General features: G+C 41.2%; 8 protein-coding genes and 3 long non-coding RNA genes across 32 annotated transcripts in view; 9 read left to right on the forward strand and 2 right to left on the reverse strand.

Annotated features, from left to right (window-relative positions):
* The first annotated feature begins 11,923 nt into the window (after positions 1-11,923).
* LOC111260062 (uncharacterized) lies at positions 11,924-127,935 on the forward strand. 11 transcript variants are annotated; one of them, XR_015310831.1, is made up of 7 exons: positions 11,924-12,797; positions 30,298-30,637; positions 66,385-66,604; positions 66,932-67,027; positions 109,778-109,902; positions 111,183-111,380; positions 127,637-127,935. It is a non-coding gene; the product is annotated as an uncharacterized LOC111260062 (long non-coding RNA). The 11 variants fall into 11 exon arrangements; XR_015310836.1 differs by lacking the exons at positions 109,778-109,902; positions 111,183-111,380; positions 127,637-127,935 and adding exons at positions 67,214-67,494; positions 72,239-72,759; XR_015310839.1 differs by lacking the exon at positions 109,778-109,902 and having other exon boundaries at positions 11,925-12,797; positions 66,385-66,445.
* Positions 127,936-147,339: 19,404 nt separating this feature from the next.
* On the forward strand, positions 147,340-151,742 carry Dhps (Deoxyhypusine synthase). Of its 4 annotated transcripts, none has more exons than XM_022832694.2 (8): positions 147,340-147,579; positions 148,206-148,322; positions 148,996-149,160; positions 149,551-149,662; positions 149,837-150,067; positions 150,231-150,455; positions 150,804-150,877; positions 151,168-151,742. In XM_022832694.2, the coding sequence occupies exons 1-8, from the start codon at positions 147,472-147,474 to the stop codon at positions 151,258-151,260; spliced, it is 1,125 nt and encodes a 374-aa protein (XP_022688429.1). In that variant the 5' UTR covers positions 147,340-147,471; the 3' UTR covers positions 151,261-151,742. The 4 variants fall into 4 exon arrangements, with proteins under 4 accessions (XP_022688429.1, XP_022688438.1, XP_022688448.1 ...); XM_022832703.2 differs by lacking the exon at positions 147,340-147,579 and adding an exon at positions 147,638-147,863; XM_022832713.2 differs by lacking the exon at positions 147,340-147,579 and adding an exon at positions 147,640-147,911.
* An 8,891-nt stretch (positions 151,743-160,633) lies between these two features.
* Positions 160,634-162,753, forward strand: LOC111260021 (uncharacterized). 4 transcript variants are annotated; one of them, XM_022832472.2, is made up of 4 exons: positions 160,634-160,732; positions 161,463-161,675; positions 161,913-162,056; positions 162,350-162,753. In XM_022832472.2, exons 1-4 carry the CDS (start codon positions 160,673-160,675, stop codon positions 162,413-162,415), a joined length of 483 nt encoding a protein of 160 aa, XP_022688207.1. In that variant the 5' UTR covers positions 160,634-160,672; the 3' UTR covers positions 162,416-162,753. The 4 variants fall into 4 exon arrangements, with proteins under 4 accessions (XP_022688207.1, XP_022688226.1, XP_022688217.1 ...); XM_022832491.2 differs by lacking the exon at positions 160,634-160,732 and adding an exon at positions 160,780-160,927; XM_022832482.2 differs by lacking the exon at positions 160,634-160,732 and adding an exon at positions 160,785-160,838.
* A 2,615-nt stretch (positions 162,754-165,368) lies between these two features.
* Positions 165,369-170,916, reverse strand: LOC111260014 (uncharacterized). The gene is made up of 8 exons (XM_022832457.2): positions 170,653-170,916; positions 170,277-170,471; positions 169,198-170,035; positions 168,442-168,623; positions 167,728-167,950; positions 166,881-167,526; positions 166,332-166,625; positions 165,369-166,160 (listed from the first exon to the last, which is right to left on the reverse strand). The coding sequence occupies exons 1-8, from the start codon at positions 170,762-170,764 to the stop codon at positions 165,996-165,998; spliced, it is 2,655 nt and encodes an 884-aa protein (XP_022688192.1). The 5' UTR covers positions 170,765-170,916; the 3' UTR covers positions 165,369-165,995.
* Positions 170,917-174,801: 3,885 nt separating this feature from the next.
* Positions 174,802-183,940, forward strand: grsm (probable aminopeptidase NPEPL1 granny smith protein). Of its 3 annotated transcripts, XM_022832509.2 has the most exons (8): positions 174,802-175,003; positions 175,116-175,225; positions 175,347-175,444; positions 180,452-180,601; positions 180,794-180,989; positions 182,027-182,874; positions 183,030-183,270; positions 183,462-183,940. In XM_022832509.2, exons 2-8 carry the CDS (start codon positions 175,196-175,198, stop codon positions 183,606-183,608), a joined length of 1,710 nt encoding a protein of 569 aa, XP_022688244.1. In that variant the 5' UTR covers positions 174,802-175,003; positions 175,116-175,195; the 3' UTR covers positions 183,609-183,940. The 3 variants fall into 3 exon arrangements, with proteins under 3 accessions (XP_022688244.1, XP_022688256.1, XP_022688251.1); XM_022832521.2 differs by lacking the exons at positions 174,802-175,003; positions 175,116-175,225; positions 175,347-175,444 and adding an exon at positions 179,620-179,731; XM_022832516.2 differs by lacking the exons at positions 174,802-175,003; positions 175,116-175,225; positions 175,347-175,444 and adding an exon at positions 179,767-179,956.
* Positions 175,352-178,120, forward strand: Bet1 (blocked early in transport 1). 2 transcript variants are annotated; one of them, XM_086968136.1, is made up of 2 exons: positions 175,352-175,444; positions 176,893-178,120. In XM_086968136.1, exon 2 carries the CDS (start codon positions 177,126-177,128, stop codon positions 177,426-177,428), a length of 303 nt encoding a protein of 100 aa, XP_086824262.1. In that variant the 5' UTR covers positions 175,352-175,444; positions 176,893-177,125; the 3' UTR covers positions 177,429-178,120. The 2 variants fall into 2 exon arrangements, with proteins under 2 accessions (XP_086824262.1, XP_086824265.1); XM_086968139.1 differs by lacking the exon at positions 175,352-175,444 and adding an exon at positions 175,480-175,652.
* A 2,187-nt stretch (positions 183,941-186,127) lies between the features above and the next one.
* Positions 186,128-188,616, reverse strand: LOC111260107 (uncharacterized). The gene is made up of 3 exons (XM_022832606.2): positions 188,240-188,616; positions 186,765-186,831; positions 186,128-186,373 (listed from the first exon to the last, which is right to left on the reverse strand). The coding sequence occupies exons 1-3, from the start codon at positions 188,357-188,359 to the stop codon at positions 186,195-186,197; spliced, it is 366 nt and encodes a 121-aa protein (XP_022688341.1). The 5' UTR covers positions 188,360-188,616; the 3' UTR covers positions 186,128-186,194.
* A 144-nt stretch (positions 188,617-188,760) lies between these two features.
* raskol (Ras GTPase-activating protein raskol) overlaps positions 188,761-288,358 on the forward strand; it is a 166,989-nt gene continuing 67,391 nt past the window's right edge. Inside the window, exons 1-5 of one of the 3 annotated variants that reach the window (XM_022832612.2) lie at positions 188,761-189,051; positions 189,373-189,659; positions 189,989-190,540; positions 250,270-250,532; positions 277,984-278,377. In XM_022832612.2, coding sequence (XP_022688347.1) covers positions 190,264-190,540; positions 250,270-250,532; positions 277,984-278,377 — 934 coding nt within the window. In that variant the 5' untranslated portion in view covers positions 188,761-189,051; positions 189,373-189,659; positions 189,989-190,263. Of the gene's footprint in view, positions 189,052-189,372; positions 189,660-189,988; positions 190,541-243,136; positions 243,647-250,269; positions 250,533-277,983; positions 278,378-285,865; positions 286,983-288,358 lie in introns of those variants that run through there. The other 2 variants (XM_022832644.2, XM_022832654.2) reach the window with 2 other exon arrangements.
* On the forward strand, positions 213,290-214,268 carry LOC147753990 (uncharacterized). Its single transcript, XR_015310902.1, has 2 exons — positions 213,290-213,382; positions 213,744-214,268. It is a non-coding gene; the product is annotated as an uncharacterized LOC147753990 (long non-coding RNA).
* LOC111260149 (uncharacterized) lies at positions 215,275-220,125 on the forward strand. The gene is made up of 3 exons (XR_002680131.2): positions 215,275-215,749; positions 217,991-218,259; positions 218,689-220,125. It is a non-coding gene; the product is annotated as an uncharacterized LOC111260149 (long non-coding RNA).
* Positions 274,971-277,469, forward strand: IFT57 (intraflagellar transport 57). The gene has a single exon (XM_022832675.2). It carries the CDS (start codon positions 275,251-275,253, stop codon positions 276,472-276,474), a length of 1,224 nt encoding a protein of 407 aa, XP_022688410.1. The 5' UTR covers positions 274,971-275,250; the 3' UTR covers positions 276,475-277,469.

Raw genomic sequence — 288,358 nt, forward strand, 5'->3', positions numbered from 1 at the left:
CATCTGTACCATATGTGTATGTGACATGCACATACACATATGCATACAGACGACGGCCTTAATTGTAGTCAACATACTTCTTTCGTACTGTCGACACAATCGGGCATACGATAGAACAAAAAAAAAAACTCAATTGGAAGTGACCTATGCGGACGTACGCTGCAAATCACCAACGGCTGTTCCATAGTCGAGTTTCATATACTATTTTCACATATTATTATATTGCAATTAATTTTAAATAAGATCCACAACACTTCACCGGAAGCTAAAATGTATCGAAGTACTCTTCGTTGACATTTCAATCTTGGTGATAGTACAGCCTTTACCATCTTGACAAACTACTGTTTAGATCCACGCCATCGACGTAACGCAACGGTGGCATGGATATCACCTAATAACGTTGCCCATTGCGCGGCGTAAAATGTCCTTTGTTGAAATAGGAAAGAGCCAGCAATCGTCCCGCTTTACCTCGTACGTGAAAGTGTTTTTTTCGAACGTAGCAAAATATGTTTCCTGTCAGCGGCGAACTTCGGTGGACCAATAGCGCTAATAAGGCTGGGAAAATTGATCGTTTAACAGATTTGAGTAAACAGATAATTTACTACCGAAGCACTACGATCTGAAAAAACATCAGAAAAGCACATCAAATAATAATAATAGAATGTGTTTCTAATCAACCGCTTACAAAAACGTTCAGTGTATATTTTTTCCTATATGCAGACTTAATAGCACTATCAATCACATAGTTGAGTACGCTTCATACCTCTTAAAGATAACGGTGTCCTTTTAATCTCTTTCTATCCTTTCTTCTACTATGCAAGATAATTCTTTTCTCGCCTCTATGGCTAATACCGACAACGGTGGTTAGCGTTTTTAAATACAGGGAGCGTCTGTCGCCGTCGCTTCCTAACGACAGACAAGCGTTGTCCGAGATGAGTTCATCATAGGGACTCTAAATTATCTTGATCTGTTAAAGTGCACTCTAGCCGGGATTAGGAAAGCTATGAAAATCGGTGCACTTGCACCATGTAACGGGGCCAGGAATGTCCTTTAACTTCAACGTAGGGAAAAGGGCAGCATTGTCCCTATTACTGGGTCACCAGGTTTTTGTTTTTATAACAACCCTTATTCAACAATAATAGACAGCTCTTGAGAGTACATCTATATGACGACAACGGTCGCGACGAAGTAGGTAGTTAGTCGATCTGCTTATTTTCTTGGCTAGTGCACATAGACACACACACGTCTTGGCACTGGCCCACAAATACGAATGATAGCTAGTTGAAGTATTATAAGGGCTGTAATTTCGGTATTAAACACTTCCTATAGGGGCATCACAAGAGGACCAGAGCGGCCGTTGCTGCCATCCATCTCATAAAGCTTTCTCCGCAATGAAAGGTTGCCCATATACAAATATATTCCAAATGAGTACGCGGCATAGCGAGATAGCACAGCCTAATGGCCGAAAAAGGCTTAGCATCATCTTTATCTATGAGGTGATATTTATAACCTGTGAATTTTCTGTTTATATATTAAATTATTCTTTGGCAGTGCCAGTTAAAAAAGCAGTATTAGCCAAGGAGATAGGCAGAATAACGTCATGTTATTTGATACGATACTGTGTAACGGCAGTAGCCATAGTGATACCAAAAACACTGCGATATAGCGAATAAATGAAACAAATATAAATTTACACTAATAATAGCCACATATTTGATAATTATAAAAAAAAACTATAAACTATACTGGTTGGATCATTTAATATAAGTATATTTGACGGTCTTTAAAAAAAACATACCGTGCAATTCATTCTTCGTTCTGTAAAAACAAATTTATTTAATGGTGTTACTTTGACAAAGCGTAACAGTTTAGAAGACTGTACTTCGGAAGACGCAGAATTTCGTCGTTGAAATTTTCTGGCACAACTTCTCCTGGCTTACTTCTCATCTTTTTCATGCTCTACTAAAACGTCACTATTTAAGTATGTATCTACGAAACAAACGATAAAAACAAACTGCACCGAAAGTTACCTCTGAAACTCTAAAACTTGGAATTCATTAAAGTTTTAGAGTTTCAGAGGTAATAAAATTACGTATTTCAGAACACTCTATATATGTATTTGTTATTTCACCTCAGAAGCCTTTCAGGTTCTACTAACTTTTTTAACGTTTATCTGCAAACAATAAAGCATGGTAATTCGATTCAGTGCCTTATTTATAGCTTAGTAATATAGGTGCTCACAACGCTCGGATATTTAGTACGCTTATTCAAAATACATATATCTAGCTTCCACAGCAAAAATGTGTGGTAGATTTTTTAAGTTAACTATTGTGAGTGTTCGCGGGTTAATTATAGGAGTTAACTCATTTGAATAAAATAAAAGAAAAAAAACACTCGAGAAGCAAATTTATATTTTTAAACATCGTACTTTTTCTTTTTCTTTGTGGTAAACCATCAAATAGCGTTTAGCGTAATGTAAGCGTACAGCAGTATCCGCATTAATATATATAACACGTAAAGTCATTAGTATTCCCATTGGTTTTCTATTTATTTGAAAAAAAATTCACATTCAAGTGCTATTTAATATTATTTAGCCGATAATTACGATTTATTTAAATTGAAGAAAAGATACAAATAGGTTATCTCCCTCGAGTTACAAACCAAACTATAGCTTTGCCGAGGATCCGGACTCACTATGGAGTCGTTTTTATTCCCTTTTCACGGTTTATTATAGATAGATAAACATTACTATTTTATTGGCAGAAGGGTGAAAAACTGGTTATTTTCATGCCATGTAGTGTCAAAATTAATTCTACGTTGATACAGATGCTCATCTCCAGCAAAGCTAGTCTTCATGAGAAGAGATCACCTCCCACTCTACGCATATCACACATTTCGGGCTTGCTTTTATGTAACCACGTTTTCTTCTAAGTAAGTCAATATGTAGACATCTGGATGTGTTCGACTCGACTGCCATATCTACGTATCGATCAGGCTGATTCACACAGATCATTTCTGATCGAGCTTTCTGTGATCTACTTGGGGGCTCAAGAGTGATGTCTGGACAACAGCGGGTGACCGTGTGGAACGAGGTCGATAGCAGTCGATTGGCTGCATCGAAGTGGGCAGAGATCGTCAGTTCTGTCGTCGCACCTTTCCTATTCCAATATACTTCCTCAGCGGTACCTTGTGTGCCCCAAGTAAAAGTGGAAAAGTAGACAGTTTTCTTCCTACTGCTATCTCTTGCAGGTCTCGTTCAAATCAAAACTCAATTAATTAATTTATTTATATATATCTGTAATCTATATATGTTTTTACACCTATTCTCTATCATCTAGCTACCGATTAATGGACAAAAATATTCCAACTGGCCTTGCTGAACCTCTCTCCAGTGTCACCTTCTGTTTTACAATGAATTACTCTTATAGAATATAATGAAGTCTTTTACGTTTTCCCTAAGAAAAGTTGAATGCTGTTATATTTGCTAGTAATTCTGTCGTTGTCAAGGTAATACTGAGATTTTTTTAAATTATTCCGTTCAGTTAGCAATGGAAGGTTATGTTTTGGCTTGCGCTCTAAAAGGCGACAGAATTGAGCAAAATAGAAACATTATGACCTGATGGTTAAAAGTTTCTATTGGAAACGTCTTATAACAAACGAATAGGCAATGTCCATTTTACCAAATCCGTTGGTCCCATTACACGAGTGATTGGTTCTATCCTCATCTCTAGATTGGTGCTTGCATCCTCCAGCTGTCTGCGTACGTACGTACGTACGTAAGTAACAAATGATTTTTCGGTGTCTATTCATCTTTTACAAAGCACTAATTTGTTATCGGCCATCATTGCTCTCTCGGTGTTTTCGATACGAATTCTCACTTCCGGCTAATTCTGTTGATTATCTTCACTGATCCTGCTGTCGCACAGCTATCCGTCTGCTTTGCATGCGCAGCTCACATTACGTTAAAGCTATAGTAGCAGCTACATTTCTCTGTCAGTCTGGCTCATCCGGCAGCTAGTCACGACAGCCATGTTAAAATATTTGGCCTATTTGCACAAGTGTACCTAAACAACCATTCTACATCGTAGTTTATTGCTACACATACGTCTGGCTATGTAAAACTGGAAAAAGACCGTCAGAGTGATTTAATAGAACAGATCTAAATCAGTTTCTAAGTGGGTGCTAGCGGACCCTCTGTTGACCTACCAGATCTTCTCATCCCGTCTCCCACCCTTCCCGTGGCCTTAACAGTCCGACGACATTGGCGCTAGCAGCAGCTTTTGTTTCCAAGTATTATCTATCTTAATTGCAACAACAAGAATTCTTTAGCAGTCCTATTTTCTTGATGGCTAGTCCCTGGTCAAGTTGACAAGCTGTGCTTTCCTGGCCATAGTACTATCCCAGAGTGTTCGCGCGAGGTAAAGAGGATAGAGAGCAAAGGACAAAACAAAGTAGCAGGAACACAAGCTCTTCTTTGCGTTGTTACCAGATCAGTTTCTATCCCGGCTGTTGTACAGCAGCTCTACATGGCATAGCTAGTCGTCTTCACACTTTTCCTTCTTAGCACGACATTTTTAATGAAGTGCTAGTAGAGGTGCTACCATTGTAGAGTACGTTCAGGTTTGCTCAACACTTACAAGGGTCAGAGATATATATATATATATCATCTGTGCCATATATAGCACAGAGGAGTGTTGCACAGAATCTGTTTGAGTATAGAGCTTATTTAGAGCACGCGATAGCAGTTCGTTGTGCAAAAGAAATGTACTATCGTGTAAATAGATTCTGTTGTAGGACAACTTCATGTACGGAAGTTATGGATAACTTTGAAAGTTAGATACGAACGATTAGGAACGAAGTTTGCGCTTGAGGACCCATTTACGCCATCGTTACAGCCGAGTTCTGCACTGTGTATTTGGTACTAACTGGGTGCGTAAATGAATTCCTCGCAGTTCACTAATATCTAACATAACAGCTTCGGAATATCAATTATCATTTGGCTTCACTGAGAGAAACACGAATCAGACAGAGAAATCTGAAAGACGGTAGATATGTGCTTATATGTAAAGAAGTAACCAAACCACCTTCAAGTGTCCTATAGTTTTGACCATTTTCACACCAAAACCAACTGACTGCTATTGTTGTTGTAATTCTTCTGGCTATTATTTCTCTAGGTATTTTTCACCGTTTTCGTTTTTCTTTCGAATATACTTGATAATTATCTCGAGATAATGTTATATGCCCTTAGCAAGAATTACCGTCGGCTTCGATCAGTTGTCAAAGTATAACTCAAATTGACTATCCTGTTTGTTGCAGTGCATCGCACGATTGCCATTCATGGTTACTCGAGGCTCATCTACAACCATCTAATACAGGATCTATACTTTTAGCTGGTATATTATTAAAATTAGGATATTATTTTAATTTGTTTACAAATTTCTGGCACTCGATCACAAGATGTCACCACTAACCGCTGTACCTGTTCTTAGGTCGGATGTCACAAAATAATGTGGCTTTCTTGAGGGTAAATTACTATTTATCAAAACTATGAATTATTGATTGAACTGCAATATTTTGTCAAAAAAAAAAGTGAATTGTCCTAGCTAACTAGGGCTGATTTCGTCCTGCCCTAGTCCCCGTTGTCCTTTAATTTTTAATGGCAGAAAGAACTGTTAGATAATCACGTTTTTACGATGAGATTAGCAGGCGCAGTTCCCTCTTCCTGAAACTAGAAAATAGCCGTAACCGACCTGGACAACTTTAGTTAACCTGATAGTCCTCTTATACGACACAGTAGCATTGATGATGTACGATGATTCCCTTTGCGGTATTTCCCTCAGCAAACTAGAAGCGCTGTATCGCACAACGTAAATCGGTAATCAGCGACCGTCCACGTGATGGCGTAATGGCAGCCAGTGTTTGCCTATTAAACTAAAAGAAACGTCGAGTAATATAATGTAATGAAGTTTGAAATCTGGCATAATCACACTTTGTTTCGTGCCGGCAGGCACCCGTCGAAAGTAGTGCTTAACAATAGCTAAATTGGACATGAGATTTAAAACGCTTATTTATTTAGTAATTAAGTATCTGTTCCTAAAAATTTTACGGATTCAGTTTAATTGAACGAAGCAAATGTGATCGATTAGTCGGCACAATTTTACACAATAGCAGCTAACCGGAATGGCGCCACAGTGGACGAATATTTGAAGTGCCATGCCTCTTTGTGAACACGGTTCTATTTTACCGTTATACTTTAGCAATTAATCGCCGTTTCTGTATCAGAAATAATTGATTCATACTTACGCTCCATATAGTTTGTTATCCAATCTACTTTTGCTGTGCATGGTATATCACAATGGTCTGACGTAGTCCAATGCCAACCTTAAGTAACGATCAATACAATAAGCAGATGTGTCCACAATATGAGATATGCAAATCCGAAATATTTGCAAAGCCTCAAGCGATGGAGCGAGCGCTCAGTGGCGAGGTAAAATGTTTAGTGAAAGGAAGTGCCTTCGCCTGGACAAATAGTGTCCTTCTCAGTAGCCTGTCCTACATTGGATAACGTTAGTATAACGCGGTTTAAAGCTCCTTCAGCGGTAAGCGGGCTCAAGGAAAGCTGAATCGTCGGATATTCGAATTGCGCTTAGCTGGGTCCCATATTAAAATTCGTATAATATTTCGCTAGGACAAGAGGAAAGAGCTCAATACAAAAATTAGGACGCTATGAGATACCCTCTAGAAGGACAGAGGACCAGCGTAGGATGCACAGCCTCACGCTATCTATCCCCCATTCTCCTCTCATCCCGCCTTCTTTTTTGCTGCTGAGCTTGATTGCTTTATCAAATGACGATGGCCGATAGCTCCCATCACGAAAAAAATCCTATTATTTCCTCAGCCGTCAGAGAAAATTTACATTCGAGGAAGCCCGTACTGCCCGCTCCCCATTGGACGAAAAAGTCTGGGGCTCGAAGTAAAGCCGCCACCTCATCCTCTTAGATTACCTCCACCATCACCCCCGCGCCTTCGATTTTTCGTAAACCCCTCGTCCATTCTCCTTGCCCCGACAACTTCAGCGCCTCAATAAGCCAGCTATGTTACTATCCAACTTGCTTCTGGTCAAGTTTAAGTGCCCTCAACCTTTCCTTTTTCTTTTCGTCCGATCAAGTTCTCGTCCGGTGGTGACAAGGATATACCTCTTCTGTGCTTTTCGCGTTTTCCCGGAACTGTACAAGCAATAAATAAAAACGCTATTCCCTTGAAACGAGTTTTGAATATCAAGCGGGCATTCATCCATGATGCTGTTAACTGTAATGAGACGGCTTCTCAGAGCGACACGTACAAAACTTAACCTGCCAAATCCCACGGAACGCTCGGCAGTATTCGATTGAGAAGGAATTGTCTGTTATAACGTGATTTGCGTTGATAGATGTTGTGATTTAACTTTTCTAAAAGGAAGCCTCATAACGTTTCTTGACACATTTCGTGACCACATTCGCTAATCTCTATAGAAACAAACTCCATCACGTAAAGCAGAACATAACATTTATAAAATGTGCGAAAAAAAACCCACAACCTTAACATAACTCTTCAAGTGTACCTGTGCGATTTAGTGTTCCCTAAGCACAACAGAACCATTGGTATCTTGAAAAATACAGTTTTCTAATTATATCGTTATAAATCTTCAATATGTATTGCCATTCATTACCCGTGTTGAAAGCCGGAGATTCGTAGTTGCGCATAACAAAAAATGTCTATGACTTATCCAAAACGACAAAAGAACACTCATGATCATTTGACAATAAGCCGAGACAAAGCTGAATCCAGAGCTGCATTCTGTGAGAACCTTTTTGCCGTTTGTTTTCGAGACTTAGAAGGGAGACGCTATTGTCGCCATTGCTATGCGGGGTAGCCAGTCATCCATCAGTTGTCTCATGCAGACGCCCGAATGTCGGCAGGCGGATGTATGACCTACAGGGGGAGGCATGCTTTCTATGCACTAAAGAAGCCATTCGTTGCCTCGGCTTTTTGTTGAGTACCATGTGCCATTCGGTCGCATTTGTAGAACCATAGTGGCGATGGTCGCAGGGCTGGCAGTACCAGTGCCGCTGGCCACCACAGCCTGCAGATTTGTCCTGCATGAGCCGCAGGACAAATCACGCACACTAGTAGACATACAAAACATTGAGTGGAGCGGACACGACAGAGAAGCGACTAATGGACAGGATTGTTTACTCAGCTAGTTTCGCTCACATGATTCAAGATAGCACAGGGGTATAACACTGTAAGTGTTTTGGAATGGAAAGATAGGGGGAATGTAATGTTCGAACAGGGCTTAAAACCGAGAGCATGCGGTTTGGATATGCCCGCAGTAATATACAAATGTTCGATATGCACACGTTTCGCAAGATACAGACCCGTCGAACAGATATTAGCGTACACACGGAATTGTCGGCTGCCATCACAGTCAGCAAGAAGTAACGCGTAACAGCAAGAGGTCCAACCGTCCCGAGCCATAGTTCTGATCAATGTTCTCTGAAATCTCTTTAAATTAAGAAATTTTTCGCATAACTTTACGTCGCACAGAGAGATCGAACTATTCTTCGTGTATGTCGCACTATTCAAATTGATGATTTTCGATATATTTCATTTTCAAATGTCAACAGCTGAGGTGCGTTCCTGTGTCAAAAGAAAAAGTGCCTTTTATGGCACATTCATTAATAGTCGACATCTTGTCTGTTGAAGCCTATTTACTGCACAGAGTAACTTTTCAAGTGGGAAAACTTTTGCAGAATTAAACTTTCTTTATACAGATTGGATTAACACAGGGCCAGATATCAACTGAGGCATATAGGTGGTCTGGGTTGTGCTTCGTGTGTGGTATATTGGCAGTCGTTGCACCGTTAGATTTATTATGTAGCCACGTATTACAAGGTCGCAGTTTCTTAATGGTCTCAACAAAAGCAGAAACCTTAGTGTACAATGGCACTAAATTTGATTATATGTTTTTCCCTCATTATTATTATTAAAGAATGTATCATTTTATAAATAAAATTCGGGATTGTTATTCCTATCTTTGGTTAAGGTAAACTATAAATTACTTGAGTTCGTAATGGCGGTTTAACGTCTAAATACATTGAAATAAAGTAAATGTAACTGATGTTTTTCTGCAAGTAATTTGTTCAGAACGGTTATTATCGTTCCGTGGGTAATTGACCTCTAGCGGCGATATTCATTCGTCGCAAAAAACGATTCAAGAAGCTCTGAACTTAAGAAAATTAGCTACTCTCGCTGATATACGTCATAGGCCGACTTATATTGAGTATGTAAAGATGTGTATTTGGTTCCTCGAAATTAACCGAAGTTGGTGTTCTCTTTCATCTACTCCATAGGCATATGCCTTAGTACGTATCAAAAACGGAGCCTCGTGCTATAAATAAATCTGTTATAGGACTGTCGTTGAATTTCCTACAGTTAGTTCTACGAAGCGTGTCGAAACTGTCAAAGGTGAAAATTCTCAAACCTTCGATTCCACGAGGACAGCATCTCTATGGCATCTCGATCTTTTCCAATATTTCGTTTCCATATATTCCTTTACCAGACTAGATATTTCAGTTTCAGTAGATTAGACAAGGAATTAGCTTAGAAAAGTTTGCACTAACACAAACCGTCGTGTCCTATGTATGTACTGTATGGCGCCACTACATCAACTTATTATTTTTAACATATTATTATCTTTTATAGCATTAGTAGAAACGCCTGTGAGCAAAGTCACCAACGATAGATGATGTTTTTGCTTCATTCGCCATAAGCGCATTACAGGTTTATTTAATAATACCACGCAGACCTGTTTTTCAGTTGCGGTTATCAAATCCTTCTTAGAGAAAAAAATATATTTTTGAAGTTATCATACTATGATATAGAAACATCTCGCAAGCTTACTTGCGCTCTTTCTTCCATGCGTATTCTTCAGTGTGTAACTTGGGCGAGCGACGTTGTTTTTCCTCTTGTCTAGAGCCTTCTTGAATTTTTGTCCCTTATCTTTTCTTATATACATGGCTGACATGTTTGAAAGGCATATAGTAGTAATGATCTAGATGGTTTGCTTACTCTACCATTACGCAGGTATACAAAACATCACCTGTATTGCTTTACGACATTTCCATTGCCAAGAAAAAAAAGGCGCTGTTTTTCTACGAGGTTTTATTAACCTTAAACGCTAGCTTGAGACAACCAATCGTAACTGGTGCTTCTGTTAGCACAAACACACACTAACACGTATATTGTATACGAAAAGAAGACCGCAAAGAGGGCTCAGTTTCTTGCTTCCAGATGTCTATAATTCTTTATCTACGGCAACGAAATTAAATAAGCTCGCTCGCTGTGAGTTTGAGGGACTGCGCGTGACCGTTCAAGTCATTGGACAAGGGTATTTTCCTTCTCCTATGCCTTTTGTCATTACGCAATTTAGCCAGCGAAAGAAAAAGTGACCGCGTGCTCTTGTCTATCTGGAAGTTTCGCCAACTACAACAATACGCGTAATCGACAAATGCGACAGTGGTGATAGCAGCTGCAACAGTGGCAGCGAGAGCTATGACGGGGGCCAGCTGACAGGGTTAGTTTGCCGGAGCGAAGGTAGCTGCAATCACTGACTGTATTGGTCCAATACGGAATTACTTCGAACGTCTGTCCCCATTCATTCTTTTTAGAAGCTTCATTAACATGATTGAGCCTGCAGAATATTAACAGGGTCACAGATAAGCAAATGAACTTGTCCACTTGCGGTGGGAGTTACTACCAGCAGCAGCTTAACCTCCCTATCACGGCTGGTGTTACGGGTGCTGTGTCTTTTTCCTATCGTATCAGTATTCTTCGTACGGAAAGTAACCCGATTTCAGACAACAGTGCTAGGGAGGTTTGCAACACAATACATGGCATATTGGAGCTCTTATGGAAAACATCTCATTGCAATAACGTTTATCCAAAAGGGGCACTGCATTCATTTGTCTTAAAGCACATGTTCGACCAGACCATTTGATAGCAAAATGTGTACATTAACCGTTTTCTAGGCTCGTCGTCATTTAAACTTTCACACCTTTTTAGGTACAAGACATGGTTCTGCATACTCACCTGTAACCTGTGAAACAATGCGAACGCACTATCAACTGCATCCGTGGAGATTTTAAGATCGCTTTTGAAAGCTGCCTATCTTGACAAATAGATCAACAGGCAGCCGTGTGCTAGCAATATATTTTCGTCACAAGTGTAAGGTAAGATTTTTGCTATAACTTTATAGGTGCTTTTGAAGAGATGAAGAAAAGGTTCATATTGAAAGCATAAAAACAATTCGAATAGCCCTATGTTGACGATGACGATGACGATGACAATCTAAGCGGTCTGCGAACGTCGTCGCCGGAACCGCGGTTCTACGGACATTAAAATGACCGTTGATAACTCTGGTTGAGCTGGTTTCCCGTCAACGCTAGATTGCTTACATTTCATGGACTCAGCGTGATCTAATGTCTCAGAGCAAGGTGGACAGACGGCGATGACGGGTTTTCAAAGGCGTCTTGCTGTGACAAAATGGCGCTATCTCTTAACGCATCACGCCACATTAACCGAGCAGATTGGTGGTACGCCACGCGCCTCGCCAAAGCTGATATGCTTGTTTGTCAGACGTTTTACATGTTTTTTGATGCAAGGATTGCCGTTATTCTCTAGCGAGGCTGCCACGCGGTTTGTCGTACAGGGACGTATCGATCGACCGACACAGAATCATTTCAACAATAGTCGAAATATAGTTGTTTTCTTTATGGAGGTTCCAATCACATCTAGGAAAGAAGCGATGCGTTATTTTATCGCTAGCATGATCCTATCATGGTTTAGTTTGACACAGTAAAAGAGCGAGCGGATAAGTCTCAAGGATTACAGCAGATTAAACAGGCCTAGCTGTACCTCAGTCCTTATTGAATCGCGCAGACATATTTGAACGTCATGTAATTTTCAGTGACTCAATATCCATAATATGATAAATATCGGTTAACCCGTTTTGTTTCCGTCACAAAACGAACGGCAGTGTCCTGCGTCGTATCAGCATCGAATATATGCCAACACGTAACTATATACAAAAGGAAACCGGACCTGAAGAAGACCTGTGTCGTTTGTACAGTCGAGCAATACACATTTATGATAAATCACAATGTGCAGAGCACTCTTAACGAACGTCCCTTTATATTTAGCGCTTAGAGAGGGCTCAGTGGATCGTTACGGCTGCCCGTTTTACCCGAATTCAGTTCTTGATGTGGAAAGTGTGGAAAACTTTGGACCACGTAGCTAAGAAAGGATCGTTTGTAAGAGCCTACATCCACCGCCGGCCTGTCTAACGCCTACTATTGACTATTACGAATTATCAGGTGACATATTTGATGGCATTAAATGCAAACAAGTATGTTTAAACTGTGCTTTACAGTGTGCGGCACAAAGGCAGAGCTCTGAAACGTTTGAAAAACGGTAGCGCAAAAAAAATTGAAAAGGCACACACTGCACATCAAACATACGCATGCACTTTGTTGTATTGAAATAATACCTTTGGAAAATATTTAAAAAGAAAATTTTATGCATTATTTGAAAGTGAAGAATTGCCTATACACAAGTTAGAAATATTCTATCGTATGTGCTTTGTAGTGCAGCCAAATTTACACGAGGTTTCGACGAGGAGATATTAAACGGTGCTTAAAGAAGACGTTTCCTACAGATGCAAATATAAGGCGTATGTGTTGACGCCCAACTCACGGAAGGTAAGCCTTCTAATGATCGAGTTTTAATCCTGCAAAGTTCCCTGCAAGTATAAAATTCGTCAACGAATAGAACGGGTTTATTGTATAGATGTTGATTGTGAGGCTGAAATAAATTTCAAGCGTAGTCTCAGCTTTGAAACGTATGCTGATTACAACCAACGGTCAATTTGAAAACATTACCTCTTTTGTGAATGACTACAGGGTTGCCGCGTACCTTTCAACGCAAGCCTCTATGCGAACGAACAATTGTATATCAGGTCTTTTACAAAATAGCCTAACAAATCTCGAGCTCTAGGGGGTTTGTGAAAAATGTTATATGCTTAACTGTCAGGTTCCGTTACTAGCAAGTACGTACGTACAGATCTTCTATAAAAAGGCACCATCTGATTGTGGTTCTCAATGATCTGAATAGTTGGAGTCTACTTCCTAACAGAATTCACATGGTAGTTGCCGCAAACATTTTCTGTGGAAATAAATAAATACCCTCTGTTTTATCGCTAATGAAGCCGAACATACTGTGCCATTTAGCTGGACCTCCATTTTAGTAATCACAAGAATGTCTACCTTCGTAGCGTTATTTGTACGCATATAAAAATAAAGATACAAACTGACAATTTCATGTTGGGTAAAAAATAACAGTAGCATAGGTGGCGGTCATTTTTGATCTATGTAGTTTGACTACCAGACTGAAAATTGCGACAAAAACACCGAAAGAGTAGGGCGTGAGGCTCTGCGCCTGAGAGTCAATGGTATTCAGGTCACCGTCACTTACCTGAAAGGATAGCAGTTTATTATAACCCACTATTAATAGTTCGAAGCATATAAATCTACGGATTAGCTTATAAAAATAAAGCTCGATACTTAATTTCATTGAAAGACAAACGAATGTCGCCTAACGGTATGAACAACGTGGAAATTAATCCTACGGCGTGATTCTGAGTTTAGTCGGTCGAGCGATCGAAGTACAAAGTCTTGCGACAAACTATGGCCAATAACTTGGCATTATTAATATGGAATAGGCTAAATAGGTTTTTTTTGTGAGAAACTTATTTGCCTCATTTCGGAATAAATATCTATAAATTTTTTGTCAAAGCGTCTAACAAACGAGAAGAAGCTAATCGCAAATGTAACTAGTTAAATATTGCGTGGCGGAACTCGTTGGGTCTAGTCTAGTGTACGTTTCTCGTATTGTACGCGAATAGATATATGAGCATGGCCTCCTTGATCACCAACGTACCATTTGGTAGCTGTAATTTTCAGACCCAAGCCAATAGCAAAACGCTGGTTCCGACAAAGGCAACATTCGGTAAACAGATGGGTCAGTTTAATCTTCTGTTGATGATGCATTTTGCCGTTATGATGTTGAGCGTTTTGCAACAGCCTTGTACTCTACTTTCGGGCGGATTTGAAAAGCTCGTTGACCCTAAAATTTGCATCCATCTAATTACTGTTCGACATTTGAATAATGAGATCGCACAATATAAACCCATAGTTAAGGATATATCATGTGAAAACTTCTTGGGTCTTTGATTATTGTCATCGTTTCAGACGTGTGTTGCATATAGAGGCAGTAAAGGATGCTATTGGTGAATTTGGTCGCATCGATCAATTACTCCATAACTTTAGTTCATCTCTCTGCCGAAAACATTCCTCGCACGATTTCCACTATTCTAATCGTTTAACTGCGCTTTTCTAGCGTATTTGATGCGTCACGACCCAGTCGTCGTCTTCACAGAATCGGAGACTGTCGAGGAATTGTGCGATAGAGAAATGATTCGTACGAAAATCGAACGCTCGTCCACGAGCAAATGTTAGTGAGAGGTTTTCTCGTTTCCTTTACAATTAAGGTAATTTCGTCTCCTCTATAGGGATCGCCAGCGTTCATTCATTACCTTCGGTATAAGTCAAATGGAATACATGATGCTGAGGTAAGGGTCGTCAACCTGAGAAAGTGTTCTGGGTTTAAATGCGGTTTTGGTTGACTCTCGTAAATCCGACTTAATAGCAGGGTGTCCGTCATCCGTGCCAGAATTGCGTCTATATCGCAGGGAAGGACCGTTAGGCTGCATCATGAAGTTGCAGGGGCTCATTCAGGAATATTTGGGTGTTGCTCTCGACTTGCGTTGAAAACATTTGGGAGATAGTATTTCATTGTAGTGGCGTCTGGCAACATTCTGGCGCATAACATCTCGCTACGCAGAAACTACGAGATTCGAGAGCAGAAGGCCACCTCGACGCAAGCCTCCGACACTGCTCTGGCGCTTAGCCACGGTCGTATTCTAATATACACGGAAACCCTTTGTAGTCCTTCCACCTGATTAACTTGTTTTAGGGGAAGGGAGAGGAAGATAGCGGGCGAAACTGAGGAAGCAGGTTGGAAAACTTTCACTAAAGGGGGTAATACGTGCAGGAAGGAAACTGTGTTAAGGAGCGAGAGGCATTCGGCATATTTGATTCTCGCCTTAAATCTCTCGCAGCATTTTGATTTGCCTCATCATGAATAACATCAAATTGAGAGGGGCGTCGGGCCGACTTGCCTCTCAGATTTTATTGGACAGACTAAAGCTAGCTAAAGACATGACAGTAGCGTAACGCAAAGATTTATCAATAGTCACTTCAGTTGGTCTGGCCACAAAGAGGAAACCAACCGGAAATTAATTTTCTCTGTGGAACTATTTTGTATTCGCTACACGCTAAGACTATATTTTCTGCCGCACTTCAGCCACGAGGAGCCTTCTTGTTTCAGGCAAATATTCAAATCACTATTTTCTTACTGATGAGCTAAAGTTCTATACCAGTTCTTTTAACTACTGTCATTTGTGACAGAGTTAATCACATCACTATGTAAAAAAGCACAAAATTAGCACTCATGAGGAAAGAATACTTGTCGTGCAGTGAGCGCTCTATGAATTCTAACTTTTTAATTAACTGAGTAAAAGGGCATCTCCATCGTGCCTTGCCTCACTGTCGTCACTTGCCACCACGGCTCAAGAACACGCGCTTTTTACTTCAACGTCAACAATACAACAGGGAAGCTTTATGTGAGCCATCAAATATCCAGAGGACAGGTGCCGAACGCAGAACAGTTGCAGCTAATTATGTAGCAAGATGCTTGTTTCTTACTTGTATTGAGTTTTCGTCTGAATCTACGGTAAGGTACATAATTGTGGATGTATAGATGAATGTTCCCAGTGTAAGATAAGCGTATTCAGCGAGCCGTACATCCGATCTTTCGCTTTCTCCATGCCTTGCACTCTGTATTTCACTCCTGACGCCCTCCATCTGGTGACAAACATTGAAATATTTTTGTTCGCTGCATTAAAGGCACTAAAAAAAAGGTATGCCGCGCCCGCTTGAACCCTTCGATCCTTGTACGCATTCATTTGTATACCTTCTTGTTGTTGTCCCAAGTGATGCACAAAGATACGTTTACCTAAGATTTGTTTCTTGACGATTACTGACGATTAGTTTCTCGTGATAGATACTCATTTGTATAGCTTCTAGTTCATATGAGAAATTGACCGATACATCTAAGGAAACATGGTTTACCATTGGTAAAGCAAAATAGGAACGGAATCGTTCTAATTATCGAATTCATGGCTATTTCTCTCTTCAATAGTATGAGCTTATTGTTGTCTCTATCGCAAAATTGATATTTCCGGATTAGGTATGAATAACACTTCTCGATCAATTTAGACTGAGCATAGCCTTATGAAACACGTTCATCGCTATCGGCATGCTAACTGCTACCTCTTTAGTAAACGCTTTTTATGGTAGCCCCTGGTCTATTGTCGCCCGTTAGTATCGCAGTTTTCTCTAATGGCAGTCGGCGCATCTCTCCGCTCAGAGCTCACCGTCGGGCCTATGCCATGAGTAAGTTTGTTTCGTGCGAGTCCCTTCTCAAAGTGTAACCGTTCTATATATGATGAGCAATGCGGAAAAGAAGAACAGGGATGAGGCAATTACTCATCGCCTAAGTCTTGCAGACTTCGAGCGCTCGCCCGTCAGAATCAAGTGTTCCCGTACGAATTTATCGCGGACTGAACAAATAATCAAAGACAAAGGAACGATAAAGTGAAGAAGACCAGGTCTTCTTCGACACCCACCAACAATGCAAACGCTTCCCAGAAGGATGCATGTTGTGGCGTTTTCCTCTGCTTGAATGCTACCTCTAATTTTTTCGTGCCAATGTAATTTCGCATCGACTAATACCTATTATCTAGAGTAAATTTTCTCTTATAAGCATTTTCTTCTATCTGAACGTTTGAAGACATCAGTTCAGTTCTAGCAGATTCATGTCCACGATAAAAACTATGGAGTACAACGCACTTGAGCTGTTGATCGATGACGAAATCATATGACACAGTCCGTTTACCATTTGTATTATTATACTCTTTTAAATGAACTCATAAGTGAATTTGAAAGAAACAGAAAGGCTAGAGAAAAGTCGGCGCTCGTTAGTTGCGCGATCTCTTCATAACATTTGTCAAAGTCAAGTCGATCGACTAATTGCGAGATCGATCGATCAGTCGAATAGTTCACTTCACACAGTAGGCTCCTGCCTGTTCCTTTCGTATCACCTGCACCTCTTCAAACGTTTCTTGTATCGTTTGATCTTTCTTTGTTTGTCTTTTCTTCGTAGTCCAGGGCCAAATTTCTATATTCGTGACTGTGTCGCGCGGCCCGTCCACCCATTGCTCACTTTTCGTATCGTAATTTCCTCTATCCTCTATTTCGCGTTGCTGTTTTTTCCCTTTAACCTGGAAATGAGGCGGAGCGGGATGTAAATGGCCGACGATTTTGGTCCAGTTCGCTGCTATTTTAGCGGTTATCATGCCGCCACGATGGCAGCCTGTCTCGCTGTCCGGACGAGTGGCGCCGGCGTTAACCATGGCTATCCCGAAAATAGGATTGAGGAGAGATGACGAGCAAGGAACAAGAGAACGAGAAAAAATGAAGCCAACTAGCTGCTTGCGACACCAATCGCTAAGCGGGTGAATAACGCGAACACGATAAACGAACATTCGATCCCGCTAGCGTCCAGTACAATATCTACCGACGCGGAACCATTTCAAACTTCCTTTCGATTTTTTTTCTGGATGTTTTTTCCTCATTGCGCTAAACGAGGTAGAAATAACGAGACAGAGAGAACGGTGGTCAATTCTAATGCCTAAAAGGAACAAGGCGAGTAGAAACAATTGTTATAGCCTAGGTCTCAAATATGTCAGGCAGAGTCATCCTCGACTCAGTTCGATTAAAATGATCTCGGCCTTTTTCTAACATAACATGCGATTATTCAAACCACCATCTGTCATGCATTAACTTATCTTATCACGTATATATTTTTCGTTTGGCCTGTTAGGTATTTCTTAGTTGAATAAATAGTTGAACAGTTTATTCCTTTATCAAAACACCATTCGTCAAATATATATCTATATTTGATTTATTAGACGTATGGCTAACATGGTTCATTCACAACTCACTTGACAGGAAACAATGTTAGCTATTTGCTTTTCTAATCATCTTTTTACGCTGAGACAGGCGGCCTGTTGTGGCAAATGTAAAAAGCCTGAAGTTGAATATACAAAACTCGATGTGCTTTATTAAGCTTGCGTTAGGCGTCATTTTCTGCTAACGTGAGTATTATGCAGACTTTAATGTTGCCACTACAAATCTTTCCTTTCTTTCAAACAAGCTTTCCTCCTTTGCACAAGGGTTTTTGGTCCTTTGATCTCCAGGGCTCCAGAAATGCGTAACTGAACGCAAATTGCTTAACAACGTAGAACTACACCCAATTCCCATAGCATACTCGAGCTTTGGAGCGCGAGATATAGAGAAAAGTTGCCATCGATACCTTCAACCTAAATAGGAGAATTGATGAGTTAACAGGCAACAGTTGTATTCGAATCAGGTCTAGATTAAGATGTGCAGGTTACATCAGTAGACCTCTTTTTAGCCTAGCCTTTTTTTTTTTTTTAGCCTAGACGAAAGATATCGGGCGCCTGGCGCATACGAGAAAGAAAGATATTTAAAGCGATGACTCGAAACGCATAAGTCTAATGCAGGGATTGATCACACCGTGAAGCCTTTGGCTCACATGCTGTCCTGCAGGACAAAACGGGACCAAGCTCACAAAGCACAGAAAACAGTGTAGTCGTATTGAATAAAGCATTGTTGATCTTTTCTTTCGTCCATGACATATCATAATCACATAACGGCGTAATGATGTGCTGTATAGGTAACGCGAAAGCCGTTCTAGTTAGCTGATGTTGAACACTGGCAGCAGCTTTTGATGGGTTTCACCGAATCGCGGTTGTAAGATCGAATATTCTATCGCACGACCCACATTTCAAGTTCAGACAGTAATTAATAACACATGTTACACACAAATAACATATATTATTTTCCGTGTTCGATATATATATTACGTTCCGTAAATAAGAAGTATGTAAATGACAATGAATAATTTATACATGTCCACACATCGACTATGTATACCCTTTTCTATACACTTGAGCAGCTGTCAGAGGGTACCTGATGCAAAAGTTAACTAGGCCCCCGCATTACAATAGCCAAGAGCTTAACGAATACGAGTCAACTCAGGGTTAGTCAGGCCGCTCATGTAGTACAGGCATGTCTGGCGGCTATCGTCCTAACACTGCGTGCTGCCGCTGTTTATCGTATATTACGACTGAGTGAGTTTAGCTAGACTCTTTGTGCTGGTCGCTTGGGCAACGAAGATGGATGGAGACTCTATAATGACACTGTTAGGGACAAAGAAGGCTCTACATACAACATTGATCATTGAACAGGTAGACCTCACTCCGGCCGTAGCAGTCTTCTCTGTTACGATCGAAGGAATAAAGTCAAACGCAGAAAATAAGGCTTAGAATAGGAAGCTATTCGCTAGTCATATTGCAGTCTGTCGCTTTCAATAACATGCATCTCCGCACCTAAAAGTACGAAAGGATGTTTTTTACCGTTAGCAATGGAACGATAGTCGATACGATCTGCTTATCTCTGCTGTGGAACCATATCTAAATTTGATTTCGGGTCGAAATGCTATGGTAATAAGCACATTGTCGTATAGGCACAATGTTCGGTAGCGTTGACCAAAAGCTTATATTCTCTACTCTCTGCATAACACAGTATGTCCAAATAGATTTTCGTCGAACCGTGCGTGGCAAAGGGTATATTAGAACGGGTTATAGCGTATATATTATAGCGTTTAAATGCTCCGCTGTGAAGTAAATAAATAAGCGGTTATTTACATGCTGTTTTTCTATCCAAGAAATACATTTCTGGGCGCTTTAAGTCTAAATCCGTTAATGAGCTTTTGAACCCAATAAAAAAGAATCCTTCTTATTTAAGCCGCGAGTTAGCCTGCTCCACTGAACGTTATGTCAATTAAGTGTTGCCCCAAAGTCTATGTTATTCCTTATTTATCACTCGAAAAAATTGCCCCAAGTATGCAAGTGTGATCTACGTTTGTTTATCTTGTGACTTTGTGAATACAATATTGGAATAATAACGATAAAATATATGGGAGGGATTTAGAAGTTACCGTTAAATAAATCGGTAAACAGTAAATCCATAGATAAAGAGCCGGAATGATGCAAAATGTATGGGGAACAAACTACAATATAATCGTGTTTATAATACACGAGCTTCTCTGTAAGGTCTTTCTTCTTTATTTTCAGTAGATACGAAGGCTAGCATTCGCTTATATCTCAGTAATATAATAGGCTATGTATATACGTAACGATTACGGCCTATTACGTAGCATGTCAACCGCTACTCAAGGACTAGCATTGGCCAGACAGATAGTTTCCTTATACACACCCTCACGATGAAGGTGCGGCATTAGCCAGTGGTTCAGAAAGCTCAGACGTCGCCTCAACGTCCATCAGTGCGCGGAAGTGATATAATGGTAACAATCATTCATGGTGGTAAGGTATCCATTTGAAATCCTCCTGTGCGTAACTACATTTGTGTAGAACGCTATAACATAAGAACAAACGGTGCTATTTTCATATTCTAGGGAACCCGGCAATTTATTAGACGTCCCCCTTTTTTCTTGCGTGGAAACAAAGGATGTTGCTGTTCTATCGAGCGTAGATGGGGCACGCGTTTAAATGTCATAGTGGTAATGCTTGCATTTTCCAACGGCACATCCGGGCATAATTGTTAATACGACTCAATATTTACTCGGCTCATCATTACCGCATGGACAGCACGTATACATGAATGACCACACTCCAGTTACATTGTCGAAGGTGGTTTGACCTTGAATATGTTTCTGTTGTGTGACGCAAGCAGATGTTGTGAGGACCTAACCTAAAGGTTATGACTTGTGCGTGCTAAAAACATTTAACAGCTGTGAGGTGAATATGAAAGCAATGGTAGATATTCAGTAGTGCAGTGGTACCGAATTTGTCTACTAAACTGAATAACATGCAAAAGGGCTTAGATTGAAAAACGAGCGTAGATACACCTTGCGGCCAACCGCTTGGGGCAATGCTTAGCAGCAGTACCGAAGCTGAAACTCGAAAAATCGTAGGTATCCCGCGAATTTCTGTATGAGTTGGCGAGGCTACTTCCTTAGGGGGGTCAAAAAGAAAAAGCAATTGTATAAACATTTAGCACCAAGTGACCATACTGCATGACAAGACTGGCGTACCTCTGCCAGCCCTTTGAATGTTCAAGCAATATTGTATTTATCCAATTTCAAAGAAAACAGTGACTTTTAAGTGAGCTTACGGCCAAATGATTCCATACCTTTACAAAGTCGGAATGGAAAAAACAATTACGTCCATTGCACACTCCCGATAAGACAAGAAGCAAAAGAATCAAACCAAGAAGGCGGTACATTAAATAATTGTAATCCTTTCTGAAAGAATAAATTTGTCCAATAGAGAACCGTTACCTGGTAGACAACACATACGATTCAAGCTGGTGATCAATGCTAAGGAATCCTCTACGGGTCACCAATGTAAGACCTTCTCGCTCTGTCCGTATCTCAGACAACGAAAGGCCACCACTGAATGCTGCCGTTACTACGCCTACTGCCTACTCCACCTGGGCGTGGCACTCGCTGGAGCTGCAATAGGCCTCCTGCGACTAGCACCTCTAGACATCATTGACAATTGGTAGTCCATCTGAGTGGTTTCCTGCCGTTGAGGGTTTTCTCTCTCTCGTCCGCCAAAATGATTTAGCAGTTTATTACAAATTTCATTTGAGTAGGCGATATTTTTCTCGTATTGGATACATTGCGTACTTAGTTATTTATTTTATCGCTTGTGCCATTGATACTCACTGCTCCTCTATTGTTAAACATAAAACACTTTGGAACTATTTGGATGGAACTGAAACTGTCGCCGTCCAGCTGCAACGGCCCTAATGTGATAATTTCTAGCAAGTATACGTTGCTCTATCGACAATAAACACAATTAGTTCCCTGATACATAAAAACCAAATTACCCTATTCGTTATGTAGCTCCTCGAATTGCTCAATGACATATATAAGGACCCATAGAGGTTAACGCTGGAATTTTTACTGTTTGCAATAGAATAGTGATTTGAATTCAAGTTATAGGGTTAAGTGGAATCAACTTCTTTAAGCAACTTCTTTGTTCAAGGGTAGAAGTGCTTGATGCAGCCCCATGATGCCCTCACCGGTTCCCATAATATTTCACTTGAAGAACCCACAGGCGGAAAAGCAATGATTAAATGAGGCCGAGATTTTTGGTCGACGCGAAGCGTTGTGGGGTAAGAAGTTACACCAATGCTCTTGCTACAAGAACTTCAAGATGAGATCTTATGTGTGACATATAAGTACGAAACAGATTGCCTTCATACGTCTAGATGAAATTAGAAGTTTTTATGTATAGGAAGGGTGAGGTATTGAATTGATAAATTCACGTTTGATGATGAAGTGTTTGGGCTACTGTAACTAATTGGCACGAACAATAACTTAAGGTATAATAATAATATCTAAGGTAGACTTTTCGATCCAACGAGTAAATGCTTATGCGTTGACGTGCTCAATATGCTTGTTTGAGTTTATTATTCAGCTCAAACTTAACTGGCTCGGTCTCGTTTGCCTGTTGTTTTGCCAGTCTAAATTTGGTGGCTCATCTGAAACGACGGTTAACGGCGGCACGATTGTTCATAGAACTAAAAGCGTTAATTTATATCATGTATTACTTTTAGGTTAGGATTACGCTTCGAAATTCAAGCATTCTATACCTTTCACTTTTCGAGTAGATACGTACCCACTGCACTATCACAGAGACGGCAATATTTGAATTGGTTCCGAATCAAAGCTTATACACTCGGAGTCCGAAGTTCCTGCGAAACTAAATTACCGCTATGAACAGTGAAGTTTTTGCCTTCAACATCTATGAAGAAATGCCCATCTGAGCCTACGCAGATTATTCACGTTTTTTCTACTGGTGCATTTTATTTGGGGCATCTTAGTGAATACGAGCCATGTATATCTGGGACTTACCCAAAGGTATCACTGGACACATACATCTCGTACAAGCGTTAAACACCAATCTTTAACTTTTAAAAGGAAGGCTGTCGTTCTTTACCTTCAATTGTAGCGAAAAAGCAATAATGGTCTGATTAGGATTGTTCTTTGGGTTAAGACCGCAAAAATGTCACGATCCTGATTTAGCAGAAAACAATGATCTATTATAAATGTATAGTGGAATATTCCAAAAAGTGGGCCAAGAATGTAAAATCGAATGGCCATGTCAAATGGACAACTCGATATTGTTGCGCACCATTGACAACCCGGAACGGCTGGAAAGTGTTGGTGCCATTTTTCAAGTTCCTTAGGCCCATTCTAAGGTATGGGGTCCACCGTTTATTGTGTCATCCAACCTACAATCTTATAGGCGTTCAGCATTAGACAGAGGGACGCGATTTTCCTCGCCACGCGCGTACAACATGTTGGTACGGAAAGGTCTCCGCATGCCGGAAAACACGACTGATTTTGGCAATGTCGGTTAATCGACAGAGAGATTATTATTACATTTCTTCTGTTATAAAAGGCATATTATACTAAATTCTGAAACACGTCGTTTCGGTACCCATCAGTAAGATCGAGCGCGAAACCCCATCTTCAAGTGAAGTAAAATATCTTTTGCTACTATCAGTTGCTACACCTCTATTTAATGCATGTTGCACAAATAAGCGATTTGGGTCCCTCCTTGTTTTGAGACATACTTAACCTTCGAGGCCAGTAATTAGGCACTGCTACCCACCATATCATTGTGACAGCAATAGCTGAGACCCTTGTCGGATAAGACCTAAGCTTACGATAATAAATGTTTATGGTTAGGTTTGTCCGCTGCTGTTGCCTTGTTGATTGCTCTCTTTCTTATGCCCTTTTGTCTTCGATCGTGTTCCTGCTCTATTCAGGCTGTTATAGTACGATCGTGACGGAATGTCCAGCTAATTGTTACTGCCACGTATGGGAAGTTAGAGGACGCGTTTAAAAAGTGGAGCCGGTAGTCAGTGAGCTAATCGTTAGCGGCGCTGGGTGGCCGTCCCATCTCGGAAAGCTCCATCGCTTTCCACCGCATGGCCACTCCCGTCGGAGGAAGGAAGTGGGCTCGTTTGGCCGACCGTAGCGGAGCAGAAGTAGTGGATAGGGTGGTCTTTTTATACAACGAGGACGACATTGTGATGGTGCTTGTCGGTGCCTTCAGAAGAAAAAAAATTGAATTTAAAGGTGTGGCCGTTACTGCCCTCGGCCCACTGACTAGCGCCGTTCCTACGACAGCGGCGACGCCGAACGGAGACAGAATGCGGTGAAAGGATGAGCAGGACGAAGAAAAAAAGAGAAGCTGCAGCAAGAACGCTACTGACCGCTACGGCAGCGACAACGACATAGCGGTGGACAAACAAGAAAGTAGATGCCATTTTCTGCAACAATGCCGGCGTCTGCCTTCATGACAGCGAGGGTTCTTTGTGATCGGGCAGAACGTCGGACCTTTCCTTTGCTTTGTTCAACGAAGGCTTGATGGGAACACGCAGTGGGTAGCGGCTTACTGTGAGGCCCGCGTATCTTGATCAGATAGGGCTTTCAGGCCTTCTGATGATGTAGGCCAACTTTGGGATCCAAGGGCTCTTCGCTGTCTCCGCTCATGTCGTTACACTGCGGCTTGGTTTTGCCGTCCTGCCATCCCCATAGAGACCGTTTTCCACCTTTAAAGTACGCAGTCGTTTAGCGGCCGGTTACGCATCAAACAGGACTAGCAGGTTGGGCTCACAGCATTTGCGCACACACCGCATGTTCTAGTAGATCGTGTCAGGACGACACGACGAGAGCGAATGAGGTGCCGGGTCGGGCTAGCCTGCAGTAAAATGGAGAGTCTTTAGCCAAGCTACGACGACAAATGCTATGAAGGGAACGGATATGTAACGGTAAAGTAACTTTATACCACCTGACCGCACGTCATAAAGTCAATTTCCAATGTGGTCGTTGCCAATCGAGACTAGTCATTCATGGTCGGTAATTCGAAGAATCTGCTGATAAATATATAACTATGCACCTATTTAGTCGTATTCGAAAGATGAATTTAGTCCGTAATCGATTCATTTTGTGAAATTAAGAGGTTTGAAGTCGTTAATGCCGTTGAGTGTTCAAAGGAACAGTGGCAGAGAGTCGGAAGTATTGGTGAAATTCGGTTTATCAGTGCGATATATGTACAATGACTTCATGGAATACTCTGGACAATGTATAAGAATTAATTGTTGATCTCTATGATTTGCATCTGTTTCCAGTTCATCTTTGTGTGTCTACGTCTGCTTTTCATTCACGGCACGTCATAATAGCAATAACCTCTACTAGTAGATATTGTGTTAATATGGAAGTTCATGAAGGAAGACAGTATTGATATTGGTATTCCAAGTCAGAGGACTGCTGACACACTTGCCACGCCCACAAAGCTTTGTTATTTTGTAAGAAATTGGGTATGTCTTCTATCTTTTTAACCACCTTTGGTTCGCTATTTAAGCTGAATAGTGTTATAACGTTATAAGTGTAATTTTCGTTCTAAATGATCCTTCGGTGTTACTTTGTCATTGTCACAAAAGTGTTGTATCGCGATAGTAGGATAACTAACGTACTTAGCGGGGGTTCGTGTGACGTCGCTCTCGGCTATTTTCACTGCGGCTAACAATATAAAAATAGCAGATCTCTTGCAAGCTGTCGCGTTAGCCTCTTAAAGAACGAAGTTTATTTCGTTCTAGACAAGCAATTCCCAGCAAAGGCTCAAAGGCAGAATTAATTTCTACGGCTTGGCGCTCACTTTCAACTTTTTCGGCTTGGACCCAGCTTCTGCGTTTGCCTCACACATGGCGAGGTTCACTCAAACATGCCCCACACACAGCCAGATCGTGCAGTGCACAGGCAGCGTTTCTCTCTTCTAGAAGGAAACGTGCACGGGAAGTTTCAACCCATCAACTTCGAACTAACGACCGAATACGCCACCGTAACGTCCCCGCCGCCGCCGCCGTCGTCGTCGTCGTCGTCAACGACCTGCGTTGCCAGCTAACTAACAAACGTGAGCCAGTGGACGATTCGAATGTTATTGCCTACGCTGCATCATTACTCATTAGCAGGAACGACAAACGACCAACCCAATGTCCCAATGCCCATGTTCGCTAGAACGACAACGAAATGGGGCGACAACTGAACCAACACCTGAGACTGCAACCTGATTACTCAGACAAAGCTAGAACGAGCGTTTCCTCACAGTTACTGTGTGTGCAGTAATAGTATCAGTGAGAAAAGACCGTAACAGTCTGAGGCGTGAATTTCATCTGAAATAGTTACCTGCTATTCATACTACATATTTCGTAAGTACATTATCAACAGCGGCAATGATATTTGTAACATAAATGATTACGTTGTTCCTAAATCATAATTGCGTAAAGCTATTTAGGGTTTATTCATAATTTGAATACGGATGCATACTTCATCAGCCCATCCCGAAGAAGAAAAAAACGCAGGAGGTTTTCCCTGTGCCGTCGACAAAACCCATCTATTATTGCTTTGTATTTCTAACGATTTAATGGTCTTTTATTTCCGTTGACTCTGAATTTAAGCCCCCACACAGAGTACCACAGGAGAGTCAGCGGCGTCGCAACTATAAATAGGTTTAATGAATAGATTTGTCGGCGACAGTGGCAACATCCCGACATTTGGCGTTTTTGCTGTTTATTACCCAACCGCGTTCAGAACAGCAAGCCTTTTAGTGCTGACCCTTCGAACCGGCTAAATAGAATTCCGACAGGGGCGACCTTAAGGGAACGATGGAGCAAAAAATGTTGCACTGTCGAAAACGCAGAAGGAACAGTATCGTAGAACGCTTGGCCCTTTTGGCAGTCGCTAGCAACTCATTCAAACCCGGAAATATACATACATAACAGTCGTTAACTCGAAAATGTATAGGTCTATTTGGTTTAACAGTTCCTTCATAGGTATGAGTTTATAGGAGCGCGTAGTTGCGAACTTGACTTGAGTGTTACTATATTTACGATAACGCTTATTTATATATTAAGCAGTAAGATGGTGTAATGTGTGAAATGACCTTAACAGCGAAGTATTATGTGCTTAAATTGCGTCTTAGCTACTTGACAATCGCTTCTCCACGCAGTGCCTATTGAAGCGAAAAATAAGTAGCCTCGATGAGTGCTTCAGAGGTGCTCAAGTCGGCTGCGATCTCATAGACATAATCAAAGCACCGACAAAACGCTAAAAAGTTCCATTTTGCCAGTGTCGTCGATCTGTTCCTTCCAAATATTCTTCGCAGTTTGCGCACCTTTTGAACTAAGCTAAATTTTCAGTATGTTTCTGTTATTAACAGATCACATCTTGTAGGTGTATTCATTTGCCAGCTGCTGCTTTGTTGATGAAATTACTCTCTCTCATACCTTAGCCGACCTAATCCTCTGCATGTGTTTACGCACTGAGGCAAGCACAGCCTTTCTACTAGGATTGCCGCTACCGAAGGCAACCCGTAGCGGCTGATACCCCGATATTCCGCTTCAGACCCATCCCCGACCTTGCGCTTCGACGAGACCTGATGTCATGACGCCATTAATCACGACACTCGACTTGAAATAAGTGTTTCGTGCCAAGCAACTTCCGAAGTCAGGGTAAATTATGGTCCACTCAGAAACGTGCCAACCAAATCGAGATCCATTAGAACAACTGATCTCATTGGTCTACAACTGAATTTTGGGCTTTTGAAAAATCACGGAAGATGTCTTTTCTTGTACCATATCTCACGTGTTTATTAATATGCGTATTACCGTATACGTATCATTCGTAATCAATACCGATTTCATTGGAACGCTATTGTAGTTATATAACAAGAGGCGCGAGCAACTACTAACGCGCTCCAGCGTTATAGGCTTCTATCGGTGAGTTTTAACAAGCGTCGCTATCATATGCTGTCGTTATAGAAAGGGCTGTACCGCAAAATATCGCATACCATGCGGAAAGGAAAGAAGGATCGCACTGCCCAGTGATGGGTGGTTTGGACCAAGGCATAAGGTCAGTGGGCACTGTACAGGCAAGCGAGCCAGGTCGGTCACGATATCAAGTGGCTTCTGAGCCAGGAGGACAACCTTACGAGCTGTACATACATGAAAATTATATTTTAGGAAAGTAGAGGCACCGCCACATGTTTTCTGCCCCCCCTTCTTACGTTTCACCAGAAAAAATCTGAAAACAGCTGAAAATAACGCTGTAAGTCACTAAAAGTAGTAAAATGAAAATGGTTGTTCGTAAACCCAGCAACCTTGTCCTGTGCTCAGCACTACATAACAAGCTAACAAATATAGCGTTTTTTTTTCGTATTTGACAGACTCTATAGCCCTTCACTCAGGTCAAATATTTTTTTTTTTGCAAAAATACTTTCTGTGTGATAGAACTGATTGCAATGCAAAATTTCCTTTTATTTCATGGGTCTTCTCTACAACGCTAATCAGACCTATAATCGCCAAAAAGCTATCGCAAGGATAAGCATAATTAACGGCCATTGAAATCTGCGCACGCTTCTCCCGATTGGTCAGCTTGCGTGGCATCGGGCAATTTACGGCAAAGTCTATTGAAAGGACATTTTTCATGTTCTAACCTTAGATCTGATTTGGACCTCACTAGTTCCGCCCGCAGAGTCATAGAAGATTCTTGATTGAGTAATCAAATTACTCCATACGTGTAGCTATTTCTATAATTACTCAATGCACTAAGGCCACTTCTTAGGTTCTACAAATTCCTATTTTCATAATGAGAGCAAGCAAATACACCCATTGTTACCCATCGATACGAAAGAGCTATTGCGGCCGAATTGCCTGACCTGATACAAGAATTAAATCTATAAGGCTCTAATGATAAACGTTATTATGATAGCTAAACTGATCTATGAACTTGATTGTAGGCGTCTTTTTCTCCGATTTTATTAGCCTGATCGTCGTCGTCGTCATACCCAGCCCAACATGAACTATAGCTTAGACCTTATTCTGTTGCTTTAAGCTCGTTTTCACTGTTTATATTTATTTGTTTTTCGAATAACTTCTTCATTATTAACAAATTTCTCTACATTGAGTTTACCATAAATTATAGATTAGATTATAGAACCACACACTGATAGTTGTCTGACTAGAGTTCTCCAATATAGTCACTGTACTAGGCCCATTGTCTTTCTTGTTTAGAGTGATTGAATTTTTCCGCCTCAGTCGATATTGTTTCAGTCACTTCGTGATCTTGATACACCCGAGTATTGCTACTGTACAGTACTGCTGTTGCAGAAATCCCATTTTTGAGGTGTTTCAGTGGTCCAGTGTCCCAAAGTGAGTCATCGGCTTTCATGTGAATTCAGTTCGAAGTCTTATTCCAACCTCTTACTTCAGTTCTATATTTATTACCGGTCTCTCGTTGAAACGTCAAAATGCTCTACCATTGCTTTCTAAGTCCCATATATCCGACAACCAACTCTTACATCGACATACTCTTTACGAATTTCAGCGCGCTTCGAGTTAGAGGAACTATCTTTTTTAGTCCGGTCAAATTATTACCTTGTGTCACAGACCCCGTTACCTTAATTCTTCAGTTTTTACCAGACGTAAAAAAAAGATATTTCATTAGGTACATATTCATTAGATATACATTCATGAGCTAATGTATCACATCGGAGAAAATATTAATTTTTTATGCAATTTTTGGAAACATACAAGTGTCTATTGCTAGCAATTCGAATTTCCTTATTATAATCACGTACACGTGCATTTTTGTTTCGATAGGCTGTAGTAATTGCCAAAAACAGTATCTTATCAGTATGCTCGCACGTTTCCTAAGTACTATTATCAACACAATTTTAGAGATACATTCTATGGGTTCTAATTAATTATGCTTCACTTTGTTTTTAAACGGGATCTGTTCGTAATTGCTGAAAACAGCTTCATTTCTTATTTGCAGTATATTTCCCTGAGTCACGCTTGACAGGCTAAGGATTGTGGCCCACAGCCTGCCGATGCACATCGAAAGGAACGGGAAACAACATGGCAATATTTCCACTATATCCAGCGTGTCTATGTAGTGGTGTAGTCTATTATATATGTAAAGAGCAGATGTGACGCATTAAAACACGCAAGTAAACCGCTTGGTCATTTGCCAGCGGGATTATATTTGGTCAGCCAAGTTGGCTAGAGGTTATATTACGTACTGCCGTTGGTATTGCCCGCTGACTGCCTTCTGACCACCGTCTGATTAACCCTCTTCGTGTTCGGGCGACACGTGCGGCACGTCGAGTGGCCAGGTAACTGGGACAGTACGACCGCCAAGAGAGACAGTACAGACCATACAGCGGTTGCTGTAAGGTGTCGCGTCCGTATTTAACACTCAGAGAAAAATGAGAAGCAACCTGTCAAACGCATACACCCGCTATCAACAGTCAGATGTCATAGGCAACTCATAAAAAGCAAATGTCAGGACGATCGTAAAACGATTATATTGATTCCGTCAAAGCAACAGGGGTCTTGTTCTCGAAGCCGCAATAAATTCGAGCAGGAAAAGAACATCGATGATAGGTGCTCATAGCAACCATCTTAGTCACAACAGGAAATTTCTAACTAACTTTAGATAATAGAGGAGCATTCGTTCGTACTTTTTGCAAAATACATATGATTTAATCTATTTGCCAGGGATATATATTCCTTGATGTGACCCTATACTATGCTAATAATCCTTTGCGCTATTTGTATCAGGTTGTTAACAGAGAATATGGTGGACTTCAAAAGTGAATCATTTTTAACTAGGCGGCGCCAGTGTAATTTAGCTGGTAAATGCTTCGGCCTTCTAGAACCGGTTAAACTTAGCCCAGGAAAAATAAACCCGAAAGGAAAATTGTATTTTAGATTGGAGAATCAACGCCCGATGGTCGAGCTTTCCTTCCGCAAAGGCTATAGCGCTGCAGAAATCCGTAGACAAAAAAAGTCTTAAGCTTGAGCACAGTACGTGAATAGTGCAAGGACGGAAATTGAAGTGTCGAAGATCAGCGAAGAAGTGACCACATACAGAGGCCCGAAGGGCAAGACCGCATCGCGGCAATCGTCGATAGTTTTCGTCGAAGCAAGGTTTAAAGTGTAACACGGCTTTGCCGGTTAAAACTAGCATTTCACATGTTACGTGTTATAGAATCATGATCGAAATACTGTAAAAATGATGAAACTGAGTAGGAGATGAGTCTTCTGCTAGTTGACTCCAGACCACTTGGAAATGCGTGCAATCTGTTCCACGTACAGCTTTCAAAATTCTAATCAACAGACAACACGCTTGGAGTATGCGATCTACATGAACGAGGAATGGCTCAGTCTCCACCGCCAGCCGATAAGGTAGTATATGACAGAGTGGCATCATCTTGAGAAGAAATCAGGTGGCAGTGTCGAGTAACTTCCGACTTCGATTGATTGTACATACAATGGGTATCAGGGCCATTTGCTAATATAAGATGCCGAAAGCCGAACTATGAATGGAGCCCGCATTTGCAGATATTTCTAATAAACATTACTTTGTGCATTGCTTCAGTTTGTCTGTATTATCTGATTCACATACATAATATACAGAACACTCGGGAGAATCGCACACAACAGTATCGTATCTGTTAGGACCATTTTGCCGAACGTTCCATCCGCATTACGTTATCCATATATATTACTAAAAATATATAAACAAAATATAGTCAGATTGTAATATAGGTTCTTATGGTCCTTCATACGCATATGCTACATCTTTGGAAATTCATGGATTGCACTTAGTCCATATGAATATGGAAAAAACGTTCAATTACTTCAACTTCACCCGCATAAAAAACGCGATTTGAGCCAATTAAGAGTGAAGTGATTTGGTCGCTATGTGGGTACCGTGGCGATATGCACCATAACAGCAGATTGTTATTACTTATTCGAAATTCTATGTCCTATGGTGCATACGGCGGTTTCAGCTCAGCCGCAGATGTCCTAGTGCCGTCCTTTTGCACTTGTTTAGCACCAGATATTTGACGAGAAGTTTCATCGAGGCTAGTTGTTCCACCGTTGTTGCCAGACGACATAGGAATTGGCGAAGAGAACTGGCAGGTAAAAGTCGAGACGCAAGAAAGCGACTTTGATAGATAAAGCGGACAGACAAAGAGCTCGATAGAGAGAAAATAGGCTGTGGCCCTTGCTGTAGCGTATAGCGCGTTTCTAACTAACGTTGGGTGGGGTTACTGCTTCCTGGTGGGAGTTATTTCGCGTTGAGTTGTTGCGATATTGCACAATCCCGTCTCCGTCTATATTATTGCTAAACCACAGAGATAGTACCGCGTTGTGTTTCTAGCAGGCGTGATCTTTCTGACGTGACTGTGCGCTTCGTTTCCCCTTTGGGATAGAGAAAATCGACGGGCCGATCAGGACAACATTAGCGGCAGTCGAGGTAATAGCACTGGGTAAGAAGACGGATACGTGTCTGCATGTGTTTCTCTAACCGTGTGTGTGGAGCTAAGAGGACGGATTACAATTAGGCACGAGTTGAGGGTCCGAACGGCTGCAAGCAGGAAAAGTAGAACGTAGAAGGACGCAGAAACACGTGTCCGGCGCAGGGGTGTAGCGATCAGACGCAGATAGTATAGGGGACACAGCTACGTAAGCAGCACTGCACTAAAAGATCGCGTCTGGCGCCTCTCCAGGTATCCGCTTACTCGTTCACTTACAACTACAATCAGTAAATCTCCCCTTCCATCGCTTATTGGCCGCGGCGGCTCCAGTGCTCGTCATTGAAATAGTAGTTGCAAGTAATGGTAGTGGAGGTTCTCGAGCGTACCAGACCACACTTGCTACTCGAACTTGTCCGCGACCAGCGCAACAGGGTTGCTCGACAGCCATATCTCATCCGGTAACAACCATACATATATATATATATATATATATATATATATATATATATATATATGAACACGTGAAGGCGAAGATATCTAGTACAGAATTCTTTACAGTATCACTCGCTTCACGGGAGAACATTCAAGCAGCGCAATCGAAAGTCGTCAAGGTCGTCAACGATGAACCGCGGCTTGGTAGTAAGAACTTGTAAAAGTCCTTTCCGAAGGACCGATCAGTCGGCGCCTGGAACAGTCTAGATGCAAAGTGACGGAATGGAGAACTATGGAATAAATTAGGTAGAGAAAAAGCTTTCGATGTATATGAAAGCTAACTAGAATTAGCATTTGTCATATAGAGGTGCCGGTGGTAGTCCTTAATTTATGCCCAGACATAATGAAAGAAAATCAAAAGTTTCTTTTTTCTGTGAGAATATATGTAGCGTGAATGGCTCTATCGTGCAACTTGTTTTTGCAAGGAACAATCAAACCCAGTCCTAGTCGCATCTTATATACGGCATAAAAAATCAGTAATTTTGTGTATTTATATTATGCAACGAAAACAGGAAAAGTGACAAGCGACATAATAAGTCGAAGGACATTGTGTCGAGTTTCACATCTACAATATCAACTAAACGATATGGAGACAAACACGTGTACGTACCATCGACAAGCAATATCTGTCCCTAAAAAGTGCACCACTGCCTGTAGGTGCCCTCCGTCGGCACTTTCATAGGTAAGGATGGGAGAGGAAGACCTGCTGCGACGTTACACGACAGTAGGGCGGAAACTCACATGAGCTCCCCGCGTGGCTTTGCTTGTTTTTGCGACCATCGAACCCCTGCTGGTCATTTGAATCGCTCTGTCACACGTCTAGCGCCCGTTTTTCTCGAAGAAGGAAAGCTCAACGGGCTGCAAAAAGACTATGTACTACAGTACGGCGGTTAGCACGCCGTAGTCGGCGGTCCGAGACTTCTGCTGTAGGCGCAACTGCAAGATCATTTTCGATTACCGAGCTGGTACCTTGGCTGTCATTTTTGCTGGCTTTGGACCACATGACCGATTACACGACAAGCAGATTGCGACACTGAAGGAACAGCATTGGACGTTTGTGTTCTGCCTTGATTTTATCAACAGACAGGTTACTTCCTGTCTCATTTAGTTTTACTATATTAAAGGCCCCGTATATTCTAACAAAACTGCTAGAGTAGCTAACTGCTTAGCACTTTTTGATTTCAAGTTCGTTCGTGACGCGTTACATGGCAATACAATAACAACTGTGTGACGAAAGTTTATCGTAAAAGTAGATATTATATACACCGTACAATTATGATACTCTGGACGACCACAGGTCTAGATAAAGATGGCTTCGATCGAACAATTTCAAAAACTGCCCAAAAAGCTAATTTATTTACTAAGACGACAGACTGGCAAAGGCCAGCAATAATTCATAAATATAACTGCGCTGATCAGGTGGTTCAGCGTTCGAAGGGACTATACAAAGAGTGTAATGAAGTTTCGCCTTTGTCTTTGTGCGACGCCAATTTCGTCATCCTCGATTGGTCCTCGATCATACGCAGTAGTTTTGACATGAATTATAGATCATCAACGAACTATGTTGTCTGCTATTATGACTAAGAGTGCGTGCGCCACCAGATAGCACTAATATATTTAAGCAGCGGCTGCTTCTATGCTGACCAGCTAAGTTGCGACCTATACGTACATATATGCGTGCGTCTCTAAGGTCAAAATCTACATACACTTATGTAAACTCACTGGAAAGCAAACCTACACTGTGGGCATTCTATTAGTGGCCAGCACTTGCGCAGTGAACGATATAAGAAAACATTGATTTCACCGTATAGTTCCATAAACCTCGTAAGCAGATCCAGTACGTACTTACCTGTGGCCGTTGCTATTAAGGTTAAGACGAATGATATTTTTTTTTTTTTTTATTATTGTTAGCTTTGGTATTATCTGTATTATTCCTTCTTTTGTAATGACTAAAACCTCTCAGCCATTACACAACTCTATAGTGTGCAAAAATATAGTTAAATGATTACTGTATAGTTTAATTTTTCTCTCATCTGCTCTATGAATCTAGTCTGATCGCGATGAAGGAAAGACTGTATTTCTATAACTTCCGGTCTATCGGTAGAGGTTTTCTTTACGTAGTGAAGGTCCAGTTATCTTGAAGTAGGCAGATAAACATACTTGAAACGCAAATCTGTGTTTAAACTGCTAAGCGATACCATACAAAGTTATTAGTCGAACTCGTACATATCCGAAGCGTCTCTACCGGGGTGAACAATTGCTTTGGTCAGAAATGAATCATTTCAGGATCTGTTAAATGTATATAAAATTCCTTCTGTTATAAAAATGTCTTGGAACTGCTTTTCAAGCTGCAGAGAGAGATATACATCGCATATAGCAAGTTGGACGTTAGACGTTAATTTTGCCAATTTTAGTCGTATTTGAAGTTCAAACAGTCGCACATTTGTATGGGCTCGATAAATACATGATAAGTTACAATTAGAAATGGCAAAGCGAGGTACATCGTTTTTGAATGTGAGTTTACACGTGTGACTGGGTGTGAACTCATTCAAAAGTACCGCCCTCTGAGATCTTTTTCAAGAGTTGTAACACGTTGGCTTATACCGCGCGACTTGTTCCACGAAGCGGTACGGACCGGCACGTAGCTTATACGATAGCTGGGAATGTGGCAATGTAGGGTATATACAATCCTAACTGAGGCTATCGATGATTTCCCTCGGGTATCGTTTAGATGTCATAGACGAAAACCGCGAAGTCTCCGGTACATAACTTCTACCCAGTCAGACTTCAGGGCTAGCTTATTACGTCGGGCAAAGATCGCAGTGCTGCTGTGGTTCAAGCATAAACTGATTCAACCAAGTACATAAATTCCGTTGCCCTTCATAGATTTAACCTAAGCCTGTGAGGCAACAGTTAGTCTATGTTGAGCAGAACCAACTGTGTCAGTGACTCGTATTATACTGGGCCAAAGCTTGACGTTTTCGAATCAAATTCCTAACCTCTTATTCTTTATGTAACATCTGTTAAAAACCACATTCGCCTATACTGATGCTAAAGGAAGAATGGCACTTTATAACTACGGCATGAGAATTAGAAACACTTGCCATTGGCCACAAGCCAACACTTGTTGCTTCGATTTATTGAGCCGCACCGCGAGAAAACTAATAGATTTTCTTGTGTACAATTTTTCTACAAAGGCGCTGATCTTGGAAGCTATTATGGATATTATATATACTGAGAGGAACAATATAAAATGAAGGATCGGTGAAAGTTACTTGGCGATAGATAATGCATTTAGCAAAAACAAGGAATAGGCTTCTTTCCGATTTATCAATCTCTCGGTTATAATATCTTATGGATAAGGGCAAAGCAGTATATACGCGTTATGGTACCTAATGGATTTTGTTTTATTGAAACAACAATGTATAGAATACTACGCCAAATCAACCTCGTTATACAAAGCAAAGTTTTATTTCAGATGACATCTTCTCTAAATTCATTCTGGTGCACAATTTGCCACTTAGGATAGAGCGTAGAACTTCTTTAGACGTCCTTCATTCTGTTTCTTCCAACCCTCAACTACAACTGTGGCAGTGGGTCAAATTGAATATGAGGACGATGGCCCATAAATGGCCATTGAACAATAGAATAATAGAACTTCTATTCTAGCTGATGCTTCAAATCGTAGCTTCAGCTTTTTGAGTCAAAGGAGTCACGGCTTTGTCGGCTAGGCCCTTCGGTGACATCCGAAGCCAATTCGGCAAAAGACGCTGGCTCCAAAAAAACGCACCATGCCAGGACCCACTCTATTGCTCTTGTGGCCGGCCCGGTTGTTGCAAGCGCTGCGATCCGTGAAGGGAGAAATGATTTTCCTGGCTTTGCCAGTAGTTTTTTCGCTGACAGATGCAACAGCTTCAGCTTTATCTGAACAGCTCGAGTGTCGCTTCCGCGGTTTGCTCTTTCACAGTTTCGCACCACACTCTCCTCTCCATAGGCAGTGGCGCTAGCCGAGGATGAACGAGCCGTCTGACGAGGTCAAACGCCTTTAAAAATCTCATTTTAGAATTTTCGAGGCTGCTTTGAATGAAGCACCTTGATATTTTTTTCGCAGCAGACAGACGGCCTTACAATAATAACGAAAACACAGCACGATCAGTAAAGCACCTAGCTTTGATGAGAAACTGGGAAGATTAGAAGAAAGAACTTTGCACAAATCATATGAATGGTGAAACACAGACACAGCCAACGGTGAACAGCCAACCTGTGATGGAAGAAGCTGTGCTAAAGGAAAGAAAACTAGGAACAGAGGAAAAAAAGCCTCACAGTTCGAAAAAATGTTCTGTCCAGAATGAACGCCACCGAATGAGGACATTCCCGAAGACCCAACGTAATTGTTCACTTATTTCTACATGTCATAGCCAAGGCCGCAACAGACCTTAGAACCCCAAAACCTTGGTGATGGTTTCGTTATATTGTGAATGGTGTATACGCGCATATAAGCTATATCTCATCCCCTTTCAAAATGTATTTAAATAATAGAATTACAAAGGGTGTACGTTCCCATTTTGATGCATCAATGCCCGAGTACCAGTGTAAAGTAACACATGAAATCCAGTAAAAATATGCCTTTTTTACTACCAGACTAAGTTATCTGAGACTAGCTTTCTAGGTGGTCCGGCTTGGAGATGCTAGAGAGTCGTATTAATTCCATCTTACTGAAGAAGACACGGACTGCATCTGCCTCAGAGTGTAATGAACGAAGGAAGAATTCGCCTTTGTAGTTGACGTAGTATCTAGAGAAGTACGTATAGAGGATAACGACTGATCCAGTTAAAGACATTGCTTGTAGCCCCTTATCTCCATTGCAGATACTTAGAATGCAATAGAAAGTGATACCAGTGCTCATAAACGCAGTTTCCATATCAATTTATTGAAAAGAAAAAAGAGTAACTGCGTCGGCGTCTTGTCGAGAGAAAGTACAGCAGAGATCTTCCAGTCACCAATAAGGGCGACAAGCAACGCTGTCGTCTGTTCAGCGTCCTGCTGTGTTGTCCTTCGAAACTGGGCCCCCTACACGGCATGAGGTTCGCAGAATAATTTCTGGTTATTGGGTAGTAGCAGGTTGTTAGGTGGCGTAAGCCGTACCTTATGCGAGATGTAATCCGCTAAAGGTTAACTTCACACGCAGGGACGCCCAGTAGTCTTTCGCAAACAACATGACGCTTTCGTTTACACGATGCTAAAACATGGATAGAATAGCTCGCCAGAGGGAAAGTTGATACAGTTTGAGGAAACAACTGGGTGTCCCTGATATAGACATTTAATTGTCTACATGTCGCTAAAGGTATCTATCTAGCCTGGTCCATATGGCCATATTTAGAGCGCTAGTAATCGATGAGCGTAGTATATTTATTAATTTGAAGTGTAGCCATTTTTCGACGGCCGCTATACCGTCTACTCTGGACTGGGCGGAGCAATCGAAATCGCAGGCGTAAGATGTCTACCTCGATCGTTTTGTTGCGTATGTATAAATGTGTAACTATCGACCACCATATTACCATGTCTCGCTCCTATTACTGATGCGCTGTTATCTGCTTCGGAAGTTTTTGCGCGGTTATTATTGGGGCTAATAATATAATACGGTGTCGTACTTGAGACAATTGTAGCCTCTCCCTTAACGTCAACCATGAAAAAATCACATACATCGTCATTAGTGCAGGGTATTTGCTGATATAGCAGTGAGAACAAAGCCGTCTAAGGACATACAGGAGCTTAGCGGCGAAATTTACTTTCTTATCGCCGGAATAAGTGATATTGGTGGATATTGGGCGCGTACGCCGTCGGCGCGCCTTCGAACGCGTTTCGGATGCCGCCATACGTATGTCTCAGAATAGCGGTAAGTATTTTAGTATAGATCCATAAACATTTCAAATGAGTATATTCCATAATTATTAATATATTGAATTATTATTTCGCGAATTTAACACTAGAGAAAAATCAATTACGTTGAAAACAGTACTGGAATTATTTAAACGCCATTTGCCTTCTGACAAATACAACGCACATCTTTATTTTTTAAATTTATTTAACTAAACTTATAAAATTACTGGCTTAAACAGCGGGGCGGTCGTCATGAGAATGAAGTACTGATTTGCTTTTTAACGCCTTTTGCTACCTTTGCGCAATCTAAGATTATTTACAATGTTCTACTATTTGTTTGGGTACATTCTATACGTCTTCTATTTATACTTTCAGTTTATCAAGATCCATTCGGCTGAGATCCGTGCCAGAAGACTTGACACATATCTGACAACTTTCAGAAACTCCGTTAACAATTGTCGATAATAACAATTTGTTTGCTACAAAATCGGTCTTTTCGTTCGTTCATTCCAAAAGTGTACATATTGCGCTACGGAAGGAAAACAATGCAGTGATCTAATAACTAATCAATTTAACTTTCATGAGTCTATTTTTTCAAAATCAGTACTTACAATTAAAGAAATCAAGTCGATAGCAAGTGTACTTTATAGTTACTTATTATCCTGTTATCATTAAACATTATAAAAAAAAATGAATCAAATAAACATAAACGAACAAAAAATTACTAAACATAAAATAAATTCTCGGAAATTCTAGAATGAAGATGACATTTTCCTCTCAGAGCGGGCAATCAATCTTTTAGCAAATGAATCACTTCAAAGATCGGCTGTCCTACACTAATCAAGTGGCGTGCGTTCCTTCGAGACGAAGGCCCTTATTATAAGCCGGCAAGCACTGTGTCTCCAGTTGACCGCTCTGGACAAGTCTAGAGCGCAAGTTTCCTGTACCGGTAATCAAAGAGAAACCGCTTTCATCGTCTGTAGTTGTTATGCTGTTATTTTTTATCTGAACCTTGCAAGCAAATTACGACAAGTGGTCGTAAATCTCAGGCCTAAAAATACTTGACTTGAAGCACAACTCTACTAGCAATTGACTGCTTTCCTCCATCTGATTTGATCCCATAACGGTTAACAATCGATTTCAGGATTGACCATTTATGCCACTCTAAAATATAATTCCAGAAAGCTACGAGCTTCAACGCGCAGCTGCACTGGTGCTGCATAATAGTCAATAATAATAAGCTGATATTCAGAATGGGCCGTCCGAATCGACAAGGGTGGACCTGAAGGCGCGAAGTAGCATTTTATATCAACATGTTTCGTCTATGTCGTTATTCCCATCATTATCGTCTATCAGCGTGTTGGCCTAAAGCACGTGGTCGGACAGTTGGCGTCTTCGGAGCATACCTTCTTCCCGCTCGACTGACCGGTGTAGCAAATCGCCAGCGGGTCACTGAAGCAATCCTGTGATATAACACATTTCGGACGAGCAGTCGAATACCAATCGCACGGAAAGAGACTGCCAAACCTTTGTTCTGAAGGCAAGCGCCCTGTTTCGTCTGCTCCTTCGTCATCGAATCTTGCCTTTTTATCATCAGCTGCATTGGCCTAACTATTAAGTGGAACGATGTGTCCGACGAATCCGGCCAAAACGCACAAACAGAGGACTGGGAGCCGGTGAACTATTTAACAAAGACACTCCAGCCTGCAAACTGCTATATAAGCCTAACCGCGTAGTTTGAGACAGCTTTAATTGGTTAGGGCGACCGTGGCAGGGCGAACGGCGGAGGCGGGAGACAGGGGGGACCGCAATCGGAGATGATAGGTACCCTGGGGAGCAAGTATTGACTTCCTAAACAAACCGTGCATGCACGCAGGCACACTACTCAACTTCGGGAAGAAAGCACGTTCATACAATTCTAGCGCATCCATATTTACCGACAGAGAGGTACACAGATGATGCCCACAGCGATCTGAACCGTAATCGCATGGAGCAGTTGACGCGTCTAGAAATTGTGAGTTGCCGTTACAAGCTGCCGACGAATCGTGTTCATGTTAGGGTGAAATCTTAAGGTTGCCCCTTAGGTACCCTACTAAGGCATTGCTACTGGCGTTAGACACTCGAGCGAATATCTTTCTTATAGTTTCAACGACTCCGCTTGAAGACACTATTAATGTCAACGAGGCGAAAACTGACGACCATTCATTGTTCTATTATTTGACGAGTGTCTGATCGATGAGGTGTTATTCACGTCGTATAGTTAACGTACGAACTTCTCATTTGAAAGGAGGTTCTCATTTGAAACTTTCAGTATTGTAATAATCATACAATTAAAACAAATCAGAATGCAATCGTATCTTCAACTAGCGTTGTTACTTGCCCAGTATTAACTTATCTTCTAAAATTGTTTTTGTGATGATAGGCCTGTAAGCTCAATCTTATCATAGGCATAAAGCAGGCTCTATGAAAAAACTTCATAATAATAATAAATGACCGTGCATACATTCGGGGTTGATACGAATACATATTTCATTTATCAAATGTCTATGTGAAGTTGAATGATTAATTTCTCATCTTTAGCCACGTGTGTTAACTAATTTTCAACATAAAGTCTGTGTACTATAAAAGCACCGTATTTGGGTACGCGTTCGACACACTGGGAACAGTTATCTTAAACAACCCAACAGACATATATCTATATGATAAGTGCTATTGCGCTTCCTTTTAACGGGTGCAACGTTGAGCTTATATTTCCTGTTACAGTCAGATGAATCGCCCTTCATTTAGCATTGCGTAACAAATAGCTTCTCTAGAATTGACCTAAATTGCCCTATTGAGATAATTGATTGACAAGACAATAGTGGCTCACAGCGCCCGCGCACATACGGCACTTGTGCTTAAAGCGGTACTCAACAGGTGTCCAATCGTCGTCGTTGACATCTTAGTCATCGTCTGAAATCCCGCTCCACCCAAAAACCTGTTGATCCATGATCCCGTTGAAAACATAATATCAAAAATGTCGTTTTAAAAGACTGAATTTTAAAACGGGCATTGATTTTTTTGCCGACCTTCGATATCTGTGTATGTATAGTTGTAAAATTATGATATGAGAGCGACTGCCATTAAGATAAGCTAACACGCGATCAGTATACCCTACGTTATTCTCTATTTTTGTAAACTAAGAGAAAATTACGACGACGCAAGAGCTATTTAGAAGTCAGTTATTTTTACCAGTAATATATACAGTCAGTCGATGCAATTGCAATGCAAAGCGCATCCAACATGAGCATATTTTAATACTGCACCGAACCTACCACAATAATAACATGATACACTTCTCCGTTATGAAACCAAGTATTTGAGAATGTGCAGGCGTTTCTGTCGTGAACTTTAGCCTCTCTAGCCCCAGTATCATATGCGTTTTGCCATTTCTTGCTCTTGCTTCTTTAAGCGATATATAGTGGCGCATTATGTTGATATGGGGTCCGTTGTGTTGGCCTCGCTGTACAAACGTAGCCCCGGTCGTTCCGGCCTGTTCTGGTCTTTAACACATGCTAGGCACATGTATCTAGGCGGCGTCCTTGTCCGTACAGCGTCGTTGGTCCCCCCACGGTTTACGTCTGACTCATTTACTTAAAGGTGTCAGAAGCGCACGTCGTCGCTGACTTTGCTGCGTTGGCGGCAGCAGTGCCCACGTCGGCACAGTAGGCTACTTTGTAGCAAGCCACAGCGAGGGTGCAACGGATGGTGCCGACGGTACCTGTGACTGCCGATCTCTAGTTTTCTTTTTTACTTGCCTACTTCCCTACTGATTACGACTACGCTGTTTCCATGGCTTCAAAGTAACCATCCACTTGAAGAAACAGCCAAGCGCCCTTCCGTCGTAAGCAACGGCTGCCTGAGCACTACCGATGCCAGAAAGAGAGTTCCTTCTGCTACTGCCGTCTGCGATCACTACTGCTTTATTTTGTGCGAGCAGACGTTGCTGAAATAACCAATCATATGACAAGCGCTACAACGGCAAAAATGAGTCACAAGTGGTACAGGACCTCTTGAAAATTTACCGTCGCTGCTGCATTTTCTCGCTTCGCGCATCGAGATATCTCCCACTTTATTCCGAATTCTTCTTGAGCCTTACCACATCCTTCCAAAATCCTCTTGCTGCTCATGTGTTACCCTATTTTATCTGATCCTATCTTACCCGTATCCTTAGCTCCACACTTTACCGCACTGGTCCTTCAGATTCTCTAATCATTTTTTTTCCCGACAATAAGAAAGGAATCCTTATGGATTTTTTCCATTTCGGGACCACTGGCTACCACAAGGGTCGTAGGCTATGAATTGGGCCGGGGCCGAAGGCTGCCTTAAAATAAAGCTATTTTTACATGCAGTCATTGTCTCCACGCAGATGGCCGACTGGCTCGTCCTGTTCGTGGTATCATATACAAGATGGAGAAGAGCGGATAAAGTTGCCAGTGTTGCTACTGCGGCTGCCATCGGAACAACTCGTCTGACTCGAATTATGTAGTGATACACGGGGTCATCGTATAGCATAGAACTGCATATATTCGTGTATACGCCGCTATTCGTATATACTAACACAACTCGAGGCGAGGCTGGCACATCGCAACTGAGGTCACTCTACCGTTGCTTACGCATTTCCCTTTCGCAGAGTGGCTACGGTGAGCTCTGTTATCATCGTCGTCGACCTCCATTTTTACGGCGTGCACAACGGGTGAGCTAGAGCATAACGCAAGCCTTTTTGTACGTCATTGCACTAGTAGTCAGTAGCGACTACATTGGGGAGCGAAGTATAAGACTTCAGAGTGGAACGAGATGCCGAGCCTCAAAGCACTAAAGGATAGGCTCGTGGCGAGCATTGCAAGCTGAGCCTTAATGCCTCTGCTTCTACTGAAGGTGCGGATGTCAGCCACGAACTGCATTACAGCTGTTACAGTGTTGCTGGAGGAAAGGTCTCAAAGTTAAAGTCGGATTGCCGGCCGCGTTGCAACCACAGCTTGGTTTCATCATACTATACATAACTAAGTGCGGTTGACAGACATAGTAGTAGTATCATTTGAGCCTCCCCCACTCATAACCAACCGTCAACGACGCGTCCGACATGATAGGTTGCGTTTGGTCGTGAAACCGAATGGTTCTCTCTTCTCATTTGAGTTCGGTGGGAGACGAAGATCCAGGAGACGCTTTTCCCCCACTTCGTCGTGAAGTCGAATCGACTTTTTTCGCCTCTAAGCGGGTGAAACAGCTGGGCGAATTGCAGTAGCCGGCAAAAGTTTTAATGCTAGCGCGACAAGTGACCCAACGGAAATATACCAACAACTTACAACTAGCTAACGGCGTCTCTCTCCTTTACAGGGCTAAATGCGCAAATATGCAGGCTTTGCATCGCATAATTCTTGGCCATGGCTGCGCCTACGATTTGCCTCATAATCTTCTTACTGTCCACCAGTGATTCTAAACATGACCACAATACTATATCTGCTTCATTAAGCCCTTCTTCCGCGCCGTACCAGCTTTAAAATATTAACTCAAATTAGGTCAATATCGCTGCACACTAGCCACAATGATAGCCCCTACCAACTTACGAGCGATTAGCGTAACATACAACATAGGACGTCATTTCACTGTGTGGGCCTGATATTATGTTTCATGCAGTATTCATTGCTAGTTCAGGATCACTGACAGCGCTCGAGACGACGGTATACCTTTGATTAAGGGACTGACTGGTTCGTCATCCACGTCTATGACAGCATTTGCGTCTACGATCTCTCGTCGCTCATAGTGTATACGCTGTATATAGCTGGTTACTTATTGTTATCAGTACGTTGTCTCTGAATTTTCGAACTGTATATTCTTGCGAAAATAACTGGACATACCGCATTGGTCGGCCGCCATGGTGGTGGGCATTTTACCATATTGGGTTTGTCGTTGCGGGGTATACAAGAGTGATACATCTGTCTACCAATGTCACATTCACGCCGAGATTGCAGGGGTCCACAAAGTGGAATTATGCACCAAGATGTTCTGGGGTAGACTTGTAGTAGGTTGAAACAGTTACAGCTTGTGAACAACGGAAGACGGACTGCTGGCATCTATCCTTAAGGCATACCATGGCCAAAAGCGCCTCGCTATGTTGAAGTATGACAGCATTATAGATAATTTGTGGAATTCTGTTAAGTAATGTTGTCTCGTGAATAATTTAGCCTAGACACAGGTGAACCTTCACATCAACTGTAAAATATTGATAACCATATTTTGGCGATTATATAAGCAACAAGTTAACGAATCTTTGACGCATGCAAATGTTAAGGGTTACCTTGTTGTAAATATCTCTAAACATATAGGTAATCAAGCTATATGTGGGCCTTAGTATCACATAACGTAAAAAACGTCTGGTCATTTTCTACGCTAGTATTGACACGCCATTAAACGTGATTGTGAGGGCGGTGCTGTAGTTGCACGCAACGTCTCATTGACGCTTAGTAGTCCATAATTTTTTAACTTCATACCTGATCTGCGGACGTCATTGTGCTGGGCGCTGTGAACACATTTGAAATGTAGGCGATCACAAAGTCATCAAATAAGTTCCCATCAACTTACAGAGGAGCGAATCAAAAGCTAATTTTCCCATTTGGACAACCAGTAAAGGCTAGTCTCTGACATATGCATCCATATAGCTCGAGATTTAGGGTAACTGTATTTCGTCACAGCACATATATATCGTCCAACGTTCAATGTTGTATGTGCCTAGAGACGAATATATCTATTGCTTGTATGTGCTGGTGTCTTGTGCGCGGTTACGATGTGCAAATTTAACCCACATAGGGTTTATGGCTGTATAAAATTGTAATAACATGAAAGAGATTTATAACATTTGTATATGTGCAAACCCACTTGCGCGCATTTTTACACATATTGCTTTCCATTTCGCAGCCTTTAATTCAATGCCATTCTCGTATGGGAGCCAGGGTGTACCTTCTAGGTTTTCGCTGTATTCTGCATGTGAGTGTTAGGGTCTGAATACCCTTTTGTATGGTGCCCATACCGGTAAACCATGAATGAAAAGCCAAAAACTGTCTTTAATTCTCTGTGCGCTTATTTATTGCAGCGGCTGGAACCGCCGCCATTTGCCTCAGCCTAGCTACCATTACTGCGGTGTTCGGCCGCCGCAATTATGATAGCGACGCTCTTTGGGATCCATAAGGTGAGGCAGGAACGAGGAAAAGTTTCTATGCAAAGGTTAACGTCAGCGCTTCCGCTGCCATTGTTGACATTTTGGTGGCTGTATCCCTTCTGCAACCAACGCCTATTACTACTTTCACTTTGACACCGTTGCAACGGTAAATCGCGCAGGAGGTGCCATTGTAGACAACTATGGGGTGTTTCGCCAGTGAAGCGGCCGCACAATGGACCGTCCGTCGGATTGACCCAAGCAGAGATCGCTGCTAGGATCAGCACAGCCGCCTTGGAGGGGTGACTGGGGACTTGAGTATTGTGCGGGATCCTGCAGGTCATGTTGGCTAGCGTGGCAGCGGGAAAAACGTTGCAGCAGCGACGAAGTTTACAAAATAATGCTAACATGAAGTGTATACGGAAAGATGTCGCACAACAGCGCGGTTATGAGGTGTTCCGTAACAACGATAGGCAAAGTGTCTCTGAAGATCAAAATATTTAGTACAAGCTGAATAGTAAGACACTTGACTGAATATGGGGAGGAAATTTGTTATGGTTTTACGTACATAAGTAGAAAAAAAAAAATGCTTGTTAGATCGATGACATAGGCTGGACAAAGCTAGCCTTACAATCTCTAATGTATAGATACAACCTTCGTGCTAATAATCATTCTATGTTAATACTCTAGCTGACATTACCCTAACGCTACTGTAGCAATGGCAATACGCACCGTATTAAACTCGAAATACATATTCAATGTATCTACATGAGAGATATGTAGAGAAAGACAAGGTTTTTACATGAGCTGCAGTACCTTGTCTTACTGCGAGAAAAAACACTCGCGAATACGAACGTCGATCGCGCTGATAATGGAAAAAAGTCTCCTAAATATAAAAGTTAGCCATATTTCTTTATGTTCAACTTGTCCATGACTTGGAACGTACACGCAGCGACCTCTATGGCTGAAAACGAAAGCAATTTCATCAACTAGTAGCGACTTAAAGCGTTGCTTATCCAGTGGCAGCTCTTGAGTCCTGCAGTTTTGTTTCGATGAAACTGCTAAAAAATTATCTAAGATAGTATTTCGACAATATCTTGCAACAATATTATTTCGCCATCGACAACAAGAGGGTTCCCATAGCCAAGGTATTATTATGAACGAATTGTTCGTACAGCGATAGCACAGATCTAACTCGTCGTTCCCTTAGGGCAACTTTTCTTTCCCCCCATACAAGAGACAGATTTCTGGTTTGTACAGATATAAGAATCGATGTACTTATCGTCACGTGACATATACGTGCGTCGACTGGTTAAAGAGTCAAGATGATTCGCTACCCTTTTGGGACTGCGAACTTTTATGAACGTTGCAATACAAAAGACAAATAGTTGCCGTCCGTCGCCAGAGCTTTCAGTTTAAGCAAAGCACTGCTTAATTTAAGTCGCTGTGAATGGGGAAACATAATTTGTTTGACAAAGAAAAATACTATACCTGTCTATACATTTATAGCAAGGTTGATATTGAATCATGAGTCTTCATTACCGTTATTATCCTATTACCTTCATTATATAAGATCGCAATAAGTAATTAATTACAGGCGACCGAGTTATACAAATATGATAGGTAACCGAAAACAGTATACCGTGACATTTGTGTGCTTAAAAGGTAGTCAATCATGAAGATGATATAGTAGTGTATGCTTTGCGATTTACGAATAGTTAATTGTAACTGCACAGCCTGCAGGCCGGTCTTCTTACTTTGGCACCGCTTTTAGTCTGGCGTAATATCCGCGATTAAGAATGTACGAAGAAAACAGGTCGACCGGAAGCGGATGCGAGACCTTGTATTTTCACCCTCTATTCACATTTTCCTTCCGACATAAATAAATTTACTACCATGTTGAGGAACAATACGGAATTGTAGTAGCGGAGGCCACTATCGTATGCAGGTCGCTTTGTGAGCATCTCGAAGCCTTCGTCAGACTGCCCGTGGGAATATGTGTATCAGGTCAGAATGAATGCTATAAATTCTCAATTTTTTCAAGTAATTTCCAGTGGCTTTAACCAGGCGGCTGACAACTGGAAGACCGACGGTAATTTTCTCTTTTTCTGGGATCTGAAAATCAACCGGGCGGTCCAACCGTTTCGGACGCTAATGGGGTGACCTGAGTCCGAATATGGTTTGACAGGGCAGTAGCAGCAGTATTGAGGCAGCTCCCAGATCAGCGGTAGATCCGCATGATGCGAATAAGCTTGCATAATGGTGGCAATTAGAAACGCTAAAACAAAGCATACCTTAATTATAACTGGATTACCAATGTCTCGTGTGTTTGTAGAAGTATCATGGCTTTAACTCGGCAAGCCAAGTTTCGTTACTTCGAGTTGCATTTGACAAAGCTAAAATCTATGGTCTGATATGCGGATTACCATAGAATGGCTCACGGAGCTTGATTTTACATTTTCTATATCCTTGCAAATACCACAGGCGGTGCTCATTAGCAGCCTGCTACATTTGAAACAACTGCTCCTATTTATATAAAATAGGATATTTATAATTAGGAACAACTAATCAATATCTGCCATGAATGTGAGAGTTAATAATGACGCTCATATAATTTTGTCGGAATAATAAACATTTGAATCCTGTCTATATATATGAGAAACCTACAAATGGACGACCTCATATCAATGCAGAAGTATTACTTTTATCTATCCTAAAAAGAAAATATAGGAGAAGAATAGAACAATGGCGGGTAGTTGATCCGGCGATACTGGTGACGAAACCAGATTCATGAAAGTCGATTCTTTCTAAATAAGAAGCTCCCGTTAAAGATTATACAGTTTGTCGTTTCTGTAACTATTATACGTTTAACATTCAAAGTTAACCCTTCGAATCTTCCGGCTGATTTCATTGTCCTAGGTAATCCCCCTGCAAAAAGGCGAGATCAGCTGCAAGAAATTATTGACGTATAGTCCGTACAAACTTTATGATGGAACTTTTTTGAAAGATGTCTCAAAAAGGTGCTTCAGTTTACACGCAAAGGTTTGCCTTCCCCCCAGGCAGCCAGTACGGATTTTGTCATCTCGGTTTACTAAACACTGCACTCACTTACATAACGGACTTTATTTATTGTGGAGTAAAAAAACAATAATGCTGGTCACTGACCTTTTCCTAGCCGTTTCATTTGTCGCAAAATTGCATTATACGATTTACACTTGGTAAACTCAATAGCTGGTTTTTATCTTATCTGTGTAATAGAAATACGCAGGTATGTATAGAAGGTCTCATTGTTTTGGAAGTCTTACACGTCGATAGGTGTTCCTCAAGGCTCTGCGCCAAAGCCTTGTTCCATTCTGTGTATTAACGATAGTTTATTTTTCGTTAACGATGACATTCTAGGGCAGTGTTATTTACAGGTAACGCGTTCTTTTCTTTCAGCTCGACAAGGTGCAAAGCAGAGGAATTATCAGAATTAATAATGGCCTAGAAGATGTTACGAGAGCATTTGTTGCTTCGGCAGAAGGTATCCAGGGGAATGTTTCTCATATGTTCTGGTATCTTGAAATCGTGCACTTTGGACAAACGAACAGTCCGCATTTTATTGTTAAACTTCCCCTGCCATTGATGATTCCCCATGCAGGTTCTATAAAATGTATGGTACGTCTGGACCGTTTGGACCAAAATCATAGTTTACATGAAATCGAAGCCCGCTAGGAAATGGTTTTAGTTGCTAGCACGAGAAGCGGCGAAGATTTTATTCGTCACTGAATCTTTACAAGGAAATGCTTAATCGCGCAGAACAAGAAGGCACAAGTTTAAGGAACGGGACCCCGGCTAACGAACTTACATCAACCAATTAACGATCGAACGCAGACGGCGTACGAAGCCCACGCAGTGGGAAAGGAGACGTTGCTATAGAGATACCATCTCTTCTCGCAAGTACCACAACGGCTGGCTGCCATATACTGAGTTTGTGCGTTCAGGCGGCAGGCGAACCCAAAGAGACCCTCGAGACAAGAGAGAGCTAGCAACCGCACGTGCGCGGCACCTTGGGACGTGCATACCTCTATGAGAACACCACGACCTTTGGTAAAGAGAGGTGCCAACTTTGTAAGCTCCTTTACAAGTTGCGAATCTCTTATTCGGGGAACTCCACACCCGCTTCGCTTATCCCCTTACTCCAGTCGATCTCGCAACTCCTGTCGAGATTATACAGCCTACGGCCTCGCTTCATCGCCCGCCTGCTCTCGTGCGTCACACCAACGATTATAGTATATAGCGTCTGTATATTAAACGCATTCCTTTCTTCTGCACACCGTGTTAGACTCGCTGTCAGGCATTGTTCTGCCAAGAACGATATCAAGCTTACGATAGCGCCACGCGAACGCTTTTAGGGTTTTCCCCTGAGGTAATAATAGGTGTGCGTGCAAGACAATCTATCCCTGAAGTTGTTGTAGTATGCCTAACTTCGGTGATTAACACTGCATCTTAGCCTTTAGATAGTATATGGGGGAAATATTAAGTAACAATCCAAGAAGAAACGCACACCAAATATATTCGAATGTTCGCTGTTGTTTAATTTGTGATTTTTGTGAGTCGCATTTGTCGGTGGCTTTCAGCTGGCTTTCCGAATTGCGGTAATCCAGCTGCATTGAGATTCTAAAACGCCGGCAACCCAAAAAAACTATCAATTACTTCTCGTATTTATAAAATAAACTGTTTAAGTTCCTCTGCAAAACGATACGCTTCAGAATTTTCTTCACTCTGAAAAGCCAGTGAAAGCAGCTATGCCAGAAACATATCTGTAACTACGTGACAAAACAAAGAGTCCCAAGCTCTAGAGTTTTCTGGGATGCTTTCTTCTTACGTACATTAGTCAACAGACCTGTCCATACGGAAGGGTCATTCAATGTAAATAATTATGAACACACTGCGTACGACTGCCATCAGAAAAAATGCAGAGCGTGCGTACCAGCCCATGCGCGATATTATAGAGCCGCAAATTCTGCACGAAAGATTTCATCTCATACATTGGTTACATGCGCTTCGCAAATCGAAAGCAAGGGGCACGGACTATAAAATAAACAAAAACGCTAACTTCATTTTTCTTTGCAGCTCTTCATTGCTCAGCGCATTTCAATCGTACCCCGAGGTCGACTGTCGATTCCACCTAATTCTCCGATGTACATATATAATAACAACCATCGATAAGTCAAATATAAGACATGATTTAGAACTTTTTGTCATTAGTGAAACCATGAGTGTCAATGTCCGGGCAATTCTGTTTGGACGCGTACGCTATTCACACATTGAATCGCTCGCTGAGCATTCGTTAACCATTATAATGGGGTTCCGTTGGCATCCTGCAACCTCCCATAACACTTTCTTTACTAACAACAACGTGAGAATAAGCCAGTCGAGAAGCAAAATTATTCCAAACTGGTTTCCAGTTTCGTCGACGTTCATCTAGCAATTAAGTATCATTCGATTAATATTTGAACTTACATTTTTCATTATAATTAAGTCGCTTACGGAGCCGTTTGCGTTATTTGTTAACCTATGTGGTTGTTGACATCTCTCTCTCTCTCTCTCTCTCTCTCTCTCTCTCAAATCGTCTCAAAGGCAGCCTTTTGCTTCGTTATGTTCTGCGTTCCTGCGCTACTTGAGAGAGTAAGCTGCGCGGTATCACTGATGACAGCATGTTCCCATTGTTACTATTTTTACTTGCGACGTGCACATAGACTGGCGCAACCGCGCGGCCATACGTGTGTATCGTTCGGCAGACAGCACTTGGTTATAGTGCTCAGTCACTGGTTGTCGAAAACGAGAGAAAGAGGGTCGAGAAAGACAGCGCAAACAAAACAAACGACGGGAGGACACCTTCGAATTTGATGGGCAGCAGGTTAACGAAAGGTTGGGGGTATAAGGGGATCGAAGGTTAAACGGATGAGGAGAACGCGCGCTCGGTTACCCTACCACTCGCGTGACTAGACTTCATCGGCCGCAAATTTCTCTGGCTTGCACACTTTCCTAAGTCGTTGAACTGTTTCGTCGCTACGTCATGGGCCTTGCGTGCAGTTGGTCGCCATTACCACCAGCGAGCATACCTTGGTAGACATGCCACATCAAAGGCAAAGGCTATACGACAATACGCACGGTATCGACAGCCATGCAAACATGCCAGCAGTATCCTTGTGCTATAGACTCTGCCGCCGTTGCATTATAGACAAGCTGTATTTTCTTTGTTTTATCTCGGCACTCCGTTACTGAAATGATCTTCCCTACCTGTATTAAAGGCTAACCACGTGATGTATGTAGTCCTGTCGCAGCCTAGTTCTCTTATTATCTAGCACCCGTCCTAACTAAGATGGCGTGCGAACACTGCATACGAATCAGAAAATATATATCTGTCTCATTAGGAATGAAAACAATGTTTTTGAATTAGTAGTACCTAACGATTCTCTTAAAAACAACACTCACAGGAGATACATCTGTTTAAAATCTCTACTACTCAAGGGGCAACAAATACAAAACGTTATATGGACGTACGTACCGCGATACAGTACGTAAAATCGCGGAACATAAATGCTATATGACTTCTTGCCCGAGATACTATTGATGTCTCTACGTTTCCATTGCAAATAAGCAGGTCTCTATATATTGCAAATAAGCATATCTATTCCGAATCTACAAATACAAATTTTAACACAAGATTATTAACTGATACGACTTTATCGAAAGATTCACGAAAATATAGTATTTCCTTATGCACTGCCATTGCGTACCTTCTATAATTTCTTCCAACGAAAAAGGCGGTCCAATCTATTTTCTTTTCGGGGATTATATCTCGTTGACGCTGTCTGCATGACACGTGCAAGCTACTGCGGCTGATATTGACATAGAGTTTTCACTAGGCCATCCTTTCCTTTTTAATGAAAATGGTTCATGTTAAAAGAGCAAACAGACAGGTATTATGCAATTCTATTGAAAAGACAACCGTGAACAAAACTACGTATGATTCGTGTTCATATTTCTCTGCTACCTGGAAAGACGCAATGGCTACGCCTTAGCTACACGCGCGTGTTTGAGGCGCGGAATATTATCGTCCTGTAGACCTTTTCAGAACGCCATCCAGCCGTTACTTCCCCAACTACCCGACAATTCGCCCAGGAAGAAATGTAACGGCCTGCCCTTTACGACACTGAACCCATTGAAAGCACAGCGCGCTCGAGACGGCTTGCTAAATCCGAGACGTCCATCTCGAAGTCTCTGCATTGGGAAACATATCTGCCGTAAAGGCTGAATGCCTATTTTATTATATCCGCGTCTTGTCGGACTGAATCTATCTGACATTGCGCGAAACAACGTTGCACCAAAAAAAGGCCTAATTAGGTTCGTTCCACTAAAGCTGGCTGTATGGTTGTACGTGCAGCAGACAATAAGTACTATATTTTTGGAAATGGATTCTGTTTGAAATGTCGAAAAGTATTTCATCTATTACTGAGTGGTGCAATTTGTTTTATTTTAGAAAGGCCTGAAACAACACTTAAAAGCTCTTTCCGACACGAAACAACCCCAATTATAATAACATTATGCCCAATACAAATATAGCCATGTTATATTAGTTGTAGAAAAACACATCTCTTTTTAAAATATTCTATCGTGCTAGCATGAGGGAAACAAATTCACCTCGTATCTGACCGTCGATAACCAACGCATACATATGACCTAAACCCACTAAAATTGCGACGCGTTTGTGAAAGAAGGGTATACAGCAAAAATGGTCGAAAAATTTTACCACGTTTTTACTTCTACTGAATCTGCATCTAAGGTTTTTTCTAATTGACTTAAATTTCCTTAAACTCGCTCAGCGGTAGATCGGCGGAAATCTCCCATTCCGAACCTGTATTCACAGAAATACGTTTTTTTAGTCAAGTCAAACAGATAGAATTTGCGGACCGTTCTAGTATGTATGTAAACCTATCAAGGTATAGAAAATACTTATAATCTAAATAGCACCGGTTTTGCCACGCTGCACTGCGTTGCTTAAAGGTCTGCTTGCTCCCAATGAAAATCTTAGTCAGGCCGATGGTTTGTCCATTTCTCTTTCGCTCACATAACGTAAATGATTTTTTAAATCCGCGTTGTATTACTAGATATATTAATTCAATATTTTATTCTTGTTAAAAGACATCTTGTTCTCATCGAAATCGTAAAGCGCAAGCGTGTTCCTGAGAAAGCAAATCGGGCTCACTCTTTTTTTATATAGAGCTTGTGAAAGACTTACCGAATACATACCACTCGTTTAATAGTATATAGTTGAGGTCTACCGATAGAAACAATTGCCATTGATGCTGACGCCCTGTATTAATATCTGAATCGTTCCATCCTTCAGCGTTCCCAGCTTTCTTACGCTGTCCTTTTTGTGCGACTATAATCGTTCGGAAGTTTGCAACGAGACAGTCACGATTAGCTCGACCAATTTGGCATCTGATGAGCCACGCGCTTATGCCGATCTTTTTGTCAAAAATGAACCCCGTCGTACATCCGTGGTCATGCGCTATTCGTACTCGAGCATTTATTTTTGTTGTTGATATAGTTTGTACTTGTTGTTGTCTTTCGCTGTCATCGCTGTTGTTGTTGTTGCTATCGATGTCGCTGTTCTGCTTTTTCCTCCTTTTACGTTGAGTTTGTTTTTCTGCATCGACGTTTTTCACTATCTGCGCTCACTTCTCATGGCTACCCCCAACTGTGCGATTCTCGGAGCTAGACAGAACGGGTTATCGGAAGCACAAAGACGTTTATCAGGGAAATTCCCGAAAGCTGTTAACCTTGTCGGTTAGTGGTGATATCAGGGTGAAAGAATATTAGGTTCGCTACTTGTACAGACTACCAGCAGAAATAGACTCGTGATGTCTCTTCAAAGTTTATTGTTTGTTGAAGTAGCAATAAGAAGTGGAGGGTAAGCGGAAATAACGGCAGTATATTCTGCCATGAGAACTGTCTGGCCTTACGGAGGAAGACAGACTATTGCTACCTAGCACGAGGAGCTAACCTTAGAAAACACGACGATAACAGGATCTGCCTTCATCCCTGATTCTATAGAATTTTATTTATAAGCGTGAGGCAGGCGGCAAAAAGACGGGAGGAAAACGGTTGCTGTAAGGGTACGCACGCAGTTTGACTGTCGATTGCCTGAAGAGTCGTTGTGTCAAGCTAGTCAATGAGATGGGCCATTGCTGTTACAGCCGGCTTCCTGAAAATTCCCATCCCCTCTACCTCCGACGTGGGATAGCTAACTGATCGACCGACTAGCCAGCCAACCAAATGCACTCGATAATCGATTAGGATCGGGGCTTGCCTCATTCCCACAACCCGGGTAACCCTACCCGATTGAGCCTAAGGTTACCAGCGACCACAGAACCGGCACCCCTTCCCGTCTCCCAATAGAATAGTTCCCATTTCTTATCCCCCAGGCGTAGGCCTACAGCTGTTGCTGCCCCCCACCACAACCTTAGCCGCGGCAGCCTGTGCCGTCGATTTCAATTTCCCCGCTGATCTGGGGTCGTTTGCGCGCCAGGCTGCACAACCAACACCATCGACACAATGAACGGAGAGGCGACGCTGACGTCAATCGATTTTTCTCACCCCTTTCCCTTTCCATTATTCCTGCGAACCTTCCCACACCATGGTTCTGTTCAGATATCGGCCGGTTGGTTGGTCCCTTCTATCGCTGCTACTGCAGAGTTGATAACAGCAATACAGGTTGTTCTGCAGCCTTTGGAGTTTGACGAAGGTGAAGGTGCGCTAAACGATGTAACCGTCTCGGTTCTTAAAGCTCTATCTCGCTTGCTAACGTTCTCTTCCGAGCGCTCTCTTCCACTCCTTGTCGTCTCACTCTTTCAAAGACCACAGTGACTGCAGTGGCCACAACGAGGATAAAAGCTCAGCGAGAAACACTGGCGGTTGATTGAACTCTAGTGGTTGTGTCGCGCATTCAGTGCTAACCATGTAGGACAAATCCATTTATCTATGGTAAAGGGAAATCGGTAATAATGCATTCGACGTTATCCAGCGGCCAACTTGACACAGGAATATCAAATAAGGTAAGCAGCTGTTTATTGGTTATGAAATTCTTAAGGCTACTAATCCGTAGGGGAAAGTTTCAGAGCTATGGAGCTTATGCTTAACTGGCATATGCTAGCCGTTCTTCTATTGCATTTTATAAGCTTAAGTTTCATATATAACAATTATAAGCTAGTTGCTTGCTCATTGTGCTCTGTTTAATAAAGGCTGCTACTATGTAATATGAAAATGGTGACCTAGGATATGGAAAAATCGTATCGAAAAGAGTAAAAACTAAAAAATTAAACGCGCCAAAACGTACTTAAAAACGATGCTTTTTCCTCATAAGAGTTAAACCGAAGTTTATTTCCGTTCTCCAGATGCGTAGCCATTGAACCTTAGGCCCCGACAGGTAAGGAATCTTATCGGCCATGTTCTTAGAAGTGACTACTGTTTATATGCCACTGGATCAGCTCTGTATTTTAAAAGAATAGTAATTTAACTATCGTCTCGTCGTAGAGAGTTCCTATTCCATTGAAAGTAGTAGTCAGTCGATCATAAACCAAACAACTAACGCATTTAAAAATATTAGGAGGATTCGTACCGTTCATAAAGCTCGTACTGATACCTTCCGCTTTTTTTTCTCAAAGAATATACACGTGCACCGAGGATCGACCAAGCAACGAACCGTTCAGTATGTATCGGTCCGATTGATATTAGCAATATAATTATCCAAAAGCATTATGTTCAACAATGCAGACGGAAGCGGCTGCAAAAACTTATTTATTCTACATGTATATTGAAAGACAATATGTACACGTATAGATGTCGCTTCGTACGTACGAGCTTCGACGCTTTTCCTGCTTCGAAGCCTATAGCTAATCTGCCCGTGTCTCAACGCATTGCGTTTGTCCTTTCACTCTACTCCCAAGCAACGATATATAGACTAAAGTGATTTTATGTCGGCGCTTCCGTAATAGACGTGGTTAATGAAAACGACTTGATAGCAGAGAGCTGTGTACAACCTAAGGCGATTAGGTCGGCGGGCAGACACGTTTGCGTCACCATCGTTCACAATGGGCCAGCACTCGCTTTCTAGCCCGCCCGCCTACGGAAAAAAGAAGAAAAAAAAAGTGGGGAACTGTTTAAACAAATAAGTTTTTTTTTTTGGTGTTTCCTGTTATCTTGCTAATTTCAGTTACTTCTTCAACAGCCCCCATAATATCGACAATGAAAACGAAGCACGGAACAAGAAAATATAGTTAGCTCCTACGAAACACGCCCTATGCATAATGGCATGAAAGCCAATAGTGAAAGCAGAGCCAGTAAGGACAAGCCAATGTCAAGCTTAAAACTTTCTACATAGGGAAAGCAACAAGAAACAAATAGGCGCCGCGTATTATTACATGCGTAATAAATGTCGTTGAAAATCGTGAAACCAGATCTATTGCTCCTGCCTAGAACAAGAATCTTAATATAGTATTAGGCATTTTTATGTGTAAAGAAATAATGTCACTTGACAATGATTTTGACTTTGCGATAGCTTCACTCAGCGTATACGAAGTTGATGTTTAATATCAATTAAATTGCCTATAGAACCGCTAATATTATCAGTAGCAGACGTAATGCTAAGTGTTAAATAACCCCAACATTTGCAAAAACAGGTTCTACGCTTTACTTAGCATTTAAAGCAGAAGGGCTGTCTGCTGTGCAGACAGCACAAATTCGAAAGAAACTCACGAACAATGAGATTACATGGAGTTCGTAAAGCGATATGTCACGAGCCGACACATGGCAATGTGCTCTAAACATTCTAGATGTAACCATCGTTTAGATCCTTTTTATCGTCCATACGCATGCGTCTCGTTGTCCAGATTTATCAAAGCCATCCTGTAGTACTATACGACCATTACACTGCATAGGTTAAGGGCAGACTTCTACAAATTGGCTGGATTCAGGAGTCCGTCTAATCAGGTAAGACTGCAAACAAAGGATTGAACAAGTATGCGCAGCGCAGACGAAGGCCACGTTTGAGACGCGTATGATGATCGACCCACTCCTCATGCCAGTTAGCCAGGTTCTTGTCGTTAAAAAGACAGCGTCCGTGTGGCTTCTTTATCTACATTTCGATCCGCAGTGGAATCGATTGTGGCATAGTCGTGAATAAGGCCAACACAGATTTAGCTTTCTGTACATCGGTTTTGTTTTCTATATTTTCTTCAGAGTAGGGATAGTAGTATGCTGTAATGATTAAAATAGAAGTAGAAACTGTTGGGAAGCGTTGTAGCCCATTTCTCCAAACCGTTGTCTTCGGATAAGTGTTTAAAAGGTAAAAGGATTTTTTTTTTGCTTGGCTGTATTTCTTTGGCTAATCCGGTTGTTTTAATCATTCATTCTATTCATTTTAGCTTAAGGATCCTCTATAGGCTCATAGGTGGCTTCTTTATGTGGAAAGTAGCATGATCTATTATAGCCTAAGGCGATTGCTGCTGTTGCTGCAATGCGCTCACTTGATTTACAGATGATCTCTTAAAATGAAACAGATATTTTTGATGTTATAAATCGCACCTCTATTTCTACTATAGACATGCTGTACGGTTCTGTAAAAAGCTTTTAGAAAGAACAAAACGGTCTTTCTTTCTGCTTCCTTTTGTGATATTCTCCGAAGGATTTTTCCTTTTAGAAATCCTGAAAGCCACGAGGATAGCAAGCGGCTCCAATGATCCAACTGTGCAATATATCGTCTCCTTTAACTATAATACAATACTATTGCCAAATGATAATGCAATTGAAGGACCGTCCTTCAATGTGGGATCTCATACCCTTTTTAAAAAACAACAGTGGTAATGCAAAGAGAAATTTTTGACTTTCGGTATATTGCTATTTCCCGCCCTTCGAAGGCGGTAGTTTACCTTAGATCTGAATAAATTTAACTTAAAACCTAGTAAATAAGTTTAACTTAAAACTGTAATATACCACTCTATCTACCTCACCCTAATCCAGCGCCTTCCTGACCTAATCCTACTGTACTGCTGCTACCTCTCTATCAGGATAGTCGGTAAAGTACATTGTCAAAAGCGAGGTTTACTATCAAATAAAGAAAGACAAAACTGGCTTACATTTGAAAAATAAATACATAATAGTAGATTTTCGCTTTCATCTATTTTTCCATCATAACAAGTAAGAAGTACAACGTTTCACGCCTAACACCATATAATGGTTGCTTTGTTTAGATGTACGTTTCTGTGTGATGCATATATTTAATGACACTGACAAAATACTCGGTATAGCAAAATCTGGATGGCCTTCCGTCAGGATATGTATGTTGTAAAGGGTTAACGCAACTCCAGCTGACAGGCAAATACTCACTGGCCTTCCCGTTTGGCACTGCTCGTTGAGTGTAACTTTACTGGCGCTGTTGGCTTCCAAAAAAGAAGGCATCGTTCTCCGATAGTTTATAGACAGTCGACCTTTATCGACGTAGTCCTGTAGCCACTGTTCTCGCTAGAATAAACCGATCCGCTTCGTTGGAGACATATGGTACCCTTTCTAAGCTTTACGCAGAAACCAACTTCTGTTTCGAAGGCTTTTTTTCTCGTAAGTCAAACCACACCAACACAGTCTTCAGGGCTCACACAGTTCCCCACAAACCCCGCACAGCGGCAGTCTGGTCATCGAAGATGTCTTGCTTTCTGGTAAGTGAAGATAATAGGATCACTGAAGCCGATCACCACAAGACACGTTGATATTTTTAGAGATTTTTCTCTCAAGCGTTTCCAGTTAACCCATATTTGGATTTAGCATTACAACGTTCGCTTGTTGTTTCTGACAACAGTAGCATATATATATATATATATATATATATCAAAATGGTGTGGTAACAAAGTATCTTAAATAACTCGAAGTTAAGTGCATTTGAAAGAGCAATCAAATCCGATGTAGACAATTATATCCCACTTTAAAAACATACTGAGTAAAAGTTGACAGTTACACGCCTAATTGATATGATTTTCCCAAGACTTCTAGCGAGATAAGTCGTCTTTAGGTAGGCATATCCATTCAAGGTGGTTTTTTTTCAAACTAACTCACAATTCTAGAATATAATATCTAGCTAATGCTGATTGTTGCGTAGGAGCGCCTTGGGCACCGCACATATAATTATCCAAGGTCATAGTTTACTTGTAAATATTCTAGACATATGAAAAGCACTCCTTTCCTATATTAGTCACCGATTTAAAGCAGGTAACCCGAAGGTGTAAGGCTCTTCCATCGTTAGCACGAATAACGTTAATTTTAAGTTTAGCCAGAGATAAGATCGAAATTTTGCTTGGTTTCTATATAACTTCAGTTATTCATACTAATCGACGATATACGTTTTATCTCTACGTTCAGAAAAGCTTGCTTGTTCCTAAACGGACGATAGCAAATTGAAAAGTATACAGAAACATATAATGATCATTTGAAATATGTATTCTATTAGGTGTGGTACTATACGTGGTACGATAAATCCAGCTTCCTTATTAGTTCAAAGTAATTTTCCAACCAAGGACATTCGATTTTTGAAGTGACCGCCAAATAAAAAATGATCGTTTTCTATGCTAGCGCAACTGTTTACCAAGTCCATGGTAACCGTTCATAAAAAGGCTGTAATAATTGATGAGACGATATTCAGTTTTTTAACTAAGTAACTTCAACTAAAAAGCTTTTGAACATTGAAAAATGCTATAATAGAACGAAAACTCAACGCGAAAATCATTCACGAGAAATTCGTGTTGAGTAGTTAAATGGTATGAACGTCAGCTGACTATTTGCACCGTAAATTTCCGGTCCTGCGTGTCAAATCATTAATTAAGGCCATGCTAACAGCCCCACATTAACGGGATCTGTCCTTTGCAGCTGGACTGGATAGGAAAAAGAAATGGAAAGACCTCGTCCGAACGTAATCCCATTTTAAGACGGTTCTAAAGGTAAAATTTGAATATTATAGGTCCAAAAGCGCGCTAAGCGTCGTATAGAATGCTTTAGTATACCTCTGATAAAACGCAGTGTGAGCCATCTGCGTTACATCAAGTGTTATCCTTTATTATACTATACAGCTTAGCGTGCTATTTATTTTCTGTCATCAGAGTGAGCTCAACCAACTAAACCACGTATTTTTTACAATATCACACAACAAGCTAACAATCTTTAGCAAGAACTGTCCTAAAGGTGCAAGGGGAGCCTTTTCTGCATAGGCTAACGCGTTCTTCTATTCTCCTATTGTCTGAGAGCGAAAGGATTTTTGCTGCTCTTGAGCGGACGGTTTTTCATTTCAAATCGTAGAATATCGGTATATGTACAAACTAATCAACTGTTAGAAGGCAAAGAACTACTGGCTGCTAAGCTGAACGTGTGAATCCTTTACAAGCAGCTGTGTATCTCATTCAGCAATGACACTGTAATACGCCTGTTATTCTCTTGCCGGCCATCTTTTTTTCGCTTCATTGTAGCCGTCCGTTAGAAAGATGTTACGATTTGTACGGTTAGACGAACATGTGCAGTATGTCTCAATGTTTGCCGGTCCCTGCACCATATATATATATATATACACCATATTATTAAGGCTTTCAAGAAATGGAAATTCTCAACGCGCCCATGTGTCCAGAGGAACGGACTGAACAAATCGAAGCTTGTTGGCCTAGGCATACTGATTTCGAAAAATCCACTCGACGAAGGTTTTGCGAAGCTCGGACCGATATTCGCTCCGAAGTGCTAAGAACAAGAAAAATGACTGCCGCCATAAGCGAGTGAAAGTTCATACGTACGCAACACAGGTTAATACGTTACTTATTATAGCCACGCTAACAAGAGCGTAATAATGTTACGTTTGTCTCTGAAGAAGCATCTTTGATAATATAATGAGATAATATAAGTAGGTGCTATATAAGGATTGCCTCAAGTGTAGTACTGATAAGCAAATTTTAAAAAGTACGGCGATTATATTTTGATTTCAGCAGAAACGATAAACTAGTAAACAATACATGATTCATTCAAAGGGGAACCCTGCTCATGGACGCATTTCGGTGAGACTTTAATCTTGCCATCGTCTAATGAAGCGTTTGAGAACTTAGAAACCTGTTAAAAAAAAAAAAAAAAACTGACGGAAAAAGCAAAGCAGTGAATCTAGTTCCTCAAAAAACAGCATCAAAAAAGCCAAGGCGCCTGAGCCTCCTCACTAGTACACTAGGACAACTTCGCTCGGTTCTTACCTTACCTTAAGTCCATTCAGGGTCCTAGGCTATAAAGTTGGTCGGAGATGCTGTCATACACACAGCAGCCAAGCTGAACGGACAAGCTACAGTTGTTGCTATCGTTATATCGCAACATATTGTGCACCTCTCAGTTTCTCTAACAGGGCGAGTTCCACCGTTATGTAGCCCTGGTCCACGTCCGGCGGCTTATCCACAAGCCCGTACGGCTTTGACCGGTGTGAGTCGTTCAGAATATGCTATTCGCTTCGACTAACCCACATGCCCCACAAGCGCCCGATAAATCGAGTTCTTCTAGGGCAGAATTTTTAAATTTAACAGCGTTTCGACTTCCTGCTAACCTGCCAGCCCAGCCGAACGATACAGCCGGAAACGCTGCGGATGAGTGAGCATGTACGAGAAAAAAGACAGTGATAAAGGATTAGTGTTGTGTGAACTCCTTTCCGCGCAAGGTCTAAATTAAGTACTGTTTGCTTAACAGGTAACCACCGTTCACGCATTTCCTGGTAGAATCGCTGAACACTATTCCGCACGATAGCTACTTCGCGTAGATAATAGTATCCGAATGAGAGAATAAGAGGAACTATATAGCAAACATATACTCCTGTACCATCGATATTTTACAATAAAGCGGGGATCGAGCCAGCCCGACGGGCCAGAAGCGAAAAGACAAGAAGAAAAAACTTTTTTTTTTTTATATTAGCTGCTTACTTTAATTAATAAATGATGCCCACTCACTCGTTCGAAGTTATATTGATTTGATCTGATCTGATCTGATCTGATCTGAGTGGTAACTATACCGATCGCGGTATGAAACGAAAAAAATCTAGACAACGACACTGGATGAAATCCGAGCCTATTTTTGAGGCACTAATCTTCACTTATTTTTGTTCGAAACAGATCATTGTCATCATAGTTGATGGTGAAAATGTATGCCATTAAATATTCAGTTGCAAATATAGATATAGTTTGCGCATGCGCGTTGAGCAGACATATTTCGTTTGTGCCGCCAAAGGATATCTTCTACCGCCGCAGTCATTCCACTGTCATAATAAACTTACTCATGCTATAGCCAATATGACACACATATGTAACTGGCATCGAAGATGACTTTGGTCAATGTAACATTCCGTAACTATCTGAATATTACTTTTGCGCTAAATCACATTGATATAAATGAGTGATCCGAGCAAGACAAGTACCCCACGTTCCACTTAAAGCCACGATCTCGAGCAATTCGTAGTATCGCTTTCTAAGCGAAGCGATTTTCGCAAATAACATATCTGTGGGTCCATAATATTCCCTACCCAATAATTAGACGACAAGATAATTTGCTAGCATTATATATAGTAATATAAAATTAATTGTGATTGTGTAATGTTAAATAGTGCTTTTGGTTAGGTATTACGCAGTGGACAAGTAAGCGATGTGTTTGAATGGTCGCAATAACCAAAATGGTTTACTGCGGCTTAACTTTGACTTGAATCCCTATTAAATACTATAATTCACTCTAAAGGCTCTGCAGGTCTGATTGGTTAACGCTATTCTTTGTCATGACATGGGGTACGCTGTTGAATACCCGTTTTCCTTGGCGGGGCGAATTACTGAACATGTACAAAGATCTGTGTGGGCTAACAAAATAATTATTTGCCCACTTGCGTACAGACGACGGCGATCGGTTTTTGTGACTACCGCCGCCACTGGAATCAACTGAATCAATGAGGCTCATTACCTATCATTAGAACAAGTAACGGAGATAACGCAGAGCATTTAAACATATCTAAAGGATATGAAGCGACATCGCCTTGCTCCATACTTCATTAGCGATCATAAAATGAAAAGTACAGAACCGACATGATTTCTGCCCTGAACAGCCTTATGAGATACGGTATGCAATATTCAAAACATGGCATATCTGTTCATTCATATTTCATAGGCGGGGTCGACGAACAATGATTTTTAAAGCTCTTAGCCGGTGTTCATTTTGATGCTCCAAACGCCAAAACAGGACGCGTTAGGGTGCCTGTAGAGGAATGGAGTGCTTGAATCTACTGCAGGCGATGATGAGACATACACACGAAGACGACGGCGAGCTGTTGAGAAATTCTAGCTGTTCAACAGGCCCTCTTGCTGTTTGTGGCCTGCCAATAAGAGGCAAAGCCTGGGGCGAAATACAAGTGTCTCTCTAGAGACTAGTCTCGCTTGATTACATATAGACTAGTGAGATTATACAGTGTGAAAGAGACAAGGCGAGTTAAAAAGAGAGCGCCATGCAGCAGTGTTGGGGCCTATGATGGTTTGCTGTAATACGGAAGTTAATGCGGACACAGAAATTAAGGGGCACACAAAACCTCCACTGCTGCGAAGCAGAATGGTGGCCTGACGGAATTGATGAGATAGGCTCGTGGTGTGTCATCCATCGACGCGTCGAAATAAAGCACCTTGCAACCCCGGGACTTCGTTGTCTTCCAGCGTTCTGTTCTCTGCTGACTTTGACGCTCCGGGCATAAACAAGCGCGGCAGATGTGAGTTGGCACTAGCCTGGGTTAAGCGAATTTTGCAACATCAAAGCTTAGCACGACTGCTGGCTACATAGCGGGTCCAACTTCTTTCTGATACCCCTGCTGTTGCCGACTGGCATATTGGCAGACGAGTGCTGGACTAACGCAGCGCCCAGCTGAGAAGGAAGCAGGCAACGAACGCAAAACGACCAAAAAGGAGCCAAGAAGCAGATTGTCCTGCAGGATGAGCCGGGGATGAATTGCAGAAGGGTATTTCCGTAACCTGCTGCTACGCTAAACAAGTAAACAAGCAGCGGAAGAACCGACTTGCGGCGCTGCGCGCCAGCGACCTGGCCAGTTTCGGGGTGTTATTTTTGATTAAGATGAGACGATTAGGGGATCTGCGTCATCCGCAACTGCAACAAGCTCACACCAGCGCTGTTCGAGGGAACGCTTGAGCTTGGAAATGGCGCTACGAGTGCTGGCACCGATAGCGACAATGTAAGCAACTAACGAGAAAGCCAAGTAGGGCTTCTCGACTCGTCGCTGCGTTTCCTTAAATGAAACGTCGAAACTTTCGAAACGATAAAATAGTAGGAGACAAAGGAACACGAGGCTAGACGAAGAGATTCGCAAACAATATACTTACGTAGTGTAAGGGCCGAGTGACGACAGCCATTCGACCTGTGTGGTAACCAGCAGCGTCACATAAACCATAAAGCAACCATCTATTATTTTCACTTATGAATATCGAGCGCTGAGGATTTATTCATCCCTGCCTTACGCGTGATCCGTACTAAACATACTCAAAACTATTTGGCCTAATCTAACCTAATCTAAATCTAACCTAAAGTAGATTTAGACCTGTACAGCCTGAACCACATTAGTGGCAGTTGTCCTAGCACTCTGTGCGCCCTGTAACCCCTCACCATAACCTCGCTACTGTCAAACTTATCGCTTAATTCCAGTTTTGTACGTGGGTACTTCTATCGTGCAGGTTCGTTAAACTAATTCAGTTATGTTGTTCCATTTCCATCCTTTAACGATATAGCTTGAATGATCCCGTTATCTTTTTTCGATCGTTGCCCAAGTATTCGACTATCATGTCCGAACACGATCGTCGTGCCACGTCTGCCTTTGCTATTGCGTGCTCCCATTGTCACAGGGCCATTGTTGTACTGCCACTAACCTGTTACACTGTTACGTTTATTTCAGAGCGAAGACTAAATTTTAAAGAATGTGACGCAAATACGAGGCTTCTTGAGGAGCCGATCGAGTAAGCATCGTGGCAATACCGATATTTTTAGAAACTCTCAACCTAACCTAACCTAACCTAACTACACACAAGATCCCATTCGATACCATGGTAGAATATGAGGAAATCAATTTTCTACTTATGGAAGCGTACATTGCATCGAGCCTGGAAGCAAAGCAAGTATGAAATGTTTCCACTTGAATGCTTCTTTGAAAATCCGTAACACTTACTAAGAGAATATCTCAAAAAGTTACTTTTCCGATACATTATACCTGCATTTATGCATTAACTTGTTTTCTTTGGGCGATTATGGTGTACGCAAGCTAACTATAGGTGACGTTGTCAATCAAATTAACGTTACGGCTAGACATAGCGTGCACGTAGAATATAGAACCTGTCAAACATGAACCAGAGCGTAGACTGCGCGGAGGAATCACGGCTAGCATTAAAATTTCGCCCTTGAGATACAATGCAAAAACAATTTTTGTGCTATTTTCATTTTTGTAGGTCTCTGCGTTCAATAACAGAAAAGCTGTACGTGATTCAGAGCTATTCAACGGGATAGTCGGTATCGTACTACAACGTTCAACGCACCGATTCAAGGTAGACAACCTATTTTTGTTTTGACAGTCGAAACCTTTGACAGTTCATTCAACTGTTTCGCTCAGTTGCATCATTTAGGTATTGCCTGCAGCCGCGACAAAACGGTTTGAGTCTGCAAAGCAAAGTACGCTTGACGATTTTCGATAACTTCGTAAAAAGAACACCTACAAATCTCGCACTCGACAGGTCTCCTGACGTCTTCTCGTTGTGTATATCCGCTCACGCTATTTGCTATCTTATGTATTGCGAATGCCCCTCGCATCCTACATTCTGGGGGGGCATTCACATGTTCTCAATAGCACCTTTGAGAGTACGGCCAACTGCATTCTGCTGACATATGCGATATGTATACAAGCTGCTTCAAGCACAGTAGCTGGCATGCTGCCTGTGTTTAATTCAATGTCATCACGTAAACAGCTGAAGAGCTTTACGAAACGCCTTTAAGTGAAAAAGAGAGTGCATTGAAGGTAAGGATCTGATACTGTTCGTGCTTCATAAAGTGGATAGATCTATGGACGGATAATTTTTTAACAGAGACTTTATTGAAGAGCTGATTTGTCTACGCTCTACCGTTCAATCAGCATATAAGATAATAGTAATAATAATAAGTAAATATTTAATGCGCATATAGATATATTATCGAAAACGTAAGAAGCAGTCGGAAGGGAGAAGTTGAAAGTCACAAGATGAGCTAACAACAATGTTGCTCTAGCGTTAGCCTTTGTGGAATGCGCAATCTTAAATTGACCTCGTGAGGGAAAGGCTCGATGGCCTTGTAGTTCATGATTTTCACTCCTGTTGATTTCGTAATTTGCAGCCTTTACCTTTCTATTCAGTCGCTGTAAATAGCTCGAGGCAATACAATGGCGAACTAAATTCAAGCCGTTTCATAAGCATCCGATCCGAGCGCATCACCGAAAGGGCAAACCGTACAGTCACTAATAGTACCCTTTCAGGAAAAGCGCGATTTCACCAGTCGGTCATTTCCTGACTAACGCAAGAGTCTTGTCGTGCCGTGTCAAGTAATTATCCTTATCCGTCATGTGTGGGCGTTAAGTACAACTCGAACCATAGATAGACACGTATATAGAGCTAGAACTTTTTGCATATGAAATACTGATAATGCTGCCATATAATGCTCGGTCTGCATGCAAGCCGTTGGACACCGCAATGCTTCCAAACTGAGTTTAAATTAACAAAGCAATTTTGGCTATTTACCCTCAGTTTGTCGCGATTTATTTTTAGGATAGTCTGTAGTAATGCGTCTCTATTTGGAAGTATCTTGTGTTGTCATAAGAACAGATTCATACGGTGATGAAAATACTGGTTGAGATGCTATTTGCGGTATCGCTTTCTTTTTTACTCTTCCTCTTTAAAAAAAGACAGCTCCTAAAGTTTGTCTCCTTTCATTGTGACTTCTCTGGTTCTTCATAGGTTTGTCGCTGATTTTGGCCTGTCATCGGTCCGTTAAACGTTTTGACAGTTCCAAACTACGATTATTGCTTGTCACTTTTTGTAAAGTTATTATGGCTGCTTCCTCTAGTTAACTTAATGCAGTTGTCATTGTTGCCTGTTTGGCTTCCGAGAATGGGCAGAAGAAGAGTCAATGTAATAACAATGCAAATCCTAGTTTGACTATGGCCAATGAAATAATACAGAACTATACTATTGCAGCAATCTATCTCCAAACAAAATTATTAGCTATAGAAGCCCCCGACGTATCGGGCTTCCCGTCCTGTGCTGCTTCTCACTGTCATAGAAACCATTGACAACAACGGATCAGTCTGACGCTCCAAGATACACGGTTCCGTAGCTCAGTCTGCGCAAGAAGCGTCAGAATGTCCGTACCTTCTATTGAACATCTGCTCGAGACCAACGTACGCTTTGCCTTTCCTACCGTACCAATCGGCTTCTGACCGTAACGTCAATATGAACAGACACGTATCCCCATTGGGAAGGTTATCACTGTTTAATCTCGTTGATTGTTGATTTAAGGCAGGCAACGTTATCAAGACCACGGCATCAATATATAACCTTTTGAAATTTGTAATAATAAACGAGTTACTGACGTTTACTACTATTACATAGCCACTAGATAATTTTGCGTTGTGCAAATACGAACTAACTCGCTTATCCAGGATCAGTTTCTTGGTATGTCCTGTAAGACAGGTATTTTGGGTTACAGTTGACACAGATTTCATTCATCTTCACCGTCATATCAACAGTATGCCAACCTACCCGTGAACATGACAATGGGTCTCCAGTCATCTTTGTTGGGCTGTACACCTGCTACTATTGCTAGTAATAGCATTCAAAGGACGACGACCTTGTCTCAAGGTTGTCATCCAATTGGTTCATACAATACAGAACAACGTTAGCCTATCAACATCGATCCGAGCAATGGTCGTGCACTCATCGCGTGCCTCGATGTCATTTTGAGTGTCAGCTACTACGGGTGACCCAACTGGTTTTTAACGGTTTGCCTGACCGCCTCTCCTTTTACCGATCTGCGGCAGGCGCGGCAGCAGTAGCAGGACATGCTATTTGATGGCATGCCGCAAATCGTACAGCAACGCCAAGCAGTCTGCTACTGCTCGTCACTGACAACAAGCTAGCAACGGCTGGACAGCGGTAAAAGTAACTGGGAGCCACTAACATACCCGGCTGAGATCAGTCTTGGGGATCCGAAGCCATTGCTTAAGCGATCCTTGCATTTAAATCTACATAGGGTGCACGTACGAAGAATGTAGCGCTTCTTCACATTAAAACTGGTAGACATTTGTGGCTTTGTGTAAACATTTTTAGAAGGGAACCTGTCCCCTTAAAGGTTCCTCAGTATCTGATCAACATGCCAAGCAACTCAGTGAACCTTGAGTCGTTCAATTAAGCTCGTCCACAGGATACTTTGGCTGGACAACGATTAGACTGCACTAATCATGTCCAAAATAAATACTAAGTTTCCATCGCTGTACTACCTGGCCTTCGAGTTAGAGGTTTCCCCCGATAGTTGCATCCGCTGGTGCGGCTTGGGACGACGCGTTCTCTCAGAATTTAAATGTAATACCAACGATCCAACGTAATGCCATTCGGACTACCTTTAGGCTTAACCACTTTTGACGGTCGTTTATTTTTTCAACGCACAAATAATTCTCGCTGTTCCACACTTACATACATTCTGAGTCTGCTGTGTGATGCATCAATCAACGTACGCGTCCATTTCTGATAACTGCCTCATTTCGATCACCGCCGGTCTTCTAGATATCTTCTTAAGATTAACTTAGTCGACTGAGCGCAAAAACCACGTAATAAATTTCTCGAATTATCAACACGGGTATGTATAGAAATTTCTACAACCATGTATCTCTTGCACTAACAGCAGCAAAGTAAAGAGACTTATCTGACCTCGCTTGCAGTATTTGGCCTCGATGCTGTTTTCGCTGCTGGTAGGTGCCAGTAATGTCAAACGAGACTGATGTGATTGTTGTTTGATCTCAGTCTTTTAAAACCGATGCAGTCTCAAGGCCTCAGTGTTGGAATCAAGTTAATTTGAACTGATAAGGCTAAAGTTGTCGAGTCGCCCGCCCGGGTTTCCCATAATGATTTTAGTTATGCATTGAAAAGAAGACAGCGAACGGAACGCCTGAAAATCGTTGTGTCATTTTCAAGCAATTCAGCTCGGTACTTCGATTCTGCTTTGTCTTGCTTCGATTATTCCTTGCAAACACTGGCGGTGTTAACAACAAACAGAAGAGAGAAAATCATTGATGAATTGCTAACTGGGTATTGCAAGGTGACAGAGTAAGCTTTAGCCGGTTGACCGGTTGAGGATCGACACGTTTAAGTGCCTGCTGCCACGTTGAGCCGAAGAAGGACTACGCCAAAGCCAATTCGTTGCCCTGCGTCCTATGTACAGTACTTATTACATACAATTCTAATACAATAAATAGATGTTCCGCTATTGAGATGCCCAAGCGATTATACGGCTACGCCACGAACGCACGCCTTTGAAAGCCCCCTATGAACTACATGACAAACACATCATACGCGGAATAATATGATTCTCTAGTTCTACTTAGATCTATAAATAGTCTTCATGAAGATATGCATTTACCAGCGAGACGATATTTTACTTCTACGAGTATTGAGAAGTTTTCAAAAGACGTTTTTTCCAACAATGCAGCATTCTTCAAAATCGAACTGTATTCCCTAGCGTTGAAAAGCACCGATACACGAATATTTACGATAGATACGAAAACAGTAAACCAAAAAGCTTTTGTCCTGTTGGCCAACACCCTTTGATGCTATTGTGCTTCTAGTATTGCCTTTAATTGGCTCCTTGAGCCGATGTTCAAGAGTCACTGAAGCTAGTCAATCGATTGGAACTCAAGCCAAGATTCATTTTCAGGGTTGCATCAGTATAGGTTAGACGTGTGACTCGATTAACAGACACCTTGCATATAAGCTCCCATAATAAAGGTCCATATTAAAAAATGGTCCATTATATAACTTACTGCTGGCGCTACCTCAAACGCTGACTCTAGCATAACACTAACTTTTATAACTTGTGCAGCTAGCGCTTGCATCCGAGAGGTTTTATAGACGTGAAGGTGATTTTTATTTTTGTGTTGATTTTCACAGGTTTCTTGTAGCTTCTATTTATATTATCTTTATATTCCTGTATTTGTATTGAATTTTATACATGGTCCATTATGATTACCGTTTAAATTAGGTCTACTATAGGCTCGTTGTCGTCCTTTTCGGATAGTGATTAATATGGCGCTCGCAATAGTTATTGCTCCTTGTGTGACGCATGACGTATAGTTGGCTTACAATTGGCCCCACCCTTCTGACAGTGTGGCTCCGTTTCGCGGCCACGCAATTCCAGTAGCCGTCAAAGTCTGACGCCAACAATTACCTCCTACTCTCCCCAGACTAAATAATCGTATGCATGGAATAATACTAGAACAATTTGAGTAGTTATGAAGTGTAATTAAAACGAATATTACCCGGTTTAGCTGTTACCTATGCGGGTCATACCGGCGTACCGCACGAGCTAGCAGGTTCTCACCACTGCATGTATGGATAAAAAGGTTGGAAACTAGAAAAGTTTGCCGCTGGCATTAGAAGTTTCGTTTGTTCGTTGGGGCTCATTATCTAACCAGCAGAAAGCAAGAATGATGTTTTTACCAGCAATCCGTTATTTAATCGCAGACACTGGCTGGGCCTCAAAACAGAACATCCCGGACGGAAAACTTCACTGCACGCCAGACGTCAATAGACGTCCGCAAGGGCAACAGCGGAAGTCGGTGCAATAATGAAGACTACACTTAGTAATAGTCCTGTGGACATTCCTCTATGGCACCGTTGAAACGAGCGCTATCTCCGGAAATTCTGAAAAGATTTGTAAGAAGACGTGCCGCTGTCCTACAACTGCGCCATTAAGGAGTGAAGAAAGAATTTGCCGTGAGCCCATACTAAATTTGCAAATTAATCTTCTGCTACATTTTAAGTTTAAAATTTCCTTTATTTGTTCCAGCATAGCTGAATCAACGCACCTTGTCCACCTTCACGCTATAGCTGTGACACCCAATGGGCACGTGGTTGGCTAAGCTTATTAACATTTCAAAGCCGATCGGACTGTAGTATTTATTGAAGCTTCTATCATGAATTTACTGCTGCTATCGTTATTATAAAATTAGTTGCACAATAAATTTGCCTAAGTGTTAAATAAATTCAGGATAGTCATTTAAATTCCTTAGCAGACGATGCACACATCTTGCGTGAACAGTGATCTCCGCTGCGGTAGCTGAATAAAGTATATGTCCGTCTACTATTAAACGTAGGCTTCGCACCGTACACCCAACATAAAACAGGTCCAGTCAAAAAGCTTTCGTATGTATAGCTATTGTTCCGTAAAGAACTTTGTACTTACTTTCAATGAACTTAATACGCCTTCAATCAAATTAACGTTGCGTAACTTACTGAACTTGTAAGAGTAACCTAGTGCTCTCCTAGTGCTGCTAGTTGGATACAAGGTAATTCTAAAAGAATTACCCTATCGATTTATTTTTTATGAATATTCAAAACATAGCGAGCTCGCTTTCGGCTACGGGCTTAGTAGATCGAACCGAAATCGTTAGACATCCAGACAAGCCGTGCACAGATCTGCTCTTCTACTCGTGAACGTGTGCCAGTATGAATGTAGCACATCTTTCGCATCTGTATTAAATTGAGCAACAAGTCATTCTACGCGGGAGACATTGATAATGTTCGCACGACGTAATTGGTGACTGCGGTATTTGCGTTTGTGAGACCAGCTCCAGCAGTAAAAGCAGTTAATGGTAAAGGAAACGCTTAGGACGGCAATAATTCGGGATCCAGTCGATAATTATTAGGGGGATTTACTAACCCTCCTGGATTTGTATACCGCTTAAGCCGATGTTGAATAAGTACATCACCCAGAGCGATCTACCCCTTGAGAATCGCTTTCGGAGCAGCTGCCCTTCGCCTACCCCACCCACGTATTTCTACCAAAATACTATCGGTACGTTTCGACGTAGATTAATAATACGAACAAACTTCATGACACATATATTTGAGTGCGAAAATTTGACTCTGCTGCATAAAGAAGCTTGAATTATTTAAGTCCCATGGGGCTTTATCTAGACCCGCAACATGTTTTAGCGCTTTAATGAGGTGCACGAATGTCACAAAATACATAGCTCTAGGGAGTGTTTTCTTCTAATCTAAATTATATATGACGTTATTACGTATGACTAACTGGATATATATATTTTGCATTAATAAGTTTTTACGTATTATTTTACCACTCAGATGCTAACTTTGCAGGCAGCCTGTTTCCCTGTACTTGCTCCCGACAAGAGCGCGAACGTCGAACTACCAAATGGGTGTTACAAGAGACTGAATCAATTTAGGATGTTTCTCTCTTTACTAGATTCAAAGTCCATGAGGTCATTTATGTTGCTGTCCCAGTTTTGCCGCCACCAACTATCAGCTACCAACAATGGTGCAGCGTGTTAGTTCACGACGTTGCCCCTTGTTTGTTGTTTATATTGCTGACGATAAGATGGGATGATGAGGGCAGAACAAAGTTCGTCTGTTTGCGGCTCACGTTCGCCTTCTGTACAGTGGCTTAACTAGCCTTCAAACACATCCTCATCAGGCCCCAAAAGTTGCCGACAGCTGTTAGTGTCCTCTTTAGTCACAGCAAGGTTCTTAGCATGAAGCATCGCGAATAAGCACCTGCAACGGAACGGTTGGACCACCGATGGCGTCTATAGCTAGCATCTGTATTCGACGTAAACTCAACGCCGCGAACCCGAAATCACTCCCTCGGTCATACCACTTGTCGATGTTAATTATGAAACGTACACCAAACAATTAGGAAGAAGGAAAACTTCAGAATGGGAAAAGCAAGATTTGTATCCTTACTAGTTTTATACAGGCGTTCAAGAAGTTAACGTCACAGGCAAAGTCCTCCAGAAAAAAAACGTGCTATGTTACTACCCACGGCATATATTAACTTCATTCTTTTTATTGTTAGAGCGCCTAATTTTTGTCAAGAGTAAATTATATTGAGGCATTTGACTAATATATGATAATATGCAAGTAACAAACACACGGATTCTAATTCTACGCTAAATTTCTGAAATCTATTACTGTCAGATGTTCCGTGGTGATACGATTACCTTACTGATAAGACATCAATATTAATGCTATCTAGGTAGAACAATCAATGGGTCTAATCTAAGTGTCAAAAAACGGCGTACTCACCAGTTGGTTAATTCACAAGTTAGTCTATTGTACGATATAATAATTACGCTGTTCTTGCTTAAGCAGTTCTAAGCATACTTAGTGCATGTTTTAACCGTGTTTAAGGTCAACAGAAAGGCCGTAAGCAGGACACTAGAAAGCGACCTTATGTAGTGTCGACTTCTCACTAATGGCTCCTGGCCAAGGTGTGGTGCTTGTATAGGTACGTATCATAAAAGCGAAGTGTCCAGTACTGGGCTGGCTGAAACAGATCGGCTTTGATTAGCGGTGCGTCATAGTTAGCTCGCGCAAGTCGATTATCAAGTAGCAGCTTTCGAACAACAGCAAACGATTGTAAGGGTCTAGGTGTAGGCGACACCTGGAGGCTAGTGGAGGTTCTTATGGGCATCGATTACGCGGTAACTAGCTTCTAACCCCCTCCCCCCCCTCTTATCCGGGTCTCCTCACAGCATTTCCACACACGGATGTTCTTCTTCGCTTCGCTATAATTAGATGTTGTTCGACTTTCCAGCTTGTTTCTATCCGTTATGGCCTTATTATCTCATCTAGCAGAGCCCTCCGGAGACCCATAAACTAGGACATGCCGCTTTGCTTTACCTACCCGCCCTCCGGCGGTTCTTGGTAATCGAAAGCTGCCAGAGCTTTATGTACTTCGTCTGTCTTATTGCCCAATAGTTAACTGGCTTATTTGACATTTTGGAAATTTGCGGTACCTTTTTCCTCTTTTTTGAACGGTTGACCGCTTTTGATCGTTCTCAAGAAAACATAACTACTTTTTGACTCCGCAGGGTTAGCTTTCTTTTTATAAGTGGCATATTGTATATCTGTTTCTAGTTTTCTTATCCAAGATGCTGGACATATACAGGTTTAGATGTACATGAATAAATCTAAAGATCCATTTAAAAGATTCGCAAGTTGAAAAAATTGTAATATTAAAAGCACTCTAGCAAAACTCAGACGCCGTAACGCCTTTAAGGGTTGCGAAAGTAACCAATTCAGTAAATGATTGATGGAAATGTAGTTCTATTGTAATCACTCGAAATGCGTGTCCGTACGGCCCTGTTAATCGTGCTAGCTTACTAAGAATTTGGAATACTTGCAGAAAAATGACGGACGTTCCAACCAAGTCTCTCTATGTTTCTAGGGAAAAGCCTAGCCACCATGGTATTTACTTGATAGAAGTAGCTACCTAGAATTAGGCACGTTATATCGACGATGTTCAGTAGGGCTTCCGGAAAATTACCTGTTTTCATAGGGGTCGCTGTACGAGTGATAAATAACATGGGATGCGACAAATACGTTTGTATTTATGGCTTATCTAGAGGCAATATTTTTGAGGCATACAGCTTCTATTTTCAGAGATGGCGAGAGGGTTTTTTTTGTAGCGGCTAATTCGACGGTACCCTGAAATCTTGCTTTTGAATAAAATAAATTGACCTAATATGCTTCACATGCTTATTTTAATGTAGTTTAGGACCTTTTTTCAACATGTTCGTAACAGCTGCCTGTAAATAACACGATCTGAAGTTTCATATCTTCACATTTTTACTTCATGGCTTTTACTTTTATTCCTCTTTCATGAATTAAGTATATGATATGGCTTGGACCTAATTTAAGTTCCGATTGGGAAGCATTCAGATATGCCGAAGCTCATGCCGTTTAACTTTCGTCACCAGTACTACTAAGAGCAACAAGTGTACGATAATAAAACTTATTATGCCCTACTATACTAGGCCTCGAAGAAATGATAGGAGTTGTATTCTATGTTTGTAAATGGTATTACGTGCGACATCTGTCCTTAATACTTGCAATTACACGAAACGCTGCATACAGTAAGCTCCATCTTTGAGTGGCACGGGGTGCGCTCGCATTACCGTCGTTTTTGTGATACATTCAGAAGGTCTCAAGGGATGTCCGCCTTTACGCGTCTTGGACATTTGCCGTACGTAGTTCCCTCGTCCGACTATCCCAGTCGTTTGTCCTACAGAATCTTAGGCCAAGACCACGATAAACTTTAGACCAGAACCCCAGAGCTGATTCCCTTTGCGCTCGTTCCTCTATTTGCCGGGAATTTACAGGAGTTCAGAGTGGTTATCCTGTTTTTGTGTGCACTGCGTATATTCGTTGTTTCATAATCGTGTTTGTTGGCGTGTACTACAGCATAATTGTCTCTGAGCTGTTACCATTCGGCGACGAACCCCCCGAATCGCACATGCCTTGGTTAATTAATTCACCACATTAGTCTGTGAGGCCATAGCTTCTGTCTAGGCTATCCTTTAGTGGAAACAGGGCGCTGACTATCGCCGATCGTTACGTCGTTGTTATATTAGACTGCTCTGTTTAGATGACCAGGGTATACATGGCTCAGTTATATTAACGGCGACCACCTCCAGTTCACAAAAGACCACTGCGTCTAACGCTGTTTGTCCTGGAGTCCTTACATGCTACATGCAGAAAGAGAGTTCTGCTCGTATATCTGTACGAAGACGAAGGATAGCAGGGACGATGCGCAGCTACTAACAGGACTTCACTTCATACATATATATATATATATTACATATTATATCATTAATGGCTCCCAGTGCGCCGGTTTACATATGGTTAAGGATTGCGGTAATACATTCACTCACACGCCTCATTCGTTGCTTTGGCACCACGGTCATTTTTCAAATAAATTAATAATGTGATAAGAAGCGAGCAAGGCTTGCTTTGCAAACGATCTGCGATATAAAATATCGCTTTCTAGTTCTCTTTTATCAGAGAACGTTATGTTTAGGCAAAACGACTTTGAAGCATATTCCCGAACTGCATGTGCTACGGTCACATAAATGTAAGTAGGTTTTTTTGACCTATAAAGGCCCACATCTTATACACCATCAAAATCAAATGTGCACATTGAGCTTCCGTTGATTCTAACCAACGAGCTAATTACTCTGCCGTAGTCGAGATATATTACTATGATATTTTAGGCTTCCATAGCATGTTTTCAAATAATGCCTAACAGCGACTGTGTTTTGGCAGACGACTTATCGTTTTACTTCATGGCGCAGGACGTACTCGTTTCGGGCGAGCTAAATCTGTTTGAGCAGTTCTCACTGTTTGAATTTCGGCGACTCCGCATAAATGCACCGCTATTTCGTGCCGCTTTCGATTCTAGAAACTATATCCTAAGCTGGAAAGAAACGCGTGTAATTAGCTCACTGAAAAACGATAGAGACTTAAAGGCAAATGTTATATCTGCTTTCTACTTTTGTCGAAAGTCCTGTTCAATCCGTACTATAGTACATATGATATGATACCTATCGCCGAATTGTCTTCGATCGTCAGTTTCCATCATTGGCTGTCTAATTACTAAGTAGCAGGCTGGCATGATTTGGTTTTCTCTGTCAGAAGCAAACACTTTGCACCGACCCGCGTTTCGCTTTTATAGCCATTTGATGTCTATCAGTAATCATTTGAAAGGGTCATTTAATACGATTTTGTTCCGGTCAGGACAATCCGGCGGAATGCCCTTATTTCATAGTCAACGTCCTTTTTAATTAATTTGTTGCACCGCTATATGAACTCGGGCTCGATCTGATCGACTAAATAAAGTGGATCAGCTTGGCTTTATGGTTGACTGACAGGAACGAGCAATTTAGGGCCCCATAATTCCATTGATAGCAATATACGTAGATTATACTCACAATAAACTAACTAGATACACGGTGCTCTTCCTATATTCGCTTAGCCCTTTGCTAAGCGGACCCTCGACCCAGAGTGCTTCTTAATTTTCGACTCCGAGGTCTTTGCGGTAAAAAGTACGGAGATCGTGACGAATACGTACTCAATCTCATAGCCATGCAACTTCCACCGGATAACGTTTGTCGGGCTATTCGGTACAATCAACGCCGACTTATACGTTACTTCTAATACTAAACAAGACAAAATGCAATCTGGTCAGTGAAAAACCTTGTGTTGTTTTTATGACTTCAATTATTACCTAAACTCGGCAAACGGGACAAAATTCATCAGCTTACTTCTGGTCCGAAGTCGACGATATTCTTTATTATCAGAAAGAAAAATGTTCATGAGGCCCAGCGGAAAGCCATTATTGAAGTTTAAATTTAAACAGTTGAGGTTTATCAAAGTGATGCAAGAATCAGTTTTTGATAATTGTGAATTCTCAATCAAAAAATGGCTATTATCGATGAAGTTCAGATAGGTAACCACGGCCGAGTTTCTTCCAAGTTTTTAGTTCGTGCCAGATTTTTTGGCCCTATTTTGATTTTAAACTCATATTTTTTAGGGACTATATATAATTCGACCAAATCTTTGTATAGTGCTTCAACAGGTCAGCACGATGTTAACCCCCTAATTAGTCTGCGTGTTGAAAAAAATAATAGCTTGAAACAGACGTATAAGAGGTTTAGACTTCATATTGAAGCGGCCATCGATGCGATCGGAACTTGTGTAGAATAAAGATGACCATCAAGAACCATATCTTCGCAATTTCGCTCAGATATCTGTTCTTGTTTAGAGACAGTGTCAGAATTAATTACGACCCAAATCGGGTCACCTCATACATACAGATATAAATTAGTTGTATTAAAATCGACACTCGACCTTAAAGGCATGTGTCACACACTTGATGCAAGCGATTAATTGGACTGATAACATACATGTAATACTTGTATGCCAATTCATTATTATTACTATTATCAACTATTTCGTTCCTTTAATGCAATGTCTATATATATATATATATATATATATATATATATATATATATATTGATAGGGAAGGGCCTGTACCAAGTTCGGATCAGCTAAGAGTTTCCGCTGCAGTGCTTAAGCGTTATAGACTAGGTTTAACTAAAATCACATCTTAAATGAGGCATGGGTGTTAACAAGCAGACAAGTGTTGATCTTATCTATGTAGGCCAGCTGTCATCGTTCTTGAAAGGTTCAACTTTCTGAGGTCCGCTATTCATAACAATCGTTACGCATTGGGCCATTTCACCGACTCTGAATAGTTAGCTTGACATCAGTCGGGTCTTTAACATCCGCAGCAAAACAGCTTTTGCTGGATGGGTGGAGTCGCAACGATGCCCGAACGATTGATTGCGCGTTGCCAGTAATGGAACGTAAATTGTGAATACTGGGTTGTTTCTAGCAATCCTATAAGTAAAAACGGGAACATTGTAACGTTCTCGTTTTCATTAACTTCACGCTCTATACGATATATATTAGCTCTTCGTACTATTGTCCACCTGTAGAAACCTCAATACGGTAAATAGGGCTGTCAGCGTAGTCTACACTTTTCAAACGTTGAGTTATAAGTCTCAGTTTACGTTAGTGATATATGCATTCTTTCAGGAAGATCACTGGAATATCTAAAGGAATGTGGAATAGATTTCGTAAGGATGTTGATAGTTAACAGGCTGCTGTGGTCCATATCCGCTGTTCACAGAAGCGCTGAAATCGTTCGAACGCTTTCAATTCAGTCTGTATGCCGTTCCCCTTTATTGCGAGGGCCGCCGCCTTCCGAACATTGCTTTGCCCCTATCTGCAGTTATCCATGAACTGCTATAATCCAATCGACGGAACTTTCTTCAGCGTCAACCTTTTCGTCACCCGTCAGCGACTACGAGGTACATCCGCATGCACATTGACTCTTACGCCGGCTAGATGACGATGTATGTTCATTCGCTTTGCTGGCAAAGTTGCTTTTCCACACTTGATCTAAACTAATCGTACCCATCTCTCCAGATCTCTTGTCCTGCTAGCCCTTCATTTGGGCGGCGGATGGCCTTCCTTCTACAAATGTTACGTGTGGTAATGAAACCTCCGCACATGCGAGACGGTGACCTCTATTTTTAATGCGGGGCCAACCGAAGGCCTTCTAACTTCTGGACGATAACCGCAATGCTGCAAGGGAATTGATAGACGGTGATCAGCGGCTGAAAACAACTCGACTCTATGCTTGTTCCTCGGCTTTAGTCGACAATCGTGACCGTTGCCGGTGTTATCACGGCGCCTACAACTAGCAGGAACTTAAAAAGATCGATGAAAGTGGAAGAATCAGAAAGCGGTTCTTGTTCTGCCAGAGACCATGGCGACGATCTTTTAGGCCCGAAACTAAAACAGATACTTTATTTTCCGGCATTTACTTCTCGCCGTCTCTGCCTCCAGCACATATGCCAACATTCACACCAGCACAATTTCTAACAGCTATGTTAGACTTACTTCATTATCTCCATGGGAATGGACGTAACTACGTAAGCGAGCAGGTAGGCGGATCTTCTGTTGTCAGCAACTTACCGCACTGCAAGTACTGCTTCGCATTGGTAATGGCGCGGTAAAACCATAGTGCGGCCATATAATCATGCCACATCTATTATTTTCGAATAAGCCGATGGGACATGAGTTAGTCCGCTACAGTCACTAGGATCAAGAGAAAATTTAATTAATTCCGACTGACAATAATTAGCTAGATTTTGGTTTACGTGGCGTTGTTTCGCTATAACGTGCCCTCTGCTATTGAAATTGTTGCATGGGTCCGAGGACCCAAGAGCCTGGCCTGATGCCTGCAACCTGACTGAAAAACCGAAACTGAAGAGAGCTCCTTTATGTAGTAAGTGCTTTGATTGGCGACGACGGTAACAAAAGTTCCTACAGCTTCCGCCGCTAAGTCGTAGAACCCTGCCTGAACTGGTGTTTAAGTTTCATTATTCTGGTAGGTAATCGAGAGAGACGCTTTTCCCGTGTCCTGCTTTGAAGTGGCTGGAATGAGACTCGCTGATAAAACATTAAGACAAGTGGTATCGATATCGGAGTATTAGAAAAAAGTACAGCTCTTTGACCTAATATTGCTTCTATTAGGTGTAAGACAGTTTTTTTCTCTATAGCTATTATTAAGTTTAATCACAGAGCTCAATAACTATACATAGCTACTGAGCGATTATTAAATCGAATTGTTCTGAAATGCCATAGAGCGTTAATGTTATCTTATTATTATTATTACTTTTTTTTTTTATATCGGCAAGCGACTATAGAGTCACTGTATTTCAATTTTCGAACTCGATGCAGTGGCCGACGTAAATGGCAGTTTTTCGGTAGTTGCTTGGTGGGCCTAATTAGAGATCCAAAGGCTTACTTTGACAGCTGTAATACTTCAGTGACGACATCTAGTGGCCTAGAACCTATAACATATATTTTCGCTGTTTTTAACTATAACTTACGTGACATTTATAGTGTGTTTATATATGCATAAGATACGATATCAAACACGATGGCGAAAAAAAATTTAACGTCCTGTATGCCAAAATGGCAAGATGACACAACCAACCGAATCCACGCAGAGGGAAGAGTTTGTACTATTTTTGTCGGAGTCAACTTAATTCAAAGCGCTAATCATTTTTAACTTGCCGAGCTGTTGACAAAGTAACTTATCAACCCTGTAAGCAGATTTGCGTACACATGCCCAAAAATACATCAATGTTGCTGAATAACAAATGTGCGATTCCGTCTATGCCATTTCATATAGTAAGACATACGGTCACACCTTTTTGCAGAAATTACCGTTAAATAAGTGTAGATATGTTGCCAATAGAGGGTAATCGATTAACTGGGTAAAACAGTCGTGAGCAGACGTCTTCAAAGGCACTTAACGTCAGTTGTTAGTGTGTGACGCCTCCCCATAGCTCATAAAGTATCGGAATATTATGGTGTCATACACAATAGTTGTTCTCAAATAGAACAAAGTAGAGCACCAATTTTATGTTAGTCATCTGCCTATCACGTCGGCCGCTGCTGTTTCTTAATGCGGCTGGAAAGCTGAATGGCCGTTGGATTCGGTTTTTCATTGGATCGTTCCCAAATGGCTTCCGCTGCTAGATCCGCCGCTACTGTTTTATCCGCTGTTGCTCACGGCAAGAAACAGCAATATCACCTTATTTTGCTAGCAGAAGCTTCGTTTCACATTCTTGAAAATAGCGGAGGCTTTTGTTGGGGCAGACGCCTTAGGGCCTGCAAGTGGCTTACGCTCCAGAGCTCAGCTTTGCACTCTTCAAGCGGGCCTGCTGTCGGGCTGAACTTCTTAGAACGTCGGGCATGACTCGGCGGGTGGTTGTTACTAAGCTGAATCGCAGCACTGTTATCTCCGTCGGAACACTGATCCAGGTCTCGCTGGTGATCACTCCGTTTCAGCTGAAAGAGTAGCATCGAAACGAGAGAAGAGCATCGGTCTTTGAGGATTTGAGGGGCTGAAAGTATAGAAGACCCAGACCGTTTGTATCCTCGTAAGTAGCAAATATTGGATCAGCGGCTGCGCAAGCAACCTTTTCCAGAATGGAGCAGAACAACCTTCGGGCCGGCGATGAAGGAAAAAGCGCCTCCGTGGCATCCTTCTATCGCGCGGCTGCCGTGCATCGTTCATAAGACAAACGCAGTTCCCTTAATCCAATATCCCTTATACCTCCACCACAGCCGCTATTCTCCTAATAAGGGACACAGATATGTTAGCCTCGTGCTGAACGTACTGTCGTTATTTCCTTTTTGGCTTTTTGCTCGCTTCACAAAAGAAAAAGAAAGAGAAAAGCGGGAAACAGCTACGCATAAGCGCGAATGGCGGAATTAGCGCTCTAGGCGATCTCGGTAGTCCATCGAACAACCGTTTTGATATCGGTTGAGTTTATCGGAATGCCATCAAGAGAACTGCCACGATCACAATAGCGCTATAATAGATCAGGCCAGACAACGGAAACAAGGTAGGCGTAACACTTAGTTGAAGAAACCGTGCAGCAGAGCTGCAATGTAAATTGATTATGAAAGAAAGAAAAAGCATGCTGACGGCAAGCTTAGGCAACATTAAATATTTTTTAGGATCGACCAATGCCAAACACGGGGCTGACACATTCTTATAGAGAAATATAGGCAAACATTTTATTAATGACATGGTTACCCTCTTTCTCACTCATTTATCGTTTTCAGCTTTTAATGCACCCTTTCTGTACCCACGCCACAGCTGAAAGTCAAGTCTGCGTGCACATGATACAGCCGCACGATTCGCCCTCTTATGCGGATCCTTCTCCTACTCCCATTCCACCATTTTAGCCGACTAAGAATATCTCTGCCTCACTAGCAAGGTGCCCTCACTGACAAAAAACCGTGCTTGCGTGTATCGTTCTGGACCGACCAGTCTTTTGCTTTTTTCCCATTGCCACGCACTATTGCACTTTTCTCTTCCGTTCTCCCCATGCACGCTAATCCACTTCACAGAGGCGTCAGAGGCTATTTTTGTAGGTTACGCTATTGTGGCATACTGTATGATGTTGTAAGGCATGTCGTATTTGGCCGATATCCTGTTTGGTCCGTGTCCTTTTGTCGTTCGTTCTATCCTTCTCCTGGCACCGCTTAAGTCCTCTAGTAGCGTCGGCACCCCCATTGCTGGTAAGCTTAAGCACACCGTGCACCCACCGTGCCCCTGCAGAGGCTTTCTATGGTTGTCAATGCTTATACCGCTGGCACTGCATGGCTGTGTGAATCCGTCGTGAGCACGAAGACTTGTCAGCCTCACTTATTCACTCTTTGTCCTAAGATTCGCTTAGCCTTTATTTCCTACTTGCTTTGTTTCGCTTTTGATCTTCCTAAGCTTCTCTGTCGCTCGCTGCCGTCTTCGTGATTCTCCGTCGGCTCTTGGCTTGGTCCCCACGCCTTTCCTATCGTTGTCTCATTTCTTGCGTGCCTCGTCTTGCGCCGCGTCTCGGGGTATTAGCTCAGATGAGAATCTGAGTATGGCAGCAACTTGAAAATTCGACCAAGACGACGATGACAATTCCATTGTCGACCGTGTTGTTATCGAAATCACAAAAAAAAAGATCTGCATTAGTTTTACGAAAAAAGATCTTCCATCACTGTTCAATAAGAATGCATGAACGACATCAGTAGTAATGAACTATTGCGCTATTTCGCCGCTGTTGTGTCTGTTGTGATTCGACGAAGAAACCAGGTTCAACAGGTTACACTCTCTATATTCCACGGTCTAGCAAAAGAGCAGGGATGGCCTGCTTAGTTTACAGGCGTACTAGGCTTAGGTCTTATGACTCGAACGACTAACATATAGTGTAGTTTATTAAGAAGCTATATCTACTCTAAAAATTATATAAAAACCTTTGACTCCGCTTATCAATAAATCCAACGGATAAAATCTTACATAAAAATTGCAGCATAATTACAGTTGTATGTTCAAAGTGCGACGTTTTACTTAACAGTAAACTGTTTCGAAATATACAGCCTTTGCATGCAATCTTTTTTGTTAGAAAAAAATATGTTAGGTCCTTTAGGTCACACATTATTTTAAATTTCATCGCCATTGCTTTACTTCAGTAAATCAGATTTTTAAGTAGCCTGGTTAAATACGGCTAACCACAACCGCATGTTAGTGTGTTGAGTGGTAGCGTTTTCAACCGGGGAGCAGCAACGGTAAGCTGTAAACTCTACGTAAAGTACGTAAGCACGTAAACTGAACAAGTCTAAAGTTCCTAACAGCACATGATAAAATCGAACAATGTTGGCATTAAATGATATTATAGATTGTCCATCTCGTAGGGAATTTGTATCGATTTACGGTTGAATTCAAACGTTACGTTTTTTCTACAAAATCTGGTAAGGGTTTAAATGGTATTGCTAGTTTCTGAATGGCCTTTTTGTCTTTCACAGCTTTATGTACAGTCAAGCGCAAGCAGGCTCTGTTGCAGAAGCTCACGATACGCAATGAATTTGGGAAGCTAACTGAGAGAGCAAGGATTAAGTTAGGGGTCATAAAGTTTAATATACGTGCGGCGTATTTCCGTTCACATACAATCAAACGATTCCGAGGCACGTTATTATAGGCGATTTGTAATAACTTTTTCAACTTTCCCCGTATCATGCTCAGCTAGTAGATTTGGAAAGACGTTACATTTACTTTGACCCATTTGTAATCAAGCTGATCGAACTCATATCATTCACGATGTTTCCATTATGCCATCAATAGCCGACCAATCGACCGGCCAATGCGACGCACAACTGTAAACATATTGAACCCCAGTTTCTACACACCATACATGTAGCCCAGTTTTCTACCAATACCACGACGACTTACTACCAGACAACCAACATAGTTGTCGTAAATCAAAGCAGTTCAAAGACAGCTTTTATGCGGCGGCTTTGGTGACATTTTAAGCTCAAGGGAGTTTCAGGCAGAAGACACAACAGGCAGCAACTATCTCTAAGGCTTCGACACCGCCCCAGGCCTATAAAAAAAGTATAGCGGAACGTAAAAAAAAGTACGTCTCTGTGAAAACGTATTTCATTGAATTTCACGATAGTTCACCACGAGAATGATTTCCATGGTTTTCATTCTATGACAACAATGACTGGCTAATAATGACAAAATATGATGCAAAACTACCTTAATCATGGATATCAATAGAGCCAAAATAATATTTGGGTATCTGCAATATTATTGATAGCAATATCCGAATGTGCACAAACATCCATGCTCCGCAAAAGATAGAACCAGTAGGTAACTGCAACAATCACGCAGACAGACAGGAAACGACGATAGGCCAAGAGAGCAGGACGATCTTTATCTTACTAGGTATTGATTGCTTCCCATTTATAAGTTTGTTGCCGCTGTCGTCGATAGTTTTTTCAGTTCTTCTAAATGTACACATATGGTAATATAAGTTACGTAAAAATCGAACTTGGCTCGGAATCGAACGTTTGGTGATTATCATTGTGGTGTCAACTATCACAAAAGAAAAGCTCGTATCTTTAAGTCGTTGGCGCATCGTCGCATTGGATTCTTATTGGCTTTCTATTATATCTAGCTCGATTATTAATTGCATTGGCCTATTTTCACTAGAAACTGCCCTCTGTCGTGTTCAACTTGCTCTTTTATAAAATTGTCCACTTCCACTATTACTGCCGGTATCATTTGACCCATCGCGTGGGATCGGGTCTCTTACGCAGACCACATAGTTATAACGACAGCAATGTGTGCAGCAGCAGTTATTCCCTTTTTGCTGTTATCACTGCTGCCGTTGGCTTTTATTTCTCGTTAAAGATGATATCTTCTTGAATCCTTCATTCCTGCTTCAATCTTCCTTTCTGACTGTCATTCTTATGTCTTGAATTCGCTGCTTTGTCTAGTTGTCACTTGCTATCTAAGGATGACTACGAGCGACCTCCCTCAAAACAAGCATTGATTTCAACCAATGCAAACTGCTTACTTTTGCTCCAATCTGGCTTTAGCTTTTCCTGACCCTATTCTTTTTCTCATCCTCGTGATTGCATAACCCTCTGTTTCCTGCGAGTAATGGGTTCGTCTATTGTTAGAATGTACGTCCCCTTCGTGTTTCTCCGTCTTCTTTCGATAGCATTGCTTTTCTTCCCTGGGACGAGTAAACTGTACAGCTCGTTGTGGGTTTGTTTGGAGATAAGTAGCGTTGCGCTGGACGGCATTTGAAGTGGACTCCGTTTGGTAAGCAAAAAAAAACGCAAAGATGGTTCAAGAGAGGTGAACTTGTTAAAAGGAGCGTTTTTTGTGTGAAGTTTTGCTGCTTTAAGCGCGCTCTCTGTCACTCATGGAGCTGACAGCTAGGGCCGAGTCGGTGACTATACTGGGGCCGGCACTTCCAATCGGGACCACAGTCATTCCACCATTGAAACCAACCACCTCCTCATTTTCCCTTTGCTTTCTTACCGTTCGATAGTTTTCGTTCGCTACTGACTTTGACACTTTCAACGACACGCGTTCACTCACGTTCATATCCAACTTTTTGCTACCTAAATTTAACTCTTTTCTACTGCTAATATTTACACGTGATATGTCTCAGTCAAAGACCGGTCCTCAATGGCCTTGTCCAACCGTAACAGTTTTTAATAGTCAATAGGCCCCTCACGAATCTTATATGGCGACAACCAAACTAAAAAACGAAAAATATTTATCACTTATAGTGAAAATCGTCGACTGCATTCCGTGAGCTGCGTAAGCTCGGGCCTTGTGTGAGCCAAAAATGCTCTATAGAAATCTGTCACTTACTTGCGATCCACAAAAGCTAAATTAGCTGGCCTGCCGTGAAGGAATCTTGAATCCTAGAACGCACGAGCTTTATCAACAACGCCGCCTTGTTTCTTGATAGAAGCCTAACTATAACGTATAGAATATTAGCGTCGAGAATACTCATAAGTCTGATTGAGTCAACCGAAACATTTGAACATCACCCTGAAGTATCTCGAATATTTTTTTCTACCTTTGATTGCCTTCGACGAAAATGGCATTTATATGCGTCCCTACTGTTAGTTGTTTTTAACGCGCGTTGATACGCAGAACTACTCAAGCTGCATGGTGATCAGATGCATGGGACGATAGTGCTCCTAGACAAACAGCCGTTAAATATTAGAAACTGGACATGTTTACTGGGAAAGACAGGTAAATTACCACCGAGTTATACGAACAGCATACCCTATTCGGACTAGTCAAGAAGTAGAATGAGTCCCTTCTTTAAAGCAACTACAAGACAAATGAAAGCAAACAATTGACCTATCTCATTAAATGAGTTGCATAGAGCGATGTGACCTTCATTGAGACTCTCATAGTAATTATTCTCTATAGTTATAGCAACACTCAGTGGCGATATGTTGTTGTAACTCTGACCTTAGACCTGAAATTATATTGCCTGTCTCCAGTGTCGCAGAGTGCATGAGTAACTTCTTAGTCTTCAGCTACAGCGTAACTTAAAAAATGTAGTTCATAGCGCGGAAAAAAAGGTCGGATTGCAACTGCACGGACCAAGTGGTCTGTACGATTGTAGTCTTCGATTATTCATTTTTCAATTTAAATGAGTTTCTCGTTCTTCAAAGGAGATACTCACCTGAAACGGAAAATAGCAGCTTGTTAGGAAATGATCATCGAAATAAGCTAGGTAAGCTTTATGTAGAATTTTTAACTAAGCCTCTAAATTAAACTCTTCCCCACGTAGTGATTTTCTGTCGTAATCAGTAGACTAATAAAACCTTCTGGAAAAGCTTGCTAACATTATCAAACCAGGACAGAATACTCCCTTGTTATATGGCATTAATAGTTCTCTATTAAGCAATCAGATATTATATTTAAATGCAATGTTGAAGAAATATATAGGCCTTTCAAAAACGAAACCTCTCAAATAGTGCATTATGATCCTACTCACAAATCCGACTACCTGGTGCGCGGACAGCAGGACATCCCCTGCTGTCGATAAGAATAGTTTACAGAACTATCTAAGTTCGATTATTATTTAGAACTATTTAAATACTGTTAAAGTATAGAGCACAGATAGGTTCGTACTAAGTGTTTTATTCCAACTCTAAAAAGGCCAGCACTGCTATCCATACTAGTGGCAAGTTGATCCAAGTGAACTATTCCACAAAAGTGCTCAGAGAATGATAGCAGCGGCCTGAGCAGATAGCAACAAAGTGACACAGACACAAATGGCCCGGTCTGTGGCACTAATAACGTGGAAATCAACTCGCTCAGTCTAACATCTGTCCTGTCACCTTCATCCTCTCCTGGCTTGGGTCCTCTTTTTTTTGCACTCGACCTTTTTTGCAACTTCGTTTCGGAGTAAACCACCACTTCAACGCCTCTGCCGAAACTACCAATACTGATACAGCCGCCGCCGACGACGACAACGCTAAACATGGCCGAAGCCTGTGGCCCCACCGAAACCGTAGCTGAAAACAACGCGCAGAAGTTAAAAAGGTGCCTGGGAAAGGGGTCTGTTTGCTGGCACAAGCCACTTTGTATTCATCTCGTGGCCTGTATTAGTCGTGGGTAGTAGTACTATTACCAATCGTCGTATTGCAATAGCGGCAGCAGCAGCAACATTACTTGCTCCCTAATGTTTCTAACTGTTAGCGGTTCGTCTGAGTTCGTCTGCCCTCTTCTGACCAAATCGAGCGAAACAAGAAACGTTAAGGATTGAGCGATCCTGATGAAGAAAGGGAAAGGGCAAAACGTAACGATTCGAATCACTGGCGGCCAAGGGAATAACTTTGGTCTTTATGCACACCAAAATTTAACGGATTTCTTCCTCAGGTAAAAGGAGGTACTCCTTCAAAGAAATCGAGCTGCCCCACTGCATAAAAATGTACCATTCATAATGTGTCACATTACGTGTATTGCGTAAGCAAAACTCAACTTACCCTAACATGACTCACTTCAGCTATATGTATATATTAATGAGCGTAGTTGGTGCAGTATCATATATGTGTCTAGCGAATAGCTTTTCCCGAGACAAATATCTTTATATCATGTACAGAGCCCAGAAGAAAGGTCTACGCAAACATATACGATATATCTAGAGTTATAAAAATGGTTGTTACAAAGTTTTCGTGTATAAGACTTTCATTTTTCAACTATCACAAAGCAAAGTCTCATTGTCTTATTGTCTTCAAGGTGCCGTGTTTTATCTGTGCAGTATATTCTTGTAATAGTAATAGATTTGTTCATTTTTTTTAATGTTACATAACGTTACACAAGAAACTGGTAATAGCAGATAAACCTAAAAATATTGGGTATGTTATTAGACGTATGCACGTCGTATCGTTAATGTTAACGGGAAATAGGTGATCACCACGTATATCCTAACGGTACACTATACCAATGTACGGGTGAATCCATACGGAGACCGTATGAATAGATTGCGCGTTAGTCTTTGTTGTCGTTATGGTCGAGCTATTTAACAGAGAAGGAAGATGGAACCGGAGTTGTCACGTTCCGTGAGGTTGCATGCTTTCGCCTATTCTTCCTAGCAGCGCCCAGGCTATACTTCCTCGTGGAACTAAGGTGGGCGAAAACCAACAAAAAGACATAAGTCGTAGATGGCTAGTCGCTAGTGTAGGACGATAGGACATAGCAATGTGTAAAATTATATTAGCGGACGATAAATGCCTGCTTAGCCTGTTCGCGTTAGGCCCGCATAGTCTGCCGTACATGATCTATGTATAGCGAAAAAATATTTGAATGTATGTGCTGCTTTTTCTACCACTGTGGGCTGCATGAAGAGCTCTGGCGTCGTCTTGCGATGGAACTGAGTGGAATTAAAGAAGAGCAACGGCGTACCCTGTCACCTCGATTATCGCCATGAATAGAGACTTAACAGACCGGCTAGCTTTTCTACGTCGCTTCCCCTTTCTCCCCATCCGGTTTTTTTTTCGAACGCAGCCATTTTCAGTAAGCGCTCTTGCGCTTCCTTTAGTTGGGGACGGTGGCAGACCTTAGACGTTCTAACAGTTCTACTAGTTCCTCCTCGTCGCTTCACGTCTACTTAGCTATATTGAATTCCGGCAGGACTGGCGCGCTGAACGGCAGACCCACTGCAATTGAAAGCATGAAGGCGACGGAAGCGCATTTCATGCGCTCGCTGACGTCTTGCCCCATTTGTATGGCAGCGTTCAGTTAGCATGCCCATATTTGACTCGGTACGGAACAATAGTTAAGCGATACGATGTCAAAGCAGTAATATCGACTCAGCCAACAGTGACAAGGTCTAATGTGGATCTTTTTGGGGATATGGATGCGGGCCCAACTATATACTGAAACCCCCAATGTGTATTTCTATAATCATATATGTTATTTGAAGTAATACCCGTCCACAAAAACAGCCCACGTCCATTGTCATAACTCGCATACATATAAAATTATATATACTGAACATGTATATATGCACTTGAGAAGTATTAAATTGCGAGCTATAAAGTCCCTTTTTCGGTTGCATGAAAGGCTACGTGCGTTTCGCCAATACATTCACATGCTTCACGAGCTAAGGCTGTTATTGCAATATAAGCTGGCGGAAGCAAGCACTCTGTCTGACACCAGTCGCCGAACGCAAACAACAGATGTGTTGTTTTGACATTAAAGAGGACGGTATTCAAACCCAGATCAATTTTTGTAGCTAACTGGAAAAAGTTCCTTGTTGTTATGGGTAATGCCCTAAATATTGTAGACCACAGGGAAGATATACTTTTCCTCTGATTAAGTCGATACTAGATTGTGAACAATTCGTTAAGCTTATACAGCGTTGGCGTGAGACACCCATGGATTTGTCAATTTCTTCGCAGTATTGTCCTTCCACATTATTTTCATAACCGGAAGACAATAAACTGTCTGGAAAGATTTCTTGACAAGAAGCTCGAAACAGCATCGCCCTTTTTTAGGGCTTTTAACATACATAAAAATATTAGAAATCCAAGAGACAGTGTTGATCAAGATAATATAGAGGAGGGTAATTAAAATTGTAAGAAATAAATATAAAAAAAAATAAAAAGAGAACACCTGCGACGTGGAGCTACTAGGCCTTAGCCGGGTTATACGTATAAGACACGGGGACACTGAGGAGATGGAAAAATTAACAATTTAACTAAACGTTTAAAAAAAAATAATCCTAAAAGCTGACGGTCGCTAGATCGAACCTCAGGATACGACACATTCTAGACTGTACAAAATTTGGAATAGCCACTGAAATGGTATTTGTTTTAGCACAGCCCTCTTTTAGAGGCTGACATTAACTGTGTGCGCAAAGCGAGCGAGCCTTATAGCAAAACCCTTAAAAGATCCCATTTCCTATATTCAATATATTTCCTATTAAAAAAGATCCTACAATGTGGTCACCATCCACTGGAAAACGTGGATAACCAGAGTTAAACTATAAGCAAGCACAGTGACAACGGAATTACCGCATGATAGTTTGTCATGTTTGGTTGATTCGCTTGGTGCGTTATACAATCAGCAGAAATTTCCAATGAGTCTCAATTGTATTGTTTTAGTTTACGGATTGCCAACTGATGTTCCACATTAGAACCACTGTAACAGAAAAAAAAGAGCAGAAAAAATATTGCAATAACAGATATTTTACGAATTAAATACAGTCTTAAGCGACCGACTTATTATATATGTCTATTGAATCACAGGAATGCTGGAATATCCGTCTACAATTGACAGGGTTGAAGGCTCTCGCCCATTTTTCCATGGGTCGTCTCAAGTGTTCCGTCCCCTCTGCACGTCGACGGGAAACGCCATCTTCGTCGGGTGGGAGACGGGTCGGTATTCGTGTGCACGACTATGATGACCCAATCCAATCGACTACATCCACGCATCGAACAGCCAGCTTTTCTCATACGGTACTGACATTTTAGGCTGTTTCTTGAGATGCTGGATAGCCTGCATGTATCAGGCGTCGTTACAACATCGTAGAACCATTGGGTGGGGTGGATATGGTATTAGAGTCCTGATGTTTTCTTTAGTTTGACTGAACAGTCATATCGTGTGCCATATGAATCAACGGAGCAGTCGGCTCATTGGATCGATACATAACTGGCTCTCGGCAGATTGTTTGGTAAAAACGGTCCGGTGGTGAGCACGTTGTTTTATACTGAATGGAGTTGCTTAACAGCACGCAGAACAGTGACTAACATTGGTAAGTCTCTTACTTTTGTGCCCTTTCCTTGAGCGAGTTGGAAATCGATGAGCCCAGTTGATTTAAAGTGGTTAATTGATAAGATAAGCGCTCGTCCCTGAGCAGTAAACTTTCAAAGGTTTACTCGGCATCTGGGGACGTGGCAATAGGAATAATCAACTGGCTTCATTCCAGTTATTCGATGTGAACATGTATGTGTGAGAAACAGTGAGTGAGAAGTAGATATACACATATCGAAAGAGGGAAAAGGAACAGAAAACTTGGTCTTCCGTTAGACCAAAACGAAGCGGGCGTAGCTAGCTCAAATATACAATAGTAAATAAGTGACACCGGCGAATCTTAAACGAACGGTGTTGGAACATAGGTGATGGCGAAAGTAGTAAGCTGAACTGGATTTCGAAAATGGGCAGATAGTAGACCGAACGATTCGGTTCCCGTTAGTTTCTAGTCAGGGGAGATGAAGGCCAAAGACGTAGAGCAAAATTACAAAGACGCACCGTTGCCAGACGGACAATGGACACAGCAAAAAGAGATAAAGTAAGTAGAACTAAAATGTAGCTCGGCCATAGAATAGCTCGTAATAGTGAAGTGAGTTAACGAGAATGGCCAACCGATCCTTACAAATTGCAACAGGAGAAAAGGAAATCAAGCGAAACAAGGGTTGAAGCTAAGTTTTTGGAATCTTGAAGAAGAGTGAGGTTGCAACAAGTTTCGGACACGAATGCATAGACAGCGGAGGGGAAACACAAGACAAATACCGGCCGAGAAACAATTCCGGCGGGTCCGAGAACATGTGTGCTGTATTACTGCGCTGTACCGAAATGGAAATGGAGGTTTTCGCCGATGGCATTTTGCCGACCGGGGTTGACATTACTGTATACTGCATACTGAAACGATGACGCAGCAGCCCCTCTGTCTACCCACATGAAGGCAAGACTCTAACCTCTCGCTAACGATAAACACAACTAAGAAACAAAGCTATCTTATGGTGTACGGCTGTTTAGCGGTGCTATAATTATACTTCTTGATATATGATTAGTGGAGCAGGGCACCGGTATAGGGCTCTGTATTCAGAAATCACCCGGCTTATCACCGATCAGTGTTCCAGGACATTGGCATCCTTAAAAACAACAAATAGGAGCAAAAAATGAGTTCTAATGAGTAGAAAACAACAAGTCTGGTGATAAAGTGTACCTCCCTAGCTAACTGTGCGACTATAAATTGCAATAATCAACGAAGCCACGTAGAAAAATTAAATGTGGGTCCTATTCTTGATGTTTGTCTTATCGCCGACTTCTCTTATTGTCAACTGGCTGCCGGCTTGCGACTCCTGTAACCATATGTCCATATATTTCGATGTTTGAGCGTCGACATCTGCGTCCAATCTTAGCCTATTGGGGACCCTTTTGCCCGATGTAGGCAGATTCATGGTCCTGGCCTTCGACACGTTGTGGACTCCATTTCGGAAAGACAACGCTCGCCACAACGTTGTGGCGAGCGTTGTCTTCGATATGTCGGACTCAGTTGTTGCAGATCGTGACCGGCTGACCATTAATGTTCATCAGTTAGATGAGAATACTTATTTCGGGAGACGAGGGTAGGAAGCGGCGGGTAGGGTCGAGGTGGTGGGTGCCAGGAAGTAGGCTGAAGCAGAGAGGATCTGGGGCAAAGGGCGAGCTACTAGGGATTGGGAAGCTCGCAAGGAGCCTCAAGAAGAACAGAGAGGAGAGTACTGGCTGAGGCTTCCACAAAAATTTTTACCACCTTCATGCAGAGATCCACTCATAAAAATAATGGAGTCCTCTAACGAGGCCGCGTTGGCGAATGATTATACAGTGTCTGATGCTGCAGCTACTGTTGCTGCTCAGAACAGCACAACCCAGGAAGCGCAAAGAAAACAGAATTCCAGTAGATACGATTGGCCCCTATATCAGCTAGATAAAGTTATTGGACAATAACAATAACTACCCATTTGGTCAGTTTGCCTAATAGTTGATGATAATAAAAACGGCAATAACAGGACACGAAGCACTAAATGGCCCTTAACGTTAATTAACAAGTAACTTTCGAAATACATTAATCAACAAATATATACATCCAACAGCACAAAAGAAAAACAAACTCAATGAGAGGACAAAAAATTAGCCTGCTTTTTACTAGATCTAACCGGCTGCGATTCGTACATGGCACGAAAAGATGCTCGTATTTATCAATTCGCGAAATTTGTTTCGTAAAAACACCCCTGAGGGGAAGCGTTCAAAAGACGTGCTTTGTTGGTAGGTTGATCGCACTCTTCTGGAACTTTTGTAGTGTATCCTTTATTACATCCTGATCGTAACTAGAATACTCCTTTAATGGATTTATTGCTGGAAAAATTCCTTGTAAATCGCATGGTGTAGACTTCCGTCAGGAGTGGTGACACACAGCATAAGTAAAACGCGTTTTGCCATAATGTTCTACACATTGATTATTATCTACCGGGAATAGATTTGTCGCGGAATCTGCAAATCAAATTATTGCTAATTACCAGACCTGGTCATATTATAAAGGTATGCCTTAGGTGAAGTACAGTAAGGCGTTCCAGATCAAACGTTATCACAACGTTGCTAGGATTTCCACACTTTCCTTCGGGCACATATTAAGTCAGTCTGTCCATTTGTCAACCGACTTGTGGCCTGCCATTAGAGAGAGGCAGAATAATTTATGTATTTGGTAATATTTTGTATTTCATTCACTTTAAGGGAGCTCCATTAGCAACAGTTGGCCTTTGATCGTGAATGCTGCCTCGCGTCTATAGCCTATAAAGGAAGAATTAAATATTGACTGATGATATAATGCCGCATCGTAAATCTATTAAATTACTACTACTTTTGGGATTGCGAGCAACAGATGCAGATATGATACAGGTATGAACTAAGTATGGAATAATTAGGCTCCGTCCATAAAAGAGATCGTCAAAGGTCAAGCCGGATAGGTCCTAGGTTGCTTTGACGTCAAAGTGGCCGTGTAAAGATAATCAAGACTCGAGTGGAAGGCGCCAATAAACTCGGCTTAACCTATTTAGTTATTCCAACTTTGAAATGTGAGCTTGCCGGTCTTTGCTAAATAGCAAATGTACTTTTCATTAGCATGGAATGATGGTCAGCTAGATACAGTTGACCATTAGGCCTCTGTGTACATGGGTGCCACCCATAATCCGTGCTTTCGTAGTAAGTGTCTTTCCTATTTTCTTTTTCAGAATAGCTGTTGCTCTATTTACTTGTATGAGTCGCTATTTATCCCGATTTACGGTAGAAGGGGGTAAGGAACGCTTAATTCGTATGTTATGCAACTTTGTTCAGATAAGAAGCCGATTTTTAAAAGCTCTATTTTTTTAGTGTGCGTCCGCCTATTCTGTGTCGTTATGTTGCCTTTCTTCTAATAAATCTTTTTATGAATCTAGAGTTTTTACATAATTCTTTACTGATTTATGTAGAATTACAACGCAAACCAAAATCGATCTACTATTTTTTTACGTATCTTAGTCTTTGGAACGAAATCCATCCAGACTGACGTACTACGTAAAAGATGTATAATATGTCGGTTATTGGAAATGACAGTATTGGCACTTCTGCAGAAAAAATTCGCTTAAACCTCATTTTTGGTCTGAAGCAACGTCCAGCGCCAGTACCCGACTTAGAATCCGAAACATTTATTGAGCCCCGTTTTTCATACTCACGCTGTTATTTGTTGATTGTCCACACATTAACTGCCTAAGCCAAGCTGTATCGAATAAAACACCTAACGTTTTCTCAGGCGTTAAAACTATCCCGTAGTTTAAACAACCTTGCCTAGCCATAGCCAATAAACGGTAAAGGTCCAAATGATTCTGAGAAAATTTGTTAACATCCTAAAGTATGGAACCTCTGCTTGAGTTTAACAAAATGTAAACTGCGTTCTTGTCATTATCATTATTAAGCATTGACTACGACTATTAAGGACCCTAGCAGGTCTAGTACAACTTATACTGGCGTTGTCTTCTAACCTTCTTTCAGGGCTTCCTTGACGCAGTACATCAAAAAAGAGGGTTATTTACCAGAGAAGCATGGGTATGGAGGCTGGGGTGATATTGTAAACGATAGTTCTGTATTTCGCCACTATGTCGACAACGCGGAGCCATTCAGCGAAGGTGAAGTCCTTTGAAGGCATTTGGGTAGTTGAACGTAGAGCTCATGCAGCCCAAAGCGTGATGATCATTGGAACTCTCCTGGGACGCCTCATCGACGTCCTTGACCTGCGCGACGATTATACTAAAGCCGAATGACAGCAGCGGCAAAGGCTTCAATAGTTTAGGTATGGGATTGCTGGCAAAAGTCTGGCTAACTTGGCCAAACTGGCTTCCTGCTGTCGACTGGAACCACAGTAAACGAATTCAACATTTGACATTCGACACAAAAACGGCCGGGCCGCTGACTAGTGGAGTACACCTAAGGGTGGAGAATGGGGAGAGTCAAGGGTAGACGGTCGAAACCGCCCGAATGGTCGGGATAGGACGAATGAACGGGTAATATCTAGTCGCCCGCTAGCTGGTGGGGGCACTTCGCGCATGGTGGGGGCACGTGACAGGAATCGTGAGTCGCTTCATAGCATAGACACAGTCATAGAAGTAGGAGAAGCAAGGCAGCTTATTTCACCCGCTGTAGTGTCCGTACCCCATTTGTGACGACCTTTTTGCATCGTCTTTGTGCACGATTATAATAGAAGGAGTTCATCTTATTATTCGTTTGCTTATTTATTATTCGTTGCTGCCTTAGCCCTTAGAACTAAAGCTAAGGGCGACACGCTGTACCGTGTCCTACCTAAATCAGAGCATAGCCGGCAGAAAGGAAAGAGGATACTATGAAAAACATAGCTAAAAACAGCTGATGCCGGAAAATTCCAATCTTTATTATCTGCAGCATCTATCACAAATGTACGCGGCTATCAAAGACGGACAATCGACACGGTGGCGAAAGCAAAAGAGAACCAGATTTTGATTATCGACCGTCGTTGTTTCGCCGCACTCTATTTCCTATGCGTTTGAGGTAATTTCACTGCTTCGTTCAAACAAGCAAGGAAGCTAACCTAAATGAAAGGTTCAGGAAAGACCTTGACAAAGTGCTGGTCTCTCGTTATTTTGCTATTTTAGGCAGGCCAAGCGAATCGTTTGCCGTTGAAGTAGTTGACTATTCCCTTTGGAGCGTACTACTACTGCAGGATCAACGTTTTGTTGCAGAAATAATGACTGGATATAAAGAAAAATAGGACTGTATCAAACGGGGGGGGGGGGGACATACGGACGTATCCATGAAGTGGTTGCAGATTAGATATGTAGGAAAAGGACCACAAACCAATACGGAGGCTTTATCCGTAAAACTGTCATTACACAATCAACCGTTTTTTAAATCTTAAGTATATCAATATCTTAGAATTTTATTATAAACTTCTGAACATGCCTACACCTTAAGAAGCCTTACTACACCGTTCGCAGAGGTAATTCCACGGATACGAGACACTTTCAACATATTAATCAACTGAACGCCATTCGACGGCGAAAGGTTTTTCCTGTTCTCGAGGTGTATGATATAACGCCGCTAGCAGTTCAACACTTTTACTTGACTACGCAGACTTGTAGCATAGTCTCAGTTAAATAATATTAGAGAGGTGAATTAAGCAAATGAATAAAGTTCATTAAAATTACACTTTTGTATAAAATCAAGACAAGAAAAAAAACTTTGCTTACGTCCGTCAACAAATGCTGAGACGTTTATTCATTTATAAAATCAGTTACGCACTTAGGCACTGCAAACAACATATGATTCTTTACAAAAAAGAAAAAAGTCGAACAACTTACTCCTTAGGAACTCCTCTACCAGAGCTTGCCTAAGAGCCCTTACTTTAGAAAACCATCTAATATATATATATATATATAGAACATCACGACTTTAGAAAACAAACTTGTCTTTAAGGCCATCTGGGACGCGCTACGCATCTCGACAACGAGCCCGAGGACAACCTGTTATTGCACCATGGTGTTGTAAACAATCAATTTTCCTTTACCTTCCTTTTCTCTAGAAAGAACTGTTTCATACATACGTAAACTTTTCTTTTCATAGGGACAATCAATCACAGTTGAGGATGTGCAATTGCTAGCTGGTGGATCGGAATTCGGTGTAGGTACTGACATAATATATGGTACTTGCATCGAGGCTGCTTCTGTAAATAGCTTCAAATCTCACGTGCGGGCATTTGCTATACTTCCCAAGCAAATACAGTTCTACCCGGTGACTTGATGTCTTTGGCACGATCGCCTTTCTGAATGCTCTTGCAGCCATTGAAATCCTTTGCTCATTGCAACCTTTCGAACAAGCTATAGTCTTACTGTGGTTTCACCCACCAACTACGCATGTTTCCCTACCTGTGCCTATACAACCTGCCTGTTTATGCGCAACATTCTGCCTTACCCTTTTGGTGATAGATATCAATGATGGCTGGGTGTTCTTCCAGGATGCAGAGACTTTTTACAGCGATATGGAAAAGAAAAAACTATAAGAGATATTTCTGCTCCGAAATCTTGACGCGAGTTTATGAACCTATAGTAAATTATTTTCCTGATTAGAGGACATTTACGACACAACGAAATTATCTGAAATGTCAATAACATTCTTTAGTCCAAGATCAACAGTCGAATCATACCTTTTTTGAGCTTATCTTTTATTTATTTATTTATTTATTTATACTTATTATAGTTTGTTCGACACGGCTGAATGGCTATCTGATAATGGCTTCCGACACAAATTACGGAAATGAATATGCTTGTACTAGTTATTACGAGTAACTCTTCCTACATATTGAATAGAAATCAAGAAAGTATCAGATCACTCATTTTCGCGGTCTTCCTTGTGGGAAGATTTCCGTCATCTCAAAACCCACCCTATATGATACATCGATACTAATAAAAATTCGCCTATGGCTCCATATCGTGAGAAGTAATACGCAATTAGTAGAAAAATGTCTGCATAGATGTGTGCTATATGTAGACTTTCGTAAAGATGTTGTTTTTCATTGTCGAGTAAGTTGTGATGTAAACGACACATGCTTTGTGTTCTCCTTTATAATATTCATATACCCATCTCAAAATGGCAAATTCGTTCTCTAGGACAGCATGTCGGTCAGTTTTTCTGTATACCTGGTTATATATATATATATATATAATCCAACAGCACGGCGATACGCACTAGGTGCAAGAGGAACAATTTGTGAAGCATAGGCGACGGGCGAATAGGAGGTTTGCCTATTGGGCGAACTAGCTTCTGATGCGGCTGTCGGCTTTATATAGGCATCGCGTGCCACAAATCCATCGTGGTCCCTTTTGATTGCACAAGAGAGTATTTCGGCCCTCATTTGCGTCTTCGGCCACGGCAGAAGCAGCAGTGAGGGCTCCGACTGGGGTGGCTCCAACGGCGAAAGATGCCTGCCGGAAAAGTAATGCGGAAGCCGTCAGCTTGTCGCCCCATTCGACTGTTCGCCTCCGCCGTTGACGATCATGACAGCGGCGACGGTGTTGCCGTTAGTCGTCACTTTACCGGCGTCCTATAAACAAATCGTCGCAAAGTTACATCGCCAACTTAGTGGCCCTATTGCCCGAGAAGGTGAACAACCAACAGACCGACGAGGACAGGCCGATCGAGAACATTAACATACGACATACGTTCATGCGTGCGCGGCGACACCCTTATATTTCAGAACATGTGACAAACCTACCTCAGATGCGTGACATGGTAGTACAAGCCAGCAATTAGCATTCTCTTACGAGGCACCAATATGATCAGCTGCTTGGAGCTGGCAGCGTTTACGAAGCCTTTCAAGTAACAAGAGCTACCCAGGCCGGGAAGGAAAACAGATTAAGTCAGGTACTAAAATTGCTCTATCCATATATTTGAAATAGATAAATGCGGCTATCTATGTCATTTCCAGTAATGATGCAACTAGTTTGGTGGCAGTAGTGTTATGGTGTTCTCGGATTTTGTTCGCATTCTGTCGTGAGGTGTGCTCTATAAAGGCCTAGGGGGCATCGAAAACTTAAGCTTTTGTCGTTCTTATGCCCGTACGTTTTTTTTTTGCTTTCCTCCCGATTTCTTGACCCCAACTTCGCTCCACTAGCATCAATATCATTCATCCCTCCGTACTATTCTCGATAGATTTGTCGATAACTCTTTGCATATAAATAATTAGAATTTGTTTTCATTTCTTTGCCATTTCTGAGCCTTTACTGTTCTGTAATCACATGAGGACCAACACCTAAAGCGAGCTACACAGCGAGTGGAGAGCGACGACCGAATTTGCAGATATCCTCGAGGTAAAACAATGGAAATTAAAGTAGCTTCGTTGAATTTAGTTGTTCCCAGAGAATTGTTTCCACTGTAGGCGAACTGCACTTGATACAAACACGCAGATTAGGGCGTGCTGGGTGGTCTCTCAGTGTCCTAGAAACAGGAAGACAATGGCGGCACACATGTATGTGTGTGCAGCAGCTACTGGCTTCACCCCTGTCTGTCCAGTACTTTCAATAGCCGCCGGCTAAAACCCTAGACTTATTCCTGGCTCGTGTGCTTTTCTGCCTACCAACCAGCGGGGCGACCGAGCCTCACAGCCGACTTCTTCCTCACAACGAAGGGCAGAACTAGAGAAAAGGCAAACGAACGGCCAAAGCAATAAAGCCCTTGAGAAATGACGACGCAGTGGACAACCACGGAAAACCATCGCTGTACAGTTCGCGCCGTGCTTTGAGTGAGTTTGAACAAGAATCGAGGAGTGCCCAAACAGACGACGATGTCCGGGATTGGAGAAGGCGAGAAAGAGGGACAAATGTAGAGAGAGAGAGAGAAAATGGTATTGGAATAGTCAAATTTCTGGTAGATGTACCCATGTAAATATGAGAGCAAACAAGCTTATGTTTTGCTTTGAAGGTCACACTCCTTTGGTGATGAGAATCCTTTCGCTTGGACATGAAGAACGAAGACACCTAGGCTAATAGTACTGCTTCTCTTCTAGAGCGCCAAGGTTTTAATGGACTCGCATAAAAAGTGAATATCACTTCACTCAAGGTGTCCATCACTCAACAGAACCGGTGGTCTCCTAATCGAATTTCGTTTCGGGTGAGCCTCAATGTGCTGAGTTTAGAAAACTCCCCCGCTTCTCTACATTCCTGTTAACAGATATACTTCACCCGAAATAGCCAAAAGTAACTCTCATAAAGGTGATAATTCGACAAACTGTAAGTAAACAGATGTAGTTGGATCTGTTTGACAATATGCAATGATAGCAGTGTAAATAGTGTTATTTTCTGCGTTGAACGGCTGGTAGAAATGGTGAATGGACGTGACTGAAAAGCGAAGTAAGTAAGATAAAAGAACTTAGCACTGAAGTTATGCGTACGGTTTTATGGACGGACAAAAAGATGACAACGAGGCGCACTCACATAGTTGAACAAGATAGCCATTTGAAGTTTGACCTTTTAAGCACTTGATTTAGCAATACTTATATTTCATTTACATAATATGCAACGAAGTATATCAACGTGTCGTCTGTGATTGAAACCAATCAGCTTGATTTTGTTAAAACGCACACACATACGCGTACGATTATATTGTCACGTCAGCAAAGGGCGCTGACTACACCATTCGTGCGAGGCTTGAAGTTAATCAAAGCCCAGTTCTCCGTAATGTTGGCCGAGGATACATAATATCCAACGATTTCATCATTCTGTATCATTCATGCAGTCCCATTTTCTTTATGGACAGGGTAGAATGACGGTATATTTGATCGGCACACCACAGCAAACGGCAGTACCGTTACGATATTTCCTTTTATCCACTTAGCCAGCTTATTTGAAGGTAGTGGCCACCTTTCATTTGACAAAAATTGTCAAAGGATTTCTTGGCCAGCCTTTAACTTAATGTAATCTGTATAACGATAGGAAAGTTGGTGACAATAAGCCAGCTTTACATGACATATTTAATTTCCATTAAAGAGCCTAGCTGATAATCGAAATTTAGCTGAACGTAAGATCTGTTTGAGAAAATACTCTTAAAAAGCGTAACATTGACGTGAAACGATTAGTCTTGCATGCGATTCTACTTTGAGTCCGAAATAGAACTTAACCTAAATTAATTGAAGTTCATGGATATTTCATACGTGTGGCTGAATGACTCCTGGTGGGTTTACATGCGATATCTAGCATAGATATTAAGGCACTTAACAACACGAGGTTTTTGTTACTGAAGCAGGCCCTTCTTCCTGTTTGAAAGGAAATACTGAAAGACAGTGCCGACGCAGATCCTGATGCCGACGTTTGGGTCTGCGTCCAGATCTTGACGCAGATCGAACACCGCCAGGAATATTAGAACCAAACTAGAAACAAAACTGGCTTCACCTCAAGGCCGGGATTTCATCAAAGACGAACTCCGAAGCGCTCGGTTTCAGTTAGTCATTTGTTGGATTTTAGTTACTTGCGCGCTCGTAGATAAAATACATTTTGTAAACAATTCTTCTCACTGTATCAACAGGAACTTTAGGGTACGACGTTTGCTCTATTTGAATTAGAATAGACATAAAATTCTTTGTATTATATCAACGTGTTCGCAACAAGTTCGCAGGACATTAGTCGATATTAAACACCAGTAGAGAAAAACAGAGTCTAAGTCAGTGTAGACGAGATTTTTCTATGGGGCAGTGGTCAGTATTACTTTCCCATTGACGTTAGCACCGCATTGGGGCGGCAAACGTCCCAATCGCTAATACCACTGCTCTGATGGAAATCATCAATAACTTGACGAACGGAAGAGCCGCCTTACGAATCTCCCAGCTACAGGTTGTGAGCCCCGTTGATATGTTCCGTTAGCTCTCGTTCTGTTATTGTACCCGCCTTTGCTATCGGCCCCAAGTTAAGACCTCCCCCCAGTTCTCTGGCAGTGGTTTATCTTTTGGGCTATCACCCAGCAATTACAAGCGGAAATAAAACGACCTGCGTTGAATAGGCCAATCTTGAGTGCAGTGTGTCCTCCATAATTTTAAATCAAATACCAAAAGGATTCATAGGTTGAAGGTCAGCAGTATGGTGCTGTGCGTTCAAGGGTCAAAGTCTGCAAGGGTACTATTTACTACGCATGGTGATTCAAGAGCTTCTAGGCTACGGGAAGCTTGGCAAACCCCGCGAGCCGTCAAGTTCAGGTGGCCCGGTTGTCTTTTATTGAAAGCGTTTCGTAAAAACTAATGCCGTGTCACAACGTTGATTCCTGCTAGCGGCGATCGATAAGTATTAACGACCAATGTCGAATTATGCCGACGAGGTTGATGAAATACCGATCAAATCCGAAATTGAAACCCATCTTGGATTAAGCTACTATTGTATAAAATTTGAATAAGTTTTGCTATTACTGACACTCAGAGTACACGATTTTTGTGTTTTTCTTTTCTGCTATTGCGTCGGTCAGGGTCACAACCGGTCAAACGCGCTATGAGAATAATAAATTTGGTTTGGTTTCATTCTGGTATTAACGAGCCATGTCCCATCATGTTCTATTACTCTGAAGACTGCATCATATGCCCGTTCCTACCATGAAAATGAAGAAACAAAACGTTCGAGCTGAAGACTCGCCGTTGATTATGGCCCGTAAATTATTTTACTGCTTTACACATACAGGTTTGTTTGCATTAGAAAACTTTGTTGGATGCGTTTCATAGTGTGCCTGTGTAGGCTTTTGGAATACGACTATGGAAGCGCAGGAATACACGTGACGCGTGAAATCAATCAGTCCAAATCCATAAGCAATCTGTTATTCTCTCAGCAACGCACAGCTAGACGTGTTAGCGTCACCAGTGCGTCAATGCTACATTATAGCATTCATTCTGCATGAAATACTACGGAGAATTCATAGTGCTTATGATCTACGTGAATGTTAGAATCAATATACGTAAGCTACATTTATAGTATTACATCAAAAGACGAGTACCTCTATCTAAAACAGTGCTTACTGATCCCACAACCCCGCCAACGTAAATGTCATATCGAGGAATCAAGTGAATAAATAGTGATAGCTCTTCACGAAGTAATTATTAAGTTGAAAAACAGCGAAGTACGCCTTAACGTGACATTGGAACTATCGCTGTTATGGTCTTTTACTGAACGCGTTTCATAAAAACGAATGTCATGTCACAGTCGACATATAATTGGGTAGTCTTTGATCCATAAGTACGCGATATTGTGTGGGACTGCGTTCGGGTGTTTGAACTTTAGATTTGACCGAATGGGGTAAAAACTACATCGCCATGCAGACCCTCTTCTTATCTATGATCCAACGAGAACGCCTAGCGATATTAAATTAAACACGAATCTGGAATTTGGCTCTACACACGTTTAAATAATGTACCAAGAAGCTATTGTTAGCAGAATACGATAGGAAACGCGTAACTGTCCGCTTGGAAAACCCATGCTGAATTTATGAAATGTGTGGTACGAGCGTAATGGATCATAATCATTTTTCGGTCGAAGAGCATCTTGCATTATTAGGAACTGAAAACCAAGAATCAGCCTTTAGGAAACGAATATCAACGCGAAATATAGGGATGATCCATTAGAAAGAACTACAAATAAAAGCAAATACGAGTGCACACTCTGGCGAGCAACAGGCAATTTCTACAAAGCCTACAAGCTTTGGTCATGGCAAACAAATCAGATCTAGTTCGGCTGTATAAAGGCCGGCCTTACCCCCAAGTCTATGAGCTCGAACAGGGCCCCCCTGGCGAGAGGTATACTATACAGGAATATGCTAAGCCTCAGTCAATCAACTTGACACTATAAAAAATAAATTTCACAAGAATATTGAGCCTCCCTAGGGCGCCTCTTGGCATTACTGGTGATGGAACTCACACACGTTTGCTTTGGTAAATTTACTACGCAATTCCTTGGCCAAAGCTAGCGTCAATTCATACGATTATATCAAGTATCTGGGTTACCATTACCTGCATTTTACTAACATCATGCATTTTTTAATACTTACATAGAAAAAAAAAACACATTGTGAAAAGCTTACGCTTTTTAGATTACAAGGCAAATTTGGATCCCATATGTGAGAACAATAATCATCTAAACGATCTTCTGTCATTATAGTTTTATTAGATGAAATGTAGGTCAAATATACACATATATACTACAGCACGGTCGTACAGCATATATATATATATATACATTATACTTGGGCATAAGTGAACGATAGAACGTATGTCACACTAAAACTGTATGCATTACAGAATTACACAGGCATACATGAGTTGAAGGTGTCCTTCACTGCAGCGTTTAGCTGGGATAAAGATCGGTTAAGGGCCGCCATAAAAAGAATTAGGCAAAATAGGCCACTTTTACCATTACTGTATGTAGTAGTCATTGTTTTGCATAAGCTGGTCTCTGACATTCAAAAGCAAGACTTGATCCTCGTTCTTGGCAGACCGAAATCAGGGCCAAATTCAAATATGTCCGTTTATGTTTTCTGTGTTCGTCCTACTTGAACCCGATCCTATTAACACACGAGCTCCGCTGTGACTGCCATTGCATCGGTTCTATTATGCTAGCAACCTGGAACATATCTTGATCCCTGGATGCAGTCTCCAAGCGTTCTCAATTGAGGCAATCTGACTTTCAGGGGTCCAGCGGCCTGTCGAACTCTCACTCATCGCCGCTTACTACCCGTGTTATACGGGTAATTACAGAGGCCGAAACATGGCGCATTGTTAGACGTGTCTTTTTGCCTCGTTAACGATACGATATAACTACCGCCACTCGAGTAAGCCTAGCAGACTTATAGATACCTCTCTCTCTAAGGCATTATAGCAGCTGGGCCTTGACTAGTTTGTCTTGCTGTTTTTGGCATGCTTACTATCTGTTCGCTAGGGGCTAACCGGGCCTACCTTGCCGAAATCGAAGAGGAAGTGTTCAAACATTCGTTCGCTTGCTAGGTCCAGTTAGGAGTAATCGCCGACCGCCCTGTGGAATTTTTTCTGGCTAGCCGAAAAACGCTACGGCAAAGGTTGCTTTCCTGTTACTGCAGCTGCTGGTGCCACAGCTCAACAAACTGCCCAGAGAAAAGCTCCAACCAACGCGGCCGTATAGGCCATACCGGTGCCAAAACCAGCTAGTTGACCAGCTAGTATAGATAGAATGTGCATATTTTCTTAACAGAGGGGGGTTGTGCCATTCGGGACATTGGTGCCACCGCCGTTATCATTACTACTGCGACTACGGTGGCGAGATCGGGCAGGTAACAAGAAGCTAAGTGAGAGGAAGTGAACTCTTTTCGTACGGCCAATCTCTTGTACTTTTTACCCGTTGGCTCGTTCGCTTCACTATCGCACAACGCCATCAATGCGATGTCTCAAATGTTCGCCCTAGGCAAAAGCAATATGGGTTTTCTTGCATGCACCACATGTTCCAGAGACAGACCTATGCATTTCTGTTGATGTCGCAGCAGACGTTAGAGCTTCTCAACGGAGCTGTGTTCTATCATTTGTGATACTCTGCGGTAGGTGGGAAATGTATTTCTTCGTATAAATACGTTCAGCTTTGACTAATAAATAAACATAATACTTTGCAAAAAATCATGTAGCAGTCCTTTTTCTATGAATTGTTAGTGGCTTAATTCGCGACAAGAACACAATGTCTGACTTCTAGCTTTATGCTGGCAACATATTACAGATTACAATGCATTTCTACAGCCATGCCTAAGGTTACAGTAAGAAAAAACTGCAGTTGGATAAGAACAAAATTTACGGAAAGGATGACGCTCACCTCTATTTGATTTATGATTTTTCGGTTACTGTTTTCTTCAAAGTGTCTGAAGATTCAGCGTTATGCGTATACATTCCGTATACATATTCTCAGATATAGACACACCAAGGCAAATATATCATCAATTAATAACAATCAGCTTACTGTTTGGTTATCTCAGTTGTCAGTTTATAAGTATAACAAGTTCTAAGAATCATTTTTCAGCGGTGCAGACTTTGCCTTTCGTAGGAAGCTTGCAGGACGCCTGGATGAGGCTCGTCTTGGAGGGAGCGCATTCGTTGCCGACACTAATATATGTCCTAGTGAAAACGATTGTTGGAATTAGCAATGACCGGTCACTTAGTGTTATGTTATTTAAGTAGAACAGCTTGAATGCACAATTGTCTGTGTTCTAATACGAATCTAGGTGGTAAAACTATGAGCAGTGACTATTAGAGCAGTATACTACTCCTCTACACTTTGGAGTATTTTTTGCCTTTATACGCAATGTGATTGCTATATGGAGAAGCAGCCCATTACGAATCATTCTGTATATATTTAGGTTAAGGACTATATACTGTGAACGGCACGCCGACAAGGCAGACTCGTGCAGTTACTACCGCTTCTTTATATGTTACACTGGATCCAGACAATGGAGAGTGAAGCAAACCATGGTACACTCCAACTAGGGTACATTGAAAACACCAATAGATAACATGTCCTGATACTTTTAATCTAACGCTTTGACCTAAACTAATAATTATTGTAAGAATAGTAGTAATATAAGCTGATTGTCATCTAGTGTAATCTTCGGTAGGACATTGGATTATGTAACTAGTGGCAAATCCGGAGAACTTTGAAATGGAATAGCTTTTGAACTAGTACAGGTGGAAGGGTGATTTTTTATTATACGTTAGAGGTACTTTCCTTTGTTTTTTTCCACACTCGTTCGAACTTCTGAGCAGCGATGTACCTATTATTCGTTTTCCCACATGTGTAATTGCTCTATCCATAACTTCTCGAAATAAATTGATAAAGGAGATATTCCTGCTACCCGGCTGCCCCGTTTAGGGTGTGAAAAGCTTTTTAATGGCACGGATTTAGATCGAAAAGCCAACGTTGGTATTCCTTTGTGCGATCCAGGACGTAATTAAGGCATCGCAATAAGGTCTAATGTTTTTTTACTATGTGTTTTTCACTGGCGTGTTAACGAACCATAAATATCTTGAAAGATTTGAGAAAGTGAAATTATAAGAACCTTATATTACTGGTATTATTGCTACCTGCTGCGTCTACCTTCTACTACATTCGTTACACAGGATTTCAGTCTGAAAAGCGTTAATTCAATGTTGGCTTTTTGTTCTTATTTCTTAACGAAGTACAATGTTCTTATTATACAGTACGTGCGTTTCACAAGGGAGAAATCTGTTGGAATTAGTCGAGCTTGTTTGTAGCTTCAAGTTACTCAAATACCTGCAGCATCTTACGTATTGCTTTGCCATGTACGCGTTAGGTACGTTTCCTACATGTAGGCTATTTCATTAATACACGCTTTCGACCCAGATCGAATGCAATGATAAGTAGATAATTGGGAGTTAATCATTTCTTCACACCCACACGCATCTTCGTATTTCAGATGGATTTGGCCGATGCAGCTGTACCATGACTTGGCCTTGGAATTGGCCATAAATCATCCATGCGTTTATCTTCATGTTTATATCTCAGCATAAGACAACGTCACCTTATGTTGGTTAAAATACGGTGTGTTATTGTAATGTAATTAACACAGAGTAACGTTCTAGGCCAGCGAATACGACCGTAACCTACATTGATAGCGTCGAAAATCTAACACCGTTTTTTGCCTATCCTCTTAAATCGAAACACATCCGCTCAATTTTGGCTACAAGGCCGATCAGGTCTCCTTGCTCCATTTTTTCGATCCTCTCCTTAAGTCACCTATATGCATCAGGCAAAACGCTGGGCAGGAAACTCTGGGATGTCCGACGATTTTACTAAGCGATATCTTTGTGCACCCGTAACATGCTGTTCTATACCCACGTGGCATACGACGTCGGTAAAAACCTGAAGGAAATAGGGAGGGGCACGGTTAGGTACAGCAAAAACACACGGATGCTCGGACAGATAAGTATCGATTGTTCCTTGGATATGTCATGCTGTTTTCCGTCTAGTTCCTTTAATTCAGATGAACGCACTTTCGCGTATAGCCTACAAGCTTGGAAGGTGGCACAGACATTCGTTGCATATCAACTCAGACGGTCAGAGCCAGTAAGAATTGTAAACATCTGTATGTATGTTTCCATATCTTTACCAGCGGAAAGAATACAGTGACACATCAACTATCTCCGCCAGCTCAAAACTTACGAGAAAAAAAAGTGTCAAAACAAAATGAGATGTATCTGGTTTAAGCACATAGGTGCAATAAGTTCTCGCAATTTTTATAGACGGAAAAAATTATTTTGTGTTTTTCTTGCCCACCTAGACCACGCAATAGCTGCAACGGCATTTTTGCTGCTAATCCATTTATGAAGGACTTGATCGAGTTAACAGAAATCGTTTCATTGAGGATATAAAATGGCAAAAATAGTAGGACCTTTCTCTCTTACTTGGCATAAGGTTGTAACACATTGACAAATGAGATTCAGTAGTAAACAAGGACAACAGAAAGGCCAGGAAAATCTACGATTGAAATTGCGTAGTCTTCTTCGTTCTCTTTGAAGTGATGTTCCCCGAGGAATTAGAACCTCAACACGACTTAATCGGTAGCAAGTTTCTCATGACGTCCCTTCGCTCAGTCTTGCTACTGTCAACTTTGCTATGTCTGAAAATCCTGTATCAACAACAGTTTCACTAATTTTATTAAATAGGCACTATAGATCATAGAAACACAAATAAATTTCAATAAGTAAGAAAAAGATCCGTTACGAAGGCTCTTATTAGCAATATAATTACTCATAATTTACTCTCACAATTTTTTCTTCGAAACGATACATTAACAGAGGGTTCCTTTTCGATGCTTGCAGTGCTTCCGTCAGAGATCTCTGCGATGTCTAGCAACATCGGCAACATCTGTAACGGCCGTAACAAAAGCGGCAGCGCGAGCATCATGACCAGCTGTTGTGATTTAATTAGTAAATCAGACAATCACAATACGACTTGCTCGTGTTCATAACAGCAAAGCGACGGCGAGGGCGCAGCGACTTGGACGGCAACGAAAAACAGTGCGTGCTGGTTACTTTTGCTAATCCGCCGAACTGCCTAGAGAAATATGTACGACCATCTTCTGATAACTGTGTGTTAGGGAACAATACGCGTTAGGCCCCAAGCTCTGAGCAGTGACAGGGAACGACAGTACAACCACCGTTACGGCCATTATCAACCCCGCCCTGCAAATGATAGAGATGACACCGAAAACACACGAAACACGAGTCCTCATCACTATGTCATAACGAAGCACAGTTGTCGTCTCAGGCCCGCCACACTTTACTCTGAGTTCAAACTAAATCACGTACACATACTATATAAAAGAAAATGTATGAGTTTTTCTTTTTCATTTTGATTGGAACACGAACAAAACGACAGGATAGGAAAAGGGGCACGAACGAAGATAACGATTGAAGCTGTATTTATATCTTGCTCGTTGTATGTATCCTGTAGTCAACGGAAACATGATGCACAGCTGATAGGAGTATTCAAACGTTCAAAAGAGTCTCTTTTCCTCGATAAGATCAGATTAAGTGTTTAACTGGATATCAAATCTGGAGACATCTACGAGAGATAAATTACCATTTAAACAAACAGGATATTTCGTCAATAAATTATTACAGTTGTAATACACTGAATCGTCATCGGTCAGAGCTGCCGATATTAGAATGCTTCGGATCGTCGGCACGTTTCTAGCTCATATATGCAACTACTTTAAACGCTCATAGTAATGATGAGGAACTGCTATCGCAAAATTACATATATATATATATATATATACAAGAACGTGCGTAATAATTTAGGACAATATGCGTGCCTGGCTTGGTTACTGCTCCTGCCTTTACTGCCTTCTCATCATTGTTCGACGCTCCACAGATCGCCAACGGCGATCCACATTTGGATACTGAATATATGAAAAGGAGTAATGGTCTCCTTGAAGCAGGTTGCTGGTACATAGTAGAATGCTTGCGGGAACCCTCAGCATAAGTCTCCTACTCCGCTTCTCTATCAATATCAGTTCGGTCGACGTTCAAGTTCACAATAACAACATGATATGATGCGAAAGTTGGCTGTGTAGATTCGCAAGCATTCTTTCTATCGCATGGCGTTTCCTACTGCAGTTGGCCTGGCTCTCTGTCCTAGTGCGCTTCTGGCCCAAACGAATCGTCAATGAACACCTAAAGCTACTGCTAACGCCGCGCCGACTCTGTGGGAGGTAATTTTGTACTCCGCTCTAAATTTTGCTTAACAGGAACGAACAAAAGAGCGCTATCAGCCGACGCGATCTGCTCAATATTCTATCGTTTTCTCATTTTTTTGAATGTGGCCGCCAGTTTTTTTAATGTCAAATTCTGAGGAGTGCATCAATTTTAGTCTGCGGATAAACGTACTAAGGTAAATCAAGCGCCACTTCGTCACTTCTTTCTGCGCGATCTAATCGAGTGTAGATAACGATCGATCTGCACAACTAGACGATACAGATTAGACTCAAACGTTTTTCATCCGTCTCGTATCTTCTACGTTAGGTTCGACACATATCTGGCCCGTAAAATAAAACGGTTAATCACTTGTTAAGGGAGTGATAAGGTCGAAAAACACATCTCAACGTACGCACAAGTCGTTCTGCAAAGATTCATCATGCTTCGTTCGACTGCTACATCCAGAATGCATTGCCTGAAACAATTGTTTTGGCACGGCTATATTTTATTGAAACCCATTATATAAACCGTCCTGATGTCCACTCGCTATGAGCTTTCGTATCGGTAGCGAAAAACGGTCTGTGATTTGGAGGAAAGCAGGTTAATTTCAAAGTGTCTTTTTTCTTCAGCCGCAGTGATGGAGCTTTCTGGTACAAACAAAATTTGACCACACTGAATATTGTCCGAAGCCCACGTCCGTTCAGAGATGTGACAAACTGTTGCAATGACAATTTTTCAGCTAAGTGTTATTTATGCAGTTCAGTGTTAGTATCCTCTCAAAGTTGACTTAGAACTATAACGTTACTGGTCATATTTTCTGTCAAACACACAAGAAACGTTCTGTGAAAAACATTTCCGCACTGTATTCTACCGGGTCAATGCGTTCTTGGACAAATGTATATTCAACAAGTTAACATAGACATGGAGGAGACATTAGATAGACAAACATAGAGGAGGACAATTAAATGAATCTGATTTTTTTAATATTTCGTTCTTTGTAACGCTGTTCGTGTACCGTATAGCGTATTCCTTTTTTACGTCTGGATTATGTTCAACGCAGTCCTATTTCACGGCACCCGTATGAACAGATCTGGTAGCTATACTATTAATAAGCACTCGATCAGTTAGAAGCCTATACAAATCCACCTGCGGCATTTGCTTTCGTTTTTGCTTCTCCGAGCATAATGTAAGGAAAGTGTCGTCAACCTACCTCAGTGCCCCTAAAGTAAATAACAAAAGCGAGTTTCTATGGCTGGTCTTCCACGTCAGCCTATTTTAGAGGGTCTAATTTGCACTACGCATGAAGGACAGTATCGGTCAAGTGTCCTTTCAGGAAACGGTTACACAACTCGATCCGTTTCGCGCAATCTCGAATAGTTCTGCCTAAGTTTCACCAACTGCTTTATAAATATAATGTTTCAAATAGCGATCTGTGTTCGGCATTATTTTATGCATGCTGTCCTTCGCATAGCCTTATACGAAAAATCGAAAGAAAACAAAAAGTAGGAATGGTCAGAACGGGGTCGTCCGACATTTGCAAAGTGTCATTGTAGTCAACTCATCAGGTCAACAGCTAATAATAAGTTTTACCGAAAACTAACACTATTCTAAAGTGTAGGATCTTAAATTACCACAGACGTCTCTATGCCTATCGGTCAATAATGTGCAAAGCTCCGTTTGTCTATAACCGCAGGGACACGAACTGGTATTGAGCTGACGATAGAACGAATGGCTACGACGAGGCCCGTCAGCGGACGCGTAAGCAGGAATTGCATAGCACCTACGATGCAAGCGGTCAATTATAGTGGTGATCTCGTTTCCATGTAGTGGCCATCGTTGCGTAGTAAATTCACGGCGCTGTTTTCACTGTATTATATGATTTCTAGTCGAAGTATTACTACATTAGTACATGCAGCACTACTAGAATGCATCAGGTGGAGAACAAACAGATAATAGCTTTGTATCGGCCGACTGAAAACCGCCAACGGGCCTTTGTGGCTATGAATATTTGGTGCCAGCACTGCTTTGCTTTTGCCCTATTGCTGACGGTTAAAAGGACGACGAGGAAGACGGGACCACATCACAGTTTGGTGAAGCAAGCTAGGCAAAGATAGGGGTACCTTCAGGAGACTTGCAAGGGTTGAACCCAAATGAATACTACAGTGGTAGTCTGGAGATTGTTCGGGGTAAGCACTCGTAGTGGGTTGCGAGAGAGTGATGAAGCAGCGAGCTAGGGATCACAGACAAATAAGCATACGATTCGTCTACACACCTCTGCGCTAGCTGTACGCTATCGCTTGTCGCCGTATACAGCCAGTACTGTCAAACACGTTCATCGGGGGGTCACTCGGATAAGGTCCTTTCGCCTGTATCAGCTCAGTAACTCACTTCCACCGTATCTACTCGATATGTACATACATGTATGTGTGAGACAGTCATTGTCCACGACCATGGCTGCTGAAAAGAATGCGGAGGTAGCATTGTCCATCAAAGAGATCACGAAGAATCTGTGTTACAATCCAGAGAAGTCTGTCTAATTCTCAGACGTCTGTTACTATACGTGTAACGTAAACGCATTAAAAAAGATATGATGAGAACAATCTAACCATTTCAAATGAAAAAAAAAAGGTCAAAGACTGATATAAACTCACATCAGCTTAGAAACCTAATGGACTATATGAAACTGAAAGAATAGAGTTACTAGATACAATATTAAGCTAAGGTTTATAAAAATGTTGAAAAAGCTTCTTTGTACTATTCATTCGGTGTACGATTTGTCATTGCCGGAACTCGAACCGTCCCCTACCTTATTTGACTTTTTTTTATACGTTCTTCATGAAAGCCATTTTTTTTAGACAGATGGCTTTTAAATGCAGCTAATGCGCCAATCAACTATCTGAGCTGAACACAGGCATTGTAACGTCGTTCTAAGAAGCATCGTTCTCGCTAACTTTAGTTCCAAATTAGTGAACCGGTAAAATTTTTGTCGTAAAGGAAAAAGAATGAAAACAAAAACGCAATTTCTCTTTATTTGTGGAACATTGCGGCCTATAGATAACTACATACAAATGCAATAACTATTGAGCTTTCGGGGGCGAAAAAGTAGCCAATATCTGCAAAATTGATCTAATATTGGTGAGATGTTGCGCTAGCCCTTGCCTGCAAATTGTTAGGAATAGAAATCCTTGCAGCCTACTTACTGTAGACGCGTATCCTCTGGGAGGAATCGAAAATTTTGCAAAGTAATGCTTAGAATTGAATAGCAATGCAATGCGTCATGTAGCAACCCTGAAACATTCCCACAAGATTTATTTTATACGTTGGGCCTGAAATTCGAACAAATTACTAAAAATGCCTAGGCGAGCTTTACATCCAAGCTATTGGCCGATTTAGAAAATTTGAAGAGTTCAAGTCATAGTAGAAGCCCACAAAGCCGCTTGGCGAGTAACATCTAAAATAGATCGAAATTTTATTCTTTGAGAATGCTACACAAACCTTACGTTAATAGCGAAGCGTCAGCGCCAAACCGACAAACGTTCTAGCTAGCAAATAGGTTATGGAATATGTTTCAAGCCACGCATACCGTGTTCATAATACTCAAACGCTTCATCCATGAACGCGGCCCACTTTAGCGTGGCAAGGTGATACGTATTCCAACAGGAAATCTGCATCTATCGAAATGGAAAGAAAAGTAATGCGTATTGATTATAGTTGTGTGAACTTGAGTCTGGCTATCTTGCAAATCAAATTTCATCTAAGATTTTAATTTTATAAAACTGTTAGCATCAATATGCGCTAAGCCATAACCACGTTTTTCTACCTTGCTGTAATTTTCTGATAGTATGCCTAAGCAAAAAAATTGCGTAGAGTCAATACCATAGCGGGACACAAGTCATGACGGAGGCAGGAACTTTGGCACTCAAGTGTCCGTCAGCAGAATTCAACTGATAAACAATACTCCTTTTGGCAAACATATTTTTGTTTCTACCTTTTACTGAAATCATATCTGTTTCATTTCGTATTTGATTCCAGATACTCAGCTATCAGTGTGTACTTTATGGTAGATGATACTTCCCTTTTGCGAGACGTCGTTTTAGGATAATCGAAATCGAGAACCTGCTACGCTAGCTTATTGATCTATACCAAATGAGCAACACAATTACTTCAGCGGTTCAAGCGTGTATGTATCGTTGACTGGCCTTGGCAAAAACAATACAATTTTTGCAATTATTCCAGTGTAAAGCATTTGGTATAATGTAAAGAAATTGGCAAAGAGGTATTAAACTCTCTGTTCCTGCCACAAACCCCCAACAGCAGTTCGAATTCGGATACTGCTCCAAATGCAACTGTTGTCTAAGCTGATGTAACGTAGCTATCCGCTTGGCTGGTAAGAGGGAATCGTTCGATTATTTGGTATAGCGGATGTTATGGAGATGATAGTTTCCTCAAAGGCCACTCTATAAATTGTCCACCAAAAATTCAGGAGCGGAAACAGGGCTTTAACGAATAGCAATTTTACGAAGTCCTAAATAAGAGAGTGATATTGCTGAGCGGTTTACATTAACGTTTGTAGTAAAGGTGTTTGAGAGCTTCGACACAAATAGGCAGTCCTTGCCGCGAAATTATCGAATGCCTGACGAGCTGTGAAACTATTTACGGAAAATCCATTGCAAATATCAACCTTGTCGTTTACAACCAAACACATTTTTTGCAACGGCTTTATCTGTCCTTACTGCTAGTGTTAGAGAAAAGATAAAGATACCGTTCTGAGCACCCGTCGCTACTTCTGCATATATTGTAAAACTGTACATAACTTTACGAATCGTACTGCTATAACTTTCTTGCAAATTCTTTTTTCGTAGATGATTGTACTATATTGTTCAGTATCAACATCTAGAACACTTCGACAATATGCTAGTGATGCAAACATTTACTGAACCGCCCTAAATAGGCGTCTAGTCAAATCACACAAATCCTGATCGATGCTGTCACATCACCAGTGACCAACGCCACCATCGCCGCCCCCGCCGCTACAATGTATGCGGAAATAAGGCAGTAAGGGACAGAAGGCCGAAGGGAGTCTGCTAATAAGGGAAGCCCTAGTTAGCCGCAAGCTATTCAACGAGAAAACGGTTATCTTAGGCCGCCGCTCCCCGCATCAGCCCTTTTGATCACAGAAGCCGACTGACGGAATCGCACGCTACTGTTTCCGGATAAAAAAGAAGGTATTGCCAAAGCAAACGGGAGTAATAAGAGAGAGGAGTGGGGCGGCAGCCTCGAAAAGATTCGGAAAACTATGTAGAACGTCCACAGGAATACACTCAGTTGAAATCGGACGTCGCTCCAATTGAACGGAACGGTCTATCTAACTAAGGCCTAGCTAGATTCCTGCCACCCAACCAACCGATTTCCGTATGCGGATGCTTAGACAACTAAAGCCAGCAAGAAAACAGGCAGGCAAGTAATAGAGAAATAGGCCTCAGGCCACGGACAGATCCTGCTATCGGGAACAGCCATATTGTCTAGCACGTGTTCCCAGGAACGACGGACTAGCCAGACTCAGAAGACAGCCAACGAAGCGGTCCCGTTTCGTCCTTCGGAGCTGAGCTGGCGCGGCGGCTGGTGACATAGAAGGAGAGGTCTGCGTCGGTGGTAATCGACTCCATGTGCAGGGACCCTATGGGAGAGGGAAATGTATTTGGAAAAGGGGAGAGCTAGCCAGAGGAAGGTCCCGGAGCGCAAATCGGACGGGACGACCTTCTGAAGGACTTCTACGATGAGAGACTGAACTACCCCGCAGAGCTAATCCCGCCTCTCCCTTCTAAATCCCTCACCTCCACACTCTCCCTTTTGCCCACGACGTCAGATCCCTATCGGCCCCAACCATCGCCGTCTGAAGCTGGCTAAGAAAGAAGCTGCTGCATTACGCTAAAGTACAGAACCTTCTACTGTAGGAGAAGTAGCGGCAAAGATTCTTCGAAGAAGGAATATACGATTCAGCAGCGATCGATAACTGAAGCTAATGGACGCGAGAAAAACATATCTTTTTGCGCTTCCGGCGTGGACCTCACCGACGTAACGGACGTGTTGGTCAACATTTGAACGGCCTATAACAACAAGTAAGGTACAACATCAAAAAGACGGTTTCTTTGCTTGATCAATTTAACGGTCATCATATTCCTTCAAGTAGAGACAGTCGGTCTGAATCGATTTAGATTTTGGACACAATGCTATACCATCTCTACTTGAAATGGCGCAGATGTTGGCACGACGTTTTTTTTGTCACTATACATACTTTAAGCAGTACAGCTTCAACGGTTTTACAACTAAAAAATATTTGCTTATGCTCCCTAGACTCAGGAGATAAGGTAACCCTAATGATTTGTCATTTTGGCCCGATTGATCCGGAATATATTTTTTCGATATTCTTGTATTTCCTGATTACGAAATCGTGCATTTGCAATGGGTTTGTGTAACGATCGACGAAAGTGATCAGTCATTTCTGCGAAGATATTATTCAGACCTGTATGCACAGGAATTTAGCAGATGCTGATATAATCACTTGGCCACCGGAAAAGTCAATATATGCTTAGGACTTTTTTTATTGTTTTAGCTAGGACGGAGCAGTGAACCGAGACTGCACGGTGCAACGATTGAAAAATGACTGGAGAAGACAGGAATTATGAGTGTAGTGAGTCAGTCAAAGGTATCTGACAGTGGCCAAGTGTATGTCTATACTTAGAGAATATTTCACCTTTTCCTCATCTGGCACTCGTTAAATTTTGTCCAGTGCGGAGTTATCAACTTAAAGGTTGAGCCTTCCGTTTTGAAGGTTCTATTGAAAAATGAAACGGGTCCTTGCTTTCTTCTCTACGCCCCGAGAGCAAGTAAAAATAGGTCAAGTGCTATCAGACCATGCTCTTGGCAATGGCGCAAGCACACGCATCGCGCTAGATCAAGGCCAGTACTTTAAGCGGCAACAATTTCGAGAGTCACGATGGTGGCAGCAGCAGCAGCAGCAGCAGCGGCGGCGGCAGCGGCGGCGGCGGCAGCGGCGGCGGCAGTCCTACCGGGAGCCAGCGAAGGCCGGCAGGCGGCGTAGCGCAGCTCGCAAAGACGACTCAGATGGCACCTGAGAGTAAACACCTAGTCCTGTAATAAAATAGCTATGGTTCGAGAAAAAGATATGGGGCGTGAGATACAAGGGAAAAGGAGCAGACAACAGCACAGGCTGGAAAGAGGCTGTTGCCGGCAGCGAAAACAACGAGGGCAAGCCCAGAAGAAAGTAGAATAAAGAAAGAGATTTAATGAGCAGACAAAAATAGTTAAAGGTATCTATACAACTCACCTTGTTAAAGAATAGGCTAGTCATTGAAAGGAAGGGCGAAAACAGTAGCGGTAATGATTAAACGGCACTCGACTGTGATCGATAGAATAAGAACGACTAGGGTGGTGTACAATTTTCAACTATACCGACCGTAGTCGTAACGGTAAAGCAATTGAAATCAATAAACGGTTACCTCACTAGTTGAGAAGTAACGCATCTGCGCATGAAGCCTAAGCGTACATGTGAGAGGTGTAGATTCGAAATTCGTTTCGTATTGAACTTCAGTAGTTCGAAGCAAGGCTGAACGCCAGTATCGAACGTAAGCCTCGCTAGATATCGTCTGGCAATCTAAAATATTGCTCCCATTAGCTTGAGCTCGCTATAAAAGCTAGTCGTTTGGACTAGCACATTTCACCTAAATCGGCGGAGTTGCGTATACGCCATATGCAGCTGCCTCTAGAAGCTTAACTGTTTCAAACTGTCAACAACAGACAAAAAGCACTTATTTTACAAGCAGTTAATGATAGAAAGAGAAAAATCGCGATGTATTTTCTAGCAACCTAATCAAATAATGTGAAAATAGTACCATCTGCGTCTTTCTTCACCTCTATAGAGAAAGTTCTTTCTTAATGGTTAATCACTTAGGAGTCGGTAACTACACTCAATTAACGTCCAGTTACACTCAATGGCTAGTTGACAGCGGGCTGAAAGTTGACAGCAACTTACTATTTTCTATCCGCCATTTTGGGTCTCGAGCAACGCCTACCGGACAATTTTATCTGTTGACTTAAGCCAGACAACCCATAAATTTTCTGTCATCCTTTTAACGGAGCAGTGATTTGATTCGACTGAACGACCTACTACTTTCATGTGACCAGAATATCATCAGAAAACAACCGAAATCTGAATTTTCTCGTGTACTCGTACCGATAAAATATGATATGTTTCCTAATAGTAGACCCTTGTAGATAAAATTGCTTCTTGACTTGTCCCCTTGCAATATTACTTATAAGGAAACGCTACGATCTGAGGCATTCGTATTAAACTTGTAATATGGTGATAGTACGTTTGATATCCTAGCCCCTTTTGAGTAACGGATTCACGCGAACGGGTGGATAGGTAAAGCTATCAGCAGGATTTTTTTACCGACTGTTCAAACTTGTTTATACCACCGAAAACAGGATTTTAATCGAAACTATAGTCCCTACTGGAAAATATTGGTCGGCCCGTTTGTACTTCATAGGAGTTGATTGATGCGATGTTTCACTTCACCAAAAAATATCACCTATGATAAAAACAAAGAGAAATATCAGATGTGATGTATTTGATTGTTTGCCACGGCTCAGTCGTAATCAATTTTGATAGAGCGGCTTTAGAGCGGTCATCTTTCACATTGAGTTTCTCACATCGATTTTTAACAAAGCAAATAAACGCGCACCCGATCTATTCAGTCGGGCTGATGCAACAGGCCGACCGCACTGTGTCCCCTGTACGGCAGAAGGCGATCGCGCTTTCGTCTAGCTCATTTGTTGCTACACTCGTTGCCAAGACTTTTAGCCGTCAGGTGGTGCTGCGGATAGGTGAAGGGGCGTAAGGGCCAAACGGGCTTAGAGCGATGGGCGGCGTGGGGAAGTTTGGAAAGCCCCACCAATTGACTCGATTGTTGCTACTAACCGCCCTGCCAGCCTCTCTGCTTAGCGGAAGTGGGTTCTGAAGGGTTTTGGCTGCAAGCCAAATTGTAATTGTACGAACTGTGCATTCCACTTATTCCTCGGCGCTCCGGCTTCCCACAACCGTCCCGTCTCAAACCTCGTAACGGTCGAAATTAGTGCGGACACTTGTGGACTCCAATCCTTTCCCTTCACCTAGCTAACGTTTTAGCACAAAATGAAATACTGAACAACACGTATACTGCTAAACGTACCACAGATATACCGCTGTACTGCTGACGCGCTCTTCAATTAACGAGGCAAGATTCAGCTGGAAGACTCGACAAAGGTGTAATAATTTCATTAATTGTCGCAGTTGTAAAAGTGAAGTGAGACTAATTCATACAACACTGAGCTAAAAATTAGGTAACCTTAAAGAATATATTACCAACTGTCGAATAGCGAATTGTATTGCTTGGTCATGGACAATCGATCAGTAAAGCCCGCCTTTATGCATCTTCACTAATTGACATGTGCTAAACATGGGGAAAAAACAGAATTGAAATCAAGTGACGTCAATGGGTCGCATCAAGTTTGATCCTCTTTGTTAGAAGACTCCTTTCAACCTCTTCACTTTAAAGCTTCACTTCTCTAACACGCCCTATGAAGATCTCTGAATAGAAAATTTCTATCGTCTTGCTCAATGATAATGTACGCTTTCATATGTCATTCCTACCTCCATAAATAGCTTGGAAGTGCATAAGTTGGCAACTATGTGTATTGGTAATAGAAAAGCAAGATATTTTTACGTCATATTTCTCTTCCTAGTGGTGAAATTTAGAACTACTTGCCTTCAAAGCTACAATTTATTAATGTATGTTTAGCCTTTATTAAAATCTCCTTTTCTGCATGCAAAGCTAACAGCGGCATAGCCAGCGACTAAACGATTTTCGAACAATTCCATAGTTGGTCTGTGTTGCGAGTCATTAGCATTGGGCAGTGCGCGCAGTTTGGCGAGGCCTGGGTCAGGCCAGTACTTCGAGGCTATCAAATGCGGCTTTCTTCTCGATCAAATGTAACAGCCGGCCTTGCAATAATCGCCGCGCTGTTAATCCTCTGGTCGCTGTCGCTGGCACGGTGCAGTGCTCGCCATGATCCGGGCCGTTCGTCCCCATAAGATCCCCAGGACAAACACTCTCGGCTAGAAAGGCACTTAGAACTGGCCGCTGGCAAACCATTCAATCATACTAGCCTCCTTAACCACCACGGCAGCAGAGGACTGCTTACGCACGCTTGCCATTAAGCTGCCCCGTTCGCTTTCTTGATTTTATTCGTTGTTGCAATATTGAGACAATCACCCCCATCTGTTTATGAGCATCTAAGAAGGAAATGGCTCAGTTCGATAATATCGCTTGATATATACTAACACAAAGGAACCGCATAGTAACAGTATTTACCGAAACGAGTGTTGCGTAATTCCCGCCATGATTTAATGTACTATTATCTAGGTTAGTCAATTAACACAAATCTATATCTATTTGCTTAGGTGGGTCGTTTTGACCATTACCGTTTACCCCGCTATGGCATAAAAGCTTGCCAAAATCGGTGACAAAATAGTTAGATGGCTGAAAGAATCAACCGATTTATTTTCGACTTTATTGCTGTTTGGTCGAGCTTGGTTACCAGATGTCTAACATTAGTCCGAAAGTGTGACAGCGACGACTTTTGGGTAGGAAAAGTCAAATTAAATTTTAGAATTTGCCAGTAAATTCGGCAGTATTTGGCATCGAGTAGCAGTTTCAGACTTCTAGAGCTGGGTGTATTTCTCCCGGTTGACTCCTCGATGTGAGTGTTGGTGTCGGTCTATCTGTCTGTCTCAGCGAGACTCGAGTTGAACAGGCCTCATTCGAGAGAAGTTCTCACCAACGATCTACCTCCTATTTTACCCCTTTCGTTCTTGTGAATAGTTCTCCTGGCCAGACGACCTGCTTCGTTGGACTACAGCGGCCAATTGTACTAAGCAACGAAAGGCGCCAATGGCGGCTGAAACGTTAATAACGTAGGCGATGCAAATGAAGCAAACAAGACGAAAACGTAAAGTTCCGGTCTCGGGTGTTGTCGATGAACAGGCGGGCGGGCATCCATTGTGACACATGGCCTTCGTCATTGTCGACTACTAAGACAGCTTGGGCCGGTCACTAGCTCATCAGGAGCTTTTCCAATGCTAACCAAGCAGAACTCGCGATGTTTAGGCCAGGTCGCATCTGCTATAGCCTACCTCTATGTGTCTAATAGGAAAAAGAAAAGAGATGCACGCTCATAGGCAAAGGCGCTGAACAGCTAAACTGTCTAGGACAGTGGTTAGCTCGAGAAGATTAGATTCAGATGAACTACGATAGGTAATACGGCAACAACTACCACTAGCACCACTAACTGACCAAGACAAAAACAACGACTTACTTGATTCCGTGCGCTGCTGTGCGGGCTTGCCACCACGCTCCATCTTCGGCGGCATCTCGAGTTCTTGTTGCTGGGGTTGTAGCTGCTATTGCCACTGCTTCGGCTTTTGCTTCTGTTCGCTTTCCGTCTCTACTAATGCGTTAGCGGCTACGTTTGCGGTTGGTTTAGCTGATGAATAGCTTTTGGCTCTCTCCTGGTTGTTGTTCGCACTGATCTCCTTCTCGCTGTATATAGTCTCCTTTCTTGAGCGTTCCTTAGCCCCTTTTGCTTTTTTTTTTTTTGCTATTCCGTCACCGTCGTCCTCTCCAAGTGCGTTGTTGCTGTGTCTGCTGCGTTTGTTTGCTTAGTCACACACCGAACTTGGTGCAGGTGTTTATGCTGCTGGCATCAACGTCCTCGCTAGTAGCTGACACATGTGCACATTTCTTTTTTCGTCTGGCCTGTTGCACTAGTCGGGGGTAGTGGGCTATCTAAACAGTCTTCTATCAGCTGCTACTATCGCTGCTGCACTCGGAACTCAACGTGATCGGCGCCACCGTCGCTCGTCGTGGAGGTTCGACAGGCGGCAGCACATAACAGAGCGCCGTGACGAAACTGGTGATGCTGCCAGATGCTGTGTACCCGGCTTAGCAAATAGCAACGACGACGTCGTTATCTTGAACGCGGTCGTCCTTGCTACCGGATAATGGTGGCTTTGAAAAACAGAAAAGATCGGATGGCGCTGGTGCTGGTTCCCTATAGAATAGTGTGCCTCTTTGATGGCCGTTCGTCCACCTTTTCTTCTTCTTCTTCTTGGAAGTTTTTCTTCTTGCCTACTTTTTTTTCTACTATATTGGCGGCTGGTACCCTTAATCTTGACCATTCGCACCTGGCCACACCACGCCCAGCGCTCCTTGTACGTTCTTTGACACCTTTTCTTCCGTTTTCACGTCCCAACTAAGATCACCGATGATATCCTCGCGTCTGTTGTCGTCCTGGACCACACGAGTAACATTCGTAGAGGCACTTCGATAAGAATTGTTTGTCACACGAGGCAATAGCACGTGTTCCTTCTTTCGCGAATGTTTTGGCGATGTTTAATTGTTTTATTTGTGATTATAATTGCTCTTCGATTTTCAATTCGCGATCCGTCTTCGCTACTGCTTGTTTGCCGCTGCTGCGAACGCTACTTGCAGTGCTACGAGGACTTGAATCGTCACCTCACTTCATGTTATCGCACGAACTCAGCTAGCCTAAACTACCACAAGCTCTGCAAATCGAACAAATACTCGATTTGTCGTAGGTCGTAGGCTTCAAGGTGAACGCGCAAACAGGCGCGTAATCAACTAGTCGCGGCCGCGGCACGCACCTCAAAAAAACGTGACAATGACAGCAGCAGCAGCAGCAGGAACAGTAAAAATTGGTGGGGTGAGCGTGCGTTGTCGCCATTGCAAGAAGAAACTTGAAAGAAGTTAAACCAGCAACGATAAATGGACTGAAAGAAATATACTCGACTTTAACAAGCAAAAATTTTCTTCACCTTTTCGATTTTTCGCTTCGGCTAAAAAGTAGAGTTGAAAAGAAACTGCCGATCGCTCTCAAAGGAACTTCAGCTGCTGCAATCAAACCGCTGTAGATGCCGCAGTTGTTATTGGCAGCTGCCTTAGTATCCCTGTAGCAATGCGTTGTTTTTCCCGTCTGTCTCGCTGCTTGAATCAATTGTTTACCTTTACTTTTGACCCCCCCCCCTGTTATGTTTTCTGTTGCTGCTATGTTCTAGCTTTGTAGCGTTTGATGCGTTCTACACACTCAACATATCGCCTTGCCTCGGCGCAGGGCCAAGCCAGCGCTGTCAGGTCCGCACGGAACACAACTCATACAACACAGCCCTCGGTCAGCTGAGGCACCCTTCGACTGAGGCGACCAACGGTCGGGCTCTCTCAATGTGACTCCTGTAGCCCTCTCTTACGTACAATGTTCTCTCCACGCCGACGTCTCCATGACAACATGCCCGAACGGTGCCGTTCGGAATACCCTCCCTTATTCCAGTTTAGTTAAGGCATTTACTGGCAATGATGGGGAAGAACTGGGGTGGCAGAGACCTTCGGCAGTGTGTACGCGACAGAGCCCTGTATAGGGCTGGTAATAGTAGCAGAAGCAGCAGCGATAGCACGAACCCTGGCTGGCTGACTGACTGGCCTTTCCAGTGACAGGACCACGTCAAATAGGGGGCATGTCACTTCCGCTTCAACAAGTGGACCTTCCCATCTGAACACAGCTGATCCACTCTGATGCAGAACGGAGTACTATAGCGGAGACGTACTATAGCGCTGCTATCTGACGACACGGTAACACTCAAGCTCATTTAGCTGCATTAACCGCTCAATCGTGTGTCGGCGTTTTCGGACGACTTTACACTTGGCAGCAGAACCAGGCGAGTCGCTGGTAACTACCCTTCGCATTGCGGTTGACAGGCGGCATAACATATGGTAAGCATTCACTCAAGTTCCTCGATTCAGGGGGCGCCACAACGCGCCGCCACTGCCATCATCTCTGTTGATGCTGCGATGCCTTCGATTGTAGCCTTGATTGTCACCGACCCTTTCACGGACTGACATTTCGCAATGCCTATATGGGTAAGCGAGGCACATTCGAAAAGACAGTTCTATTACTAGAAGTCTTCGAATTCAGGCTATAACAAAATGGTTACATTTTATCGCATTGGTCCTGTCATAATTAGATAATTCGTCACACATTTTGTTCGCGGTAGTCGAAATTACAGGGGAAACTCGAAAACACAGAGACAACGTGCAATTACAGAGAGAAGACACAAAAATATAAATGGATCTGGCTTCTATCGTAATTATGAGAAGAAGATGAAAACCAACAGTATTTTTACAAAGTAGTTGCCTACTACAAATCGTATTAGAAGATGGATTATGTAAAATTAACAGGTTTTCAAATTGAAGATTGAAGGCCAGTTGCGAAAACAGTTGCATAATTCTGTGCTGAAGCACTTAACGTCAAAAGTGCGGCTCCGTAAATGGCATTTGTGTTACACTGTCAACACTGTCTCTGCCCGCCAGAAGTTTCTTAGCTTCTTTCGCAAGAAGAAATATTGCATTGATTCAAATCGGTATTTGGGTTGTGAAGAGATCGCATTTAATTTGTAATTATTTTAATCGGCGACATGAGGCCCATTTCGTTAATGGACTCCATTATAAAGCCTGCTTTCCAGGCTGTCCGATATCTCCGAACATCCGATATCTGTAATAATGTAAGCAATTCATTTAACAGATGTTTCTTTTAGCTCATTGGTTGAAAACTATCCATGCTTTCCGTAAGGATCTCATATACATGCGAGGCCCTCCTGATGCAAAAATCAACTTCTTGTAACATACATCCTTTTACCAAGCTGTATCCTGACAAAAATTGACAGTCTGTTTTATCATAAGATTCTGGGTTGCCGTGCGCCGGGCCTATGGATGTAACAGTCCTGCAATGCAATATGCTCGTTAGAAACAAAAGTGCGATTTCGTGTTACAAACTGTTTTGCCTAACGGCATCAACTACAATCGAGTCCCTTTCAGTAAGTAAACGATTACTCTTACTGCAATATACAAATAATACGAACCCTTGCTCTACTGCTTATCTTTCAGAGGCCACCGTTTCAGGCGTCTTTGTGAATCATTTGCAACAACGACATCAGCGCCTCATCAGAGTCAACATGCTGCAATGGGCTGCATCGTCAACCACTGGGCACAACGGTGGATGTCATTTACCCCGCTTCAGTGTCTCTAATTAAAGGCAGCTGGATTTTCAGACGGCCATCGTCATCAATGTTTTGTCGTCGTTCAATCCACTGTCAACTCGAGAAAGATAGTGTGGTAGGCCATTTGTGAGTGCTCGTGATAAATAAACGAGTCAAAGCGCGATGTTCAAAGCTTGTTCCGTTAAAGTGTCGTATTTTCTGATTAGTTTAGCGTCATTTTCTTGAGTGCCTCGATTATCGCCTCTAGGCTGTGATAAAATTAAAAGTTTTACTTAAACCAACCGTACCGGTTGTCCGGTAGTTGAGTACCTGTCTAGCCGCAGACTAATCAGTGTCAGGGTATACCGTGAAATAGTGACTGATGTTAGCCAATCATCGCCTTCGATCGACAATTTTCTAAAATTTCTCGCTTAGAGAATGATCAAAAATAAACCTGTGAAGGTAACCCTTAAACTACGCTCACGTGTGTTTGTGTACGTGTGTCATCTTTGTCAAGTTCACCGTCATGCCATAGACATCGCCATTGCTAGTTATATTATTGGCTTACCGGCTTTTACCGCAATCATTGCGTGTCCACAAAACTGCCCGCTTCCAGCGCCTGGCTCAAATCACCACTTGGTCCAATAGATCCGACATGTACTCAATATAATTCTCCGTTGTTCCTTTCTGCTTAGCACACACTGGGTAACGGTCAAAACAGTAAATGCTCTTTCGACACTCTAGCGACCCTAGCAACGAAAACCTGTGAACACATTATTTTATTCTTTGGGCCTGGGTAAATTGCAGAGCCTGGTGCCGTAAATGAGCCGCGTCCCACCAGAGCTCATTGTGTTTCAGCTTTTGCTAATGTCGTTTTCAGTTCCTAGCTATAGTTTAACTTGTTTACAAATTGCGAGGTTGTCGCGCCGCGACAGTGTTATGTGAGGTTCTTGATGACGCTCAGCTGAGATAAGAACTCTTGGTGATGTCCTATCTAGCTTGGCACGCACGTTAATTTGCCTCTTAAACCTACTGGCGACCTCTGCCTTTGTCTTAGACTGGGATGACAAGACCCATTCACCATCTTAACTAAATTAGTGCAAGCATCAACACGAACAACCAGAGCTGAGAGCAGCATGTTGTTAGATATATCATGGACGTCGGGCCGCGGTCAGACTAGCGAGGTTGTGCAACGTATAACTGTGACGCGCCTGCTCATAGCGATCGTAAAGCCATCAGTTTTTGCCTCACCTATTTCAAAAAGTATTTGAGATAACTTCCAGATCTTGATAAAACGAATTATAAGACTACTATTATATTTTGCATAAACCCTTGTCTCATGAGCCGGATGCATTATTGCCTGTTGGGGGACGATAATTAGTCAATGTATCATACCCTTCTCGATTCTGTGCTTTTTCTATCAGCCTATTTTTCCGACTGTTCGCTAATTACACAGCGCTGGTGAGCCGTTAAGAAGCTAGAGCAAACACGACAAGTACACCATTGCTAGATCTGAGGACGTAATTCCGTGTCCTATAATAGTCTCAAGCAGACTTTACTGACACTCGTGCTTTTTACCGATATGCAAACAAGAAATCCAGGGTCGAGATGGCGTAGCAATATTTTATTTCGATGACACCGCAATAAGCACTGTCTGAAGAAGATCACGTTCACTCCGCGATTTCTCTGGGTGTACTTCCGTTTACTCGGAGAACGAACATAAGAATTGTTTTGCTTTGTACGTGACTGTATACTCTGACTTCCCAGATTGGAGGCCAAACATGGTTGTTCAAGCCAAACTTCGATCTAATCTCCGATGACGGTTTTCCGATCCCATTTAGAAGTCAGGAAAATTTAATAGCTGAACATTTCTGCTCTAGGTTCTTATGGATGCAATTTCTCTTAACTTGAGTCATCTATAGTAACTTCAGTATTCAAAGATAGGGGTAAGAGCAGAGCAGAAAATTACCGATCTGTCGCGCAAGATAACGCTGTTCGCCTTGTCCTACGAAAATAATTACTGATCTAGCAGTTATCCAGATCGAATGATAACGATGAATATGGTTCCGGAAGATCCGTACATATGGACAAAACTTGTACACAATTTAGTTCCTAGAGGTTTATACAGCGCTACGAGAAAAATACATCAATTACGTAGCAACAATACGCGAATGGCGGCACTTCTCTCTAACTTTAAGCTCATGAGCTTGATGTTATCAAATATAATACATCTATTAAGCTACAGGTTATAGTATTATTATAGATGATATAAAGAAAAACGTTAGAAAGGTTAAAAACGAATTACAAATACAATTATAATTCAGCGTATATAATAAGATCCTGCTATTTTGATTCTCTCCGTTTGCACACTTTTCTTCAAACGGATGCTTGTTGCCCTTTACGGGGCAGTCACGTAAGATCAAAGACAAAAATATTTCCATCAAAGTATGATGGTCGCAGATCAAAAGGTTTTAGTTTTTATTTAGCTGGCCGCTTACGAAGTTCGTGCAATACAACTAAATTTAAAAAAAAAAAGTTATAATACTTTACCATTTGGGCTCAACGACTTCAAGCGTCCTTTCTTTACAGTAAATGTGTATATTCTAATATAACTAACCTTATTAGTTTAGGTCTCGAAATGGACCTTCACATCGATAAGGAGTAGTTTTACTAAACTACTATATAGTATTATTTTGGTAAAGTACCATGCTGATGCCTGATCAGAGGTCCTTTTGAAAAATGTTTTTATGGTAACTTCGCTGAATTCACCATTACTGTTTTTGAATTATTTGCCTAGCACGCATTGAATATAACCAATAAAGGTACGCACTACCGGCAAAATAGCACTTTTGATATTTTAAAGAGAGAGACTTCTGTGCGTTTTTACACGTTTAAGAATGGCTGTCGCTGTGAAAGATAGGAGACTTCAGTTTTTCGGGCTAGCTAGACCCGTTTCGAGACTCTAGAAGCAGAGCCACCAGTTAAGTCTAAGCTTTAACTTTGAACTTAGAAACATAGTGAAAACAATTTATACGTATGACTTCTTCACAGAATCAACATGGCTGGCATGCGACACGGCGGCTTAGTGTTTTCTTCATGTTTATTGAATCATTGGAATTATTTGGTTTTAATATCATAACCTACTACTGGATAGCTTATTTATCTTTGCAATTGAAAATCATATTGTTCTTGTACATGTACCAATTCGTCTTTAACTCTGGAAATCACTGCTCACTGGCACAGATCATACAGAATGGACGTGTGGGCATTTCAGAAAGGAACAGAGCTCCAAGAATGTGTCGTATCAAAGCCATGATAGTACTAGCATTTCGTCCCATGATATTGTACACCTGTGTGCATATATGTATAGCACGTACACCACTCCAGTGTTTCAGTCTTGAAAATTAGCTTTCTCACTATAGAAAATTTTAATTGAGTTCAAAGGTTGCTTGTTACGCCCGACGTGCAATGATCATTCACTACTACGATATTGTATGTAGTTAATTACGTGATGGACGCCAAGAACAGCTGAGATTGTGAGTAATTTGTACTATATTTTAGGAAAGAATACGTTATGTCGACAAGTACGTGATTGACTGACCGGACGTGTTCCGCGATGGTCAGGCACGCACCTCGAGAGCGGTCAAAAAACGGAAGGGGGCGCTGAAGCCAGACAACACACGGCCCATGACGCTTATAATTGATAGTGCAACCACGTTAATACGGTACTGATCCAGTTAAGGCATCAGGCAGTCTACAAAGAATCTGCACAGCCAACGAAGCGATAGCGAACGCACGTCACCATCGCCAGCCGTGGTTTAAGCCTGTTGCATACTATCGGAGCTATCGTCAATCCAGTGGCTAAACAACGGTAAAACTTTATCGCCACATTCTCAAAGTGGACATCATAACATGGAAAATAATAAACGACCCCCCTGCGTTATCTCCATTGTGGGGCGGTAACAGAAATCTAGCGTACTGCGAATACGTGGCCATACAAAACGTCGACTAGCAAACTTTTTCGTGATGTCACAGTAGACCGAATCGTATCCACCGATTGAAGATGCTAAGTAGACTCCCAACGGCGGTGGTCACAATTCAGTGAATTATTAACGATTACATACGATATTGGCTTAACAACCAACAAGGAGGTTTATGTAAACGTACATAGATATATATAAGTGTACAAATACCAGCCAGAGGATTGTTAACTGGGAGATCTACAGTGTTATAAAATCCTTGAAATAACAATATCTTTATGCTATCGCCAGCGGTTTTTTAAACTGTTAATTTAAGATCCTTGTTGACGAGTTGAACTTGCGTCGTACTCTTTATTTATCTTTTTTTTTTTTGTTTGTTTCTATTGTTTTGACTTTTTGCACAGCGCAGTATTTCTGGTTCTCCAATTCGTTGCAACCGGAACACAGTTGTGAGAAATAAGTACAGTATTTCTATAACAATATATTTATCGAGATCTAAAGTAATATATTTAAGAATAAAATAAACCCAGTTTAGTATGTCTCTTACAGCGTACGCGTTAACGCTTGAGCGTCGCCTGCGTTGTAAAACATACAAATCGCGTTTACGAAATCATCATGATGCCTTGCTTTAATGTTTAGAGAAAAAAAAAAAACGCTAGCCCTAGTTGCTTATCTGAGCTGAGAGTGCGTAGGAATCACTTCTTTAGGACAATTCGTAAATAGAGTTATTTTTGTCTACGCGATATTTGTGTAAGTGTAAAGTGGGGCACAGCTTAATGTTTCTATGAAATGACAGTCAGAAGCATCTCAGGTGGTCACATGCAAGGAACATTTGTAAATATGCTTATTCTAGGCTAGGACATGTGTTTGTGCGCTCACGTAAGGGAAATATCTGCCTAGGATACTGAATTTTAAAAAAAAATTATCTGGAAGATACTAATCCTTGAGACCGCTTGGCCCCATTCGTACAATGCGGTTAGATATATCTAAGCAAAAATGAGCACACCTTTTTTTCAGTCACACATGTAGATCTATGAAGCGTTATTAGCTTAATAACAGCCTTTTGCTTTGCAATAGAATTCGTAACAAATATCGCTGACAGGCTTTGTATGAAAAAAACATGCTTAACTTTGCTCTGGTGTTAAATAGTCCTGTCTATGGTGCAGAAGTTCAATACTCCCATAAGGCCTTCTGGTACCACAAATACAAAAATATTTCGCAGCGTAGTTTTTCGTCTGAGCACTAGTTATGTCTTTAAGGAAAACTTTCCGTAGAACCTTATACAGACGACCATAAATTAATAGTCTTCATTTTGTCGCACGAATTGACTATTAAAATGGGTCCGTTACTAAATAGATTGTGATATTTCATGGTGTCCCAGAATGTGGACTCCTTGGACGTAAGTACGGCAGACTTATACTGGGTTAAAGGCTTTATTAGAGGTGCCGTATTCAACCATGCTTAACCTGTCAATAAGGAATACCTAAACGTATTTGCTAGTGATTATTGCCATCTGGTCTTGTCATATTCATCTCTTAGGCAATTTCTGAAGTAACGTCCGCAAGATGTTCCGAAAAGCAGGTAGTGTCGTATAATAGCTTTGTAGATTTTTTCAGACAATGACATAACTAGATAGAAAGCGCCCCTAGTAGTTAGATCACTTATTAACACCGTAACTTTATTTCCTTGTCCATGTACAGACGTTCAAGTATAAGAAGTTTAAATCACGTAAAGTTTAAACGACGCAATGCCCCGTTAAGGTTGACGACCGAAGTACGCAGGTGTGCACAGTTCTCGCCGTGGTGATGGACATTCGAAGGCATTCGATAATTGGCCGATGAGCTAGCTTCAATGTTCCTCGCACAACATAATAATCACCCATTGTCATTTAATCCTTAGTAGCACGAGTCGGGCTACCAATTCTACTCAATAGGCGCATTTACGTATATATATATATATATATACACAAAAAAAAAGCAAAAGTTACTTGACAGTTTTATTTTACGCTGTGTAAATCGTCGCTGTAAAATGTCGTAAATCGAAATTTGACAATTTTTATATTCATGCTCATTGCCTATTACTTTCATGAATTAAGACGTATAGACGATGTACGATAAACTGTATACTACGTATATTGTGGTATGTCGTTTGAAATATGGGTATTTTATTTTTTAAATACATAATAGTGATTACGTATGCTTTCGTGATTATGTACTGTAAGGCCCTACGGTAAGACCTAAAAAAGTGGTCATAATACTGGGGAACGGGATCAAGCAATAGGTAGAGCCACAGCCAAGTGGTCCTACCAATAACAGTTGCTGCTGAAAGTCGTGTGATGGAAAAATATTGAATCTCTTCGATGACCCTATGCATCGGTTTGAGGAGAATTGCGGTGTAGACGAAGGTCGACTCTCCGCATCAAAAGCCATTGTAGTATCAATCTTAATAGATTAAAATAACAGTAATCTATATAATCCTTTACATATAGATCCAATAACAATATAACTGAATTTTGTCTATTAGGCTATGGCCGAACTTTCATAGCCCGTTCGCAGGCTGAGTGGATGCCAGTCTCAGACCAATGATATTGTCCTTTGTGATATGGATATACACAGAAAAAATAATAAAAGTTTTTTTTTCTAAGCCCTATAAGAACCGCTAATACGAAAAAAAAAAACAAGAAAAAAATTTAGCCACGATTGTTCAGTAACCTGCTTCACCATAAATGTTTCAAATATCTACGTCTTAAATACATTCGGATGTCTCTCCTATTATTACGTGCGAATTTCAGCGAGGTTCAATGCAGTGCTATGCAGTAGTTTGTCATGCAGGGGTTAACTAAAGACCAGTTATATAAAACGTTTGTGGCTAGTTCCTAACAATTGTGGATCTGTCAAATTTACTGCTGTAAGCATTTTATCTATTCATCCAGTGTAAAAACTCGGCATGTGGAACTAAATTTGATCTTCACTTGTAACACTATAATAAGATCAGCAAATTGCATCTCAAAACGTCTTGAGGTATTAGAAAGAGCTGCGTCATGCCGTTGACTCCCCACCGAATAACGTGTCTGGTGCTTAGGTCGCAGACATATATATGACCCAATCATAATTTAAAAGATGGAGATCCATTATAACAAGAATAAAGGAACAAATCCTCTAATGATACATTACATGTACTATAGTGTTTTTATCAGCTCGGTACCTGCTATACCAAAGGAAGATAGCATCCTCAACTGTATCCTGTTTTTAAACGAAATAAATCAATGCTATTAACGCTTAAATTAAAGCATTTATTCGGCATCTGCATAGCTCTATTCTTTGTCATCTTTGCAGTAGCAGCGCAAAGCGTTTCTGTCCTACTAGGCAAGATATTGCTAGTGGTTAACGAAGGAAAGATCTGTGCCTTGGTGGCTTCCGGCCTTCGTACCCAAGTGAAGCACACACTAATCCATTCACGTACATCTCCAAGTGTGCGTACAATTCTGGCGCCCATATTTTGCATTTAAGACAACGTCTGTTACATTTTTTTCTTCTTTGTTGGCTTTTTCTTTTTCCAATCTTACGATTGGAGGGTAAAATTGGCTTCCACATGACCCACTATAAGCCAACATTGAAAAAAGAAAATAAAATTAGGGGTATAATAGTCGTTCAGAACTTATGTTATTTGTACTCATACGAACCTTGCCACAGATAAATATCGTCACTACACATCTTTACAACTGAAGATTTTGCACCTTAGAAGTTGATTTCTGATCTACGATTGCATGTACGCCGTATTTGTTTCACATTTGTCAAAATCGTCTCGACGAAAGGGCAGATGGGCTACAACATATTAGGAAAATCACTCAGATAATTTAGTGATAATTGAAAACCGGTGATTTGGAGGGTCACACACGTGTTTACGCACCAGTCATTTTCGTAACTTTACTCTCAAGATACATCAACAATTGAAAAGGCGATTGGAAAACTTTTTCGAGACAAGCCTCGCTACCTTTTGGGAAGACGGTGTATATAATTTTCTTAAGAGTGAAGAACAGTCATGAGAAATAAAAAAGAATTAATGTTTTCTATACAGTAAAAAAAAATACCGCGGTAACTTTTTGACCAACTTAATAGAAAACGTTCGAAAAAATATAACCACGACAGTTTGAACGGAACGATTCAGATAGATGTTAGTATATATGGTGTAAAAAAAAAACGATCAGCACAATTTAGTCGTGGGATCATAAAGAATGATTGACGCTTGGGCCAGCGGCGCTCAGTTGTTATCAATCACTTCCATTGCTGCATATAATGGATAGAGGAACAAGAACAGCAGCAAGGAAAAAGGATACGCTACTACGGCCGATCGATTACCGATAAAATATCATGCAATAGTTAAAATTCCTAAGTGTATTTGGATGAATCTGCACCCCATCAAGCATAATTATGGCGTTGACGGAACTACCACGTTGTTATCGCTGAAGCAAACAGCAGTTATCCACTGTCTAATCGGTCTGTGATAATTGTTTTCATCTTCGATCCCCTTAAGATCAGCTAGCTGATGTGCCTGCAGTAAGGCAAAATGATACTGGAAATATCTCTGTTCGGCAGTTGCTGTCGGTCATGACAAACTGAGCCCGTGATATTTTAGCGAATCAATATCACTAACTGTTATTTATCAGCACATAGCAAAAGTGTTACGGTTTAATTAAATCATTATTATTAATTAATTGTTATTCCTGCATACGATTCAGTTGATATTCCAATAAGTACCATGAGGTATTTTCAAATCACTAACGGCGTGCTTTTCTAACGTATATAAGTACTAAAATAATGATTGGAATAACCTAACTGTATATACTTGAAAACCTAGTAATAATCTGAGGAATCGATACTTACTATGTTGTAAGCTGCGCTGGCTCTATTTTCCTAGGTGTCTCCCGCTCAGGGTATCGAACTGACATCTACTGAATTTGTCTGAAGTACGACAGAGCATACGGACCACCTTAACCGATAGTCTAAATCTGTATAGAGCGCATTGACGTATATAGGGACAACTTGGTAAACAACCAAGTATTGACGTCGCCTGATTCCTCAAGCCGTGACCAAGATCTCCACTTGCGGTTTTTTTTTCCTTTTGAAATCCTGAGCAATCCTAAATTGCATCCTTTTTTTGCAGTGATATGATTCGATTCCGCGTGCGAACTTGGCAAACGGCAAAGCAAATTATATCCATCTTTATCAATTCACTGAAGGGTGAGACATTTGCGTTGGTGTTTACATTATAGATCAACACTAAAGCGATTGTATAACAACTAGCGCTTTCGCAGATTACCCGGCCTGTTAACTAAATATGTTAATAGAAGCATCTCGAACTTATATAGTTCCTGTTAGAAACATCGTGTGCTCTAGCCAAAGCGCTAACTTAAGTAATCCATCGAAGAACTCAATTTACGTACCTGCGAAGTATGTGGACACATATTGAGCATGCGCATCGGAGGCTCAATGATATGTATGTGTGGCATTTAGCCCCCAGCTTACACGTTTAATGTGCAGAAGTTTATTGAATGTATCGTAATTTCAATAGTCAGATTTCACAGAACACGGATCAAGGCTCCAAGGTGTCTCGCCCTAACAATATGTACACAGTGCACCAAGACGCGGTGCTTGGTCTACATATGATTAGTATTGAAATTGCAAAGGAATCTATATAACTTCTTCTCTTATCTCAGATATTCCGCAAATTATTATCTTCCAGTATCGTCGGTTTTCCGACATAGATTTTATCTTTAAAGTATCTCCAAACGAAGAAGCCTATCGGCACCAGGATTGGGAGCTGGGCAGGGCATTCTACTACCCTGCTCAAAATAAGATCTTCGCCAAGCTTTTTCTTAAATGCGCAACAAAACAGATTCTTGCATAAATCTCAAACGATTGGCATGCGTATTTGCACACATTTTTATAGGGTAGTCTGTACCATATTCTACATTAATTTAGCTTCTGCACCTTTTATAGGTCCAATAATCTTCCATCGTCTACCTGCCAATAATGGGTCCTTTTCAGTAGTTTGCCTCACAACGTGGTAGCAGTTACTTTTTCCTTGTTTCCTTACAAACAGCAAGCATATTTCGAAGTGTCCAGGCATACGCTATCGACTCTTCTATGTACGTCACACGCTCTGTGCTCCCGTGTCAGTTATAAAAAGCGCTAGTGGGTAGGACTGTGAAGATTTTTGTGGGATGTGACAAGACCCAAGCGATGTCACTGTGCTGCCCCAAGCCGTCATCGTTATTGGAATAAAAAGCATACTCTAACAGATAGCGAGGCGCAGCAAAAGAACCGTGCTCGGGTTTGTGGGCCGCCACCTTCAGCGACGGCCCTTCAAACAGCCGCTTGCGTTTTAGACGTTAAACACGATCATTCGTATGCTAAGGTACAGTTTTCTGAAGCTATGGAAGAATTCCGAAAATGTCGAACCGTCAGCGATCTTCATAACAATAAAAGAAGATCACCTGTTTAACTACCTAAAACGAAAAACAGACACACACACACACAATGCTGAAGTTCGGAACCTGTTTGGATTCCTCTTTTGATGGACCCTTGTTTGACAGCAAACCTAGCTTTACTCGAAAAGACATTAAAGTACTGTGCAGGGTTTTTTCCGCACTTCCAAGCGAAATTCGCTAGATCGACCTTCATCATTTAGTATTGATGCAGGCAATAACCTGATACAGCTCTCACTCATCGGCCAAGCTCTTCCTTAACTGTTATCGATTCAAAATGGAGTCAAGTGAAACGCGTCCGTATTTCATGATCAAGTTTGTATTAATCGTGAGCGACCGTAGCTTCCCTCCAAAGACCAAGCGATACTATTCCCTCTGCGTGTAATGCACATTCTAAATGGCCACTATTTCATTGACAAACTGTATCAGTTTTAACGCTGCTACACTGGGAAACGGATCCATCTCATACGTATGCAGGCGCCATATAATCAATATCTCTTAGGGTTAGGTTTTCATACTTTATAAGATTGAGTTAAAAAAAAAATTCAATTCTGCACTTCGATTATTTACTAAATGTTTACTGTAGTTTTTGAATAGTGTACCAATAGAACTGAGTACCAATAAACTCTTAATCCTATGCAACATTGTTAACATGTAACACATATTGATGAAGAGAGATCCTGCGAAGCAAATACTCGATATGAGAACAAGGTTATATTGCCATTGAATAACTATAGATAAACTGAGCAGCTTTTCTTGAAGCTCAATTATAAAAAAAAAATATATATATATATATATATATATATTAAACTAGGATTTCATAAATGGTATTGCCTGACGATGGTAAGTCCTATCAGGTTGTTTGGATAGTTTCGAAAAGGCGAGCTCAATTTCAGGGGTGGGCAGTAATACCTCTATTTAGATCGATGTACCCTAACCCTTATCAAAATTATCGCGAGGTTTCAATGCTAGAGGTATGCATACTAGATCTAAAAGTTCGAAATGCTATTATTCTAAACGCTAACACTTGGGTACAATATATTTAAGAGATACGTTTCCCGCTTTACGCAACTACCTAGCCTAAAGTATGTCAAGAGACCTAATTGTCTCAAATGTTAGCCAATTTTCAACGGTGCACTTAATATCATGGTGTAGGAATACGAGGAAGTTAGTCAGCTTGAATATGAACTCCTACCTGGATTTGCGAAGGCGTCGTAACCTTTCTTTCGAGACCCATAGTAAACATCTACGGTCGTCTTCTGATCCCTGATTCCTAGAAGAGTCGAGAAAACCTGTTCGGTGTCGTTCTGCCTTATGCGTAGACAAGAAGACCAAATTCAACAGTGAAGTTGTCGTATTGTTAGGTGTCGCCGTACGCCGTTGTGCTGGATGTATGTATTCTGTTTACCTTAAACAGGCCCCTCAAAGTGAGAGTCCGTTTGACTGTCCAATGGACCCCCTAGAGTGATCGGATTGAACCATTCTCTTTTGGGTCGATAAGGGCTTATCCTGACAAGAGTAAGTACGCTTTTCTTCAAATCTAGAAGCTGTTTTTCCTGATGCAACGTTTTACTGGTCATAGACAGACGCAGCAATTTCTCTCGCATTTTCGACGGTTGAAAATACCATCGCATCATCTATGCTGACACAAATGTACAAATGTATACACGTGTAAAATGAAAATGTTCATACGTATGCAAATCAAACACGTAGCAAGCAAGACACATCTTCTGAAGTTGGTTACTCAGCCGAACTCTATTGTGCTACATAAACATTGTGTTGTATAAAAAAAAAGGTGTGCCTAACGTATTTTGTATGGAATGCTATGCTTAAACAGTTTGTTCATCAGTATATTAGACAACCAACTAGCCGATATATAACGGACCTTCTATTCTAAATATAATTAACCTTTTACTTCTGTACAGGTAAAGTAAAATCTGCCTAACAGCAAAACAGAGCCTGCGGCTTGCTGTCTTGTATTATTCTAATCCGTAATATAGTAAGTAATATAGACGGTCCGACACATGGAAACCAGTAACTTTTGTTAGGTGCTTTGCTAGTTTGGAACAAAGTTCCCTTGTATGTATATGCGTTCTTTCCAGCGAAACTGCGATTTCATAAACCCATCTAAATTCGTAGAAATTATAATATTGGCGTCCCTTGTTCTCAGCAAAAGTCTGAGCCGAGGAAATGGACAAAAGTTTCCAGAGGGTATACCTAGTGAATATGGCAGGTGGTCAATTAACTTGACTTTTAGTTTGTGCATTTTTACCGTGACAATGTCTGAAGTTTTAATGGAAAAGAATGTTCGACCGCTTTAACAGGGGCGTTGGAAATGTTCTAGGAATGTATTTTCAGTTCTGACTGAGCGAACGGGGTACCTAACGCGCAATTAGCTCTTTCGTGCCGAAAATGTTTTTCTCGAGACAGCCATTTGGGCTTAATCTGACAGTTGTCTAATATAGTCTAGTAAATTCCGCTGATATTTGCAGTGGTTGCAGTTTTTTTGGCCGTCCATTTGGATGTTTGTCGTAACCGTACGATCACGGGTTAACTCGACTGCTTCAAATCTCGTGGTGGCAAACGAAGTACAACCTCGATCTCATTTATCATTTACGCGGGCGTATTGTTGTTTAAAAACAAAAGTACAGTAACGGCTTTGTATTAACTTCTTTCAGTGTTTACGAAAACACTAATCTCGGCTGATACGAACGGCAGTTGAGCGACGTCGACGTAGCTAAAATCTTTACGAACATTGTTCAATGCACTGCAATATTTTTGACGGTTAACGCCGTCTTCATGTTGGAAACTTTTCGCCCTCATGTATGCTTTAAATGCCCTGGTAAATCAAACTTGAAGGATCATTGCATGCCTATTTGTCTGTTATAACCGCTTAATATTTAGCAACCCGTCAATACCTTTTTTCTACGATAATATTGGTGACACGGTGCCACCACGGGAAAATTTCGTCAGTCAGAATGAAATGCTGAATGCTTTTCGGCGCGCCAACGTAAAGGGCATCATGCATTACAGATCATCAGCAGGCAGAGTTGCTGAAAATGTACGGTTTTTTCAGCTAATGATGTTGTGAACCTTTGTAAAGCTCTTCAATCCACGGAAAGCCGTAATAGAAAAAAAAAAAAAGAAAAAAATCTACTTAATTTCAATAAACAATCCACCATTTTCCTTAAGCAACATTGGCGCTGACATAGGTGCAGAACGGAAAGTTTTCATGTATTTTCCTTTATAGAATATAACTACCCTCTCCTACTTAATACAGTATATAATAGGAAATCTTATTGTTAACATCTACTTGAAGGAAGCCCTACCAAAAGATCTCAAATGCTGCTAAAAGTGAAACTACAGGGTAGACATATGAATGTTTCTAATATATGACACCCTATGCAGCTAGTGTTATGTCGCTGCCTTACGACGTCCACAAGTACTTTCTTGCAGAGCTCTAAGCTTTTCAAACGCCTTTAGGAAATCATTTAATCAGTACGATCATCATTTATGATGCGTTCTGAATCAAACTTTTTGTCAAAGTTTTTTTGTACTCACTCCAATGTTAATCGGCTGTATCTTTCAGAAACTGCCCTATTTCTCATTAGACGCTCTAATGGACAACAACCATTAACAATAAGCTGTACTTCGCGTAGGCAACGATGCTGCTGAGAAGGTTCGCCCGCGTTCCGTACCTGTGTTCAAGCTCAACGAGAACTATTCTCACTTAGTTGTTGCTTGATTTTTAATATTTCACGAAGTTTGTTAAGTACTGCCGCTATCTGAATTCTAGCTCGTTTTGGCCTGTCAGGTTATTTAGCACTTTTAACAAACATGTCAACCGTTCCTGAGTGACGTCAGCTCTGACCACTCGATCTGACGCTGCAGCCAACCCTTGCTCACAAGTTTGTACCAGTTTATTGAGCTAGTTTGGAACAAGCTATGAACTTGGGTCGTATCCAACTTGTTTAGCATGAATTTAAAAAGGATGCTTTTAGCACCATAACGAACAAGGGCTGTGCTACGGTGTAGCTCCTCCGACTAACGCCGAAGTGATCCTAAAGACTCGAGATTATTAAAACCCACCAACACATCATGAATATGTGTCCATGCGTAAGCTGTCATGCCCTAACTCGTCTATTGCATTATGCTGGGGAATACCGACTTGGTTATGTATTTCTAGATCAGTGTTACTACAATTTAGATTCCTGAATCCTAGAAACACAAATACATCGGCGATCAACACCCTCCGTGACAATACTCCCTGGATAGGCAGAGTTTTTACCACTAAAATATTCGTTTTTATCTTGGAAATTCAATTCGGAGCCTTATCTTTACATTTAGTAATTTCTATCGTTACAAATACAGATACGTGCTTGAATGTAAAGCTGCTCCTTCCGGTGTGCGCTTGCCCAACCAAGAGGGTCATTGGGCCAATGCTAGCGTTAAAAAAAATGAGCTTCCTTAATTCAAATAAACCAATCGAACCCAGGACCATCTACATCGACTGGCACTGAGCAGTGTCTTTCGATTGCCTCATCATTTATCTACACTCTTATCTTGAGGTATTTACCAGTCAATGGGCGGTGGTGTTATCGGGGCATTCATTTACAATAGCAGATCGAGACATTTGATCGTCGTTGGCGAGTTCTGAAATGTGGGGGGGGCCATGCTGTTCGAAATTGTTTTACTTTACGAAAGGCAATTACTTATTGCTACAATTTGATATCTCATAAGCCGAACTGCAGAGGTATCCGTGCCTACATATTTTTCTAAAACTATTCGTTTAAATGGACATCTAAAGTCAAAGGCGCCTGTTATTATGCATGGTAATCTATAGCACATATGTACAGCGGCTCCAAAATTGATTGGGACGTCTCTATAGTTGGGTAATTGCTTTAAGTGACAAAGGAGCATGATGTAAGCCAAGTAGTTACTATATACAAACCAATAAGGAGGTGTATTCAGGCTGGACAATGAGAAAGGCTAGACTATTTGTAGAAATCACATGTGTTATTTTCTGTGTGAAGTAAGTACTACATCCTGTAACCAGTTACGCGCTACGATATTTCGCTGGAAGCAATATGGTCCCCGAGTTCTAAGCCTGATGTAAATACACGAGGTTAAGAGAACCGTTCATTATAAAAAGCAGACAAGTGGTATGTCAGCTTAACGCTAATGATAAAGCTAAGCTTTTATCTCTGCTTCGTTATGTATAATCTTGAACTATAATAAGGAACAATGATCCTTAGAGATGTGCGGTTAATCAAGCTCATTTTTCCGCGATTTTCTTGCTTAATATATATGATAAGCATGATTGATTGGCATGGCTAGCTGATAGATTAAAAAGCATATCTTTTGCTGGGCATTTTGAATCTTAAACAAAATTGGTGACTGGGTTTGTACGTTGAGGCGAAGTTGAAACCAGTAAAGCATATTCGAGCCCGATAGAAAATCGACTAGATCCTTTTTTTTTTTTCACTCATCCTTAGCCATCCTATCCATTATAGACCTCCGTATCGGTGAACATGTCAGGCCAGAATGCTTAGTTGGGTCAATCCGTGGGAATCAAACGCGAGTAGGAATTACATTGTTGATTCATTGTACAGGGGAGGTTGCTCTTGATTATGAGCGATGCAAAAGTTTTATTTTCGACTAAAAAAATAAAGGAAGAGCGAGAGGGTATACCCGTTTTTATTTTTTTGGCAATTTAATAAAAAGGTACATGGCAGAGCTAAAATGAATGAAACATGATTTCGATAAACATCCCAGTTTTACTGAGGCTTCCGTATCACTAAAACCTTAAGATGTGCACGTCCAGTGCTCCGATGAGACATTTGTTATTTATAGGTTTGGTAACAAGAGTTCTGGGAAACGGTAGAGCAATTGCTGGGTGCCGCAGCATATACTATGAGGATCTGATAACCAGGTGATACAATCAAATTTATGGATGACAAAACGTCCACGTAGAAATATTAAATAAAAGACTATAAATTATGCTACACATACTATAAATTATACTATGGTACCTTTTCCTTCTTTTCTGGAATTCTAGTGATAAATACAAAATACAAGTGTTGGGAACCTCCGTGCGTAAATCAAACAACTGCATTGAGTTAGCCTTAAAAAATTTAGTTAAAAATAGAGTTAAAAAAAAAAGTAGAAACGAGCTGTACATATTATTTCTGTTCATAATACTGTAGCCTAACCCTTCAGAATAGGCTTGAAATAATTCTCTTTTGTCTAGATATCATCAGTACATTTACTGCGAATAGTAACTGGTAAACTGTTAATCAATTTTTTGTACAGATATGCAGGATAAGAAGTTTGGGAATAGTGCGAAAAGGTTCACTGAAAGAAAAAAAACAAAAACATAATATTAGTTTAGAGACAAAAAGAGGTGCCTAGGTGATTAAATGTCCAAAATTACGTTAAACAGGACCCCCAACCATTTTCTCAGTTACCAGCGAAACGAACCCTCCGCATTCTGCAGATAGCTGGCAAACATAAAAAAATCTCACAAAATATCTGTAAACACTTATAATTTTTTAAATAAAGTGTCGTTTAAAAGAAAGGGCGAATCGTTTGAGAATACTTCGAAACCTTAAGTTGGCTCATTAACACATTTTGTGTTGCTATAGGTTTCACTTAACATAAGCCATTGTATATTATAAAGAAAAATTTATAAACAAAGTATCATACGCGGTTAAGGTTTTCAATTGTATACTATATAGGCCAATATTTACTGGGCACAACCACCAAAAACAAGCGAAGAGGAAAAATAGTATTAATGTATTCGTCAAACCTCCCCTACCTTGTGGCAAAAAAGAGACTTACAATCATTCATATATATATATATATATATTGTTCATTGTTACTATTTATAAACATAAATGATTTAAAGACTCCTTTGTTTCTGGCTCTTTGATATATTGTTTTTATAAAGAAACCATGTATTGACGCTCAAATAGAGAACATGTCTGAATTTAATTAGGTTTTTCTCTCGGACCGCTAGGCGAAACAGGCCTTTATTATCATAAAAAAAACTACGGCAAAAGTTACGGATGATTTACTAACTTCGTCCCTTCGTGTTTTGCAATGGGGTAACGACTAACAGCAAAGCCATTCGCAGTGATAAACAGTCGTCGTGATGGGATCGCATTCCATAACAGCCAGACAGCCCCAACCGATTATCAACCTGTCATGAATATACTTTCATTGAACGGAAACATATCTATTTACAGAAACCCACTAATGATACTGACGGTATTGATTGTCATTCTTTTGCTGATGATTTGTACTAAGCAAAGATATGAATGATCTCCAGCGAATGACTGCAACGGGATGCTTAACACAGTCGGCAAACGCTTCCTTTGTAATTCGTTCGAAAACTTTTGCAGAATTTTAGTCTGCAAGCGAGGCGTCCACAATCTTGTGTTCCTTGAAATGCAACCTCAAAAATACAGAACACAGTGGAACTGTGTTTCTACTTGTAACCACCGAAGCACCCAGCAACAAATGTTGCGCTATACCTTTCATGTAATTTTTTCGTTTTTTAACACCAGATAGTCACCTTGCAGAATCAATTGCCTGAAGAAAGGACGTCTCGTCGCTATTAAATATATTGGAAAAAATAAAATTGTGAGACTACTGAAAAAACCTTTGACGGCTTTTTTGTTAAAGCTTGTCTTATGCGCAACGGCCATAGGTTGCCGTAAGAAGACCTGAACTGTTAGAAAAGCTGACACCTAATCCACGCAACGCATCTAACTTCTGCATGGGCTTGCACGGAGTACTAGCGGCTATAGCTTTTTCTACAGGTCTAAGCAATGTAGTCTTAATTGTTTCATCCTAGCTTCATTACCTAGCTCCATAATAGAAAGGTTTCTATGTAAATGAATTCTGTTTCATAGGTCTTTGTTTTGTTCGAGTTCACAAGCGACACAGAAGCGGCGACGAAGCTAAAGATACAGGTTCGATTGCATTTCCAACGCAAATAATAGCAACAAAAACGATTTAGCGTAACATAGCGTAGGAGTATGATATACTCAAAGACTTAATATGTTTAAAAATATATAATACATTCATCGATTTTATAGTAATTGCGTTACACTATAAACATACAGCCATTTCATTTTCTTTCGCTGAGCTGTCAAACGAATTCGGTTAGTAGACGTAAAACATCAAGTAAGTCCATGTAAAAAAAAGAAAAAAAAATTGACGCTTAGTGAGTTGAGAAATTGTTTATTGCTCTGCTGACGTATCGGCGTTTGAGCCATACAAGAAAATAGACATCTTTGTCGTTGTCGCTTGAGAGGGATATTGTTTAATTTGTGTTTCGTGAATACAATTGTAATTACTTCCCTCAAAAACAATCTTAAAGATGTGGTACATTGAACATGAAAAGATGACACCTTGGTTTTGCATAACACAAAAATATATATACACACACACACCCATAGGCTGAATTGTACTCCGGCTTAAATTAGCCTTTCCAGTACAGCTGACAATTAATAGTATTTCGTTTTCTCGAATTACCGAAACTCTCTGACCTGTGTGCACCTCAAAAGATTCTGGAAGTTTGATTATATTAACTTCATGAAACAAATTTCCCTCGTTAAAAACGGGAGTGGCCTACATAGCTCCTGTCCCATATGCTCAACCATATACTATATAATGAAGTGTTGCCCAGAATTAAGTGTGTACTACTACTTACATTAAATATAAGTAAAGTTCACAGGTTGGTAGTACAACCGTATGATGGAATGCCTAGTGGCGATATCGGACGTAACACTCGAAATACAGACAGGTTGTTAGTACAAAGCTTTTTTTTCTCATTAAAAATGTTTTATCGGCCCTTTTTGATGTTTGATTTCTTCAACAACGAACTCAATTTGGTTTCGATTCAGACACGCATCTATTTTTCGTTTGTTAAGCAAAGCAACATATAGATTTTGTTCACAATGTACAGTGTGCCCTTTAGTGCAGTTCCTATTGTACGCTACAGATTTGAACATGAAAATATACCAAAAATATATTAGCTGTCTTGTCGATTTCACGATCAGTTGTCCATTGGCGCGCTTTGCGGAACATTCATTGAAACCAAAATGGCGACCCCCAGTGCGCGTTTTCCTTTACCTAAGCCGCAGCGCCACTCCAACATAATGTTGAAACAGCAGCGTAAGTGCAATTCAAAAAAAATAATAGTGAAATCTTGTTCGGTTCATACAAGCTGTATGTTCATAGTGCAAGTGGCATCTTGACGAGGATTCTATGGATGATTGTCCCAAGGCGAAGCGTGCCAAGTCGGCCGCTCCGGAAATTGCTACGACAGCATTGTTCAAACGAAGTGACGAACTGCCGGTGGCTGAACGTGTAGAGGTGCGTAGCAATAGCGGCAATGGTGCTTAGAGCGTCAGTCACAGAAGATACCAAGCGAGGAAGGCGAAACGTGGCAAAACTGCACCTGACCGTTCTCTCATTTATTTTTAGTTAGACCTCGACGCCATCTCAGTATAGTGAAAAATAACATAACCCTATCCTCAGCTTGAAATACGTTCTTGTATAAATTGACAGCAAAAGTGTGTTTGCAGTATGACAATTACCCGATCAGCTGTACCGGAGGCTCCCGCCTTCCAACCATCATAACACATGGCTATCACATGGTCTCTGATTGAAGCCTAGCCATTGTTGAATCTTGCGCAGCTGAAAACGTATCGCCTTTGAACAATATAATTTCTAACCCGAGCATCATTGACCTCGTTAACTTTTTTAGATATTTACGGTAACAGCTGTAGTATATGTTTATTGACTGTTTGATGCCAGACTGCAGTCTAGCGGGCAGGTTATGTGGGTATTTCGATAGTCGAATTGGGCCGCCGGGTATTCTTGAAAATGATTAGTTTCGGTGCATATTCGTATACGAAGTATTTCATAGTAGCCGTAAATAGTGCTGTAATTATATAATTATATCTGACAATGATTCTATATACTTTTATGGATTTTAGGTGCGAGGTGCAGACTTCAATACCAAAGTAGATCTCGATGCTCTTATGAGCTCTCTAATGACAACCGGTTTCCAAGCAACCCAGCTCGCCAGAGCAATTAATGAAGTCAATAAAATGGTTAGTATAAGCATTCTCATCTTCCCAAGGTTTACATCCACAGCTGTTTTTCAATTAAAGTTGGTGTTTATTAAATGTGTGCCCTAACGTAGAACCATTTTCGTGTAATAAGAAAACTAAGTTGCGCTTTTGCAAAATAAAGATATCATTTGTATTTAATATAAAACACGTAGTATGATTGAGTGAATGTATGTACAACTTACGAATCTTTTTTTTTTTTATAAAAGTCTACCATTGAATGCTTGCATCGTAAAATTTTAATCTACTATCTCCAACAAATCGTGCAATTCTTTCAATCTACATGCTGCCTTTTTGGTATCTATTTGTAAAGGTTATGCTTTATTAAGTTAGTAATTATCTGATCCGCTGGGAAATGCGGTTTTGCTCATAGTACTTGGGGCACCTAATGAGGTAGCTTAACTTTGAAACCGGACGACGATACACATAGTGTCATTCCAAAAGCTAGCCGTGTGAAGCAATGCCTAGTTCCGATAGCGGAGGTAAAACTCAGACCTTTCCAAGTTCACCGGTTGCTTATCGGCTATATAAACCGAAATATAATACTCTTCAGAATAACGTTAGTTGTCGTAACGATGATAGAGATTCTGCACAATAAAGCCAATCATCTACGTGTATTGTATAATAATTATTCATTGTTTTGTGCGTGCTCTAGCTCGACTGCCGTGAACGGCCTCTTCCAGATGATAAGCTAGATACCCTTGAGGAAGATCCGTTTATTAGACGCAAGACAAGCTGTACTATTTTCTTCGGGTACACGTCGAATATGGGTTCTGCCGGAGTTAGAGATATCATAAGATTTCTCGCACAGCACAAACTGGTATGTATTGTGGTCTAACCCTCCCGTATTTCGATAAACATAATTCAACACACTAAGCGAGAGTACGGTAACGCTAATCATCCGTATTGGCGTAATTCTGAATGAAATGATCATCGACGAACATGTATTCACGTTTAGTCAAACAAATGTGCGTATCGTATAAGTAAATGTTAAGCAAATGATTAAATATGAAAAAAAATTGTCTCAGTTTTGTGTTTTTGTCTAATAATTATTCGCACATGGAAACATTGCTGTCCATCTGCGTATTAATTGTGGTGTTTGCTGCTTTAAGTACTACATTATATATTGAACTAAATAATATACTTTGGCATGCGTGCGTATTTATTTATTTTTATTTACAATATGTACAATACAAAATCTCCATTGCAGGTCGATTGCTTAGTTACGACAGCTGGCGGCGTCGAAGAGGATCTCATCAAATGCATGGCACCCACTTACCTGGGGGAATTCTCTCTTAAAGGACAGGAGTTACGGAACAAAGGTTAATGTACTTCATATTATTAACTTCAATTAATTTTCATTTCATCAAAGTAGTTCTCCTGATTTTGTACAATCGTTGTTGATAAAGTTTTTCGTAAAGTGACACTTATTCATTTTGTTAACAAAGTTCCTAATCGAACCATTTACGTTTTAACTTTCATACATTGACTCTTAGGGATCAACCGGATAGGCAACTTGCTTGCACCAAATGATAATTACTGCAAATTCGAAGACTGGATTATGCCTGTTTTAGACGAAATGCTTGAAGAGCAGAAAAACACTGGTATTACCTGGAGTCCCAGTCGAATGATTGCGCGTTTCGGAGAGCGAATTGCTCATACGGATTCAATTTATTACTGGGCTCAGAAAAATCAGATTCCAGTGTTCTGCCCAGCAATTACTGACGGTTTGTAGACTTGACGCAATTGATAACTTTGTTGAAACTTTTGGTGTACTTTTTGAGGTCAAACGTTTTTAACTGTTTGGAGTTTGTCTTGTACACTGGTAATTACTATAATGCCATTTAACTCAGTTCTTCCTATTCGTCAATTTTTATTTTGTGGCTATAGGGAGCATCGGTGATATGTTGTACTTTCATAGCTTCCGTAGTCCTGGTCTCGTTGTTGATCTCGTTCAAGACATCCGTCGAATAAATTCAATGGCTGTTAAGGCCGAGCACTCCGGTATGCTAATTTTGGGCGGTGGTGTCGTCAAACACCACATATGCAACGCTAACTTGATGCGGAACGGAGCAGACTTTGCTGTGTATATTAATACGGGACAAGAATTTGATGGTATGTGACTAGGTTCTCTGGTTTTACAGTTGTCTTGATGAATGTTGAGTTAGCATACATAGACCCCGGTCTGCTTAATTAAGCATAGCCTACCCAATATGAAACCTAACTTTTTCGTTGCAGTGAAGTACCAGTGTGTAACTCAGGCTATTAGGTGGTGACTTCTTGCTTCCGATTGGTTGATATTTTGATGTTTTTAGAAAGGCGTATTTCGAGATAACACCATTGCAGTCTCTCATATTAAATAAAATGTCGTAAGTAATGAAATTTTACTTACCTGAAAAATGGTTGTCTCTTTGATGCGTCTAAAAAGCTAACAATATTAATTAGCTTTTATGGCCGTTTTAGGAAGCGATTCTGGAGCGTCTCCAGATGAAGCCGTGTCATGGGGAAAAATAAAGGCGGCAGCTCAGCCCGTTAAGGTAAAAGCACCCCATGTGGGTACTATGTAGCCTCAAATCGATCTTCTAAGAGAACCTATGAAAAAAGTCCTTATGCATACAAAATTATGCACATAATTATTACCTATAGACAATTGTAAATAATGCTACCTCTTATAGTGCTTTGTCTCCAGTTATTATGAAACATTGCCAACATAGGTTCAACATTTAGCGTTGTTCTATGGGTCGGGGATTTTGCTGTAGTGGATGGCTCAATGACCGTATTGCAGCTAGTAGGCCTAAAAGTATATTTTATCCTTCCATTCGGCTAGGTATGCGTGGATGCATCCATTGCCTTTCCGTTGCTCGTCTCGCAAACATTTGCCAAACGAGTTAACTCTGCTCCAGCGAACGAGTGTGTATAAACGTTATTGCTTGCCAAGGACAAGACTGACAACCATATAAAGCGCCTTGTGCCAATGGCATGGGAAGTCGAAATGGCTCTGTTCTCCAGCGCCGCGTACCTCATTGACCTTTTTGTGCACTTAACAGGTCACACGATGATCAAGCGAATCGCGGGATAACAAACGTTTTCATTCGATCCTTGGTGGATCTTCACGGCTTGTAAAACTGTAAATTTCTTGCGCGGAACATTTCTGTTACACGGTGCGCAGCTCTTTATGACTGAATGGATTTTTGTGGCTCTACCAAGTAGAAAATAGTTTGGCTTCTTCTGAATCAAGCTTTCTAAGGACACTCGTAAAGCATAGTCTCCTTTATACGCGACCTGTTTCACTGTTTGATGAAGAAAATTATCATAATGTTCGTAAAAATGTAATAAATATCGTTTCGCCTGTGTATAGGAAGTTGTCATAGGAATAAATAAAGGCGTATATATAAAGAAAAACCCGATGCGTCCCTTATTTATGTAGGCAGCTTCGATCATACGACAAACAAGTTTATAGATCACTCGAATTCGTTTTTCTATTAGAATCATAGAAAAGTAGTTGCAAAAATTCTGGAACGAGATTTACTGATAATCCATAAGTAGAGGCGCCTTGATTCAGAAAACATACATAGCAGTAATAAGGGTTAAGTGGATAAGACACGGAAGTGTTAAAGACAGGACGGAACAACTAAAAGAAAAAAGTCTTATCGTCAATCTTCTAGAATAGCTAAGGTACGGAACAAGGTGTGATATAACTGAAGTACTATTACACAAATAGGCCATCATCTCACAAAGGAATCTTTGTGCTATAGTCGCAGGTTGTATTTGAAGGATCGAAACAAATCTATGACTATTGTATCACTCAGTTAAAAAGTACCTCTAGCTTTCACTAACTTAAGAACAAATTTTATTTTAGTTTACTTTTTGGTTTTTTCACGATGCTGACAATTTAAATAATAAAATAATTTATTTGGATAAGTCGTTAACCTATTGCAGCGTATTACTTATTCAAGTCGTATTACTTATTTCAGCATAACTGCAAAAAAGCTCACTGTCATTTATTGTAAGAAACGATTCTGTGTTCAGCTTTACGTGAGAACGTGTTATGGACATATGTTGCAAACTGTTTTACAATGTATTGACGCTCTGTGCTCAATATTGTATCCCTGAGTTCAGCGGATATTTTAAATACACAACTTTCTGTAAGTTACATACAAAGACCTTTGTACGTATGGCAGTCTTTGGAATCATTATCCATTTATTAAGAACATCTTCATCTTAGAACATTTAGAAAAGCAGCATCTGCATGCACTTCAAGCTTACAGTAAACCGAGTAATTTTTCAAAGTATTCCCGATAAGTCCCAAATACGAATTGTCACAAAATTTCCAGACAATCGTCAACGCTTAGTCGACTTTAAATTAATTCTTTATCCAAGTGAAACCTGCTGGTACTAATGCTGTAGACTGAGCTATCGAATGTTTTCAGGTAGTATCTTTTGGACGAAGTACAATGAGATATTAATGACATAACTCGGGAAATTTCTAAATGCGTAAAGTTTGTTTAGTTCATGTTTAAACGCGTTGAGTGAGATCACCTGCAACATAAAGATCAGGAATCGCTCTATATGTGCTCTATAATTATTTCTGCAAGAGCAATCTCACTTCCTGCTTCTCCAAATGTGATAACTTCTAGTGTTACTAGGGATATACGAACAAATTTTTTGACTGTAGACTTATTCATGAGAATAATCATTGTATGAATCTTACGTTATAAACCGGAAGAACACGTCAGATTGGTTTAATGGCCATACATCCATAAACAAAAAGACAAATAAAACCTTGTCGAAGCCTCCGATTATTTTAGGTGATTTCCAATGGATGCTTTGAAGGAGGACCAGGCCATTGTCAGTATGAGGACACTCGATGTTGTGGGACCGTAATAGCCCCCCCCCCCCCCCACCCCCACAATGAAGCGAAATGTTAAACATTTGTAGTACGATGACCATTTAAACTAATCCATAGAGTCGCAATTATTTATCAGTCAAGTCTGTAATCTCATACTAATATCGAAAAAAAACTTAGCAGGTCTAACGGACTTGCCGTAAGAAGTGCGTGTTCGTTTTAGAACACTTAAATAAGCTTGAAGTACTGTTAACTAGCATCGTATATACGTATGCTTTCTTTTATAATGACTAGTAGAAACTCTGCTACAGTTTTCGAGAAACTGTTTGCCATTTTTACCATCATTTCATCTTGTAGATGAAGTTTTATGACATTTTAAAATTAAGCATTTCAATACTTCGTTTCGTCGATCGGAGAGCCGTCTTCGGCAACAGAGATCGAACTCAACTTGTTTAAAAATTATTCTTATTTACGATCGGACCGCTGTAGCAGATGACTGTGGATAATTCTTGTCAAGAACGCCTAAAGAAAGGTCTCAGATAATCACACCCTGGTAATACTGAGTTGGCTTGGAAGTTAATTTTTCGCAGAGATACTGAAGATCCAACACATTATACATGATGTTCGCTTTAACTATTTATTCACTCGCTTATTTTTGGAACAAGTAAATCAGATGTTCCTATCACAAAATAGTTGCATTAAGGGGGGTATATATATCTGTATTTTTTTCATCTAATATTTACTATCACAGTCCGCGATCGTGTAGTCGTCATTTGATACAAACGATGCCGCAAGGGGGTTCAGTGACTAAAAGATGATGATGTATGAGATGCAAAGCAACTACAGCCCAAACAATCTTATTTATATCGTTGAATACTGTTTGTGGTCGCACACAATCGTTAAATCTGCTGTTTGCATGCTGTTAATAGGCGGGAATTCTTACTCAACTAACTAATCTATCGTACCTTTATGCCCGCAAAGTTTGAAGGTATGCGCCAAGTTGTAGCTACGATGTGAACATTCGCCCGAATGGTTCAGCCTGTGCTGCTTAAACTTGGAGAGTCCCTACGGACGTATAATCGTATCCAGTACATCGATGGGGCTTCCGGTACATTGATTGCGTTTGTATCAGACAAAAGAGCGGTGATGGCATAATAAAGGCAAAATAATTTCATCGTAATCGGTACATGTATTTACCCCAGGAGTGCAGTGATATAAAGTTGGTATAACCTATATTAGTTTAAGTGGAAAACATAAATAATGCGATGTGAGCCATTCTACTTGGCAAATGTCAAAAGCTATTTAACTGACTTGTTTATTCAAAAGCAAATAGTGTATGTGTCTACTAAAATATATAGTTTCGGTGAGGTAAGCATGTACCCGGGTGTGTCAATCATATATTTTTGATGTGGTTTGTTCATACGGTTTTTCGGCCACTCAAATTAATGTGCTGAACAACGTAATATGACCCTGAGCTAGATTTCGGACGCAAAGATATTGTCGTATCTTCAGCATGATTATAAGGTTATTATAGTATAATAATATATTTATAGAGCAACTTTTTACCATTTTCCTAGTAAAGCATTCGCCAAACAAAGATAATATTATTATAGAAGATTCACTACGCTAGTCATCGTGCGTCATCGTCGTCACCATCATCGCCAACATCAGTTTCTTCTGCCCATTTTCGTCGGCACCGTTTGCAGATTATTTCGGTAGTGTAGAGGAATGACCATCTTAATCTAGATGCTATCGACTTAGATTATCCTGAGAGCTTTAGTAATTTTCATCCTAGTTGAGTCTGCCAGCGTAGCGGGCGGCCGTCCGTGATTGTCATCCTTTCTCCCTTAGCCGGTTTTTTTTCTCTTTATCACTTTCTTCGTTGTGTCCATTACTCACACTTGTATATTCTCGCTGTTGGTCATAGTATTCAATTGATGGTTACTTCACGCCATGTCAATAACAACCAGTTCATTCACAGTCCCATAAGTCATTTTAAGCGCGTCGAATCCTTTGCCGGCAAATTCGGTTATAATGGAAGATGGTGTACGTCGTCGACCACACTTACGGTTCATGGCATACATGCGGAGTTTTTAGCCTTCTTTATTTCGAACAAATACATTTGGAAGCTCGTGTGCCCGGTCAGGGCTCGTAACAGCTAGCACGCCGCCGCGCCCTAAATCCTGTTGCATCCTTGGAATTTGCAAGTTAGAGGTCACGTGGCATGACCGCGATCCTAAAGAGTACTATGGTAGAACGTTCCATTCCTGCTGCCATTCCCTCGAATGTTAGTCGCTTGTTTTTGCCTTTCCTAACGTTGACTTGTTGCTCAGATTGGTTTTTTCTGTAGTAAGCCTTGGCTAGTCTATCATCCATGCCAGAGCAATTATAACATATTTTTCTGACGTTGCATAGACCTTCGCCACCTTTATTGCTAAGGGTAGCTGTACTTTCAGAATCTTTGCCATAGTCCTGTCTCACCGTGGTAGGCTTTCCCATAGGCGCAGAACAGTGGACTTGGCTACCCAACTTCACAACCTGGTGACGTTACTTGTTGTTGTCGGCAGAGCGACTTTATTACCTGCACAGGCACATCGCCGATATCGGCACTTCGTGCGATGACTCGATCCACCATAACGCTCAAGCGCCGGATTCTACCCTATAAAGTGAAGACAAGCTGGGCCCGTCGATTTTGATTCATACCTGTAGCACAAACAAATTGCGCATTTATTCATCCCTTAAGCATTCTCTGAAATAATCTCCGTTCTTCTCTTTGAACCGTTCTCTTCTTGCACTAGGATTCCGAGGGCCTTATCATCCGCGTATGTTACTTATTGCACTTCCCGTAGATAGAAAAGCTGCATGACGTCATTATAGGCCATTGGAAACAGCTTATTAAGAGACTGCTCCACCACTTCTAGAGTGAGTGTTAGCCGTCGAATTTTATTATTGCTCATATTACTATTTCCATTGTTGTTGTTAATTTAATGATGTATGGAGACTGATTTAGCAGGAAAAGTTCACCTTGAACCAAGCATGACTGCAATAACAATGCTAATAATAATTCTAGATAAATTTTACCAAAACTTGCCCAGACTATCGAATCTCGGTTTAATCTAGTCATGAAGAAAGCGGTTTAATCCTCGCATTAGTATTCACATGATCTTTCAGTGCCTGTGTGGACTTGACACCAAGTCCGCCTACCAAACATCCATATTCACGTAGCTCAATTAAGCAGAATATATCATTTCTGCTATTATATTAGTTGTTATTGTTCCTGTCATCCGTATTTATATGAATATTATTGAAAAACCTAATGACACCTCGACTGGCGCCATTTTTGCCACGGATCGACATACATACTTCCCAAAGTCTTGCGTATCGTTTTTAATGGGGTGAAAGCAGCATAAGTGTACGTCTATAATAGATCAGATTTCACAAGCACTTTGAATTTGGCAAGTCAATTGTCGGCATTCATCTGGGCAAACTGCTAACAAATTAGTGTTGGTAGGTAGGATTTAAAGCGATGAGAATCTTGCCAGCTGAATTTAAACGTGGGCATTGCCCTGCGTTCATTTCACCATTTGAATATCACATGTCTCTGATATTTTTAGTTTTTGAAAGTTTTACATGAGTGGCAAACCAGTGGAAACACTGAAATAAATGAAAGCTCGACTGTGAAGTTAGGAAAGACCTGAAGCAGGGCTAAAATTTATATAATACCTATATTATAATTGTGTAAACGACAATTTGTAAAAGTAAAAGGAAGTATTAATTAATCGTGACGCAGTATCTAAAAAGGCTAGGTGTTTCTTCGAGAGGCCAAGAGTTGCTACTACCCTCTTGTTAATGCGACGATAATATGTTTGCTTACTAAACTTTAAAACACGTGATGAGTTAGGTTCAAGACCGCACGTGTACTCACTTTGCTCTATGACAGGAAACGACAGCGATACAGTACAATGCCTGACGGCAGTATTGAACCTAAAGCTCGAAATTATTCATGGATCACTGCAGCTTTACATTCAGCCAACGACATGTGCGACAAGGTTCTGTGAGTAGAACATTATTTATATTATGACGAAAGTCTAGAACTTCTTTTGGATTACATATAACCCATTCAGTCAGTGTCATTTGAGGCTTCTATAAAGTACTTACTATATATTAGAGAACAGTATAAGATTGCAATAATAGGATGCGGTGGATATGACACCCGTCATGAATTTGTTAACAGCTACTGCGGGCACATTTAATTTCACCTGCATAATTCAGCATTCATTTTTAAACTGCAAGTACCTTATAAGCATAGAATGACGTACGCTTAACAGTTTCTGATACTAAAACTTGGAGTATGATTATTAACAATAAAAAGACCTCCATCAGATGGAAAAAAGATCTGATCACAGACAGATGGACGCAAGCAACGAAAATAAAAGGATGAATTTGACTGAAAGATTGTTAGTTCGGTATTTTTCTTAGACTCGGCAAATTCCCTTCGAACGCTCGGCAACCTAACAGCTCGGACAAGATATATAGCAGCAGTAGCGCGTCGTATACCTTCGTCTGTTTCCTATTCTTGGAAAAGGGTAGAATTTGTCAGCTCTGCGGACGAGTATTCATTCAAAAGATAAGTAACAGGAACAAAACGACATATAAATGGCAACAGAGCCACAGCCCCGAGGAGCATTAGGGGCCGAGTGGTCAATAGGCGACTACGACGTTAAGACTTTGGTTTGAATGGTACAAAGTTACAGTTTTCACAATGCTTGTGATCTTGGCTCTCATTGCCTATACGTAGATGTCAGCGATGTAATATGTTAATTCAGTTTTTGTTTCCTGCTTCCCCTTTCTAGTTTTTCGGCCCTTTTACTTATTGCTTTAGAAATAACACCAGAGCACTTCTTCGCTTTGTTAGCTTCAGTAGTCTAACATAAATTCCATTCTATCAAAAGAAGACGGTAAGTATAAAATGTATGACGATTTTTTTTCATTTCTTGTCAAGTAGACACTTAGTTGCACGCTATTCGTGCTCTCAATGTACAAATATTGAAATATAGGTACATATAAAAACCGTAGACTGTCACATATTTTTACTTTAATATAATAAATTACTATAGGTACTACTGAGGTATACTGTCTGACAAAAAGCAGATTGAGTTTATAAGACAATTCTGTTTTATTACTTATACGAACGCCGCAGCAACTCAAGTGCTAATGAAGATAATTTTAACGTTTAATGCTTAGATAATGATAATCCGTGGTATAGTTTGGATCCAAGTAAAGTTTCGATGTTCCCTTTTGATTAATTTGTATCTGTGGAAACCCCGTCCGGAGAGAATCGTTAATAGCAAAGCAAGCCCACTGCGACGCATTTGAAATTAAACTTGAATCTAACCTAACGTTAATCCATAAATTTGTGAAAATTAGTTAACAACACTCTCAGACAAATACTTGACGTATTTGCTTAGTATGACATACTAAACTACCGCTAAGATGCATGTTTTCAAGTTATGAATTGATCAATAATCCGCATAAACTGCTGGATATTTTGCCGCTGTGTAAATATCGTGCGCTTTGCTTTAAACCGGCAAGTCTGCTACAGACCGACCAAACATAACCTGGACGCTATCGTAAACATTAAGGAGTCGGAACAGTTTTTTTTAATAATCAGCATTATCCCTAATCCTCTTCAAAGGAGAAATTTTGAAACACATTTTGCATGGACGAAGTACATTACTAGTAAATGCCCTCATAGTGCTGCGTTATCTCTCAGGGTGCTTACTGTCAGCAAACACTACGTAGAACCGTACGAATTCGGCAACCAGTTCTAAAAATACCGACAACTTGACCATTACAATATTGTGCTTTCACCGCATAAAGCTGTCAGATGAGCGGTAGAAAGGGTGGAAACCAGATACTTTTGGGTAGCAACAAATAAGGTACCGTCAATTTCGAGCGGAAGGCGGGTTCTGTTTGGCAATTTTGTGTATTTCGTGGTCTTTCCAGCAACTTTATCGCTATGCTAATAATCGAAAGCGACGATTCTGTGACTCAGCAGGTCGATCAGTTCTATAATCAGAACGCAAATGTTTAGAAAACAAGCAAGCTTAGATTGATTGGCGTGTACAGCGCTACAGACCTTCAAAATGAAGCCACTCGGTCAACCGTCTTCTTCAATGAAGCGTCACAGCAATGTGAACTACCTAGCGATGCGCTTTACCTACAATTTGATTAAAAAATTATGGACGCCTCTGAGCGAAATAAGCAATATAGTAATTAGAAAAACGCGGCCTATGCTCTCAAAGTCCTAAAACGACATAAAATTGTTAGCTTTTTTTTTTAACAAACAGTTGATAAAAGCGGTAAATTATTGACGAAATTATTGGCCCGATCGCTAATTTTTTCTGAGTAAGTAACAAATGCACTTGAAACAGTGAAGCAATGAATACGCAGCAACAGATGGCAATGAGGTGGCCTATACGGGTCGTATGGTGCACGGACGAGGAAAGTGGCCCAGCTGAACTGTTTCAGACGTGAAAAATTGACAGAAATAACCGATATAAATTAGCGTTCCCCAAAGGCGACTGATACTTTTTGATTGACTGATACAGCCACAGATATATTGTTTCATTCTTGTTCACTTTTAAAATTGTCCGTTAAAGGTTTTACCCTTTCCTCTGCGGTCATTTTATAAGTCCTCAGGTGTACTTTGTTTGATGTACATAACGCCGTACAGTCATTCTTTGCAGATCCTTGCAAACGTGAACTCTTATATATAATAATAAATAATCATTGCTTCCATAAATGTTCTACTTAAATCGCCAATTCAGTGGACCTTGGTAGTAATAAATGAATAAATTGCTTTACAAAACGTAAAACGTACATATTTTCCAACTTTAAGAAAGTTTATCTCACAATTTGTTTTTATGTTGGCAGTCCATAAGAAGAGCGTGCTTTTGAGGAAATCATAAGCTAGTTGCGTTAGCAAATCAGTTACATTATGCTATGAGAGACATCCGTGTGTGTTCTGCGTAAGTTTCGGTTATTCGCATATATTTTGACCTTTCACACTTTTTAAGGAGGGGCAGCGTGAAGAATTTCCAGTAGCGATTCTCGTAAACGACGCAGATGGAGATTCGTGCGTATTTCTCTTAACGCCATATTTATGAAGGATTTATTCTGTAGAGCAAAGTCCCGATTTTAAATGAAAAATCAACCGGACGTCGTTCTGTTAAATCTCCCTTTTCGAGAAGACATAATTACGGGCTGGCTGAGGCCTTGACCGTTTCGACCATTGCACACAATCGAGTTTCTTCCACAGTGCTCGCAACGTTTACACAGATATGACGTAGTTTTTTCACCGTTGTATTCTGTCCTGCAGTAGAAAAAGGGAGCAGCTTTTTTTTAGAAGAAATAATCGCACTTTGCGGTCTGGTGCCCTTTCTTGCTTTGGCTTGAATTCCGTCATCTTGGGTAGAGTAACCAAATGTTTCCCGTACACTCGTTTCGTCTCTCCGTTGTCAACCACGGCCTCCTTACCCTCAAAGTAAGTGTTTGCCGTTCGACAAAATTGCCGTCATGTTTTTTTTATTAGCTGCATTAATCCATTAGTGATGGTGAGCACCGTTTATTTTGCTCGCTCTAACGAACCGGTGAATATCGTAAGACGCTTGACGTGACTCAAAGCAGTCCTACTTGATCGGACTAGTCAGACTATCTGCCTTTACTCATTAGCTGAAACGTACGTACAAACTAGCTGATTGACGTTGTTTGTTGATAACGCAAGCGTTGCCATCGCCAGACACCAAAGGTGCGCGGCGAGAAGACGTAATAGCACTACAAAGTTGGTGGCATACGTACATAAGGTGACCTCGTGTTTCGTATATATACATGTGTCTTTATCGCAAAGGAAATTTAAAAGCTTTAAAAGAGAAAGTGTCAGAAAAGAGACTCATTGAATAAACAAGTACTTGCTTGACAGGGTTGAATTACTAAATTTGCTCCCTAAAATAGGCTGATAGACGTAGAGAAAGGCTTAAGAGAAAAGGAGCTGTATATTGAAATGATACGCGTTGCTATGTGACATGGAAATTGTTGATAGCGAAATATAATAATAATAGCGGAGACCCCTCGAACAAGAGCTTTTTTTTTTCACATAGTATATTAAATATATTTTGAATAAGCAATTGGGTGAACCTTACAAAAGAGAACTGCGGAATAAGAGTAAAGCAAAAAAAAAAAACGCAGCTGAACTTAAGTTCTTATATAAATTGCAGATAAATACAATACCAGGTATGAGTCGTCATGGGTACGTATTTTTAGCTATCCTAAACATCTTAACCTTCCTCCATATAATCACCTGCCAAGGAGATGAGATGGAGTGGCGTCACGAAGCCCAGGAAGTGGCGCAGGAAGCACTAGCCCAGAAGTATCCGCAGCTGATCACCTCAGAATCTGATATGGAACTATTCCGTTATAGCACACCTAGTGTACGTATCTCCATAATGCTCAGTAGACTAAACCAAGTACACAAACTGAATGATTTATTCGATCCAAGTGGTCTATTAGAGTGCACGTAGATGCAGCGCCGCGACGAGAAGGCATTCAAGATAATCCTCACTTTGTGCGAATGAGAACTTCGTTATTTAGTAACCTTCAGCGTTCTCAGCTCAGCACATATCTGTGAAATTCTAGTATCGTCTATTTTTTTTATTATACTACTACAGGTTTTGCAGCGTTCTGCTCATGCATTCACATACATCGTCACGCCAAAGGGTCAGCCTTCAAACACGTACCGGTGTGACGTAATCATTAGTCGATACAAAGGTCAACGCTACTCGTTCGTGTTCGGGGAGCCCAGCTGTTTCAAGGTATGACATCCTGGTCCATCTGCTTCAAGTTTCTTATATTTCGTTTGTTGCAATTATTTCACAAGTAAATGTTTGCCCTTGGACTTGCTTATATTCAAGATTTGTTTGCAACAAAACCAAACATTTTTTGTCGGAAGAGAAATCAATTTTAACGCTTAAGTACGCCACTAAAGGACAATTATGGAGGTAACGTCGCATATATTGACTTCGTTACAATCTACAGAGTTCCCCCTAATCTATAATACTAAGCAGCTACAACTAGACCCAGTTGTCTTATTTGTTATGCATTTTAGGTGGAATGCACCAACGAGACCGTTGCCAATAAAAAAAAAAAGCAAAAATTTTGCCGAAAAGTTTGAAAGACGCAAATCAAAACAACTAACCACAATTGTCATAAGGGTGAATTTATCTCTGGACAAAACCATCGCTCTGCAGGATAGTCAAAGTAAACCTCAGGCTCAACGAAAAGCACAAAAAAATGCAAAGATCAAAACCAAGTACAATAAAAATTTGCCGTTTCAATTGCGCACCCGTTCTGTAGAATCTAGTCTTCAGATCAAGCATGTACGAACGAACATTTCAACACTAAGTCATAGTGTCGTCATCAACACCGTCTGTGATATGAGAATAGACCTGAAAATTTTAAAAGAGAAGAGCATCTTTATTGCTAATAAAAGCGTCACTTATCATGTTTAGATATTATTATATTCTGATTGTTGTACTCTGAAATGAAGCAGGCTACGTTCCTAATAGGTCGAGGTAAACCCATGTTTCTAAGAAGGAGCTCAAAATATATTGGGATGAACTACAAGAAGCGATAATGCGTAAAAAAATAGTTATTGATCAATAAAACGGCGCCGCTGTATAAAATGCATTTAAGCATACCTCTAGTGGCGGTTTAGACAAGGTAGCTGCTTCTACTAGAACCATTCACCACTGAGCTTTTCGCCCTGTACTATCACAGAAAGCAAGTTACTGGGCTGCAATAGTCCAGGTATGTTTAGATGTATACTATTGACTGTTTACTCGTTCCGTTGAAATTGAATCTGACAGTGCAGCAAAAACCTAATTGCTGATACCTGTTTAAGGCGATTCAGGTATTTATAGGAATTAATATGTAAGGAAAGAAGTGTTGTCTTCTATGATAGATCCCTTTTCGAATTGGCCACCGATAATTTACAGCTGAAACGTACCGTGATGTGTACGATATCTACTACGTATCGAGAGACACAGCAAAAGCCCTTTGTATTTTCTCTAAGTATAAAAAGTTATCACTTATAAACCTAGGTAGACTAAAATTCAACTGTTATACAGGTATTGGCCGAGCTATATAATACCAGATCCATAGGGATTGCTGTGTTTGCTCCACCGAAAGAATACTGATTTCGAAACATAGTAGTATTACCATTTCTTTTTTCAACAGTATAAAATCTGCAGTACTGTTGAGACATATGGAACTTGGAGATTTGGTGCAATTCGAGTTTGTTGTGCCAAGTTGCGGATTTGAGTAGACCTGATTGGTAGAGCGAAGCATTTGTTCACATTGTATCGCACGTTTGTCGACATACAATAACGGGTAGGAGAAACAGTCACCTGGTGTTTTTTTACCCCAATTTCGCCTACCGCTCACTGTTCCAAAACAAGCCGTGTTTTATAAAAGTGGCTGCGTTAAACGATATTACATAGGCCACTGAATTTCAGGTGTATATGAAACTGAAAGCCGTTGACTGTCAATTAGGCAGCAATTCAATAATAAGGCAATTTTTTTCCGCTTAACTCAGTTTGGCGGGAACGCACAACATATATAGTATCAAGAAAAGCTAAGTGTCCGTTTTAGCACGTGCCGTGATGGCATCGCCAACACATGCACTGTATTTATCTATTATGGGTAGCTATGGATGACTGCATATGCTTGATCGAGTTCGTTTAACATGGTTTTGGAGTATACTGCGTTTGCTACTACGGTTTCCTCTCACCTCTGACGTAATATGTCAATAGTTCCTCATTCATTATATCCACAACTTTTCCTTAGCAAACAAACATTTCTTCTAATTTTTATAGAGAACTAACTTGTTCGTAGAAAACGATCAGTGCATATATACTTTAGCACTGGTCCGTTCAAAGAAACTTGACTCTGTGAGACCAAATCGATAAGTGTATTTAATTGGTATTTTTTGTAAATTGACTGTGCCAGATCATGACGTAGGTGAGTCTTTAACGAATGCACCGATAATAAATGGGTTCACGATTTTTGATCAAAGCATGACATTTAGTTTGGAAGCGAACGCGCCGCTTATTTTAGGTATGACCGATTTCTCTATTTATATTTATTTATATTTAAATAAATGAAGCTTTCTACCTCTCTGGTGAAGTCTTCGGAATAATCTACGAGCAAATAAGCACACAGGTAATTTGTGTTTTTCATATAGTGTAATAGTAACTCAAGGTATTTTCAAATTACAATGAACCTTCACTTTCCATTTGATGCTCATGCGGTCGGTTACGTAGCTAACGCTTCGAGTTAATGTCGTCCACTGTGGCTAAGATCGTTAATATGATCAGCCCCAGACTCGAAATTTCCTCAACCATTCCAATTAGTTTCATCATAGTTTTCGCATAACTCGCTTAGATGTTCCCAGACATCGATCATGAAGATGATATTTTTATGAGAGACTATTTGCTCATCATCGCTTAAGCTACATCACACGAAGCACATTTTGCAACACTTCGAAACGTCCGAGCCATTGACGCCTATTCATCAATCTGTGACATCCATGGTTTCCCGTTTTTCTCTTTCTACCTTTCACACTGAAGGAACTTTCTTCCCATCGTACTTCGACAGACATATCAGACTCACTAAGACATTCGACGTGACCGTCAAATGATATATACACGATTGTCTGTACACATATTTTTCGTCCATCAATGATCGCATAACTCATATTTAAACTCGATTTTTGGGCGATGAATTACCATTCACCCTTATCGGAGTCTACATTTCTTATCTGCGCCTTTAAGTACGCTTTGCCCGTGTGGGACGACGCTATTACATCTTTCAGGCAGTGTCTTACGTATATAGATATGAGTATAGGCGTCACTATAATATATACGGAATAGATAGGTACTGAACTTTTTGAAAATTGGTTACGTTTAACTGATGACAAATGACGGTCTGTATGTTTATTGGTTCTCTTTTGATCATCAGCATTTAAAGGTAAGTGTGTAAATCAGTTCGTTATCCATATGCACAAAATATTATAGAGCAAGCTCTACCGCAACTTAAGTATGCACTTCTAAAAAATGATAGTAATAGTAACGATATCTATAACGATATTTTATTGCTTAATTAAACAAAAAAAGGAAAACGATAAATAATCCAAATTTACACAATTGACCGACTACATCACAATACATCGTGATTTTTCAAATTTCATACTACAGACATTGATAGGCCCTTTCTTCATACATAACTGATGTGCGATTAATACTTTTCCCAAGACTTCCAATCATGATCTGAAACTTTTTCACCTTGTCGATGGCTGGTACCAGTCACCACAAATGGCGCTTGTTTACCTAAAAAAATTACTTGCTGTAAGAGAAAACAGCGCTACAGGTGGTATAATAAAATGTTGACAAAAACCTATGTGTTAACATCATGTCCGGTGGTAGCGTCCTGCGAGGTGGTACCCACTGGAAACTTCTTGAAGGAAACCCAGCATCATTTAGCGCCTATAGCAAGCACCTCCGTTCAGTCTTGACTTTTACGAGCAAAATTTGTTTGGGGCAAATAACTGATATAGAAGCTTCTGTAGTTAGAACATCTGATTAGAAGGTATCCTAATTTTTTTTTCTATTTGGTCCAGTCGGGTCGGCAAATCGTGGCAGGGATGTTGAGGTAATAGTTAGATCAGGTTCGCTTGAGTTCTTCAAAAGGGCGATCTACATGCCTTGGCTAGATGGCTGGACAATAATGTATTGTTGTCCACCGGAGTCTTGGATAATCTGTCCCCCCTGTGGCACTTGCTGCTGTAGTTGTTGGAGTTCGGCGCGGGTTGCAGCACCTCCTGCGGGTAACGAGAGGATCGCCTCATCTTCGTCGGCATCCTGAAGTAGGAAAATTTTTCGTTTTAAATGACACTACTAACTGCCTGCTTTTCGAACAGAATAACTCTGAGCTGTGTCGCAAAAATTATTTAATCCAATCAGTCGCTAACAAACGGAATTTAGATGGGAGTAAACATGCTTCTATAAAAAAATATTTGTGCTGTCTCGTACATTGCCAAAACCAAAACATTCTTCGACGTCCTTCTGTTTATCGCTGTCGTGAGTGGCTGCCATCTTTTTAATTTCTTGGGACGCCTTCCCCAGGAGGTCATCGGCACCTTCTTCCAATTGTAGAAGTTCTCCCTGTGGAAGTAGCTGTGTCGTCGTCCCATCTCCATTTTGCTGAATAATGAGAGTATTGCCATCTGCTGTCTGTAGCATCCGTCCTCCCGACGTGCTCCTGGCGTCAACGGCCCGTAGCTGTTGTATCTGTCCACCACCTGTCCCATCTGCGTTTTGTGGTACCTATAGCATTCATCAGCATCATAATCATCACAATTAATTAGCTATTTACTTGTATTCGTTGTTGTTGCGTAATATCATATACGGATAGATAGACATATAAAACAATATTATCTTAGCCTACTAATTATGGTCATGGACCGCCACAACAAATGATATCAAAACGCATCGTTATCTACATATGTCATATTCTATACTGCGCAAATGTATCGATTAATCTGCAAATCATCATTGTTATTGTGATCACTATCTGCTTACCTGTATCACTTCAAGTACGACCACCTGGTTTTGCCCCGTCGTCGCTTGTGGCTGGCCAACCTGCGCTGTGCCCTGCCCACCCTGTTGAGCTACCTGGTGGCCGCTAACCGTAACCACTCCATCGGCATTAGTTCCTAAAACATTGTTGGTTTCAACTTCATCCATAACCTCATCTTCGTCGTCATCATCGTCATCGTCTTCGTCTGAGAACTCCTCATCCGGATCATCCATGAGCTCGTCATAGTCATCCTCTTCGCCGTCTTTCTTTTCTCCGGGTAATTTCGGCTGGCCAATACGCATGGCTTCTTCCTTTTCCTGGGCGGTGGCGTCCGGATCGTGAACGGCCAAATGGCGTATAAGGTTGCCCTTATGCCGAAATGCCTTATTGCATTCGGGACACTCGTGGGTCTTCTCTTTAGGCGTTGGCGGAACATAATTAGGGTTGTGGTAAAGGTTTTTGTGGCGTTTTAGAAGTTGCTTTTGTCGAAACGCCTGATCGCATTCGTCACACTGGAAAGGTTTCTGATCAGAGTGTATAAGCATGTGTGATTCGAGGTGGCGCTGCGATATTGACGCATAACTGCAGAGATCGCACTTGAAGCATTTCTCGCCTTCGTGGCTTTTGGCATGGACGCGGTATGTGTACCTGAACAGACGAGTCACAAATGAAACAAATAAAAATGTTTCTCAATCTGATATTACTATACGTTGCAAGTTGTAGATAAGCACGGTGCATTATATAGCATTATATCAGATATATTATATACGAGAACTTCAATGGTGGAGGATGTTCATCGCTGAAATTTCTATGTCTGTTTAAATGAATCACACTGAATAAACGACCTACCTGTCAGCAAAGCTTTTCCCACACCGCTTGCACTTCAACGGTCTGTCAGAGGTGTGCAACTTCTGTACGTGAATGCGCAGATCTGTTTTTCGGCCGCACGTAGCGGGACAGAGTTCGCACTGGAAGATCGGCTTTTGGCCGGTGTGGATCAATTTATGAGCGCGTAAAGAGTTCGACTGTGTAAAGCGCGCATGGCAGATATCACACTCGTACGGCTTCTCGCCTACAAGTCACAAATGAGACAGGAAAATAAAGAAGTTGGTTTTGCGTATAGCACTCATGTCGACTACGTACTATAATCACAGTACCTTTCACACACACACGGATTGTACATAAAGTACTACAGTTCGGTTAGAAAACCCTCATGAGCTCCCTGAACTGAACTGTTTACCATATAGCCGCTCGTTAACTGTCTAGAATTTGAAGCTGACACCTTGTGATGCAAGGGCTACTGCCTAGGTCATTTTGCAATCACGGTGCCTATCGATGGACCAGACATGATGCAGTAGATATCAGCAGTAATTTATTGAGTACTAACGTATAAAAGCCAAGCTCATCGTACAACCTAGTCACAAACAAATCTTAACTAATTATAATGAGCACACTCTTAGGTCGTACACAACCCTCAAGCCCTATATTCTCACCGCAATTCTGTATTTTGTCAGCTATTAAACGATAATTGGCTTTTTTGCCCTCTTGGCTCATCCAGGGTACCTGTGTGTATTCTGAGATGCCTCTGAAGTTTGTAGGTATCCGGCGAGGCGTATGTACAATGCGGACATTGGTATGGCCTTTCACCCGTATGACACCGCATATGTCTCTTAAGCTTGCTGAGTTCCACGGACGCGTAGTCGCACTCAGTACATCGATGGGGTTTTTCATGAGTATGCTTATATCTGCAAGGAAATAACAGTGATATAATGGAGATCAACATTTCTTGTAACTAGTATATCTTCATTTCAAGCAATATCGTAACGATGAAAAGCGACGGCTATGATTCTTCAAATATCTGACGAGAGTCGAAAATGACTACTGTGTTCCCGTTGACAATCTCAGACTTGTATATTCATTGCAAATATTATGACAAATACTACATTTATTCTCTTTCGGCGCCTTATTCGAGGCCAATTTCGAAATCGCTATGACTGCGGCTGATCATTGCACATCTTTCTGAGTTTTTTAATTTGAAAGCTCTAGTTGATATGGTATGTGAGGCTGCCGTCAAATATAGTAATTTCTAGATGAAATGTAGTTACAATGCAATACTCCCAGCAATACACGTCAGGGTCAATAGAAAAATAGAATGTATAAATAAAATAGCGTTACCTTGGGGGGGGGGGGGGGGTAAATGGTACGTATGGTGTCGATACGTGTCATACCGTATAGGGTTCTCATACGGAGCTTAGGCAGCAAAATTACGTGTGTTATTAATAAAGACCACAATAAAAAGCTACATTTTTCGAAACTTACCGAACGTGTCGAACGAGTTCTCCACTAGTCGTGAAGGAGGCATCGCACTCCTTACATTGATGGGGTCGGGTTCCCGTGTGAGTATTCACGTGATTTTGTAATGACGCTAACGTCTTGAAACCGCGCTCGCATACTGAACATTTGTGGGGTCGATCTTCGGAATGGCTTTTCATGTGACGACTTAGTAGATATCGCTTGGGCGAGGTATAATTGCAGTACGTGCACATATGAGCTTGGGTCAAAGTTTGCACTACCTTCTTCTGTACAACCTTGACTGTTCGAACCTTTCCGTCGCTGTCCAGCTGGGCGCGCGTCACAACCTGTTGGCCCGTCTGCTTATGGCTGACCGTATCATCGAATTCGTACACAGATATATCCTGCTGGGGGTCCTTCTTTACGGCCACCTGTCCAACAGGTTGTAATGTTGCCGTCGCTGTTCCAGCGTTCGTTGCATCCTGCGATACGATAAGCACGTACGACACTTCGCCTCCGGCGGCTCCTGCGTCCTGAGGAACGATTGTCACAGTTTGGTACTGTTGAACTCCGGCCTGCTGACCGGCAGCAGGCTGAGCTGTAAGGATTTGGCCGCCTTGGGTGGCAGCCTTCAGAATGGCTTCGGCCGTTTGGCCCTGCAGTGCCAGCGCAATCTGGCCAGTTCCATCTGCGCCGCTAGCACCTGCCACACTAACAGTACCTACGCCGACCTGACCCACATTTAAACCTACTCCAGCTACTTGTTGGATCTGTGATCCGTCGACCAGGACAATTGGACCAGCTTCGGCTGCTGACGCATCAGCCGAATAATAAGTTGCACCTTCGGCTGTTGTAAAGTAGGCGCCTGAAATACGACAGATATTTAAAAAATATTTTTATTTTTCCTCAGGCAATAGCATTACTAGTTAGTAATAGTCGTAAGTGTATGTCTCATCAGTTTTATGATGCTGTATTAATAAAAGCATATGTGCTGGTACCTGCCATAGGAATTATGTAAATGTTTGTGTCTTGCAGGAGTGCGAAGAAAGAAAATCAATTTATTGGTAGAAAATGATAAAACATGAATTAATTCTCATCTGATGAACCTCCTGTAGGAGCCGGTGTATACTGTAGTTGCCCATCAGCAGTTTGTGTAACGAAGTACGCTGGTGTTGTTGCATCTGTCGTTGTCGTTTGCGAAGCTCCGGAAGCAGTTACTGTGGTTAGAGTAGCCCCACCACGAACCACTGTTGGCTGGTCCGCAATTTCCTTGTTAAAAGACGCCAGGTAGTTCTGGATGTCTGCAGTAGCATAAAAAATAATTTTGAAAAATCTTTTGTGTCAAACCCTGCACGTTTACAGTTCTGCATTGGTAAGCGTACTGCTGCCGTACCAGAGCTTATTGCACATCTGCAGGGGTCATTAGCGAATGTCATTTATTGTATAGTTTACATTTTACTAATTTTCCGTATTGGTACTCACCAGAGATTCCCTCTGCATGGGCCTGTGCGGCCTGTTGCTGTTGTTCTGGAGAATTGTCGGCAACGATCAGCTGACCGGCCTCCCCTTCCACGGGGCCTGTAACGGCGCTCATATTGCATTTAACGCAATTGCTCTAACAATATTCAAAAGCAGCGCTATCCAATGCAGGTGACCTCCTTTCTCAAAGCGATGGTGAAGTGCGAAATAACCGCAGCGCGTACTTCAGGACACGGTGAGCAGTAGTGTAAACGAGTCTAGATCACAGCAATTTTGACTATTGTGTTACCATGTATGTCAAAATGATTTTCCAAACCCAGACATCCTCAGTTAAGGACTAAAACTAATCCCCAAAGGTTCAAGTATTAGTAAATGGCGTAAATTCCTACTCAATTTTATTGCGATTCCAAGATATTCGTAAGCAAAACAAACATTTCACTTCGTTTAACAAATAGGTAGTTACGTATCCATTCCATCTATAGCAATCGAATTCATTTTTATCTAATAATATTTACACTATCTTTTGGGGTGCATCTTGGTATGGCAACGTTGTAGCGAAAGTTAATCCATGCTTCCATAAATATCACATTTAAATGATTAAGTAGCGACAAAGAATGTACTGCTTCTTTGAAGCTTTAGTCCTATCACTGTAAAAAAACAATCATCGGAATTTCTTAGATAATTGATTTTTACGCCTATTACCCTTAATAGCTATTCATGGAGACCAGCAGGTTGGTAAAACTTTTTCGCAGCTTTCAGCAGATGCTACTTGGTTCAGAGGATTGATGAATTCGAATAGTAAAAAATTGCAGAAGTTGACTATCGGTATTATCGGTACCACTAAAAATGCTAACATGTAACACTAACATCTGCTAACAGCAGATTAGAACAGACAAGATTGTTAATCGAGCACCTCAATCATTATGAAATAAAGAAAATTCAAACTCATTGTGGTTGCAAAAATTAGAAGAATAGTTCCATGCACAAAAAAGTCTCACAACTAAATAAATTAGACAACATTTTACCCATTTTGCGCACGTGTTAACACAAGCTTCACGACTAAATTAGCAGATAACAAATACATCTTTTTTTACATACATCGGGGACTACTCACGTCTTCTTTAAACATATGAATTTTTGAACATAGACTTACTAATAGTGTTCAACGATTCAAGCGTCGGCGTCAGAGTTGTCTATTTGTCTAAATACTTTGCAGCCATTAAAACAAGATCAAGAAGTAGAATCCGCTAAAAATGCTTTGATTTCAATAACTACGCTTGTACCAGATCTATGTTACAGTGGCTCTACCAAATTTGCTTGTTCTACTCGATAATATGTCCTTCACTGCTTCATATGGCATTGTATTACCAATGAAACCTAATAGCTTTCCATCCTCCAGCTCGACAACAGTGCCACGAATGATGCGTACGCCATGCAAACCAACAATACACCGCAGCGGTTTTTCTGTAGTTGATAGCATACAACTGTGCAAATAGTGCGAACTGATATATTTCACAAAAATACATAGCGTGAAAGCTAGACTGAGGTATATTTGAAGGTCTTAAGGACCACGTATCCAAAACCTTCTCGGGATCGGCATATCAAGCGTTCTTCTTACGGCTTAATCAGGTACAGTGGTAACGTTTTTACCTACTAAACTAACGATACGTGAAGCAATTCCGGTCCGAAACCAGATATTCATCATGTTTTACTTGAATATACATATTTCCACGCTACCGTTTTGCGCCGCAAAGATAACAACAGAACTTTTCACCTCTGTTAGTTCAAGTTCTGCCATTCTGATTTATCTCCGTGGGTGTGTTTCGCACTAATCCAGATATCGCGGTTATGTTTGTTGCCCAGTCATAATTTAACAATAAAAGCCGTTGAAAGATTGTTGAGGTGTGTCACAAAAGTGTCTCACTTTGCCTCAAGCAACCTTACACTGTCCAAGAGCTCGGCCGAAGCACAGTACACACGCCTTGCGAGAAGACCCGACATGTACACCAGAATGCCAATAAACACTTGTGTTCTTCATCCAAGGGTCAATTTGCCGGAGACCTTCCGTTATAAATTATTGCATTTGAGCAGGTTTAAAAGTACTTCATTCCTCTATGAAGTTCGAAAGTGGGTGCTAGCCTGGGACATATTTAAAATTTTATTACAGTTACCCAACTCAATGACATGACAATCTAGACTCAAAATTCTTCTTCTCAAAAAAAAAAAAAAAAAACGCTATATGGACAGTAGGCAACTGCAATCGATATTAAATTATTGTTATTATTCGACCTATGTGCCCATGGGTTTCGTATTGCCAAAGCAAGGCAAACTACCCCAAATAAGGTTAGTTCCAGGCGAATTTGGCGCTATAAATACATTTTACAAGCTTAGGGTAAAAGAAAATGAACTTATCGATGTTTAAAAGTAAACGTTATCAAAAATGGTCGGTCATCATCATTAAAATGTTGTCGGAGATTGTAAGATAAGTAGAAAAATTATACTGGTACTCCGCGACAACGCTTCTGCCTGTTAAACTCGAGAAATGCATGCAAAGATGATGCTAGGTTTAAATTCGCGCACGGACACACTTCGTTTCGCGCTGGGAGCCAATCGTCGAATCGAAGTAATACTTGACCACTTAAGAACGTAAAATATGAAAAACATTTTTTACTTATTTCATATCTAGAGTCTATTCAGTCCACAAATTAATCACCGTTAGCTTACAATAATAATAATACAAGTTCATTGAAAAGCTTCGACTTTTCAATGAACTTGTATTGGCGTTGCTTTTTTGGTACTGTCGAAGGTACCTAGTTTTCTTTTTAGCTAGGTTCTTTTTTCAGACATTTTGTCTTCCTCTGAAGGTAAGAAACTTATTGAAATTACATTCCTTTTAAACCTGTACACCAGGGGAAACAAATAAAATATTCATATTTCTGCTTCTACTATTGTGCTTTCCTCTGTCGTGCTTTTCGCCTCTCGTATACGCTACGGACCGTTATAAAAAAAATCGTGTACAATTCATGCAAGCGGGCATTTCAGCTGCCAAATACCCGTTCATTAGCAGCTCTTAACTTTCCCTGTTTCTTCTAGGAAAACATTAAGCAATTCATCGTTGCCGCCCATCCTGTAGTTATAGTGCCATATGATACTTAAGGATGCTCACAAACCATCTACTATCAGTTTGCCCAATTTCGGCTAGACGTGACGCTAGCCCTACCATCGCTGCAGTTATCAGGAAATATTAAAGACATTGTCAAACTTCCAAACTCCAATGTCAGTGGAAAAGAAAAAAGATACGCGCGTTGTCAACAATATAGCCAACACTTAAGAATAACATACCTATTAACAAATGTTTTCTACGATTCATCTTAGCAATAAAGAGATCAAATGACGATAGAATTCCCCATTCGCATATCCCTATTACATACTCCAAGTAAAGACCCTTATCCATTTTGTGAAATGGCGATCCAAGATGTATTGATTAACGTAGATTTACTGGAATAAAAAGTGAATTAGGTTACTACTGGGAGATTCGGAAATTTCATTTGATCCTTCCACTAGAGGCAGTAAGAAGATATAAACCTGATGCTAGTGGCGGCAATTGACACACATTCAACCCGATCATATTGGGGGATGCGTTATATGGATATATATCAGGAGCGCGCGGGGAAGTGGGAATGGGGGCCAGCAAACATTAACTGCGTTGTTGTTGTCGTTCTGTATAGCCGATGTTCAGTGGCGTACTGCTGTATTACCGGCTTGATGACTGTGGGCTGTAACAGCTATATAGGATTTGAGTATCGTAGAGGGTGAATGTTACCGTGCAAAGCGAGCCAACGAACATTAGCCATTGGAATACATGGCGGATGTCGTAGGATGTAGTTGGTTGTTAGGTAAGGTTAAGCAAATCGTTGGAGGTGGGGTGGGGTGGGTTGTTGTTTTGTCTATACTAGTACTGTCGTCACATTGACCGCCTGGCAGAGGTATTCATTGGCATTACTGGCGCTGCTGGCGGCACACTGGCTGGCGCTGGCGTCGACTTGGCGATTGGGCGAGTCAGCCCATCGGTTGTGGCCGACGGAGGAGCCACCAACGTCCGTGCTGCCCCCTTGTGACCGAAAGCCACTCGCGAGTCTAGCGCCCCTATCGGCAGAGTTTCGCGCACGGACATTGCTCGAACGTCAGTCAGGCGTCGAACACCGGTCGACTATAGCACTGTAGCACTCACCTCAGTCGAGGAAGAGTCGAGTTTCGTGTATTTTGTTGCACAATTTTCACGCTTGCCACGAGCTGGTCTCCAGGGCTGTCACTCACTTCCAGTTAGCGGTTAGGCCTAGCAGCGCGGTATGAGGTAAGCGATAATTAAAAAGTTGTATGTTCCTATAACTACGAGTTTTTTCTAGAGCAGACATAACTCGCCTCAATATAAAATGCTTGCAATGTTTTGTGTGCTGTTTCTGAAGGTAGAACATGAGAATAACGTCGGGCAATTGTACTTTGAGTTCGGATTGATGACCGCCAGGGGGCGCTGCAGCTAACGAAGATGCAGCCCATGGTTTTGACATTTCGACAGGTCTGTTTCAGCCAATTTTCAAATAACTCGAAGTCCAACTAATAGTTGCCATCGCTATATATATTTTTTGATATTGAAATAAGTCATCAATCGAAGCTTGTGTTATTTTTGGGTGTTTCAGCTCACTGTCGCGCATAATTTAAATTTGGCGCGCCAGCTGTGGACGCGTGGCGGTACAAACTGTAGGCAAATTACAGTTGGTAGCTGGGCTCTAAAGCGGTAAGTTTATGTTCTTGAATTTAGTTTAGTTTCCTAATTCTCCTATTAAAGTATATCACTGCTAGAATAAAAGGGCGTGAACGCGCAACATATTAAAACGACCATAATATAAAAGGAATCGAATTAATTGCAAACAGTTGAGTGATGCTGCAATGTTTACAAAGCTCAGGAAAGAGTGGAACACTGATCCAAAATACAGCATTTGATGGTGAGATGGATCTTAGCAAAATCTGAAGTAATGACTTCTGCGAGTAGTTTTCTGCTTCAGTTTGAACATGCTAGTTGTAATACTATTTTGGTTTTCATAACAAATGCTTGCTAGTGCTAAGGGTAGCTTTTCTTGAAAGAACTCCTCTATCACACTGTCATTCATCAGTGTTGTTGAGGAAACTCCCTCCTCATTAATTTTGCTTAATTCAGTTAGAATTGACGGGTGCTTCAAAAGTAATCAACTTTCTTTTACATTCGGAAATCAAAAAGTTTCCGTGTCTTCAATTTCATCTATTCATGGCCTAGAAACATAAAATTTGGTTAATAGATTTACATGATCATTGTAATGCAATTACATTAATTAATTAGTAATTAATTATATTTTACCTATTACTAGAAAAATTATTTGAAATACAAAAGCTATTCTTACGGCCAATATCTAGCCCTGTTACAGTGCCGTATATAATAAAAAATATAGTATTATATATATATATATACCCATATAGAATCAAATGATCAATCTATCGCTAGACAATCGCAAAGCTAGAATCATTATCATTTAATTCTATATGGGTATTTTAATCATATCCTTGGAATCAATTTTGCAAAGTAGAAAAATTTCCTTTGATATATACGGCATTTATTTCATCATTTATTGGTCAAAGAGTAAGCTACAATAATATTACTAAGTGCCTTTGCCATAAATTTTTGATACTAATTTCCTGTTTTAGTTAATGCTAACGTATATTAGTTAGCGACTAGTTAGCATAGTAAATTGTATTTAATGTGATTTAGCATTAGTGCCTGGTAAAATCTTTTTTTAAGATTTTACGACGCACTGATACTGTTGTTTTGGTTATATACGTTAGTGAACAATGCTACTAATGCCATCAGTCGGCTGCATCGGTTATTTCATAATTTTCTATGGCGCTCCTTGGTATATAAATCTAATTTTTATCGGCTTTCGAATTCGTATTGTGTGTTGTTTGGTTTTGGAACATGGTGTTATTGCCGGTCTGTTTGGGTGTGAGCGTGAGTGGACTTTAAAGGCGGTGTATTCTTTCTCTGCGTAATAGAAGCTAAGTGGTGACTGTCAGCCAGAGAGATTCCATTTGACATCTACAGGGATTAATTCAATCGTTTGTATTTATTAGTTATTGAATTTATTCGCTAAATATTTCGATCCACCCGATCATGCCGTAAAAGTACCTTTGTTCTCGTTCGCACTCGTTTATTAGGCTCACGTTAGTCCCAGACCGTTGCAGAGACAGTCCGTTGAGGCGTCGTGTGGTTCAGCAGCTGTGCGATTCGCGCCTTGCTGCGTGTGGCGCTGGAAACGCATCGATACGGTTGCGCGATAACGCTTACAGCGCGCTAAAGAAGAGGCAAAATCTTTAGCGTGGTTGTGGCGGACGCTATAATCTGTGCGGACGGCACCTATAGCCTGACGGGTTTTTGCCATAGCGTTGAAATGAACAGCACCCGACGACGTCACGAAGTCGAGGATGAGGCGGAAGACCAGGTTGACCTTTTGCGAGGCAAAATTTCGACCCTTAAGGCTGTCTCCATCGACATTGGCAACGAGGTTAAGGAGCACAACCGCTTCCTGGAGGCGTTCGACGATGATATGAATAAGTCCGAAGGTCTTCTTCGCAAGGCAATCGGTCGAGTTTTAAAACTACACCAAGCAGGGCACCATCGATATATTTGGTGGTTGTTCCTATTTTCGCTCTTAGTGTTTTTCATTATTTACGTTCTAATGAAGTTTAAATGACTATTTTCTGATTAACCAACCTACAACCTGGTGCACATCATCAGACAGGACCATAACCATGCGTTGCATACAAATATGGCTATCATAAAGAGGTATCGAGATGCGAAATAGGGCAACATAATTATGATAGAGCAAAGTAATTCAAAATAGGACTGTATCATTATTATTGAGGAATTTCAGTGATGAAACGTGCTTTCTCTGTTGCCCGCAAATTTTAGGCAATTTAGCGAACTGCCTGAAAGCAAATAGGTAGAATGACACTGAACAGTAGAATTACTATAATGAGTGTTCGCATATCGAAAACTTCTCATAGGTCGATCAACGTGTGTTCAACCTGATGATCGACACGTTTCAATTTAGCATGTGAATGGAACGGTGATCGTAATGTGACAAGTGGTAAAGAATTAATCCTAATTCTAGCGTTAAGAAACCTGGAGAAGTTACGTCCATAGTGGTATGAATACGAAAAAATACTCTTTTGCGATCATCGTCCACGTTCGAACATGATTGTGATAAATCCTTGGAAGTACGTTGTATACAAATAATGTAAATATATATAAACGTCCCTTTATGTCGTATTTGAAGTTAATGTCGTGCTATATGGTTAAACAGCCGATGTTGAAAGACAATCTTTAGAATGTTGCTTACAAATAATAAAGAATCATACAGAACATTTTTAATATTATCACATACACGTATTTGTGCTTTATTTATTTCTATGATAGAACCTGTTAATTAACACGGCCTTATTCATTCAAACTCTGTCACGTGAATACCGTAGCATTTTATAATAGGACATATGAAGGTAACAAATCATAATAATTTATTGCAGTACTTATCCGGTAAACAGATATAGCTGTGATAGAAAGAATAGACTTAGTGTATTCTTTCTATCACAGCTATAAGATGACTAGTGGCTTTAAAAAGTGCTGCCGCAGGTTTGTAAAATCACGCCGTTAACATTAAGTAGAAGGCTTTGTCTAAAAAGGCATTCTATGTAAGAGTAGAAGATGTGAATGAATGGGGCGATTTACATGCAGTTCTCGGAATTTCTTAGTGTTTTTTTTAGATTATTACTCGAAGAAACGTTATGCTGAGCTGTCTCATTCTCAAGTTACAATCAGTTAAGTGAAGGGCGGTTGCTTTTTGTAATTAGGTGATTGTTTATCTAGTTAGCAACATGAAATTGTGCCACTTCAAACAAAGTCCCCTATACAACGACACAACAGTCGAATCTTGCCTGAAAGCTTAGCTTAATACTCCCTATTACTGCAAAACGCTTTCTAGGATAATAAACATCTGTAAGGGAGCTTAAGAGCTTACGAATGTGTTATCTATTCATGATGGTTAAATAAAACACCTAACTTGGAGAAACGCTATTTTTGAGACATAGGAACATTTGAGCCGAATATTGCTAACGTATGATCACCAAATGTGCCATTATCTAATCTTATTGTTAACTTAGGCAATCATAATGAGTGTTTGTGTGATTGCCTATTTAGTGGCTACGTTCACAGGGATGTTTGTTTAACAACAATAGAATGTAGTACTGTAGAACAGAACAAAAGATAAGAGTTACTCGCAAATATTCCACGGGGTTATAACCAATGCATCGTGATACATGCTTTTCCCTCTCTGTGCAATTAATAATATGGATTGCACACCCTCTCACTGTTTATGTACAAATAAATCCCTATGCAAGCATTTAGTCTTTGTCGACTCCTCTATCGGCTAGCTTCACTAAATGTTAAATCGCAGTTGTATCTTAAACACGCTGTGATAAGCTAAGTAAAACATGTCACTAGTACGTCGAGTATTTCAAAGAACTACAAGACCCCTAGAGCTATTGGTATTAGCCTTTTAGCGAATAAAGAAGATGAAGAACTTGTTTTTTTCCTATAATAGATAACGTACTGTGATCGCAGAAAGGGAATAGAATGACATCTTATCTCATTACACATTGTGGCTGTTTTGCATTGGCAGCACGTTCATGCGTGAGCCGGAGCAAGTATAGCATGGCTGACTGGCTGACGTGTTCAGGTTTATCTGAGGGTCTCACTCAGTGAGCGTATCAGCAATGGAAAAAAAAGTGTTTGTGTAGGCAGGATGATGGAAAAGAATACGGGAGGATGTCTCTACACTTTTACTTAGTCGACACGAGTAGATAAAGCCAGTCAGTAAAAGTTAAGAGAGAAAGATGCCATGCTACCTTTGGAGTGCAGCTGCCACCACTGCTAACTGTTATTATATCGGCTCATGTGCGACAGCTCCAGTTAAGCCGAGCCCGACTGCCGGCGACGCAAGTGAGTATCTACGATGTATGGCAGTGATGGTGGTTGCGCTGACGGTGACGTTTCCATCCCGAAAAACGACTGAGATTGCTAAACGTGGCCACAGCGGCCGACATCTGCTGCTGTAACAATAGGTCATTGCTATTGTTTTCTTACCTTCGTTATTGTTCTGGTTCGAACGGGCGATTAACACTGAACAATCCATGGACATTTGCTGGATAGGTTAACAGTTGTCATGTGAGTGGAGTGCAAACCAATGCTGTCAGAACAACAATCCAATATTTGCACCTATTAACCAGTCTAATTTTCCGATATTATGACCGTCAACGCGGCATCGGACTGCCAATAGCAGCAGCAGCTGCGATTTTCTAGGTACCGCTACTGTTGCTTATCCCTTCACTGGACTCACATCCCAGGTCGAGTCATGTCGTCTAAGAAAAAGGTGACATTTAGAGCTACGATTCGAGAACGGCCTGAAGCTGCTATGCTAAGCTGATCTGATCAGCAAATGTTTTTTAAAGGTTCTTCTCTAGGGACTAGAAGAAAAATACAGCCGAATAATTCCTTTGTGATTTTTCTACGAATCAGCTCACCGATATTGTCGTTGGCACTAACTTATTGTTTACTATTATGATAGCAAGTTCGGCCTGTAAAGGTAGTGAGTAATAGTTAATAAGATTTCATTGTAATATAGTACCGTCTCAAGATTTCATTATATATTTTGGTTCCTAGGACGATCAATATGGCTTCCCCCGCAACCCTCCGGGTATCCGGTACTCTGGTCGTCTCCAATCCTGCTCAAACTCCTGTGGTTTTGATCGGGCAGCCAAGAAATATTGCCAAATTGACATTCGAACAGGTCGCTTGCAAACTCCAGCCCAAGTAAGTCAAAAAAGTTTTGGTGATCATTTTACCACTTCAGTCAAGCAAACTTGTACGAGCATTTTATTTAGATAGTTAAATAAACATGTAACAGCCAAAGCGTAGTGAAGCTCAAAGAGTCGGTGCTATCTGAAACAGGGAAACGCCTGTGACGATATGGACATTTAACTTTTATCATACCTATAATTGTAGGGTATCAGCTGACATGTTCAAGGCGGCCCAGGAAAGTCTGACTCCATCAGGTCCGGACAGTACACCATTGTACCTCAATCAGGCATCGATTGCTCAACTGCCATCGAAGTGTTCCCGGCATAATACGCCTACTCAGGCCCACGCCGTCACCAAGGCCATCGTGAAACATACATCGGGAGCTGACGAGTCTCTCGTGGTAAGTCACGCTTGACGAATACATTAATTGGCAGGAAACAGCATTCTGGCAGACAAACCGCTGTTGCCGAACTTACAATTACGCACCTCATTGGTTAAAGAAACATTAACTTAATTATCTTTACTGGTAGATAGTGATAGCTATTGAAAGATTCGTATATCTTACCACCAATATCTCAAGAACTGACTAGGCTTTTTAGCTTACTTAGCTACACACTGTATGACGCGAAGTCTAGCTTCTACGAATGCTTTGTTGTGTTTTTAATGCCCCGTTGTAATTTACGAGCAAAGTATTGAACAACGTATATGCATTACTAAGCTTAGACTTCGCAATGGAACTGAACCGGAATACGAGCGGAATCAGTATTATATCCACCGTTGCCTCTAACAGTTTATGACTACTGCGTAACATCGTTCTTTAGCTTAATTAAACAAAAATGTTCTTTGGAATGTTTTATGTAAGAGCTACACCAGCAAAACATCCTAAATTAATACATAAAGAATAAGGATAATTATTTGGATAATACTTATTATACTTTTAACCGCTTTTTTTTTAAAGAGAGACGTATAAGACATATCGTTTATTGCTGGCAAAAAATTCCATTTGGCATTATGCATTACAGAGGTGACAGAAGCACGGCATTTTTCTGACTGGCCTGTGGTACAAGCACTCAGTTTATATCGATTTGAAACATCTTGGCCATCAATATTGGATGTACGTTCATGTCCAATATTCAACCATATTCTTCAAATAAATGTATATCGATATGCTTGATGTATCTATGTGGTTTTACTTGCTAAAAGTGAAACGTATGGACTTTATTATACGCTTCTGCAGTGTAAAGAATATTACCGACTAGATAAAATAATCATGTTTGTTTTATGAATGTTAAAATAAATTCACTGAAAAGCCAACAATGGTAAAGTTATAAATACTTTTTTTAACTCTTTGATGCGGAATTTGCCGAATAATACGACCCGCCATAGATCATAAGACTGCAAATTTCAAAATTCTGTGTCGGTTATCTATCATTTCAGATTGTTTGCGAAAAACGTGATGTATTTGCAAGCGCGTGTGCTGTGGCCCGCGCATTCCCCCTGTATTCAAGAAAATCGGGTGATTCAGCTGACGGTGAACGTGCTCCGAAAAATGAGAGGTCGATCTCAGTTGAATTTCTACTGGTCGGTGAGGGAGAAACGCTCTCAGCCGATGAGGTAACAGCCCTTGAGGCTGCCATGGAGGGTGTCCGATTGGCAGCCCGCGTCGTGGACACACCCTGTCAGGAAATGAATGTTTGCGCTTTCCTCGCAGAAATTCAACGTGTCGGCGATGTATTGGGCATCAAACCATGTGTCATCCGTGGAGAAGAACTTGTTAGGAAGGGTCTGGGTGGCATTTGGAGTGTAGGCAAAGCGGCCACCTCGCTTCCAGCTTTGGCAGTACTTTCACACACGCCTGAAGGCGCCACGGAAACAGTGGCATGGGTGGGCAAGGGCATCGTTTATGATACTGGAGGCCTCAGCCTGAAGCCCCGCGTCAGTATGCTCGGCATGAAGAGGGATTGCGGGGGTGCCGCTGGAATTCTTGGTGCATTCAGTACCGCAGTGAAATGCGGTTTCAAGCAGAATCTGCATGCCGTGTTCTGTCTGGCTGAAAACGCGATCGGCCCACTGGCGACACGTCCGGATGACGTTATCACTATGTATTCCGGCAAGACGGTTGAGGTGAACAATACCGATGCTGAGGGTCGAATGGTGTTAGCTGATGGAGTCGTCTATGCATCGAAGGATCTTGGTGCTAAAACGATCCTTGATATGGCTACGCTAACTGGAACCCAAGGCATAACTACAGGAAAGTATCATGGCGCCGTACTCACCAACTCAAGGTAAATCTGTAGAAGTTTGCTAGTGGTAATAAGCAGTTTTTTTCACTACCTCATGTGTTAAGGCTGAAAGTATATTTTAGAAAATTCAACAATTCTATTGTTACACGCAATGTTATTTCTGAACGATAACGTTTGTGACAATTTTCGTTTTGTAGCAAGTGGGAAGACGCTGCATTAATTGCAGGAAAACTAAGTGGTGACCTCGTCTTTCCTCTGCCATACACCCCGGAGTTGCATTTCAAAGAGTTCTCTTCGGCCATAGCTGATATGAAGAACTCGGTCGCCGATCGAAGCAACGCGCAAAGTTCCTGCGGCGGGCTGTTCATCCAAAGTCATCTTGGTTTTGACTTCGAAGGCGACTGGATCCATATCGACATGGCCGCTCCTGCACATTGTGTAAGTATTGTTTCAAATGTTGCGATGATATATTAAAGTTCATAAACGTCGAGATTTGAAGGGCATCATATTTGCATTGAAACTGTATAAGACAAAACAGAAAAGAACGAATCCGGGGCAATCATGATTTCGATGATGAAATACACTTGAAACTATTTTTAAAAAAGATTTTGTTCACAATTGTACTCCAGGGTGAGCGAGCAACGGGCTATGGCGTAGCACTGCTCTCAGCATTGTTTGCTGATTACTCCAAGAATCCAATGATCAATTCTTTATCGCCCTTCAGCTCTACTATTCCCGAAGAAGGTGACAAGAAGAGGATCAAAACCGCCATTTAGTCCTGCTCCATAACGACCACGGCTTTAGCAATACTAACATTAGGATTTTAAGGATAGGAGAGGTTGTTCAAATCGTTTGTACTACAAAACAAGAGAACAACGAATATCTTACCACACCATAGAAATGTACGTAGACTGTAGTGAAAATGTCTTTATGTATATGTCCAGTTTTGCAGAGTGAAAAATAATTATTACATAAAACATTAGCGCAGACTATAGCGCCGCTACGACTAAAAACTATTGGATCCAGACGTCGAATCGCGCAGGGCACATACATATGGATGCGGTCTTGTACTTCCAAAATTCTCAATAAAAAACGTTATTAAAAAGTACGTCCTACAACTTTTTTCAGTCTCTCGATTGCGCACTTGTGAAGTCCTTCATGTATCTAATTTGTCGACTCTGGGTGCCAAGACCTCTGTCATACCGCCATTATTCAAAATGCAGTCGTTGCAACGATTAAAGCCAATTTTTATGTAATTAAGATGCAGTGGTTTGCTACTAACGATAACAGATGTAATCTGAAGGAATAGCTATGTTTGGTTAGCTGCGCTATACGTAAGCGCAAAATTCTGTGCATGCGATCCATATAATCCAGCATTTGTTGTGCAGCATCTGATAACGCATTCAGAAGGTTAGGCGCGATTGTCTAGTACGGGTACCTTACACTTTAGACAGAACGCTAAGTTTTACTCACCGCTAGTTAGCTCTGCACAGATTGCGGAAAACAATTGTACGAGCACCGTACGTCAATTTCGGCGTGCGAGAATTAATAAAAGATGGTTCAGATACATAAAAATAATTATTTCATTAACTCACAGTAGTAACTATCTTTATGCCTTTTATTTTCCCTTACAGTGTCCATAGACCGGGTATGTCTTTTGAGCACTGATTTCGTTTGTATTATAGTTACTAAAAAAACTGTCTTAAAATTACCCATAGGTTATACTGGAGGTTATGATAAGAATCGCGATAATAATGCAATAGTTTTCACGTAATGTCTTCTCGAATTGTTAGCTAATGCTGGTCTCATTCTTCCTTGAGTCCACAAAGTCAAGTACATACCACTATTAGCTTTTTTCTCATGTATCTCACCGGTGACGCTGATCAGTTGTTTACGATATTGCTTTTATAAACGCAGATATAGTCCTTACAACAGGAGTTGTTTCGAGGCCTTTGATGCTACACTCTTATGATAAAGCGTCATCGGCCCCACTTACACAATAATCATCAGTCTTATAATGTATCGGAAAATTACTCCGTTATTCCTTGAACGCTGGATAAACGTTAGCTCAGCTCTTCCGTCTCATACCCAAAACCAACCGCCTAAAATTTTAGTTTACATAGGTATCGCATAAGGCACTAAAACTCTAAATGCTATCCGTACGCAATACAAGTAAACATTTTAATCCACAATTGTTACTGATCCGAAGCTCTTGGACGTCTGATATAGAGGGTGACCTATCTAATTTCGGAGGATCACGGGCTGTTAGTAATGGCAGGAAGCCTTTCATCCACTATTGTTGATACAAGAAGAGTTCGGTTTGAAACAAAACTTAAGGTTCATTATGATGAAAAATAGAATATCTGTGCACCATGAACGAAGATCAACTTTCTATGATCCAAGTTATACACGCATCCCCATCGACACTTAGCTTCAGCGTTTGTCAGTTACAGAAGACAAGTCAGGCTTTATCACAGCAAGCCCGCGCTAAAGGAAAAACAGTGGAAAGTTTGAGCTAATTCACACCGTTTCGATGCACATCGCTGTTTTTCTGATGGAAATAGAACGATCGTCAAACTAACACGACTAGGGCTACCCTTTCACGGACAAAATAATATGCATTCTTCGATGTCAAGGGAGTCCGAAAGATGTGCTCTGAGGATCCGAAAGATATGCCCTGAGGACATTAAAAGCTAATGACTTCTTATTTGCTTTTCAGTTTTCAGAAGAATAAATTGAAGTCGACTTTGGTTTTTCTAACGAAGAAATGCATTATCGACAACATGAATTGCTCATGACTTCCTTTTCTGAATGTGGTGTCCTGGGCCACCGTTATGCCCCTATACTTTTCTCAAAAATTAACCTCAGTATTAGTAAAGTTTATGTGCATGTTGTTTATCGTTCTACTATCGTGGATAAGTGTCTCAAAAGCCTTGCGTTTTCTAGTAAACTAGCGCACGGACTTACTACAGCGGATTAGTTCTTTGAGAATATAAGCAGACTCTGGCATGACCGTTGCGCAGCCCACGAATGGATATGCTATTGAGCAAAAGGTTTCGTAACGAAAACGCCCGAGTTGTTTTCTCCTGCTATCACAAGCATTCAAAGAAACTTTCGCATCTTTCCATAGGACCACTGCAAAAGGGCTTGTGACCGGTTTGTCCCAAATTAAGTTTTGACTGCGGTGATTGGTTATGCTGGATAAAGACAACCCTTTTATGTGACCCATCCTGTACATTACTACCGTACCGAAAGTTTTTAAACGCCAGTGAACATACATGACGTTCGTCACGTGTTCAATAGTCGACTACTAGCGTTTACCTGCCGTTTATTGTTTTGCACATATATCACTTAATATTAATTTATTCTTCTTTCTCATGGGCTGGCTTGTCACCGCTAGCTGGTGCAACATCTTTGTCTTCTATTCCCTTAGCCTTTGTGTCGTTTCTAGCCCTAAGGCTTTTCTCGGTTAAAGCAGCAACTCGCGCTTCTTCGCTGCGTTGGACATGAAGATAACCAATAACAGGCAGTACAACACAAGCTAGAACGGGGACAAACGAGAGTACATGGTTTGCATCAAAACGATCTCACTATGAACCTGACGATGGCTACTTTTGGTAAATCATAACTTGAGGTCGATTGTTGAATGCTACGAAAACTCATGTTGTCTTTTACATAAGAATGCATATGTGCACCAATAGCTTGTCTGTTTTCGGCCTGGCGCCAGATGCTTGCAAAAAAATCCTAAGAGCTTAAGTGCAGAAGAAAACATTTTATGAACCCAAGCTGAGAATTATGCCGCAAATAGGTCGCCATGAATTTTGAAGACTTATTCTAGTGATCTAGCCCGATTAGAAGAACAGAAAAGTAATGTATATCTTACTTCCCTGTTTCTTCGTTTTTTTTTTTGTGAGACTTCGCGATATACTTACTGGGAATGCACAGAATACCGGTTCCGATGAGGTCTCCCTCCATGTAAAGCATAACCCCAAGTAGCACCTAAAAAATCGAATTTACATATATTTCCTGTTGAAAAGTTCTGACCGTTTTTAAACCAAAATCAAACTTTTTTCAAACTACAATTAGTAAACTAAGCACTAATTGATCGATAATCTGCTATTCTGGTAATACCATGATCCCATTATGGAGAACTAATTTCTTGGCGAGAAGTTTTTTTACTACACCCTTCCATTTACACTGGATCAAGAACTTTAAGAGAGGCGTTTAGAGACCGAAACAAAGCTATCGTCGCAAAACGCGGGATATACGGAGGATACATTAAAATAGCCAATAGAGAGTTCCCTGAATTGTTGCCAAATAGCTCAAGATATACATGGTCTGGCATTGTGGTGAAGATGAAAAAGACAACGCTTTTTCTGTTCACTAGGTGCCGTCATTCTTTTTCAATGGCTTGTTATAATCTCGTTGTTGACAGTAGAGGTCAGAATGACGCGTTTTGTCGTGCCGGAGCAACGCGGTTGGCTGCTTTAGCGTATCATCAAACACATTCCACCATAATCCTTATCGTTAGTCTTTGCCATAGATTATGGAGCTTTTTATGTATTTCCGTAAGTAATGCACTTCTCATGACCCATAATCAACCGTCCACAACAAAGTAGAATTAGAAATATGATCGAGTAAATTCCTTTATGTCAATTTGTGTAGCGCCCCAACATGGAGCTTTTGTTGTCAGCTTTGCTCATATAGTTTAACACTGTTCGGTTATAGGCGTTTTGTCCTTTGGCGATATCTTGTCTATTTGTGCCGATTTTGACTTGACCAATTTTTAATTTATTCCGTTATCGGTCAATTTTCAAACAAAAGTGACAAAACCTATTTTGCGATAAGACGTTCTGTCCTGAATAGACAGCACAATGTTTTTCCTGAACCTAAGCAGCATTTCTGCCTTTCTCGTATTGAAACTTTGAAACTGCGAAATGCATAAGGCGGTCTTGTCTGGTTCTGAATGCAGCACTATTAATTTTAGTACACCCGCTACTGCAAAGTCTCATCTCTTATCTGATACCGACTTGGATTCCGGACTTCTCGTCTCTACAAGAACCCAATGTAACTAGCTGCGTTTTAACGCAGGAGCATATATCCCTTTCGAAAGTTGCTTCGATTACAGTTCTTCTTGCTTCGACACACTGAAAATCCTAAGTGCTCGAGAATCATCTCTTCAATACCCTCTTGCTAACTTCGCTAATTTGCCGATGGTCCGCTGTTAGAAAAATCAGTATTCGTGAAAGCGACACCATAACTGTAACGGGTCTATTACGCTGAAGCCTGTAAATAGGACTTTCAGTAATACGACATTCTTCCAATCAATTGATATACAAAATCTAATTGTACAGTATGTAATGATTTTCTCAGATACAAATTTTTTGTAAAACTAACGATACATCACCTGAATAATTGTACTGATCGCGACAGCGATGAGAGTTCCGTTGCCGGCCCAAAAACCCCAGAAGCCACCCAAATTACCATCTTCCAACTCCTCGAGCTGGGCTTCAGCTGTCTGTGACATAATCAACTCGATTTCCTAATACCGTTCAAAAGACAGAGGCCTCCAAATGGGTGTAATACGTCAGGCCTTGAAAACGTATTGTCCAACTAATACGACCAAATTTCTGAGTCTCAATCTCCAGTAACACTTCGTTCTACCTTAGATATTAATAATCTTGTTAGGGCTCTAAAGCTATATCACGCTGAGAAGTAAATCTGCTGAATAATTCTAAGTAGTCATTGAAGTGAAGTAAAGCCATTTCGAAAGTCCGTACGACCGAAAGCAGCCATTTCAGTTGTGGCTTTAATTAATATTAAAAAAATGTAGGAACTGAAGGGTAAGTAAACGGCATTTTTTGGTACGGAATAATCCAAAGCAATGTTGCTTAAGAATTTTTTTTAATTAAGTTCAAATGTTCCTATTGTGGTACATATCGCAATAAATATAGAATCTTAGAAACGAAAAGCTTATCACGGAGACAGCCTTTTGGCTACATATTCACTAGTTCCACGAATGCGCACACGAGCTCCCGGTGCAGTCGTACATTTAATTTGTGAAGTATACAGACAGTGATGTATTATAATAATGTACTCAATATGAAGCTGCATGTATTTGCAATCTCTAATACAATAGTTCGTCGACCTTGTATTGTATTGTGACAGGACGAGCGTTCTACCTAGTGAATTAAGCAGTAGAAGGAAGCCATAATCTTAGTAAGTATTCCCAGATTCTTTCCTCTGCCCTACATAACATAAAAGTTAATTACAGCGTTGTTTCATAGCATCTAAGGGCCCTGGCAGCATCTAAAATTTTCCTTCGGCATTAGCCTCCTGACCCATCCTACAGTTTGTTTCGCTATGAAGAACATAAATCTAACAAACACGTTTCTTCAGCACCGTACATTTACCGTTAGTAGTTAGCGACCTTTAGCGTTCTTATTATCTAGCTCAGTTGCTGTTTTCTGTAAACATATTGAACTATATTTGTTTCGTATATTTGTTTCATGCATTTGTATTCACTCGTATCGTCTGGAGTCAAATCAGGCTTCTCTTTGCACGCGCCACGCGCTTCGACCAGTGTCGCTCCCTGGCGGCGATGCTTGAAGCTCCACCCTTTCCGCTGTCGCCCGCCCTTTCCTCGCCTTTCTTGTCGGGCGCACGCGACCCGTCAGTGTCGGTCGGCTTGGCTTGTTCTATCTGAAACAGACAAAATCAGAGGAGTTTTCCGCGTCGTCCATCTCGAGCCTTGCCGTCATCACGGCTTCCCGCCGCGCGCATATGTAATATACGCTCTCCGACGTCTTTCTTAGTTATTCAGCATGGTCAGTTGGTGTGGTCAAGAAATTGTGCTAAACTAGTTTTAGCTACTAGTGCTTTTACATCATATAGTAGGTCGCGTTACATTGTGATGCACTGTATAAAACCTTGATACAACTACATAATATGATGGATCATAATAACAAGGAATAATTGTTTCTGCTATCTTTTATTGATTTGATAAACGGAGCAAAATATTACCTTACTATCAGTGTCATCGTGTGTCTCCAAAATGGTTGTTGATGCTTGCGATCAATGAAAAAGCATTTGTTTGTGGTTAGTGAGTAGTGTTCCGCAGGGATACTTAAGGATATTGTTTTCTTCCATACGTCAGGCGTTCGAGTAAAGGATATATCATTACCACATAGAACTGGCAGGACCCAACTAATTCGAGAATAATTTGTGTATCAAAGTGAGTCATCTGTCGGACAGAACGCGCATGTGCCTCGTGACAAACTGTGCATTAAGTGTCGATCTTATTCGTTGCTTGCAAGCCTCGCATACCCTCGTTCGCGCGGATCGTAAGTTTCATTTACAAGCTTCTACCCACCTTTCACCGAAAATTCTACCTTTGCGTGTGAGAATTCCCATCCGAACTCTTCAACAAGAATGACGCCGGGGGTGGTGCCCATTGACGACTTGAAGTCAAACACAACAAAAGTAACCACAGCGTCGAAAACAGCCACGGTAGCTGCTTCTACTACTATGAACAGTCATGATAATAATAACCACAGCAGTGGCAACAGTAGCGTGACTGCTAATAGTAACAGTAACAATAACAACAGTAATAGCAAGGAGCAGCTTGGCGGCAACGCAAGAGCCACCGAACCCGTGCTTCCTGTAATACAGGAGAAATTTCGCGTTGAAGGATGGCTTTTTGTCAAAGGTACGTTTATCCAGACCTAAATCTGTCGTTGACATGTAGACGATATCTGTGCAAAAAACGTGTAACGTCAATCTTGACCTAGTATGGTTTGTGAATTTTTTTAATGCCTTCGATAATCTGGCAGAAAATTTACAATAGAGCGCTCTAAGAGCTTGCTAGAAAGGTAGCGTTATCGTAATAACTACAAGGATTTGCCAAACGCAACCTAAAAATGCAGTGTAGCTTTATCAGTAGTTTTAGCAGAAAAACAGATTAAAACTATGTTGTCTATTTTCTCATATTTAATCGAAGTCCGGGTTAGATATTCTAAACTGAAACTTTTCATTTATATATCGCCAGCTAATTTTTGAGCTGAATATAGAAATTTATAAGGAGAGAATAGACATTCGTAAATTCCATCATACTTTAACGAATAAGGATTGTTTTGTGTGTCTTCATGGAATCGGATCCATTTCCACTCGGAAACATTAAATAAATGGTACTTGTCAACTACATTTTGTTCATTTCTATTTTGTAGTCCATCATGGGCTTGTAGATCGCATAACTATTAATGGAGTCAAGTGCGTAAGGAGGAAGATTTCGGAAATAGGCAAGTCTCCGGGACTGCACAAGGAAATGGCAAAATTAGATGGAGCATTAATATGGACAAGCGTTTGCAAAAATTTGATTAAGACATGCAGCTTTTGGCTGTTCCGGAAACTTTTCACGTGATCAATATTGCTCAATCTTGACCTCAGCTTGGCTTCGTTGTTTTTATTTGAGACGCTTTCCCTATTCATATTACTGTGAGTATACATTTTTAATAATATCTTCCCATTAATCAATTTTCTTGAATTTTCTTTAGATCTACGAGAAAACAGTAACCCTTGACTGCTGTATATCTATTTGTAAATACCTTTTTGATGGACGTTTAATGATTGACACCAAACTTGTGGACGCTCACCGATCCGAGACTATTTTTTAAAACACAAATTTAGTGGTAGACGGCAGTCGATGTGGAACGTTGTAAAAATTATTTGCCATATCAACGAAGTGTCCAAATTAGTGAGGGAAATTCTGCGGGTAAAAAGCATAGACAGTCTCTTTGAACTTGAGCTTATATAACCAATTATATTGCTCTGTTTCCCTGGGTAGATGCAGGTGACAGTAAAAGGTTTAAGCCTGGGGATATCTTTCTAATCCCTTTTAACGTCAGACGAACGTTCAGAACGCATCAATTTTTGGTAGGAAAACACAAACCCGATTTCATGAGGTTATCGGTGTAGGGTTTACGTACTTTTTGGTCGAGAGATGGGTATGTTCATATTAGTATTTTTTTAATGATTTTTTCAGCGTTCTCGAAAGTTCTGCTATGCCTCTTATGATGAGGTCATAACGATTATTTTCCTTCCTCTTTTGCATACATGTAAAGCTGAACAGTGGAACCTTTTTTTTTGATTAGGATACCTGTAAAACGTTTTGCTAGTCATTAAATTTCCCATATAGCCGTTGTACTGAAGTGAGATCCGAACTAACAAATGCCAGCCATAATGCTAAAAATATGATGCCTGTTTTTCTATTGTTATATATTATTTCACCGACAATTAATTTAGATAGTGAATTGTGATGCAATTATCGTCAAGTTTACCATAATATTTATCATATCATTAACTACGCCAGATTGTAATAAATAACTTTTAGAAGCCTGAGTACACACTCATCTTCGTCTATGTATATTTAAATGTACCAAGGCTGTGAGGCCACGCACACAATTATCAAGAGTCGTAGTAGATTACTTCAGAATTTGAGCCTAATTAGAGAGAGAGGTTGTTTAGTAAATTACTGTCTGTAACTTTTGTAAATCTCTGTCGTTCCTCAAAATCGTCCTACGATGCGTCGCCGCAGTAGATAATCAACTGGAAATGATTCTTCAATGGAGGTGCTACACACAGATGTCATCGTATTGTCTACATCGTCACCTCAACACTTCGATCAAAAATGCGACAATAGATGGTAACTTATGCAGCGCCGGTAGATCGTTGTGGTAGCGCTGCTCATGTTGAAAATGGTGAGATATGATCAGCCGCTGGCTTGTTGGCGACTACTCAATTAGAAACAGTAATAAGCGTCCGCCTAGCATCGCATCCGAATGACGATACAGTAATCATCATTCAAGTTCTCACTGTGGACGCGTGTCACAACCTATCGTAGTTATATAGAGTCCTACGAAACGAGTAGAGTAGTAGGTACGTTTGTGTAATTAGACGAAAGCAGTAAATTTTAACTTAAGTCACATATGATACTTCCATCGTTTAGCAAATTATTCCTAATTTGCTAAACGATGGAAGTATCATCGTGAGCGACGATTGTGGACAATGTGATAGGATCGAGTGAACATAGTAGTTAGAGATTAACGGATCTTAATAGGGAACGAGAGATGTCAGTCTCCACTATAACAGCTGCGCCTATGTAACTGTTCCGTATGTTAACAGCCTGATTCATCCCAGTGTTTTTTAGTTGCTTCTCGAAGATCCAATGTCTGTGTGAGGACGTCCTGTACCACTAAGGTGCAGATGTACGTTCCCGATAACAAACGGACTAGAAAAAATACCAATTTAGGCTTACTAGCTCTTTTCAGAAATGAACTCCGAGCGTTGGTGGGATCACCCGCTTAACATGAATCATTCGAGATGTGATTTCCTATTCTCGAGTGTTAGAATTACCGTTATTTGAAATGATATTACGGCCTAACCGTTATCCATGTGTCCGAGAAACTAGTATAGATATTCGATCCGTAAATAAATTTAGGGTTTCCATTGTGGCCAATGATCATTATAAGGCTGTCTAATAATGAGTATTGATTACAATGGAAAACGAGACGACAGGGTGTCTAAGATAGTGTTGAGCTGGGGCTGTACTGGGACGTTAGACGTAGGCTGTGGATGTAGCATGATGACTTGCAGCTAAAAAGAGATCTGTGACCCGTTCTAGGTTCGAGGCCAATATTCATAACGTGCCAGATAAACAATATTATATATATATATATAAACAATATATATAAACAAATATACAATAAAAAATTCCTGAACCGAGCGAGTATTTTAGTAATGATACTAACTGCTAGTCACTAGTTATTATTAGTATTTGCTGAACATCAAAGACCAGTCTAGTCGATCATTTTGTTGCAGTGTTTTTCTGTCAAGCAGGCTGGGCTTACGCCCAGTTTAGACACAACATCAAATGCAATGTCTACGGTTAGCGAGATGAGAAGCATGCAAACAAGCCTAAAAATAGACAGGAATCAAGATATTCATAGTCTCTACAAATGCATATAGAAGCATACCTTCTTTTGTTAAACCCCTCGGTGGTTTATATAATCTCAGACAAAATTTCGTCTGTATGACATGATGACCAAGCTAATAGACAGAGAAATGCTTTCGCGCGCCATCTGGCAGCAATTTGACTAAGCGATCGTCTGGCAGATGGAAAATTCCTTCCATGTGTACAGTACTTTCATAATTGATAATAAGACCTTTTCACCAGAAAAAAAGATTTGTGCTTGTGGGATGACGCTTATATCAACCTTTGTAGAAAAATTGCTGCAGACAACGTCTATATCACAGCACCGTAACAAAGAAGATCATACGTCCAGACAACGCAGAGGAAGTTTCAAAACAAAGAATAATATGCGTCATCGTTCTTCTTACTCACCGGCGTGTATACTTTAACTCCTATAAAGGTATAATGCCAATATGATTTTGTCATTATTAAGGTAGTATAATTGTTGTTATACGCCTCGAGGAACAGTGGATAGATATACATTTGGTCTTGCTTTTTTACTTTTTTCATCCTGCTGTGTATACAGGATTTGCTCCGATGAAATAAATTGCTGTGAGAAAACACGGAGCCCATTTTATCATGTCCCGTATTTGGGGAAACAGTTGAAAACTTTTGTTATGATTTGTGCGTAGTCGTGCTAGTGATTACTTGTGTTATAACTTGAGAAATGTGTATTTTAATAGAACTTTGAATGAGAGCTTTGGTATCGATTCTTCACTATCAAATAATGCCCGTAATACGATCTAATTTACTTGAAATTTACGTAACAGTCTATGCAACAGTATAAATAACAACATATAATACACCTTTTGATGTATATGAGGGAATGGCTAACGAAATGAATCTGCCAGCGCAGTCTACATTTATATTTGTCGTTGACAATTTTTTCATCTAATAATTTTTTTCGTACGAAAAACGAAAAATTTTTGGAACTATATACGTCTATAATTGTAGGACTTTGAACTTGATTTATCGTGCTGTATATAAATTTACATATAAAATTAAATCAAATTTCACCTTAAACACAAGTGGCATATTGTATTAATACCAAAAACCGTAGCGCGTAGTAAATTACGCAGCTTAACAGAGACACTACAGTAATATATTTCGAGCACGAACTTCGAAACTGTCGAGATGTATCGCCATAAGTTATTATGCAATACTTGCATGTGTGTATTCCATTAGTTCATTTATTATAAACTCTCTCTGTCCTGTGATAGCGTTGTCGCCGTTTATCGAGCCTATGAGGCCATCGTATATGAAGCGGTATAGAATCTATATATATATATATTATTATTATTAATATATATATATATTACGGTTATAAGCCGAGAAACCGCGTACTCGAGCCTCCCTGTAACGCGTACATGTATACAATGAGGTGACTCAATTTTTAACAATTTTTTTAGCAGAGGGCCGCTTGCGATTTCAAGTGTTAGCGTATTTACCAGCGCGAGGAACCAGCGGAGCCGAATTTGTACCTCTGACGATGCATCGAGGGAATATTTCTTTACGAATAGGACCATTATATGGAAATATATTGAAATTTCATTTACTCGTAAGATAGCATAGTCTAAAGGACCGTGTGTCAAATCGGGCCTCTTGCGCCCTGCCATGACTCATTTCGTAAACTGTATACTTCAAAGTCATCAAGCGGGGCATAAGCAGCGTCAAACGCGGCTCGACCCTCGTGCCGAACTCCTGTAAAACACTGAAATTAATTACAGGCCGCACGTACCCTGGCCGGTTTTTCCCGTTAGTTTTGATGGCTGCGCCGACTAATTGGTGCGCCAATTAATCGGCGCGGCGGTTTATTTGTAGCGCGATTTATGCCCCTATTACACCAAGCAATTTCTAAATAACACAGGAAATATTCGTTGCGTTAGTTCTTTTTTGCAGCTACTTACATTATGGATAAATGGGTCAATTTTCGTTAACAGGACATGCAAATAATTTCTGTGTTATGGAGAACTGCTGCTGAGTCTCTTATGACACGCAGCCATATCTGTATTTCGAGTGAACATTTTTCATTTATTTATAGCGAATCCAAATTAGTAACAACAGATTTTCCTAATTAATTTCAACCAAATGTTTTCGAATAATAAAAAAATAGTTACAAAGCATCGTTGCCTCTTTCGTGTTGAAATGATCACGTTCATGTCTCTCTATCTGCTTAATCTGTCACTTCCGAAACACCACAATACGGTTGTGGCTACCGAGTGACGGTCTTTACGGCTTGAGGGCAAGCTATCAAAGTAGTAGTATCGTACAGCGGCAAGGCCAATATTATATACATGCGTATATACACAGCGGCGCACCGTATATCGACGGTGCGCCGGCATTATCTGCAAGTTAATCTTGTGCTCTTCGTAGTACGGCTGCCGGATTTGCTTGCTGCAACTGCTTTTTCCATCGACTAGTGCCTTTTGCCATCGAAACTCTTGTTGTCACCGCCGTTGCCGCGCGTCAATGTGGCCCTCGTGTTCGGTGGAGGGTACGAACAAACGTCGGTCGAAAAGAATCAACCTCATTACGCGCCTGCCACTACCTCCGCTTTGCGTTGAGTCCAAGCTTAGTTAGTACTCACCGCTACTTCCCCGTCGCGGCATAAACACCAGCGAGTCGGCCCAGCAGCGTCAATGTTACAACAACGTTAAACGTCGATACGACCCACGAACCATCTCTCGATGTTTCGTGAGCGTAAGGTCTGTTTTCGATGCCTCTTCCTTTCCTTCTGTGTTTTTCTCCTTGTTCTAAGGCTGCTACGCTGCTGAAGCGGCTGCCGCGATAGCAGCAGATGTCCGATGTTGGCGCTACCTTGATGGAGCCGTTAGCGGCACCGGTGCTGCCCGTAGGAAACGTCCGCTACTGTAACAACTTAATGACAGTACGGTCGGTATTAGCATCGTTATGAACATACACACTACGGGATGAGGCGACGGAAAGGACGGCGGAACAGGAAAGGAACAAGGCACCAGCATGCCACCATAGAATAGAATAGTCCACACTGACTGCTGTTAGATCGATATTTTTTTTGTCGGCGACGGCGCGATTCGTTACCACGTACATGGTCAAAACAGGTAGAACCGTACAGCGGATTTTTCATAAGACTATCTCTTTGGAGCTTCGTTGGGCTTAGACGACGACAAGCTAACCAGATTTTGTTCATTCCGATGGGTGCTCGCGGGTTTCCGATCGATGGCCGGCTATGACCAGTTCGAATATATGCAAAACCTAAATGCATGGCGGTCGCATATACGCAGCTGCTTATCGTTAGAGATACACACAAAAAGATACCACTCTGCGACACCATTATGCTGCACTTGTATGCACACAATGACACACGCACGTCCGCTAAACGCTTCCGTCGATATTCTGTTAGGCTTTCAGATTCAGGTCCGCTAGCTTGTGTTGTATTATACATTGTCATCACGACAGGATTACAGAAATTAACTGCAATGCTTTTCTATTGAACGCACTTCTCTAGATACTTATGTGAGGCAGACATTCATATTGGAGAAGGCGCTGGGACGAAATAAAACGACTCTATTTAGCTATGGCTTAAAGGCTTTCAAACAATGGCAGAAAAGCCGATACGAGGCCGTGATCATTTGCTAGGCACTCTGGGTAATAGAATAAAGATCAATTTTAGATGTGACAGACATTTTTCGATAGACGACGGATACTGGTTTCATTAGCCGAGTGATGTAATCAAATTTTCACGTTATTCAGTCTCAAGCATACAGCAGATGGCGATAGGCGGAAACTCGCTGGGTGTTGACGCTCAATTCATCTTCGGGATTAAACAATATGTATCCAAAAACTGTGTGTGTGTGTGTGTGGCAAATCATGCCCTATAATGTAATTCGTTCGTGAAAATTATTCCGGAGCGTTCCGATTCGAAGGCGCACGTGGACCTTGAGCAAACAATCTAGGACATACAGATTGTCAGCTCGGAGTACGTATAGTGAGTAATAGAGTTGGTCCTTTGCACCCACTGAATCTTGGTGGAAGTGAGCTGTGATAGGAATTTAGGGCTGAAAGATACTTTTAAAGGAAGGAAATAATCATAAAACTTAATTCAGCCGGCGCCAGCTTTATACCTTACAAACGAATGAAGTGTGAACTTTTTTTGTAGGGCCCGCTCTTTTCCATTAAAGTCCCGTTTCAACCGAAGGGCTGAAAGCCACTCAAAATCCAGCTAAATGTATACATTCAAGTGACATTATAACTACTGTCAGTTGACTCACGTGTTTGCAATCGATAATACTTCTTATGGGGAGAAGGACCTATCATGTTAAGGTTCATGATGTTCATTCTTCGCCAGTTAGCTAGTATATACTTTTTTTCTTTTCGTCCAAAGACTATCTAATATTATACTTCTGTATGGTGTTCCTCTGAGTGTATATTTGGAATTGATTGAGAAAAACAATACCATATGCTAAAATTTGGGTTTTTGACATTTGAAGTAACTGGCCTCTCTCAAAATATATGGAGGAAACTGTGATTTGAGAAATATGTTGGATCAGTCAGTATTTTTACGGTGACGATCTGCAAAGTGCCAAAAATGACTTCAATTCTGTCATCTGCTCTCGTCTTGATGCTTAGTCGTAATTGCGAAGCAAATTGACACACTTTAGAAGAAAGAGGGTATTTTTACGTTGAATCATGGTAATTCCTATCCACACGATAGATACGTATACATCTCGCTAACAGAAAATTTCAGAAAATGCAACATTATGGACCGTGTAATGTACAAATTGCCGATTACAGATTTTTGTAAGCATACACTTTCTAGATTTCATCCAATGAATTCTACATGTACAGATGTGCATGATGTAATACTGCATACAGGAAAGCTTCGTCCACGTAAAGACGTTCTTATATCCGAACGATTGGAAAAAATCAGTTAATAATTCTCTATTGTTCGGCGTTCAGCTTTCTCTACGTACAATCATCAGCGCCTTGTTGTTCATATCAGCCGACCAGTTAAATTCGGAAGGACCGACTCCACGAGCATTGTACAGGTAAAATGTAAAAACCGTGTAACCTAACCGATTCTAGCTGCGGTAATAGACGACGGTATCCAATTCGCTTCTTGTATCTACCGGCCTTTCCTACGAGCCCCTTATGATTCCGGCTCCTCCTGTCGCTGCTTTTTCTCTGACATGGTGATCAGTGACAAAAATAAAACGTCGCCGACGCCGTTCAAGGTTATTGCCTGCTGATGGATCTTTATTCGGCCACTGTATATCGGATGGCTGCTGTCGGATTTTGGCGCGTCTATTCGACACAAGTTTGTGATAGAAATAGTACAGTGTTTGTCACCGGCTGTAATAGCTCTTTTATCTCAGATTGCTCTTCCGCTGGTTCGAAATTCGAACGTTATACAGTGCTGTAAACGGAGAGGGTCATCGGTAACAATAACAATGACAATTCCGAAAGAACTGAAAAACTGTTCGCAGCTGTTCCGGTTAAACCGTGAACGTCACTTGGATACCAGCAAACACAGCAGCAGCAGTAACAACGACAAGATAAATACAAAATCAGGGTCGGTTACTTAGCACGCCTCAGATGCTAATTACTAAGAGCCGCTGTTGTTTACTGTCCTGAATCCGTCGTCCAGTAACTGCCGCAGAGGTAAGCCGAAGCGTTTTTATTAAAGTTGTGAAAAAAAAAAAAACTACACAACTATTATTGAGACCTTAGAAGATTAGTTAGTCTTGGATCGCTAGGGATAGCAAACTAGCGTGAGCGCTGGTTCATTAGGTGTGAATCGTATTAGTGACATAAATCGTTCTATTTTACGTTCCTCATTTGATAAACCAGTCGATCAGCGTGTACGATAATAATGCTTGTAATAATAATAACAACCCAGTATGATAACGCTTGGGCCTATGATTAAATTGCTGGTATACGTTGTATTGTCTTTGGAGCTATGAGTTGTGGGGCGTTTGATAGACAAGTCGCTCTGGGCAAATAAAGTAGCTGGCCAGACGGGCGAATACTAATATATGTGCGACTTACTCAACCTGCGTATGTATATGTTTATAAAACGTGAACCGTCTAAATCCGAACTGTATATCGTTTATGAGCGTTGGTCTTCGAACTTCCGGCTGTTTCCATCCTCGTTGCCCTTTATTCACTGGACTTTCTGCACAAACAGGGCACGACATCTAAACTGGGATTAATACATGTATTTGAATAGTTATTCTAAACGAACGTGCTTATTCAACATAACCATCATTTATTAAGATCAAGTCTTTAAGTAGGGACTTAAACTGCTTAACTAATAATTTTAAAAATATTTTTTAACCCGCAAATCTCTTGTTAATTGTAAGCGCGTAAGTTAGTATTATTAGCCGTTACTTTATTAAGGTGTCGCTTGAATATGCTAACACAAAAAAAATTCAGAAGCGTCGCAACTAATAGAGGCAACAGGTGCAGAAGAGCGTAGAAAAGTCTCAAAAAAACGATCTGTTGAACCTGCTTCTCCCTATCGGCAATCGATATTCCAGCCTCCAAAATCATTATACAGGTCAGTTCATAGATTTGTCTTCATTGAGATGCCCAATGGCACCAGGCGATCCGTGCACGAACGTTATTGAAAGGAACTGATCTTTATATTCAGTAATTGCATCTTCCGGTTTCCTCCACTTAGAACCACCGAAAAGATGCAAACTGATTGGCTACCAATTGCTAAGTCTCTAGCAGCACCATACACACTACGTATGATTCATACATAAAAGTATCTGTTTCCCGCGCTACATACGTTTTGCGTGAAACCAGTGCACCCATTGAGTAATCATCGTTTGCCTACTCGTGCTAGAATAAAGAAGTTGATAGATGTTAATGTTTAGCGGTGCCAGTGAGTGATAAAACGCATCAGCTCGTTAGAGAAAAAGGGACCTTCTACAGTGTAAACTATTACAGTGACATGTATGTTTGCCCGTGCGCGAATAATTCTACGACACCTTCGGTACAGGTATATAGAGGAGGAAAATGCAATGAATGAATACTTCAAAATGGTTAGGGCAACTTTGATCCGAAGAAGTGGAGTACCTTCGACCAGTGCCAGAGGTGTAAGTAAAGATGACAATTGATATGGTCGCCTAATGGGTTGCTGGCTACATTTGGATGTGTTACACGGGTAAATTTAGTCATACGCTGTGTGTCCCGTACAGCAAAGCCGCTCATCGAGAATATTGGCTATACTTCTGTAAATGTTAGCAGCATATTTCATAGTCTGCTGGCACAAATAATTTAGAAGATATGTACAAGTTTAGCTACATACAGATCTAAATATATGCAAGCTAGCTCATGCAAGGTGGGTCGTTCGTTCTTGACGTACCAACGTCGAACTCGAAATGAATAACACCAGTTTGTCAAACACGCATATCATCAAAATCATGCCGTGGGTGGCAATATTTGCCATTATAATTTGAATATTGTGTGACTTAGGGGACCACTCGGAATTCTCTACGAGCTCAAAACAGGATACAGTTTTCTATAAATTTTAACAGAAATTAACTGCCAGATTCATGTCAGGTACGGTCTTTCAAGGCGCTAATAAGGCCATCTATTTCAATAGGCTTTAGTGTCAGAAAAGGCTCATAAAGTACTTAGCGGTGCTAAGTGGCATCAATGGCACGGTCCCGTTGGAATAACAACACATCCGAATAAAATTTTGAAAGAAGAAAGCCTTCTAGCATATTTCTATAAAGACTCTGTTGACAGTTAGGTAAGAAATATCAATCTGATGCTACTTCTTTACCTGACCGGGGTCATACGCTCATTTTAGCTCTTTAAGGGGATTATTAGTTGACAAGGTCAGGATTTTGGTATGCCTATAAGCAATCAAATAAAGATACGAAAAATAGAATTTCTGATACAAAATTAGGAATGCGTTGCAGCTATTGTTTGGTGCTTGCAGTAAAAATACGAGGCTTCGTACCTACTGTAGACCTAAATCCCAGAGCATCATGTGTAGCACACATCAAATCGTACCATAACGTTTGCCTAACTGTTTTGGTCGCTTCGTAGCTTCCGCTACGGCATCAAGGGCTTCTTTCCTTTCAAGGAATCCAGATCGTCCGTGAGCGACTAAGACGAGAGCCGACAAACCCGATCGTTTTCAGCTTTTGCATAAAGATGTCCTAAAAATTGGAGCATGTCTATCGTAAGGTGTACGATATCGTCATAAATATTCAGCCATGGAAGAACCGTTTTTGGGTAAAAGCTGATGACCCCACTTTTTTGACTCAAATCTGCGATGAAATAGTATCGTCTGCAAATTGTAAAGACTATCCCTTCTCTGTATAGTCGCGATTGAAATGTAAGGCAAACATTCGAATCAAGTCAGTTTATCGGAGACGGATAGACGACGGTGAACAGAAAACAATGTACAGCTTGTGCTTTTAGAATAAGTGTTAACCTAAAGTATAATAATAAGAAGAAGAACAACGATAAGGTATTTGGTCGCGAGAATTTTGTCAATTGCTTTTCCCCCCTGCGCTAACAATCTGGTTTTGTTTCACTCACAGATCTTACTTTTCCTATATAAAAGCATTTTATTAAGCGGAGCCACCATATTTTTGAGTTCTTTCTCCACCTTCTTACGGAAGCTGTCGTTTGCTACAAATTGCCTGGTTCCTCACTTCGTAAAAAGGTCTAGTAAAATTCTGCTATTATTTCTGCAGTTTAATTGGAGCGCTTGATGCATATTTGTGCATATTTGCTGGCAGACGGCCAAAGCAGCTTTACCTTATTGCATCTATACGGTTAGCTTCGTTCATTGGGTGAGGGAGTTTCCGACTAGCTGGCGTCTTCCTGAAGCCGCCTTCCTGGCGACCTCTACATTGTCCCACTTTTTGCTGGCACGCTCCGTACTCTCTTCATGGTCTCAGCTCCATCAGGACTATCGCCTTTCCACACGAAGCGGCCACACGTAGCGGTTCCCTTTCTTCCTTCGTAAAGAGGTCGTCCGCTTCAAAGTCGACCAAAACGAAGCATGGTCCTCTTCTACTGCCGTAATGTTAATCTTGCCACTATTTCACAAGCTTTTCATTCATTTTGGTTCCCTTAGAATTTTTCACTCTGCGTTGCACAAATATTAAAACGCGACCCGAAGCATGGATACATATATCGTCATATTTGATGGAATGCCTTCAAGTTAAAAAGTCATATATTGGAATGTATGGCTGCCGAAATGAATTCTAGTTAATAATAGGTTAAGATGCTAAGTATCGCTACAAACAACTGGAGTCTACAGCACCTATTTTCAAACACCCTATGAGAAGTACATCTGTCAGTCGGCTAAGCGCTACTGTAGCTCGCTCTCAGTAAATCTGCTTCAACAAAGTTTTGAAGTTCTAAGAACGGTACTATTGAATAGGGAACTCGCTTATTAGTTGAAGAACTTTTTACATAAACATACTCCCCGTTTTTGTATTCTTCGACCTAGTGCCTGAGGATTCACAGCGCTACGGCAATCTCTTTTCTATTATGGCCTGTCTTCAGCTCCTTCCTCCTACAGCCCGCTATAATCTGCATACATGGTTGAAGGAACCTTTCTACCTCAGGGTTTCCCACCCGGGCTTCGTTCCCCATCGACCACCACCATGATTGGATTCGCACTTCATTTAGTGTTTTCTGATAACTTATTGAGTTTCTTATGAGTAGGCGTCGTTAATACCGTGTGTTGAAAGAATAAGTTCCAAGACGGCGTTCGCACTTCATTGAATGATTCGGAAAGTGAAGCTGTCCCGAATTTCGTTCCGTATATTACCTACTCTAGCTAATCGTATCAAAGCAGTTATTGATTGAGCTAAACTAGCTATGAGTCTGCTCCATCTGGGTACGTTATGAGAAGTCACACAGTCTAAAACAAAGGAGACAAATTTCGGCAAAGCTATTCTTTCGTTACGGAGCTAATCGAGTGAATTAAAAAAGGCACTAAATAGGGGACCGTCAGTTGTCACTCACGGGTTGCATATGGCGTGGAATTACCTCAGCTGAATGGGTTGTGCTATTGAGTGGGCAATGAAACTAGGGACGGTTCCATACCGCTGCATGTTCGAAGTTGTTTCGGTATTAGCAGTTCCTACAGATTCATTGCGGTATATATATTTCGTATTCTACGTAGTAGGTATCTTCATTAATCAAATTAGCATCTCATATAGGTTTTATAAAAGCAATATCGGACCGTGACACTTCGCGGATTCTAGAGGTTCTGTCCATTAATATCGACCGTATAGCCGATGTAGGAGGATTACCATCTTGCTACTCACGACTTTGACCTTTTGCGCCAATATCAGTCCGTTAACATAGCCCGCCATTACATTGTCCTTGTTATGAGTGCGCATACACAAATGTATATATACATATACTTGGCAATTACCACAACGACAGAACGCACGGTCAGTGGCCTAATGGACTATGGCGATCACAGACATCCACAGGAGAAGGTATTATCGCAAGGAAATGTAATGTTCCGCCGTTGCTGATTTTCAGTCTTTGTGCCTTGAAAAATTTTTCCTCGCTGTCTATAGAGATAGTATACGTACTAAAAGCGAGAAACGTTTTTCAATTAGCAAATTTGACAACAGATTTGTATTTGTGCTACCTACGGCTGGTCGGATGAGAAAATTCCGTTTCGACATTAAAGAAGAATGGGCTGCTGTGAAGAAAATCATGAAGATGTTACGAATCGATTATATTATCAATAATAGTCGCGTAAAAGTTGCCGCTATTTGCTACGTCGAATATCTTATGTATCTCTGTACATTACATGTAACGTAAATTGCTTACCGGTTATGTTTCACAAGCGGAACTACAAGAGTGGAACAGCTGCGGCTAACTTAGTGCGGTGAACCTTTGCCGTTAGACCTGATGAAAATAGGTAATTTGTAAAGTTCCCTAGGTACACCTAGAAGCCGCACTTTTGAGCAGCAGAAATTTAAGACCAATATCTGCCTTCAACGCATTTTCAGTTCCAGTACCAAAAAGATTGTTTGCCTTTCTTAACTTTCAACGGTGCTTAAAGCTAGCAATTTCAGAAATTCACCTATCGTAAAATCAGCAAAACTTATTCGTACTTCTTGGTTGACTCTCCTGTAACAACGCAATTGTTTCCATAGAAGTAATGCAGGGTAAAGTATGTGGCAAGTTGCACGTAAAAAACTTCAGTTAATCTTCGCATTCGAGTGTATAATGCTGGCCACAATTTAAATTCACGTACAGAATGTTTTTAATAGACATTCGGCCTTTGCTTTGACTAGAGCTGGTCCAAGTGCATCGAGGTAAACATCGAGGCAGGCGTTTGCCAGGAAAAAACTCCATCAGCTTCAAATCAAGCAAAAAACCAAATCATGGAATCGTGCTATAAATCAAAAAGCAAGGAATGTATCAGAAACACAGACGCCGATGTTTAAGTAGCAATACAAAACAGATTCCTCGTCTCCAGCCCTAAGCAAAAGACTAGCCAGCTATTCGGTATGATGACGAAAACTATGATATATATCGACTGTTTTAATTGTTTTGTTATTAATGTCTGCTAGGTAGCAAATTTACTACTAGCTCTTATATAAGCTTATTTACAGTGTTCCCTTGCAAGCGACTGCGTCCCCTTCTAGAAAAGTTATTTCCTCGTTAAATAAACTAACTTATTCTGCTTTTCTCTATTTAGTAAGGCTTTTCGAAAAAGTGTAGGTTCAAAACAACTGCTCCGTAAAGTAACTAGTTTCTCCCTTGGTGAACTGCTAGGCTGAGCCTTTACTACGTCTATTAAAACAACTACTTTAGATTATTTTTTTTTAAATTGCCGCAAATCTGAGTCGCAGGTCAAAGTATTATACTTGAAAACTATTAAAAACTGAACACAAAGCGGTTAATTGTCTTCAAATGAAGTCTTGGTGCGTTGCTGTGAAAAACGTATTTCTTAACAAACCAAGCTCGATACCGTCAGCGTGGTAATTGTTAATGCTAAGCAAACATAACTGGCAATTCTGAAGACCGATGTTTTTTTCTAGCTTGTCTAAGCGTACTAATCCTATTGTCCGTTATAGATGGTCTGTCAATCAATGCAAGCACTCTGTGGACGCGTTTCCTACGGCAATTCAATATAGCGTTAAGTCTATATGAGAATATACAGACTGTATGCAAACGAAGCTTCGTTTCTTTGTCTATCTATAACAATGCAATTATTACTGTTGTTCTCTATATGGTTCAACGTTTCGTGAGTCGGCTGAAGTTTTTGACTTGCGAAATTGTTCGTCTGAACGAGACGTTCAAGCCGATTCTTTCCCTGTGAAAAAGATATTTGCTATTACCCCATCTTCCGTACCAGAGCGAACTAATGGCGCTTGCTGGGACACGTCCCTGCGTCTATTTATGGAATTATTTCATCCATAGTTATAAGAGCGATAAGGGCCAGTTCCGATTTGTTATTTTCATAATTTGTTTTCGCTCAGCACCGCCAAATATCTGTGTAGATATGTATTGGGCCTGCTTAAATTGTCAAAAGCAATGCTACTCATCATCACGACGAGAATCGTATATGGTGACTAAGAGCAATGTATGTTTAGGTACTTATCGCTATATCCTCAGGCAACCTCCGTACATATGGATAGTCATAGTTATTACCATTACAATTTATAAGAGAAGAACTGTTGTCATCAATTTCTTGTTGATTCATTAATTATGCCATTGAATATACGGTTCATAACCCGGTTTGTATTTTCATTGGTCTCTGCAAGCAATTTTAGAACGCACTCGAACGGCATGACCGATAACGGCTTCTAGATGACGTCATTTAGTGATGCAATTGTCACCGATGTAGAATCTAGTCAGAAACTAAACACAGGATTAATAAGTGTTCTGTCTAGTAATTGAAATCCGGGTCTTCGTTAGGGTACCTTCAGTATGTGGGCGACATTGTGCTTGTGAATTGACCCTGGTGAAATGTTGGACGCAGCAGGCGTACTTTCGTACACATTACACATACATATGAGGAAAACCAGGCCACTGCGTTGTCCAGCATTATAGCCTGAGGCAAGAGTAACTTCCCGAGAAGGCTGAAAACTAGACATTGCCAAAAGGACAAAGTCTGTAGGGGGAGGATGAAGCAAGGCAAAACGGGCTTACCTTGAGAAGCGTCCCAGACGACACCAGACATCACATATACGCCCAAATTCACACACACACACGTCTCAGTCCCGATAAATATGCATATATAAACATACATTATATAATCGTTTCGCTACAAGGGACACAAAACGTGGATTCTTAGTTTATGGCATTATCAATGAACTTCTCGTACGAATAAAGGACATTTATTGCAATCAGCATTAGCCTCTGTAAATAAGCAAATTACTTTGTGTTATTTAAAATACTTAGTAGTTGGGAGAAAAAATAGTTTTTTCGAGATAGCGTTGTGGAGGGACTGGTTGTCCTTTCGTATTCTGCCCGTTAGCAGGTGAGCCATCGGTTGAATCCTTTATTATTGGTAACTGGTGTCGTAGATCGTTTGCGTGAATAATATAGAAATGCGACATCCCATCATCTTCTTTAATGATTACCGAAATTAGACCAATTGCTTAAGCCTAATTTCAACTGTTTTCGCATCTCGAACTTTCTACCAAACTCATAGAATATTTCTGAGGTTAAGAAGGCAGTTCAAAAGCTGTTATAACCATAGTCTCTTCTTCTTAAGGTCACTTTCTATAAGAGATTGGAGAAACGTTATTTCAGGAGTCCTATCAGAATCTGAGCTTGTCCTTCCCTGTTCCCAGGCTCTTTATAACGGCACTACCAAACGCTGGTGAGGCTGCTTTCAGCAATGGTAATAGGTGGAATACGGACTGGCTTTCCCTTAGCAATGGGTACAGCGGCCCCGCAGTGATCCTGATTGTTTCCAGCAGTGGCGACGGTGGCTGGCAGGATGAAGCTTCCCCTGAGTCCATCTAAATCGTTGCCTCGGCCGAGACACAGAAGAATTCAAAACAGTCCCCTCCAGCCCTAGGGCTATAGCGCCACCTAGGGCATTTCCAGAGCGGTGGGAATTGCATGGCATGATAAAGAACGTTGCGCAGCCGTCAACTGAGTGTTGAATTGTTATGACATGTTGTGTATATGGTTATGTCGACAAGCTGATGTAACAATAACAATAAAAATAGCCCGTGCCCTGGTGACGTTCATTGCCACAATCCGCGCATGCTAAAGCAGACAGTTTTCATCTAAAAATAGTCACCGGTGGATGAGTTGAGCAAAGGGAATTGTATCTGTCATAGCAGTGAAGAATATAGTACACGAATAGATCATAATATTAGATAATACATGAGCAGACGATTTTTATCTAAAAATAGTTACCAGTGGATGAGTGCAGCAGAAGAAATTATATCTACCAGAGGATAATAACAACAAAGTCTGCCCAAGCTAACAGATCTTATCCTATGATCACTCTAATAATAATACTGATCTCGGTTTATGTGGTTCCCGGTATTTATAGTCCCAACGATAAGCATGGCTAGTACGAGCTCGCTTGAGTTTCATGCAAAATTGTATAGGTTAGCTTGGCTAGAAATGATGCATGTATGCCCATACTTTCGATAGACTTACTAGATATTGTTTCTACGTATGTCTTGTAGAAGGCGTTGTGACAACATCACAGGGCACAGCTGATAAGGCCTGAACAAGCATATAAAAGTGCCTTCAAGAGTCAGTAGTAGCTTCTTGAGGGTAACAAAGAGCGACAGACATTTTATTAATTGTTCCATTTCTGCCATATGCCGAATCGCGATTACTTTATGCGAAATATTCAAAATACGGAACGCTTAGACAACCGTAGGTTTGCTTAAATCATTGTTATAGTACAAATTTAAAGTGGCAGGGCATAATACAGTTGAAGGTGCATGCTCCAAATACGCAGGTGATTCGAACATTTAAGGTGGAAGGAGGCAATAAAATCAGGATGTACGGAAAAAACTCTTTATTCACTAACGAACACATTAATTACGCACAAATTTACCGAGGCTACCGACTCAAACATTAGAAACACCACAAGTCTTAACTTGGAACTCAGAATAACTTGAAATTATCTAGTAGAAACGCCGTCATATGCAATTTCGTCTTTTTCTCCGCGTAACGGTCGTGGTTCCTTTTTTGTGCTATAAACTTCAGACATGACTGTATCCACTCTTGCACGCATACATTGTCAATGTCATCGTCTTTGCTGCTTCCACGAAGGGCGCTGTTTGCACATTGTCAAACGGCACTTAGCTGCAAAAGTACACACTATATCAAACGACTCTAAGCTCTCTACAGAAAATAGAGCCGTAGCATTACCTTAGCACATGGACAACTTCCTCGGTCCTTCACAGCCATTGCTCTGACGTTGTGGCAACAACAGATGGCTTCTTTAGCGGAAGAGGGAGGCTCCATTGGGAGCTACTTAATAGAGCTAGCCAATTTCAAACTTCGTTTCCCGTCCTGCATCGATCTGAGCATGTGGTGATCCAATAAAGCAAGGGAAAAGAGCGGGTATGAAAGAGTTTTCCATCTAACATCGTCGGTCAAAGCAAGACTCCGTGGTCTAATCAACAAAATTATATTGGCTTCGGTGTTCCCATGTAATAACATCACCGTGTGTCCGAAATTGTTTGGGTCAGTTTTCTAGCTCACCTCAACCAGTTGATTGACCTTTTATACTGCCTGCTAAAGCAATTAATATGGATGCAGTGTTTCCAAGCTGCGTTATATAATCACACAGAGAAACGGTAATAATGAGACCGGTTTAGCCGCAAAAGGAACGAACCCTTTAGGCGGCAAGCCAAACTCTGCTGTACATACAATGTGTGCTCGGAATAGTTGTCGCATTGCCAAAATAGTATATCAGCATTACCATTATATTATAAAAAAAAATGTTTCACAAAGTCCGATTATTCAAAAATGCATTTATTGCGCCTATCAAGCTATTTGCGCCATGTCAGATTAACCCTAACAATCATATAGCTTAATTTTTTATTATCAACTTAGAATTTGTTATTACATGGTGGTAGGCTTGGACAGGTCGAATCCAAGGTTTCCATTTTCTTACAGGCAAATTTGATGGCTCAACTAATTCGTTCAAAGGGTCAGAACAAACATAACGGGTGTAAGTGTTATATATGACACAATGTGAGTGATACTATCTTTGAACTAGGACATTTAACGAAGTCGGTATTCTATTTTCTAGAAAAATCAGAGGCATTAACGTTAGGTAATTAAGATTTAGCGACGACTGCTCCTGCTAAAAATATCTATCTCGCTTTTATTACGCCATTGAACGATTAGGATATTTCTACTCATTGGCACAACACCCAAGACTGCATTCTCCCTTTTCTGGAGGAAATCTCGTTCATCTGTCATAGCAGGTGTCATATGTATCTGACAGAGATAGATAAGCATCTGCTGCCTTCGACGTGTGTACGGTAGCATTTGTCGCCTGCAGCTTATGAACGCTACAAAAAACACTGCTCCTGATCGCCTCCGACCGGTGCTGATTATGGTCCGCCTCGTAGCTGCGGATGTCATGGAAAAAGGACGTTGCCGTTCTCGTACGCCAGAGGTCGCTAGCTTCGACGAAACATAGAGTATTCCTAAGTGCGGCAGGGTACTAAGCAAAATCACGAGACAACAGGAAAGACCTTTAGATAGATAAAAACGCACGCGTACATACACCCATAGAAAACTCTTCTGAACCGTCTGAACGTAAGGCGGAGTACGTCTACGGCATATTTGCTTTGTCTTAGATGTATTCCACTTAACTCAATTCAAACGCGTTCAACATCAATGATGGGAAAAAACGGTAATGGCAAGCAAACGAATAATTTTCGCTAGCAAATAAAAGCCGCGGCGCCTTCTGTTTGCTGGTCTGATCAGTTATCGCTATGGCCTCACCTTTTCGTATTGGTAAAGCCTACCATAGATCGGGTTTAGTGTTTTTATTCTATTCAGCTTTTTCTTTGCGTTTTTATATGACCGTATCGTATGAGTACTAGGGCAATCGTCAAGGCGGAACAGGGATTTATCATATAAGAATAGTTAGCTTTGCACATTTCATGATTAAGGTCTCCAAGTAACTTATCAACAAGACTTTAACTGAACGTATATTTCAATGAATTGTGGCTAAAGACCGCGGGTCGTTTTCGTAGGAACGCGGTGCTTGAAGATATAAATTCCTTTTAGCTGAAAATCTACACACCTCCTCAGAGAACTTATAACGGAACCGTTTGTTCAATTAATAATTCGAAATGTGTTAATATTTTCAAGTGTTTCAATAGTTTGGTCTAACTTTGCGTGCATCTTCTGTACGTTCCCGCTGTTATTATCCATAGTGCTCTCGCTAGAGGGTTGTGGTCGACAGATGCACCAGCATCGTTCCTTTGTTCTCCGCTTGCTCGGAGCAGGTCCTTCTTTCGCTTCTAGCGAGTCCAATTCGACCAGACAAAAAGAGCTGTGCACTCGAGTGTATTTAAGGATATTTTTCGATACACAGACGAAACGCTACTTGACCATCGTTTGACTAGAACGTGCGCTGGGAGCAGGTCTTATACCCACAACAATTGCTATCATATATATTCTATGTTTTTCTCATCGGGCAGTTAGTCTCGAGTTCAGTGTGACACGTGTTTTAGGCGCCTTTGCAATATTTCATTTCGTCGTTATCTAAACTCCAATTACCTTTCCTACCCTTGATGCCGTTCTCGTAAAAAAAATCACATTACGGATCGATGCGCCAGTGCCACACTTCTCTGGGTGAAGCTTTAAGCTGCCTAAACTGCGGTGTATAGGGGTATAGAGATAGAAAGAGAGTCAATTGGTTACGGGTCGAGGTAAATTTCCGTTTCTATACAGTATTACGCCGCATACCTCAAGCGAACGTGTTTTCAATTTCGCTATCTAAAAGGACTGTATGTTAATGATAGAAAAGATCACCTTGGCAACATCATATATAATACTATTTAGTAACTTGATTCTATCAAGTTATATACACGCTGCAAAGTGTGCTTGGCGGGCTTTATTTAGTCAAAGCTATATTCAGCTATGTCAAACGTCACCAGTCGAAATCTGAATACGGAAACAACAGCGAGTGCACGGCGTATGACACCGGTGTAACTGTGCGACTATCTGTCTATAATGCCTACTGTATCATCTTCAGTGGATTAGCCTTTCTGTCTACGAGATTAGGCCATATGTGCTGACAAATGGCAATGATCAATGTTGAAGCGGGCTTTTTCAAAAGGTTATCGCACCTGAATAGCTGGCATTCATCTGACACAAAATTATTGCAGTCTGAATTAAATTCAGATAGATCAGCTCGTACTCCTAGGGACTGGAACTAGAAATTTCACATCCGTGACAGAAAATGATAGAAGGATATGCTTTAGGCTTATCGAGATTCATAGAGTTGGTTGAAATCCCTATGAAGTCGATGGGCGGGCAGTAACGCAATCATGCCGAAGTCTCCTCTGAATCGAAAATGAATGACAGATTCAGCAGGGCTGTCAATGGGCTTTTCAGCTTCATACTATCTCCTATAGAAAACAGCGCACCGTTGAGAACAGTAACGCAGCTATGCAGTAAGCTCTTACCTATGAACCAAACTAAATACTGAGTTTTCAACAGGGTTTGTTTACGCTTTAAAACGAATGATGCGAGGTCAAGGTATCCACAATGACGTTTCTTTTTCATAAAATATAATTATCCAGTTCGCTTTCTTGCAAATACGTTTTCAACATTTGATCAAACGAACTTGAAAGCCTTTTCCTTTTTATCAACGTTTCCTAACTTGGTAAGCACACTTTGCGTGTAGATACATTTCTCATAGTCTACACCCTACCATAGAATACATACTCAGGTCAATCTAATCCTAGTGCTAGGACAACACGTTACGCAGATAGCTAACCTATCGTCTGATTACGAGCGATCAGCTTAGAATGGCGATTCAGCCAAAAGAACACCGAAAACGGAAAAGCCGTTTCCGATTTGCACTGGGCGCATCTACGTAATCTGTTCCGTCATATATAAAAAACGTCGAGTGGTCATCGTCACGCCATTATCCAGAAACTGCGATTTGATATATCTACAAACAATTTATCAGAAAAGGAAAAAAGCAAAAATTGTACCTCTCTATTCCTAAAAAAGACCCTGTCTTTTCCTGTATACGCGCTTATGTATTTATATAGCTTCCACCGCTGTTGCAACATCTGGCGTGCCGGTCCGGTTATCCATTCACTAGAAATCTTAGCAGTCATAACGCTATAGCAGATTAAACAATGATTTTTTGTGCAAAGTCGCAGTGTGGCCGTTCTTGTAATCGGCTGTGTTTTTTTTTTCATTGATATTTGACGTTGCTTGGCGATAATTGTAGATCATTTTCATGGCTGCGTTTGTCTGATTGCTTGCCGCGCTTGGATGTCTTTCCAGTGGATGGACCCCTTCTACCCTTGCCGGCACGTTCATGTACAGTGTTTGTCGAAATGAGCGGTGAGATATGATGCACTCGACAACAATTGTCACTTATTTAAATGGGCACCATCCCATGGCCTGATTATATACTACTTGTCGGCACTTCCTAGTTATAACCATTCTCATATCTTCCTCTAATGAATGTGTGCCTTAATTCTGTCATACCAGACAACATGTGATCGGGCCATTTAAAGCTAATTGGTCGATCTATGATCATTTTCGGTTTGTGCGTCGTTTTAGTATGTACAACCCGGTATGACTCGAGCGTCGATTTTCTCGCTACGTTATCGTAGCGTAGTCCACGAGACATTCGTGGTCCGAACGCGAAATGAAATAGAGTTCAACGATAATATTTCTAGTTTGTACTGTTATGTTCCAGAGGTCGTCATTGATTGAGCAAAATGCATGTTCAGCCGGCCAGCGGGCCCGGCTATCTGCCTGTCCTTTTGCCGCAACAACCAACTACTCCTACTACGAAGCAAATCGTCAAACGACGAAAGCTGAATGGCGGATGGTACCAGCTGGTACAGGATGGAATATAGTGTTTCGGGGAAACTTCTCGTCCAGGCCCTGAAAAAGATGCGAAAGACGAAGAAGTGCGTAACGGAGAGCCGCGGAAAGAAGACCACCGAACGCGTCGCTGCTTTCTATCGTCGGGGTCATCTAAGGAAGCGGCGCTGTTGTCGGTGCCATTTCCGGAAAGCGAACTGCTATTGGCGATCTCCCGTTTCTGGGTTTGCTTTTTCGTTTGTCTTTACGGACGGGGCCCAGCTGCAGGCCGTTATCGAAACTTCCTCAGGGTCGCGTCGATTATATGGATTTCAGTTGATCGACTCGTTTGTCTACTAGCATGTTGTGGAAAGAAAAATGAAAGAACTCGTTTGTTTTGACGTTTCTATAATGTCTTAAGTTATCTTAATTTGCGCTGTTCGCTATTCGTGTTACTTGCTCAATGTGGGTTGCCGAAACCCATTACTGCCTATTGACGGATCTAGAAATCGCAAATCAGGTACAAACCTGTTGGGACAACGTTAAGCGTGCTCTAGGCACTGTGTGTGTATTACCGTAATTACGGTACGAAAAGGCATGTACTAGAAAGATGATTGGATATTTGGGCTCAGGTAGACGGTCCTACAAACTATATTACAGAAGAATCCAGGTATCCAGGACATTATAGGGTGGCTAATTGCTGCAACAAATATAAATACTATAACCGTGCGTTTTTAGATAAATCTTTGTTGAGTCCATGGACGCTATATGTAATATTGCAGACCACAGAGACAGAATTACCTTTAGATTAATGGACGGAACTTTCTTTTTCAAGGGAGGTAGTCACACAGGAAGTTGGCCGTACAGCCTCGACTAGTGCCGACGGTGGCTAGTCTGGAGTAATAGGCTGCGTCAATAAAAGCAAGGTGCTAATGGAGCAAGATCAGACCGATGATTAGATCGGCTACCATTCATTGACATTTCTCTTTCCTGAGCGTTTTCTATGGCATATATATATTCAAAGGCCGCCATAGATAAATATCAAAAGGAATGCGTCTCGTCGGAGGCCGTTGTCAGACGCGGATGAAGAGATACATCCGAACGAGATAGGAGTCAGTTGTAATCGACATCTGCTTGTCAGAAAATATCAGGTACTATGTCGACGCGTTCTGTTGGAAAAGCTACTTACGATGCCAGTTCATGAGCGAGCAGGAATTTGAAAATGAGATGCTCGAGATAACGCCAACATTTTACAACGTTTCAGCCATAAAAATGTGACCAAATACAATCGAGTATCATTTGTCAACAGGAACTTTTTGGTTTCCATAATATCGACGTTTCCTTCTATTTGAAAGCGAGTCTTACTCATTGGTCAACAGAAAGGGCGAAGCTACAAAGGCGTACGGCAAAAGTTTACGAACGACAGCACGCGGTGGATTTTTTGAAATACGCGCAGATCGCAACAGCGAGCTCAACGCTACATTTGCCTATCGTCTTCAATGCAACGGTCACTCACATGCTTGGCTGTTTATCTTTAGTACTGTCGTTTTCCTTCTGCCCTTATCTATCTTTTTTTTTGCTTGCTTCGGAGCACTGCTATGAGCTCGTGCGGATTCGTAGTGGCGCTATTACACTGTGTTATGATATCATTAGAGCCTATGGAGATAGACCATATGCAGGCATGGTATAAATGCCCAGACGGAGTCGCGGTGGCCATAATGGCGTGCCACTGATCCACTTATATTTTGGATAAGCCAAAGTATAATAATGTTGCCGATAGGATTCTAGCGCGGTGCAGTTGCCACTGATTAAAATTAACTTACCTACTGTATGACGGTGATGATAATAATGATGATGTTTTAGACGCTTTTTAGAGACTGCCTATTTCTCTCGCACGTAAGTTATTTTTTTCTCAACTATTAGCTATTTGTATTTTTTCTTTTGTAGCATAATCGTGTAATTCAGTATTTTCGAATGCCCGCAGACACCGCTAGCAACGAACCCAAAAGGGTTTATTTAATTTAATCCCTGTCAGCTGTATGGGTGCGTTTGGCAAAAGGTAAAATGGCAGTGTTCATTTGTTCCTGTCATAGTGGCTAAACGTATGTGACCTCTGGACTAGAATAAACGATCTGTGCGGGCACAATTATTACAGAGATGGAATAGAAAGGTGGATGTTCAGCATGTGAAAGCCTTATTCCATGACCTATATTAGAATGATGTCCTCAGCAAAGCTAAGGCCGATCGGAAGACTGGATAAATAACTAGTTCGCCTTTTTGTAATATGGGCCCCATGCAGTCTAGAGAATAGTATTGATATATATATATTTACCTGCAAATATAATATGCAACAAGCGATAAGTGAAACGTTCATACAGTTTGTACTGATACGATAGGCTTTGGATTTGAGGGGTCTACCGGGCATTCGAGTAAACGTGAGGGAGCTTTTGGTACTCAGAATTTAAAGAGCTGAGCGTACTTTACTCAAAGTAAAAGTTTCTCTCATTTACACATGTCATTTACGTAAATCTACGTAATCATTGCAAAATATGAGAGTATATATATTGGGGAGCAGGAAAAGTTTTCATGAAAAGCGTGTATATAGCCATAGAGGTTTACGCATTTGAAGTTTGATGCAGGCTAAACCATTTACGACGGTCTATCTCATCTTGCGTGGCTATTGTTGACGTACCCATCAAAATAACACTTAGCCATTATTGGTCTTCGCCTAAATTGAAGGTTTCAATTTACCTCATCTCAACGATTCCTTTAATACATAGTCTCAGGCTTTGGACGCAAGCTTAACACATGTTCCTAGGAATCAATTTGCCAAAACTGATCAGAGAAAGAAGCGTGAGCGGCTCATATGCCAAACTGGAAATAACAGGCACCGTAAATAACATTAAGTAGCGCGTTTGATCTACTACCGCCATTGTGTCGGTAGAAGGGCTCTGTGACGTTTAGCATTTGAAAAATTGTCGCCGTTAATTTCTTTAGATATAGGCTCAAAGAGAGCAGGCCACTTCATTTGAAGATTGAAACGATGGCGTCAGGGTCTTTACTGCTTTGCCGATTAACATTTCTACACAGCAGTCTTTGAGCATTATTGAGCTATGGCTGGTTCGTACAGTTTCGTCAGACGTAAGAAATGTATGGCTGTGTGCGGAAAGGGGAGTCACAGTTCCGGAATGCGAAGATCTGGGTCAAGAAGCGTATACTTGTACGTTACTTCCCTTTTCTTCGGATCGGCTATGAAGTCTGCCTATGTTTCATAACGTACGATGCAGGTACGCGGTTCTGGTCCTTGTTCACTTGGAACAGTCGATAGAGTGAAGACCGCGACGCGTTTTAAATATCAGTTGAAGAACAAGGTCTCCGTTCGCTGATGGCGGTTTGATCATTTCATTCGACGCGATTCAACACACGGTACGGGGTTCAATTGTTGTGGGTCCATACTGAATTTACTGCTTGTGCAGGCTGCTTTCTGGGACAGAGTGTACAAAAAATAGCTCGTTGACCACATTTGTGGTTAGATATTATAAGGAATGACAGAGATTTATTTCGACTCTCCGGAAACGCAAGCGGCACCAACACACATAGTATGTAAAAGAATAACTGGAAATGCAACCCTTCGTCGTAAACGTCTTGGCTAGACTAGTCATCAAAATAAATTCCGGTATGATGAGCAAAAGTTGCTCCTTTTCCAAAAAGTCGATATGTGGCCAAGCCAAACGGCAATCGTATTATGGGTACCATATTTATTCTAAATTCATAGCGCGAGCGATATATATATATATACATATCGTTCTTTCTAAATGAAGGTCTCCTTTCCGATGATTTCTGAGATAAATCCAACTACAAGTTTAGCCAGACAGAAGTTAGACCAGCAAATCCCAACAAGTCACCGAGTGTACTTTAGTTTATACGAGACATCAGTATTGATGTGCGTGTCACCACCGCGTGTGTACTACGAATAGAGAGAACGGGAAGTGTATTAAAAAGCAAAAAATAATCGAAAATCAAAATGTTTGAGATATTTAAAATAATCTTTAATGAAACGGAAATAACATTTTCGAAAAATAGGTAAAGATACTCCAGCCTTATTCAGGTTTGGCGGTTCGCCGAAAAATCTTTCAGGACAATTGCAGGTGAATTCAGACCACAAGTTCCGCCCGTTTGCAACTTACCGTCGTTTTGTTTTTCCTCGTCCCAGCCTTTTGTGCCTGTCACACTGGTATTACGTTGATTTTTCCGCTCGTCAGTTCTTCTCTGTTTAACGATGGTATCAGCGCCGAACCCAGCATCCATAAGAGATTAGGAACGGAAGGAATACGATCGTCTCTACTGGGGACGTGGAACGGTGAGGAAAGACGACAGTTGCTAGCTTGGAAGGAAGTAGTAACTAGGTAAGTGGCGAAAAACGGACGACGAAAAAGGCAAACAGAAGGAGGCTATTTGGCCCGAAAAATTGAAAAGATGAATAACATCCAAGAAAAAAAACGCCTCTGGAGATAGGACTACCTTAGTCAAGTCTCGTAGTTTCTACTACTGATTAGAACAATCATCTGTCCATCTCTGTGCTTTTGATGCCTCCTGCTCGGCCATATGCCTCAAGAGTCGTCGTACTTGCTTTAAGTGAGCGTATTGACGGGTGGCATTAGTGTATACATTATATGCAAGTCAATATTTTGTACGACTATTCAGGCAAACAGGCGGCTTTGACGGTAAATATGAAGATGGCCAGAAATGACGCGCACGATATATTTTGTAACTGCTAAGAAAGAGTACTAAATGTGAACATGATACTGAATCGACTGTTTTTTCGTTTTGATCAGGTACGTATATGAGGACCTCGAAGATGAAGGCAGTGATCAAATTTGTGCGAGTTATCACGGTGAGGTAACATCAGATAGCGTATTGTACTTGAGTTCTGCTTATCCAAACGTCTATTTTTCTATCCAACCTTAATACGTTAAAGTACTTGGTTAAGTTTAGGTGAAATTTCCATGAACTGTTTGGCGTCACAATGATTCCGTGTCTGTCATCATAGATAGCAGCGAATTCGTTTGCTATCGGGCTTGCCTTTTGCTGTCCAGGAAACTAACTGATGAAAACAATTAATTTTATGGGAGAACTGATGCGGAGGATTATAGTACGTGTTTTGCTCAGCGACAGCGTCATCCTTTCAATTCATTACCCAGTTTTATATGAGCTTCTCCGAAGTAGCGAACACATGTATTCACTGTTTAACGCTGGTGCCATGGGTTCGTCAGTGTGGACGGATTTCGACGTATCCGCGTATTCGTTTGCCTTGCCATTAGCAGTTTACGGAGCTCTTCGATCATATGCCAGGAGCAGGATATTTGAGCTAAGTGGATGGCGCGCAGCGCGCATAAATATGACAAATATTGTCGCTGACAGCAGCACAATCATCAACATCGGGACCTTCGTCCACACGTAAGGACGTTCATCACGTATATACATGGAGCAAGACGGACAAGAGCATACACAATAGAGTCTAGTACGATATCTATACGTATGTTACCGAATGCAGAAGGCACTACATCGGACAACTGGCAACAGGTGAAGCGCTGGTGTTATTGCAGACGAGCAAAAACTGCCGCACGTATAGGCAGATCAAGATTTCCCTTACAGTTATAGGCACCTAACTGGTACTTATGTGCACAAATCGAACATATATTGAAATTGTTTTTATGTCCACATTTATATATTGAGATTTAGCGATATATTAGAAAAGATGTGTTGAGTCATGGCGTGCGCTAGCTGTAAAGGATGCTTACGAGGTACTTACTCGGTGTTGGAACGGTTGGTGGAACGGAAATGAACACTCACTGATCGACTAAATCAGCTTCAGAAACTTACAAAATCCAAAAGTGTGTGGTTTTATTTGGACTAGCTTTCCGGCAGCTATGTGAATAAGGTTAATCCACGCCACGACCATTAGAAAATTTTCAGCAGTTATAAAGAAAGGGAACTGCACAGATAGTAATCACTAGATTTCTTTCTAGCGGTTCAAAGGAGCCGGTTAGGTAGCCGTGTTTGACTCGTAAATATGTAATACTCTCTCGTTTGGTAAACGCCTCTTTCTGTTTGATGACTTAAGATTGCATAAGTTTATAATTTACGCATGCTTTGTTAAGAGCTCTTTAGTGTTGTATGCTGGATAACATTATTATACAAACTGAGCTAAAAAAAGTCTTAGGGGGCGTTCGATGACAAAATGGCTAAATATATGTGCTTAATTAACCTGCTGTTGCTGTTGTTATTGAATCTCTGTTCGTGTTCAATTACGCAGATCACTGGATAGGCTTGACACGCGTATAGTTCCGTACTAGTCTTTATACAATAAGCCCACAGCAACCGAAATAGCAGTAGACAGTCCCATGACTAAGCGATAGCGGTATTGCCCCTTCACCGTCTTTATTAAAGCTTCGATGCCAGTGACTCACTGGGGGTTACGAAGTTATCCCTTCCTTAGTGATTATTTTGAATAAATCTGCCGAGGCTGCTGACTTCAATCAGACCTTTTGAAGTTAGAGTTAAGGGGAAGCGATGTCTAATTCACAAGATCATATTGTGCAAGATGTATTTACTAAGTACTTTGAATACCACCATCGATGACGAGTAGATTACAGAGCGAAAAGTTCGCGGGTTCTTGACATAAAACACTCCGAAAATAAAAAATAGTTACAAAAAAAAACACGCGAGAAGTAAGTAGTCGAGTTTAAAGTTCCCAGATCAGCACTAGCTAACTCGAACTAGGTCTGATCAGTATTCTAAACAAAGTGACCATTTTTCTTTCCATGCCATTATTACCTGTACAACTTCGAAATAAAATAGCTCAGTGTTCAAAACGTCACATCTTGCTAAATAAAAAAAAATAGGACAGGACTTTAATAAAAAGAAAAAAACAAACAGAGACTACTTTCAATAGGCTTTTTACTTAGCCAATGTTTCAAATGCGATACCATTCGGATTCATTCTCTTGTCTAGGTACGATAATGTTTATCTGATTGGCTCGAGCTTTATATGTCCCGCGTTAATTCCAAGCCAGCCGGAATAGTCATAGTAATCAAACTTCTTTAAATTCTTTTCTAACGCCGGATCCGCATCTGAGAGTCGTTTGCGAACCATGTTTTTTCCTCAGAAAAATAAAAAGAATAGCTCGCGATTTTATTTGGATTATGTCATAAATTACCTTTACAAAGCGATACTTGAACGTGTCATCATATGGATTGTCAGCGCGTTTGTTATCAGTTTCCACCGACTCTCCAGTTAGGTAGAAGTTGTGCAAACAACAACTGCCAACGATCATATCTGTGAAAAAAATGTGTTCGTAGTACCATATAGTTTGGCACTTTTTATTGCCGCTTATTATAATGTGTTTCTCCTTCCACTACGTTATGGTTGTTTGTCACAGAGATGGCTAGAAAATGGCTGAACGTTTGCGTAATTTTTGTACTAAATGTTGCGCAGAAAAAAAGAGTGCTCGCTCAAACGAACGCACGCTTGGAATCGATGCTGACTGAGTTTATTTACTTAGTAATTATACGGCGGCCGTCCAGCGCTTCATGCTGGCTTGCACAAGGGCGCTGGGAATAAATATTGTTACACAATTTAATTACTTGAACAATTCGAATGTACAAGAGAGTCGCGTAACCAAAATTAGGACTTCCGTTTGTCGACAGTTTCATGACTCATGTTATTTATGTGGCGGCCATAGCTGACTGCTCGCCTATGTATAATCATGCCAGTAGATTAACGTTTTACCGTACAGCAAAGTGTAACAGAAAAGCCCGGTCGAGATTCCTGAATCATTCACGAAGTTCCCCCCGTCTTGCTTTAGCACGAGACATACCTTCTCGACGCGGTCTCGCACGCCACATGTCCTCAAACCATCGACGAATCGACAAAACCCCGCAGACGAAAACGACAGGCACACGACACAGAAAAAACGATGGGCACGGTAAGCCTTCACGCATGAAGATGAAGGAAGGAAATCGTTGATCCGGTCGTGAGCGTCGACCCACAGTAACCTTCGATACCAGCAACAGCTGATTTCGCTGGCCACATGGGCGTCTTGGGTCGTTTTGCTCTTAAGCGTGGCTGACGCGAGTGGTACCGTCTCCCAGGACGTTGTTTTTTTGCGGTTTTGTGAACAAACGAGACAATGCTGGCACCGTGTTAGGCCGAAACAGAATCAACCGTCGGTGCTTGTCAAATTCTGTGCCGTGAAGTGAATGCTGTCGCCAATTGTTGGCTGATTGGCTCGTTTCGTTGACTTCGTTCAATCACGAGATAGCCAGTGGTCTTTGATTGCTGTTGTTGTCTCGAGCGGCACTGTGTTTGCTACATCGCCATTTTGTTACTGCCTCAGTAGAATGGGAAAATACTGCTGTTCCCTTTCAACAGCTGCAGTAACAGCAACAGCGGTATCTGCAGCTGTTGCTAACCTAACTTCCTCTGTGGTCAGATTCCTAATGATTTACGAATTGAGACCCTGCTGAGTCCAATGGGCTTTTCCTATTTTTTCAAAAGGTAAGGCAACTACGAGATTCGCATTGCAGTATCATTGAGAGGCATCGAACGAGCCGAGCTTTTTCGCCCGAAGATGTATCGCCTCCTTCGTCGTACAGCATGTCGCTCGCGTTCTGTATAGGCAGACGGTCGTAGATGTACCTGATCAATGGAGTCATCGAAGGAAGAGATGCGGCTGCCGTAGCCTCTACTGATGCTGTCACACGTGCGATTCCTCATTCGAATCTTGTCGAAAAGCGTTGCCTTTCAAGGGCAAAACTCAATACAGGGTGTGTCATGGACTGTCTGACTGTCAATCAGGTGGTCAGCACAATCAAGCATGGGGTATACACGTCGACGATCCCTAAATTCTACTCGTGTCAACGATACGACTCGACCGACTAGCGGTCAGCATAACATACTAAAAATGAACATATTAATCGGAAACAGAAACAACAACAACAACAAGAGAAACATTGTCAGTACGGTCTTTTTCTATAGGGAATGATCGTTGGTCAAAGTGCTAACGTCACATGCTCGGGCAGTAGTAACCTCGCTAGATGATGTGATACGATCGATTTGTTTTTAATAGCTAATGAACTTCCGATGTATCTCAGCAGGTGTTGAACTGCAAAACAAAAAAGAAAATACTATTCATTAATTTTATTATTCAATAGGGAACCGTGCTAAACTCTGTGACGACCATTCAGAGTTTCGGATGTTTACGTACATGCATTCATAGGTAATCGTTTGTAGCTCAAATCTCCTAGCGACCTGTATATGTATTTTGCTTCGTTCTAGAATACTGCTACCAGCATTTTCAAATAATCTCTGGTCTGTCAGCAGTATTCTATATATATATATATATGAGCTCGTCGTTTACGTCCGTGGTAATAGTGGTACCGAATTGTAACAGTTAGATAGATTTTGTTCAATGATGGAATCACGAAATATTCATACCTTCAAGGCGATCTTGCTCGCGTCGCTCTATCTGCTCGCGTGTCTGCTAAATGCACAAAACACGTTACCGTAATGTTAAGCAAGCGTCCCTTTGACACATAAAATTTGACCGTCTGCCGCTTCTTCTGGTTAACTGATAATGTTGTACGTATACCTTTCGCCGTTCTAAAAAACGCATAGTATAGTCTATATGCGTGTACGACGCCACAGTGTTAATGTGAAGGGAGGGACGAATGGTCCATGTAAACCAATTGTATCTCGAAAGTAACTGCCTTTATATTAATAGGGTACGATAATATTTTGCCCTGATATGCGTATAGGAGAATGCCGTAGGGGCTGAACACGCATGCATTTGAGCGTAGCGTGAATAACTGGAAATTTACGTTACCGACATGGACATTTCCAAAATAGCGTCGATATAATCGGATCAGGTAGACGATTCCGTTTTCTTAATGATGAAAGAATTTGTTAAATCTATCTAAAGAATCGATTTTAAAAGTAACCTTCTATAATTTTTGTCTCCACATCTTATTTGTCAATTCAATGTCTAATGTAGCTCGTCATGACGGAAAATCGTATGGATATCATGAAATAAGCGAAAAAAAAAAACAATAAATACGAACCACTGAAAAACAAAAAAGATGGTGTCTACTTATTACAAGTAAGGTAACCAGGCTAACGGCTGACCTTGCGTGTACCTTCTGTACAAATACGGATCAATAACTTTGTACAATATAACCCGATGGGCAAATGTATGCTAATTTCTCTCAGAAAATGCAACGTGCGCATTTTTCTGCTGTCAGTCGAAAATGTCGTTTCCGGCCAAGTCGCTAGCCGATACATTTTAAAAGCTCGTCTGTGACTTTTGTTGTCTTTCGAGCAGGGCCTTGCAGTACTTTTGTCGATATTTTTGAATAACAGGTGCAAAAATCATTTTTGTTTGACGTAACGTGTTCACTCCCTTTATCACGCTGCTTCAGTCGTTCAATTTGGGTGATCACTGAGTCAGTCATAATATAAACGATCTTCATTCCTATTTATAGAACGTATCTATTAAAAGAACGTTTCATTAAGATCGCTTCGCGTTTACGTCTGTATACTAAGGACAATATTAGTGAGGACAGTACTTTCACATAAAACATATAACGCTAATAAATAGCAACAAACGACAACTACCAGATGCGGTCATCTCGAACGTAATACGGAACGGAAAAGCTCAGCACCTCATGACGGTGCTTATGGCGCCTCGCACGTTGTTGTAGACCCCCTATCAAACGGAAGATTTACGTTTTATTATCTTCCCTTAAGCGTATCAATAGGTATTATTAACTGCGCACTTCTTGAAGCAGGTTTATAGAGGAGACATTCAAGGCTAACCACTTATAAAATGATAGCAGGTATCATTTCGCTCTTAAAAGGGAAAGCAATTCATCATGATGAACCATTAGTAGCCTCTGAGTCCTCAAAGTTGCTTGAATGTCGCTCAGCGAGTCTTTCAGTTTGTTTGTCGAGGCGATCTCTACTCCTTACACAGAAACGATTTCTGTGTTCGAACGTCGAGGCGTGCGGTGCTCGCCGCATACTTCTCGATTAATATATTTTGTCACGATCTGACCTGATTTCCATCTCTGACCCGCTTAATTGTCACTGGCTTTCTTCTCACAGCCGTTGCGGCGCTTGGAGAGCGGCTGAGCGGTACATTGATAACAAGGATTTTGTAAAGAGCGGCCTCTACATATCCGATATTCGCTTCTGAACATATCTATAAAATAGGGAACAATGAATTTTAGCGCGATTGTTTTTTACGTATAAAAAAGCTGGTTTCTATTTGTGTGGCAGATATACAGAGTTTAAATAATTCCTAGGGAGTATATGCATGCAAATAAGAAAGACTCGCTATATCCTTCATGCCCCCTCTCATGCCTTAAAGTCATAAATAATACCGTTAGCTTTACGCTCGACTTTGCTGTTCACTCTATTTTTACTCGTCATTTTGGTTGTTTTCATTTCATTTTTTATCTCCGGCAGACGCCGTGACCCTCGCCTTCTGTAGCGTTTGACTATCGTAGCTGCTAAAAAAAATCTCTATTGCGATATGGGTGGTCGTAAAAATGGGAGGTGCTGATACAATGAATGCCGGAGATCTTATCCCTTTGACAACTTGTGCGCTGTGTATTCGGCGGCCGTTGATATCAGCACTAGAAGTCTCGGCCTAGACGAAGGTCTGGTGTACGGTGTACATGTCGGAGGCAGTACATGTACTGCTTCGACGAGCAGTCGCCGTGCGCCGAAGTCGGGAAGAGGGAATGACGTCGCGATCGGCACCACTGTTACTAGCCCATGAGAAACAGATAGCATCGGTTAGGTCATGTGGGTATTCGGACGAATAAAGAATACGTTTGTACTAGTATAGCCGAGAGGTTGGATACGGATATGTCAAATAAGAATTGCTGCCTCGGGGGGTTCGTGCTGCTAAAGATCTCCGAGGAAAGAGCAAGCTGAGACTATAACTATCCGTGATGTGTGCCAGACTCATTCTTGAGTTGTATCCGAGCAGAAAAGATGCCTTTTGGTCCCGTTCCGGACGGGGTCGGCGACGAGAGTTACGATGGTGATGATGGCGACGGCATAAACTCAGATTAAAGTTGAAAAGCCACGGTTGTATTTCAGTGTCCCGCGGGGTGAGCCATTTCTTCGCTGAACTGACCTTTTTACCTCACTGTACTCTAGTTAGAGTGAATATGGCACTATCGGTTAAAATACCGCGTTTTGTTCCCCGAATGGAAGGCAGGTAGTGTTGATCGCTCCACTATGATACCGATTCAAAATGGCCTTGACTGTTTATAAAAATTGCCAATACATTATTGAGCGTTAGGCATTACCGTTGTTGCCGACACAAAACCATTGTGTTTTTAGAAGCTAGTCTACGAATTTGACAAGAGTTGTCGAGACAACCGATCGAGAAACATCACTAAGTTCAAGGGCTAATATTAAATATGCAAAGGAATGGAAAACTTGAGCTGAACCTGACTAAGAAGGGCAGCTTTCTACCATCAACGGATCTGGGCGTGCAGGCTTAAAAGTGCAGTCTGCGTCATCACAAACCAGAAAATCTAGCTAGCGCGGTTAATCGTAATGCAGTATAAAGCCTTTGACGCTAGGCCGGTTAAACTTTGTTGCCAGCCTAATGAGCTTTCGTCTAAAGTTATAGACACCTAAGACTAGAGCAGGTTACTGTGTTTAGTTCAGTAAGGACCTCTAATCGAATGCTACGATAAGCGGAATTAAACGGGCTATCAATCAAGCGCGCTATAAAGTTGCTTCGCTAGTTATACTATCGGTCAGCTAAGCACATGCTTCTTGGAAGTTTGCTTGATGTTGTATATGTATGTCCGTGCGCCACTGATCGATAACGCTGGTATACTGGCGGTGTAGAACAATAGTAGTTGCTGAGATACGGGGTATAGAAGCTATAGGCGACTACGCTGAGTGCTATTCTCTTCATTTGGTTCAGAATCACACATAATCCAGATATCAACTGATGCGGTTCTCAGAATGAAGGAACTAATTAACAAAAACCTAAGCTTATCTAATCGAACAGATAGCGTAATGATGATCTGCAGCAAGTGTGAGTAAAATTGCCTTCACTACTACATGGTGTCATTGCTGCTATCTTCTTAGAGAAAGCATCGAAAATATATGGGAACAGATAGAGCACAAATAGGTTGAACGTAGTTTCGTTCAGTGATTTTGCAACCGTTGCGTCCTCTGTTCCTCGATGTCAAGCCGTTCATCTGACGACAAAAATTGGGAGACGACGTTCGCACTCAAGAGTTCGTGCTGGCACGATAACCGAAATAGAGGAGCAGGCCTTGTTAAGGTTCTAACATCGCTAGGTCGTAGTATGGTTGGACCACGACCAACTAACAGTCGAGCAAAAGAAAGAACAATGCGTCAATGGCTAAGATTTGGCGAGGGTATCGGCATTACAATGCGAAAGGAGGCGATCAAATGACTAGACACGTTTATACATTTTGTTTTATATTTATGTCCATAATATTTCCGTTTGGTCCTTAATGTCCTTGATTGTTGCTATTGAGGCTCTTCGTTAACTCTGATGTCGATTAATGCTACTGCCGCTTCGTCTGGTGCCTCGAGAACTTTTGACAGTTTATCCTTCGATGGATCTCGGCAGTTGTAGTGAAGTTTTTTTTGGCGGAAATTGGATTCAACTGGCGCCAATAGTAGTAAGTGATTAGAAAATGGCGAGCGATTGGGAAGTTGTCAGACAAAAGCAGACAAAGATATGCACTGGATGATCATGTGGGCAGTAAATGGCACTCGTGCATAGAAGCATGAATCTACGGGTTTATGAACCCACGTGTGGTGGGTCGCGAATAATTGTATGTATTAATTTTACGCAGAAGAGGTCACAGCCGCAATTTTCATTTTATTCATTGAGTGGCGGGTGTCAATGAGGTGCTCAATGCCATTAGCAAGGCGATCGATGTCTGCATAAAGGTCAGGCTAGACGCGTAAACATTTAATGACTAAGTTTTTATGAATTATACAGATCCGCGGCTCATCATGTGTCATCGTAAAGCTTTCGATTTACGAGTGGTAACAGCAGATCAATCAAGCAGTGTCAAAATAGTTATTTAATATAGATTTCTCTCACATAGAATAAGATTTCGACTCTTCCTTGTTGTGGCCGACGTTGAGTGGATGGAGGAGCTGACCATGATTTTCGGTAGGTTTTACTGAAATCATTGTCAGTCCGAGAGCGCAACAATTTCAATAGACTGTCACCATCGCTATATTTGTTAAACTAATTTCCGCGATGCACAATGCCCTCGTTTGGACGTTATCAAGGCTTGGCTAGCATGTCCAATGGGTTTAATGACTCTGCCCACAATTTGCACTATTTTTTTACGAAAGCTGATACCTAATTGACTGCAAATGCCCTTCTTTCCATCTGGCAATCAGTGGACTTATTTAGTCTACTGATAAGTAAAGTTTCACGAAACACCCGTACATAATTTGCAAACCATGTGTCTATGTATAATGAGGCAGAAAGTATTACACTGCCTTCGCTCTGTCTGTTTCCCACAGAGCTACGGGCGACAAAGAGATCCCTAATTGTGGCTAAAGGAAACTGAAAGAGCTTTTCTCGTATAGGACAGTTGGATATGTCTATGTAGATGCTGTTAGACGCTGATGCCGGATGTATCGTTTTTCAAATACTATACTTCTATTAGATTTAAAAGCATCAAATGAAGCAGCCAGATTTAGCTACCAGGACAGAAAACCATTGGCCAGCACTGCCGGGTCTTGATGTGACAAAACACAGCCTGCGAACGTTCTCCTTTTTGAAAGTGTTGATCGGCGCCCTCCAAAAGTGGGGCATGAGGGTCAGCTGTAGCCAATAGATCTGCGTGTTGTCCTACTGCTAAGGCCACAACTAGCAGTGAAAGCAGAATATAGGTCAAAATTACTAACACCACCAACCAACCAAAATAATCGCTGATTGTGTAGAGTGGCAGGCTATAGAAATACATTGTTTACAGACAAATGCATTCACGCTACCAAACACAATTCTTATATCTATATGTCGACCATGTTTAAAAAGAGTGTTGTATGTAGGCTTGCGGCTTTGTAGGACATCATTACACATGTTCAACATTTGCTCGCTTTTATCGATGAACACCCTGGGTGATGCATGGAAAAAGCTACGTAATACATTTTTCCCTATATAATAAACATAAATACCGAAAGCTATCCAACTGTGCTGGTCTAAATCTAGGCTAGGATTAGTTCTGCTTGGGTCAGAAACTCTGAATCTAAATTTGTTCTAGTTGCTCTCTCATTCTTGTAAATGCCGTTTTGCTGTCGTAGTTACAATGTAATTTAACGCTGAAGCTCTTCGGTAACTCTACTTCGAAAAAACCCAGCGATTTCATTGTAGTGACTTCGTTGTTTCCCTAAGTTAGTCCATTCGTCTGTTTGGTTACCTTTTCGTTACATTGCTTCGATCCGTTATCCTAATTCACACGTGTTTTACTCGTCCTGTGACTGCAAAACGTGCGTCCTAATTAGCCCTTTGCATTAACACAAGGTGGAACCTCACTATTGAACTTCCATTTTATCAGCTACCATTACCCTGAGTCAACTACCTACAATATCGTGTTTAATTCCATCACAGAAGGTGAGTTCCTGTTAGAAGTTTGATATTGTTCTGATTATGTACTAGGCAGTTGGTTGCTATCGAGAAAACCGTTACTAAGAAAAATATAAAAAAAAAGCTAACTTTTTGATTAGACACATTAAAGCCTGTTATTTTCATATTTAAAAAAAAAAAACATTCTAGAGATGTCGTTGGCGTCGTTTTTCCCGCCAAGTCAAGCTATGTACAATCAACACTTTAAATCGTTCAAGCTGCTTTCGAGAACATGTATACGAAATGTCTCCTAACAATTCGAAGAAATCTTCATTGCGTACCTATTGAACTAGCCGAAGGTACATTGGATCATTGCAACAGCGAACAGATTTACCTGTGTAACACTTTTGTAACAAGGGCACCCTGGTACCATTCCTGTGGTCTTCATAGTCCTATGTTATAGTATAGAATATAATAGCTACAATAGAGATAATTGAGATCATTATGTTAGTTCAATATTAACCAGTATCACAATGGTTTCTAGCGATGGCCAATGCCATATATATATATATATGTTGGCAGCTGTCCAGGCTCTCTTACGTACTTCCGCCGAGTCCAGTTAGGTACTGGTCAGAATTCTCTGTGAGCAGCACGGCGACATGGGAAGCATTCAGGATTCATCTATTCAAGCAGCTTGGACGGAGAGATATTTCACTCGGGTAAGAAAACTAGAAGAAGCGATTTCTGTTGGAGTGAGTGGGGTTGGCGTTCGAGTTTAAGACGTTCATAGACGATTTCAAGGGATCCTGCCTGTACGACGGCCTCGTGAACCACGTCAGTGCTGCGTGGCCCACTAACTTCACGTAAGCACCAGCACATGAACTACGATATATTTCGGAGTGCCATCTTCAAAGTAGTATCTATAGAATTCTCAAGCACATAGTGTTTGCCTCTGTAAATTCGCCGGAGAGACCCGCAAGCCAAGAGGACAATTTAGCCGTGACGGCATACGAAGCATCGGTGGAAACAGCCGACGGAACTGCAATGCCCCTATTGACTTATTGAATCGCATCCCGTCGGTGGATGCAGGAGGAAACAACAACAACAACAACAACAGAAAAGCAATAGAGGAGGCGTTTGAGAGATCGTCGCGTCTATTCAGAAGAAACGAGTAGTGATGAAACTCTTAGCTAATGCTCAAAGGATTGTATTCCTTCTAGTGCTCGACTATGATAAAACTAAAAAAAGAAACGGTTTCTTGATTTGTTTTTTAATTACATCGTCTAGCTAAGTACTATTCTAAAATAACATTAAAGTAAACTTACAAATATATACGATGCAAGTCGCTATTGTGCTCGCGGACAAAGTTCGTACAGCTTTTTACTATGCTTTCTATATAATATCGTAACCACACAGATTTGCGTGAATAAAGAAAGTTACTATATATCATGTTCTATGATAAAGAAAGTTGCAAACCGAACAACTTAAAAAACACCATTCGTCTCGATTCTGTTTGACTACGACCTTATGAGCATTCACCAGAAATCGATTATTGTGATGGGGTTATCTGAACTAAAACCAGAAAATTACTACTTCAACGAACGGACACAACAAAGAACGGCTATTTATTTGGCGAACAATAAGTTACGATACGCGAAGACAGAAAAAAAAAGGACTTAATCAGACAAATTAAATAATATTTTTTTTTTTTTCATAAAAACATCGAGCTTATGTCGATCAATTCCAAATACCGCAAATCTGTAGACGAAGCATGTTCGCAATAATAGAGATGACACGTTAACCGTTAACTTCAATAGTTTCTGTAGGCTTACCTAGTAACGGGTATAACTTATACCTATGCATACATATTGGTGTGCTTGTTTTACAGTATCTACTGTCTTTGACGGGCCCCAGCGTAAAGTCCGATAGATTGCGATATGATCTTTACGTTGACTTGGGCTCGTGCAATCGATGAAACATCGGTTTAGTTCGACGATCGCGGTTTCCTGAAGGTGTTCTCTCGCAGAAAAGAAGAGAAACACGGCGTCTTTTTTTTTTTTTATGTCTTTTTCTCGTCGACGAATGACTTGATTCACATTTACCTACGCACACCTCCGATTCCCGAGGCTGAATCTTCGATTCAGTAAACACGGCCTGTTCCAACGGAAGGGCGTTGCCCCGAGATCATAACATTTCACAGCCTACGTATTCAGGGCAATTATAGAATCACCTACTGCCCTGAACCGTACCAACAAAGTTTTCAACATTCAAGCACGACTACGGCAGAGCATATCGATTGAGCGTTTAACGGAGTGGGAAGGGTTACATAACTCTCTCAGGCTTACAATCTTCAAGCTACGGCAGGGGTCTTCTGTCGGTGTGAAATATTCGGATCGAGTACTGAATAAGCGGCCGGCCATCACGAGAGCTAGCGTAGTCAAGCCCAGTAAGCAATCGGACTACCAACGTACGTATTAACGCCGAGACGTGTTATGCCTAATAGAAACAAGCTAGTTTTCGTGCAGCAGAGTGTAGTAGTGTACTTTGAATTTGATCCATGGTCGATAACGTGCGTGTTCACATATACAGGACGCCTGGCCATTCGAAAGTTAAATTCTAACAGGGTGTTCACTGTACTACTCTACGATGCCGTATAAATGTGAGAGCCTTGCTATGGAAAATTCTATCTGGTGCTAATTTTAAGCGTTAATTGTATTGTAAAAACGTGAAATAAGCTGTGTCATATTAGCGTTATAACAGGCGCATTTCGGCCCTCAGGCAGCTGCGTAACATCTGGCAGTGGAAAAATCTGTTGTATTATTATAGGCCTCGACCGCGCTGATTTTGGTCAAGTTGTAACGTTAACTTTAGTGAAAGTGAAGAACGAATCAGCATGTTTGCCTGCATTTGTGTGCCACCCGAACGGGAAATAGGTAGGTTGACTAATTTTGCGCGATCACAGAGAAGTTTATTTCCAAACTAGCTTAATGAAATATCCATCTTAGTATACAAATACATTTTTATGATGTCATGTTTACTATTGATAATAAGCGTTAGTAGAGATTACCTTTTTTTATTGCGAGACAATCGAACTAGCTTAGCAGGTACGTTTTTTTTTGAGCGCAGGTGAGCTTTGCTCTTGAAGTTCAGTGGGTTACAAATGGAAGTTACAGTTAATATAGGTAGATAAGAAGCCTAAACGGGCTGAAGAATATTGGGTCGACGATATTTATTAAGTTCAAGTAAAGCAACTATATGCGCTTAGTAACGTACACACAAGAGGAGAAAATTTTTTACGCTTAGCTAATCTATGGTAGGCGTCCGTAGAAATTTCGACAATTCACACCGAATTGTACTGAATGCATTACGGCACGCGGTTACTCTACTTTCGCTATATGAGAAAGTTTCCTTTGTTACAAAGAGAAGATTTTTCTGGTGTTGTCTAGGGTCGTATAATTTATATCCGGCGACATTTTATCGCTATACGATATGGTGTCAAGGATTATGTACGTCAAAATAAGTTTCTGACGGGGGCACAAATGAACAATAGCAATTTGCAATTTATAATAATCAACTGACCCTGTCTGACGCCTATACGTAAGCTCTTCCTTCATCGATGACGTTTCCGCAGTTTCGCTGTCGCCATCTTGAAGGATGTTCTTGGGACAATGAAGACCACTGGTCATATAGGACGTCAAATCAAGGTACGCTAACCGAGAATTCATGTAATCCCGGGGCTTCCCTAAGTGCCGGTCGCATGCTGAACTTGTAGTCCGACAAAGTAACAAACGTCCGACAAAGTCCGACAAAAAAACAATTACCGCCAGTAAATGCTTTAGATTACAGCGTCAGATTTGTTGTTACGTCAACGACGCTAACATACCCTTTATGGAACGATATTAGTCAGATCGGTTCAAGCCATTAGCTCCACGAGAGACGGTTGTCAAATACGTATAAGTACCCAGCCAACATACTGCTGGAAATGATACAGGACCTATCAAAAACGCGGTAGTGCTCGTAACAGATTTCAATCGAAGGGCAAGCCCGGTCATCACAGTGATTCCACTGAGGGAAATTGGATTGCTGTCAGAGGTCAGGAGGCATACACGTCGAGCGGACAATATGCGGACCACTGGAAACCCAACGCTAAATTTTCAATAGTCCTTTATTGATACCTGGTTTGGCCTAGTCGTCACCGGCATTGTACTTATTCGCTATGATTAGACTAAATGATTATTTTTTTTTTCTATTAAAGAAACAAGTGTTGCTTCTTCGTGTTAGGCTATTAAGTATTGTTCTGTCTGTACGTCTGTAACACATTAACTAACTTTATTTTATTATTGGGAGAGTCATGTTAATTTAGACGGAGTAGGGTTGTACTTGAAAGTAAGTCGTGACGGAAATACAATATTCGGTTGCCTATCACCGTAATGCGGTGGGTAATCTTGTGTACGGGAATTGTTACGATCAAGTTATGTGGCTTCTGTACGTTTCGTCTGAGATATTCTTCCAGTACGAAGAATTTTTCAGCGAGAAGCTTACTGATACCTATTCGACTTCGTAAGAGCCGAACGGTGTATTGTGTTGCCATCTTTGTCATAATAATCTTCAAATGCTTAGAGGATGGTATAGGCTAGTAATTTACCGAGGACTGTCTCACCGTAGCCCGAGTCTCGTAGGAGACTAACGTGCTTTAGCGGGTAATTATTTTTTGAACTTGAACTTGTATGCTCGGGGACATACGACCAAGTGTAAGCGACCGTCATAACATTGATAAACACACAGCTGCTTCTCGTTTACATGTAAATGGTAGATTTTTTACTTTATCTTTGGCTTGGAACTTTTTTTACGAACAATTTTACGAAAAGGAACATATAAAAAAGTATCTTCGGCCGACAAAAAGTTATGAGATGAGGTCAAATGAAAACCATGAAGGGAACAGTCATCTAACGTGCCTTTCAGTCTGCAAATTGTGCATCCTTTGGTAATACCGACAGGTGCGCAAATATCGTGCCTGCCTTAAACGAACGCAGCATAGTTACTATGGCTGAAAACTATTCTATTGTTTCAAATACGTATATATCAAGGTGCATGCAGTATGTCGGCAATGCATGTCTCACATGAAGACGACCTTCAAGGGTCAATCGTTCAAACAGTGTGAGTGCTCCCGTACTTGAAACGGAAATAATGCACGATGACCAGTTTTATAGAAGTTTCTTAAAATTATATATTTTACTATTGAAATAAAGAGTATTTTTATTGCCATTCATCTACTACAAGCTAATTTGTGCCATGTTACAAATGCGTAGAGTAAGAGTTTGAATTGGGTATTTGCTTTGGATGGTGTCGTGGGTGTATGTTTAAGGAATCGCTAATACTTACGCTGTGGCATGGCTTAAAAACATCACCGCTCTAGGCAACAGTGGAACCCTCCCTTCCATCTGTACACTATAGAATTGTCCGTACGGTGATGATGAGGCTTGAATTTAACCAAAGTCTGCGGCTCCAGAAAAGAATAAGAAACTGCTGAGTGGGACGCTCGCATTTACTTATGTCGTGTTAGAACAGAAATCAGCGTATTTCTAAGTAACGTCTTAACAATTTGCCCCGCAGCATATTGTTTAGGGTTTGTTAGAGCGAACACGCTACGACACAGCTAAAAGATAGCGCCAGCCATCTTCTTTCTGCTATTGCGTCCACTATTTTACCAACTATACACTATACCAACGTAAAATCTCGTTGATCACCGTATCACTAGACAATTTATTTATCCTAAGTTTTAAATACAAGCGGGGATACTCTCTTCCGCAGTGTCACCACGCTACACTGGTAGCAGCCAACCATGTGAGGTCTCGTTTGGTAAGGACTTCAGGGGTTTAGGAAAACCTTCCATAAGTCCGTGCGTTGAACTCGGCGGGCTTACTATTATGCTGAAGCAGAGTGCCGGTTAAGCAACGTGTCTCTCACAAGTAACGAGTAATCGCCTGACTTCTATCTGAGGGTCGTAAGGAACTCGGAAAAAATAGCAACTAGATAATATCACACCTTTATCATTGCATGTAATCTTGAGCGTTTCACACGAGTTTGGTTACGACAACTTTTCTGTAATAAGGTAGAAAGAAAGGTATCTGTGCACAACCAAGGGACATGATGGATAAAAATATTTCCAATGTGACAACACTACATGCTTTTTTGCCTCGATAATGCAGAGATAGCAATTGAGGAGACAAGCGATGGTCACCATGAACGCGTTCGTTCTTAAATAATAAGCCCGCGAGACGTCTTTTAGATCAAGACGCCTGCGTCAGTTGCAGAAGCTATGTATCACCTCTTGCTATGAGCGTACGAAAATGACCAGGGGCTTCTTTCCTCAAATATTCCGTAAGCGTAGTAATTATTGATGTTACTAGGTTAGTTTTGACAGGAACTGTTTCTTTGTCTCTGAATATCCGATTGTAGACTCCGGTCGCGCTTGTATTGAAATCTGTTTAATCTACACGAGAAACGGCCGCGTTAACTGATCATCGTTACAAAAGGGTTTGGTGTTTCGTATATCCTTTTGCTAGCTGAAAAGCTCTTTTCATGACTGAAACATAAGTTTGTGTGGAAATATGTATGGGGCTAAATGGCACTACGTATGCTTAAACTAAAACATATCCGTATATGTTTTACTTTAAACGTAACATAAAACGATACCAAATGCGAGATAATCCGAGATCGGCCGACCTGTGCCGGCGGACTCGGTTGTCTGAAACCATGATTTGACCACCATTTATCCGAACAGTCCCTGTCAGTAACCTAAGTAAAGCTCGATTGATTATTGAGAACAGATGTATTAAATAAACGTCTTATAAAACTTTGCTCTAATATTTACTATGGCGAAGTAAGTTCTATCTTATTGGAAAGTATCAACAATGTACATTTTTTTAGTTCTTGTTAACTTTCTTAAGTAGATGTTTAACCAGCTGTGGCTTTCCCAGATGCATTATAAAGTGAATCAGACGATGTCGGGTGGGTATCAATACTCGAATAATTATATTATCTAGCGTTCACTTACGTATACGTATTTATCGGCTTACTATTAATCTGTACTACTATCAGATATGGTTCAAAACGTGCCCGAAAGAACGTGAAAAACTTTTCGGTTCGCTTATTATTCCCGCCTTCCCCCCACACACACATAATTAGGTGTCTATGAAACTGTATTGTACTGCAAGAAACAGCGTCGCCTTCATGCTTTACTTAGTATATTTACATGCTATCAAAGGTGGCTTCCAGGTCTTCCTGGTACTTTTATAAAAATATATCATTATATTCCATGTAATCAGTAGCGCATATATATGCAAAGTGGATAGTTTAACCATGGCCGCCATCCAATCCCACGATTGAAACAGCGCACTCCAATTTTTAACCACAATCCACCTGACAGCCGGAACAACCTTCGTCATATTGATGTCGCATATAGTCCTATCTAGTAATATCGATATCTGAATTAAGCTGATGGGACCAGCCAACTCAGAACTCACCTGTGTTCATTTTAGGTTCTTAGAAGCTGTTGGTTCGGCAAATTCTACCTTAATGTTATACTTCAATGTATCTATTGTGTTTTTTCTGCCTTCTGAGCGTCGTTTACAACAATCTCATTTTGTATTCCTGTGTTCCTTGGAACGGCAACGTCAACAGCAGCGGGGGAACATGACGTATTCCAAGAAAAAAAGGTCACCCAAGTTTCTGTGCTAGGCAGGTTTATCCGCGCCGGCCACTGCCTGACACAAAGCGCAGTTTAGGGTACCTCAATGTGATGAAGCGATGTTTTTTTGTAGCTATCACGGTGATTCCTGTGAGCTGCAGATTGCATTGTTGCACCTTTTCGGATACAACGAACTCGACCGATACCCGCTAACAACCGGCGGTAGGCAGTAATACTAGTTTTTCCAGCGAAACAACAGCTAGCTCCATCACCACAATAGATAAATGACAATTTAACACTTAAGATAAACGCCGTTCCGGTGCTACTAATTTTCATGATATTTTTGTAGCCTGTTTTGCCCTAAGAAGAATCGGTTTCGTTTACTGTGTAGACCTGTTGAAATAGGACAAATGCTGCTATTGGTGCTGCTGCCGTTGTAGATTCATTGCGTACTAATATATGGATAGCATCAGCATAAGTATGTGCGTGTCAGCATGTGATATTCATACAGTGTTTGTTCAAGTGTTTATATCTGTTGTGGAGACGTACGTATTATGACTTGTCACCGGTTTATGTTTACGATAGCATTGGCACGTCATTTAGCGAAATGTATATGCCGACACGGGTAGTCCTCTGGACTGTCGAAGGACCAACTTTTAGGCTTTTCAGCGAGTACCCTCACATTTCATATATTGCAGTAGCAGTGATTTATGGAGAGCAATAATATTAGAGCTACATAATGATATTGTTGGATATGGCGCTCTTCGTGTCAAGTTGACAACCGATGCTAATTCTAGATTGGCGACCTACCCATCGCAGCTGTGCTCTGTACCAGTTGCCCTTGATTTACAACAACGGACCAAGGAAGAAACTTCGCTAAGAGAGGCAATTGTAGCCGGTGCTACAATTGCCTCATTCATTCATTCATTCATTCGCTCATTAGTGCTAGATCTGTATTTCCGATATTGTTAGTATATTTGGTTTCGTACTGATAAGTGTCCGTAAAACTCTGAAGCTTTTTTTAATCTCTTTGTACCTTCTCGAATGGCTACGAACAGCCCATTATGCCTAATGTAGAATGCTGGAGCTTTGTGCTGACGCAGTGATACATGTGTATATGCGGTTTTTAATGCGCTTTTCAGAAAAAAATCAAAGGAAAAAATATAATTTATCTTTCCTACGAATAATACAGTATACTTCAACATAGAAAGCGCTTTGTGTTTCGAGATCTACACGATATGCAAAAAATTGAATCTTAAAAGCTGTGTCTGAAATGTTTTCTCAAGAAACGAGCTGGGTTTCGGACACAGGTAATTGTTAATTAAGCTTATCGGTTTCGGACGCAATTAATATTCGGCTACCCTGAAAGTTCAAATACTAACGGATGACCGCAACGGGGGCAACGAGTCCCCGATAGCCCGGTGATGCCTTAATTGTATTCGAGCATAGCATAGAAAAGTGCAATACCTGGTCAACGATGATAGTGGAATATTTGAATTAGAGTAACGGAAAATCAAATCAGAAGGATACGGTAACTGAAGTAGTCTATTGAAGCTGCTAAAACAGGTTAACACAATCCTACAGCAAAGTTATACAATAACTCGAACTCAGGTGGTAGTGGATTTATCGAGTTAGTACAACAGATTGCCAGATGAGGGCAACTCAAGAGGCATGTGGTGACGTGGGTTCGAATCCAGGCGTGGCCGTGCTTCATTTCGTACTGAGAACCGGTAGTCTGATAACGACGGTATCGGTGGCAAAATTCAATGACGCTATAAGATTCCCATCGGTACAACGGACCATAGCAAATAGATAAGCACGAACCTGCAACAAATTCGGCCTCTACTTAAGAAGATTAGATTGGACTTAAACTAGCGGCAGAATCGCGGTGGAGTGCGTCTACTGCATGCGTATAGTCCGAATAGCTGATACGAGTCTGGGTATTCATAAGCAAAAAAGTGCGGATATGATAGATGGTTTGGGTTAGTCATAGGCTAGATGTCGACAGCCATTTGGTCCCAAAAATAATAGACTGTAAACATGTTGAAATGTTATTTTTCTTTCAGCCGACGTGCTTCAGTGACTGACAACTATACCCCGAAGTGTCAAACAGGAGCAAGTTATTGCGTTCAAACGGCCCGGGATCATGTCGAACCTTAATCAGCTTTCAGAAGGACTATACTCTTGTCTACTCAATCTATACTGATATGTTAAATGATCCATGAAACGCTTGTGGAAAGAACATTTCGCATAGCTTTATTCTGTCGTCTGATTTCTCTAAAGGCCTCTCAACGTAAATCAGTTATAACTTCTTCTTGTGTACGCTTCCATTTGGCTCAGAGCCCGCCAGTTTGAAACTTTACGATGAAATCGCTACATAAAGCTGTTTACAGACTACTCTCAAGTCAACGTGACCGTGGCCCACGAATTTTCAGACGGTGAAAACGTCGACGATCTTTGGCGAAGCAAGACGACAGCAAACAAATAGGAGCGTTTCCTCGGGTAGCGTTCCGCTTCTTTTGGCTATTCCATTTAGCGATAACGTGCTTTTCCACCGTTGTCATTATTTGGTGAGCGTTGCCCGCATCGTAATTTCGATAGCGTCGAAATGAATAAATAAATAAATAGTTGTCAACAAGTGATGCTATTGCTCATATAACTTCTCTGTACTGTTTAGCATTAGGTAGATTCGTCAGGTGGCATACGGTCCACTTTACATTCATAAGCGGCGATTGTTAGTCCTTTTTTCTCTTGTTCCTTGCGTAAGCGCGCACGTTGTTTCTCCGTGAATCAGGATACTAAAAGCTATCGTTCGGCTAACGAAACTAATTGTTTTTCCGACGCTGAGACGCTTTTCTCACCAGAGACTTTCCAGATCTCGAACCATTGCTACTATTCGGGATGTGCCAGATCATCGATATTTCTACATATACTGTTGGATCCTTAGATGAATCGCTACTGCATCTGGTATTTGTATCTATTTTCATAGTTGACTCCGATTATTTTTAGCGCGTCTTTTCTCATTGTTGTAAGAAGTACTATATGTTTCGGCCAGCCGTAGTTTGATTCACTGATTGGTAGAGCTTCGTGATCTATTCCTCTAGTGAGCTGCACTATTGATTTCGCCGTTAATTATCGCCTATTTTGCAGAGACATGGGCTACATCTGTCAGCTTTCGATGAATGAAGGCAAACAGATATGCAGATTTGCGAGTGACCTTTCTCCACGTACCTGGACTTCAACAATAATAATTATTTTTATCGTTATTATCATTATATTTAACTATATTGATGCGGTGAACTTCTATTGAATTGGTGTCGTTCGTCTGGATCTTTGCTTTAGTTATTACAATTTTTTTTTTCTATTTCATCTAGTGCCTAAGTAGGCTTCATTTATTGTTGCTATTTATCTAATGGATTCATACAAGTTACAATCAGCGAGCACTGCAATACCAAGGTGCATTTTCCGTATAATTTACCCGGGTTCTTTTATATAGCCCAAATTGATAGCTGCGCAAATACGATACTCGCTTATTACTGTCTGTTCACTCATGCTGGTAAAGTGATTACGGCGTTTTATTATTCCGCCTATAAATACACCGGCAGAAAAATGTTGGAACGCTCCTTAAGCTAAAATGTGCTTTTTCTCTTCATTCAATGTACATGCCGCTTTGGCTTAGGAACGGTACATGATGTTGCAGCCTTCATCATCATTTTTGATTATACATATTATCTTTAAGTTGTCTGACAGATCGGCAGAAGCGATGCTCTACGCAACACTGCTATACTTACCTGTGTCACTTATAGGACTCCTTTTTCGTTGGTCTAGCAAAGAGCGTTTTATCCATTATAACATCTTCTTGCTTCTTTCTGTAGCTACTTTCTCTAATACGCCTTTATTCTGAACGCGTCTATAATCTACAGGACGTATATTGTCTTGCACGACATCTTTACTTAATGTTTTTTATAGTAACAACGGGTATTATTTGTCGATAACTATTTAGTAACCCAGCCACGGGGCAGATAGGTCCAGCAATGAAAAATCAGCATTGACAAGAAACCCAACAATGCGCACAGCCCTGGCGACACAAATTAGCGCTGTCATTTTTTGGAAATAACGCTTTTTTTTTTACAGCTTCAGGTGCGTCCGTGCACTTGGGGGTGTGTAAGGCAAGCGAGCCCGCATTTTGTTTGTCCATCCTGGAGGCTTTCGCTGACTCATTATTGCCGCCATCTAAATACCGTTCGCGCTCGCACTGTATAAACGTTGTCATACTATTAAGTAAATGCATTCAACATATACTACACGGAGCTGCTGATAGGAACGCCAAAGGCGCCGGAGTAGACGAATGCTCAAACACTACGATTACGGCCCTAATGTCACCCTTACTGTAGTTGTTTTGGCTAGATAATAATAATGATAATAAAACGAATTTCCGTTATCTATTTTCCGCGCCAGCAGTATCCTTGTTATAAGGGTAAGAAAAATGATTGTCGCTGATCTTCCGCTGTTGTCTGGGGCTCTATTCGTTCTGCTCCCAATCACAGGATGATACCAAAGAGAGTAAGCCTGGTAAGATAATCTTCTGTCGACTTTCTGTTTGATTACGCCGCTTCATCGGAAACACCATCCACGCAAAGTTTCATTTGTCAAAGGTTTTCACAAAGTCGAAGGAATTCAGTGAGGTATAACGTCGCTTACGATTTACAAGCGATTGACGCTGATGTTTGCGATGGTGATAGCAGGAAGAGTTTCGCCCACTCGGAGCTCACCGTACGAAGTTGCACGAGCCTGTTGCCGGCAAACGACCGACGCGACGTCATACCCCTGTCACAGTTATAAAAAGGGGCAGCCTAAACTTGTACGGCGGCCACAAACTTCTGCCTTGTGTGTGTTTGTTGCCTATGTAGCTTATCGTCGTACGTACGGCGATGCTGTACTTTCGCTTGGAGTCAATATTAGAAACGCAGACAGACTTTTACGTGTGGCAACGTTTAGTGCAGAAGCTAATTTGCGTATACATAGTTTTAATCTATCTGTATATCATGCAAACTCGATTTTTATCTATCTCTCTATTTATGATTAGACGGCACCGTTAGCAATTTTCTTTTTTTTAATGTAATAGTTTGTGCAGGTAGAGCTACAGTATAAGCCATATAGTGGGCGCGAGACCACCCTGTTTTGGTCTTGTCTTTATCATTATATCGGTAACCCATTCGAACTTCATGGCAGTGTTTAAAGTTAATTGATTATTGCCACGCGAGTGACAGAGCAAAAGAAGCTCCACGTCGTGCGAAACATAGCCAATGATAATGATACAAAGAATATTCGTATCAGTTTGAAGATATGGGGAAAGCATAAACAGACACGTACATAGACTGATCCGTAAACCAACTTCCCAGCTTCTAGGTAGAATTCGGGTAAATGATAACAACAACAACAAGCGAGGTAACAGCAGTAGTATCGTATAAACTCACAGATAGAGAGATAAATGTTTGCTTCCATAAAATAGGCACAAGAGGCTTATGATTGTAAAGAGAGTCGAAAATAGCGTTCGGTAACATGTTGACATATCCTAGAGCCATGGTAGGCTCTGTTCGATGGATGAGCTTAACAAGCGAGAGACAACATACCAATGTCGTAACCACATAATTCTGGTTTTCTATATGGTACTGCTATCTTCTGTAGACATGTGCTAATTTTTAGTGTAACGTATCGGTTGTGGACGTATAGAAGCTAATTTAGCGGCAAAAGACTGCCCTTTTTGTTCCAGTCAGAATAGTTCTATCCCGCAGACAGTGGTTCGCACTAGCAGACAACGTTAAACACTTCAAATATCTCATACATAGGCTAATTTCAGGTTGAGTTTACAATCTTATACATATAAGTACTTTATTATTAAGTACTTTACGTAATATGTACAGTATTATGTACGTTCTTTCATACAATACTTATTAAGTGAACTCTAGCTCAAAGCCGATCTAGGTAAATTTAGCTACGTTCTGGAGAATAATATAGCAGCAAGAGTAACGCGAGTTGATTTTACTCCACTGATTTATTTACCCTCCGTAGTAGATCTCGATAAGACCTATAAAAGATTTACGATCATCTGTTATGCTGATTGATTAAGGGCGGCGATATATGTAACCATAGCGTATCCATGAATGGCGCCTAAATTTAAATTGTGTTGAAATTTCCCTTGCATCATTAATCGTCTTCTTTCTGTTTTGCTAATTATTGCCATACATTACTTTGCAGTATCAATGATATAAGGCCATAGGATGGCATGTAAACGGGCTGCTTAGTGGAAGGAGCAAGGAATTTCCTTCTAGTCAGACGACGATCCAAATGTTGAACTGATTTATTACGAGTCACCAATAATTTCACATCCTTTTTGCTAACACTCGGAGACTCCGGCCACCAACAAATATGGAGAAATATCATAAAGGTTGGTAACATATTCACTGGTTGAACTTGTTACCTTTGACACCTGTTAGGCTATTGCCGAACGGCGGGAGCGGACTCACTATTATAGACATTTGGCACGAGGCGTAATTTGCTGTTACTAATTAGAAATTGATGTATAATTACAATATGGTGAAGATAAAATTTTGGGAGAAGATACGTTTGGCTGTGTTTCAGAAATGTTCATGCGCAATCGATACATTCTTAATTGAAATTAACTTAAATTGAAATATCCAAATCGTTATCTGATGATATATAACTTTATGAAGTTAGCCGATTGAGCGCGTTTGTCTGCCTACGATAGTAAAACTAATAAAAAAAAAAAAACAAACAAATAGTAATTAATGTACTCGACTCGAAAATAACACGTTGGCCAAATACGGTGATTGGATCAGCTATAGCTTGAATAGGGAATATTATTATGCTATGTAAAGCCGATAACTAAACTACACTACGTTTCTGTTTGGTACTATTTATACTACTATATTATCTACTATGAGCTAGCGGGATTCACTGTCGACTTACCCTAGTGGTATACGATATCGCCTAACGAATACATATCCCACAACAGTGGACACGTTTTGGATCCTCTGAAATCGATAGGTACAGTCAAAACAAGCGTATGCGATTTTCTTCTCCCGTTTTATGAGCTATTCTAAACTAATTTTATCTAAACGCCTAATGGACACTGTTAGGAGGCGTTAAACGGCTGATTCACGCGGATCGCAGAAATACAATGGTCGTACTGTCGAATCGTTGTATTACCTATACCTGTATATAAGATTCAAGCCATTCCCTAAGTCGTTTGCATCTTCATAGTTTCTTCATCTGCATATGTCAATCTCGGTATTTGAAATAAATGTCAGCTGCCCTCGCAGCCAGCCTTCTATCAATTGTTTAGCCAAACTAATACGAACTGTTTATAACTGGCTTACTAAAAATTGTGCGGCGCATTTCGGGTCACCTGCGCTTGCCCACGTACTCTGAACGGTCGGTATCTATCTAAATATTTCTCTCGTCGAGATAAGAGTAATTTTACTTTTGCCCTCAATAACGGCTACGCCATCAGTTTTTTTCCCTAGGAAGATAAAACGATCGATCTTACTCGTTTTCGAAGTACATCTGCTTATCGTTTCGCAGGTCGTCGTAATGCTAATGAAAACTATGCCGTAACTTTTACCCTATCTGTTCGATATGGTCTATACGAACCGGGAAGGGACGCTGTACGTGCGTTGTTGTTGATCAAACGAACTGCGTTTTCCGTTTTCGTTCCCGTTTGAATACTTATTAAAGCTTGATTTTGAAGAGAACAATCTAAAACAGTGAACGTTTTTGCATTATTTACCAGCACCACTGGGGCCAATTTAGTCAAGGCAAACACCGAACTTTCATGTTTGCTGTATTATATACTGAGAATTGAGTTAAAAAAGTTCTCCGACTTCCTACAAAGCACGACCCATAGAGTGAAGAACCAGGTACCATGTTGTACGTATTTTTAGAGCTGCTTTAGCGGCTTAGAGCGGAATTGCGAGAGCTTACATGCTTTGATAGGTTGAAGGCGACAGCCTTTGAGACTGATGGACAAGTTTTAATTAAGCTTGGTCTGTTGCTATTTTATTCTCAGATTATTGTCGATTTATTGAAGAAGTTTCAAACAGAATTGCCAATGAGCCTTAGGAAGTTTCTGGTGGCTTGGCATGCCTGTACTATTTTCGATCGGCGTACGTGGCATTGCATCAAGTTTAGATGTCCTACGATGTTTTAGAGCGTAACTTACGAACGACATTCTATCATCACTCATCATTGAGGAGCCTATTTTAGAGCAAGTCTGACCTACGCTTACAATCCGAAACTCTGGTTGGGAAGCACATGCTATTTTGGTTTTGGCTTCTTTACGGGTTTAGCAATACATTACCTGCAGCAAACATTTTTGTTTGTCAAACAAGTACCTAATGTCAGCATATTATTACCGAAAAAGCAGCGAGATAATATCATTGCGCAGTAGCATATTTTGTTTTTGATTTGAATGAATGTAATTGCGATTATTTATGTGTCGCATAACGAAAAAGTCTAGATAAATTTATAGGTGAAAACGTATGCTTTACGAAAAGTGTGAGGTAATAGCCAAATTGTCTCGCACTTTGTCCTCTCTTAGAATTTAATTGATATTCCCGTGACTGTTAAATCCCATATTTTTTGAGTGAGTAGGGCAGAAGATTTTCACGAAATTTTTCTTCTAGCTATTCGATGCTTCTGCGCCAGCTGGAAATCGTTCGCGGCTAAACAAGTCTCACCTTCAGCACGAATTGTTCTTGGATCTTGCTGCCGTTATAACTAAAAGCGTTCGATATGGAAACAGACGGTGGACCACTCCTGGTTGTATTTTGTATAAATCTCAGTTTGTACGACAAATCACACGCTATTATGAACAATACTTAAATAATGCATTTGCAGTCATCCCGAGGTACCCTATATTACGATTGAGTTTATTCGTAGAATTCGATTTCGAATAAAATCCTGGTGTTAGCTTGTCTGTCATGGAGAGCATTCACAGTTCTGATCCATAATATAATAGCTTCGGTCAACAGTATGTGACAGATTTGTTTAGCAAGGATTGGTATTGATGCTCAGCATATGCCCTGGATCTATGACCATGCTAGAATTCAGGACAGTCAGAGGACAATAACGAAATAGGCACGGTTGCTTAATCGACCAACCATATAACTCACGGTATACTGGATGGGTGAAGGTACCTTTGCTGCAACCGTCTTATGAATACTTCATATGGACTAAGATTATAGGATTTTTGCTCGATGCTCGAACATAATTCAATCGTGTACTAGTCGTCACCGCACCAGCCTATCTATCCATGTTGATTGCGTACGTGATAAATCCACCGACGTCTGCCAATGATAACGTCAACATTTAAGAAAATTACTATTTAGCGGGAAAATAAAGGTGATCATACGTTAGTATAGAACACAGGTATAAAACTCCATATACAATATATATAGCTATACAAGTATTTATATACATATCGGTGTACAAACCCATCAAGCGCCTATATTGGCTAGAGAAGATGTGAAACGAATTTTTTCATAAGATAACAAAAGTGATGGACAATTATAGCACACTTCAATTGTTTGACAGTATTATAATTTTCAATATTGTACCAGAAACTAGTCGCGGCTGGACTAATTTTCCACGTTACTGAGTTCGCTAAGGGTGAAGTTTACTTACGAACCATCGACATAGTAATGTTAAAGCAGGACCATATAACATGCTTAGCAAGCACGATATCCACTTGCCTGACAGACTGCCGTATCTATTCGATCTATTAAAGATACATTAAATTTATATATATATGTATATATATATATATGTCGTAAATGACTTAAATAACGATTAGAGTAACCTCATTACGTTCCATCGCACTTCTATACGAGCATAGTGGACAGAGTGACGTATTCTGTCGGATCACAGCCCTAGTGGAAACTGAAGCTGTACCACAAAGAAATCGGTGTAAACCAAGAGTCTATAAGATACTGCAAAGAGTGCGACCAATTAAAATGAGTAACAGACTATTCAAGTACCTCGGCCGCTTAAATTCATCCTAGTTACATTACGGGAAATTGAATTTGCCTTCATTCTTCCTCTTCGTTCGATAGTGGGTTGAGCCGGACAGCTCGTTCCACTATGGGAGAAGCGCCTGAGTGGCACATCGAGCGCGGGTATGCACCGACACGAGGCATCGCATAGTGTGCGCTATTTCTGCATAGATAGGTTCTTTTGCATAGATCTTCTCTTGGTGCAGTTGCTGTGCTTCTAAAACAGCAATTGCTTCAGACTACTGTCAAGCAACCTCTGTAAGTACGCCAGCAATAGTAGCTTTGGGATTTTTAAGGTCATGTCAGGCGTTTGACCCGAAACGCTATCCAAAAACGCCGGCTTTTAGGCGGCGGCAGCAGCAGCTACATCAATCAATCAATCAGTCAGGCAGACGGCGGGGGATCGGCGTTGCTTTTTGCCCGTTCGTCGAATCGAGTCCAACCACGACACGGCAACCATCACGATACCAACATCCACTTCGCCCTTGCTGCTGACAAGGAAAACGCGCGAAGATACGCATGTAATGCTGGCTCGTGCGAAGTTGATATCGAACCCTTGAAATTTCCACTTGTTTCTGGTCCGTTTCTCTCAGTCCTTTTCGTCTATTGCTGGTGGCTATGCTGATGATGCCGACGTTAATCGCAAACGTCACAACATTATAATATTATAGATTTGGTATAATGTTATTGTGATTCTATTAGAATTAATCTATATGTTAGCACGGCGTGCAAAGCAGCGTTCATACGTGGCAGAACGAAAACGGTAAAAATATTCCTCCTCCCCCCCTCCCGCCCCCCCCAAAAAAAACCCCGCACCGTCGCTGTACATGCAGACGTAACCAAGTGTTTAAGTAGCTTACTCCACAAACAACGGTTGCAGTGGGTGCAGAAAACTCAATCTGATTCTTCAGATACTTAACAGCATTCAGGATAGCGGTGCAATTTTCCGAATTTAATTAGCCATTGGTTGCGCACGCGGATCAGCATCCCAAGCAAACCCAACGTCAAGTATTGTGGGAATGAGCACTGGTGATGCTTTTTATGGGACTAAGTCGGCCCGAACCGTTTCTGATGGATCTCCAACGGGACACTGGAGAGGTTGCACTACCTGTAAACCTTATCGAACGGCCCTAAAAGCCGTAGTGATTTCCAACAACGATGCCTATTACTGCTTAATAGTGAACTGAAAGCAAGCACAAAGTGGATAGTATTTCAAAGGCTTAGTAAATGAAAAGTTGAGCCTCTCAAACGCGCCTAGCAAGAGGTTGATTCGTTTGATTAAGCTTTGTGATCTAACGAGTAAGCCCTGTCTGAGGCATAATATTACTCCAATGTGAAGGAGCTGATGCGAGCAAATCGGCAATGCGATTATATTTTCGTGGTACAGCTTATCTTTGATAAAATAGACGCTCCGAAACATTCTGGCAGACGGAAAGGTTCCGGGAGGCTGACCATATCATTTATAACATAGACAGCACCGTCCATTCGCTTGATCCGTTGCGAGTGATCTCTTAGACCTTTCTGTCGTCGTTTTTTTCCCTATTCAACTATAGATTCGCATAAATACATTACCGAAAGGGTATAACAATACATAGTGATTTAGCATTCGTTAGCACATCTTTTCCCGATGTGCCGATCGAATCTTCTCCCAAATGCTTCTTGTACAAGATCTGATAACGATAGAAAACCCTGATCAATACTAGGCCGTATTGCTTCAATAATTTGAAATTCCTATTATTCTCCTAACTCCTGAATACGATGTAGACATAGAATACCTCGATAAAATTGCTAAACAATGCCAAAATAGCAATGAAAAAACGTCCCAGCTAGCTATCGGCAGAGAATTCGAAGACTTTTCAAATTTTTCGTCCCTTGGGCTGTCAGTCAAGTAAAGCTTCCAGAACGCGTATGCCATCCAACACGCGCACCGTCGGTCATAATTGATTACCACTCCACACTTCAGTAGATGTTTATACTATTTTTTGTTATGTACGTGAGTCATTGTCACAATATGTCGGCCATTAGCACATCTACATTTAACACAGGACAACTTAGTGCGGACAACACACTTTTAACCATAACAATAACGTGACCATGTCACGCTTGTTATTCATTTCCTATTTGCCGACGTCAAAAGTAGTCCACGATGAAATTTTTGAATACATAAATTGCTTATGTGTACATGTATAATGCATTGTTCTGCTTAAAGACTCGTGTAATTGTCTAGTATATAGCAGCGATAAGGGAAGTATTGCTCTTTTCGTGGCCCCTTTGCGTTCTTCTTAGTTAAATAGGAGCGTGCTCCGAACGTTGGCAATACTGGTCGCGCAACGACAATTATGTGATGGTGTTGCAAAATATAAAAGGGTTCTTAATCTACAGGCTGCTTCCTTTTGTCGCTGGCGATGACGGGCTGAAATAATGAAACTAAACGGAATTTCGATAGGGCAGCATTTGTGACAACTTTATAATTATAGAAGTAACAATGACAATATTGTAAACCGTTACGTTGATATGCAATATACCCGACGATTAAATCTAAATAGTAAGGACTAAGTGGGATTAGCCGAGTCGCACGGGAGATTGTAGATCGTCGGTCTTAGCCCTCTAACCCAACTATAAAAGCAGCACACGAAATATGAATCCGGAAAATAGCGATTGTTAAGGAAGAAAAATTGACACTAGAATAGGAATTGGGCTAGCGGCCTAAACTAGAAATAAAGCTTATTTAATACCGTAACTTGTTCACGTAGTTTTCTTTATTCAAATATTGTCATTTAGTATATCTTTAGCAAATATGTGAGTTGGGTGAAATCCGTAACGTGATAAATTGCCACTCGTGGTTGATTTAGGAACTGTTGTTGTTAGACATAATGGTTCTAAGACACTGTTTATTTCATGTGTTTCAATCCGACCGACTATTGACACTTTGTAGAGGAAACAGCTTCCGGAGTTCTACAAATATTTAACTACGATCTTTTTTGGATTTGATTTTCAGATAAAGATCTTGTTTACTCAGCTAGGTCAGGTAGCCCTGTCGTAGACTCTCGGTTTCGAAGGGTCTCTCGGCGAGGGGCCTCGTTAGGTGGGGATCTTCAGAAATCATCGTCGGGAGTGATCAATTCCACTGGGAGTTTAAGACCCAGCGGCGGATTTAGTACACTTTCGAACCGAGACGTTACTTCCAATGGATGGAACAGATATTACTGTGCTTTACATCGAGGAATATTCTCGCATTACTCTAGTGAAGAGCAGAGCTTGGTATGTAGACATTAAATAAATGTAGCCATTTTGATTAGCATCATTTTCGTTCAGTTTGACATCGGCGAAATACAAAAACAAGCATATAATGTAATGTAATGAAATGCATTAATATGTTAGTTACCTCATCTAAAAACTTCAACTTGATTCGATTTATCACCTGGCGTGTCAAGATCATTGTGGGTATACCCATCCGAACTTTAAACACACACACACACATACACACACACACACACACACACACACACACACACACACACATACACACACACACACATACACACACACACACACACACATACACACACACACACAAAATCGTAAACTACAATAGAAAACCTAAGCTAATCAGTGGCCAAATTTCGACTAACTGATCAATACCACAGTATAATGATATCTATGTGAAGCATTAGTTAGGTACGAAAAGAGATACATATCCCATATTGACCTGGTTGGTTTCATAGCTGTTGCAGCAGATATCCTTCTGATTAGAAAAACATTTACAACATTTGTTCGTAGCTTAACTGATTCCAATAATTAATCAAGAATTTTACGAAACGATGACGCAGAAATGCTGAATCGGTAAGTGCCGTACATTGCATGTTCAATGAAAGACGAGCGTGCCGAGTAGCATGGCGTGACGTCAACAAACACGGCGCTGGCAGCAACGGCGCTGGCGCATCGATTGTGAAACCATGAATTGTTAGGAGAGCAAAAGAAAAAGCGACAATATTTTGTATTTGGCGTCGCCACTATACTTACGATAGTCTTTTTCGTATCTGCTGTAAAAAGCGATGTGGGCAATGAACTAAGTGGTTCGTTGTTACTCCTGTTCATTACGAAGCCCTATGGCGTTAGAATGGCATCTGCCCTATCTTTGTCCTATTGCGATACGAATTCTTAAGTTCCTTCTCTTCTTGACGCTTTGAAGCGGAGCTTCGGTCCGGCTAGATGAGGATCGATGCCTACGCTGCTGACGCCTATAATCGTTTCCGTTTCGGCGGTCACAGAGAACGACAGACGCTGCCAAAGTCCGTCCGAAAAAGCAGGATATCCAAAGTCGTACAGCTTGTGGCTGTAGCAGTTCACACTACATCGAATCACGTAACGGTACCACTGTACAATGATGAAAACATCGTACTGCCTCTTCTGTGCCTTACCATTTGATAGGCCGTCTGGTAACGATGTCATCACTTGTCGACCTGACTTTCGACCTCCGCATTCGGCATATAGACTTCGTTTATTACTACCTGATGTTGATACTCAAAAACGGACGTAATATAAATTAAAAAGTTAAAATAATAACATTTCAGAGGCTTGACAATGACTAAAACTATTTTTAACCCGATTTTCAAAACATTCCCGTAAAGGTTCCTTAAAAATTTAACTATATATCTAATACTTGCTCATATGATAATATAATTGTCCTTTGTAATTCCAGTTTTATTAAGTGTAGCAAAAGCGCTTTTTCTTTATTAAGATGGTTTATTCGTCCCAACACACACGGATATATTGGCCTAAATAATATATTGAATAAATAATATATTGGAATAATTTTAAACGATATATTGAAAAGTGAAAAGCAATGCTGTCTTCAAAACAAAACCACTTCCGGAACGACTTGGTTAATAAGTATAATGTTATTGAAATAAATTACGAGATTTTCTATTACCATAGCCAAGGTTTGCCCATAGCAGTCTCAAAAACTTTCCGTATGCTGGTTAATTGAAACGACATCGTTATGGGGGGCATTTTTCTATACAGGAACATTATGCCCTGTTGACAATGGTTCTGTATATATATATATATATTTCCGTAAAGATATATATTTTCCAATCTTAAAATTTCCAAAGGTGACCTGCTGCGGCCTTCTAGAACATCTGCACGTTTGTACCGATTTCTGAATTTTCTTATCCATTCAAATTCCTAATGCTGTCTAATCAATGGGTGTCTCAAGGCTTCTGTCTAACATGTTTCTAGCGACGTTGGCCGCCAGTGTGAGAGGCGCAAAGCAGATATTTTGAGCGTGCCGTCCTATAGTATAAAGCTACAGTGTACAGTAGCTATAGTATAAAGAGTCAGTAGTCGATCGGGCCCCTTTGAACAGAGCGGAGATATTATAACATGCCACAGACCGTGCCCAGGCAAATAGCGAGGCAGGCCCTGATCTTATTGCCATTGTCGCTGTAGCAGGCTGTAGTTATTTGGATTCCACTCGTTAGCAGCGTCGAGCTAGTTCTGCATCTGTTGTACCGGCAGCGGAGCCCGTGCCATGGGACAGAGCGCCCACGTAATCCTGGACAATAATGCCATTGCTGCGGCGGCCGGCGCTGCTACTGCTATTTCCGATGGCCTTACCAGAACTATGAACATCGTTATAACAGTTCTGTGGCTCCCCATGCTATTGGTCCTAGCGAGCTATAGCGGCAGGCATAGGAAACTTAATAAGAGAGTCAGTTTATTCCGTGCGTTCCGTCAGGTCTTCAGCGAGTTGCAACTAACTTGTCACAGGCTGTCCGCTGCTGTCAGTGCTATTGCTGTAACCCTAACTGCGTGTCCTGGCAGCACGGACGGAGAATCCATAACTCGGACACCGCTTGATGTATTAGAGCTAGCGGTGGTGTTTGTTCCGGCCGGCAGACTACACAGCCAGATCCTTACCTTCCCTCGGCCTTAGTCGCAAACGTCAAAAAGTGAAATTAGTAATAGGTGATTTAGGAGTGGACGCGGACATAAAGTAGACGTGTGTTGTCGGATGCGCATACGTTATTCTTACGGTTAATACTTGTGACTTGGCACCCAGAAACATGACAGGTATCCATAAACATATGGATATAATTAACTAAATCGAATGGAAAACGCAATGAGGTTTTTCTGTAGCAAATATAGTATGTATGTAATTACTTGCATGTGTACACGCTATAACTACCACGATCTGTCACGAGCGCCGTGCGTCAGTAAGATGACGCTTGTTACGATTGCTGGATCGCAATAACTGAATTTTGTTTCGCCTGTTTATATATCCCTGATTGTCAAACAGTACGAGTGTATAGTAAAGTGAGAAGTATCATAGAACCTTTTGTTTGCTTATCTATAGTATTTTTGCTTATAATTAGTGCTTCCCCAGCTATTTAGGAGGTGACGCGTCTGGACCAGATCCATCCCAGTGTACTTTATCGGACCGGCACGCTGCGTATCCACCACGTTCTACACAGGATTGACGACCATTATCAATAGCTTATTATGCTTTGGTGTGGTCGACAGCATTACGCGCACCTTAACACACTAATACGTCGTCTAGAACACGTGGCTACGGTTCTCTTGTGACATCTTATTGGTATTGTTTCCCTTGCAATGTCCGGTATCAAAAATCTTCGGTCATGCAAGGCTACATAGCGAGTAATGTTGGGCTGTACGCATGAGAGTTAATAGGGCAAATTCTTGGGCAGCTGTGCCCAGGTTGGGCCAGTCGGAACCTGTCGAATTAGCAAATGGGCTGTATGGCCTAATTAATCAGGGTCATGGAGTGCAAGCAAGTACAATCGTTTACCCATCTTTTTCTTGTTTTTTCTGAAACTGTAGGAAAAACAAAAAGCCTACATTATGCGAAACTGCTAAACAAAAAAAAAAAAGAGTAGCACGTATTTCAGGCTACTTTTCGATTCGGTCATGTAGGCAGTTGTTTTTTTAACTTGAACTTACGTGGGTGTCTGATCGGCTCATCCTGATGCCGATTTTCTTTGAGATTATTTTAAAGAAATCAAATGTTTGAAAGATACTTCTTTATACGCAAAGACATTAAAAGCTAATGCTAACGAACGTGATAACCAAGACGTCCGGGTGGCTGCAGAGTGTCTGGGAAGTTAATGTTTTTTTACAAAGGAATTATTTAGAGTTGCAGTGAAAAATAGGCCCAGACTAGATTTAAAGATTCGGTCATTACCGATGCCATTCTTATCTATTGAACTGCAAATATACAGTGATGCCTATCCTAAACATAGAATAACTATGGCGACCCGTCGACGAAGCACCCAGATCCCTGGTCCAATTAACTCAATAACCCAATAACTTATAATCGCGATCTACGGACAAATTTTTTTTTGCTATTCGAAGATTAGCTCTTACTTTCATTTGTGTCTGTTCATTTGTGTGCACAGCTGTGAAAAACGCTAGACTTGTTAGGGTCGAACTGAGCCAGCCAAAGCGATTTCGTTGAATTACTCTCAGAAGCTACACGGCAACAGGATGTCTACGAGAAAAATTTATGTTAACCCAAACGGCATCTCTATCACATGGACACATAATAATAGACTTTTTACCAGGCTATGCATCATAGATATTAAATAGTGCGGCATGGTTAACCATTATAGAATAAGAAACATCTGAATCAGCAACATATATCGATTCTGAATTTTTTTTTAAAAGTTTTTATGTACTCGATAGACGAGCTCAGCAGGGTCAACAGACGTCCAAACCAATATATTCACATTTACCCGACTTTTAAACATGCTCGTCTTGCACGGCATCGGTGCTGTTTCCCGTAGGGAGTTATCTAGGAAGCAACAATGGCGTCTGATAAAATGGTCGTATATTTCTCTGTTTTCATGTGTACGTTTTAATCTATTCGAAATCGATTATATTTCGCGACAATTCCTTGACCATTGTCTTTCGAGGTTCTTATCATTGTCCCTAGCTATCGGCGCCGTTGTTTTCCCTCTGCCTAGAATTGTTTACGCGGCCTAATCAACAACAGGTATTACTATCGCTACCGAACCGACGACGATGACGTATTGATCACTCACTAGTCGGCGCAGATGGGAACGCTGAAATGGTCCATCGATTAATTCGCTGCCGCGGCCATCGTGTTACTGCTGCTGCTGCTGTGACCAGCCAACCAACGGACAGATTCTACTGCCAGTAAGCCTTAGACAGTAGCGAATAGGCGCTAGATCCCTGGTATCGCTTTCCACGTTGCGCCTGGAACGAGCGACAGCAACGGTCGTTTGCAGCCGACGTCTCAATATATTGTCGTAAAGAAAGATTAAGCGCCTATTCGGAAATGATGCGTTTGTCGGAATCAGTAAATGCTTACGTGGCCTGTTTGTTTGCGCGACCGTTGCGCGCCCTTAGAACAGTTGTAATTTATTATTTTTCGACGTATGTATTCGGTCAAGATATCCTGTAGAAGGGAGAATCGACTAGTCAGCTGGTGTCTGGCCTACAGATCCGTACTCGATGACCGGCGACTGGTCGATCGCCTCTGCGTTTGCTGCTTCGGCTATGGCTGGCGACACGGTTCACCGAACTTTTCTACCAGGAGGCTGACAGTTTTCTTTTTTCGTCACTGCTATTCGCGCAACGTCTTGTCGATGGTGTCGCTGCCTTGGCTACAGGAAATAAAAATCATACAAACATAGGAGGGTCAGTCGAGTTGCCGTTGTCGCTCATTACGTGCGAGGTATCGAATCTACCTGTCAGTCTGCTTCATCCCGACTTTTTCTTTGATGTATTCTTTGTCGCGCGAAAGTATTCGTATATATATATGACTTCTTCTATGTAAGAATTCATATATAGCATACACATATGTTGTATATGTATCCTTTGCCTAGCAGAATTCAAACAACAGCTACAGGAACAACGCTAATAATAATTATATTGGCGATAGCTGCTTGCGAGAGAATTTGTTCTTGTCCTTGAATAAAAAACGAAATCGGGCAAAAAGAACAGTGGAGAGAAGATGCATACAAATCTCTAGAGAAAGAGAAAACAGCGTCTTGACGATTGCAAACAGAGTGGTCCCTTGGTGTCGTCACGCTCGTCATTAATGCGCTCCTCGAGTTGCTGTGATATAAAGAACCGTATGTAAAATAGTTAGGACATGCCAGTGATGCAAGTACTACACAACTTGTACGAATAAAAAAGCTGCCAGGCCATTATAAGAATTAATATAAAGCAGCTCCAATAAAAAGTCGTGGAAGCAGTTCAATAAGTGGTGCTAAAGCTAGCCCCGTGCTAGTATTTTGCGCGTAACTATACTATTAATAATAGTGTTAACTTGCTCTAAGTTAACCATCTATAGATTAGAGTAGACTATCCATTATTCTAAAGGTAGCCAGTGTCAGACATAATGAACCCTGTAGTGACCACGGGATCTTTACAAATTACGTTTTTGCAGGGAAAAGCAGATATCAATATTGTTTAGCAAAGCATTATGAGGATCGTGAAAAACGATTATTGTAAAAACTTCTCGGTAGTTGAATGCGCAACGAAGATACAGGACAATTATTTAGTTTCTATTTATGTGCTTCAGTCCTACGAAGGGACTATTGATGAAAGTAGGTATCGGCCAATCTAAACGCTAGCGTTTAAAATCTGCCGGCGACGGCCATCATCTCTTTGTTGATAAAAAGCAATTTGCTTGCTCTGTAGCACGTGCTGTCGTTTGAAAACTCAGCTTCTGAAAAAATTAAAACTCTTTAGGGGTTTCGACCTCTCAAGCGATGTCTCTTTTCTCCGCATCCACACACACATTTACATCTCGCAATGTGCTAAATATCTTCATTATTAAGTTAAATAGTATCTTCATTATTAAGGCAAAAAAAAGTCCCGCAACTTATTCGTTTACAGGTTATTATCAGGGTGTTACTCATGCCAGACAGCATAGAACAGCTAGACAATGGTCGTCTTGTCAGCTTGCCATCACTCACAGAGATCCATCAAAATCGAACAGTTCCTACGCTAGAAAAGAACTTTCTGGGCGATGACGATTGTGGTTGACATTTAACACAATAAACCAGTTCCTTTTTATTCGACCTGTCCCCTTGGCCCTGTCGAAAGTTTCCGAAAAACAAAAGCTGAGCTGAATTGATATGTAGCATCAGACTTTCAAATAAGTTTATTATAGATAATAAGCATAACTGGCATATAGAAAGCCGACACACGCATCTGGCTGGGAGCATCGAGAAAGCCCATAATCCGGAAGGAAAAACGATTCCGATGATGTAGAGATGGAACTACGAGCGGATGTAAAGGGCGTAAAAGCTGTAACTACAGCACGAGTATTTGCGTAATGATGAGTATACTCTGTTGGCGCGGCATTGCATTGCGTTTTTGTGACGTCAATTCTATTCAATGTCCGCTGAATTTGCCCCTTGTTTGGGCATCTGGTACACCGATTGCGGATTCTATGCAACGTAAGCTTAAAGCCCATCACAGCGTAACATTATGCGAGTATAAAACTTGCAAATAAATAGGTACACAGTATGCGTTGTTACGACTATTTATGGTTCCCTTTAAAATCATCAAGCTGGGACCAAAAAAGTAACATGGGTCACGCTATCGGTTGCATATCGGAAGAGTTGTTCTGCCCTGTGAAAAAAGAGGGCTTCTAATGGCCTCACGTATAGTAGAGGTTATTATTGTGAGTGAGAAAGAATAAATAGCATTTCGGAGGAAAACAGAAAAGCAATCAGCGATGGGTAAACGTATTTGAAACTTACCTAAACGATAACTTTTTTACGTTTTCATGATATTGGTAGTTCTTTCGCTTTTTTGCCGGTATTATTGAGCGTATTACATTAAAAATACTTCTACTTATTTTATTAACAATATTTAATAAAGTTCTCTTCGACTGATTATCCATTCCAGTTTTTCCATTGATGAAGATGATTTCGATTTTTATAGAGAAAATTAATTGTGATTGATTGACCAATTCATTGCTTCCACATATAACGCAGTCAACTAGAACGTTCATCAATAGTTACCTATAGGTTCACTGGTAGGTGTCAATAACCACGGATGAACGTATCACATAGAAGACGTCCAAATATCTTACTATAATACGTGTTCCGTTTCAAAGCTCTACTACCACATACAAGGTGCCAGTATCGCAATTCGAATAGACAAACGTGTATACGAAACGTTCATTCAAGTGTTTTGTGTGTAGCTAGAATACCCTGCTAGCGTTACGACCCTCATATATAATACGATGTCTGGCTACTCGTCCATATCCGACGCCGCTGTTATCGTTTACTGGCAAAGGCTTCCATTACGATATCCTTTTTTGTAGCAAGGAAATTGTTTGATCAATCTGAAATTTTGGAAAAACACTACTAAAAGCATCGCTGAATTTCCGACTCACACGTCGTTACTCTTTAGCATGGATTATCTTTGTTCGCAGCCAATACTTTCAACATGCTTACAATGATATATAAGGATTGCTAGGTGTTACAGGAAGTAATTGTATGTTTTTGGTTTTGCTAATCTTTGGTCTTAAGTAATCTAGCTAGATTTATCTAAGGGGTATCTTTATTGTCCGCGTCAATGCCGAACAGATTTGATGATCAGCAGGTAAGATATTATTTTTGCTTATCTTACGTTGATAATGGACGACCACGAGTCAACTCGCTGCCAGCAACCGGGTCTGTCGTCTCTTCTAAGAAACGTTCTACCCACAAGTTATAGCTCGCTATGCCAGAACGGCTGCCCTTACACGGGACGATGAAAAGGAGAGAACTCTGGAAGATTCGGACCTTTCTTTCCTACACGGCCATTACATTTGTATTTCTTAACTTCAGCATTGGGTAGGTAATTAAATGAACAATTAGCTATTTCAGAGCGGTAAACATCCTGTTCCTATTGGAGCACTATGACGCTTGTATCTACAGAACGGTTGTAACGTTCGAAGCTAGCTTAGGCTGTGTGTCATTTTGTCAAACAGGGAAGATACTCTTCTCCGCAGCTCAATACAACGTCTCAGTCCAGTCTGGTCAGCCTTAGTCACACAGCCAGGCTGGGTCTTTTTTGAGGATCAGTGTATGGAGGAGCAGTAACGCGTTCAAGTTCTCTGTTGGTTCGACCCGTGATCGTGTCTGTTGTGTGCTCTTCTTATACCATCGTCAGCGGCACAAAGCACGAAGCAGAACACTGCTGAGCAAACGTGCGTGTCGTTCGTTCTCCCTTCTGATACCTACAATGTAAATTCTGCCGTCAGTAATCATAGTTGTCGCTGCAGCAGTGGTAACGCTGATAATGATAACAGTAGCAATAATAACAATCGCGCAATGCGTTGCATGATAATAGACTATAAATAATAATGAAGGTGATTGTAACTTGTAAGATCAAAGTCAATGTAATTTAGGTATGGTGTCGCTCCGGTCGCGTCTACTTGCAGCTAATACCGCTGCGAGTATTTGGGCAGCCATTGACACTCTGCGATCCGTCTCTGCACGGTATCACATTATGATTGTTTTTACCCCATGTTAAAGTCGTCCGTCTACAAAGCTAAATCATACGAAATGTCTGCAAGATGGGTTATCATCAGGTTTATAGATATCCATGATCGTTTGCTATTCACTTCGTATGCGGCGCCATCGCTGGTCATGGTCAACTGACAAAAAAGAGGAGTACCAAAGTAACATGAAGTGCCTATAGTGTCTCTTGCCAAATAGGTATACCAAATACTTACATGGACGGTTATCTCATTTTGTTGCAATTCGACCATCTGTTGCCATTCTCAGTGACTATCCTGTAACTTTGTGAAAACGTTCAATGTTGTATTGCATTATGGACGAAGTACAATTAAAAACAGTGTAGAAATGGGCTCTTTTCTATGGCAAAAAATAGCACATTTGCTTTGAACACCTCGCACAAAGGAAGCTTGCCTTGCGCGAGCTGTCCGAAGCCATTACGAATAGGTTCGATTACAAATATGTCCTATGTTCGTTTAATTTATCTCTTGTAAATAATATAATTAATAAAAAAACATCGTGGAGAAGTAATTAATCATATGACTCATTCATTTACCGTTGGCGAAACGTTGATTTTCATTTTCAGATACTTGTCAGTCTTAGAGATTACTTCACAGTTTGATTTCTTCCTCACTCGACACTAACCAACTAACTTCTTAAGTGCGTAGATTTCATTCTTTTTCTAACAAGAGAAAATTATCAGGTGGCCATCGCGCGGCCGAAGCGATCTGACTAGGGGGCTCACTATTCCCAGCGAAGCGTTTGATCATTTCCGGTTACGTATGTTTAGTTACGTTCGGCAGCCGGTTAGCCAGTATCGTCGCTCGCACGTCAACACTCGTCAGGTGTGCGGCGTCGAACGTCAACTGCACAGAAGATTTTCGGTCGTCAATCATCACTCAGTTTTTACAAGCAAACCTTCACCAAAATCGGATCATATTTACATACATATAAGGTACAAGTCGAGATCACTTATTCCTCATAACATCTTCACTGCATATCGTACACTGTGCGCGTTCAGTTTCGTCTAAGCTATAGAACAATTTTGGCTTAATCAGTGACCCTAGGAAGAGGTTTCCATGTGGGCATGTGCGACGAAACCATCATGATTGATGCGTGTCTCATTTTTACGACGAAAACGGTAAAAATGGACGAAAAAAGAGAGGCAAGGAACGGTCGACGCTGAATATTTGGCATATAAATTACGATACACAATGATGGCCACCTTCGTAATATCGACAGTTCCACAGAGCAGAGAAAAAGCGGCGTATTCTAAGAAACATAAACTAAAATGGTTCATACAGACGATGTCCGTATGTGTGCACGTTTGACTAAAACAGAGTAACAGAAAACGACTATTCCAGCAACATCAATAAGCGACCATAATTACAATAAAAATAATAACGTGGCAAAATTGATTCTACGAGGCGCGATTCTTTTACGTTGTCGTCGTTGCCGTCTCTCCGAAGTGTCCTCCGTTTTTCCCTTAGCAACAGCTAGATGGTATACGTGTCTTCGTGACGACAGATTTGCAGCTTGCGTGCACCCTTCTTGTGCTATACAAGTTCATCTCCAATTTGTTTTTCCTCGTTTTGCTTGATAACGGTAAAATCGAGGAAATAAATATTCATCTCAGTGATGTAATTGTTGGGGAAATCGGCGGATCCAGTGTTAATGTCCTGAAATGCTATCGTCTTCCGGATTTCCATAAAACTTTGTTTTTGTTCTTTGAAAAAGCGAGTTCAAGTAGATATATACTCTCATCGTAACATACAATACTTTCAGGTCGTGTCCTTGTCGTCTGCTAAGTTAATGTTTTGCAATAGTCTGCGTGACAATTTCGAACTATCCATCTTTGGCCTTAGTTCCATAGCCGAAAGGCGATGTCAATGCACAGCTGTTTTGACTATTTCAAGTTACATTTTTTCTTATTCACTTCTTAGTAATTATTAACACACCGAATAAGCATTGTACCATAAGTTGCATGATATCTTTTAAAAATTGTTGACAAAGGTCGAACATTTCAAGAGTAAGATTCTTTTCGTACATTTCTAATAGCTGTGGCCAAACATAGGAGAAACTATTGAATGCAACCATTATAAAGGTTGTACGCAAAGACACTTACCTACTAAGTATACAAAAAAAAAGAAACCTAAATTAGTCTAGAAATATCAACCTGAAAAACAGCGTGTTGGTTTAATAATCAAGGCTTTATTAAACGGGATATGCCTCAGCGTCTTTTTCATTGAAAAAAGATTATGGTGTCCAAATTTCAAAGATGATGACCTATAAAATATGGCTAAATGTGTCCGCTGGCACGTCTTATGTTTGCCGACAGGTTCTATTCCTACAATTTTTTAAAAAATTATTCGAGACAACTACAGAAAGCCCATTCTATAATTATCTTACATACGTATGGCTGAACACACTCCCGTATGACGTATGGAAATGGGATCTGTTGCCCGCTCTGTACGGATCCTGTTAGCTGTTTGTTCTGTAAAAATAAAATAGGGCTCAATATTGTCTGAGCCTCTGCGTCGCTATTTTTTAAATTATCGTGAAGCGTGTCAGCAAAAGATTTGTCGCTGGCTGCCGGTGCAGGTCTTGCTGTCGTCGTTGGGCAGGAACAACAGTGTACCCTTCTTATACAAACACAATTGCAGCTGCTGTCGCATATTGTTACGTTTCCTCTTTGTAGCTTCCCGACATCTCTGACTCGCCTGCCACGTTCAGTCCAAGTTCACTGACAGATAGGTATAGCCATGGGCTTGGGCGGATCCTGCCCCACCGAAGTCTGAACGAACAACAGCCTGCAATCGTTGACTGATTGCCGAACGGCTCTATAGATAAAATATCTGACGGTGCTCTCCCTCACATCGGCTTGTTTGTGTGGGATTCACTGCCCGCGAACAATTTTTGAGTAAAGATGAGTTGGGCCATAATAATCGGTTCCACTACTATTTACTATGAAAATACAGGCGGATTTAAAAAAGGAGTACCTTTATTTGGACGGATTGTTAATCCAAACGCGACACTGAAGCTATACTATGTATGTAATAGAAACGAGATGAAAAAACTTGGTCATTTCTCATGCAAGTAGATTAACAAAACGGAGAATCGCGTTCCAACTTTCAATTCAGCTCTGAACGTGTATTATAATATAGTTTTTCTATTTCCCCTGCTTTGTCATAGTGCCATTTTCATAGGTGCTATATACTACAACTATAATGACCAAATATAGGAAGTAAATGTATGAACACAGATTCCCGACGAACATATAATTTTTTGTAATCGATATTAAAGGAGTTCCGCTATTACATACTGGAAAGTGCCAGTAAAAAGGTTGGCAGGCTCTAGCCGATAAAGTGGGTTCTGACCGTTCATAGAAAAGCGATCTATCGCCTGGCGTCACTTAACTTAGAAGAAGGACAACCAAAACAGACTTTGTAAATAAAAAAAATTCCATTTGACTTTGACTGAGTGGCTTTTCTGTGCTACCCTTTCTTCCGGTGACTCCTCTGCCAGTCTCCTTTCGCTTTAATGCACCGCAATTAAGAGACTGCCAAACTATGTGGGAATAACTTGGAGCAGCATTGGATGTGATCTTTTCGTTTGCGAAGCGATTTTTATGGTGATGCGGCATGATGCCACGCATGCGATGGCGACGAAAAGAAACTAGGCGGGAATATTTAGGCGATGCCTAAATATATCTGTGTAAATGTGGCGCGCCACGGTATATTAAAGAATTGTAGGATATAACAGAGTAGTGCATGTTCTTTTGTGTAAATGTGAAGGCTCAGGTGAAGCAGAAGTACCATTTTCTGTACGTCATTAAACGAGAGCTATGTTACAATATTACAATATATATTATGGAGTTATATCAAATTAGAAAGAAAAAAAAAAAAGAAGCAATCCATGCTGGCAATTGTTTAGCTTTGCAACGTTGAAACCCTTTTAAACTAGGTAATTCTCGTACGTAGGTAAAAGCTTTTGAAAATCTTTTGCCTGCAGGTCAAGGAGCGTATCGGTTGCTCGCTACGGCTTCACAAACAATTTAGTTATAGGGAAATAAACATTTGATCAGTGCGGAGCATATACGTCGTTTACGTTAACTTTGAGGTAAATTTATAAACTGTTTTTTTGACCCGTTTCCGTGCACTATTTTTCGGCCGATAAATAGGACTTCTGGATTCGTACATATTCGTAAAAAACTCTGTTGGAAGGGGCAGGTGAGATTGTCGTTTATAACTCTGCATATTACATACCAGGGTGGGTGGGTGTGTGTATGTGTGTGTCTGTCCTAGGTGGTATAGAGTATTATACAGAAAAGCTAAGCCTTTTCTTTCAAACAGCTCTGCATCCATCACCCCCTTCGTTGGGTTGAATGTTGGTGGGGAATGGCCGAGCCAATTCTTCTAGGAGGTAACAAAACATCTATTGTTGTTGAGGGGAAGATCCCCGAGAGTTGCGAGTGCCACTACTATTGCTCTACATAATCATTATAATGAACGGAATATCTCATCTTCAGTGTCACCTACAAATCTTGAAGAAGCCCCACTGGGCAATGTTTTTACCCCGTCAACGCATGGCTATATTTTCATGCTACCAATCTTTAGTAGACAAACGCCGCTCGCAGATAAAGATCTTTCCTTGTTTAGATTATAACATTAGGTTCAAAACAGATAGATACGGTTTCATGGATTAATATTTTAGTCTGTTTATATTAAGCAAACGTTTTTTAACGTCAAGTGACAAACCTAGACTTTTTGTAATGGAAACCGAGAGATATATTCCGGTGATTCGTTTATAGCAGCGTGCCGTGAATTAAACCTTTCACCAGACGGTTTCCGTGACTTCCATGGATTGCGAAATAATGAATAGGTACATAATATTTCGCAGGTCGACTAGGTTAGGTGATTTATACTGAGACATGTAGTAGAACTTATGTATGAACAAAAAAAGTTTTGTCTACATCCAGATGTCTTTGAAATCCCTCGTAATCACGAAGTTCACCAAAATCTTTCTTCATATCGTTCGTTGCTATTAGCTACAAAGGTAATCATTCTCAGACGATTATATTTGTGCCCATTTTTATTATATGTGTTTGTTATAGCCTACCCTAGCGACGGTTATCAGGGGTCGACTAGAGCTACAGTTAGTGTGAAAGATGACAAGTTCGCTAAGTCATTCTTATAAGTGATTTTTGTTGTAATAGACTGCTTTTCCGTTTTTAAATGATCAGTTTTTTTCTGTGGAGCCGCTCGCAGTCGCAGAGTAAAGTAAAGGTCATGTTGATCTTTACTTTCTTCTAATCTGGTAGGTGCATTGACCTACTTCAACGTTTTCTAGACTTTTGCTTCCGTATTCTGAAACTCATGTCAATAATATGAGACGCGGCTAACCAAGCCATTAGCCAAGCGTTCATTCCCGATCATATTTTAGTTTTTATGGAAAAGAAACTTTTACAAATGAAGTTTGTAGCTTGTAACTCTGTCGCTTGTAACTCTGCCGTACTCGTAACTTCTCGTGGTTGACCAATAACGATATCTAATTCGAGCAACCCCCATGCCCGATCAACTGTACCTTATGATGACCAAAAGCAAATCAGCCACGAAGGGGATATGCGAACGCATAGCAATAAATAACGAGATCAGACACCGCTCCGTCAGACGCGCCTATCTGCCCTTATGCACGAACAACAGCAAAACTGCAACGGTGCAGCAATACTCGCTGCGACAAGCAGAATCCGAGATATGCAATACGCTTTCGTCTCTATTGTCGGACAAGCTCGACGAGGTACCAGCGCGACCCAATTTTTCTTCCAAGCGCGTCTTGTGTCAAACACTCCAGAAAGAAAAGAGATTTTTAGGTAACGTTCAAGGTAGCGTGCATTGAAACCGGTTCTGCTTTCCTTTTTGGCTGCAGTTAGCTAGCTTCAGTGAGATCGCTCGATGATTTAGTTGGAACGTCGGTCAAAGACTCGGTTTCTATATGCCGAGAAGCCCCCAGTATAATTCTGCTATGAGCTGCAGATGAGCTGCTAAAGCTGTTACTTGGTAGCGGCAAGGGCCCTGAGAGCGACGTGGTTCATAGGGCCTGCTGGCGTCAGCCATTCCAGCAAAAAAATAGGTAAACTGCTGAACCAGCAAACCATATACCACACAGCCATCTTCACGCTGCCTCTTGCTCTGGTAAAAAAAGAAGGCCTATGCTTTTGCGCATTCGCACAAATACGCAGAGAATTCTGCTGGCAAGCAGAAGTTAGCTTGTCGCGTACATGTAGGCGGTGCTAGAAAAACTGTTTTTCAAAAATAACTTATTTAGACCAGTAATGGAAAAAATTAATATTATATTTCTTCGGGAGCTTGGGATTCGCTGCTCTTTAGGCTGGTCTGATTTTCTTTTGCTCTCTTAAAGTATTATTATGAGGTGCATGTGTGCGGTAACAAGCAACACTACGCATGTACATCCACCCCTTTCTGCTCACCGGAACACCAAAAACCACATATTCATCAATTTTTCGTATATTATCAGCGTCAAACACACTCTAATTATTAAGCTGCGTTATTCTATTACTTTTCCCAATTCATTGTAAAGCAAACATCCTATATATACTGTTCTTTTCTAGCCGAGTTTTGTCCTGGATCCTCTTACCACTTTCAATTCTGGGGCCTTTTAGGACATTGTTGAAGAAACACTACGGTGCGCCTACTAGATCTCGAAGTCAGACAATGGCCGTGTATGTCGCTTCGGCTTTACCTCATTCTGTTTTCACTGTAAAATATTTTCGTTTGAGAAAGACTGAATAAAAATATCATGTGTGGGTCTGTGCGGATGAACCCGCAATTTACAAAAAACTGGTATATGCAACCAATTTTCGGATAGCCTTAACCATCGCCAATGCAGTTCTAGTATATACTAAATCGCCTAAAAATCAAACAAGTAATCTAAAAACACCGACATTTTTAAGAAGTTCTCAATAGGTTGTTAGAGAAAATCCAGTTTGTGTACGATTTTGTTATAAAGGTAAAAATTATACATCCTTTATAAATTAACAATAACTAAGTTTTTCTATTTTTGTGTGTAGCATGTTTTAGATCTCCGATAAAGAAACTGTACAAAAAGATTTATCTCGATTTATCTTATCCCTTTTCTTCTTTCTATTTCTGAGAATTTAAACTGATTTTTTGAAGACATATTGGTGTTATCATAGCATTTTCTCGCCAAGTCTAGCTTCAAAAGCCACAGAAATTCTTTAAGCTGTTTTCGAGATTGTTAGCAGATATACATGTGCGCCGATACACCCTTACTCGTTTAAGGCTAGGATCAAATATGCGATTATATAGCAAAGACTATAGACTTGGCTTTTCGTTAAAAATATAGAATCTTTGGTACATAAACAAGGTAGCTTGCCTAAGAATGTCGTAAACTAAGTCGTAATTCTGCACCGAGGATATATTTCGCACTCAGCTTAATGAAAGGACATATGTTGAACCAAATTGTATCCATAAAAATAGCTTACTCCTAAAAACACGCTACTTTGAAATAATATTCATTTGCTAAGATAAACCAAATATTTCTTAGTCTATGTAATTAGCCTAGCTTACATCATAATGATTTTGTTTTACGTTAGTGGCTTATCAGAAGAGAAATTCATATGCAGAGACCTTTCTCTGTCAAACACCAAACAGTTCTTCGCGCGACAACTGTAGCTCCGTCTGTCGGAAGAATTTAGGAACTGCTTTATTCACGTTTTTCTTACTCTCATCAGATGGCGCTGTTGGTGCCGAATTGCGTTTATTCAGTTTGCCGTATCTGCACCAGATGGCGCTAGCTGTATTTGCTTTGAGAATGTTTCCGTTAATACTATAATAGCATTCACATAGATGTCTACTTTGGTGGTGGCACCCGGAGTTCCTTGTTGAGCAGCTCAGCACACGTAAAAGCTGCCCGCTAACTGCTTCTACGGATATATACATGTAGAGATGATTCAACGGGGCTACTAACTGGTCAGCGTCGTAGTAGAATAATACCGAAAATAGAGAATCTGTTCCTTTTAGATCCACTATTCCTTAAATCAAATATGCAAGGCATGCTCGTTCCGTTGCGTTAGATGCAATTATTAAGAAGTAGCCAGGTTTATTACTGTTCTTTTTGCTGCCTGGCCATTGCGTTCATCCAGATGAGCATTCATGGCACGTTGGTCGGAGACACACTGTTCGGTAACTAATGCTAATAATTGTTGTACGAAGAGCTCAAGCAAAGATTTAAAGAACTTTGTACGCTAGTTACGTGTACGACAATAATATATTATACAATATAATGCTTTTTTACATATACTATACTGCGATTACAATGTTATAAAATGCCTAACTTTACGTTAAACGTAATCAATTGGAATCAAACTTACTATCAGGCGCCTTTACTCAGATATTGGCCCGCACAAAATATACATTGTAGTTACAAAAGTAATAGTAAAGCAATGCGACTCTCTTACTCTCGAATCTGAGAACTTTTATTAGAAATCTGTCCGTTTTTGGCGCATTGAGATGAAACAAAGTTTGGATTTTTCACAGTTAGATTCGACCACAAAGGTCTTCGTGGACTGTTTGAGTTTGCAATCGATTAGATGCGAATTAGTGATGCAAACTTTGTCCGTTACCGGAAGCGTTTGTTATCTTAGCGATCCCAGCCGAGTATCTGCACGATTCGTCTATTCGCTCAACGCGAGAGTTTGTTACACTCGGCCCCACAGGTAGCCAAAGCTTTATCTACTGCATATGTGTATCTGTTCTTATTGCGCGTAAATGCCTCGTAGCTGTGGCCAGTAGCAACTGTGATAGCTGCGCCTCGCGTAATACTGCTTAGACGGTACCAGTAGCATGTGGCGTGTGTAGAGGTAATAAGCGAGAACTTTGACTATGCGCACCGTTGCTCGCGCTGCTACTGCCGTTGCTGCTCTTAGGCGTTTGGCTTAGGTTTTTCGTTCAGGCTACCGTCGTATCTTCTATTGGGATGGGCTGGTGCCCCTCTACCGATCTTAGTCCGCTTCTTTTCCTTCCCCTTTCGCCTTGGCGCTGTGCTAATTTGAAACTAAGTCAACAACACCAACGCTGAACGAGAGCAGCTACAGTACGCCACCAGGTAGCCCGCCTCATCGTTGTCATTGCCGCCTTGAAGACAGAAAAAAATGTAGGAGAAGCTTTACGGAGTGACGGTAATTCGTGTCAGTGGCTTCAACTGTTCAGTTTTGTTAGATCTGGTAAAAGGTGGTTTACGGAGCACACATACGACCGATCGAAACCGTATGAATCCCATGCTCGAATGCATGCGCATAGTGACGCTAGTAGCGACAAATGGCCCAAAAACAGGAGCAGCAGAATTCGGAGGATTTACACGAAGTACGAATTGTAAACACTGAAGGGTGGGAAAAGAGGGAAACGTATCTGTTTCTTTTGCCGTCTGTTGCTAACTTCGTTGTTCGCTCGAAATCGGGGGACATCACTCGTCTTCTACTATGGTGTCTCAACGTTCACATCGTTTACAGTCGAAGAAGAGAATATTCAATGCCAGGTTTAGCGAGCACTTCCCACTTCAGCGAGACCAGCAATAGGATAAGCAACGACCAAAGCCTGTAGGGACCTTTACGTCGCCTCTGTTAGCCAGTAACTGAGCGCGGCCAGCAGCAGAGGCTGTTTCCCAAGAGGTGACTTGCTGTCGACGAGGTGTAGATGAGTTCGCTTCTCCCAACGAAGAAAGGACCTATTTTGGACAAAGGTGACAGATAGAACGGTTGGCAGACGGATGGGTACGGGGTGACAATCTTCAGCGACGCCGGAGAAGAGCAGGGGTCAGATGCTGACGTGGTGGTGCAGCGCTTGATGATGCCTCAGCTCCTCGGGTTGTGGGATCTGCATACGTAGATGGCTGCTGCTTAGATTTAAATAAAAGTCGATAGGCTGTTTAGGAACTTATCCCTCCCGTCAGTGCCTGTGTCGTCCCTGCAGCTGTCGAAAGCAACACCACCAGGATACCGGATACTTGGTGATGCCTTGTTCGATGAAAGATACACCGCCTTGCTAGTAAGGGCAGGAAAAACAAAGACAGAGAGATAGAGATAGCTACGGGGCGGAGTAAAGGGCAAACGAACGCTGTGCGACTCCGTACGCAAACATGTATGCGTATTGATGACAACGGATCGGAAATAAATAATTAGGCGGCATCATCATGATTCACAGTATCCGTCTATAGTGCAGAAGTATCGATTCATTTTTACCGCCCTCCATGTTCTTCTCCTTTTTCCTTTTAAAAGCGAATGAATGCGAGAACACAGGAAAAATTCGTTGATAATATTCGCTTCGAAATGCTAAAGAGCTGCTCAATTCTCTTGACATCATAAAGAAGAGGAAAATAGTTCTGTTTGTTTATGTTTAGCTTTCTCTAGAACAGTACGACTACGAAACGCACCTGTTCAGTTAATCTACGCAAAGCTGATGATATCTTTTGGCAGGTGGTACGCGTCAGCAACTGCAGGTGCATCCAATAGGCTCGAGTTTGCACAAACTAAGGCCGACGCTGAAAGCAGTTAATAATTATAAATCAACGATGCTAGTACTCTGCCGTCGGCGAGGTACCACAAGAGTGGCCGCGACGATAGCGAGTACATTCGCTCTTCCGTAAACAGCAATAACAATAACGGTGCTCGATACGGTGGCCTCACTGATATGGTCCTACCTGTCGGAGCATATCAATGAAAGAGGTAAAGAGCACACGTCATGCTGTTATATACTTCTGAATATAGACTTTGAACGTTACCGGAAGACTTGTGTCGTACACATATACGTACTGTTGTAAGTGGATATATTTGTCTACGAACACTCGTGGGCCACAGATCATTGATGGAATACGTTTAGCGTTACCCTCAGTGCAAAGGCTGATGATAGGCCTTTGCTCTACTAGAGCCAGTATAGCAATGAGAAATCCATGGTGCTTTCTAGCCATTTTACAGATTTTCTCTTTCACTTTGACCGTAGCACCAAAATAGAAAGAAAGAGGGCGTTCAACGCTTCGACAACCTCTATAGAATACACTTAAATCACACCTCGAGAAATAACAATGACACCTGCAAGCGGTGGCACTATTACAAAATGGTGCACTTGAACTTCAAATCTGTGATTACTATACACCTACATTTCGATTATTATCAGCAGTATCATCGTTACCGTGACAATATCGAAACGCTGACTACTATCGTGATAAGGCTCCTGCGTGTCACCACCGCCAGAAACTGTGGCTCGCTTTTTCACTATTTAAAAGCGGCTGAGCGGAAGGAGACGATTGGGTTTCGACAACACAGAAGAGAGCACGACAACGCTGGCGTCGTCGTCGCCGTCCCCTCTTCTGAAGTAGCAGCGACAGTAAGCGTCAACCGCTGCCGCTTTACGGCACGAGCAATGGCAGTGCCGGGCAAGCAAGACAGCAAGGGAATATGACCACTGGAGTATCGGGCTAGCGAGTCTTTTTCGTGCCACCGTTCCTGCTGCGTCCTACTGTTAGTGCTCCCTTCCACTTCGCAAATACCTGTCTGCTATAGCTGTTTGTGAAGACATCGTGTAACTTTGCTGTAGGAGACGACAAGAGAGCAGAAAGAGCAATAGATAGACAACGGTATTGGCTCCGAAGGTTTTGGTATGGCGGCTCCGCACAAACTGAGGAAACGGCTTTGGAGTTTTTCCATCGCTGTTGTTACCGCAAAGTAAAGAACCTATCATACTGTCGCCGGAAGCTGAATATGCCTCATCGGCATCACCGTAGCCTCTGGGTAGCGGTCGGATAAGGAGTGGCTAGAAAAGAAGAAAAGAATTACCGCGTTGCTACCGGTTGCTGGTTCATAACTAGAAGTGATGCATGGCACTGATGTACAGGTATAATTTGTAGAGTCATACAGCGCCACGAACTTGGTCGAAAAAACAATCAGGATAGCCCCTGATGGCGCAGGTGGTTTGGCAGTCGCATTCGCACCACGCATGGCTGAATACTATAGCTATACTGCGCGTCGTCTACTCGAATGTTGTTGAACTAACCGAAAAAGCCACCACCCAAATAGACGTGAGTAATATACCACTCATGGCGGCGATCGGACGGATCCTTATATGTCAACACCGGGAGCGCTTCAGCTGCTCGAAGCGATCTGGCACCTCGGAGGACTTTGGCGTCAAGAGGCGGAGACGTCTAACCGTTAGACTTTGTTGGCGCGGCTATGAAAATGTAGACTCAGCAACAGGTCTAGAGTAGGCTTAACTCATGAAGCCGTGTATATTATTCGAATAGTACATTCGCTAACCTGCGACTTCCTGCGCGAAGTGAATCTGTCTGCTCTGGCAAGCCGGAGCGTTCTTCTGTGTCGCTCCCGAATGTTCTTTATGCCATAGGTAGGGACAGAAGTAAGAATTGATGAGATCGGCCAGCCTTAGCGATGATTAGGAAAAGAAAACAGCAGAAACTAACAAAAATGTACATATACGACTAGTGGAAATATATGTATTTTGTACATACAAAAAGCTATCGTATACTTATAGAATTTTCTTCAGACAATGTACAGGGTTACATGACGGTTATAACCGGAATGATCAATGAGTTTCTTAGATACGTTTCTGGCCGTACACAACGTTCACCTAACATTATATATGGATAATGATTATATATACATATGTTTTATACAATTTAAGATGCAAAATAATTAATAGTTCATATTTGAAAGCTAACCGGTTACAAGAGAGTATTAAAATAAAATGCGCGCTATTATTAACCAATACTAAAACATAACCAATATTAAAGATTACGTCCATTACGTTTATGCTGTTATACGTATTCAATGTGGAATACAGATGCTGCTTTTAGAATAAAATGTACAAAAACGGGCTGTGCGAACTTCTTGTTTGTATGACACTAAATATCGTTTTCACCATCGTAGCCTATAAAATTCGGGGCGTTTCTACTTTACGGGCTCACTTTAACGTAAGGCTACTGCCTTTTTGGCCCACTTGGACTCCATCGAGCTCCCATGATTCTTTATATAGTGCAACACTCTCATGATGTTTAGACGTAACAGTTTGAACGAGCATGAATAGACCCATGAACAAGCGACTCGTAATTTCCTCGGGAAAAAGATTTTTCGAAACAGATTTCGTAATTTCGATACTGACCTGGCTTTATTAGGCATATAAGCAATCTACAAAACGCAATTTCATAACCTACTATCTGTAAATGCATTGCTGCCTACGCTTTACGTCATTAAAACGTCACACAGTTTCAAAGAGCAGAATTGGAGTGTATAAGAATCTGGCCAAACAAGCCAAAGCTTATAAAATGTGCGTTGTAAGAAATCTCTTTGTTAGCAAAGGAAAAAATCTATTCACCTGTGACTCGTAATCTTCATAGGATCGAAGTGGTAAGTAAATTCTCAATAAAATTTCAGACATCGATACGCAAGTAGGAAACATACTTCTTCTGTTTGCATAGCTTATATCAACCCGTATTCATCCATCATTGATATCCGAAGTTTTTGGGGCTCGCAAACGCGAGGAGCAGCTGTGGCTTTCCAGCGTTATCGGAACTGAGATCCTTTGTCCTGTTCGGGTATGGCCTTACCACATGCACCGAACATAACTAGACAAAAACAGATAAAGTATCTATCAACATTACGTCTACCTTGTCGTAGCCACCGTAGCGCCAGAATCGTCTGTCAATCTCATAATGACTGTTTCGCTCTGGGCAATGCATGTACCTACTACAATGAGCCTCTATTCAAGAGGAAGGAAAACATAAGAGATACACCCAGTTTCGTGCAATTGCGCTATTTCTAAGAGATAAAGTCACGCATCAGTAATCCCATTACCCGTAGTTTATTGTTAGATTATGCTACTGCAATTGCAACAATGCCTGTCTCTAGTGGCAAGCACTACGGATCGCTAGCACAAACTTCTCCATCGTGTACCCTTTTTACATTTGATTTTAATATGTGTCTGTACAGACCGTTGCCGTAGCTCTTGAAGGGGCTTAAAGGCCTAAGCGACAAGCAAATCGACGCAAAAAAATCAGTGAATACTACCCAAGTAACATTGGTGAACGTATAGGGAAAGTATTCCACAGGGAATGAGCGACGATATCCGTCGCTGTTCCTTTTGTTGATCGCCGTCTCCTTTTCTAAAAGTCCTTCATGAAAACAGCATAAATTCTGACGAGATAGGCTTTTTATGGTGGCCAAAACGCGCAGAAGATCTTAATTGCACGCAAATGTGCCATACAGACCTAGATCCTGCCGATGAAGTCTGTGAAGATGGAGATATCCGACGTTATCGTTGACAATCTATAGTGCTCGGTACGGTCGCTAGTCAAACGTTGCTTCGAAGGATTGCGGTTGATGTGGTATAGGCAGACTTTTTTAGGCCAACTGACGGACATCATGGCAATCTTAAAGAATGCCAAGGTGCGCGATCTTATTTTTAAATAAACTATTTGACATTCTCTCGAAAAACAAACGTAAAATGTATTCGCGACAATACAGGATGCGTTCTTCATGAGCGCAAAACATATCCTCGATTTTCATCTGTACCTGTCACGGCCTATACAGCCCAAACCAGAAGCGGCGTCATTGTCTAATAATACTCCTGTATTGGTATCGTACGAGAAACGCTATCGGAACATTAGTAAAGGGGTTCTTTGCCTCCGTAAAGGAAGGGACACCATCCGGACGTATAGTTTGAAGCTTACATTTGTAGTCCGCTGTCTTCACTTCCAACTGAACAACATTTAGTATTATGCCACTCTAAGTATGTATGTTAAATAGCCTATTTAGTAAGAATGCTGGCAGTAATATACCTCAAGCTGTAAGAGGAAGTAATGTTTCTCACCTGTGGTATACATCCTGAATATTATATCTTTTCGTTTTACTTCTATTTATCTACATAGGAGACCAATGCATAAACAGACAATCTGATAAATCGCAATTGTTACAATCTCTGTCGTTTTTTTTTTTACTGCTTTTTACTTTAGACAAAAAGAGTTTTCCTTCGGATGTTAATATAGATGCACAACTCCTTTAGATCGTATTTGCAGCTAGTATGATTCATTGGACCGTACCGCAAAGGGCCCGGGAGCTATCGAACGAATTAGCGAGGTCAAACATGAGGGTGTTGGCGGTTGCCCTAGCAACGCACTCCATCGAAAACATCAACGAAGCTTAAACAAGCCAGCAGGGTAAACTAATTTGTGGGATGAGTGCAGACCACATCAGGCTGGCTCCACGCTGTCGCTCCGCCGAATGGCAAAAGAGTCTGATTTTCCCACTAGTGCATTTAACGTTCCCAGACACTGATTATGCCATAAACTTGAGGAACTCATCCAAAATCAGGTTCTGGACTTGGACGAAAATTCTATTTTTACGGCGAGCATTGGACAAATAAAGAGAAATGGCTCGACCAACAACGCATATTATAGAGGAATCCTCACAGAAGTATTTGCCTTTTATCGTAATGGAGGACCTTTTCGAGAAGCTGAAATTGCTCGACTATTTCAAGGACTTTCCTCGACTCTTTCGCAACGTTCAACCAATTAACAAGCATTATTTCGCTATGAAAGTTAATTCGGATGAACAGGTGTACACGTTTGTCTGCATATCTGCCTGGCTCGTGCGCAAGTGTGGCCTACCATTTGACCTGCCTAGACGTGACGACGATTTTCGTGCTGTGATCACGCATGTACTTTATGCCCTCGGCCAGCTTGGCATCGAAGAAGACTATAGTCAAGTGCGGCTTCAGCAAGGTTGGGGAGAACAGGTTATCAATGTTGTGGACGCCTTGGCTGATGTAGCTCTCGAGCAGGCGGGAATCGCGTGGAACCCTGAAGGTGACGATGAACTTGAGGAAGCCGAGCAGCCTGTCGTAGTTTACACGGACGATCTTTTCGATTTGGAAAACGAACAACCGCAAAACGATAACAGAGATCCCATACTGCAGATGCTCAAAAGTACCCCTACAACTCGCTATCCGTTAAAACAGCCGATCATATCAGATACAAACGTTGACGAATGGAGACTTGAAGTCGAACGTCTTCTACCCCAGCTAAAGATTGCGCTTCGTCCCGACCCGAAGGACTGGAGATCTCACCTCGGCCAGATCCACAAGTACAAAGACGAAATGGACGCTAGCCTCACAGCGACCAGGAGCCAGCTCGAAACGCTCTACAACAGTATTGGCCAAACCCTGGAAAAGATTGCCAAGCGGGAGAAATATATAAACTCTCAGGTCGAAGGGCTTTTAGAAGAATTAAAAAATGCACAGGAAGAACTTACAAAAATTAAGGAGCAATACAAGAACGTATCTGGAGGTGTCACGGAACGCTCTCATATTTTAGCATCAATATCGCAGGAGGTAGAGGATATTAAGCATGAGCTTGACGAGAGGGGTACCTCAATGACGGACGGTACCCCTCTAATTCATGTCAAGAAATCGCTGCAAAAATTAAAAACCGAAGTTGCGCAATTGGACGTGCGAATTGCAGTTGCTATCAACACCCTGCTCAAGGCAAAACTTCGAGAACGAGGACACTTTACGAATGCTGTTAACACAGCAGGCGTGGCACCTCCAGAAGACGATGAGTTTGGAATTTTAGGCGGAGCTAATTTGCAGTTTTAAACATATCACCCATGTGCTTGACAAAGCGAGGAAATTTTTAAATCAAAAATTGCTCTTTGATAGCCTACATTTTTACAAAGGTATAGATAATAAAAAAAAAACAAACTCTTTATCCGGACACGGTTTGTACAAGCCCCAGCTACTTGCTGATTTATTGTAATAATAGGCATAATAACCATTCGGTGGCAACGACGCAGTATGCGTTGACTAAATCAGCAGAAGCAACCAAAATACATGAACCTTGGAGACCGGTCAGCTGAATGAGCAGAAAGCCGGAAACGCAGAAATAAGCACTGAGATGGAAGCAAGAAGCAGATCGCTCTCGAGGCAACCGTTAGTCCCGCTAGTGGTGTCAGGTCGTAGTCCAAGCGATCACCGGCACCGAACGAAGTCATCGAAGAGGGCTCGGTCGCTAAAGACCAGTGACTATAGAAAAAGGCTCGACTTTCTATTGACGCTAGTTCTTTGACGCAGAATAAGCGGCCATATACCGCACAGGGTTGCCAGAATTTGACCGTAAAGACTCCAGGGAGGTAAAGCGCCTAACACCTACGTCGACCATTGACATAAGTACAGAAACGCTGAGGACAGCGATGGCCAAGTGTTAAGCTTAAGAATGGAAACAATAAACAGCTGGCAAATCTAATGTTTTTATATTGAAATCAATGTTCAGATAATATGTTTTGTAATCTTCGGAGCGGATTTTTTTGTCGAATACGACGAGAATTGTGGACTACTGGAGTCAGCTGTTGATATTTTTGTAAATTGGGACTGCGTCTTTGAATTATACTATATATTACTATAAGAAACAAAGTTGGTGGAATAAAACCGATCGGAGCAGAGTACATGAGGCATATCTTATAAGACCGAATGTGATACTCTATTTTTTGAAAGGAAAACACAACAAACAGTTATACCACGTTAAGTAATTACCGTTGCTATACATGTAAATATATGATAAAATAAAAACTGTCGCGTTTTCCAATCCTCTATAATCCTAGCATTTTAGTAGTTGAAGTATTATGGAAAAAAGACACATGAAAAATTGAGTGCCTAGATTGTTTTTAAAATTGTACCCTTGCTTTCAATAGATATATCTCACTGATATCCTCAAATAGTTGGTAGTAACTATGGTTTGAGAAATCTAGGTTTGTCTATATCTAGCATAAACGTGACTTCTTTTTGCTCATACTTTTATTAAAGTATTTATCTTTATTTATTTATTTATTTAAAGTATCATATTATTACATATTTCTTCCTTCCCCTAAAAAGGACTTTCTAGTTACTAATAGCATCAAAGGATAAAGTAACTTCCTGATATGGCTTTTTAGTTATGTGTTTAGATATCGGTAAATATGTTCGGGGCACGCGTTCGGAAATCTTTCACGGTCGATGCGTCTACAAAGGTCAGTCGCCCTTATTGATCCTGTATGCATATCTTTACTAATGCTTCGTCAGCCATTAAACTGTAAAGTAATCTCGTGTTGATTATCCTGTACTCCATTACAGATCAGTGACAAAGTAGCAATTGACTTCGAGCGCGTCCGTCTGGACGGTGGACCTCTACGAGTCTACAACCCATGGTACGATAAGGGCACGCTGACGGGAGATACTACTTGCCTACTGGAAGGCGCTAGCCTTGTGACCCCTGTTCCTGAAGAAGATGAAGGCTGCGAAAGTGAGGTGTCCCTCGAATCCACTATTACCAAAGATCTGCGAGATCGTGAGCCGACATCAACTAAAATCCAGAGTGTTACTGCGACAGCAACGTCAGGCAGAGAAAACTTCCATGTTCAAACGAACGGTCAAACTGTCACCATACGGCGGAGAGCTCCCAGCAACAAAGTAGACCGGGCGACTTCACCATCCGTTTCCGCACATCCGATGGCTGGCAGCACTGACCGTACGTTGACCTATTACACTCACGCTTGTTTGGTGGTGTATACTGTATATTTAATCATTGTTAAAAACTATTGAGGTTTAAATTTATTTCAAGGAAAGGCGGTCGCCTGCTTTCAGCTTTTCTCTTCCTTGAAGAAATGCAGACATAAATGCAAAGAATATTTGATTGAACAGAGAAATGCAAATATGGTTTTTACCGAAACATGCTTGTTATGCTTTTTTTTTAGTTATAAGTATTAACAAAAACGGCATAATATGTCTGTATTCAGGAATGATTCAGACCGGTCCACAGTAACAGCCTACCGGGAACTAAAACTATGCGTAGAGGAAACGCGAAATGACTGTTACCAACACATCAGTCATATATATATATATACATACATACCAGGCAGATATAAGTCAAAAACCTTTTGCTTGGAACAGCACCAATTTGAAGATAATCGACATGTTAGCTGTCGTTCATTGAATGAGTGGAGCATTTTATCCATTTATGGCTCGTAGGAATAAGATATTTATTTGAGAATTTGTTAGGCCATAAGCTATGCGACACAGGCATGACTTGCCCTGGTAAAGAAAACTAGGTAAAATATGAGCCTGTATGCATTATGTACGTATAGAAAATCATAATCGATTCGTTCCGACGCTGCTGCAGCAGCAGCAAAGAAGTTGGCTAAGCAGTTCCACATACGAAGGCTACAAACAAGCCAGCGACATTTCCAATAGTAACTTACCCTTTATTTCAATTGGCAGCTGTCATTGGCGTAATAAGAGTGTTATCGGATTTATCGCTAACATTCATTGCGACTAAAGAACGACATAGTCCCAACCGCGCACCATCGTTTTATGAGAGCTGAGTCACCATCCATCTCGGAACAGATCGTTCAGGTAACATCAACAATGACATTTGTTGTAGTTCCTGTTCCAGCCTCCAGCTCAAGGTCACCTTGATGCATTTCGTACAACCACATAATAAGAGCTCCGAGAGCCCTATCAATGAGGCTGCCCGCAGTGTTGATTTTACTAGTTTGTAGATAGCGGCTGAAGGATAGATAATTGGACACTACACTATCGTTTTATCGATTACAGGTCCGTCTGATCAATGACGGCCGACCACAATTTACAACCGTCCGTAGGAAAAGCAATCAGACTTTGAGGAACTCTTTGATGCATTTCACTGAGAACGACGTTGCATGAACAGGGCCAAGGGCATGTTGAGGGCCAAATGGATGCGACTGCGTATGGTCTTGGGCATAGACCGACGATGTAAGTCAGCACTCTGCTAAAGGATAGCTGTCTTGATGGCTGATTTGTTTAGGGTTCTGCCGACTATAGATAGAACCGGCAATAAATGACAATTCTGCGCAGATTCTGTTACCGTGTAATGGTCGCCTACTACGGGGAGTGCTTCAGCCAGCAGGACGCGTCTGGTCAATTGTGGTGCCTTATACAGGCATGCATATCTTTGCCAGTTTCTGACATTCAATTGCTTTCAACACAATACATATTACTTATTCTAAACCAATCATAAAATACCGCGCCTCGATCGCGTTAACCTGCCGATACGCTGGCATTGGCGATAGAACAACAACCGAATTACGATGAGAAATGCTCCATTGATCGGGCCATCCGTTGTTATTGTACCGGTAGCTTCTAAAGCTGACCGCAATCGAGGATTATCGCAAAATGAAACCGGATCACGTGAGTCGATATATTAACATAATTAACCATATGCTACATGAGCTACACTCAGAGAAGGTCGGGGCTTTTGGCACGAGTTTTAGCCGCTAGCTGTCACTTTTATGTATTGTAGATAGCTTTTATTTTCAACCGCTCTTCGAGCTAGTTTAGTGCTTCATGAAGTGACGTAATTCGATTACGTGTACAACTGTACGGAACCGCAGGTTGATTCAGTTTTTTAACACTGACTATTTCCGTTTCGCTGATTCATTTACACAAATAGGAAAAAAGTGAATGATTTACCAAGATTTGTCGGAAGGATTTGCCAAACGATAACGTAGCCTTAGAAATTGTTACAAAATTGATCAAGTACCATTTTTAGGCCAACAATTCGGGGGGGGGGGGGGGTAATGCAAGTTTGTGCAAAAATTTTATTGTCATTGCAGGCCTTGAATCGACTCAGTTCGGGCTTACACTATATGAAGGTGCGTCATCGGTTTGTCAACATCAGCGTAAAAAGGTCGAATCTGGGTTTGTTTTGCAAACGCTGCTATAAGAGAACCGTTTACTGTCATAATAAATGTATAGGGTACGAACGAGTAAAACGCGACAACCTGAACGAACCTAACAGAGGAAGTATTATAGATATCTGTAAAGGAGTAAGTTTCTGTTTTCTGCCAGCCGGCTCTAATCGTAGGCACAGAATATCCACTCGGCGAAGCTTCACAGCCTGCGCGTAAATGTAGATGAAGTATTCTTGCTTCGAGATCATTCAGCAACACTATAGGGCCATTGCCGCCTCACTTTGAGATGCCGCGCCTATCGCCGTTGATCGTCGCATTTATGTCGTCGCTATAGCAGAGGTAGTTATAGTAGTGAGTCAAGATTTTTCTCTTGTGAGTCATCATACCTACTATTGACCTGCTTAGCATACGCCGATTCAGCTACACGGCGGTTCGCGCGTATTTGTCCGCGCACTAAATAAAAAAATCTCACAAATTAGGAATCAAAAAGATATTGCGTATGCTACGTATATATTGCATAGATACGCGTCAAGGCAACCAGTGCAGGGGGTGCTCTCTTAAAGCACACATATAGGAATATACTCGCTCCACCCGTACGTTTTTAATCAACCATAGCACTTATATGGAGGATGGCCAGAGATCATAAACTGTGAAGCGAACTTAAGTAAGGATGCTACCTCCCAACACGTGATGCGTAGAGAAATTTCGCGGTTCCACTATACCAGAGCAGATAGACACACGTTTCCACATATCAGTTGCGGACAAGCGCGCGTTACTGGCTCGGTTCAAATCTACAGTATATCACTACCGATGGCCTCTTCTGGCTATTGGTCACCACTAGCTGGCGTGACCCCAATGGAGGTATCCGGTAACATATAAACATGTGACCCAAGCAAACGGACCGATGTTTAAAATAAAAAATATCATTATCTGAAATAGGTGTACACAGATTCGCGCTGATCGCTGGGCAGCATCACAGAAATGTCGCAGATCATAAAGAATAGGAAGGAAGACAGAAATGAAAAGATATCCTTGAGGTTATCTGTGGAGAGCTTCGAACCGACCAATTCAAGGAAAACATTTTCTAGAAATTGGCCTTCTTTGTAGGGAACGGGAAATGTCGTAGCCATAAAACGAACAATTATATGACGCTAAGCTTTGAGAAATTAATTTTTCAGTTTGGGCCCTTGGCATGTCCCTGCTTTCTTGACCGATGGAATTGCTAGCATCGGTAATATACGCATATCGGTGATAGGCTTACCGGCGCCACCTATGTGCGGCCAAATTAGATTACCTTATATCTCTACTCCTATGAAATTAGTTGCGTTGTTGGTATTTGCTTAAACGATGAGGGTAGTACTATTCGTGTGTTGTCAATAAGTTCACCTGTTAGGCCTACGATGCGCTCGTCTGTGGGAAAAATAAGCCTCTGTCGTTGCCGTTTTAGGCTAGCCAAACGCTTTTGCAGTTTGTAAATCTTGTAAAAAGTTTGTAAATGAGCCTTTCGACAATCCATTAAATTTAACTAAAGCAGAGAGATGTTGTTTAGCAAATGCTATAATTACGGTGTGTGGGTAAATGCAATGACAAGCTCAGGAATATATCTATATAAATAATGTATGCAAATATATTTATCCTTCCGTCGTGTATTTGTTCAAGTTCTTCTGACAGGACCGCACACATACATTTATTAAAAGGAGTGCGACATTTGGTGAATTTTTAATTTTATAAAAAAAAATGTAGTCATATTTGTGCATGTATGCTTATTGCAGCGATATTCTGCGATGATCTATTTCATCATTCGAGGTCTACTTTTTGAATTCTGACCATTTCAAGTGGCGCGTGCCAGTCACTGCTCTTGTACATACTTCGCTGTGTACACAATTCAGTCCCGGCAATTTTTCCGTCTCTGTCCTACGTCCCCTCTCTCATTTCTCTGCGGATCGCATTGGCGAAGGCGTCAGATAGGCTAGTCGGACTCCGGTTTTTAGGTCTAGGGTCCTCGTTCTAGGTTCGGCGAGACGGCAACTACAAGTGTATATTACAAGGAAGACGGGAAAAAAGTGCATAAAAGCATTTGTCTGAAGCAGGCCATCCATCTGTTCGCAACCTTCACAGTTTCACCCACAGGGCGCGCGTCGTTCTTCAGAAGAGAACCTCCCTAGGTGTAATCCAGTTCGGCTGTCTGCGATAACTTACCTATACCTAGTTTAGCAATAGCAGATCCGTGACGAGTACCAGCTGCTCGGCGCAGTACGGATTTCTCTTTTTCTTGCTTCGCCTGTTTATATACGAATAGATCCGGAATAACCCTCCATCTCTCATCTGCGGGAACGAAACGCGGGCCGGGTGCACCCGCTCCCTTAAAAGCCAACTACTCATCGAGCGACTTCACCAACCGACATTTCACGGTTTCTGTAGGGCTATTGATTATCACTATTAAGTGGTTTCTGTTTGACGTCGCCATTGCCGTTGGCCGAGAGTCAATATATTGTCTACACGCGTTCCTCATAGGATTTCTCAGAAGCGATTCGCTTCTCCATTCGGTCAGGCAACAGGCCTGTATAATACCGGACGCGGCCAAGTAAACTATACTATTCTATGATTCAATACTACGCTGCATAAACTACTTGTCCTCGAATCGGTAAAACTAGACGTAAACATGCTCCGTTTCGAGCGGAAATCAAGCCACAAATGACAGTCTGCACATTACCAATAGAAGGAAGAAATGTCTTTGAAATACTATAGGCAAGCTTATCGGTGATCTTATCCTGATTCGTATCGGGGCCAAGTTACGCCTACTGAAACTTGAAGCAAATTGCTTTAAAAGACACCTATGATTGGAGTTGCAATAGCGCCGCTGTACTTCCATATGTGCTTATATATCGCGCTCTAATAGGAGATTCCCTGTAGGTTACGTAACTCGTGTGCGCGTCCATCAATGTTCGCGGAGTAAATTACGATAGATGAAGTTGTGAGTGTCCTGATGCTACCTACATTGAATCTCACGACTGCCTTGAGCCACTTTGTCGGCATAACAGCGGTGGCCCTCGAATAATGCTCCTACAATTAGACCAGTAGTAGGCGAGTTTGAATAATGTATGATCTGGCAATGAAAAAACAATACCCAATCTGATACTTTGTTGACGCCTTTCACCGACTTCGAACACGGCATGTCGAAACGGTTGATACACATCAATGCAAAAATAGAGAAATCAGTAGGAAATTGTGAGAAATCGCAATGTAAACTGTCTCAGGTGGACGTATGAATTATAGACAGAGTGTTCAAAAAGAAGCCGACTTTCAACTCGAATCATTACACATATCCGTGGCACGAAATAGCAGGCCACTGTTTACATCGGCGTGTAAAACCGCCAATAGCGCCTATAGATGAAAGTCCCATGTTTCACAATATAGTTAATATATGTGTAGATGTATAATGCATATGTATCCAATCATGCTTAACGCAACTGCGCCTGCCAGTTATCATTACCAATTATTTGTGCCTGGTTTCCCTCCCTTTGAACTGGAACGAAACAGCGCTTTAATTAACGGTCTGCCAGTGCGTCATACGAAAAAACAATGACCAGGGCGTAACGTAAACGCAACACTATTCCTCTTCTAACCACCAACGATTCAGCGGAGTAGCTGGGCATTTGATACATTGTTTGATGCGAGTCTGCAATTTATTATCAGTGGGACGCCACTATCTAAGAACTGCACAATTCTAATTATGTTGTACGGTGCAGTTATAGTGTAGCGGCAAACTTCTGGTTTTTTGTCTGATAAAGCGAGCTGCTGTACTATACGGTTACGTCCCCTTGTGCTGATAACAGCACAAGAGGACGTAACCGTGAGATATTCCGCAATATGGATACTGTGATTTCAGATTGTCGTTTTCAGAAGACGCTGCATTTTGACTTAGGTTATTACCGAACCCCTATTTTTTTTTGAATTTTCAATGACCATTTTTTGTTATAATCGTTGATGACATTGCCGTTGTGAACCGACACCACAGTACTAGCCGTATGCGGCAACGATACGTATGTTTATGTAACTTAGGTCAACAATATTGTCGCTAGGCAATATGCCAGAACTAGTTTTACTGCTGCAACGTGTGACGGTTCCAGAGCTGCATTGCCGTCCTATATTTCTCGTCATCCCGTCCATCGAGCTAGTAGTTTAATCTTGCCTTTCCGCCTTTGTGAAACAATGACGACGCATCGGGCACAATCAAAAGTGTTGTAGCGGCCACAACTCACTAACTGAGAATCGGTGGTCGCTGATTAGAGGCGAAGCTACACACAAATCCATACGTACTATTACATAGGTAAAGTATTATAATGTATGCAATTTCTTGCCGAAGCAGCGTTTCAAGCTAGCGCAGACGTGTCATGGCTCAAGACACAACCGTTATCCGGTATACTAACAATAGTATCAGCAAATTCTGCGTGCAGCACATAGCAACGTGCCCCCAGTCATAGCAACGAGTTGGAGCGTGCAACATGTAGATTCGACGGCCGACATTGGCGACGAACCGACGGCTGGTCACAGACGGCGACTCCAATGCGGCCCACTCACTACACTTTTTGCTCTTCTCTCTCATAGAAACTCTTTGCAGATAGTAAAGCTGCGAGAAATACGACCGGTGCATAACAGCACTCATATGTACAATACATCTACCGGTGGCGCCGCCATACGGCGGGCGACTGCGTTACGGAGACCGGCTGCGCAGCTATCTAACGCTATTGTCGCTGTTGCTGAAACGCACCAGCCGCCGTCATGCCGACGGAATCGCTCGTAACAAGCGCCATTTGGTGCGCTCATTGGCTGATGTCTTCTCGTGCTCGATGGTGGTTTTCGAGGCAGCTGCCGCTGCCGCTGCCGCCGCTGCTTCCCGTGCGATGTGACAGATTAAAATAGGTACGTTTGCTCGTCGTCCCTTGAGTTAAACGAACGCCTGTAGTCAAACTCACGTCCACCTAACTCCAGCTACCGCTGTCCGCCAATTTGCTCCGCGAAAGCGCAACTAACAACAGCTATTTCCATATTCAGCTACAAACAACGGTCGCAGCAGCGGCGGCGACGGTGGCGGCGGCGTAATGGCCGACTCACCAGCCAGCGGTCATAGCGGGTGCTGGTGAACGCTGTGTGTTGCGTCGCATTCATTCTTCTTTCCTCCGTTGGAGCAGACAGGTCTGATGTGTGTGCGCGCATGTGGATTGATGTGTGCTTGGCTATACGGCCGGCACTCGCTGTGTGTTGTTCTTCGATCGAGCGCTGTTTGTCTGGCCGCCACTGCCGCCACCACCACCACCGCCGCCGCCGCCGCCGCCGCCGCCGCCACCTGGGCTCTCGATGTCTCTCTTTTTCTCTGCGTCGCGACTGTGGAGAGCTCGTGCAGCGGCCTGCCAGTGCTTCGGGCGGTTGGAGAGTCGGCGAAGGCAGTGCTCTTTACTGATCACTAGCGGCGGAGCAGGCAGTGGTTATTGCCGTCCAGCTCGTCGTCGTTGTGCACCTAAGAGAAGAGCTGACTGACGACGGGTCGTCCGCTGGCTTTTCATCTTCTGCTAACTTCGCCTTCTGTCGACAGAGCTGGTGCCGCTGGAGCAACTGGTTCGATTGCTGTTGGTGCGGACGCACAAGTGAGTCTGTGTCTGTATTTTGCTGCGCCTGTGCCCATGTATTTGTGTGTTATGTATCACCGTGCGAGGGAAAACAAAAAAGAATGAGTGAGATCAGATTGTTCGCCCGCTCTACCAACGACGGCTGTACAACAACAACTACAGATGGCGACTGCTATAGCTAGTTCGTTGGGTATGTAGCTTCAGTGAATAGAGTGTTAGTTGTTCTAATAAGTACCAGTCCGCTGCTGCACTGTGAAGCTTTTGCCACTTACCGTATTCTGCTGCTGAAAATGTCCGTTGACCAGGATAAAGATTAACATCAGAAGGAAACCTTGAGCCAAGTGAAGCTCCTAGAAGAGTGTACTATTGAAGCCTTCAAGTCCCTCTGTACATTTTTGGATACTTGTTGCACTTGGTAGCTAGCGGAGTTAACACACGGTGGATAAAGTGGACTGTGGATCAGGGTTAATCGGGGCAGTGTGCGAAAGGTTCGTGGGTGGGTTCAGTGTTGCAACAGAAAAGATGACGTCGAGTCAAAACGAACTCTGGCTAGAATAGTAAGCGCTTTGGGAGAATGACAGGGCGCACCAAGATGGATTCAACGACTCGATGGAGAACGTCGCTTGGGAACTGCACTTCCGAACTGGAGAACCTCGTGAAGTGTCGATAGAAAAAAGCCAAAATAACAACAACAACAACAATAGAACGAGAAGAATGACGCTTTCGAAAAAAGTCACTCGGCTCTTGTGCATCACCGGAGCTGGAGAAGTGGATGAAGGTAGATAAATACAATTATATTCCGTATATCTCTATTAGCGAGTTCCTAAACGCCTAAATTTCATAATAGGTAAAGAAAAAGTGCAACCTTACAGCTGCTCTTACTTAATCTGCTCTTCGAAGTGTATCCAGCCAACTATGGGATTATACATTGTATCCTTGTATATCACTCATGGGTACATTCAATGGATATACTATTGACAATCGCTTCGATGGCAGGTATTATAGACAAATCCGCATATATATCCGTTAGATGTTACCAATTTTATGCCTGTTGACAGATAAACGTGAGAGAATGAATTCACAATTGGAGGTAGAAAACAGGTGCAGGTGGATGTGGATCGGTGCGTGGATAAATGGAAAACGGCTGTTCGAGTGAGACTAACGACAAAAGCAGATGATAATACATTTAGCTATCTGGGTTTGAGTCTCAACATTTTCTTATAGTAAACAAATGGTTTATATTTGGAATTATACTGAATGTTCTAACTTCCTAATGGGTTTCCGGCAAGATAGTATCAGGCCATGTTTATTTACTGGGTAAGTGACAGTGTGTCGTCGGTGATCTCAACGTATACTTGCTGCAACAGTTTTCTCTATTTGTAAACAATGCTTACATATGAGATACAACAATTAATGACGTTTGCTGCGTTTTCGCTCAATGCTTGTCGTAGTGACAACAGTGCGTGTATCTAGTGTCTAATACTAGAAAAACAATATAGTTTTTGCCTTATGCATGCATCCATTGTATACTATACTTCAACCAAAGGGTCGTTGAACAAGCTCTGTTTGTAACGATTGGCAAAGCGATAGTAGATAGTTTAGAACATTTGTACTTGTGTGTATGTGTGAGTATACGATTGCTGTGTTGATCGAGTGGAACTCTGTTGCTGGAAATAACCGCGTGTCAATCTCAATCTGGCTGGAGATAGATGTACATGAAGGTATTGCCAAGCCACGAAACTGCCGAATGACGTCTGCTGATTGATTAAGTGAATAATGACACTAGTTTGTTTCGTGTTCAACGTTTCGTGCCAGTTACTGCTAGTGCAGCATTCGAACAGACAGTAGCTAGCCGTACAACTACGTAATTTCTAGCTGTTTTCAAGTAATTATTTTGTCCCTCTAATATTGAAGTGCAATAATAGAAATGTACGAAAATCCCAAACGAAGCATAAGTATTTCGCTGTTGTTGATTGTTTTTTTGTTTCACGTTAGCCTACTGGTGTATGTTTACCATACGATTTACCGTTTCTTACTCCTTTTCCTTGTTTCTAAATTTATTGATGATAAGATCTTGGTTAATACGATTACTGGCGCTGAAGTTGAGCTGAGGACGCTTTGTCTGCCTACAGCCGGTTTGATGGCACTATAACC

This window comes from Varroa jacobsoni, unplaced genomic scaffold, assembly GCF_002532875.2.
Source record: "Varroa jacobsoni isolate VJ856 unplaced genomic scaffold, vjacob_1.0 scaffold_39, whole genome shotgun sequence".
NCBI lineage: Eukaryota > Metazoa > Arthropoda > Arachnida > Mesostigmata > Varroidae > Varroa > Varroa jacobsoni.

Coding starts and splice junctions, on each gene's coding strand:
- LOC111260107 (XM_022832606.2), bottom strand. CDS start 188,359: ATGTCACAGACAGCTGAAGCCCAGCTCGAGGAGTTGGAAGATGGTAAT. Junction 186,832..188,239: donor CGATCAGTACAATTATTCAG/GTGATGTATCGT, acceptor TCGATTTTTTAG/GTGCTACTTGGGGTTATGCT. Junction 186,374..186,764: donor CGGTATTCTGTGCATTCCCA/GTAAGTATATCG, acceptor TCCCCGTTCTAG/CTTGTGTTGTACTGCCTGTT.
- Bet1 (XM_086968136.1), top strand. CDS start 177,126: ATGAACAGCACCCGACGACGTCACGAAGTCGAGGATGAGGCGGAAGAC.
- LOC111260014 (XM_022832457.2), bottom strand. CDS start 170,764: ATGAGCGCCGTTACAGGCCCCGTGGAAGGGGAGGCCGGTCAGCTGATC. Junction 168,624..169,197: donor GAACTCGTTCGACACGTTCG/GTAAGTTTCGAA, acceptor ATTTCCTTGCAG/ATATAAGCATACTCATGAAA. Junction 166,626..166,880: donor TCGTACTTGAAGTGATACAG/GTAAGCAGATAG, acceptor TGAATGCTATAG/GTACCACAAAACGCAGATGG.
- LOC111260021 (XM_022832472.2), top strand. CDS start 160,673: ATGTTTCCCGTACACTCGTTTCGTCTCTCCGTTGTCAACCACGGCCTC. Junction 160,733..161,462: donor ACGGCCTCCTTACCCTCAAA/GTAAGTGTTTGC, acceptor TATAAATTGCAG/ATAAATACAATACCAGGTAT. Junction 162,057..162,349: donor GGGAGCCCAGCTGTTTCAAG/GTATGACATCCT, acceptor TATGCATTTTAG/GTGGAATGCACCAACGAGAC.
- grsm (XM_022832509.2), top strand. CDS start 175,196: ATGCAGCCCATGGTTTTGACATTTCGACAG. Junction 175,226..175,346: donor TGGTTTTGACATTTCGACAG/GTCTGTTTCAGC, acceptor TGGGTGTTTCAG/CTCACTGTCGCGCATAATTT. Junction 183,271..183,461: donor TGGCCGCTCCTGCACATTGT/GTAAGTATTGTT, acceptor ATTGTACTCCAG/GGTGAGCGAGCAACGGGCTA.
- IFT57 (XM_022832675.2), top strand. CDS start 275,251: ATGGCTCGACCAACAACGCATATTATAGAGGAATCCTCACAGAAGTAT.
- Dhps (XM_022832694.2), top strand. CDS start 147,472: ATGGATGATTGTCCCAAGGCGAAGCGTGCCAAGTCGGCCGCTCCGGAA. Junction 147,580..148,205: donor CGGTGGCTGAACGTGTAGAG/GTGCGTAGCAAT, acceptor TATGGATTTTAG/GTGCGAGGTGCAGACTTCAA. Junction 150,068..150,230: donor CTGCCCAGCAATTACTGACG/GTTTGTAGACTT, acceptor TTGTGGCTATAG/GGAGCATCGGTGATATGTTG.